The 272,672-nt window shown below is 52.9% G+C and overlaps 17 protein-coding genes and 1 long non-coding RNA gene across 52 annotated transcripts in view; 8 read left to right on the forward strand and 10 right to left on the reverse strand.

Annotated features, from left to right (window-relative positions):
* Positions 1–2,255, reverse strand: part of EPO (erythropoietin) — a 2,811-nt gene extending 556 nt beyond the window's left edge. The window contains exons 1-5 of the mRNA XM_021936504.2: positions 2,243–2,255; positions 1,522–1,670; positions 1,177–1,263; positions 403–582; positions 1–265 (exon numbers count right to left, since the gene is read on the reverse strand). The exon at positions 1–265 is cut by the window's left edge and continues 556 nt beyond it. Of these exons, the coding sequence (XP_021792196.1) occupies positions 113–265; positions 403–582; positions 1,177–1,263; positions 1,522–1,670; positions 2,243–2,255 (582 nt within the window). The 3' untranslated portion in view covers positions 1–112. The remainder of the gene's footprint in view (positions 266–402; positions 583–1,176; positions 1,264–1,521; positions 1,671–2,242) is intronic.
* Positions 2,256–17,403: 15,148 nt separating this feature from the next.
* POP7 (POP7 homolog, ribonuclease P/MRP subunit) lies at positions 17,404–31,776 on the reverse strand. 8 transcript variants are annotated; one of them, XM_017956613.3, is made up of 3 exons: positions 18,556–18,772; positions 18,304–18,406; positions 17,404–18,082 (listed from the first exon to the last, which is right to left on the reverse strand). In XM_017956613.3, the coding sequence occupies exon 3, from the start codon at positions 18,070–18,072 to the stop codon at positions 17,650–17,652; it is 423 nt and encodes a 140-aa protein (XP_017812102.1). In that variant the 5' UTR covers positions 18,073–18,082; positions 18,304–18,406; positions 18,556–18,772; the 3' UTR covers positions 17,404–17,649. The 8 variants fall into 8 exon arrangements, 5 of the variants coding, with proteins under 5 accessions (XP_017812102.1, XP_031521403.1, XP_003895850.1 ...); XR_004183311.1 differs by having other exon boundaries at positions 18,069–18,082; positions 18,498–18,813; XM_031665543.1 differs by lacking the exons at positions 18,304–18,406; positions 18,556–18,772 and adding an exon at positions 31,563–31,776.
* A 1,727-nt stretch (positions 31,777–33,503) lies between these two features.
* GIGYF1 (GRB10 interacting GYF protein 1) lies at positions 33,504–48,344 on the forward strand. Of its 9 annotated transcripts, none has more exons than XM_021933460.2 (27): positions 33,505–33,767; positions 38,289–38,859; positions 39,127–39,253; positions 39,330–39,394; positions 39,537–39,642; positions 39,734–39,863; positions 39,961–40,056; positions 40,228–40,339; positions 40,438–40,546; positions 40,797–40,837; positions 41,021–41,191; positions 41,407–41,660; positions 41,761–41,866; positions 42,361–42,498; positions 42,697–42,794; positions 42,967–43,138; positions 43,245–43,411; positions 43,524–43,624; positions 43,704–43,835; positions 43,933–44,033; positions 44,216–44,298; positions 44,403–44,543; positions 44,617–44,838; positions 45,068–45,255; positions 45,362–45,522; positions 45,609–45,772; positions 45,851–48,344. In XM_021933460.2, exons 5-27 carry the CDS (start codon positions 39,608–39,610, stop codon positions 46,154–46,156), a joined length of 3,228 nt encoding a protein of 1,075 aa, XP_021789152.1. In that variant the 5' UTR covers positions 33,505–33,767; positions 38,289–38,859; positions 39,127–39,253; positions 39,330–39,394; positions 39,537–39,607; the 3' UTR covers positions 46,157–48,344. The 9 variants fall into 9 exon arrangements, with proteins under 9 accessions (XP_021789153.1, XP_021789152.1, XP_021789150.1 ...); XM_021933458.2 differs by having other exon boundaries at positions 38,289–38,545; XM_009199193.2 differs by having other exon boundaries at positions 33,508–33,767; positions 38,289–39,253; positions 45,851–45,980; positions 46,073–48,344.
* LOC116274557 lies at positions 41,209–42,738 on the reverse strand. Its single transcript, XR_004183313.1, has 3 exons — positions 42,521–42,738; positions 41,535–42,169; positions 41,209–41,428 (listed from the first exon to the last, which is right to left on the reverse strand). It is a non-coding gene; the product is annotated as an uncharacterized LOC116274557 (long non-coding RNA).
* A 335-nt stretch (positions 48,345–48,679) lies between the features above and the next one.
* On the reverse strand, positions 48,680–54,618 carry GNB2 (G protein subunit beta 2). Of its 2 annotated transcripts, none has more exons than XM_003918892.3 (10): positions 53,905–54,618; positions 51,525–51,670; positions 51,267–51,305; positions 51,043–51,149; positions 50,430–50,493; positions 50,185–50,347; positions 50,027–50,093; positions 49,546–49,747; positions 49,237–49,453; positions 48,680–49,155 (listed from the first exon to the last, which is right to left on the reverse strand). In XM_003918892.3, exons 2-10 carry the CDS (start codon positions 51,579–51,581, stop codon positions 49,049–49,051), a joined length of 1,023 nt encoding a protein of 340 aa, XP_003918941.1. In that variant the 5' UTR covers positions 51,582–51,670; positions 53,905–54,618; the 3' UTR covers positions 48,680–49,048. The 2 variants fall into 2 exon arrangements, with proteins under 2 accessions (XP_003918941.1, XP_031521407.1); XM_031665547.1 differs by having other exon boundaries at positions 51,525–51,698.
* A 19,651-nt stretch (positions 54,619–74,269) lies between these two features.
* On the forward strand, positions 74,270–87,141 carry ACTL6B (actin like 6B). 2 transcript variants are annotated; one of them, XR_642695.4, is made up of 14 exons: positions 74,270–74,396; positions 74,828–74,904; positions 75,120–75,285; positions 75,588–75,688; positions 80,363–80,460; positions 81,420–81,514; positions 81,581–81,687; positions 82,700–82,789; positions 82,947–83,008; positions 83,146–83,260; positions 83,398–83,478; positions 83,584–83,679; positions 83,878–83,981; positions 86,915–87,141. XR_642695.4 is itself a non-coding variant. In XM_003918893.3 (14 exons), the coding sequence occupies exons 1-14, from the start codon at positions 74,372–74,374 to the stop codon at positions 86,993–86,995; spliced, it is 1,281 nt and encodes a 426-aa protein (XP_003918942.1). In that variant the 5' UTR covers positions 74,270–74,371; the 3' UTR covers positions 86,996–87,141. The 2 variants fall into 2 exon arrangements, 1 of the variants encoding a protein (XP_003918942.1); XM_003918893.3 differs by having other exon boundaries at positions 83,895–83,981.
* Positions 87,142–87,476: 335 nt separating this feature from the next.
* Positions 87,477–107,186, forward strand: TFR2 (transferrin receptor 2). The gene is made up of 19 exons (XM_003918894.5): positions 87,477–87,548; positions 88,478–88,766; positions 89,044–89,287; positions 89,379–89,565; positions 95,201–95,341; positions 95,414–95,525; positions 95,631–95,753; positions 96,575–96,691; positions 96,828–96,967; positions 97,741–97,904; positions 99,585–99,704; positions 100,509–100,591; positions 100,679–100,742; positions 100,841–100,908; positions 100,995–101,071; positions 101,154–101,238; positions 101,324–101,551; positions 101,904–102,044; positions 106,470–107,186. The coding sequence occupies exons 2-19, from the start codon at positions 88,734–88,736 to the stop codon at positions 106,737–106,739; spliced, it is 2,397 nt and encodes a 798-aa protein (XP_003918943.1). The 5' UTR covers positions 87,477–87,548; positions 88,478–88,733; the 3' UTR covers positions 106,740–107,186.
* A 5,677-nt stretch (positions 107,187–112,863) lies between these two features.
* On the reverse strand, positions 112,864–116,458 carry MOSPD3 (motile sperm domain containing 3). Of its 6 annotated transcripts, none has more exons than XM_003918900.3 (6): positions 116,324–116,458; positions 115,568–115,835; positions 115,287–115,362; positions 114,841–115,070; positions 113,216–113,380; positions 112,864–113,094 (listed from the first exon to the last, which is right to left on the reverse strand). In XM_003918900.3, the coding sequence occupies exons 2-6, from the start codon at positions 115,770–115,772 to the stop codon at positions 113,063–113,065; spliced, it is 708 nt and encodes a 235-aa protein (XP_003918949.2). In that variant the 5' UTR covers positions 115,773–115,835; positions 116,324–116,458; the 3' UTR covers positions 112,864–113,062. The 6 variants fall into 6 exon arrangements, with proteins under 6 accessions (XP_003918949.2, XP_009197467.2, XP_009197466.2 ...); XM_009199203.4 differs by having other exon boundaries at positions 116,340–116,419; XM_009199202.4 differs by lacking the exon at positions 116,324–116,458 and adding an exon at positions 116,205–116,316.
* Positions 116,459–120,508: 4,050 nt separating this feature from the next.
* On the reverse strand, positions 120,509–126,839 carry PCOLCE (procollagen C-endopeptidase enhancer). Its single transcript, XM_003918898.5, has 9 exons — positions 126,466–126,839; positions 125,479–125,587; positions 124,791–125,049; positions 123,790–123,914; positions 123,197–123,333; positions 122,064–122,278; positions 121,165–121,242; positions 120,880–121,050; positions 120,509–120,746 (listed from the first exon to the last, which is right to left on the reverse strand). Exons 1-9 carry the CDS (start codon positions 126,765–126,767, stop codon positions 120,580–120,582), a joined length of 1,563 nt encoding a protein of 520 aa, XP_003918947.2. The 5' UTR covers positions 126,768–126,839; the 3' UTR covers positions 120,509–120,579.
* A 1,032-nt stretch (positions 126,840–127,871) lies between these two features.
* Positions 127,872–143,037, reverse strand: FBXO24 (F-box protein 24). Of its 7 annotated transcripts, none has more exons than XM_003918896.2 (10): positions 142,667–143,037; positions 139,551–139,649; positions 139,265–139,448; positions 137,697–137,932; positions 136,564–136,798; positions 134,650–134,808; positions 133,972–134,093; positions 133,466–133,597; positions 128,806–128,976; positions 127,872–128,471 (listed from the first exon to the last, which is right to left on the reverse strand). In XM_003918896.2, the coding sequence occupies exons 1-10, from the start codon at positions 142,703–142,705 to the stop codon at positions 128,106–128,108; spliced, it is 1,743 nt and encodes a 580-aa protein (XP_003918945.1). In that variant the 5' UTR covers positions 142,706–143,037; the 3' UTR covers positions 127,872–128,105. The 7 variants fall into 7 exon arrangements, with proteins under 7 accessions (XP_003918945.1, XP_009197469.1, XP_017810165.1 ...); XM_009199205.2 differs by lacking the exon at positions 142,667–143,037 and adding an exon at positions 142,513–142,660; XM_017954676.2 differs by lacking the exon at positions 142,667–143,037 and adding an exon at positions 139,902–140,609.
* A 9-nt stretch (positions 143,038–143,046) lies between these two features.
* Positions 143,047–154,416, forward strand: LRCH4 (leucine rich repeats and calponin homology domain containing 4). Its single transcript, XM_009199209.2, has 18 exons — positions 143,047–143,448; positions 147,225–147,369; positions 147,517–147,643; positions 147,803–147,908; positions 150,308–150,444; positions 150,583–150,695; positions 150,833–150,932; positions 151,179–151,269; positions 151,345–151,421; positions 151,527–151,588; positions 151,695–151,811; positions 151,930–151,998; positions 152,076–152,179; positions 152,292–152,387; positions 152,752–152,837; positions 153,067–153,204; positions 153,293–153,370; positions 153,770–154,416. The coding sequence occupies exons 1-18, from the start codon at positions 143,229–143,231 to the stop codon at positions 153,965–153,967; spliced, it is 2,064 nt and encodes a 687-aa protein (XP_009197473.1). The 5' UTR covers positions 143,047–143,228; the 3' UTR covers positions 153,968–154,416.
* Positions 154,417–154,506: 90 nt separating this feature from the next.
* Positions 154,507–155,038, forward strand: LOC103881298 (ZO-2 associated speckle protein). Its single transcript, XM_017954678.2, is given in 3 exon segments — positions 154,507–154,537; positions 154,540–154,825; positions 154,827–155,038. Coding segments are annotated over 3 exon segments (501 nt in total). The 3' UTR covers positions 155,011–155,038.
* Positions 155,011–156,843, forward strand: SAP25 (Sin3A associated protein 25). 2 transcript variants are annotated; one of them, XM_003918902.5, is made up of 6 exons: positions 155,025–155,461; positions 155,658–155,761; positions 155,844–155,950; positions 156,043–156,196; positions 156,305–156,402; positions 156,485–156,843. In XM_003918902.5, the coding sequence occupies exons 1-6, from the start codon at positions 155,316–155,318 to the stop codon at positions 156,782–156,784; spliced, it is 909 nt and encodes a 302-aa protein (XP_003918951.1). In that variant the 5' UTR covers positions 155,025–155,315; the 3' UTR covers positions 156,785–156,843. The 2 variants fall into 2 exon arrangements, with proteins under 2 accessions (XP_017810166.1, XP_003918951.1); XM_017954677.2 differs by having other exon boundaries at positions 155,011–155,761.
* A 1,928-nt stretch (positions 156,844–158,771) lies between these two features.
* LOC101021880 lies at positions 158,772–160,193 on the reverse strand. The gene is given in 3 exon segments (XM_017954674.3): positions 158,772–159,121; positions 159,123–159,816; positions 160,109–160,193. Coding segments are annotated over 3 exon segments (864 nt in total). The 3' UTR covers positions 158,772–159,036.
* Positions 160,194–161,197: 1,004 nt separating this feature from the next.
* On the reverse strand, positions 161,198–190,597 carry AGFG2 (ArfGAP with FG repeats 2). Of its 4 annotated transcripts, XM_021933464.2 has the most exons (14): positions 190,208–190,597; positions 179,639–179,732; positions 178,571–178,686; positions 175,928–176,081; positions 175,174–175,339; positions 173,538–173,663; positions 172,664–172,696; positions 169,156–169,203; positions 167,109–167,229; positions 166,808–166,890; positions 166,548–166,631; positions 165,504–165,632; positions 165,162–165,247; positions 161,198–164,524 (listed from the first exon to the last, which is right to left on the reverse strand). In XM_021933464.2, the coding sequence occupies exons 1-14, from the start codon at positions 190,426–190,428 to the stop codon at positions 164,465–164,467; spliced, it is 1,521 nt and encodes a 506-aa protein (XP_021789156.1). In that variant the 5' UTR covers positions 190,429–190,597; the 3' UTR covers positions 161,198–164,464. The 4 variants fall into 4 exon arrangements, with proteins under 4 accessions (XP_021789156.1, XP_009197475.1, XP_009197477.1 ...); XM_009199211.3 differs by lacking the exon at positions 172,664–172,696; XM_009199213.3 differs by lacking the exon at positions 169,156–169,203.
* Positions 190,598–236,376: 45,779 nt separating this feature from the next.
* Positions 236,377–247,253, reverse strand: NYAP1 (neuronal tyrosine phosphorylated phosphoinositide-3-kinase adaptor 1). 3 transcript variants are annotated; one of them, XM_009199808.3, is made up of 7 exons: positions 247,150–247,253; positions 245,748–245,899; positions 243,951–244,312; positions 241,458–242,972; positions 240,396–240,608; positions 240,030–240,139; positions 236,377–237,575 (listed from the first exon to the last, which is right to left on the reverse strand). In XM_009199808.3, the coding sequence occupies exons 2-7, from the start codon at positions 245,813–245,815 to the stop codon at positions 237,291–237,293; spliced, it is 2,553 nt and encodes an 850-aa protein (XP_009198072.1). In that variant the 5' UTR covers positions 245,816–245,899; positions 247,150–247,253; the 3' UTR covers positions 236,377–237,290. The 3 variants fall into 3 exon arrangements, with proteins under 3 accessions (XP_009198072.1, XP_009198070.1, XP_031521410.1); XM_009199806.3 differs by having other exon boundaries at positions 240,396–240,611; XM_031665550.1 differs by lacking the exon at positions 247,150–247,253 and adding an exon at positions 246,455–247,058 and having other exon boundaries at positions 240,396–240,611.
* A 4,901-nt stretch (positions 247,254–252,154) lies between these two features.
* Positions 252,155–265,104, forward strand: TSC22D4 (TSC22 domain family member 4). Its single transcript, XM_003919327.3, has 5 exons — positions 252,155–252,749; positions 253,185–254,215; positions 257,099–257,265; positions 264,026–264,074; positions 264,457–265,104. Exons 2-5 carry the CDS (start codon positions 253,454–253,456, stop codon positions 264,664–264,666), a joined length of 1,188 nt encoding a protein of 395 aa, XP_003919376.1. The 5' UTR covers positions 252,155–252,749; positions 253,185–253,453; the 3' UTR covers positions 264,667–265,104.
* A 2,895-nt stretch (positions 265,105–267,999) lies between these two features.
* Positions 268,000–272,672, forward strand: part of C4H7orf61 (chromosome 4 C7orf61 homolog) — an 8,077-nt gene continuing 3,404 nt past the window's right edge. Inside the window, exons 1-2 of the mRNA XM_031665551.1 lie at positions 268,000–268,640; positions 268,918–269,241. Of these exons, the coding sequence (XP_031521411.1) occupies positions 268,578–268,640; positions 268,918–269,241 (387 nt within the window). The 5' untranslated portion in view covers positions 268,000–268,577. The remainder of the gene's footprint in view (positions 268,641–268,917; positions 269,242–272,672) is intronic.

Raw genomic sequence — 272,672 nt, forward strand, 5'->3', positions numbered from 1 at the left:
GCTGGCGCTTAGCTGAGAGCCCCTCGATGGGGTTCGGGAGTGGTGAGGGAGGGTGTGGCACAGGCAGTGTTGGTGAGGGAGGTGGTGGATGTGCCCAGCTGGACGCACCTGGTCATCTGTCCCCTCTCCTGCAGGCCTCCCCCGTGTACAGCTTCAGCTTTCCCCGGAGGAAATTGGAGTAGACTCGGAAGAGTTTGCAGAAAGTGTCAGCAGTGATGGTTCGGAGTGGAGCAGCCGAGGCCGCATCTGGGAGGGAGATGGCTTCCTGCTGCCAAGGAGAAAACAGGAGGTCACTGCAGTACCGCAGAACGGGAAGGAATACGGACAGTTCCTGTACTCCTTAGCAAGACCCTTCTCCCCTTCTTACAGAAAGGGCAAGCAGAAGTGTCCGCTCCTACTCACCTGGGCTCCCAGCGCCCGAAGCAGAGTGGTGATGCTGCGAAGGCCACTGATGGCTTTATCCACGTGCAGCTGCAGGGGCTCGAAAGGCTGAGAAGAGTTGGCCAACACGGCCTGGCCCCGCAGGACAGCTTCCGAGAGCAGGGCCAGGCCCTGCCAGACTTCTACAGCCTGCTGCCCGACCTACAGGGAGTGGACTCTGGGAGTCAGCTGACCCACGCCACCCTCTCCCTCCTGCCCCTCAGCAGCCCCAAGCACCAAGCTGAGCAAACAGAAAGTATGCAATAAGACTTGAATAAATGAATGAATGAATGAACGTATTCCATACAGCCCTCATTACTTTTCTTTTTTCTTTTCTTTTTTGAGGGAGGGCCTCACTCCGTCACTGAGGCTGTAGTGAAGTGGTGTGATCACAGCTCCCTGCAGCCTCAAATTCCTGGGCTCAAGTGATCCTCCCGCTTCAGCCTCCCGAGTATCTGGGATTACCACCATGCACCACCTCTCCTGACTAATTTTTTTAAATGTTTGTAGACATGGGGGATCTCACTATGCTGCCCAGGTCGGTCTGAAACTCCAGGGCTCAAGCAATTCTCCCATCTCGGCCTCTCAAAACCCTGGGATTACAGATGTGAGCCTCTGCGCCCATGCAGCCTCATCTCTGCTGCTCCATTTTACCTTTCCCTCGATCATTCTCCCTTCCATCTTATCAGGCTCGCAAAATGAGATTCTCCAAAAGAAAGGGAAAAAAAAAAAAAAAAAAAAAAAAAAGGAACTCACCTCCATCCTCTTCCAGGCATAGAAGTTAACTTTGGTGTCTGGGACGGTGATATTCTCATTCAAGCTGCAGCTTTCGGAACAGCCCATCTGAAAGGCACACAGCCCGGGGACTTAAGGGTCCCTGAGGGCTCTAACCCCGGCCCACAGGCCACAGGACCTGCTGGCTTTGCTCTTTGCCTAGTTTCCAGGTATGGTTTGGGGCCACCAGACTTGTTCTTATGTAGGGGGGCAGTACCTAGCTTCCCACCTCCACCCCAAACCAAGTGCCAGGTTCCTGGATCTGGGAGGAGTTCCCTGAAGCCCTGAGTGTGAGTTCTGTGGAAAGTGCTGCGAAAGGGGTCTCACCGTGACATTCTCGGCCTCCTTGGCCTCCAAGAGGTACCTCTCCAGGACTCGGCTGTCACAGATGAGGCGTGGTGGGGCGCCCGGGACTGGGAGGCCCAGAGGGAGCGACAGCAGAGACAGGAGAAGCCACAGCCAGGCAGGACATTCTAGAAGACAGAGTCAGGCTGAGAGTCAGGCGAGGAGGAAGGAGAAGGGTGGCTGTGGGAGGACAGCTTCCTTCATCCCCACGCCTCTGCCCCAGCTCGTCCTTACTGTCCCCAACCGTGCAAGCACTCAGGTGCTGTCTCCCTGGCCTTCATTCAATCCTGCTGCGGTGTGCACACCCCACCCCCAGCTACCAGCATCCACTTCTCCGGCCAAACTTCAATCCTGGTGTGACAGAGGCTTTCCCTGGGGCAGATACGGCAGATACGTGGTGGCTCCAGCGCCCAGGTTATCAGCTTATCACCTTGTTCTCCACTGGCACAGCAGAACCCCCAAACCTTCTTCCCCTCCACCCCCAAACTGTGTTCCCGTCACAGGTCAGGTTTTTGCCATCCCCAAGGACTCCCCCAAGTCCCCGCTGGCACGTGGAGGCTGCCCCACCCCCTCCCCCTTCCGGGGTCCTTGACAAGTCGCCGGTCCTTGAACCTGGCCACCTCCCGGCCAATAGCCCGGGCGCTAAATCCCCGCTCAAACAGGGACCCGGGTGGGCGGGAGCGCCCAGCCCGCGAGTACTTACCGTGCACCCCCATCTCCGCGCCTGGCCGGGGTCCCTTAGCGACCTAGGGCGCGCCCGGTGACCACACCGGGAGTCCTCATCCCGGGAAGTTCAGCGGGGCAGGGCCAGCCCCACGGGCCTGGAGGAGAGGGCGGCTGTCCAGGGGCCGCGGGATCGGAGCAGAGCGGGCGCGGTGGCCCCGGTCCGGCTCCGGGACGCACGCAGCGAGCGACCGGGGTGGCCCAGGGACTCTGCGGCTCCGGCCGGGGGTCGGGGCTGTTATCTGCATGTGTGCGTGCGCGGGTGGGGGTGGGGGAGAGGCTGTGTGCGTGAGGGGTCGCCAAGGGTAGGGGCCACCCGGGGTCAGAGCAGGGGGCAGGACGCCTGGGTTGAGGCTCGCTGGGGCGTGAGCGGGGCTGCTGCAGACGCGCGTGTTGGTCATGGGGGCTGCTCCCGGGCCCTGGGTCCCGGGAGGGGAGTGCAGCTGGGTGCGCACCCTCGGGACGGGCGGAGCGTGCTATCTGGGAAAGGCTGGGCTCCTGGACACCTCCCCTGGGGGGCATCCCGGTCTTGGGCGGAGACTCAGAGATGCCTGGGTTGCTGGGTTCCCGCGAAGTACCTGGGTCCGGAAGCCCAGAAGCTTCAGGGACGGGCAAATGGGTGGTCTCCCTTCCCACAATCCCAGGACATGTTCTAGAAACAATGTTAACCATGTTGAGGAATTTGATGGGGGCAAATAGGGCAAGAAATTTGGGGTTCTTCCTCCCTACCCCACTCCTCACTGTCTAGGACTCTGCAAACCCAGACACTTAAGTTTTTTTTTGTTTTTATTTTTCTTGAGCGGTAGCCTCCCTCTGTTGCCCAGGCAGTGCAGCGGTGCCATCTCCACTCACTACAACTCCGCCTCCGGGATTCAAGCAATTATCCTGCCTCAGCCTCCGGAGTGGCTGGGACTACAGGCGCACCTTTACACCCGGCTATGTTTTGTATTTTTAGTAGAGATGGGGTTTTGCCATGTTGCCCATGCTGGTCTTGAACTCCTGATCTCAGGTGATCAGCCCTCTTCGGCCTCTCAAAGTGTTGGGATTACAGGCGTGAGCCACCGCACCCAGCCCCCACCCCAGACACTTAACTTTTAGTGCACAGAGCACACAGTCCATTGTGCAGGCCACACATGCACCTTGACATCTGTTTATTTGACCTGTGGTGTAGGTTAGCTAGGCTGCATGGCCGAGTTCTTAAGAACGCTGAAATACAGCTAACACCAAGAGTGATGGGGGCTGGGATTTACAGCTAAGGTTTTATGGCTTCTGAAAGCCCTGAGCCAGATGGGTGAGATTCCCAGAGCAGGAGACCAAGACTAACTGACCTTTCACACCTTAGAAAGTGGCCTCGTCCTTGAGCCCTCAATGTCCTCATCTGTCAAATGGGTGTGGTGAAACTACCAGCCTACCCCACTTAGGTTTCATAAAAGACAGGAAAGTGGCCGGGTGCGGTGGCTCATGCCTGTAATTCCAGTACTTTGGGAGGCCGAGGCGGGTGGATCACGAGGTCAGCAGATCGAGGCCATCCTGGTTAACACAGTGAAACCCTGTCTCTACTAAAGAATACAAAAAATTAGCCGGGCGTAGTGGCAAGCGCCTATAGTCCCAGCTACTCGGGAGACTGAAGCAGGAGAATGGCGTGAACCCAGGAGGCGGAGGTTGCAGTGAGCCGATATTGTGCCACTGCACTCCAGCCTGGGCGACAGAACAAGACTCTGTCTCAAAAAAAAAAAAAAAAAAAAGACAGGAAAGTGCCAGGCGACACAGCTCACACCTGTAATCCCAGCACATTGGGAGACCAAGGCAGGAAAATCCTTTGAGCCCAGGAGTTCGAGACCAGCCTGGACAACATAGCAAGACCGCGTCTCTAAAAAAAGAAAAAAGAAAATTAGCCAGGTGTGGTGGCTCACGCCTGTAGTCCCAAATATGCAGGAGGCTAAGGCAGGAGGATCACCTGAGCCCAGGAGATCGAGGCTGCAATGAGCCATGATCACACCACTGCCCTGCAGCCTGGGCGACAGAGTGAGACCCTGTCTCAAAAACAAAAAAAGACTGGAATGTGCAGATCTGAGCTGTAAGAGTTTGGAAGAGGGAGAACTCACCGCTAGCTGGGAGAAATCAAGGAAGATTTGAGGGAGGAGATGACAATGACCTCAGCCTCGAAGGGGGTTAGGGCATCTATGGGAAGAGGTATGAGGTGGGTGGGGGATTGTTGATTCAGCAAAGTGAATGGAAAGTCAGGTGTGCAGAAGGGAGGGTGGAGGAGAGAGAGGTGGAAGATGAGGTCAGGGTGCTGCTTAGGGAGGAGTCAAGCTGTCTATGACCTTGAATGCCTCTCTGAAGAATTTGGATTTTGTTTGGAAAGAGTGGGAAACATTCACTCATTCATTCAAAAGATATTTATGGATTTCCTACCTACCCGTGGCCAAGGACCTGGGGATAGAGCAGTGGATTATACAGCCAGGAATGCCTGCCCTGGTGGAGCTGACATTCTAGTAGGGTTGCCGATGATGAATACAAAAATGAGTACAAGATAGAAGATTTCAGCCGGGCGCGGTGGCTCAAGCCTGTAATCCCAGCACTTTGGGAGGCCGAGACGGGCGGATCACGAGGTCAGGAGATCGAGACCATCCTGGCTAACACGGTGAAACCCCGTCTCTATTAAGAAATACAAAAAACTAGCGGTGAGGTGTGGTGCCTGTAGTCCCAGCTACTCAGGAGGCTAAGGCCGGAGAATGGCGTGAACCCGGGAGGCAGAGCTTGCAGTGAGCTGAGATCCGGCCACTGCACTCCAACCTGGGAGCAAAATGAGACTCCCGTCCTCAAAAAAAAAAAAAAAAAAAAAGATAGAAGATTTCGCCTGGGGAAGTGACTCCCATACCTGTAATCCCAGCACTTTGGGAGGCCAAGGCAGGAGGATCACTTGACCAGCCTGGGCAACATGGTGAAACCCCATCTTTGCAAAAAAAAATTACAAAAATTAGCTGGGCTTGGCGTGTGCCTATAGTCCTATCTACTTGGGAGGCTGAGGTGGGAGGATCACTTGAGCCCAGGAAGTTGAGGCTGCAGCGAGCTGTGGTTTTGCCACTGCACTCCAGCCTGGGCAACAGAGTGAGACCCTGTCTCAAAAGAAAAAGAAAAAAAAGAAAGGAAGAAAAGATAGAGAATTTCAAACAGCCGGAAGAACTAAGGAGAAAAGGCACGGGCAGGGGTATCTAAAATAAGGTAGTCAGAGACACCAGGCTGAGACAGTGACTTGAAAAAAGACCTGTTGGGGGTGAGGGACCATGAGGGTGTGGTGAGGTGAAGAGCTTGATGGGAGGGGGGTTTGGGCCAAGTGTGGTGGCTCACACCTGTAATCCCAACATTTTGGGAGGCTGAGGCAGGAGGATTGCCTGAGGTCAGGAGTTTGAGACCAGCCTGGGCAACGTAGTGAGATCCCGTGTCTATAATTTTTTTTTTTTTTAATTAGCTGGGCATAGTGGTGCACATCTGTAGTCTCAGCTACTCAGGAGGCTGAAGTCAGAGGATCTCTTGAGCCCAGGAGGTCGAGGCTGCAGTAAGCTATGATCACGCCACTGCACTCTAGACTGAGCAACAGAAAGAAACCCTGTCTTAAAAAAAAAAAAATGAGTGGTTTGGCAAGATGGATGGCTGGGGGTCAGGAGACAGAGGCTGGTATGCTTCTGGCTGGCCTGATTCCCTCAGACCCTGCTCCCCTGCATCCTCTGCTCACCTTGAACCTTCCCAAACCTGCTGTCCAGGCTCCCCCAGCCCCACTTGGCAACTGGTTCTGCTCCATTCCAGAGTCCTGGGACGTGCACATGCACACTCACGTCCACACATGGCTGCACGTGCGTTCTATCTTGGCTGCTCCCCTTCCCCAGCCTCTGCTCTCCCAGGACCCTGATCCTGCGTCAATGCCCTGACCTAACCATAGAGAGGGGGCCGGAGACAGATGGGTGGGGTGGATGCAGCTAGAGAAGGAGGAGCCTTTTGGGCTGTGGGACCTGCCCGTCCCCTCACACAGCTTCTCAGGGGTCCCTACATCCTTGTCTGCAGTAGAGGAGGAGCAGGAGATGGGCCAGGGGCACCAGCCTCTAAATGCTGGAGCCTGCTGGATAGGAGTGGTGACTGACTTGTCCCTTGGGGCTTTTGGAGAGAGAGCTGTGATTTGCAGCTTGGGAGAGAGGACAGGATCTTGGTCCATCCCATACCCAATCCGAAGCCATAGTAATTCTCTTTTTGAGATGGAGTCTCACTTTATTGCCCAGGTTGGAGTGCAGTGGTGCCACGAGCTCAGCTCACTGCAACCTCCACCTCCCGGGTTCAAGTGATTCTCCTGCCTCAGCCTCCGGAGTAGCTGGGATCACAGGCATGTGCCACCACGCCCGGTAATTTTTGTATTTTCAGTAGAGACGGGGTTTCGCCATGTTGGCCAGGCTGGTCTCGGACTCCTAACCTCAAGTGATCTGCCCACCTCGGCCTCCCAAAGTGCCGGGATTGCAGGCGTGTGCCACCGCACCCAGCTTGAAGCCATAGTAATTCTGCTAAGAGGGGAGAGGCTGGTTTGGAGCCCAGAGCCTCTTGGATACTATGCAATGCAGGGTCCATTCATCTGTCCTTGAGGAACAGGAAGAAAACAAGAAGCTCCGTGGGGCTCCCTGTCCAATGCCCACCATCCCTCTGCCCAGTGCCCCCCACCCTCACCATCTGCCTGCTCTTCTAACATGATGCTGACCCCCAGGCCCAGGACCACTGCAGAGCGTCAGCCTCATTTGTGCCAATTCCCTGAACAGGAACCTGCCACGGCTTCCTATTGCCTCAGAACTGAGATCCTCCAAGGTCCACCATCCACTTCACATTCCAGCCTGTTCTCCCGCTTTGCTCACTCCCACTCCCTCCACCACAGGAGATGGTTTGTGCCTTCCTGCCCTTGGCTCCTCCTGGATTACCCTCCCACATCATCTCCCCCTTTTCTTTAAAGCCCAAATCTGTGCATCGCCTCCTCCATGAAGCCTTTCCTGATCTCCCAGCAGGAAATCGTCTCCTTCCCTGGCACTGCCGTCATTTATGTACATGTCTTAGGCATCTCACTGGCAGGGCTGCCATGGACAGCCATCAAAGTTGAGCACTGCACAACTCCCAGGGGCGTCCATAGAGACTCTGATGGGAATGGTAGCAGCTGGAGTCATGTAGTGCAGGTGCCCTGGCCATCGAAGAGAGCGAAGGGCTGCGTATGGAAGTTCTGATGCAATTTTGTGTCTACCAAGCATCCAGCATGTCCCTTTTCTGTGGTCACCACCCATGTGTGGATTGCATTATGTGGTCCCTCCAGTACATGCTCAGAGAAGGGCCCAGCCTAGAGGGGGCACTGAGCCATCCCCCGGTCAACCCAGCTCCCTGGGATCCTGGGGTGTGAGAAGCTTCCATGCACTTCCTGACTAGGCAGCCACTAAGGCAGGCTTTGAAAAGGGCCAGTTGTGACAGGAGGATGGCGGGCGTGGAAGCAGGCCGTGCTCCACGGATTCCTCCTGGCAGCGGATTCGGATCGGAAATCCGAGCAGAAGCAAATTTACAGCCCCCCTGAGCTATCCCAGACCCCCAGGCAGCACGGAGTCCCAGCTGCCTGGAGTCAGACTTGGGAGGGGGGGCCTCCTGGCTTCTCTTTCCCTCCTTATTTCCAAGCAGTGGCTTCTCAGCTCAGCTCGAGTTCAGCCAGAGGCCCAGAAGACCTTCTGTGCTAGGAGGGGAGGTGGCTGGGGACCTTGTTGGGTGGCCTTTGGGGAACTATGAAGGAAGCAAGAATGTTGGAGGGCCAGGCGTGGTAGCTCACGCCTGGAATCCCAGCACTTTGGGAGGCCAAGGAGGGAGGATCCCTTGAGCCCAGGAGTTTCAGACCAGCCTGGGAAACATAGGAAGACCCTGTCTCTACAGAAAATTCGTCAGGTATGCTGGCACATGCCTGTAGTCCTAGCTACTGTAGAGAAAATTCATCAGGCATGCTGGCACATGGCTATAGTCCCAGCTACTCGGGAGTCTGAGGCTGGAGGATTGCTTGAGCCCAGGAGTTGGAGGCTACAGTTAGCTATGATCGCACCACTGCACTCCAGCCTGGGCGAAAGAACAACACCCTGTCTTTCTTAAAAAAATTAAAAAAAGAATGCTGAAGAAGGGATTCCTGCTGGAGAACCAAAGGAAAATCCTTTGCCAAGTCAGTTTGGAGACCATGAGGCAAGGGCTACTTGCTTTGTCAGGAAATCGTTGATAGAACCAGACATCCAGGTTTCTGTTCTCAGCAAACAGATCTGTGGCCTGGTGGCTTCAAGGGGTTGGTTGTCTGGTGACCAGGAGTGCTTGGATTGGTGATCTGAATTCTCTTTCTTTTGGAGTCTTCCTCTGTTGCCTAGGCTGGAGTGCAGGCAGTGGAGTGATCTCGGCTCACTGCAACCTCTGCCTCCCGGGTTCAAGTGATTCTCCTGCCTCAGCCTCCTGAGTAGCTGGGATTACAGGCACACGCCACCACGCCGGGCTAATTTTTGTATTTTTAGTAGAGACTGGGTTTCACCATGTTGGTCAGGCTGGTCTCGAACTCCTGACCTTGTGATCCACCTGCCTCGGCCTCACAAAGTGCTGGGATTACAGGCCTCAGCCACTGCGCCCGGCCTGGTGGCCTGAATTCTGCTGAAACACCGGAAGGGCGCCCTAGCAGGCAGGTGACTTTATCTCTATGAGCCTTCCATGGGGAGTGGGGAGGTAGAAATCATGAGTATTGGCAGGCCCTTGGTGAAACAAGCCACCTTGTCAGCACTTTGGGAGGCGAGATGGGAGTCAGGAGATGGTGTAGTCAGGAGATGACACCATCCTGGCCTAACAGAGTGAAACCCCGTCTCTACTAAAAAATACAAAAAACTAGCCCGGTGAGGTGGCCCGAGAGCCTGTAGTCCCAGCTACTCGGGAGGCTGGGGGCAGGAAGGTAAAGTAAACCAGGGCCCGGAGCTGCAGTGAGCTGAGATCCGGCCACTGCACTCCAGCCAGGCTGACAAGGTAGAACTCAAAATCTCAAAAAGGCAGGCAGCGGTGGCTCAAGCCTGAAATCCCAGCACTTTGGGAGGCCGAGATGGGATCGAGGTCAGGAGATCCCAGAGACCATCCTGGCTAACAGTGAAACCCGTCTCACTAAGAAATACAAAAATAGCCGGAATTGCTTGGCGCCTGTAGTGCTTCACTCAGGAGGCTGAGGCCGGGAGAATACAAAGTGAACCAGGGGCCGGAGCTTGCAGTGAGCTGAGATCAAGCCACTGCACTCCAGCCAAGCGAGACTCCGTCTCAAAAAAAAAAAAAAGAAATGATAGTGATTGCCTCCCACAGCTGTGGTGGGATTATGGAACTCCTGGCACATGGTAATCGATAAACACAAGCTGTTATTGCCCTACTCCCCACTTTATCATTTCTCCTATTGTCCTTTCTTGGGAGACCTGGAGACCAAATGTCCAGTGTATTCCTTAGCCTTCCCCAGCATCGTCTCCTGTTTCTCTGGGGAGCCACGGACAGATTCATGGCACTTTACCTTGGGTATTATATTATAGCTGCCCCTACCATGCAACTTACTGAAGAAGTATCATCAGAATAGTGGGGTGGAGGGAGGTGTCTCTGGGTGTCTATATATATTTTTAATTAAATTAATTAATTAATTTTTTTTTAGATGGAGTTTCACTCTTATTGCCCAGGCTGTAGTGCAGTGGTGCGATCTTGGCTCACCACAACCTCTATCTCCTGGGTTCAAGTGATTCTCCTGCCTCAGCCTCCCAAGTAGCTGGAATTACAGGCATGTGCCACCATGCCCAGCTAATTTTTTGTATTTTTAGTAGAGACAGGGTTTCATCGTGTTAGCCCGGACAGTCTCGATCTCCCCACCTCAGGTGATCCGCCTGCCTCAGTCTCCCAAAGTGCTGGGATTGCAGACGTGAGCCACCATGCCTGGTAATTTATTTATTTATTTATTTTTGAGACAGAGTTTTGCTCTGTCACCCAGGCTGGAGTGCAATGGTGCGATCTTGACTCACTGCAACCTCCACCTCCTGGGTTCAAGCAACTTTCCTGCCTCAGCCTCCCAAATAGCCAGGATTACAGGCGTGCACCACCACACCTGGCTAATTTTGTATTTTTTTAGTAGAGACGGGGTTTTACCACATTGGTCAGGCTGGTCTCAAGCTCCTGACCTCAGGTGATCCACCCACCTCAGCCTCCCGAAGTGCTGGGATTACAGGCGTGAGCCACTGTGCCTGGCCTATGTAAGCTCTTCTGCTCATGTCTTAGTTCATCAACCAGTAAATAATTTTTCCCTTTTCAGGGAAGTATAGTTGTCTAATAGCAAACAAGACTAATAGACTGAGTTGGAAGGAATCTAGCAGGTCCTGTGAGGGCGAAAGTCCACCCTCTGTTTGCATACTTCAAGTGACAAGATGGTTGCCTTTTCTTAAGGGAGCACAGGCTTGTTATACAGGAGACAGTAAGCCATTCTCCTCTGCACCATCCATGTATCCACTGACCCATTCATTCATCAGATATTTATTAGTTACTGGATTGGGCAATAAAATAACTTCTTGAGGTATCTCATCAGCTTTACTTTTACTTATTTAGAGATGGATCTTCCTCAGTTCCCCAGGTTCGAGTGCAGTGGCATGATCATAGCTTACTGCAACCTCGACCTCCTAGGTTCAAATGATCATCCTTCCTCAGCCTCCCAAGTAGCTGTGACACCAGGCATGCACTGCCACGCCTGGTTAACTTCTTTATTTTTTATATAAAAAATATAACTCTATAAAATATAACTCTATAAAAAATAACTTGCTTATTTTTTATAGAGCCAGGGTCTCACTGTGTTGCCCCGGCTGGTCTCGAACTCCTAGCCTCAAATGATCTTCCCACCTCAGCTTTCCAAAGTGCTGAGATTATAGGCATGAGCCACCTTGCCTGGCCCCTCATCAGTTTGATAACTGCCTGATCAACTTACTTAGAGAACAAAGGATCAGTCAGGAATAGGCTTCATAAAACTTTTGTAGGCCGGGCACGGTGGCTCACGCTTGTAATCCCAGCACTTTGGGAGGCTGAGACAGGCGGATCACAAGGTCAGGAGTTCGAGACCAGTCTGGCCAATATGGTGAAACTCCGTCTCTACTAAAAATACAAAAATTAGCTGGGCATGGTGGCATACACCTGTAATCCCAGCTACTCAGGAGGCTGAGGCAGAAGAATTGCTTGAACCCAGGAGGCGGAGGTTGCAGAGCAGAGATTGTGCCACTGGACTCCAGCCTGGGCGACAGAGCCAGACTTCAAAAAAAAAAAAAAAAAAACTTTTGTAATGAACTTTTGCTCATTACAAAAACAATACGTGACCAAAATTAGAAAACAGCGCTAAACTCAAACACATAAACTGAAAAACGCCCATAATCTCATTAGGAAGATGGGAACTTAAGTGGCCATTTTCACAGGCTTCCTTCTGGTAGGATGACCTTTACCTCATTCCAAATCTCTGTGCAGTTGGACCTCTGTTTCCTAAGGAACTACAATTGACACATTCTTGTCCAACCTCTCTCGTGGTTTGAGGGTTTGTGAAACACCATTTTTCCCCCCAACTCCTGACCAAGCACCAGAAACTCACCTGGGACAAAGTGCTGGGCCTCTCTAGCAGGATCATCAGCCTGACTAAACCACTTAATATTTCAAGGCCCTGTCCCCTTCCCTGCTACGCGAGTGACAACTGAGTCTGGCAGAAACTAATAACTCAGACTTGAGAATTAAACACACACAAAATTGCCTTCCTTCACTTCTCCCCATTCCTATTAAGAAGCGTAAAACTATTTCTTAGCAAAATGGCTTCATACTAAATACTAGCTCTTGGCCGGGTGCGGTGGCTCATGCCTATAATCTCAGAACTTTGGGAGGCTGAGGCTGGCGGATCACCTGAGGTCAGGAGTTCGAGACCAGCCTGGCAAACATGGTGAAACCCCGTCTCTACTAAAAATGCAAAAAGTAGCCGGGCTTAGTGGCACGTGCCTGTAATCCCAGCCACTCAGGAGGCTGAGGCAGGAGAATCACTTGAACCCGGGAGGCGGAGGTTGCAGTGAGCCGAGATCATGCCATCGCACTCTAGCCTGGGCAACAAGAGCGCAACTCCATCTCAAAACAAACAGATAAACAAACAAAGAAAACAATAGTAGCTCTTACTTTTTTTTTTTTTTTTTTTTTTTTTTGCCTGTAGTCCTAACTGCTTGGGAGGCTGAGGCAGGAGGATTGCTTGAGTCTAGAAGTTCGAGGTTGCAGTGAGCTATGATCGTACCATTGTACTCCAGCCTAGGCTACAGAGTGAGACCCTGTCTCTAACATAAATAAATTTAAAAAATAAAATGTAAAAAGGAGGGCAGGGCACTGCATTTGCACACACCTTCTGCCTCCATCTCCTTACCGCTCTCCCGTTTTTCAAGCTTTTTTTTTTTTTGAGACTGAGTCTTGCTCTGTCGCCCAGGCTGGAGTGCAATGGCACGATCTTGCCTCACTGCAACCTCCGCCTCCTGGGTTCAAGCAATTCTCCTGCCTCAACCTCCTGAGTAGCTCGGATTACAGGTGTCTGCCACCACACCCAGCTAATTTTGTATTTTTAGTAGAGATGGGGTTTTACCATGTTGGCCAGGCTGGTCTTGAATTCCTAACCTCAGGTGATCCGCCTGCCTTGGCCTCCCAAAGTGCTGGGATTACAGACATGACTCACTGTTCCTGGCCTCCCGAGCTTTGATGGAAGTCACTTTGGAGAGACAGTAGAAGGAGGAGAACGGAGACTGGAGCCAGCCTCCCTATCCCACCTGCCCTGCATGGACTCCAGTAGATACAGGAACCTGGCTCAGGCCCCCCCACACACAAAAGAGTGAGCCCCAGGCCCCGCTCTTCCTTCAGTGGCAATGTGGAGGTCTGTTTCTGCAGAACTGCCACTGAGGGAAGCCCCACTGGCAAGCAGTGAGAAAACATGGAGTAGAAACAACAAATAGGCTGCAGGAGGGAACTGCCAAAACAAACCAGATGGGAAAGGCTGCCTGCCACCACCTCTGCTGGGCTTAGGCCCGGAGCACATACGTGCAGGGAGACACAGCTCCATCCAGCTTCCTGCCTGCTCCCCACTCAGCTACCGGGGGGCTCCCAGGCAAGGAAGCCTTGCGGTCAGGCTGATGGAAGGGATGTGGCCCGATAGAAATGTCCGCAGCCAGCCGGGTGCAGTGGCTCACGCCTGTAATCCCAGCACTTTGGGAGGCCGTAGGCGGGTGGATCACGAGGTAAGGAGATAGACACCATCCTGGCCAACATGGTGAAACCGCATCTCTACTAAAAACACAAAAATTAGCTGGGTGTGGTGGTGCGCACCTGTAATCCCAGCTACTCAGGAGGCTGAGGCAAGAGAATCACTTGAACCAGAGAGTCGGAGGTTGCAGTGAGCCAAGATCACGCCACTGCACTCCAGCCTGGTGACAGAGATTCTGTCTCAAAAAAAAAAAAAAGGAAATGTCTGCAGCCCTGTCTCCCAGTACCTCCTGCTTTCTAGCCACCTCCAGTCCCTCTAGTCCCAGAACGTAGCTGCCTATTCATTAATCCCCTCCCTGCCCACTGTTTTTTGAGACAGGTTCTTGCTGTTTCGCAAGCCCTCAGTCACAGCTAACTGTGGCGTCAACCTCCTGGGCTCAAGCAATCTTCCCACCTCAGCCTCCTGAGTAACTGGACCACAGGTGCATGCCACCAAGCCAAGTTAATTTTTAAATTTTTGATAGAGACGAAGTCTTACTCTATTGCCCAGGCTGGTCTCAAACTCCTGAGCTCTAGCGATTTTCTCTCCTTGGCCTTCCAAAGTGCTGGGATTACAGGCATGAGTCACCATTCCCAGCCAAATCCACCCATCTCCCCACCCCACTATGATCTCTCTGCCAAATATGCCGTCTCCCCTCTTTTCTGCCCAGCAAACTCCTATTCATCCTTCAACACCCAGATCGAAAGTGAGTGAAACCATTTTGGGTCCCAGCAGGAAGTTATTAGCCCTTTCCATTTCCACATTTCCTTATCATTGCTACTTTTATGTCTTACACATCTTACTCATTCACAAAAAATTATGTATCCACCTTCCCAATTAGATGGTGAGCTCCTTAAATGTAGGGACCATTTCATATGCGGATGCCAGAGGAAGGGATTTTGATGAATTAGAAGCCTGATCTTCAGACCTCCAAATCAAACTACCTTCAGTTGAATTAGAATGAAATTCTGTTCCTAACCTGTAAATCAGAGGCTCTTAAACGCTTATGACCTCAAACGGTAAAAAACACAATGTACATCCTATTATACTACACATATATATAATACACATGCCTAACTGAAAAATCTGCTGGTCAGGCCTAGTGCCTCACACCTGTAATCCCAGCATTTTGGGAGGCCGAGGCAGGTGGATCACCTGAGGTCAGGAGTTTGAGACCAGCCTGGCCAACATGATGAAACTCCGTCTCTACTAAAAATACAAAAATTAGCCGGGCGTGGTGGCGCGTGCCTATAATTCCAGCTACTGGCAGGAGAATCGCTTGAACCTGGGAGGCAGAGGTTGCAGTGAGCCAAGATTGTGCTACTGAACTCCAGCCTAGGTGATAAGAGACACCGCCTCAAAAAAACAAAAAAATCTGCAATAAAACACCACCATTTAAGTTGCACTTTTTTTTTTTTTTTAACTTGGGTTGTGTTTTCTTTTTCCTTCCTTTTTTTAGACAAGGTCTTGCTGAGTCGCCCAGGCTGGAGTGCACTGGCATGATCTCAGCTCACTGCAACCTCCCCTTCCTGGGCTCAGGTAATCCTCCCACCTCAGCCTCCCAAGTAGTTGAGACCACAGGTTTGTGCCACCATGTCCAGATAACTTTTTATATTTTTTGTAGAGATGGGATTTCACCATGTTGCCTAGGCTGGTCCTGCCTCGGCCTCCCAAAGTGTTGGGAGTATAGGCGTGAGCCACCACACCCGGCCTTGTTTTTTTCGTTTTTGTTTTTTTTTTTTTGAGATGAGTCTTGCTCTGTCACCCAGGCTGGAGTGCAGTGGCGCGATCTCAGCTCACTGCAACCTCCACCTCCCTGGTTCAAGTGATTCTCCTGCCTCAGCCTCCAGAGTAGCTGGGGCTGCAGGCATGTGCCACCACGCCTGGCTAATTTTTTGTATTTTTTAGTAGAGACAGGATTTCACTGTGTTAGCCAGGATGGTCTTGATCTCCGGACCTTGTGATCTGCCCGCCTCAGTGTCCCAAAGTGTTGGGATTACAGGCGTGAGCCACTGCCCCTGGCCTTTTTTTTTTTTTTAAGAAGCTGTGACCCACAAATGGGTCACAACCCGCTTTGATAAACATTGCTTTAGTTGACTCTAGTTTGATAAATGTGAAAAATCAGGCCATCCCACAAATATCCAAACAGAAAGTATTACCTGTGTGCCCAGTAATTACGTGGGGGGGGGTCCCTTTGCCACTGGAGCAGCCCAGTGAGAAGGGTCTGAAGGCTGGGCACAATGGCTCATGCCTGTAATCCCAGCACTTTGGGTGGCCAAGGCGGGCAGAATGCTCAAGGTCAGAAGTTTGAGACCAGCCTGGCTGACATGGTGAAACCCCTTCTCTACTAAAAATACAAAAAATTGCAGGGCATGGTGGTGCACGCCTATAGTCCCAGCTACTCAGGAAGCTGAGGCAGAAGAATCCCTTGAACCCAGGAGACAGAGGTTGCAGTGAGCTGAGATCGCACCACTGCACTCCAGCCTGGATGACAGAGTGAAACTGTCTCAAAAAAAAACCAAACAAAAAAGGGTCTGAAGGGCTCTGGACCTGAAAGCCCGGGTGCCGTCTCGGCAGGCCCTGCAGGTCCAGGAATTAAATGAAGCCAATTGTCACTCCCTACCACGGAGCCTGACACTAAGAAGGTCCTGAAGTCTTAGTTTGCTTCGTTTTTTTCTTTTTTTTTTTTGAGATACGGTCTTGCTCTGTCACCCAGCCTGGAGTGTAATGTGGTGATCACAGCTCACTGCAGCCTCGAACTCCTGGGCTCAAGCGATCTTCCTGCCTAAGCCAATGAGGTAGCTGGGATTATAGGTGCAAGCCACTACACCCATTTAGTTATCTTTTTTTTTTTTTTTGAGACGGAGTCTTGCTCTGTCTCCCAGGCTGGAGTGCAGTGGCCAGATCTCAGCTCACTGCAAGCTCCGCCTCCCAGGTCCACGCCATTCTCCTGCCTCAGCCTCCCGAGTAGCTGGGACTACAGGCGCCCGCCACCTCACCCGGCTAGTTTTTTTTGTATTTTTTTTTAGTAGAGACAGGGTTTCACCATATTAGCCAGGATGGTCTCGATCTCCTGACCTCATGATCCACCCGTCTCGGCCTCCCAAAGTGCTGGGATTACAGGCTTGAGCCACCGCGCCCAGCCCCATTTAGTTTTCAAAAATTTTTTGCATCTGGGAGGCCGAGGCGGGCAGATCACTTGAGGTCAGGAGTTCGAGAACATCCTGGCCAACATGGTGTTTCCACTAAAAATACAAAAATAATTAGTGGGGCGTGGTGGCGCTCACCTGTAATCCCAGCTACTGCAGAGGATGAAGCAGGAGAATCACTTGAACCCAGGAGACTGACCCTGCAGTGAGCCAAGACGGCACTACTGTATTCCAGCCTGGGTGACAGAGCAAGATTTCATCTCAGAAAAAAAAAAAAAAAAAAAAAAGTGTGTTTTTTGCATAGACAGGGTCTCAGTATGTCATCTAGATTGGAGTGCAGATGGCACAATCATAACTCACTGTACCTTCAAACTCCCAGGCTCAAGCGATCTTTCCGCCTCAGCCTCCGCCAGTAGCTCGGACTACAAGCTGGAGCCACTGCACCCAACTAGAAGATGAAAATCGTTAAAACAAACATTGGGATGACTGGGCTTCTGTACTGTACTGTTTTGTTACACTGCATAGCATAATCTATGTTCTCTATGGAGGCAAGAAACACTTGGGTTCCCCTTTCAGCTAGATACTTGCAGCATTTCCTACCATCCCTATTCAGGCACACACAGAATTTACACAGGAAAGAGTCAGTGGCCGTGGAGGTGACAGGACACTAGTACAACAGGATTTTTTATTTATATGGCAATAGTTACAGATCACACACACACACACACTCAGGAAGACCCACTAACTGGGCTCACCAAGAAACAATTACCACCCCCCTCAATGCAGAGTACTTTGGGCTTCCAGGGAACAGGCCTTTTCTTACATGGCTCTGGTCCAAGGTCCAGTACTCGGCATGCGAACAGCCACATCATGGAGGGGATAAGTGGAGGAGTGTCTTTTCAACTACTTGGGTGTGACCCTGAAGACTCGGATGTGGATGGCTGAGTTGTTGCGGATCCGAGTCAGTGGCTCCCGTGTATCAGTCTCCGGCTCCAGCTCATCAACAAGCTCCACGGTGGAGGTATTGGCAGCCACCTGCAAGGACCCGAAGCTGCCCGCCTGCAGCTGCAGCGCGATATTGATGGCGCGGTTGATGGCCAGGCCCAAGCCGTGAATGTAGATCTCAGAGCACGCGTTCTGACCCCGGGCCCCTCCGTCCAGCAGCTTCTGGCAGCGTGCCAGCTGGGCCTTAAAGTCAGTCTTCATGTTGACATAAATGTCATTGGGCCTCCGGGGAAGGCGGTTGGGAAGCCTTTTCCTAAGGGTGTACTCCACCGGATCCAGTTCAGCCTCCACGGTACCTCGGGGCTCACGGTTTTCTGCCATGCTGTGTGCCCTGGCATGGGAAAGGGACGAGATCAGAGGGATCACAGTGACCTCGAAGCCTTTCCTACCCCTTTTCCTGTACAAAGGGTGCACCTGGCCCGGCAGTGGCTCACGCCTGTAACCTTAGCACTTTGGGAGGCCGAGGCGGGAGGATCACTGGAACCCGCGTGTTTGATACCAGCCTGGGCAACACAGCAAGACCCTGTCTTAAGAAAATTTTTTTTCAATTACCCGGGCCGAGGCGGGAGGATCGCTTGAGATCGGGAGTTCGAGGCTACAGTGAGCCGGGATCGCGCCACTGCATTCTAGCCTGGTAAACAGAGTAAGCCGCTGTCTGAAACAAATACAAAAACAAAAGGTGCACCCGAGAGGGGCCACACTCGACAGCCCTGTTTCCTTCCGGTCCCTCGTCCCCTCCTACCCACCTCCAGATCCCGCGTCTCCCCCAACCTCGGGCCTCTCCGCCGCCCCTCCCGTGCTCACTCTCTTCGCTCCACAGAGCCTTCCAGGCGCGCGAGGCCCGCTCCTCGCCAGGTCACTGAAGGGTTCGCCGGCCAGCCCAAGTAACCGCGACCCCAGGTCCCAGGGAAAGAAGGATGGGGGCGCAACCAACCCGCCGGCTCGTGGGCGCCCGGCCAGCGCCGCGGTCCTGCACGGGCTGCGGAGTGCGCACGCGCGCCCGCACCCCGCGAACCACGAATCTCCTTCCCGGCTTCCGTTCACCCCGCCCCTTCCCTAAGGGCAAGTGCGACTGCGCGAGGCGTTTGAGTAACGCGAGACTTCCGGGACTGACGGGATCTACCACGTGTACGCCTCGGGGACTGGCGGGCGGCCGAGGGCGGGGACCAGGTCCAAGCAGGGGAGGTGCTAGAAGGGGCAGGGTAGGCCTCCTTAGGACTGGCGGAGTGCCCGGCCGGCGGAGGGGTAGTGTAGGGGAGACACCTGGAGGGGAGGCCGTTCTAGGGGCGGGGTTCTTCCCCATGGGAGCAGGGAGGGGGTCGAGTTCAGGAGACCGCGGTCGCCAAGAGGCCTGAACTCCGCGTCCGTCGCAGCTCCTCTAGTCAGAAGAGGCCTGAGCAGGGCTGGAAGAACTGACCCCCTAGTCTAATGTCCCTGTGGCCCGAGGACCGAGGGGGGAACTGAGGGACGTAGCCGGTCCCCACCTCGCTGGAGGACAGCGTCCCGGGACTCCCCTGCAGTTCACGGGAAGCTGTCCGCCTCCTGTCTGTGCTGGGGACCCACGCTGTGAGCCCTAAGCCCAGGCTTCACGGGTCCCCAAGGAACGCTGACCCACACACGCCCCTCAATCATTTCCCACCAGCTCTGCGGCCCGCGACCCCTTTACAGGGACTTGTCGCCCCCTGGTGGGCAAGGTGGGGAGGACGCGCGCCGGATTCGTGGCTCTCCAGGCCAGTGGAGTGGGGGCTCTGCCCAGACTGGATGGTTTCTACAGAGTTCCCTTCTGAAATGAGTACGACCTGCTGCATCCTTTGGGGACCTTGAACTACTCTGTTTGCCCAGCATTCAAATGGGGATGTTCACAACAGCTCCTCCACCATATTGCACATGCATTTTATTGAATGGCTAGCTGTATAGCTTCTGACTATAAACTTGTATTTATTTATTTTTGAGAGAGGGTCTCACTTTGTGGCCCAGGCTGGACTGCAGTGGTGTGATCTCAGCTCACTGCAACCTCTCCCTACCAGGTTCAAGCGATTCTTGTGCCTCAGCCTCTTGAGTAGCTGGGATTACAGGCGCACGCCACAGCACCCGGCCAATTTGTTAAATTTTTTTGAGACAGGGCCTTACTCTGTCACCCAGGCTGGAGTGCAGTGGCGTGAACACGGCTCACTGCAGCCCTGAATTCCTGGGCTCAAGCGATCATCCTGTGTCAGCTTCCTGTGTAGCTGGGACCACAGGTGTGCGCCACAACGCACAGCTGAGTTTTAAAAATTTTTTTTGTAGAGATGGAGTCTCACTTTGTGGCCCCGGCTCGTTTTGAACTCCTAAGTTCAAGCGATCCTCCCACCCTGGCCTCCCAAAGTGCTGGGATTACAGGTGTGAGCCACTGGGCTTAACTCAGCCTAAACTTGTCTTTTATTTTTATTTTTTTTAAAGACAGGGTTTCAGTCTGTTGCCTAGGCTGAAGTGCAGTGGTGTGATCACAGCTCACTGCAACTTCCGCCTACCAGGTTCAAGAGATTTTTGTGCCTTAGCCTCCTGGGTAGCTGGGATTACAGGCACACGCCACTGCACCTGGCCAATTTACTTCATTTTTTTGAGATAGGGTCCTCCTCTGTCACCCAGGCTGGAATGCAGTGGCATGAACATGGCTCAGTGCAGCCCTGAACTCCTGGGCTCAAGCCATCATCCTGTGTCAGCTTCCTGTGTAGCTGGGACCACAGGTGTGTGCCACAATGCACAGCTAATTTTTTAATTTTTTTGTAGAGATGGAGTCTCACTTTGTGGCCCAGGCTGGTTTCAAACTCCTGGGCTCAAGGATCCTCCCACCTTGGCCTCCCAAAGTGCTGGGATTACAGGTGTGAGCCACTGTGCTCAGCCTAAACTTGTCTTTTTTTTTTTTTTTTTTTTTTTTTGAGACAGGGTCTCAGTCTGTTGCCCAGGCTGGAGTGCAGTGGTGTTCATAGCTCACTGCAGCGTCGACCTCCTGGGCTCAAGCAATCCTCCTGCCCCAGCCACCTGAATAGCTAGGACTAGAGGCATGCGCCAGTATGTAAAGTTGTATTTTAGAAGTTAATCCTTGGTATTGAAATTTTCGAAATGTTCACATAATTGTTGGGACTGATTCATTCCTCCACACATGATGCGCCTCCTCTCTTCCATATCCTGTTAATTGTAGTGGTTGCAGGCATTTGCGTTGACAGGATATATAGATGGCTCGACACTTGACCTTGAGCGCCAGAATGCTCTGAAGTCAAGCATATGCCACAGTGCTTGAGACTGTGGGCATCATCTGTAGTGTCCTTTTCTCCGACTCCTGTCTCCTTGGTTCTAGGGAGGTCTGGCTCTAATTACTAGTTTCCAGAGATTCATTCTTTTTTTTTTTTTTTTTTGAGACAGTCTCGCTCTATTGCCCAGGCTGGAGTGCAGAGGTGTGATCTCAGCCCACTGCAACCTCTGTCTCTCAGGTTAAAGTGATTCTCCTGCCTCAGCCTCCTGAGTAGCTGGGATTACAGGCATGCACCATCACGCCTGGCTAATTTTTGTATTTTTAGTAGAGATGGGGTTTCACCATGTTGGCCAGGCTGGTCTCAAACTCCTGATCTCAAGTGATCCTCCCGCCTTGGTCTCCTAAAGCTCTGGGTTGAGAGGCGTGAGCCGTTGTGCCCAGCCTCATTTTTAAGCCTTGGGTCACAGGAAGAAGCAACAAGAAACTATACCCAACTCGGCCGGGCGCGGTGGCTCAAGCCTGTAATCCCAGCACTTTGGGAGGCCGAGATGGGCGGATCACGAGGTCAGGAGATCGAGACCATCCTGGCTAACACGGTGAAACCCCGTCTCTACTAAGAAATACAAAAAATAGCCGGGCGAGGTGGCGGGCGCCTGTAGTCCCAGCTACTCGGGAGGCTGAGGCCGGAGAATGGCGTGAACCCGGGAGGCGGAGCTTGTAGTGAGATGAGATCCGGCCACTGCACTCCAGCCTGGGCTACAGAGCAAGACTCTGTCTCAAAAAAAAAAAAAAAAAAAAAGAAACTATACCCAACTCAAAACGTTTTAGGAGAATCATAAAATTTGTCCATTCAGAAGGTAGAGTTGGGTCCATTAAGTTATTGTTACAAGACGTTGCATATTCAATGATCAGTTATATAAAATAATGTTCTCATCGTAAGTATACTTTTCATAATCTGTTTTATCATACATGTAACATTCAAACTGACAAATACACTGACTTGGGAATAAAGGATATGAAAACACTGGTTTAAAAACAACGGGGATGCTAATTCCTTTCTTGCAGTTGAGTTGTGAAACCCCAGGTAATGTTGTAAACTGTAAACCTACACAGGTGAGTTGGCATATATTTATGTCTCCCAGACCCTTCTCACTTCCCTAGGATGGAGTCCGACCCCATTTGATCAAAGGTCAAAGAGAGTTCAGATTCTGGAGAAATTTGCTCCCAGCACCCCATTTCAATCCCATAGTTCTTTCCTTTACTTCAGATTCTTTCATTAACCACAAGATTAGGATTGAATTGGAAGATCCAACATATTATAGTAAAGATACCAATTCTCTTCAAATTAATCCATAGGGGCCGAGTGTGGTGTCTCACGCCTTTAATCCCAGCACTTTGGAGGCCAAGGCGGGCAGATCACTTGAGGTCAGGATTTCAAGACCAGCCTGGCCAACATGGTGAAACCCCATCTCTGCTAAAAATACAAAATTAGCTGGGCGTGGTGGCGTGCACCTGGTAGTAATCCCAGCTACTCAGGAGGCTGAGGCAGGAGACTAGCTGGAACCCAGGAGGCAGAGGTTGCAGTAAGCTGAGATCCCGCCACTGCACTCTAGCCTGGGCAACAGAGTGACCTCTGTCTCAAACAACAACAACAAAAACCCAAACTGATCTATAGGCGTAATGCAATTCCTACAAAAATCCCAGCAATTTTTTTTGTATTAAATATAGATGTTTATTCTAAACTTTATATAGAAAGGCAAAAGAAGTAGAATAGTTAAAACCACTTTGAGGCCAGGCGCGGTGGCTCAAGCCTGTAATCCCAGCACTTTGGGAGGCCGAGACGGGCGGATCACGAGGTCAGGAGATCGAGACCATCCTGGCTAAAGCGGTGAAACCCCGTCTCTACTAAAACAATGCAAAAAAAACTAGCCGGGCGAGGTGGCGGGCGCCTGTAGTCCCAGCTACTTGGGAGGCTGAGGCAGGAGAATGGCGGGAACCCATGAGGCGGAGCTTGCAGTGAGCCAAGATCTGGCCACTGCACTCCAGCCTGGGCGACAAAGCGAGACTCCGTCTCAAAAAAAACAAAACAAAACAAAAAAAAACCACTTTGAAAAAGTTGTTGGAATCACACTATCTACCTGATTTTATGACTTACTATATAAATATAGTTACCAAGAAACTATGGTCTCCCCAGTGGGATAGACACATAAATCAATAAGATGGAATTGAGACCTCAGAAATAGATTCACACAAGTACAGTCAACTAACTCTCTTTAAAAAATAAATTTTTTTGCCGGGCACGGTGGCTCACACCTGTAATCCCAGCACTTTGGGAGGCTGAGGTGGGTGGATCACGAGGTCAGGAGATCGAGACCAGCCTGGCTAACACGGTGTAACTCCGTCTCTACTAAAAATACAAAAAATTAGCCGGGTGTGGTGGTGGGCGCCTGTAGTCCCAGCTACTCAGGAGGCTGAGGCAGGAGAATGACATGAACCTGGGAGGCGGAGCTTGCAGTGAGCCGAGATCGCCACTGCACTCCAGCCTGGGCGACAGAGCGAGACTCTATCTCAAAAACAAATAAAAATAAAAATAAATAAATAAATTTTGTTTGTTTATAAGACAGTGTCTCACTCTGTCACCCAGGCTTGGAGTGCAGTGGCACAATCTTGGCTCACTGCAGCCTCAACCTCCTGGGCTCAAGTCATCCTCCCACCTCAGCCTCCCAAGTAGTTGGGACTATCAGCCCACCACATACTAACAATTTTTGTTTTATTTTAGAGACAGATCTAACTATGGTTTTTTTTTTTTTTTTTTTTGAGGCGGGTCTGCTCTGTCGCCGGGCTGGAGTGCAGTGGCGGATCTCAGCTCTGCAAGCTCTGCCTCCCGGGTTCACGCCATTCTCCTGCCTCAGCCTCCTGAGTAGCTGGGACTACAGAAGCCGCCCTCCCTCGCCCGGCTAGTTTTTTTTTTTGTATTTTTAGTAGAGATGGGGTTTCACCGTTAGCCAGGATGGTCTCGATCTGCTGACCTTGTGATCCGCCCGTCTGGCCTCCCAAGTGCTGGGATTACAGGCTTGAGCCACCGCGCCCGGCCGGTCTTACTATGTTGATCAGGCTGATCTCGAACTCCTGGACTCAAGCAATCCTCCTGCCTCAGCTCCCTCAAAGTGCTGAGATTACAGGCGTGAGCCACTGCCAACCAACTTGTTTTTGACAAAGGTACAGAAGTGTTTTAATGGGGAAAGCACGAATCTTTTCAAGTGGTGCTGAAACAATTGTACAAATAGGCAAAGCAATGAGCCTCAGCCCTATGCAAAAAGTTAATACAAAATGGATAGTGATCTAGGAAAAAACTTCATGGTGTAGGGTCAGGCGAAGAGTTTTGTTTTTTTGTTTGTTTGTTTGTTTGAGCCGCAGTCTCACTCTGTTGCCTGGGCTGGAGTGCAGTGGTAGGATCTCGGCTCACTGCAACCTCTGCCTCCCGGGTTCAAGAGATTCTCCTGCCTCAGCCTCCTGAGTAGCTGGGATTACAGGCACATGCCACCACGCCCAGCTAAAGATGAAGAGTTCTTTTTTTTTTTTTTTTTTGAGACGGAGTCTTGCTCTGTCGCCTAGGCTGGACTGCAGTGGCCGGATCTCAGCTCACTGCAAGCTCCGCCTCCCAGGTTTACGCCATTCTCCTGCCTCAGCCTCCCCAGTAGCTGGGACTACAGGCGCCCGCAACCTCGCCCGGCTAGTTTTTTTTGTATTTTTTAGTAGAGACCGGGGTTTCACCGTGTTAGCCAGGATGGTCTCGATTTCCTGACCTCGTGATCCACCTGTCTTGGCCTCCCAAAGTGCTGGGATTACAGACTTGAGCCACCGCGCCCGGCCAAAGATGAAGAGTTCTTAGACGTGACTCCAGAAGCACAATCCATAAAAGAAAAACAATTGGGCTGGGCGCAGTGGCTCATGCCTGTAATCCCAGCACTTTGGGAAGCTGAGGTGGGTGGATCACCAGAGGTTAGGAGTTCGAGACCAGCCTGGCCAACATGATGAAACCCCACCTCTACCAAAAATACAAAAAATTATCCAGGCGTGGTAGCATGCACCTGTAATCCCAGCTACTCAGGAGGCTGAGGCAGGAGAATTGCTTGAACCCAGGAGGCGGAGGTTGCAGTGAGCTGAGATTGCACCATTGCACTCCAGCTTGGGCAACAAGAGTGAAACTCTGTCTCAAAATAAAAAACATTGATAAATTGGACTTCATCAAGATGTTTAAACATTTGCTGTGTGAAAGACCACATTAATAAGATGAAAAGAGAAGCCACAGACTGGGAGAAAATATTTGCAAATCACATATCCGACAAAGGACTTGTATCCAGCATATATAAAGCACTCTCTAAGCTCAAGAAGTAGAAACCAAATAACCCAATTAGAAAATGGGCAAATCCAGCCTGGGCAACACAGTGAGATCCTGTCTCTACAAAAAATTTAAAAATTAGCCAGGCATGGGCCGGGCGCGGTGGCTCAAGCCTGTAATCCCAGCACTTTGGGAGGCCGAGACGGGCGGATCATGAGGTCAGGAGATCGAGACCATCCTGGCTAACACGGTGAAACCCCGTCTCTACTAAAAAATAGAAAAAAACTAGCCAGGCAAGGTGGCGGGTGCCTGTAGTCCCAGCTACTCGGGAGGCTGAGGCAGGAGAATGGTGTAAACCCGGGAGGCAGAGCTTGCAGTGAGCTGAGATCCGGCCACTGCACTCTAGCCTGGGCAACAGAGCGAGACTCCGTCTCAAAAAAAAAAAAAAAAAAAAAAAAATTAGCCAGGCATGGTGGTGTGTGCCTGTAGTCCCAGCTACTCCGGAGGCTGGGGTAGGAGGATTGCTTGAACCCAGGAGGACAACACTGCAATGAACTGTGATTATACTACTGCACTCCAGCCTGGGTGACAAAGTGAGGCTCTGAGAAAGAAAGAGAGAGAGGAAGGAAAGGAAGAAAAAGAAAAGGAAGGGAGGGAGGGAGGGAGGGAAGGAGGGAGGGAGGGAGGGAAAGAAAGAAAAAAAAGAAAGGAAGGAAGGAGGGAAGGAAGGAAGGAAGCAAGCAAGCAAGCGGTGGCGCTTGCCTGTAATCCCAGCACTTTGGGAAGCTGAGGTGGGTGGATCACCTGAAGTTGGGAGTTCGAGACCAGCCTGGCCAACATGGTGAAACCCCCTCTCTACTAAAAATACAAAAATTAGCTGGGTTTGGTGGCAGGCGCCTGTTAATCCCATCTACTCGGGAAGCTGAGATATGAAAATCGCTTAAACTTGGAAGGCAGGGGTTGCAGTGAGCCAGGATCACACTATTGTACTCCAGCCTGGGCGACAGAGCAAGGCTCTGACAAAAAAAAAGAAAAAAAAAAAAAGAAAAAAAAAGAAAAAGAGAAAGAAAAAGAAAATGGGCAAATCTCAAGCGGACATTTCAGTGAAAGACAGTGTAAGAATGGTAAATAAGCACATCATAAGATGTTCAATATCACTAGCTATTAAGGAAATACACACGAAAACCATGACAAGCTACCAATAACATGCATTGAAATGGCTGAAATACACAATCCTAACAATACCAAGTGTGGATAAGAATGCAGGGAAACTGGATCTCTCATACACTGCTTGTGGAAGTGTAAAATCGTACAGCCATCCTAGAAAACAGTTTGGCAGTTCCTTCTAAAATTAAATGTACACTTACCAAATGACCCAGCAAAATGGCTACCGCCAGTTAACCTGTACCGCGGCGGTGGCGGTGGCTCGCCTGTAATCCAGCACTTTGGGGCTTGAGGCGGGCGGATCACAAAGGTCCAGAGATCCCGGACCCCGGTGCGAGCGTCTCTACTAAAAATACAAAAAAATTAGCGAGCGGTTGTGAAACCTGTAGTCCTTCCGGGAGGCTGAGGCAGGAGAATGGCGCTAACGAACCGGCCCAGGCCGGAGCTTGCGATGAGCGAATCGGCATGCATGCACTCCAGCAGGCGACGAGCAGAACTCCGTCAAAAAAAAAAAAAAAAGCAAAAGCAAAAGCAGCGCATGAACGCCGATAGCATTTTTTTTTTTTTTTTTTCTGAGATGGAGTCTCACTCTGTCACTCAGGCCAGGCTGGAGTGCACTGGCACAATCTCAGCTCACTGCAACCTCTGCCTCCCAGGTTTAAGCAATTATCTGCCTCAACTTCCCGAGTAGCTGGGATTACAGGCGCGTGCCACCATGTCAGCTAATTTTTTTGTATTTTTAGTAGAGATGGGGTTTCATCATCTTGGCCAGGCTGGTCTTGAACTCCTGACCTCATGATCCACCTGCCTCAGCCCCTCAAAGTGCTATGATTACAGGCATGAGCCACCGCGCCCAGCCCATCCATAGCATTTTTATTTGTAATAGCCCAACCAGAAGCAACCCAGGTGGCTTTTTTTTCATATTAATTTATTATGTAGAGATGGGGGTCTCCCTGTGTTGCCCAGGCTGGGCTTGAACTCCCGTACTTAAGCAATCCTCCTGCCTCGGCCTCCCAAAGCGCTGGGATTGCAGGTGTGAGCCACCAACCTCCAGATAACTTTTGATCAGTGCAAGGTAAACAATCTATGGCACATTCATCCCATGGAATATTACACAGCTATAAGGGATAGATCAAGGTGACCTGTTAGGCTGCGAACATACCAGTTATATTACATAATACTGTGCTCACCTGCTCATATTGTAGTGTGCAAGACAAGGTAAGCATGATCGTGTGACCTGTGCTAACAGGAGGGGACATGAATAGGATTGGGTGGATTCCCAAGGAGAGACAGCCAATATCATCTTGAGGGATCCAGGGTTTTCCGAGAGGAAGTAATGATTAGGCAGAGACAGGAACGTTTAGCAGTATGTCCTATATCCCATTCATTTTTTTCTGAGACAGGGTCTGGCTCTGCCACCCAGGCTAGAGTGCAGTGGCTTGATCTTCACTTACTGCAACCTCTGCCTCCCTGGCTGAAGCAATCCTTCCACCTCAGCCTCCTGAGTAGCTGGGATTACATGTGCGCACCACCACACCCGGCTAATTTTTTTATTTTTTTGTAGAGATAGGGTTTCGTTATGTTGTGCAGGCTGCTTTTGAACTCTTGGGCTCAAGCGATCCTCCCGCCTCAGCCTCCCAAAGTGCTGGGATTACAGATGTGAGCCACTGTGCCCTACCCATATCCTGTTCCAATGTGGAGGTGTTGAAGGACTGAGCCCTGGGAGGATGGGGAGAAGAGGAGGAACCAGTAAAAGTCTGAGAAATAGCAGCTAGTGAGGTGGGAGGAAAACCAACAGAATATAACATCCAGAAAGCCAGGTGAAGATGGCATTTCTGGAGGGAGTGACCATCTATGTCACTGGCTGGTAACAGGTCATATAAGATAATGGACCAGTAGATTTCACAATGTGGAGGTCATTGGTGACTTACAACGCAGTTATGTTTGGTTGAACAAAGAACTTAGCTCAGGGTCAAAAGTAATTCTGAATGCAATAAATTAATTTTAAGGCCCATTATGTCATAATTAACAAAAAGCACTGTTTATGAGCTATCACTCCATTACTCATGTCGTATGTCTTTCCATGGTACCTAAAATATGTTTTGCAAACTCTGATATCCAGATAAGTATCAAGGCTCGCAATTTAAGTGGGTGAAGACAAGCTCCGTAATAAACCAATTTGACAATAAACCGATCTGACAACAAGATAGTCCTTATCCCCTTACATGCATTTTTTTTTTTTTTTTTTTTTTTTTTTGAGACGGGGTCTCGCTCTGATTCTCAGGCTGGAGTTCAGTGGCCCGATCTCAGCTCACTGCAACCTCCGCCTCCAAGGTTCAAGTGATTCTCCTGCCTCAGCCTCCCGAGTAGCTGGGATTACAGGCGCCCGCCATCACGCCGGCTAATTTTTGTATTTTTAGTAAAGACGGGTTTCACCATGTTGGCCAGGCTGGTCTGGAACCCCTGACCTCGTGATCCACCTGCCTCGGTCTCCCAAAGTGTTGGGATTACAGGCGTGAGCCGCCGCATCCAGCCCTCTCCTTGCATTTCATCGATGGGAAACACAGAAGAGGAATCCGCCATTACGGAAAAAAAAAGGGCGGGGGGGCTGGGCGCGGTGTCTCTTGCCTGTAATCCCAGCACTTTAAGAGGCCAAGGCGGACGGATCACTATGTCAGGAGATGGAGACCATCCGGGCTAACACGGTGAAACCCCGTCTCTACTAAAAATACAAAAAATTGGCCAGGCGAAGTGGTGGGCGCTTGTAGTCCCAGCTACTCTGGAAGCTGAGGCAGGGGAATGGCGTGAACCGAACCCGGGAGGCGGAGCTTGCAGTGAGCCGAGATGGCGCCACTGCACTCCAGCCCGGACATCAGAGGCAGACTCCGTCTCAAAAAAAAAAAAAAAAAAAAGAAAGAAAGAAAAGAAAGGGGCCAGTAATGGTGGCTCATGCCTGTAATCTCATCACTTTGGAAGGCCGAGGCGGGCGGATCACCTGAGGGTCAGGAGTTTGAGATCAGCCTGACCAACATGGCAAAACTCATCTCTACTAAAAATACAAGACGCTTGAACCCGGAGGGGCGGAGGTTGCACCACTGCACTCCAGCCTGAGGAACAGAGCAAGGCTCTGTCTCCAAAAAAAAAAAAAAAAAAGGTAGAGGCTGGCTGTTTGGTTTTGCGTGAGACCACTCTTTCATCTCCATTAACCTTCTAATCAAATCTCTTTGTTTAATTAAAAAGTTTGCAAGTTTAGAACACAGACCAAGACATTTTACAGAGCAGCACCTGAACAAACAAAAACACATTAGGTCCAAGTGATTTCTTTTTTTTTTTTTTTGAGACGGAGTTTCGCTCTTGTTGCCCAGACTGCAATGGCCCAATCTGTGCTCACCACAACCTCAGCCTCCCAGGTTCAAGCGATTCTCCTGCCTCAGCCTCCAAAGTAGCTGGGATTACAGGTATGAGCCACCACGCCTGGCTAATTTTGTATTTTTAGTAGAGATGGGGTTTCATCATGTTGGTCAGGGTGGTCTTAATCTTCTGACCTCGTGATCCACCCACCTTGGCCCGCCTCTTTATTTTTTCACTTTTCTCCCTTTTTGAGTCAAGGACTCACTTTGTTGCCCAGGCTGGAGTGCATAACCTTGTCTTTCTGGGCTCAAGGAAGGACAAGGTTTATTAGCAGCATGAGAACTGAGTAATACAACCAGGGTAGAAGACTAGAGGGGTCTCCCTGGATCTCCTGGACACCAGTTTGTGACTTTGGACAAGTAATCTCCACCGACTGTAAAGTGTGAATACTGAAGCTGACGTCACCAGAAATTAAAGCCTATGAACTCCCTCTTTGAGAAAGGAAGCTAGGTGGCAGGGCACGGTGGCTCTGTACAAAAATTTGAAAGTGAAAAATAATAGCCAGACCAGGTGCAGTGCTCATACATGTAATCCCAGCACTTGAGGCCAGGAATTCAAGACCAGCCTGGCCAAAATGGTGAAACCCCATCTCTACTAAAAATACAAAAATTAGCCGGGTGTGGCAGCTCACGCCTGTAATCCCAGCACTTGGGGAGGCCAAGGCAGCCAAAATGGTGAAACTCTGTCTCTACTAAAAATACAAAAATTAGCTGGGCATAGTGGCGCCCACCTGTAGTCTCAGCTACTCAGGAGACTGAGTTGGGAGGATCATTTGAACCCAGGAGATGGACGTTGCACTGAGCTGAGATCACGCCACTGTACTCCAGCCTGGGCGACAGAGCGAAACTCTGTCTTGAAAAAAATTTAAAAATTAAATAAAATATAAAAACAGACAGCAGGACAGGCACAGTGGCTCACGCCTATAATCCCAACACTTTGGGAGGCCGAGGTGGGAGGATCACTTGAGTCCAGGAGTTCGAGAAGAGCCTGGGCAACATCATGATACTTCAGTCTGTACAAAAATTTGAAAGTGAAAAATAATAGCCAGACCAGGTGCAGTGCTCATACATGTAATCCCAGCACTTTTGGAGGCTGAGGCAGGTGGATCACTTGAGTTCAGGAGTTTGAGACCAACCTGGCCAACATGATGAAACCCCCTCTACTAAATATACAAAAATTACCCAGGCATGGTGGCACACACCTGTAATCCCAGCTACTTGGGAGGCTGAGGCACGAGAATGGCTTGAACCTGGGGTCGGAGGTTGCAGTGAGCTGAGATCACGCCACTGCACTCCAGCCCGGGCAACAGAGTGAGACTCTTTCTCAAAATAAATAAATAAATACCTGGGCATAGTGGTGTGCCACTCCCTGCAGTCCCAGCTACTCGGGAGGCTGAGGAGGGAGGATCACTTGAGCCTAGGAGGTCGATGCCACAGTGAGCCATGACTATGCCACTGCACTCCAGGCTGGGGAGCAGAGCAAGACCCTGTCTCTTAAATAAATAAAACAGTTAAAAAAGGAAAACAGGAAAACTCCAAGTGCAGAGAAGCCTAGTGGTACTTGGTGGGGGAAACAAAAGTTGTTCCAGGTATAATAGTTCCTGAAGTCAACACTCTATCATGGCAAGACACCAGGCACTCAAATTCCAGGTCATGAACTTACCTTTTCCTTGTTTTGAGGATTACATTGTGTTGGGCGACAGCAGTAAGGTATACATTCTGGAGTAACTGCCAATGAAAAAGGTGAAAGCATACGCGGAACTTTCCAGCTCTGAAAAAGTTCAGCCAGTCGTTCTTGAAAAGTCCTCTTTTTAAACAAAGGGGGTTTCAGTCACCTCACATTTGCATAGCAGTTTCTCTCTTGTCAAAGCTTTTCACATTCACTTATTTTAATTCTTAGAGCACTCACTGAAGAGTGTGGAGTGGGGGGTCGGGGGTGGGGCGCAGAGCAGTGTTAACATCCTTCTGTAAGAGAAACAGAGACTTTTGAGAGGCCAGGCATGGTGGCTCATGCCTGTAATCCCAGGACTTTGGGAGGAAGATCGTTTGGGTCCAGGAGTTCAAGACCAGCCTGGGCAAAATGGGGGAACCTGTCTCTAGAAAAAAAAAAAAAAAAAAATTAGCTGGGTGTGGTGCTGTGCCCTGGTAGTCCCGGCTACTCAGGGCACTTGAGGCAGGAGGATTGCTTGAGCCCAGGAGGGAAGAGGATGCAGTGAACTGTGATCGCGGCACTGCACTCCAGCCTGGGCGACAGCAAGACTCTGTCTTGGAAAACACACAAACAAGAAACTTTAAAAATTAGTTGGGTGTGGTGGCACACGGATGTAGTCCTAGCTATTCAAGAGCCTGTGGCAGGAGGATCCCTTGAGGCCAGGAGTTCAAGACCAGCCTGGGCAATGTTGTGAGACACGCCACCTGCCCCCACCTTTACAGAGAATAAAAAAGTTATCTGCGCACAATGATGCACACCTGTAGTCCCATCAATTCGGGAGGCTGAGATGTGAGGATCGCTTGAGACACGGCAGTTGGAGGCTGCGGTAAGCCGAGATCGGGTTAGTGCACTGCAGCCTGGATGACAAAGTGAGACCCTGCTTCAAAAAAATAAATATATAGGCCGGGCGCGGTGGCTCAAGCCTGTAATCCCAGCATTTTGGGAGGCCGAGACGGGTGGATCACGAGGTCAGGAGATCGAGACCATCCTGGCTAACACAGTGAAACCCCGTCTCTACTAAAAAAAAAAAAAATACAAAAACTTAGCCGGGCGAGGTGGCGGGCGCCTGTAGTCCCAGCTACTCGGGAGGCTGAGGCAGGAGAATGGCGTAAACCCGGGAGGCGGAGCTTGCAGTGAGCTGAGATCCGGCCACTGCACTCCAGCCTGGGTGACAGAGCGAGACTCCGTCTCAAAAAAAAAAAAAAAAAAAATAAATAAATAAATATATATATAGAGAGAGAGAGGCCGGGCACGGTGGCTCACGCCTGTAATCCCAGCACTTTGGGAGGGCGAGGCAGGCAGATCACTTGAGGTCCGGAGTTCTAGACCAGCCTGGCCAACATGGCTAACCCCTTCACTACTAAAAATACAAAAATTTAGCCGAACTTGGTGGTGTGTGCATGTAATCCTAGCTACTTGGGAGGCCGAGGCACGAGAATCACTTGAACCCGGGAGGTGGAGGTTGCAGTGAGCTGAGATCCCGCCACTGCACTCCAACCTGGGCGACAGAGCCACAGGCTGTCTCAATAATTAAATAAATAATAAGAAAAAAAAATAAAAGAGGCTCTTGAGAGTCAACTCATCTGCCTGAGCCACTTATTTCACACATCCCAGGACGCCTGATGAAGGGTTCTGGATTTTATTCTCTCCTGTCATCCAGGCGGGCTTCCTGGAGGAAACTGGACCGCCAGGGAGGCCGCGGCCTCGGTTCCAAGGGTCGCGCGTCGCAGGGTCGGAGGAGGTGGGGGAGAAGGGGGCGCTCTGGGGCCGACCCCGCCCGCAGTTGGGGGCCCACGTCACGTGACCAGCCGGGCGCCCGGGTCACGTGCCGGGGCGGGAAGGTGGGGGCTGTCGGGGGCGACTGGCGTCCGGACAGCGGCGCGCGGGGCACGCGAGGAGCGCACGAGGAGAGGCGGCGCAGGCCGGAGCCGCGGAGGGAGGCGGCGGCGGCGGCGGCGGCGGAGGAGGGGGCGGCCCCGCGGCCCCGCGTCCGCGTCACGTGGTGCGAGGCGGGCAGCCATCTTGCTACAAACACAAACACAGAGGAGCGGCCGCCGCGGGAGCGCCAGCGTCCCCTCCCCCGTCGCCGCCGCCGTCCCCGGCCCCAGCCCGCCGCGCGCCGCCCACGCCCCGGACCGGACCCTTGCGCCGCCCGCGGTAAGCGCCCGGCGTTCCCGCGGCCCCCAGCTCACAGCCCGGCCCCGGGGCAGGCCCGCCCCCGACGCCGCGGCGGCCGCGCCGAGCCCGCGAGCTAGCGAAACGCTGGAGCCAGCGCGCGGGCCGCCGACGAGGTTCCCGTCTCCTCCCCGAGGCCGCCGCCGCCGTCGCCGCCCGGTGCGTCCGCCCGCCCTCCCGCCCGCTCCGGCCCCTCCCCGCCGCCGGGACCTCCCCAGAGCCGGCCAGCCTCGGGGAGGCCCCAGGAAGCCGGCGCCCGGCAGGGCGACCGCTCGACCCCCGCGCACCTGGCGCCCCTCCCTGAAGGGCACGGCGTCCTCCCGGGCCGGCCCGCCGCCTTCCAACCCCGCGCTCCTAACGGTCGCCCCCGGGCCTCTGCCAAGCCCTGCTGTGGGCCGCCTGGGGGCCCCCGACCCTAGCGTCCTAAGGTGTCCGGGCCCCGCGCTCCCCGGAGTTCTCCCCAGCGCGCCTTTGGGTTCCCCTCGGAAGGAGCTGGGCCTTGCGGTTCCCCAAGTCCAAGCTTTCCACGACTTTGGCCAACATGGAAGCCTTCTCCTCCACCCAGGCACCTCGCCTGAGTCCTCCTCACCTCCGTTTCCTTTCGCTCCGGCGATCTTAGTGCTGGGTCATTGGGGTCTTCTTCCCAGTTGCACAACCGCGGGAAACACCTTCCATGGTAGAGGCTGCTTTCCCTCCCCGTCCCAGGCCAGGCCCTTCCCAGCTCATGCCCCTCGGTGCAGCAGCTCCCTGGCCACAGCTCTCACACCTTGCCTTAAAAAAAAAAAATTTCCAAGTAACTTTTTGAGAGCCCCTTGTTTGTCTCCTCTTGTTACACAGTCATTACTCGCTTTCCCGGTGAGACTCTAGGTCTGTTGTATCCTAGTGCCAAGAACTGGGAGATGCTACATAAAGACTTGTTAGTTGGATTGAATTTTTTTTTTTTCCAATCACCCAAGCCTTACTTCCCTCTTGCCTTTCAAAGTGTTGTTCTGGAAGATCGTCAGCTTTCCCATCCTCTTTGCACTGCCCCTTCGAGTCCATATAGCAGTTTCTATTTAGAACCCCGCCAACCCCTGGCCTTTGGCATGGAAACACCATCGGTGGTACCAGTAAGGATCTCTTCTTTGCTGTCGACATGGGGGATTTGGGGTTCTTTCTCCTTCCCATCTTTCCTGTGCCTTTTGCAGACTTAGGCTAGCCACCCTCCACCAGGCTAGCCAGCTCTAATCTGATTTTCTTAGATTGTAGGTCTTGGTACCCCAGCGGTCTGTCGTGTCATTGGGAAGGATTTGGGGGTAGACCTGGACTTGGTGTCCCTGCCATTGCCTGGGAACCAGGGGCCCTGAGGGTCCCATGTGGTGGTTAGTCAAGTGGACCATGTGCTTAAACTTCTGAACTAGCTTGTTCTCCTGTTGGACACATCAGTCTTGTGTCCGTGATCTGATGCGTTAGCCCTTTTACATGTGCTATTAGAATTTGGGAATTAAAAAAGAAAAATAGCCCACTATAGAGGAGAGAAGATGAGAGGAGGCGGCTAGATGAAGGAGGTTGAAAGTCTAAAAAATGTGAAATGGCTTCAAACTCACAGAGTAACGCTTGAGAGTTTGGGATGGTCATTACTGCCACCGTGCACACCTCCAGTATTGCATAGAGTGTCGAGGATGTCGGGGCACACTGTCGGAGCAGCTTCCTCCTTGTTTTCCCTGGCTGGAGCCCAAGGCTGGGCAAGTGGGCAAAAGGGATCACAGGAGGTAAAGAGTGAAAATGCTTAAAAACTGTTAACTTGTAGGCAATTGCCAAGTGGTGGTATGATTTGTTGGGATGGCTCAGAGAGGAGAGAGCAGGGATAACTGACCAGCCGCGAGGAATGCGGGCTTGCATCTCTTCTTTAAGCCTCAGCGTCTTCATCCTACCACGCTTGGAGAATCTCCATCCTGAGAAAGGCCCAGGTCCCCTCCAGCAGGCCTGGGGCTGGGCGGTCGCTCCAGTGTTGGGGAACTGGGGACTTTGCTTCTGTTTAAGTGGCACTGTTCTGTGCCAAGGCACAGTGCCCCGTGTTGGAGCTAATTTTAGGGGTGATGGAGTGAGGAGATAATGTTCTTAGCTGAATGTGCACTGGAACCGCCTGTTCTCCGTCTTTTCCTTCTCCCTTGAGTTCTGAGCCCCAGAGAGCGGGCTCCCTTCCCGCGCCCTGGCGCCTGCTGGAGCACCCAGGCCCAGCATGTCCTCGCCCCTTGTCTCCGGCAGGGGGCAGTCTTTCAAAAGCATTGATTCAGATGCTGGGGGACTGAGGGTAGACAGGCCTGAGAAAGAGAAGGGGTGGGGAGGGGGCGAGGCTTGAGGGAAGGGCCAGGGCGGGGGACAGGCTGGAAGGGGCCTGTGAGGAGGAGACCCTTAGCTGAGAAAGCTCAGCCGGAAAAGCTGAGGCGGGCAGGTGGCGGTCCCCCATCCCCCCCGCCACCTCCTGCTCTTGTCTTCATTGGACAGGAATCAGATGCCTGGCTTTGAGAGCTTGCAATAGACAAACTTAGGCAGTTTTTCTTAAAAAAAAAAAATCTGTTCTTTTCTCAAAGATTTCCTCCTGGCAGGATTTCAGATTTCCCTCGTGGGACAGTGTAATTAGGGAATGATATCCCTGCTGTTCAGAGAGGAGAGTGACCCAGCTTTGCACACACCTGGCTTCCCTTGCCTTCCCCTTGGCCCAGTAGACCCCCGAGGGCTCTGCCCGTGCTCGTGGCGCAGAGGAGGGCATCTCAGCACTGGCGTGCTTGGAATCTGGAGTCACATAGCTCTTGGCTGTGGGGATGCCCTGTGCACCCCCTGCCCAGTGGTGACAGCCCAGAATATCTCCAGACTTGGCCAGGAGCCCCCTGAGGAGCAGAGGGGCCCTGAGTCCAGAACCTGTTGGAGGGTGGGAGCCCCATGGTAGCCTGCAGCTGCGCCACTAGTTCCTTTAGTCCAAGGATGGGGCCAGGCACTACCAGCTTCCAGCACCAGACCCTGTTGTGGGGGCACCTAGAGAGTTAACCTCAGTCTCCTGGTTTCTTCCCAAGAAGGCAGGTGGCATGGGCTTTTTCCTGCTCTGGGCCTGCTCTCTCCCCTGTCTTGGTGTCGCTGTCCTCAGGTTGCATGAGCCACTCCCCCTTTGTGTGCCCCTTGCAGCCAAGACACAGTCAGGATGGGGGACTCCAGCCGGAGGCACCCAGGAGAGCTGCCCTTGCTGCGCCTGGCAGGGGGCAGTGTGAGGCCATCACTTTAAGATTTTTTTTGTTTTGTTTTTTGAGACAGTCTTGCTCTGTTGCCCAGGCTGGAGTGTAGGGGCGCGATCTCGGCTCACTGCAACCTCCGCCTCCTGGATTCAAGCAATTCTCCTGCCTCAGCCGCCCAAGTAGCTGGGATTACAGGCACCTACCACCAGGCCCGGCTAATTTTTGTATTTTTAGTAGAGACGGTTTTGCAACGTTGGCCAGGCTGGTCTCAAACTCCTGACCTCAGGTGATCTTCCTGCCTCGGTCTCCCAAAGTGCTGGGTTTACAGGCATGAGCCACCACGCCTGGCCGCTTTTTCTTTTTAAAAAAATGTTTAGAATTGTTTCTGTAGAGTCATGGTCTTGTTCTGTTACTCAGGCTGGTCTCGGACTTCTCTCTCCAAGCCTCCCACAGTGCTGGGATTATAGGTATAAGCCATTGTGCTGGCCAGGTGGTCCCTTTTCTGTTCTACCCTCTCCCACCCTCATGCCTGCAGGATGAGCTTCTGGCCTTCTAGAAGGAATGAACTGGAGGAGGCTCAAAACAGCCTCTCCTGAGGCTGATTTGAAGGAATGTAGGGTGTTTTTCTTGGAGTGGGGAAAACTTAGGTATGCGGTGGTTATCTCCAGATACCTTTTGTTCCCTAAAGCTTTTTTTAAAAAGTGATTATTGTGGTAAAATATACAACAAAATTTGGATACTTTAACTGTCTCTAACTGTGCTGTTCTGTGGCACTGAGTACACTCACATTGGTGTCTGGCCCTGACTACCAGCGGCCCCAGGATCTGCTCCTCAGTTGAAGCTCTGGGCCCTTCAGCAACAGTTCCCTGTCCCCTCAGCCCCTGGTGACTGCCCTTCTACCTTCCTCCCTCAGTGAGTGCCTCCTCTAGAGACCTCATGGAAGAGAAGTAAGGTCTAACTCTCCTTTTTTGGCTGGTCTGTTTCACTTAGCATCATGTCCTCAAGTCTCATCCAGTCCCCAGATTGCTCTAGGAGGCCACCTGCAGTCAGTGACAGGCTGGTGGCTTTGCGTGGCGTGGAGCACACCACCACCGGAGCATCCAGCCGAGGCTGAGGAGGGAGAGGCCCCAGGGGAGGCCACCCTGGCCCTGGGTTGCCTCTGAGCCCTGTGGTTCCCCCTGGGGTGCTGGGACTCTGAGCAGGCCTCGGCATGTCATGGGCTGCTGGCTCAGCTGGGGCTGATGGCCTTTCCCCCTTAGCACCCTGGTGGAACCCCCTTCCTCTTCTTTCCCAGACTGTGGCGTCCTGGAGTTGATGGGAGCTGCAGCACCAAGCCCGGCCAGCCTCCCTCCCAGCCAGTGACAACAGCTCTGCAGCGCCTGGACCCCGCCCACCCGCCTGAGTCCTCTGCCCGGGTCCCCAGGGATGCGCCTCCTCCTGAGAGTCCCCTCCATCGTCCCTTAGAGGAACAGGCTGCCGCTGCACCCCCACCAGCCTCCATTGCCCTGACCTTATTTCTACCTGATGGTGCCAGAGGCTGCTTCCCAGCCGGTATCCTGAGATCCTCGTTCCCTTGGTGGCTTGGTTGTTTCAGCCTCCGTTCTTGATTGGGGGGCGGTGGTCTGGGTGTGATTCCTGTGGGGGAAACCAGCCCGAGGTGCCTTGGCTCAGGCTTGCCTGGAGCCTCGTCATGTACCCGTCTGTGGCCCTAGAATCACCTCCTGCTCCTTTTCACTGGGTTTCTCCCCAGACCAAGCCCCTGGATTTGAGCTTCTGAGCAGCCAACTGTGATTTTTTTCATAAAGGAAAGAATTTTGCTCCTAGATTTATTTCTAATCCTTCTCTCCGTAACTGACCTTTTCTCTGTAAGCTATTTGTGGCTCTAGTGAGTTTTTGCTTGCTTGCTTGTTTTTGTTTTATCTTTGCCCTGAACATCCATCCTGGCCTCGGCTGCCTCCCTCCCTGAGTTCTGCGCTGCACCTCCTGTCTCAGCCTCCCAGAGAGGGTGGTGAGGGTGCTGATGCCCAGAGATACCACCCAGCGAATGGACTTCTCCCGTCATGCAGGGCAGGGCAGGGCTGCCAGCAGAGCCTTGTCCTGAACCCTATCTCCTCCCCCTTGCTCTCCTTAAGGGTCTTTCCCAGATGTGAAGGTCGCTCCCAGGCTCTACTGAGGCCAGACCAATTCCCAGTGGCTTGGGGACCCTTGTTCACTCCAGCATCAGCCCCTGCCCTCCTGCTTCCTGGGCCAGGCTGCCAGGTGAGCCCTGGGCCGAGGGAGGTTGCCCCACGGAGGCTGGAAGGACTCGAGCTTCCCATCTCCTCGCCTCCCCCAGGTCTTTCACCGTCTGGACTCATCTCTGGGTAACTCATGGTGTGAGTGGCCACGTGGCTGGCTCAGGTGAGTCCTTTTAGACCCCAGGTGACCCACCAGCTAGTCCGGGCCGCATTGCCATGCCTACCAGGATGTACCCCGGGGTGTCCTCCCTGCACTTGAAAGGTCTCCTTCATGTGCTGTTCTCCATGGCCCCGTTCCCCGACAGGTGTTTGGAGAGTGAACGCCAGGTCCCCTCCGCCCCACCCCCGGTCTCTCAGAAACACGCCTAGCCCCACGATGGCAGCAGAGACACTCAACTTTGGGCCTGAGTGGTGAGTCATATGTGCCTCGGCTGCCGTGGAGATTCGGGAAAACACAGTCAGGCTGCCCTGACCTGTCTTCTTCTCTCTGTGTCGTGTCCAGGCTCAGGGCCCTGTCTGGGGGCGGCAGCGTGGTCTCCCCACCTCCATCCCCTGCCATGCCCAAATACAAGCTGGCTGATTACCGCTATGGGCGAGAGGAGATGCTGGCCCTCTACGTCAAGGAGAACAAGGTGGGTGCGTGGGCGAGGGTTGTTGGCGGCGGTGGTCTCTGCCCATGGAGGGGATCTGGCAGCATGTGGTGTCTTGGCTGTCCCACCCCACCGCCAGGTCCCAGAAGAGCTGCAGGACAAGGAGTTTGCCGCGGTGCTGCAGGACGAGCCACTGCAGCCCCTGGCCCTGGAGCCGCTGACTGAGGAGGAACAGGTGGGGCCAGGCCAGGAGCTGAGGCTGCGGGGGCCCGGGAGGGGTGGCCGTGAGTCGGGCTAGGAGGAGAGGGGCCTGTGCTGGGGAGACAGGCCGGGAGGGTGCTGTGGGGTGGGAGTGGGGGTGGTCAGGTACCTGGGTCCTCACTCCCTCCCCTGGCTCCCTCCTCAGAGAAACTTCTCCCTGTCAGTGAACAGCGTGGCTGTGCTGAGGCTGATGGGGAAAGGGGCTGGCCCCCCGCTGACTGGCACCTCCCGAGGCAGGGGCAGCACGCGGAGCCGAGGTAGAGGGGTGATGGCGTGTCCCGGGGGCGGGCAGATCAGGGCCCCTGACTTCGAGGACGTGCAGCAGGTTTCAGTGTGCATCTGGCCTCTTATCTAGGCCGTGGCCGCGGTGACAGCTGCTTTTACCAAAGAAGCATCGAAGAAGGTGATGGGGCCTTTGGACGAAGCCCCCGGGAGATCCAGCGCAGCCAGAGCTGGGATGACAGGTGGGGCCGGGAGGGGGTGTGGCATAGAGCAGGGCAGGCCAGGGAGGGAGGCCTGGTTCCTGTTGCTAGAGGGTAACAGAGGCCTACCAGATAAGCCCTGTCAGAGATCCCTGTTCTCCTGACCCCTGGTTTCCTCTGTCCCCTTCCTCCCTCCACTGCCTCAGGGCACAGTGGACAAGGCATGGGGCGGTCGCAAAGGGTGGGTGGGGAGGCTGTACTGTTTTTGACCCACACGTTTCCCCTCCTGCAGAGGCGACAGGCGGTTTGAGAAGTCAGCAAGGCGGGATGGAGGTACGAGGTTGCTGAGGGCAGCGGCCGGGGCAGCGGGGAGGATCAAGATGGGTGGCCCAGTCTGAGGGTGTTTATTTCAGAGGTGCTGGGGGCAGGAGGGCCTGGAGCTGGCCCCCCACGCTTCCTGAGGGTCCAGGTACCACGCTGCCTTTCTGATAACTGCCCCTCTCTTCCATCTCCCAGCACGATGTGGGTTTGAGGAGGGAGGGGCTGGCCCAAGGAAGGAGCATGCCCGCTCAGACAGCGAGAACTGGCGCTCCTTACGGGAGGAGCAGGAGGAGGAGGAGGAGGGCAGCTGGAGGCTTGGGGCAGGGCCCCGGCGAGATGGCGACCGCTGGCGCTCCGCCAGCCCTGGTGAGATTGGGGCCCAGTAGCATTGGTAGGGGCAGTGGGGAGCAGGAACTGTCATGAGAGGGTGGGCTCCTGTAGCCCCTGGGAGGTAGCAGAGGCTGGCTGGTGTGGGAGTGACTGGGACAGCAGCCCTGGAGGTGCTCCGTGAGCTGCAGCAGAGAGGGCCGCCAGCTTCGCTTGGGTACCCACTCTTCTTCTCCCTGACTTTTCCTGCGCAGATGGCGGTCCCCGCTCTGCTGGCTGGCGGGAACATGGGGAACGGAGGCGCAAGTTTGAATTTGATTTGCGAGGGGATCGAGGCGGGTGTGGTGAAGAGGAGGGGCGGGGAGGGGGAGGCAGCTCTCACCTGCGGCGGTGCCGAGTGCCTGACGGCTTTGAGGAGGACAAGGATGGGCTCCCAGAGTGGTGCCTGGACGATGAGGATGAAGAAATGGGCACCTTTGATGCCTCTGGGGCCTTCTTGCCTCTCAAGGTATCTGCGAGGAGGCGAGGGTGGGAACCTGCCCTGCTGGGGTCCTCTTCCTCCTCACCCACTCAGCTGTTCTCTGCCCCCCCACCCCTGCCCCATGCAGAAGGGCCCCAAGGAGCCCATTCCTGAGGAGCAGGAGCTGGACTTCCAAGGGCTGGAGGAGGAGGAGGAGCCTTCCGAAGGGCTAGAGGAAGAAGGGCCTGAGGCAGGTGAGCCTGTGGGGTGCCCAGCGGGCCTGGGGCCAGGCCAGACTGGCATGGGGGTTCTTTGCCAGGCTGGGCACTTGCTGCCCACCTACCTGTAGGATCAGGCTACTTAGAAGTGGAAGAAGAGTGTTGAGAGGTTGAGAGGAACCAGGGGTTAGCAGAGCCATGTCTTCAAGGCAGTGTACCAGATAGAAATCAGGCATAATCAGAATGACCTTTGAAAGTCCCTTGAAGAAACTGCAGAACCTGGGGTGAAGTCTGCGGGGTTGTATGGTGTTGTGCAGTGTTGATACGTTCCTGCTGCGTCTGGCACATGGAGGCAAGGGTCAGGGCACCGCATTCCCGCTCCACCATTAGTTGAGTTGACCCAAGTGAAGTGGCGGACTTGGCCTGGGGGAGGGTGACCCGCGGGTCCAGCCACACACTCAAGGGTTTGTGCTCACTCGCGTGGCAGGCCCAGCCCTTGGTTCTGAACTCTGGCCATCTTCCTCTTCTAGGTGGGAAGGAGCTGACCCCACTGCCTCCTCAGGAGGAGAAGTCCAGCTCCCCGTCCCCACTACCCACCCTGGGCCCACTCTGGGGGACAAACGGGGATGGGGACGAAGCTGCAGAGAAAGAGCCCCCAGTGGCCGAAGGTAGGAAGGGAGGATGACCTACCTCCCGGGTGCCCTGGGGCTGTGAGAGAAAGTGGTCCTCTCTTGTGGGGGTGGGCACACAGGGCATTCACATTGAGGAGCCATGACAAGAGCTCAGTGTTCTGGAGTGAGGGTGGGCGGAGGCTATCTTGTCTCCTTGCCGCTCTCCCTTCCACCTCCTGTCCTCATGCCTTCCAGATGATATTCGGGGGATCCAGCTGAGTCCTGGGGTGGGCTCCCCTGCTGGCCCACCTGGAGATCTGGAGGATGATGAAGGCTTAAAGCACCTGCAGCAGGTGTGGGGGCCTGAGAAAGTGGGAGGGACCCTTCACACTTCTCCTGACCACCTGACCTGCTTGGCCCCGGCCCCGGCCCCAGCTCAAGCTCCATCCCCATCCCAAGCTCCATCCCCATCCTGATGGTGCTGAGATTGGCAGCTGAGACTTTCTTCTCTTCCTGGGCTTCCAGGAGGCAGAGAAGCTGGTGGCCTCCCTGCAGGACAGCTCCTTGGAAGAGGAGCAGTTCACAGCTGCCATGCAGACCCAGGGCCTACGCCATTCTGCAGCCGCCACTGCCCTCCCGCTCAGCCATGGAGCTGCCCGGAAGTGGTTCTACAAGGATCCGCAGGGCGAGATCCAAGGTACTTGTGTGGGATGGGAGGGCTGCTCAGGGCCATTCTGGTTCAGGGTGTCTCTGGCCTACCCTGTGACCACAGTGGTTCTCCTGCTCCCTTGCTCCCTGTCCAGGCCCCTTCACGACACAGGAGATGGCAGAGTGGTTCCAGGCTGGCTACTTCTCCATGTCACTGCTGGTGAAGCGGGGCTGTGATGAGGGCTTCCAGCCTCTAGGCGAGGTGATCAAGATGTGGGGCCGTGTGCCCTTCGCCCCAGGGCCCTCACCACCCCCACTGCTGGTGAGCCGCCTCTCCCCTGCATGGAGGGACAGGGTGTAAGGGGTGCGGGCAGGAGTCCAGCAGAGTCCCCTCTTCGCTGCTGCGGGCACTGGCCGAACTCTCACCCGAGCAGGGAAACATGGACCAGGAGCGGCTGAAGAAGCAGCAGGAGCTGGCCGCGGCTGCCTTGTACCAGCAGCTGCAGCACCAGCAGTTTCTTCAGCTGGTCAGCAGGTATGGGGGGCCTGGGATGGGTTGGGAGAAGGCCCGGAGCTGGCTCTGTGGCCCACCACCTCCACTGTCCCATTTGCAGCCGCCAGCTCCCACAATGCGCGCTTCGAGAAAAGGCAGCTCTGGGGGACCTGACGCCGACGCCGCCGCCGACGCCGCAGCAGCAGCAGCTCACGGCATTCCTGCAGCAGCTCCAGGCGCTCAAACCCCCCAGGTGCGTGGCGCATGCTAGCCCTCAGGATACAGGGTAGGGAACGGGGACAGACCAGAGATGGATTTGGGGTCCTGAGAATCCACGATTTGCTCCTCAGAGGCGGGGACCAGAACCTGCTCCCGACGATGAGCCGGTCCTTGTCGGTGCCGGATTCGGGCCGCCTCTGGGACGTACATACCTCAGCCTCATCACAGTCAGGTGTGTGGCCTGTCTGGCCCCCACCCCCAAGGCAGTCTCCGGGTGAACTGGGGTCCGGGGTCTGCTCCCCACCCTTGCACCCCTAGTTGCCATTCTGGCTGGGGAGCCCACTGCTGCGGCTGGACTGGATCAGTGGGCCCAAGTGCCCACCTGCAGCTGCCTCTGCCCCCTGCCCCCTGCAGGTGGTGAGGCCAGTCTTTGGGACATACCAATTAACTCTTCGACTCAGGGTCCAATTCTAGAACAACTCCAGCTGCAACATAAAGTGAGTAGGCATCTTGGGGCTGAGGCCCTGGGAATGAAAGGGTGGACTGAGGCAGGCCCCAAGCTGTTCCCTGCAGCTCTCCCCTGATCAGTCACTGGTCTCAGTTCCAGGAGCGCAGAGAAGTGGAGCTCAGGGCGAAGCGGGAGGAAGAGGAACGCAAGCGCCGGGAGGAGAAGCGCCGCCAGCAGCAGCAGGAGGAGCAGAAGCGGCGGCAAGAGGAGGAAGAGCTGTTTCGGCGCAAGCAGGTGGGTGCTCCCGAGCCTCAGCTGGCTGGGGAGAGAGCCCTCGTCAGGTCCCCTCACTGTGTCCCCCTCTTAGGTACGGCAGCAGGAGCTGTTGCTGAAGTTGCTACAGCAGCAGCAGCAGGCAGTCCCCGTGCCCCCTGCGCCCAGCTCCCCGCCCCCACTCTGGGCTGGCCTGGCCAAGCAGGGGCTGTCCATGAAGACACTCCTGGAGTTGCAGCTGGAGGGCGAGCGGCAGCTGCACAAACAGCCCCCACCTCGGGAGCCAGCTCGGGCCCAGGCCCCCAACCACCGAGTGGTGAGCAGGCCAGGAACCTCCGACCCCCCCCATGTGGTTTCCAGGGTGGCATAGGGAGGGGGATCACTAAGCCCAGACTTGTGCAGCCCAAACCCCAGCCCCTCCTGTGATGGCAACAGCTCTTGTGGCCCTCGCCTCACCCCTCTCCCTTTGCCACCTAAAGAAGCCTCCCTGTCTGCTTTTCTGGGGTGCCTTTCTTTGAGCCACTCTGATCTTCTGCCATCTGTAGCAGCTTGGGGGCCTGGGCACTGCCCCCCTGAACCAGTGGGTGTCTGAGGCTGGGCCGCTGTGGGGCGGGCCAGACAAGAGTGGGGGCGGCAGCAGCAGCCTGGGGCTCTGGGAGGACACCCCCAAGAGCGGCGGGAGCCTGGTCCGCGGCCTCGGCCTGAAGAACAGCCGGAGCAGCCCATCTCTCAGGTGGGCGTGGCACCTGGAGGCTTGGGGTGGCCCTGGGAGGGAAGGTGGCAGACTCTCCCGCCCCTTGCCAGCTGATTTCCGACCCTGACTCACCCATCCCTTTCAGTGACTCGTACAGCCACCTATCAGGTCGGCCCATTCGCAAAAAGACGGAGGAAGAAGAGAAGCTGCTGAAGCTGCTGCAGGGCATCCCCAGGCCCCAGGATGGCTTCACCCAGTGGTGTGAGCAGATGCTGCACACACTGAGCGCCACAGGCAGCCTGGACGGTGCGTGAGCGGCGCCCAGGAAATGGGCGGGGCCTGGGGCTCCGGACCTGGCCAGGGGGCCCTGACAGCCCTCGCTCATCCTGCAGTGCCCATGGCTGTAGCGATCCTCAAGGAGGTGGAATCCCCCTATGATGTCCACGATTATATCCGTTCCTGCTTGGGGGACACGCTGGAAGCCAAAGAATTTGCCAAACAATTCCTAGAGCGGAGGGCCAAGCAGAAAGCCAGCCAACAGCGGCAGCAGCAGCAGGTGAGGCACCCGGCACCAGTAGCTGGGGTGGGCTTGCCTGGCACTTCTTGACCTTCACCCTCCTCTCCGTTGCCTTAGGAGGCGTGGCTGAGCAGCGCCTCCCTGCAGACGGCCTTCCAGGCCAACCACAGCACCAAACTCGGCCCCGGGGAGGGCAGCAAGGCCAAGAGGCGGGCACTGATGCTGCACTCAGACCCCAGCATCCTGGGTGAGCTGGGCTGGGGCAGGAGCGGGACTTCCTTGGCACAGGGCAGGAGGAGCCCAGGAGAGAGCTCAGACCCAGCTTCTCCCCGGCTTCAGGGTACTCCCTGCACGGATCTTCTGGTGAGATCGAGAGCGTGGATGACTACTGACCAGCCCGGACCCCCAGCCCCTGGGCTGTAGGCCAGGGCAGCTGCGGCGGCATGGACCGAGGGTCCCAGCCTGCAGGCTCCCCGCAGGGAGCAGAGGAGGAGGCAGGGGCGGGGTCCCCAGCACTTGTTACAAACACACGATGCACCTTAACTCACCCACCACGAGGCACTTTACAGACTGGGGGAGGGGGTTTTCTTTTTATTTTTTTTTTTTAATTTTAAACGACTTTGAAGAAAAGTTAGGAGAGGCAAAAATATTGTTAAAAACTAGACTCTAAACACCCCTTCCCGCTGTGAGGATAGTGGGTGTGACGATGGAAGGTCCACAGAGGATTTTTGTTTTTTGTTTTTTTAAGAAAAAAGAAAAATGAAAAAAAAATGGTTAGGAGGCTGAAAGAAAAAACACACTGTTATTTTGGGGCAGTGGGGACACAGGCTCCGTGGACCTGTCCTGCCTGGCCCCCAAGGCCACACTTACCCCCCCGGAAGGTGGGCCATGGGGTAACTAGAGGCTGAAGGCCAGCAGTTTGCACAGGAGGCCTGTCTGAGCCCCGCCCACTGGACCCGCTGTGAGCAGCTCCTTTCGCCAGGGCTGGCTGAGGTGTCCGGGGTGGGGCCAAAGTAGCCCCTTGGCTTCGCTGCTTTGGGGGACAGTTGCACAAATTGGAAGAGCTGCCCCAGCTCTCTGGCTGCCATCCTGTGCTGGCTGAGTAGATGGGAGGGGCCAGGCTGTGCCAACCTCTCTGGCTGGCAGGGTGGGGCAGCAGGACTCTGACTCTGGCCCTGGTGAGGGGCGTCCCCCACCGCTGCCATTTTGGGGGACACCCTGGGTTTGAACCTGAAAGCCCTAGTTCTCTGCCTTGCCACGTGAATGTATTCTTTGGGCCGCAAGCCCCCACCTCACCCCTGCCTGGCTCCTGCCTCACCTCTGTGAGCGGCGGGGGTGGATGATTGCTCCCGAGGCTGCAGAGAGAAGGCTGAGGTGTTTCTCCCGTGAAGGGGGCAGGAGGAGGGGCCTCAAAGGCAAGGAGTGGGTGGCTTTGGGCTTAGGGTTGCAGTGGAGAGGCTGCCACCTGGGGCCCCAGCCTGCAGCCAGCTTGTGAGGTATGGACCACCCAGCTCTGCACCTGACCCCTCCGCCGACCAAATGGGAGAGGAGCAGGAGGTCTCCCGGGTCTGATATGATGCGCTTTTTACCGTTGGGTAAGGTTGGGGTGAAGAGAAGCGTGCGGCTCCTGGGTCAAGGGAAGCTGCCCCTTCTATTGCTCACCCACTTCTTATTCCCAGTCCCCTACTTGGGTTCGTCTCCACCCATTTTGGGTTTTGTAAGTTTTGTCTTTTGGGTTTCTCATCCAGCTCCTCCCATTGACCTCATTGCTCAGAGTGCAGTATTAGGGCAAGGCTCCGCCACTGCCTCCCTCCATGAATGTATTTCTCTCTCCTGCCCTGGGGACGTGGGGAGTGGCCCCTTTCTTTCCCCATCTAGCCCCAGAAAGATGGTGTTTGGTTTTTGTTGTTAGGGTTTTTTTGTTTTTTTGTTTTTTTTTTTTTTGCACCAAAGTGGCAACTAGGTCAGTGTTGGGGGATCAAGCTGGCCTCGGGGTGGGGGGCCCCCACCTGCTTCTCCCTGGTTCCCACAGTGTTAGCGTCCCTGAAAAGACAATATTCTCTCTAAAGCAATAAGGGGTGACGGGCCGGGGGAAGTGTTTGCTGCTGCTGGCCCCCAGCTCCCCTTCCCTCTCGCCAGGTGTGGGGGAGACTCCTGTTGTGACTGAATGTAACCCCCCCACCCCTGCCGCAGCCAATGCAGGGGAAGGGGGACACTCTTCCTGTCTCTTCCTGCCCCTTCTCCCCAGCTAAAGAGACTTTGGATTTAGGGGGCCCATGAGCCTGGAGAGGCCTTAACCCTGTGAGGAAGTATAGGGGGAGCCCTCTCCCACCCCCATCCCTTTCTGAGAGTGGTCAATGTTTACAAGCCCCTGAGCCCCCCTGCCCAGGGACTCAGACCCTGTTGCTGTCCTTCCCCCGGCCCCGGTCTTCCTGGGCCCTCGCTGCTCCCCTGCCCTTCCTGGGGTTGGGGTGGGTGCAGGGGTCGCCGTGTTCCCTGTCTGCCTTGTACCCACAATCTCCCTGCCCCCTCTCCACCCTGTGTGACTTCCCTCTTTACCTGCTCCTGTAAATACTCCCTTCTCCCAATAAAACTTGGTGTGTGTTCTCCCGTTCCGCCTCCGCTGCTCGTTATCTGGGGAGAGCCATGGGGATGAGTGGCTCTGCGCAGAGTTGGGAACTAGGAGCTCCGAGCAGGGTCCACCTGGTCAGGCTGGCTCTGGTCAGCAGCCTGATGGGGGAGACCACGGCAGGGGGCTGTTTATCCAACAACCTCTGGATGGAAGGCTTTGGGCTGGGGTTTCGGCTTTGCTCTGAGGGAGAGTGCAGACCCTGTCCCCAGCCCCAGCTGCCTGGTGGGCCCCATACCCTCCCCACCACCCACACCCCCAGCAGCCCTCAGGCAGCAAAGTTCAGAAACAAGGACACAGCAAGGGCAGAGACCAGGTACAGAGTTGGAATTGGCTCCTTTATGGAAAAACTGAAAATATAATAAAAATTAAAATAAAACCAGTTTTAAAAAAGCCAGCCCCTGGGGTTTCCACCTCCTGCCTCTGGCCCTCCAGAGGGGTGAGGCCCCAACCCCAGGGCAGCAGAAGGATGAGGGCCTCCTGCCCCTCCTTTTCCCCCATTCCATCCCCTTTTTATCTCCACAGTGGGGGCCCCGGGAGGAACCAAACCTGGGTGGGAGGGCAGGGACCCAAGGCCCCGTGGCCCAGGGAAGGGGGCTGGGAGTGCGCCCAGCCCCTCAGCCCTGGCCTGTAGTGTGGGCGTGGGCAGGGCCCCTCCCGGCCTGGGCCCAGCAGGGGTGGGGCCGTTAGTTCCAGATCTTGAGGAAGGAGTCCCAGGAGCCAGTGGCCACAGCCATGCCATCGTCGGTGACCCCAAGGCAGCTCACACGGTTGTCGTGGCCAGCGAGGACCCCTGTGAGGAAGGGAGAAGTCAGAACCCATTTGGCCTAGGCTCCAGGTCCCCACCCGCCCAGCCTGGGCCCCCAGCTCTCACCTGCACGGTCGCCCTTCATGGCATCCCAGATGTTGCAGTTGAAGTCGTCGTAGCCAGCGAGCAGCAGCCGGCCGCTGCGCGAGAAGGCAACAGAGGTGATGCCACAGATGATGTTGTCATGGGAGTACATGAGGAGCTCCTGATCGGCCCGCAGGTCGAAGAGGCGGCACGTGGCGTCATCAGAGCCGGTGGTGAAGGCATAGCCGTTGGGGAAGAACTGCAGGACACGGGACCGGGATGGGGTGAGGGCGAGGGGCAGGGCCAGGAGCCTGGTGGAGAGGGCCTGGCCCAACTCGCCCCAGAACTCACAGCCACCGCGTTGATGTCGGATTCGTGGCCGATGAAGGTCTGTCGGCACATGGAATCCCGTACGTCCCACAGCTTGATAGAGGCATCACAGGCACCTGACACAAACGTGCGGCCATCGGGAGCCAGGGACAGGGACATCACATCCCCACTGTGTCCAGCAAAACCCACTGTCTGCTGGCCTGTCTCAATGTCCCACAGGGCACTGGAGAGGTGACAGGAAGAAGGAAAAGATAAGAGACGGGGCAAAGAACAGAGTCCCTGCCCTCCCCGCCCCACCATGTGAGCCCAACCCTGTGAAAGGGTTCAGGGAGGTTCTTGTCAGAGCCTTAGGTGGGGAGGGGATGCATCCCTCCCTGACCCCCTTAGTGCCCACCAGGAGAGAGAGACTACAGTGCACGCTGCGTGCTGAGCACTGGGACAGTGGCCCCTGAGGCAGGAAGTGTGAGTTCACCCAGACTGTTCAGCCCTGGCAGAGCCTCACCAGGTGGTATCCCCAGAGCTGGTGATGATTTGGTTGTCATCCAGGAAGCGGCAGCACGACAGGTACCCTGGGGAAGGAGCTGGTCAGCCAGGTCTCCACACGGAGGGCAGTGCACCTCCCGACCCCAAAAAGGGTGCTAGCCGGGCCAGGCCCCTCACCAGTGTGGCCAGGCAGTTCCCGGCTGACCCTGACGTTGCCCTCCCGGGTCTTGAGGCTGTAGATGGAGCAGATGTTGTCCAGCCCCCCACAGGCCACAAAGTTCCCTGAGGGCGCATAGGCACAGGTCATGACCCAGGAGGAGCGCAGCGGGATGGCGTGAACCTGTGGAGCAGAGGCAGCGCCAGGGTCAGAGCCAGTCAGGGCCCTGTGACCCTGCCCCACCCCCCAGCCCGCACCACCCTACCTTGTTGGTGGTGTAGCTGTCCCAGATGATGAGCTTCCCATCCTGGGAGGCGCTGACCAGCAGCCTGGTGGGAAATGGTGCAGGGAGAGCAGAAGGATGCCATGAAAGCAAGACACACCCCCTTCCCATTGCGTAGGAGAAGGTAGGGTCTCTGTTGTCCAGGCTGGAGTGCAGTGGCACCATCACAGCTCACTGCAGCCTGGAATTCCTAGGCTCAAGTGATCCTCCCATCTCAGCCTCCCCCACATAGCTGGGACTACAAGGCGAGCACCACCACACCCGGCTCATTTTTCAATTTTTACTAGAGACAGGGTCTCACTATGTTGCCCAGGCTGGTCTCAAAACTCCTGAGCTCAAGTGATCCTGCCCTGGCCTCCCCACATGCTGGGATTACAGGTATGAGCCACCTGAGAGACAGTCTCCAGCTGCAGCCCACAAGTTCTCACGAGCATGGTCCTGCCTGTCCAGGTCTGGCGGGCATGTCTGGGAGTCACCTTATTTCCAGACATACTCTGGGTATTCTGGTGGCCTACTCACCCCACCAGATCGGAGGCTGCTCCCACAGCCTGCTAGAAAGTCGGCCCACAGCGCCAGCCCACACACACACACACACCTTGAGTCAGTCCCCCAGTGCATGGCATAGATCTTTGCCAGGTGCCCACGGAGGGTCCTCCGGGTCCTCATCTGGATTCTCCCCACTGGGTCCAGCCCAGCTGTGATCTGGAGGTAGAGACAGAATGGGCTCAGGGAGGCCCAGGTAGCAGGACTGCAGTGAGCAGCGGCCTCCGATCCTTGCCCTCCAACCCCAGTCACCTCCTGACCACCGAGTGCCCTCACCTGGGTCAGTGTTGAGTCCCCACATGCTTTTCGGGCATCCTATAGGGAATGGCAGAGCCAAAGAGATGCAAGAGACGGTAGGATGGGTAGGAGAGGGCGAGAAGACAGGAGTGGACAAAATCAGATTCTGAGCCACTAAGGAGCCCTCCCTCCCCCTTCCCCCACCAACACCCTCACCCAGCCCGGTCCAGGGCACCGGGAGGTGTACACACCTCCCGGCCCATACCGCACCAGGCCCATACCGCATCAGGCCCTCACCCGGATCTGGTTCCGGAGCTGCTCGGCCTCCTGTCTCAGTTGCTCCAGCTCACTCATGGCGCCGGGCCCGTGGGGCGGGGTTGGGGGCGGCTGGGGGCCGCGGGACGGGGGCTGGGGGAGGCAGCTCCTGGCCGCTGGCCCGAGGCCTGGGGGATGCAGGGCTGACGTCAGGCCCTAGGCCGCCGGGGAAGTGGGGGGAAAGGCGGGGTTGCAGCACGGCCCGGAAGGGGTAAGCAAGGGGAGGGGGGAGGGGCGGCGGCACAACCAGGGTCTCCGGCAACGGAGACGTCGCCGAGTAAGAGCCGACTTCCCCAATCTTCCTCCCGCCCCCCGGAAACGGAGCGGGAAGTGCAAGAGGAAGCGCAGGGGAAACCCCTCCCTCGGACACAGCCCGGGCGGGACACCCGCGGCAGGAACTGGGGGGGGGGTGTCCCTTCGAAAACAGACCTGGCGTCTGCCCCAGCCCGCACCGGCACCGCCCTCCAAGCACCTAATTTTAAAAGGGGAGGTGCCTCTTGAAATTCACCCCACAAGGCGCACACCCTCCACACACACCCCCAGCTTCGACGGTGGCGGGTGGGGGGGAGCGACCAGAGGGGGAAGCTAGGCTGTTCGTGGGGTTGCCTAGGCAACCGTCACCCGGACCGAGAGCACCTCATTGGTGAAATGCCCCCACCCTAGCCCCGTTGCCAAGGCAACCGCATCCACGGCTGAGACCTGTAGGGTGGGTGACCCCACCCCCGGCCCCATCGCCCCCGCCCGACCCAGGCTCCCGCCCCTCCCCAGAACCGGCCCGGGTGGCTGTTTACAGGATTTGGGAAAAGCCGATTGGGAGCTAATAGGTTCTGGACAGCTCACCCCGGATAATCCCTGGTCCGGCTGCGCCCCATTAGCCGTCCGCCGCGGGTGGGGGTGACAACGGCGGGGAAGGCAGCCCCGAGCCGCTGCTCCCTCCAGCGCAGAGACCGCCCGCCCCGCCGCGCCCGCAGAAAGCCCGTGGGAGCCGCTCTCGAGTAATTACGGCTCCGCAACGAGGTCCCCGGCCCCGAGGCGCGGAGCTGCTCTCTCCCAGGCGCGGGCGGGAGGCCCCAGGCGGCCTGGCCCCGGCGCCCTGGACACCTGGGGGGCCCAGCCAGCGGGCTCGCGCCCGGGCCCCAGAGGCTTGGCTGGCTCCGCTCCGGGCGCCTGAGTCCTTCCCCACCCGCGGGACACCTGTGCGATCCGGCCGTACACACTGCACTCGGCCGACCCAGGTGTCCCCCACCCAGCTCCCACTTCCCCCAGGCACAGGGCGTTCCTATTCCCCACTGACATTTCCCCTCCTTGTAAGTTCAGCTTTCTACGCCAGTGCCAGGGGGTGACCCTCAAAATCGGGGTGTGGGGGGGGCGCAGGCAGAACTCCTTACTCCACCCAACCCCCAGGCCCGCACAAAGCCTCTTCCAGCTACTAGCAGCCCAGGCCTGGCGGCACCGCCGGAGGCCCAGGGCAGAAGGAAGCAGGGCTGGAGGAAGAAACTGGGGGCGGGGGCGACGCTCTCAGCCCTCGGTCCCCATCACCCCGCAGGGCCCTCAGCAGCCCCCAGATTCTAGGGATATAGCAGCCAGGGTCCCATAGAGAAATGGGGGTGCCACCGCCTCCGCAGGTCTGGCGGGGCCCAGGAGAGGTGACGGGAGGGTCCCTGGATCTCGCAGCTGGAAGGCGCGGGCTGGTGCGGCGCTGCGAAGCGCAGTGGGCCTGGCCCTCCAGCCCCCACGACCTCCATTTTGCCCAAAAGAAAGCTGGGCGGGGGGCGGGTGCCTGGGAGCTGGGCTTCGGGTGGGGATCTGTAAAGGGAATAGGGCGCCGAGGGCTCCGGTTTTGGGGACTGGGGCCAGAAACCACGAGCAGAACCCAAATCAGGGGTAGGGTGGAGACTAAAGGAAGGGTGGCGCGCGGCCTTGCCTGCTTCTCCCCGATTTTGGGGTTGTGCAAGGCGAGGGCCGGCAGGGGTGCGACAGTGGAGGACACGAGGGGTGCTCCCCAGGGGCAGGCGGGAGGGTGGCGGTGGGGAAAGGGGGCGGGGCGGGGCCTAGAGGAAGCCCCGAATTTAGCCCCCCAACTTCCAAGGGAGCAAGAGGCAGTCGGGGCTGGGCTGGGGTCTGGGGTCGGGCAAAAACTTCGCTGATGGTGCGGGGAAGTGCACGCACCGTGGGGGGCGAGGGTCCCCCCCAGTTCCCCTTCCGGGTTTGGGAGCGACGGGGCCAGATAGGAAGGGAGGGGAGGTCTGGGGAGTTACGTCCGCTCCCAGGAGGCCAGCCCGGGGAGACCGAAGGAAGAGAGGTTCCCCTGCGGGAAATTGGGGCTGGGGGGCGCGAGGACTCCTTTTGCCAGCGGAGGTACCTGTGGCGGTGGGACTCTGCGGCGGGGTCGCTAGCGGCGCGCGGGCGGCGCTGTCTTCCTCCGCGGCGGAGGCGGCGGCGGCGGCGGCGCGGATGGATTTCCTCAGTGGCCCCAACCCCGCCGCCAGCGCTGCCTCCCCAGAGCGGAGGGATCCCGCCCGCCAGTGACGCGGCTGCCGCCGCCGCGCCCAAGACCCGGCTGGGCGAGACCAACGCCTCGCACTTGGGGGAAGCCAGGAGACAAAACCCCACCGAGGGGGCAAAGACGGTCCCAGTGGCTTCCAAGGATCTCACCCTCACGCTATGTGGACGCAAACCGTACTCAAAGGGTTTGCTTCCCGGAAAGCAGTAAGACATCCCCCCTCTGGGACTGGAGGAGGTGGTACTGGCACATGAGGAGGGTGAGACCGCTTGCGGGTCACGTGATCGGTCTCCCGCCCCGCCTTGATTGGGTGGCTCCAGACTGGGAAGGGGAGTTCGACGCCCCATTTCCCGGTTGGGCCACGCCCCGGCCCTGAGGAGGCCACGCCCCCTCATCAGTGGGCGGGGCTAAAGAGACCTGGACGGGGCCCGCCTCGAGGCGGCTCGAAGAAGAAGCGCGATTCCGAGAAAGTCCCCGAGCGTGAATGGGTACGGGCTGATGCGGGCGCCCCGGGAATGCCATGAGAAGGGTCGTGCCCAGGCATTTCCTCAGCTTCGCCCACTGGGCTTTTGTAGACCTTTCAGGGCTTGCCACTGTAATAACAACTCATATTTATTGAGTTCCACACTTTTTTTTTTGAGACGGAGTCTGTCTCCCAGGCTGGAGTGCGATCTCTACTCACTACAACCTCCGCCTTCCGGGTTCAAGCGATTCTTCTGCCTCAGCCTCCCAAGTAGCTGGGACTACAGGCGTGTGCCACCACACCCGGCTAATTTTTTGTATTTTTAGTAGAGACGGGGTTTCACCGTGTTAGCCAGGATGGTCTCCATCTCCTGACGTCGTGATCCGTCTGTCTCGGCCTCCCAAAGTGCTGGGATTACAGGCGTGAGCCACCGCGCCTGGCCCCACACTTATTTTTTAATTGGAGTACAGTGACGTGATGGTAGGTCACTGCCACCTCCATCTCCTGGGCTCAAGTGATCTTCCTGCCTCAGCTTCCCTAGTACCTGGGACCACAGGCATGCCCCAGCCACCATGCCTGGCTAATTTTTAAATTTTTGGTAGAGGTGGGGTCTCCCTATGCTGCCCAGGCTGACATATGTTAAGTCTCACAATGCTGGGAAATTAAGTGCTAACATTCTCTCCATTTTCTTTCTTTCTTTCTTTCTTTTTTTTTTTTTTTTTTTTTTGGTGAGAGGGAGATTTACTCTTGTTGCCCAGGCTGGAGTGCAATGACACGATCTCGGCTCGCTGCATCCTCCGCCTCCCAGATTCAAGCGATTCTCCTGCCTCAGCCTCCCGAGTAGCTGGGATTACAGGCATGTGCCACCACGCCTGGCTAATTTTGTATTTTTAATAAAGACGGGGTTTCACCGTATTGTCCAGGCTGATCTCGAACTCCTGACCTCAGGTGATCCGTCCGCCTCTGCTTCCCAAAGTGCTGGGATTACAGGCGTGAGTCACTGCGCCCAGCCTTCTTTTTTTTTTTTTTTGGAGACAGGGTCTCACTCTATCGCCCAGGCTGCAGTGCAGTGGCATGATCTAGGCTGACTGCAACCTCTGCCTCCTGGGTTCAGGCAATTCTCTTGCCTCAGCCTCTGGAGTAGCTGGGATTACAGTGTCCGCCACCCTGCCCGGCTATTTTTTTTTTTTTTTTTTTTTGTATTTTTAGTAGAGACGAGGTTTCACCATGTCGGCCAGGCTGCTCTCAAACTCCTGACCTCAGGTGATGTGCCCGCCTCAGCCTCCCAAAATGCTGAGATTACAAGCGTGAGCTACAGCACCCAGCCTTCTCCCCATCTTCTAGTAGTGGAAAGAGACCTGAGGCTGCAGAGTTTAGGTATGAACCCAGGCAGCCAAAACTTTACATTCCAGGCCGGGCGCGGTGGCTCAAGCCTGTAATCCCAGCACTTTGGGAGGCCGAGACGGGCGGATCACGAGGTCAGGCGATCGAGACCATCCTGGCTAACACGATGAAACCCCGTCTCTACTAAAAGATACAAAAAACTAGCCGGGCGTGGTGGCGGGCGCCTGTAGTCCCAGCTACTCCGGAGGCTGAGGCAGGAGAATGGCGTGAACCCGGGAGGCGGAGCTTGCAGTGAGCCGAGATCGGGCCACTGCAATCCAGCCTGGGCGACAGAGCGAGACTCCGTCTCAAAAAAAAAAAAAAAAAAAAAAAAAAACTTTACATTCCAGTATATCTGTACGAGCCTCCAGATGAACCCCCTCCTCCAGGGACTTTGTCTGTAAAGGGACAAGAATGTAGGTCTAGGCCTCAGTTTCCACATCTGTTAAATGGGGGTACTGACAGCATTTTCCCTGCAAGTCTCGGATTCTTACTGAGAACCCGATTGATTGTGGAACTGCTTTGGGAAGTTCAAGGCAATGAATAGCCTTCACTGAGTCCTTGTAATTTGAAAGTATAAAAACACGCAGCCATAAGAAAGAACGAGGTGAGGCTCACACCTGTAATCCTAACACTGTGAGAGGCCAAGGTGGGCAGATCACTTGAGGTCAGGAGTTTGAGACGAGCCTGGCCAATATGGTGAAACCCCGTCTCTACTAAAAATACAAACATTAGCCGGGTGTGGTGGCACGGGCCTGTAATCTCAGCTACTGGGGGAGGCTGAGGCAGGAGAATTGCTTGAACACGGGAGGCGGAGGTTGTAGTGAGCCAAAATCACACCACTCACTGCACTCCAGCCTGGGCAACAGAGCAAGACTTTGACTCAAGAAAAAAAAGAAGAAAGAAAGATGAAAGGAGAAAAGAAAGTAAAAGAAAGAAAAGAAAAGGAAGGAAGGAAGGGAAGGAAAGCAAAAAAGAAAAGAAAGAGTAGGCCGGGCGCGGTGGCTCAAGCCTGTAATCCCAGCACTTTGGGAGGCCGAGACGGGCGGATCACGAGGTCAGGAGATCGACACCATCCTGGCTAACACGGTGAAACCCCGTCTCTACTAAAAATATAAGAAAATTAGCCGGGCGAGGTGGCGGGCGCCTGTAGTCCCATCTACTCGGGAGGCTGAGGCAGGAGAATGGCGTGAACCCGGGGGGGCGGAGCTTGCAGTGAGCCGAGATCGGGCCACTGCACTCCAGCCTGGGGCACAGAGCAAGACTCCGTCTCAAAAAAAAAAAAAAAAAAAAAAAAGAAAAGAAAGAGTAAAAAGAAGAAATCATGTCCTTTGCAGCAACATGGATGCAGAAAAGAAAGAAAGAAAGAAAGAGAGAGAGGGAGGGAAAGGAAAGAAAGGAAGGAAGGAAGAGAAAGAAAGAAAAGAGAGAAAGAAAAAGACGAGAGGGAAGGGAAGGAAGGAAGCAAGACGGGAGGGAGGGAAGGGAAGAAAGGGAAGGAAGGAAGAAAGAAGTAAAGAAAGAAAAGGGGCGGAGGGAGGGAAGGGAGGGGGAGGGAGGGGACGGGAGGGGACGGGAGGGGAGGCGAGGCAAAAGAAAAGAAAAAAAAGAAGAAATCATGTCCTTTGCAGCAACATGGATGCAGCTAGAGGCTTTTATCCTAAGTGGATTAATGCAGGAACAGAAAACCAAATACTGCATGTTCTCACTTATAAATAGGAGCTAAGCATTGGGTACTCACGAACATAAAGATGGGAACAGTAGACACGGGGGATTACTAGAGGCGGGAAGGGTTGAAAAACTACCTATTGGGTACTGTACCCTGGGTGATGGGATCAATTGTACCCCAAACTTCAGCATCATGAGATACAACCATGTACATGGGTACATTCATGTGCACATGAATCGGAATCTAAAAAGACAAAATTATTTTTTAAAAAGTATCAAAACATACTGTTCATTTACTCTCTGTGAAAGACATTACAAATCGTTTTTCAAAAACAATTGTTTTTTCTTTTTCTTTTTTTTTTCCCTGAGACGGAGTCTTGCTCTGTCACCCAGAACTGGAGTGCAATGGCACAATCTCAGCTCACTTCACCCTCTGCCTCCTGGGTTCAAGCGAATCTCCTGTCTCAGCCTCCCAAGTAGCTGGGATTACAGGAGCGTGCCACCACGCCTGGCTAATTTTTGCATTTTTAGTAGAGATGGGGTTTCATGTTGGCCAGGTTGGTCTTGAACTCCTGACCTCGTGATCCGCCCACCTCGGCCTCCCAAAGTGCTGGGATTACCAACGTCAGCCACCGCGCCCAGCCTACAATTGTTTTTTCCAAATCGAATATGTTAGTAACATAGTAGTCGTCTTTGTAAGGGGTGCACACACACACACACTCAGAATTCCCTGCCTGGTGGGGCAGGGAATAGTAAACATGCCAAAGGGAAAATGAAAAAAGAATCCTGTAGGTTTTCATTATTGTAGGCAATTATGTCCATATCACTTACAAAGCTATTGCCAAATCTGTCTAAGGAAGTAGAGTTTGAAGGTGGGTGGGGGGAAATCTGCGAGAAATTCAACAATGGCATAACAGAGTTCTCAATGTGAGAAACAAAAGCCCAATTTTTTTTAAAGAAAATATACACAATCACATTCGTAGTTAGGAGCAAATTCTATTTATGCATACCTGCCAATTCAGTGACATATAAGCAATAGATAATAGATGTCAACTACACATGAGAATTTGGGAGGGACCTCAGAGATAATTACATCAATTTCCTCAATCTGCAGATGGCCACAGTGACTTCCCTAAAGTCACTTAACAACCAGCAGCCTAGGACTACAGCACAATTTTGTCAGTCTCAAGAGGGCATGTGTGCTGCTGCTTCTGCTTTGGTTTCTGTGCTAATAAGCTTTCCTGTTTTAACTCATTCCGTTGATATTTACTGATGTATATATCAGTATACATCACTGTTGTACATATATACACTGATGTATATATACAGTATACTGATGATGTATCAGGCACTGCCCTAGGCAATGAGGATGCAACTGTGAATGACAGGTGCACCCTCCTCATGGAGCCTGCAATCTATAGAGGAGGCAGATGGACATTGAAATATGGATTAGGGTCAGGTATGGTGGATCACACCTGTAATCCCAGCATTTTGGGAGGCTGAAGTGGGCGGATCACTTGAGTCCAGGAGTTCGAGACCAGCCTGGGCAACATAGCAAGATTTCGTCGTTACAAAAAAAAAAAGAATACATGGTGGCGTGCGCCTGTAGTCCCAGCTACTCGGAAGGCTGAGATGGGAAGATGACTTGAACTCCTGAGGCAGAGGTTACAGTGAGCTGAATTTGTGCCACTGCACTCCAGCCTGGGTGACAGAGCCAGGCCCTGTCTCAAAACAAAACAAGGCTGGGCGTGGTAGCTCACGTCTGTAATCCAGCATTTTGGGAGGCTGAGGTGGGCGGATCACGAGGTCAGGAGTTCGAGACCATCCTGGCTAACATGGTGAAACCCCGTCTCTACTAAAAATACAAAAAATTAGCTGGGCGTGGCGGCATGCGCCAGTAGTCCCAGCTACTTGGGAGGCTGAGGCAGGAGAATGACATGAACCCGGGAGGCGGAGCTTGCAGTGAGCCGAGATTGTGCCACTGCACTCCAGCCTGGGAGACAGAGCGAGACTCTGTCTCAAAAAAACAAAAACAAAAACAAAAAAATAACAATTAGTACTGATGGCCTGGAGTTACTGTTTACTTCGAGCAGAACATTTGAGATGGAACATATTCTGGGAGGAAGATCAAGAGTTTAAGATTGGGAAGTTTCAGGTTTGAAGTGCCTGTGGAGAAAATTTTTTTTTGGTGTTTTTGGTTTTGTTTTTTTGAGACAAGGTCTCAGTCTGACACCAAGGCTGGAGTGCAGGGGCGTGATCACAGCTTGCTGCAGCCTCAACCTCCTGGGCTCAGATGATCCTCTCAGCTCAGCCTCCCCAGTAGCTGGAACTACTGGTGCACACCACCATGCCTGGCTAATTTTGTTGTATTTTTTTTTTTGTAGAGACAAGGTTTTGGCATGTTGCCCAAGCTGATCTCGAACCCCTGGCCTCAAGCGATCCACCAGCCTCAGCCTCCCAAAGTGCTGGGATTACCGGTGTCAGCCACCGCACTCGGCCGGAGTCTCACTCTGTTGCCCAAGCTGGAGCGCAGTGGCGCGATCTCGGCCCACTGCAACCTCCGCCTCCTGGGTTCAAGTGATTCTCCTACCTTAGCCTCCTGAGTAGCTGGGACTACAGGCAAGCGCCACCAGGCCCTGGCTAACTTTTTGTATTTTTAGTAGAGACGGGGTTTCACCGAGTTAGCCAGGATGGTCTCGATCTCCTGACCTCGTGAACCGCCCACCTCAGCCTCCCAAAGTGGTGGGATTACAGGCATGAGCCACTGCGCTCGGCCTCTTTTTTTTTTTTTTTTTTTTTTTTTTAACTTTTATTTTAGATTCACGGGTTACATGTGCAGGTTTGTTATATGGGTAAATTGTGTGACACTGAGGTTTGGAATACAATTGATCCCATCACCCATTGTAGTCAGCACAGTACCCAATAGGTAGTTTTTCTTTTTTTTCTTTGAGACAGGGTCTCGCTCCATTGCCCAGGCTGGAGTGCAATGGCATGATCTCGGCTCACTGCAACCTCCACCTCCTGGGTTCAAGTGGTTCTTCTGCCTCAGCCTCCCAAGTAGCTAGGATTACAAGTGTGCACCACCACGCCTGGCTAATTTTTGTATTTTCAGTAGAGACGGGGTTTCACCAGGATAGCCAGGCTGGTCTTGAACTCCTGGCCTCAAGTGATCTGCCTGCCTCGGCCTCCCAAAGTGCTGGGATTACAGGTGTGAGCCACCGTGCCCAGCCCAATAGGTATTAATAGTTTTCAACCCTTGCCCCCTCTTCTTCCCTCTTCCCCCTAGTAGTCCCCAGTGTCTATTGCTGCCATCTTTATGACCATGAGTACCCAATGTTTAGTTCCCATTTACAAATGAGAACATATGGTATTTGGTTTTCTGTTCCTGCTCTAAATTCACTTAAGAGAATGGATTCCAGCTGCATCCATGTTGCTGCAAAAAAACATGTTTCTTCATTTCATTTATTTTTGTGGCTGCATAGTATTCCATAACATATATGTACCATTTTCTTTATCCAGTCCACCGTTGATGGGCACCTAAACTGATTCTATGTCTTTGCTCTTGTGAATGGTGCTGCAAGGAACATATGAGTGCATATTTCTTTCTGGTAGAAGTTTTTTCTTTTGGGTAAATACCCAGTAATGAGATTGCTGGGTCAAACTGTAGTTCTATTTTTAGTTCTTTGAGAAATCCAGGAGAAATGTTTAATACGTGACTGTAGACACAGTCCTGGAGTTCAGCAGAGAAATCTGGGTTGGAACAGAGCCCCAGGAGTGAGTGGCACATTCTAGCAGATGACGTCACAAAGAGGTGCAGGGAAAAGATAAGATGGCCTAAGACCAAGCTCTGAGGAACTCTGACATTTAGAGGTCAGGTGGAGAACAAATTGCCAAAGGAGAAGCCAGCGAACTACGAAGAAAATCAGGAGGATGCGGACTTCTGGAACCCAAAAGAAAAGAGGGTTCCAAAAAAGGAATCGGAAACTGTGCTGAATGCTGCAGAGACGTGAAGCAAGCCTGCACTGAGAAGTGTGCAGAGGACTGGGTAGAAGCCGCTGTAGCTTTGCCTAGGGCATTTGCAATGGGTGAGTGAGAAATGAGGCAGTGGAGAAAAACAATGTGGACCAGACTTTGGGTATCTCAGCTTGGTAGGGGACCATGTACAAAGCTGGTGCAGCTGTGAGAAGAGGAAATGGAATCAAGATAGTTGGGGTTTTTTAGGCCAGGTGTGGTGGCTCATGCCTGTCATCCCAATGTTTTTGGGAGGCAGAAGCAGGAGGATCACTTGAGGTCAGGAGTTCGAGACCAGCCAGGCCAACATAGTGACACCTACTAAAAATACAAAAAATTAGCCAGATGTGGTGGCGTGTGTCTGTAATTCCAGCTACTCAGGAGGCTGAGGCAGGAGAATTGCTTGAACTCAGGTTGCAGGGAGCCGAGATTGCACCACTGCACTCCAGCCTGGGCAACAAGAGCGAAACTCCATCAAAAAAAAAAAAAAAAAGATATATATATTTTTTAGGCTGGGCACGGTGGCTCATGCCTGTCATCCCAGCACTGTGGGAGACTGAGGCAAGAGGATCGCTTGAGGCCAGCTTGGGCAACATAGCAAGATCCCACTTCTACAAAAAAAATTGTAGAGACCCTGTCTCCACAGGAAAATTTTATATATATATTTTTTTTTTTTCTTTTTTTTTTTCTTTTGAAACAGAGTCTTGCTCTGTCACCCAGGCTGGAGTGCAGCGGTGCCGCGATCTCGGTTCACTGCGACTTCCACTTCCCGTGTTCAAGCGATTCTCCTGCCTCAGTCTCCCAAGTAGCTGGAATTACAGGCATGCGTCACCACGCCCGACTCATTTTGATATTTTTAGTAGAGACAAGGTTTCACCATGTTGGCCAGGCTGGTCTCAAACTCCAGACCTCAGGTAATCCACTCGCCCCAGCCTCCCAAAGTGCTGGGATTACAGGCATGAGCCACAGTGCCCCGCCGTTATTTGATTTTTGATGGGAGCTACTGGAGCTAATTTAGATGGTAATGAGAAGGACAGGAGGAAAGAGAGAGGAAAAAGAAGTTGGCCAGATTCAAGGAAGGACATAGTTGCCAGGTGATGACCAATGAGTGGCCACCTTGTCTGAGGAGGTAGGACCCTCGAGAGCAAGTGGCGGATGTGGCTCTGATGGGTCACAGGGCCTCCTTCCTCTACCTGTTCTGGCTTCTTAGCCTCTCCTCCTCCTCAGGGCACTCTGCAAACATTGTTTTTCCCAGAATCCTGACTGTGGCCTCCTCTTCTCACTCTCCATGTTATTCATTGGTGACTTCATCCACTACTGTGACTTTACCTGCTAGTTGCTCATAACACTCTCAAACCTGTCTCCAGCCCAGATGTCTCTTCCCCATGTGCCGACTTGGTGTACATTCAACGGCTGACTGAATATCCCCACTTAGATGCCCATGGACAGTGGCATGCTGGCATCCGCTCATGCCAGGTCACAAGTGCCCATTGTACACCCAGCTCCTTATTCAGTGAAGTCATCTTGGTAGTAGAAACTTGAAGAGCCAGGCGCGGTGGCTCACGCCTGTAATCCCAGCACTTTGGGAGGCCCAGGTGGGTGGATCACCTGAGGTCAACATGGTGAAACTCCATCTCTACTAAAAAATACAAAAAAATTAGCTGGGTGTGGTGGCGGGTGTCTGTAATCCCAGCTACTCGGGAGGCTGAGGCAGGAGAACCACTTGATCCCGAGAGGTGGAGGTTGCAGTGAGCCAAGATAGCGCCATTGCACTCTAGCCTGGGCGACAAGAGCGAAACTCCATCTCAAAAAAATAAAATTAAAATTAAATAAAGTAAGATAGTAGGAACTTGAACTCAGCCAAGGTGGCTCTATTTACATCATGGACATTGGCAAATGCTTCCGATCAGGGCTCCCCCTTTTTGAAGAGCTAGTTGTTAGGCATGGTGGCTCATCACCAGGAGTTTGAGACTAGCCTGGGCCACACAGTGAGACCCATCTTTAAAAAAATTAAAAATTATCCAGGCATGGTGGCATGCCTGTGGTCCCAGCCACTCAGGAGGCTAAGGTGAGAGGATTGCTTGAGCCCAGGAGTTGGAGGCTGCAGTAAGCTCTGATTGCACCACTGCACTCCAGCCTGAGTGACAGAGCAACATCCTGTCTCAAAACAAACAAACAAAAAAACCATTTACTATACACCACTGTTTGCAGACATCTCACATTCAACATATTCAAAACTAAGTTAATCATCTTCCCCTGAGCCCCACCATGCCCAACCTTATCCCTTCCCTGAATCTTCTGGCCCAGTTGACGGCACCAGCACCCACTCCGATATTTCCCAGGCCCTCCCTCCCCATATCCAAAGGATGGTCAATTAGTTAGGGTATAGTCGAGGCGGCTATAACAAAGAATTCCCCAAAATTCAGTGACTTAACCTCAAAATAGACACTCCAGGACTGTGGGGACATCTCTGCCATCTTTTTTTTTTTTTTTTTTCTTTTCTGTTTTTTGTTTTGTCTTTTGTTTTTTGTTTTTTGTGTTTTTTTTTTGAGATGGAGTCTCGATCTGTCACCCGAGTTGGAGTGCAGTGGTGCAATCTTGCCTCACTGCAACCTCCACCTCCCGGGTTCAAGTGATTCTCCTGTCTCAGCCTCCTGAGTAGCTAGGATTACAGGTGTGTGCCACCACACCCAGCTAAGTTTTATATTTTTAGTGGAGACGGCATTTCACCATGTTGACCAGACTGGTCTTGATCTCCTGACCTCAAGTCTGCCTGCCTCGGGCTCCCAAAGTGCTGGGATTACAGGCATAAGCCACGGCACCCGGCCAGTCTCTGCCGTCTTAAACATGTGGCTTCTATCTCTCTGTTCCATGGGGCCTAGGCAGAAATCACCATCATATCTGAATGTGGGAAGGGGGGTAAAGTGGGAAGTACAGGTCGTCTCCTGATTAAGGACACCACTAACCTACTCAGAAGTTGTCCAGATGCAGCTGGACACAGCGCCTGTAATCCCAGTACTTTGGGAGGCCAGAAGAAGGTTCGCTTGAGGGCAGGAGTTCAAGACCAGCCTGGTTAACATAGCAAGACCCCCATTTCTATTATTTACATTTCTAATAAAAAATAAAACGGCCAGGCACTGTGGGTCACACCTGTAATCCCAGCACTTTGGGAGGCCGAGGCGGGCGGATTACGAGGTCAGGAGATGGAGACCATCCTGGCTAACACGGTGAAACCCTATCTCTACTAAAAATATAAAAAAAGGAGCCAGTCGTGGCAGCGTGCACTTGTGGTCCCAGCTACTAGGGAGGCTGAGGCAGGAGAACGGCGTGAACCTGGGAGGCAGAGCAGTGAGCTGAGATTGCGCCACTGCACTCCAGCCTGGGCAACAGAGCGAGACTCTATCTCAAAAAAATAAGTTAATTAATAAAAATTAATTAATTAATTTAAATGAAAAAAAGAAGTTGGTCAGATGCAAGGAAGGCTGGGACATGTAGTCTCTATCCATGTACCCAGCTAAAACATTATTAACAAACAAAGAAGGCAATTTAGGAGGCCGAGGCAGGAGGATTACTTGAGCCCAGGGGTTCGAGACCAGCCTGGGCAACATAGTGAGATAGTGTCTCTATAAAAAATAAAAAATAATAAAATAGTCTGGGCATGGTGACTCGCACCTGTAATCTCAGCACTTTGGGGGCCAAAGGAGAAAGATTGCTTGAGCTCAGGAATTCGAAACCAGCCTGGGCAACACAGTGAGACTTCGTGTTTACTAAAGATAAAAATAAATCAATTAATTAACCGGATGTGATGGCATTTGTGCCTGTAGTCCCAGCAACTCATGAGGCTGAGGTGGGAGAGTCCCGTGAGCCCAGGGGATTGAGGCTGCAGTGAGCTATGATCGCACCACTGCATTCCAGCCTGGGTGACAGAGTAAGACCCTGTCTCAAAAAAACAATAATTGATGATAATCATAATAAAGAAGGGCAATGGGAAATGGTATAAGAGTAGCAGTCTATGCCTAGTGGATCTATCATGTCAATGTTATCACTCTCTCTCTCTCTTTTTTGTTTTTTTGGTAGCCTCAACCTCCTGGGCTCAAGTGATACTCTTGCCTCAGCCTCCTGAGTAGCTAGAACTACAGGCACACACCACCACAACAGGCTAATTAAAAAAAAAAAAAATTTTTTTCTGTAGAGATGGGGTCTCGATATGTTGCCTAAAGCGGTCTCTAACACTGGCCTCAAGTGATCCTCCTGCCTCAGCCTCCCAAAGTGTTCGGATTACAGGCATGAGCCACTGTGCCCAGCCCAATGCTATCTCTTGAATACTGCTTAAATCCATCCCTTCTACGGTGTGCCAATTGCTATTACCTTGATTTCTGCCCATTTCCTGGCCTCTAGCTTAGTACCTCTCTAATCAGTCTACCAAACGGCTGCCAGAGATATCTTTCTAAAATGCCAGTTGGATCAATAACCCTCCTGTTCAAAATCTTGCAGTAGTTCCCAGGGGATTCCAGGAGAAGAGTCAACTTCTTTACATGACACAAAGGCCAGGTCTTGTCCCCTCAACTCAGAATGCCTTTCACCCCTCCTCCAGCTCCACTTCCTTGTCTGCCAGAAAAACCCAGGCCATTTCCTCGGGCTTAGTTTAAATATTGCTTCCTTCACCACAATGCTGTTTTGTGTGCTATTGCAATGCTGGCTTCATTCGTGTTGAAGCCTTTACTAGACTGTGTATTTCTGGGCACTTGCCATCCATCTTGGAACCGGGGCTCCCTGTGAAGCCAAGGCACTTGGTTTATCTGGCCAAAGGCTGGGTGAAGGCCGGGTACAGTGGCTCAGACCTGTAATCTCAGCACCTTTCAAGGCTGAGGCAGGTGGATTGCTTGAGGTCAGGAGTTCGAGACCAGCCTGGGCAACATGGCAAAACCTCATCTCTGCAAAAAATGCAAAAATCAGGCTGGGCATGGTGGCTCACACCTGTAATCCCAGCACTTTGGGAGGCCAAGGCAGGTAGATCATCTGAGGTCACGAGTTTGAGACCAGCCTGGCCAACATGGCAAAACCCTGTATCTACTAAAAATACAAAAATTAGCCAGGCGTGGTGGTACGTTCCTGTAGTCCCAGCTACTCGGGATGCTGAGACAGGAGAATCACTTGAACTTGGGAGGCAGTGATTGCAGTGAGCCAAGATCATGCCACTGAACTCCAGCCTGGGCAACAGAGCAAGATTCCATCTCAAGAAAAAAAAAAAAAAATCAGTTGGGTGTAGTGGCATGTGCCTGTTGTCCCAGCTGCTTGGGAGACTGAAGCAAAAGGTTTGCTTGACTCCGGGAGATTGAGGCTGCAGTGAGCTGTGATCACGCCACTGCACTCCAGCCTGGGTGACAGAATGAAATCCTGTCTCAAAAAAGACAAAAGGAAACAACAAAACAAAAAAATAGAATCCTGGGTGAGAGCTCAGGAACAAAGAACAGACCCTCACAAAACGCCAAATCATTTCCAAGATGTGGGGTCTGTGGTGCCTAGGCCTGGCCCTAGCACCTCAGACATCATCACCAGGCTCAAGTTTGGCCAACCTGAATGTGGCCATGGAATGTGGGGCTCTCCAGGTCACTTTATTGAATGATTTGTTTAATCATCCATCTTCCTATGAGCCATTTTTATTCCCAGTGTCTATCAGGCAAATAGAGAATATTTATGGAATGAATGAAAACTTGACATTTGCTCCAGGATCAGCACTTTTCACATACTTTGGTTCAGACCTCAGCTCTGTCACTTACCAGCTGAGTGACTTTGGGCAAATTCCTCAACCTCTCTGTGTCTTTGTTTCCCCTGCAAAATGGGGAAAACAGTCTGGTTGTTATGAGGACTAAGTGATGTGATGTATATAAAGCATTCATAACAATGCCTGGTACACAGTAGACACTTTGGGTCTGGTTTAAAAAAAAAAAAAATAGGCCGGGCGCGGTGGCTCACGCCTGTAATCCCAGCACTTTGGGAGGCCGAGATGGGCGGATCACGAGGTCAGGAGATCGAGACCATCCTGACTAACATGGTGAAACCCCGTCTCTACTAAAAATACAAAAATTAGCCGGGCGCGGTGGCGGGCGCCTGTAGTCCCAGCCGCACGGGAGGCTGAGGCAGGAGAATGGCATGAACCCAGGAGGCAGAGCTTGCAGTGAGTGGAGATCGGGCCACCGCACTCCAGCCTGGGAGACAAAGCAAGACTCCGTCTCAAAAAAAAAAAAAAAAAAAAATACTTTGGCGGAGCGTGGTGGCTCACGCCTGTAATCCCAACACTTTGGGAAGCCAAGGTGGGTGAATCGCTTGAGGTCAGGAGTTCAAGACCAGCCTGGCCAACATGGTGAAACTCTGTCTCTACTAAAAATACAAAAAAATTAGCTGGACCTGGTGATACACGCCTGTAATCCCAGCTACTCAGGAGGCTGAGGCAGGAGAATCACTTGAATCCAAAAGGCGGAGGTTGCAGTGAGCTGAGATCGCGCCACTTCACTCCAGCCTGGGTGACAGAGAGAGACTCCGTCTCAAAGGGAAAAAAAAAAGCCAGCCTGGGAAACATAGCAAGAGCCTGTTTCTACCAAAAAAAAAAGAAAAGAAAAGAAAAAAAATCCAGGCATGGTGGTGCTTGCCTGTGGTCCCAGCTACTCAGGAGGCCAAAGTGGGAGGATCATTTGAGCTCAGGAGTTTGAGGCTGCAGTGGTGCATGACTGTACTCTAGCCTGGGTGACAAAGCAAGACTCTCTCTCTCTGAAATGAAAAAGAGAAGGCCGGGTGCGGTGGCTCACGCCTGTAATCCCAGCACTTTGGGAGGCTAAGGCAGGTGGATCACAAGGTCATGAGTTGAAGACCAGCCTGGCCAAGAAAGTGAAACCCCATCTCTACCTAAAATACAAAAACTGGCCAGGTGTGGTGTTGGGCGCCTGTAATCCCAGCTACTCAAGAGGCTGAGGCAGACAATTGCTTGAACCCGGGAGGTGGAGGTTGCAATGAGCTGCATTCCAGCCTGGGCAACAGAGTGAGACTCAGTCTCAAAAAAAAAAAAAAAAAAAAAAGAAAGAAAGAAAAATAAACAGAAACAGTTGTAGGCATGAACCCATTGGTTTTGTTTTATTTTATTTTATTTTATTTTATGAAACAGAATCTCACTCTGTCACCCAGGCTGCAATGGTGTGATCATAGCTCACTGCAGCCTTGACCTCCTCCAGTTGGTCATTAATTACTTCGTCTCATCTCCTCCTGACACTGACCTCTGTCAGCGGCTCACATCCAACCCTCCTTCTAGACTGAACTCCCGTTTCTACATATTCCAGAAGTTTTCATGTCCTTAGACCTCTGTCCATGCTGTTCTCTTTGTTGGATATCTTTCCCACCTTCTTCACCTATGAGCTTCTATTCATCCTTCAGTGTTTTGTTTGTTTTTGAGATGAAGTTTCACTCTTGTTGCCCAGGCTGGAATGCAATGGTACACTCTCAGCTCACTGCAACGTCCGCCTCCCAGGTTGAAGTGATTCTTCAGTCTCAGTCTCCCAGGTAGCTGGGACTACAGGTGCCCACCATGACACCCAGCTAACTTTTTGTATTTTTAGTAGAGATGGGGTTTTGCCATGTTGGTCAGGCTGGTCTCAAACTCCTGACCTCAGGTGATCCACCTGCCTCAGCCTCCCAAAGTGCTGCGATTACAGGCATGAGCCACAGTACATGGCCTCATCCTTCACAATTTAGCTCCAACTTCACTTCTAGAAGATTTCCTGGATTCTTAGAGACAGGTAGCCCCTCTCCTCCGGGCCTCCTTTTTTTTTTTTTTTTTTTTTGAGACAGAGTTTTGCTCTGTTGCCCAGGCTGGAGTGCAGTGGCACGATCTCGGCTCACTGCAAGCTCCGCCTCCTGGGTTCATGCCATTCTCCTGCCTCAGCCTCCCAAGTAGCTGGGACTACAGGCTCCCACCACCACACCCGGCTAATTTTTTGTATTTTTTTTTTTAGTAGAGACGGGGTTTCACCGTGTTAGCCAGGATGGTCTCCATCTGACCTCGTGATGCGCCTGCCTCGGTCTCCCAAAGGGCTGGGATTACATTATTTATTTATTTTTTATTTTTTTTTTATTGAGGTAGAGTCTCACTCTGTCACCCAGGCTGGAGTGCAGTGGTACAATCTCGGCCCACTGCACCCTCCGCTTCCCGGTTTCAAGCCATTCTCCTGCCTCAGCCTCCTGAGTAGCTGGGATTACAGGTGCGTGCCACCATGCCCAGCTAATTTTTTGTATTTTTAGTAGAGACAGGATTTCACCATATTAGTCCTCACCTCAAATGATCTGCTCGCCTCAGCCTCCCAAAGTGCTGGGATTACAGACGTGAGCCACCGCAACCGGCCCTGTCCTCCATTTCACCTCTCTTCCATGCATATCTGAGCTTCCCACTGCACCCAAGCTCCTTGAGAGCAAGGATATCCTGTATCTCACCCATCTCAGTATCCCTCCTATGCATAGCATGGTGCCTGCTACACAGTAGGCATCAAAGATGTTTCTTGGCCAGGCACAGGGCTCATGCTTGTAATCCCAGCATTTTGGAAGGCCAAGGCAGGAGGATCTTGAACCTGGGAGTTCGAGGCTGCACTGATCCGTGACCATACCACTGCACTCCAGCTGAGCAATAAAGCAAGACCCTGTCTCTTTATTTTATTTCTTGAGACATGGTCTTGCTCTGTCGCCCAGGCTGGAGTGCAGTAGCACGATCATGGTTCACTATAGCCTCAACCTCTCAGACTCAAGGGATCCTCTCACTTCATCCTCCCGAGTAGCTGGGACTACAGGATCACACCAACGTGCCTGGCTTATTTTTTAGAAAACTTTGTAGAGATGGGTTCTTGATATGTTGCTCAAGCTGGTCTCTAACTCCAGGGTTCAAGCCATCTTTCTGCCTTGGTCTCCCAAAGTGCTGGGTTTAGCCGGGCGCGGTGGCTCACGCCTGTAATCCCAGCACTTTGGGAGGCCGAGATGGGCGGATCACGAGGTCAGGAGATCGAGACCATCCTGGCGAACACGGTGAAACCCCGTCTCTACTAAAAAAAAATACAAAAAAAACTAGCCGGGCGAGGTGGCGGGCGCCTGTAGTCCCAGCTACTCGGGAGGCTGAGGCAGGAGAATGGCGTAAACCCGGGAGGCGGAGCTTGCAGTGAGCTGAGATCCGGCCACTGCACTCCAGCCTGGGCGACAGAGCGAGACTCCGTCTCAAAAAAAAAAAAAAAGATCTCATGACAAAAGAAAATTGGTCACAATAGACTGGGAGTTAAATCAAGTCCTGCCCTGTAGTTAGCCAACTGTAGCTTCCCCCCAGCCATGAGAAGAAAATTCACTGCTCATTACCAAATAGACTGCAGATTTACAAGTTATGCATAATAATATTAAGGCCTCAACATATCCACAGGGCCACTTACTGAATAGTCCTGTGTGCCCAGCTTTCAGCTAGACACTGACTCCAGAATCAGATGGGGGCCTCACCACCAGCTGTTCTACAGATAGAGACAGCACAGCTTGGTGAGAAACACAGAGATGTTAGGAAACAAAGGCATATCTCAACTGGCTGATAAGAGCTGTGGGTTCTAATCCTGGCTCTGATCCCAGCAGACTCTCTGATCCAGGACAGAGCTCAGGTTCTAGCTGGAAAAAACAAAACAAAACAAAACCTGTAAAACCCCTACAGGCACACACCACCATGCCTGGCCAGATTGGACAAGTTTCCTTCTGTTTTTTATTATTCTTTTTAGATGGAGTCTTGCTCTGTCACCCAGGCTGGAGTGCAATGGTGCGATCTTGGCTCACTGCAACCTCCACCTCCCAGGTTCAAATGACTCTCCTGCCTCAGCCTCCCGAGTAGCTGGGACTACAGGCATGCACCACCACACCCAGCTAATTTTTTTTATTTTTAGTAGAGACGAGATTTCACAATGTTGGCCAGGCTGGTCTTGAACTCCTCACCTCAAGTGTTACGCCTGCCTTGGCCTCCCACAGTGCTGGGATTACAGGTGTGAGCCACCATTCCCAGTCAAGAATGGGGAAGTTTCTTTTCTTCTTTTTCTTCCTCTTCTTCTTCTTTTTTTTTTTTTTTTTTTTTTGAGAGATGGGGTCTCTGTGTTGCCCAGGCTGGTCTCAAACTCCTGGCCTCAAGCGATCCTCCCACCTCGGCCTCCCAAAGTGCCAGGATTACAGGCATGAGCCCCCACATGCCCTGCCTGAGCAAGTTTCTAAATCTGAGATGGTTAGGGTGGTGGGGAGGAAAGAAGAGATAGTAGGAATTGGCAAGGTGAACTTCAGAGTAAGTGAGGCAACATCATTAAATGTCAACAAAAGGAGAGGGATAAGATGAACAGAATCACTTTCCACCCCAACATTCCTTTCATCCTCACCTCAGCATTTTAAAATGATAAGAAATGCAAGCACTTGGCTGGGCATGGTGGCTCATGCCTGTAATCCCAGCACTTTGGGAGGCAGAGGTGGGTCGTTCATTTGAGGTCAGGAGCTCGAGACCAACCTGGCCGACATGGTGAAACCCGGTCTCTACTAAAAATAATGCAAAAAAAAAAAAAAAAAAATAGCCAGGAGTGGTGGCACACACCTATAACCCCAGCTACTTGGGAGGCTGCGGCAGAAGAATTGCTTAAACCCGGGAGGGAGATGTTGCAGTGAGTCGAGATTGCACCATTGCACTCCAGCCTGGGTGAGAGAGGGAGACCCCAGCTTAAAAAGAAAAAAAGAAATGTAAGCACTTTAAGAAATCCACCCAATTCCTCCAGGCCTCAATGGACTGACCTAGGGTCACTCTGGAAAAATCTCACTCTCTCAGCGCCTGAGTCAGCCCTCTCCCCTACAGCTCACCACTCCCACTGAAACCTGGACCCTTTCAGTCTTAGAAGCCAAGTCGGAACTTGGAACCAACCCTAGGCATTGAAATGCCACCGTCATCAGTAGGTAATCCATGAGCCAGCTCAAGCCATCTGTCCTTTGGCCGGGGAGGGGTGGAGTCTCTTCCAGGGTGGGCATGTGGTGAGCAGAGAACCTTCAGGGGCATGCGGACCTCACATAGTATCCTCTTCCTGTGCTATCTCTGGTCTCAAAGCTCCCTCGCCCCCAGACAAGTAGATGGGCACACACTCAACACACACAAGCATTCATATGTGCATATGTACACACATGCACCCATACGCCAACACACATAGACACATACATACAGACACATGCACCCTCACATAAGAGTCCCTCAGCTACCCCAAGTTGTCAGAGCTGCTCCTTTGCCTTTGCTACCAAAACTGTGGTGCCAGGAGCCCAGAAGAACCTGGGATCCAAGCAGTAGAAAACCCTGTTGTTAGTCCGGTGCTGCGGCTGACACCTGTAATCCCAATGACTCAGGAAGCCAAGGTGGGAGGATCGCTTGAGGCCAGGAGTTAGAGACCAGACTGGGCAACATAGTGAGGGCCCTTCTCTAAAACAAGCAAACAAACAAAAAAAACCAGGTGTGGTGGTGTGCACCTGTAAGTCCCAGCTACTCAGAAGGCTGAGGCGAGAGGATCACTTGAACCCAGGAGTTCAAAGTTACGGTGACCTGTGAGCGTGCCACTGCACTCTAGCCTGGGTGACGGAAGACCCCAATTCAAAAAGAAAAGAAACAAAAACCCTCTTGTTGATAAATGCCTCCTTAGGAAAATAGGCACTGAAGAGAGAGGGAGATGGAGAAAAGAAGCTAAAGCCAGGTGGGCTGAATGCCTGTGTGTGAACGTATGTATACGTGCGTAAGCATGTGTACACATGTATAACGCCCAGGTACTGGGGTGATGGGGGTGGGGGTGGAGCAAGGCAAGGAAAAGAGGGGCCAGCAAAAGACAAAGGAAGGAAGTTGGACACGGTGGCTCATGCTTTTAATCCCAGCACTTTGGGACATTGAGGCCAGGAGTTCAAGACCAGCCAGTCTCTAAAAAAAAAAGAAAAAAAAAGAAAAAAACAGACAGAGATGGAGACACACCCCCACCCCCTCTGGTCCCTCTCTTAATCTTCCCTTCCCTCCCTCTCCCGGCAATTCCATTTAGGCCTGGGTGTGGCAGAACCGGGCTCAGAGCAGCCTGAAGATAGATGACCCTTCTGGGGAGTGGAGCTCTCTCCCCAGTCTTGCTTTAAAAAGTAAGGGGGTAGAGGTCGGGCATAGCACTTTGAGAGGCTGAGGTGGGAGGATCGCTTGAGGCCAGGAGTTCAAGATCAACCTGAGCAAGACCCTGTCTCCATAAAAAAATTTTTTTTAATTTGCCAGGTGTGCTGGCACCTGCCTGTAATCCCTGCTATCTGGGAGGCTGAGGAGGATCGCTTGAGCTCTGGAGTTCGAGACCAGCCTGGGCAACGTAACAAGACCTCCGTTTCCACCAAAAAATTTAATAAAAACAAAAAGCAAGGGGGTAGGGACCTCATCAGTCGTCCTGCAGAATCTTGGTCTCCGCCTCTGCCCTGCTCTCCTCTCTGCCGCCCGTTCCTTAGCGACGGTCTCTAAGTCCCTGCTAGGCGCCCCCTGCCCCATCTCCTCCTGGTCGCCTAACGGAGGGTATCTTCCCCTTTAAATCCGCGGCCCCCGGTCCGGTCATTGTCTCGCCTGGCAGCCAATCGGCGGCGCCGTTGGGGGCGGGGGATCCGGCCTCCCAATTGGTCGCCGCGCGCCCCGCCCCGCCAGGGATCCCGGGAGCTGTCCGGCCGCCTCGGTGCTGATCCCGCCGCCGCCCACGGGCCGCTAGCAGCGCAGAGGGCACTATGAGCGGGGGCGTCTACGGCGGAGGTGAGCGAGCCTCCGGCCTCCTGCGTTACGAACCCGCGCCATCCATCCGAGCTCTGGGCACCCCGGGGCCTGTCACCTCCGCGCATGAACGGGTCCAGTCCCAGGCTCGGGTCTCCCGCCTCCCCTGCGCTCCGTCCTCGTGCGCACCGGGCCGAACCTCTCTACCTTACAACCCACCTCCACCTGGCCCCGGCCCCTTCCTTTCCCGTCGGGAGGGTGGCCTGAGCAAGGCCAGTGGGCAAGAAGGGACCCTGGCGGTATGATGCCCCCACCCCCAGTCCCAGGACCTCAGACTCCAGGCCCAGTTCCCACCGGCTCCAGACTGGTGTTGAAGGTGGCGAGTCTGTGGCTCTGCCCTGACTTTCTCTCGGAACTACCTAGCGGGAAAAACTTCGGGGGAGGTCCCCTTACAGGCCTGTCTCCCCTCACAGATGAGGTGGGGGCGCTGGTCTTTGACATTGGCTCCTTCTCAGTCCGCGCTGGGTACGCTGGGGAGGACTGTCCCAAGGTGAGCCTTCCAGTCTCCTCTCTAAATCCTAGGGGCTCCGGACCCTTCTTCAGGCTTTCCAGTGACCCAGGGCTCTCCCAGATCGCCCAGAAGCTCTGCTGAGCGGGAATGTGGGAATAAACCCAGGGGCGGGCTGAGGACCCTGCCGTGGGACTGGACAGGGGCAAGAGGGTGACCCCTCTCCTGCCGATCCTCCCCCAACCCTTCCCCACCAGGCTGACTTCCCCACCACGGTGGGGCTGCTGGCCGCGGAGGAGGGGGGCGGGCTGGAGCTGGAGGGGGACAAAGAGAAGAAAGGGAAGATCTTCCACATCGACACCAATGCCCTGCACGTGCCTCGGGATGGAGCGGAGGTCATGTCGCCCCTCAAGAATGGCATGAGTAAGGGGCCCCCACCCATCACCTCCTGACAGATAGGGAGCCCACTCCCCACGATCTGGGACATAGCAGCCCCCACTCCCCAAGGAGTCTTCCTTGCAGCCCCAGGGTTCTTCTCGCTGCCAGGGTTCTTCTCTCTGGGTTCCCTTCCCAGGGGCCCACCAGGTTTCTGGGAAGGGGGGACGTTCCCCTGGACCTGGACTCACTGACCCTCCTTTGGGCTTGGCCTTTCTCCCTCCTTTTCTTCCTGTCCCTGACCCCTGCCTGCCCTCTTGCCTTTCTCCACTCTGCTCTTCTGGCCCCAGTCGAGGACTGGGAGTGCTTCCGAGCCATCCTGGATCATACCTACAGCAAACACGTCAAGTCTGAGCCAAACTTGCACCCCGTGCTCATGTCCGAGGCCCCGGTGAGTGCCTCCTGCCTTCCCATGTCCAACCCCGATCTCCACTGCACCTGCTTCCCACCATCCACCTCTCCTCCTCTCCCCTCAAGCCACCGATGTCAGCCACTTCCCTTCCCTTTTCAGACTCCCCTCACCCATCCCAGCCACTTTCCTTCCTTCCTAAGTCTCCATCCCTCCTGCTCTCTTCTTGTTCTATCTACTCTGCTGCCCTTCTCCATCTCCAAGTCCTTTTTTATTTTTATTTTTTTTTTGACACAGAGTCTCACTCTGTCACCCAGGCTGGAGTGCAATGGTGAGATCTCAGCCTCTGCCTCCCGAGTTCAAGGGATTCTCCTGCCTCAGCCTCCCGAGTAGCTAGGATTACAGGCACCTGCCATCATGCCTGGCTAACTTTTTGTATTTTTAGTAGAAATGGGGTTTCGCCATGTTGGCCAGGCTGGTCTCGAACTCCTGACCTCAGGTGATCCACCCGCCTTGGTCTCCCAAGGTGTTGGGATTACAGGCATGAGCCACCATGCCCAGCCTCCAAGTACTTTTTAGACCTTTTAACTTATTATTATTTTGGTCAATATTGGTGAGCTGGGGATGTGGGCTCACACCTGTAATCCCAGCACTTTGGGAAGCCAAGGCGAGAGGATCACTTGAGCCCAGGAGTTCGAGACCACCCTGGGCAATATGGCAAGACCCATCTCTTTTATCAAAACAATAACAATTAAAAAAAATTTTAAACTGCATTTTAAAAAATGTTCTTACCCATATCCTTATAGATTCCTCTTTATAGAAGCAACTGTTTTTCTCCTTTTTAGCTAATTTTGGGGGTATTTTCTTCCATATCTCTAATATTACACTTAAATTGCTGCCTGTGGAGTTTTTAGTTTTAGATATTATCAATGAATTTTTCACTCTAGAAAATGATCACTTAGCTCTTTTTTCCTCCCCAGCCTATGCCACAACATATTTCTATTACCCTCCTTTAAGTACAGTGGGTTTTGTTGTTGTTGTTTTTGTTGTTGTTGTTGTTTGGGGGTTTGTTTGTTATTTGTTTTTGAGATTTTGTCTCAAAAACAGGGGCTCCGCTCAGTTTATCACCCAAGTTGGATTGCAGTGGCACAATTCTGCAGCCTTGGTCTCCTGGGCTCAAGTGATCCTCTCATTTCAGCCTCTGGAGTAGCTGGAACTACAGGCATGAGCCACCACGCCCAGCTGATTTTTAAATTTTTTGTAGAGACAGGGTCTCACCATGTTTTCCAGGCTGGTCTTGAATTCCTGGGCTCAAGCGATCCGCCCGCGTCATCCACCCAAAATGCTGGGATTACAGGTGGGATCCACTGCACCCAGCCCAGTTGTATTTTAGACTTTGAAAGAAATCAATATTCAGTATTTATACTCTTTTTAAGTTAGAAATAATTTTAAGAGAATCTTTTGTAGAGATGGGGTCTCATTATATTGCCCAGGCTGGCTTCAAACTCCTGTGCTTAAGCGATCCTTCTACCTCAGCTTACAAAGTGCTGGGATTACAGGCATGAGTCACTGTGCCCAGCCCAAGATTTACATTTTTATTACTATGTATGCTAATCAGGACTGAGACAGGCAATATACACTATGATCACTTTTCCTTTCTTGTGCAACTTTTTGTTTTCCTAGAACTGGAAAAAAAAAATGTGTTCAATTTTTTTTCTTTTTTTTGAGAGGCAGTCTTGCTCTGTCACCAGGCTGGAGTGCAGTGGTGCAATCTCGGTTTACTGCAAGCTCCACCTCAGGTTCAAGCGATTCTCCTGCCTCAGCCTCCCAAGTAGCTGGGACTACAGGTGTGCGCCAGCACACCCAGATAATTTTTGTATTTTTAGTAGAGACAAGGTTTCACCATGTTGGCCAGGATGGTCTCGATCTCTTGGCCTCGTGATTCACCCACCTTGGCCTCCCACAGTGCTGGGATTACAGACAGGCCACCACCACCCGCCCTGTGTTTGATTATATTTGGTCTGGTTTTCTATCTACTTAACAGTGTGAACCCTAAATTATTCATCAATTATATCTTTTGTCAAGACATCAGTTTCATTAGACATTTTATCAATTTCATCTTCTTGAAGAAATTTCTTCAGGAGCCCACTGACCTGGTCCAGTTTGCACTAGTAGCCCTCTGCCCGGGGACAGACCTGTTGCGCTGGTATTTCCCTTCACCATCATCTCATAGAATCCTTTTGCCTCTGTTCTGGTCAGAAGTTCTGTTTCCTGTACTTGACTCCTTTTCTTGACTCACTCTTTTGTTTTCATGGAGCAGGTCCTTCAGTAACTGCCTTAGAAAAGTCATGAGAGGCCAGACACAGTGGCTCACTCCTGTAATCCCAGCACTTTGGGAGGCCAAGGTGGGAGGATCACTTGAGCCCAGGAGTTTGAGACCAGCCTGTGCAATATACTGAGATCTTATTTCTACCAAAAATATAAAAATTAGCTGGCCATGGTGGTGCATGCCTGTAGTCCCAGCTACTCGGAAGGCTGAGGTAAGAGAATCGCTTGTATCTAGGAGGCAGAGGTTGCAGTCAGCCTAGATCATGCCACTGCACTCCAGCCTGGGCGACAGGGTGAGACTCTGTCTAAAAGGAAAAAAAATTAATAATCTAAAAAAAAAATTTTTTTTGAGACGAAGTCTCGCTCTTGTTCCCCAGGCTGGAGTGCAATGGCGTGATCTCGACTCACTGTAACCTCCACTTCCTGGGTTCAAGCGATTCTCCTGCCTCAGCATCCCGAGTAGCTGGGATTACAGGCACCTCCCACCACGCCTGGCTAATTTTTGTATTTTTAGTAGAGACGGGGTTTCACCATGTTGGCCAGGCTGGTCTCAAACTCCTGACCTCAAGTGATCTGCCTGCTCCAGCCTCCCAAAGTGCTGGGATTACAGGCGTGAGCCACCGTGCCCGGCATCTAAAAAAAAAATTTTAAAGAAAGGTCATGGGAAGTATATTTTTTGAGACTTTGTATGTCTCACCTTGAGTTGATAGCTCAGCTAGGTATCACATGCCAGGTTGGAAATCATTATTCTTCAGAATCTTGAAGGCACTTTTCCGTTGTCCTTCTTCCAGCATATATTGTTGCCATTAAGAAGGATGAAACCAGGCCGGGCGCGGTGGCTCAAGCCTGTAATCCCAGCACTTTGGGAGGCCGAGACGGGCGGATCACGAGGTCAGGAGATCGAGACCATCCTGGCTAACATGGTGAAACCCCGTCTCTACTAAAAAATACAAAAAAAACTAGCCGGGCGAGGTGGCGGGCGCCTGTAGTCCCAGCTACTTGGGAGGCTGAGGCAGGAGGATGGCATAAACCTGGGAGGCAGAGCTTGCAGTGAGCTGAGATCTGGCCACTGCACTCCAGCCTGGGCGACAGAGCGAGACTCCGTCTCAAAAAAAAAAAAAAAAAAAAAGAAGGATGAAACCATGTGATTTCTGATCCTCTGATGTAATGTTTTTGTTTCTGAAAGTTTATAGAATTTTTACTTTATCCTCAATGTGGCATATTTTCATTCATGGCTCTAGGCACTTAGTACATCTCTTCACTCTGAAAACCTATGTCTTTCAATTCAGTGAAAAAAATATTTATTTAGTTATTTATTTCTCTCCATTTTCTCTCTTGGGATTTTCTGTTATTTGGATTTTGTTGCCCCCTGAATTGGTCCTCTAATTTAATTCCCTTTTCTCTTTTTTTTTTTTTTTGAGGCAGAGTCTCGCTCTGTCGCCCGGGCTGGAGTGCAGTGGCCGGATCTCAGCTCACTGCAAGCTCCGCCTCCTGGGTTCACGCCATTCTCCTGCCTCAGCCTCCCGAGTAGCTGGGACTACAGGCGTCCGCCACCTCGCCCAGCTAGTTTTTTGTATTTTTTAGTAGAGACGGGGTTTCACTGTGTTAGCCAGGGTGGTCTCGATCTCCTGACCTCGTGATCCGCCCGTCTCGGCCTCCCAAAGTGCTGGGATTACAGGCTTGAGCCACCGCGCCCGGCCCCTTTTCTCTTATATTTTCCATCTGTTTACCTTTTTCCTTTGGTTTCCAAGATATTCCCTCCACTTTATGTTCCAATCCTTCTATTGAGTTTTTCATTTCTGTTCATGTAGTTTTAATTCCCACAAGCTCTTTACTTTAAAAAAAAATTTTTTTAATGAGACAGCATCTCACTATGTTGTCCAGGCTAGTTTCGAACTCCTGGGTTCAAGCAATCCTCCTGCCTTGGCCTCTCAAAGTGCTGGGATTACAGGTGTAAGCCACCGTGTCTGGCCTGTGCAAATGTTTTGAATGCGTGTGTGTGTGAATATATGTGTATGTGCGAGTGCGTGTGAGTTTGTGTGTGTGAATGCAAGTGTATACGTGTGTTTGTGTGTTTGCGAGTGTGTTTGAATGCATGTGTAACTGTGAGAGTATGTATAGTGTGAATGCATGTGTGTGTATTTGTGTGTGTGTATCTGTGAGTGTGAGTGTATGTGTGTTTGAGTGTGTGTGTGCGCAAATGAATGCATGTGTGTATGACCGTGAGTGTATGTGTGAGTGTTTAGGTCATGTGTGTGTGTGCGAGTGTTTGAATGCATGTGTGTGCGTGATCGTGAGTGTATGTGTGAGTGTTTGGGTTGCATGTGCGTGGATGTGGGTCTGTGCCTCTCCCTTCTTGAATCCTCCCCTCCTGCACTTTCTCCACAGTGGAACACACGGGCCAAGCGGGAGAAGCTGACAGAGCTGATGTTCGAGCAGTACAACATTCCTGCCTTCTTCTTATGCAAGACGGCCGTGCTCACCGCGTATCCTCTGGACTGAGCTGCTCTGACTGGGTGGAGGGCAGGGGTGGGGCCTGTGCTGAGCTCAGCTGAGATGAGCTGGGGGATCAGGCCTGGTTCTCTGAAGATCAATGTCCCAATGGGCAGACACCTCCCTCCGCCCCACTAGTGCAGAAGGCCCAGTGGACTGAGCACATCTGAGCCTGGGGTGGCCAGATCAGCGGCCCCTTTCTGTTCCCTGGATCAGGCTGAGCAGACAGCGAGCTGGGCCCTGGAGAGAGCAGGCACTGGAACTGGACAGAGGAGGGAGATATGTAGAACACTGCGGCAGTCCCTTCCCAAGAACTCCTTCAACACTGACTTTTTTTAGGATCTGCCTTACATTGAACCCTGTGCTATGCACTGGGGTGATAGTGACCCTAATTTTAGGGAATCTATAGGACACAACCAAAAATAAAGGGGCTGGGCGCTGTGGCTGGCCATGCACAGTGGCTCACACCTGTAATCCCAGCACTTTGGGAGGCCGAGGCAGGCAGATCACTTGAGGTCAGGAGTTCGAGACCAGTCCGGCCAACATGTGTCTACTAAAAATGCAAAAATTAGCCAGGCATAGTGGTGGGCACCTGTAGTCCCAGCTATTTGGGAGGCTGAGGCAGGAGAATCTCTTGAACCCAGAGGCAGAGGTTGCAGTGAGCGATTGCACTCCAGCCTGGGTGACAGAGCAAGACTCAGTCTCAATAAATAAATAAATAAATAAATAAATAAATAAATAAATAAACAAACAAACAAACAAACAAACAATAAGTAAAGAAGTAACTGGGGTCTCAGAGCCTTTCTCCAGGAGATGAGTCATCACCAGGAGGAGAGATTTGCACACTGGAGATGAGCTGGACCCTGGCAGAGCAGAGAGTGACCAGACCAGATCTGGGCCCAGGCCCCTCATTTGCCACTGCTGTCTCTTTGACTTACCCATCCGATGCCAGCTTTGCAAACGGGCGGTCCACGGGCCTTGTGCTGGACAGTGGGGCCACCCACACCACGGCCATTCCAGTACATGACGGCTACGTCCTGCAGCAAGGTGGGGCTTCGGCAAGGGGCAGGGGCGCACCGGGAGGACGAGATCCTGACACTGCCTTCCTTCCAGGCATCGTCAAGTCCCCTCTGGCAGGGGACTTCATCTCCATGCAGTGCCGGGAGCTGTTCCAGGAGATGGCCATTGACATCATCCCACCTTACATGATCGCAGCCAAGGTGGGGCCTCTGGGGACACAGAGCTGCCACTAGAATCCTGGCCACTCGCCCCATGGCCGTCAACCCGCTGACACACGAGATATCAGAGCAGAGAGCAGCAGGCTCCCCAGTGGGTCCTGGCTCCAGTTTCTCCTTATATAAGTGAGGCATCTGAAATCCAGACAGGCTGAGGGATACGCTGAGGTCATGGAATCAGCTAGCAGACAGCAGGATGTGTGAGGGCCAGTGTGGTGGGTTCTAGGGTTCAATATAAACCCAGGTTCAAGTGCTGCCTCTGCCGTGCAAGAGCTGTGGGACCGGCCGGGCATGGTGGCTCATGCCTGTAATCCCAGCACTTCGGGGGGCCGAGGCAGGCAGATCACTTTGAACTCACTTCGAGACCAGCCTGGGCAACATGGTGAAACCACATCTCTACTAAAACTACAAAAACTAGCCAAGCACGGTGGCACATGCCTGTAGTCCCAGCTACTCAGGAGGCTGAGACTGAAGAATCACCTGAACCCTGCAAGCAGAGGTTGCAGTGAGCCGAGATCGCGCCACTGTACTCCAGCCTGGGCGACAGAGTGAGACTCTGAAAAAAAAAAAAAAAAGAGCTGTGTGACCAATAGCATGATATCAAAGCTCCCTGGGCCTCAGTTTCCTCTTCTGTAAAGTGGAACGGTAGTAGGCAGTAGCCAGGGTGCTGTATGAAGTGACACTGTGTGCTTAGCTCCGTCCTGTGCCCTCACGTGGATCGCGGCCCCCTAGGAGGCCATTCTCTGGAGATTCTGTCACTGCTGTATTCCTGGTGTTCTCCAGGTCAGCTGTATCCACTGCATGAAGGGCACACACGGAGAGAGAGGCATGCCCCATTCTCTCTCCTGTCCATCAAGAAAGGGTGAGAAACCGTCTTGCAGGCAGCACAGCAGAGCCTCCAGTGCCAGTTAGCTGCAGAGCTGGGAACAGTGCCAGGAAGGTGGGGTAGGGGTCAGAGTGGGCTAAGAAAGGGTGTTCCTACGCTGTGCCCCCACAGGAGCCTGTCCGGGAAGGCGCCCCCCCAAACTGGAAGAAGAAGGAGAAGCTCCCCCAGGTCTCCAAGTCCTGGCATAACTACATGTGTAATGTGAGCCTCTGGAGAGGGTCCCCTGAGGCCCCCTCCCCTGCCGTGAATGGGGGCGAGGCAGGGGCCCTGCATGGGAGGTGGAGCAGGGAGGGGGAGCTGGGCGGGGGGTGTTGCTCAGGAGGAACCCAGGCCCTCATCACCCTCACTGGGATTTCAGGAGGTGATCCAGGACTTCCAGGCCTCCGTGCTGCAGGTCTCAGACTCCCCCTACGATGAACAGTGAGTGTGGCTCAGGGCTGGGGGGTGGGAGAAAGGGCAGAACTGGGACTCCTGGGGTGGGCTGGGGGACTCTGGTGCTGTCCACCCACTGATCCCTCTTGAGCACCCCAGGCAGAGTCCTGCTCCCTTCTGGGCAGGGTGGCTGCACAAATGCCCACAGTGCACTACGAGATGCCCAATGGCTACAACACAGACTATGGCGCCGAGCGACTCCGCATCCCTGAGGGCCTCTTTGATCCCTCGAACGTCAAGGTTTGGCTGTGTGGCAAGGACTGGGGTGGGTGCTGGCTGCAGTCCTTGGATCCTGGGGCGTGGGGGAGGGTGAGAAGGATTGCAGGGACTGGGGGAAGGGGGAGAGGGCCCACAGCCCCAGTCACCTCTCTCCGCAGGGCCTGTCGGGGAACACCATGTTGGGTGTGGGCCACGTGGTGACCACCAGCATCGGCATGTGTGACATTGACATTCGCCCGGTGAGGCCAGGCCGGAGCTGAGGCTGGGCAAAGGGGCCCAGGGGAAGTGGGAAGGCAGGGTTGGGGGGCTGTCCCCCGTGGCTCACTCCTTCTTCCTGCTCTCAGGGCCTGTATGGGAGTGTCATTGTCACCGGCGGGAACACACTGCTGCAGGGCTTCACTGACAGGCTCAATCGAGAGCTTTCCCAGAAGACCCCACCGGTAGGAGCCCACCCCTGACCCAGTGCCCCAGAAGCCCATCCTGGCTCAGCTGTCCAGGACTAAGTCCCCCATTCTTCCCATGTCCTTCCTTCTGTTCTGTCCACCAGAGCAGAACCCCTGCCCCTGAGGCTTCCCAAGTCTTCCCCCTGCCCCCCAAGCCCTGTCCCTTCCCAGAACCTAGGTGTCTGCTTCCCCCAGCCCCTTTTTACCCCCAGAGCATGCGACTGAAACTCATTGCCAGCAACAGCACCATGGAGCGCAAGTTCAGCCCCTGGATTGGGGGTTCCATCCTGGCCTCACTGGTGAGAGGAAGGGGACCTGGCCTAGCACTGACTGTGGGGGAGAGGGGAGACCCAGACAGTGCCTGCCACTTTGCTTGCCTCTTCATTCATTCATTCATTCATTCATTCATTCAACGAACATTTATTTTTGAGAAATGTCGGTCAATGAATGTTCCCAGAAGGGTGAACAGGACACAAATTGGGGGCAGGGGCCCGGTACAGTGACCCACACTTGTCATCCCAGCACTTTGGGAGGCTGAAGTGGGAGGATGGCTTGAGGCTAGGAGTTCAAGACCCAGCAGGGGAACATAGCAAGACCCATCTCTACTTTTACAAATTGGGGAGAAGAGGCCGCGCACGGTGGCTCATGCCTGTAATCCCTGCACTTTGGGAGGCTGAGGCGGGCGAATCACTTGAGGTCAGGAGTTCGAGACCAGCCTGGCCAATATAATGAAACCTTGTCTTTACGAAAAATACAAAAAATAGCCGGGCGTGGTGGTGTATGCCTGTAATCCCAGCTATTCAGGAGGCTGAGGCAGGAGAATCTCTTGAACCCAGGAGATGGAGATTGCAGTAAGCTGAAATCGTGCCACTGCACTCCAGCCTGGGTGACACAGTGAGACTCTCTCTCAAAAAAAAAAAAAAAAAAAAAGGAGTAGAGGGACAGGTAGTTGGAGAGATTGGTCAGGATGAGATTTTGGTGAGACACCCACTGTGCTCAGTCAGCAGAGGGGAGACCCTGATGGTTTGGGGCAGGGAGTGATGTGGCAATGCAGGCATGATTGGAAAGACTGTCAGGCATGAGTCTTTGGGGTTGAGGTGTGAGCTGGGGTCAACAGGACCTTGCAAGGGGGCTGTTTCAATTGTCCTGGAGTCATAGCATGGGTAGCAGTAGGGATGGGGTAGACAGCAAGGGGCAACTAGCAAAGGAGGCAGGCAGATTGGTTCTGGAGCAGGAGGTGGTAAGTTCAGTCTGGACCTGCTGCTGGGGTGGAAGGAAGGTACTGAGCAGGGAGCTGGAGTTGCAACCCGCATCTGGACCGTATCAGTCACACAGAGGGGACAGTGAGGCCATGACAGACAAGGAGGACATCCACGAGAAAGGAAGTCCCCTAGGGAGACAGAAACTAGGGTCAGAAAGACAGAGGCTGGCAGTCTGAACTTAGCTTAGGGCTGGAGCATGTCAGCCACACAGTTCTTCTGTTTTTTTCCTTTTTTTTTTTGAGACAGAGTCTCACTCTATCGCCCAGGCTGGAGTGCAGTGGAGCAATCTTGGCTCACTGCAACTTCTGCCTCCTGGGTTCAAGCGATTCTTCTGCCTCAGCCTCCCAAGTAGCTGGGATTACACACGTGCACCACCATGCCTGGCTGATTTTTGGATTATTAGTAGAGACGGGGTTTCACCATGTTGGCCAAGCTTGTCTCAAACTCCTGACCTCAAGTGATCTGCCCATCTTGGCCTCCCGAAGTGCTGGGATTACAGGTGTGAGCCACTGTGCCTGGCCCAAAATTAAGTATTAATAATATATCCTGGCCAAGTGGAGTGGCTCACGCCTGCAATCCCAGCACTTTGAGAGGCCAAGGCGGGAGGATCACTTGAGCCCAAAATTTCTAGACCAGCCTGGTCAATAAAGTGAGACCTCATCTCTACAAAAAATTTAAAAAGCAGCTGGCAATGTGGCACATACCTGTAGTCCCACCTACTTGGGAGGCCAAGGTTGGAGGATCACTTGAACCTGGAAGGTTGAGGCTGCAGTGAGCTGTGCCACTACACTCCAACCTGGGTAACAGTGAGATCCTGTCTAAAAAAAAAAAAAAGAAAAGAAAAAAATTGGGTGTGTATTTTCCACTTGGAGCATGTCTCAATTTGGACCAGGGCTGGTGAGCCACAGGAGGCTAGTGGCCACTGCCTTGGATGGCACATGTGTGTAGGGTGAGAAAGATCAAAGAACCTCAGGCATAGTAGCTCACATCTGTAATCCCAACATTATGGGAGGCTGAGGTGAATGATTACTTGAGCCCAGGAGTTTGAGACAGCCTGGGCAACACAGTGAGACCCCATCTCTACAAAAAATAAAAATTAGGCTGGGCATGGTGGCTTACGCCTATAATCCCAGCACTTTAGGAGGTCAAGGCGGGCAGATCATCTAAGGTCAGGAGTTTGAGACCAGCCTGGCCAACATGGTGAGACCCTGTCTCTACTAAAACTACAAAAATTAGCCGGGTGTGGTGGCAGGTGCCTGTAATCCCAGCTACCCAGGAGCCTGAGGCAGGAGAATCGCTGGAACTTGGGAGGTAGAGGCTGCAGTGAGCCGAGATCACACCACTGCACTCCAGCCTGGGCAACGGAGCAAGACTCCATCTCAAAAAAAAAAAATTAAAAATTAAAAAATTTAAATTTAAATTTAAAAATAGAGAGAGAAGGGACACTCTGAGATGCTCATTGCAGGAACCCTCATGGGGTAAGTTGTAATGCTGAAGGCTTCAGATGGGGTGCCACAGTGTTGGAATGGTGAGGTGGAGGGAATATCTTCCTTGGGAAAGAGGGAGACTAGTGGTGTTCCGAAGCCCTGATGGAGTGAGGAGAGGATACCTGGTGGGGAAGGACTGTGTGTGTAGGGGGTGTTGAGTGCTGGGTGCAGGCTGGCTTGCCCGGGGCTGTGTGTGCCATCCCCCCAGCTCAGGAGCAGGGCCTAGCTCAGGGCAGAGACTGCTGTTCAATAAATACTTGCTGAATGAATGAATTATTGATTGAATGATACGAAGAGGATACTCTCCCTCTGAATATGAAAGGGGACAGACAGAGGAGGGGAGGATGAGGTGGGGAGAGGTTTCAGAGGGATGTGAACCCAAGGGGTGTTCGGGGCCTGTTGGAGGGTTCCCAGGGGCTGCACCTGCCGGTCCACACCTCCCTCCAAGGCCACCCTGACCCTGATATTGCCCCCTCCACCCAGGGCACTTTCCAGCAGATGTGGATCTCCAAGCAGGAATATGAGGAGGGCGGGAAGCAGTGCGTGGAGCGAAAGTGTCCCTGACGGCGCTCCTCCCCACGCACCTGCTCCCAAGCTCAGATGGAAGTCCCTTAACCCCATGCCACATCGCCCCCTCCTCTTTCCCTCTTGTCTTCGTAAATGGTGATGTTTCTGGGTTGAAAGAAGTAAAAATGTTTTAAGAAAAAAAATGTTTGGCCTCCGTGGGGTGGGGAGTGGGCGGAGGGGTCTGGAGGGAGGTGAGGGGAGGGAGGGTCACTGCTACACCCATGCCGATCCCACAATGGGCGCTGGGACACAGCCCCAGGGGCCATGGATTCCTCAGGTTTCCGAGGGGTTGTGACCCAGGGGAGGCCACGCGACGAAGACTGAGGGTCGGGGGTGTTGCTGGGGGGTAACAGTTGTGGTGGGAGGTGGGAGGGGCTGCAGGCTGCAGCGGAGGGGCGGGGCCTGGAGTGAGTGTGGCAGGAGGTGGGTGGAGCAGGAGGTGAAGCCTGGGGGAGCGGAGCAGGAGGTGGGGCCTGGTGGGCGGGGCCTCAGCGTAGGCCTCAGGTCGCAGGGGAGCAGCGCGCCTGAGCACCCCAGGACCTGCGCTCAGGTGAGCTGCGCTATGCCTTCCTTCCTGGGGCTCTTGGTGGTGACAGACATGGGGCGGGGCCTAGGGCGCCGGTGCATCCCAGCAGCTCGGAACTTCTCTGGACCTGAGTAGGAGTTGATGTTTCCGAGGGGAGACCCCAAAGGGAAACTTGGTGGGACCCTGAGCCTTCCTCTTGAGAGCTACTTGTCCTGGGGCCCTCGGAAGGGCTTGGGGACCTGTGCCCCCTGCCTGTTTAGCAGTTTGTGCCTGCCTGTGATGTGTTTCTGGAGTGAGGCTAACTGGCCTTTCATCAGCCTCAGAACCCAAAGAGGTAGAAACCCACGTGATCCAAGTCCTTTGGTGACCAAACAGGGGCTGGTGCCCAGGGAGCGCCATGATTTGTCCAGGGTCACTCAGCTCTGCCCACACCTTGACAGAGACTCTGATCACTCCTCCCCACTGACCCACAGATCCATGACCCCAGGACCCCCATCTGGGAGCTCTCGCTGGTCTCATCTGACCATGTGCTCCCACCTGTGCCCCTCCTTCTCCAGCAGCCAGAGGGAGTCTGAGAACCACCGTTCAAAAGAGACGCACATGCACACCACCAGACCAAACCCCCAAGTCACACCACTCTGGTGACTCCAGCTTAGAATGCCACTGGGGCAAGTGTCAGGGCAGGGAGGACAGCTGATATGTCATAGAACCTGGGCACTGGGGGACCCTGAAAGCCAGATAAGGAAGGGGCAGATGTCTTAGGGGTGAATCTTCCACCTGGGCATGGCGGGGCTGAGGAAGGGGTCCCCAGGATCCAGGGAGGGGTAAAAGCAGGAGAGGGGAGGGGCACCCATGTCTCTCCCCTCCCCCACTATCGGCCCCCTTCCCCCACCCCTGATGGGAACTAGGAGGCCAAAGTCCGCCCCAAGGTCAAAAAATTGATTGTTTTGCAGGGAGCAGGCAGGTGTGGGGCTGTGGAGAGACTGGCAGGGGAGAGTACAGCCGCTTGTGCTCTGGCCTGGACTGAGGGGCCACGTCTGGAAGGTTGGACTGAGGCCAGGACTGTGCCCCCACCCTTTGGGGTGGTAAGGAGCAGCCTTGGCTCAGGCTTTCTGCCAGGGCTGATAAGGGGCCCTCCTGGGGCTCCCACAAACGGTTTATCGGTTTATCGCTGGGGACAGCCTGCAGGCTTCAGGAGGGGGCACAAGCATGGAGCGGCTTTGGGGTCTACTCCAGAGAGCAGTAAGACCAGTGGGATTGGGAAGACCCCTTAGGCCTTCTCTCTACATCCCTCAGCCCCCTCCCAAGCCCCTGACGCTGGCCCCTCCTGGCCTGTGTCCTGACCTCGCTTCTTCCCACCCCTGCCCCTCTTTTCTAGCCCGCTCCCCTCAGTCCCTCCCCCACTCCCCCGCCACCATGCTTATTTGACACCCTTAAGTCACTGACCTCATTATTGCCAGATGCCTCCCCACCCCTCCCGGCCTCTTGCCCCAATCTCATGCCCACCTTGCCTGCACAGCAACAACTGTCCCCAAGATCCTCTCAGACCGTCTACCAGCGTGTGGAAGGCCCCCAGAAAGGGCACCTGGAGGAGGAAGAGGAAGACGGGGAGGAGACACTGGCCCACTTCTGCCCCATGGAGCTGAAGGGCCCTGAGCCCCTGGGCTCTAGACCCAGGCAGCCAAACCTCATTCCGTGGGCAGCAGCAGGACGGAGGGCTGCCCCCTACCTGGTCCTGACGGCTCTACTGATCTTCACTGGGGGTGAGAGTCGTTCCCCTCCCCCGAAGTAAAAGGCCTGGGCTGGGGGTCCAGAGGTGGACACAAAGAGAATCCCCATCTTGCCACCCACCAGCCTTCCTTCTGGGCTACGTCGCCTTCCGAGGGTCCTGCCAGACATGCGGAGACTCCGTGTTGGTGGTCAGTGAGGACGTCAACTATGAGCCTGACCTGGATTTCCACCGGGGCACACTGTACTGGAGCGACCTCCAGGCCATGTTCCTGCAGTTCCTGGGGGAGGGGCGCCTGGAGGACACCATCAGGTAGGGATGGCCCTGCCCCATCCTGTTCTAGAGTGTCCCTCCCCTCCTCTGCTCAGACTGGGCCTCCCTGCCTCCTCGCCAAGGCCTCTGGTGTCTGGGTCCCCCTCCTGAGTCCTCCCATCTGCCTCCCTGGTCCCCCTGTTCAGCGGTCCTGGGAAGGATGGCAGGCATTCGGAGCTGAGGTTCCAGGGGACTGAGGCTCTGAGGGTGGCATATTTGGGAGGTGAGGGAGCTGACTGTCTGAGATCAGAGGGGTCCAGCATCCAATATCAGACCTGACAGACCCAGAAAAGCCTTGAAAGCCTAACACAGGCGCCTAGATTTGGACCTGTGGCAGTAGCAGGGAGCGCTGAGGGGTTCTGAGAAGGTGCATTCTAGGGAATCAGAAAAACAAGCAAGCAAGCCTGGGCAATATGGCGAAACCCCGTCTCTACTAAAGAAAATACAAAAATTAGCTGGGGATGATGGCAAGTGCCTGTAGTCCCAGTTACTTGGGAGCTTGGAGGGGGAGGATTGCCTGAGCTGGGGAGGCGGAGGTTGCAGTGAGCCGAGATTGCACCACTGCACTCCAGCCTGGGAGACAGAGCGAGACTCTGTTTCAAAAACAAAATAACGGTGGGGCACAGTGGCTCACGCCTGTAATCCCAGCACTTAGGGAGGCTGAGGCAGGTGGATCACTAGGTCAGGATATCGACACCACCTTGGCTAACGCGGTGAAACCCCGTTTCTACTAAAAATACAACATATTAGCTGGGCATAGTGGCAGGCGCCTATAGTCCCAGCTACTTGGGGAGGCTGAGGCAGGAGAATGGCGTGAACCCAGGAGGCGGAGCTTGAGATCGCGCCACCGCACTCCAACCTGGGCAACAGAGTGAGACTTCCGTCTCAAAACAAAACAAAACAAAAACAAACAAGCAACAATAACAACAACAAAAAAAAAAAACAAAAGAAAAAGAAAAACAAGCAAGCAAATGCATTTGTGGGTGCAGATTCCGAAGCTAGGTCCACCCATAGCCCTCTTTTGGGAGGGGAGTAATTTTTCAGCGGATTCGCCTGAATTTTCTAAGTAGGTGATCAGCTGAGCTACAAATAGTAGAAGATGGAGATTCTGTTTTCCAATGCTTATACCTTCTAAGTTGTTTTTTTTGTTTTTTTTTGTTTTTTTTGTTTTTTCATTTCTCATTGCATTGGAGAGGACATTAATTTAAGGTAACAGTGGCAGTTAAAGGTATCTTTTCCTATTTCCTGACTTTAATAACAATGCTTTTATAATACTTTGCCATTAAGAATGAACTTTGCTGTGCTCCAGACAGCTTTTGAAAATGAATTAAGGAAGTTTCCTTTTATTCCTAGCTCACTGAGACATTTATTTATTTATTTATTTATTTATTTATTTATTTAATATATTTTTTGAGACAGAGTCTTGCTCTTGTCACCCAGGCTGGAGTGCAGTGGTGCAGTCTTGGCTCACTACAGCCTCCGCCTCCCAGGTTCACGCGATTCTCATGCCTCAGCCTCCTGAGTAGCTGGGATTACAGGTGCGTGCCATCACACTTGGCTAACTTTTGTATTTTTAGTAGAGACAGGGTTTTGCCATGTTGCCCAGGCTGGTCTCCAACTCGTAAGCTCAAGCGATCTGCCAAAGCACTTCGGCTTCCCAAAGTGCTGCGATTACAGGCATGAGCCACCGCGCCAGCCTCTTTTTTAATGTTTATATAGTAATTTGTGTTAATAGATTTCCTTATCTTCATGAGCTCAATGCTAACCTTGATCAAGGTGTATGATTACTCTTTTGATATGTTGCTGGGTTCACCTGCTGAAAGACCTTAAGTCTGTGGAATCAACAATGTTCAGGGCTTTATTTTTTCAGATGTGTGCCACTATGCCCAGCTAATTTATTTTTTCTTTTTTTGAGACAGAGTTTTGCTGTTGCCCAGGCTGGAGTGCAGTGGTGTGATCTCGGCTCACAGCAACCTCTACCTCCCGGGTTCAAGCAATTATCCTGCCTTAGCCTCCCGAGTAGCTGGGTTACAGGCACCTGCCACCACACCCGGCTAATTTTTGTATTTTTAGTAGAGGATTTCACCATGCTGGCCAGACTGGTCTCAAACTCCTGACCTCAGGTGATCCACCCATCCCAGCCTCCCAAAGTGCAGGGATTACAGGCATGAGCCACTGAGCCCAGCCTAATTTTTAATTTTTTTAGTAGAAATGAGGTCTCCCTATGTTGCCCAGGATGGTCTCAAACTCCTGGCCTCAAACAATCCTCCCACCTCAGTCTCCCAAAATGCTGGGATTATAGGCATGAGGCACCGCACCCAGCCTGCTCAGAGCTTTTAAATTAAATTACAGGCTGGGTGCGGTGGCTCAGGCCTGTAATCCCAGCACTTTGGGAGGCCGAAGTGGGCGGATCACAAGGTCAGGAGATCGAGACCATCCTAGCTAACACAGTGAAACCCCATCTCTACTAAAAATACAAAAAATTAGCTGGGCGTGGTGGCAGGCACTTGTAGTCCCAGCTACTCGGGAGGCCGAGGAAGGAGAATGGCATGAACCCAGGAGGTGGAGTTTGCAATGAGCCGAGATCGCGCTACTGCACTCCAGCCTGGGCGACAGAGCAAGACTCTGTCTCAAAAAAACAAAACAAAACAAATACAAAATTAGCCGGGTGTAGTGGCGCATGCCTGTTATCCCAGCTACTCGGGAGCCTGAGGCAGGAGAATCGCTTGAACCTGGGAGGCAGAGGTTGCAGTAAGCTGAGATCGCACCAGTGCACTCCAGCCGGTGCGACAGAGCGAGACTCCATCTGAAAAAAAAAGAAAAGATGCAGGGTGTGACCAGGGAAGTGGAGTGCCTGGACTGGAGGTGACAATGATGAGATAATTAATTCATTTATCCAACAAATATTTTGGGGGATCTACTATGTGGCAGGTGCTAAGCTAAGCAGGTGGTGGTGAGGTAACAGAGACTAAAACAGTTTAACTTTGTTCTCATGGTGCTTACAATCCACTGAAGAAAACCAATACTAAACTAACAATCATTCACGACTACATAATTACGACTGAAATCATTGCTTTGAAAGAAAAGCAAAGGATGTGAGGCTCAGTGTGGTGGCTCACATCTGTAAGCCTAGCACTTTGGGAGGCTGAGGTGGGAAGATCGCTTGAGCCCAGTTTGAGACCAGCCTGAGCAACATAGAGACATCCTGTCTCTTAAAAAAATAATAATTTGGCCGGGCACGGTGGCTCACGTCTGTAATCCCAGCACTTTGGGAGGCCAAGGCAGGTGGATCTCCGAAGACAGGAGTTTGAGACCAACCTGGCCAACATGGTGAAACCCTGTTTCACCCTTTTTAGTCTCTACTAAAACTACAAAAAAAATTAGCTGGGCATGTTGGCGGGCACCTATAATCTCAGGTACTTGGGAAGCTAAAGCAGAAGAATCGCTTGAACCTGGGAGGTGGAGGTTGCAGTGAGCCGAGATTGTGCCATTGCACTCCAGCTTGGGCAACAAGAGTGAAACTCCATGTCAATAATAATAATAATAATTTAAAAAAATAAAAAATTAGCCCGGTGTGGTGGTGCATGCCTAGAGTCCCGGCTATTCAGGAGGCTGGAGCAGGAGGATGGCTTCAGCTTAGGAGTTCAAGGTTGCAGTGAGCTATGGTCATGCCACTGCACTCCAGGTTGGGTGACAGAGCAAGACCCTATCTCCAAAAAAAGAAAAGAAAAGGGGCTGGGCGCTGTGGCTCTCACCTGTAATCCCAGCATTTTGGGAGGTGAAGGTGGGCTGATCGCCTGAGGCCAGGAGTTCAAGACCAGCCTGGCCAACATGCCAAAACCCTGTCTCTACTAAAAAAATACAAAACTAGCTGAGTGTAGTGGTGGGCGCCTGTGGTCCTAGCTACTCAGGAGGCTGAGGCAGGAGAATCACTTGAACCCAGGAGACAGAGGTTGCAGTGAGCCAAGGTTGCACCACTATACTCCAGCCTGGGCGACAGAGTGAGACTGCGCCTCAAAAAAAAAAGAAAAAGAGAAAAAAAGAAAAAGAAAGAGAGAGAGAGAGAAAGAAAGAAAGAGAGAGAGAGAAAGAAAGAAAGAAAGAAAGAAAGAAAGAAAGAGAGAGAGAAAAGGGTGTAAGGAAAGACTATAACCAGGGTCCTGATTTAGACTGCAGTTCAGGGAAGGCTTCCTTGAGGAACTGACGAGTCCAAACTGACAGGATGAGTAATTTGCCAGGCAAAGAGACTGTGGAAAAAATATTCAGGTCAAGAGTCACCACTTGCGAAGGGTCTGAAATGGAAGACGGTGGCCTCTTGGAGGAAAGGAAAGACGGTCCACGTGGCCGGTGAGGTGGATGTAGCTCAGGCCCTAAAGGGCCTTACTGGCTACTTTAACTGTTTTGAATTTCATTCCAAGAGGAAAGAGAGAGAACTGGAGTGTTTTGAACAATATAGTATCATTAGACTGGAGGGATTTTTTTTTAAGGTTGGGTGTAAAGAATGGAGTTGATTGTACTCATGAGACCATAATACAGTGTACGCATTGGTTGGTGAAAGGACCTTCCTTTCCCATTAATTTTCCTGCCTCATCTCTGAGTGATCCTCCCCACTCCCCTCCCCATAAGCACCTCATCTCATGCTTTTGATGTGTGCCTTTAAATATACATATGAGGCGGCTCGCAGTGGTTCATGCCTGTAGTCCCAACACTTTGGGAGGATCACTTAAGGCCAGGAGTTCAAGACCAGCTTGGGAAACATAGCAAGACTTCCTATCTACAAAAAATTTTTAAAAATCAGTGGTTGGTGGCGTACACCTGTAGTCCCAGCTGCTCAAGGAGGCTGAGGCAGGAGGATGGCTTGAGCCCACGAACCAGTGATTCCCCTGGGTACCTTGGTGTAAAGTGTCTCCATGAGGCCCACTTGGAGGATAGGGGAGATGAGGAGGGTCTCTGCCTGCCCAGTTAGCTTTTTTGAAGAAAAGTGTTTGGGTGTCTGGTGTGTGTGTGTGTGTGTGTGTGTTGACGTGGGAGGGAGCGGGGTTAGGGGGAGAGAGTTTGGCTTGAGCCGGGAAGAACCTACAGGATGATGGGCAGGACTCCCAGCTATGGGAAGTCAGGTTTTAAGCAGAGGGAGGTCTTGAGATTCTCGGGGGCCGCCCTGGTAGTGATGGGAGAAAATGGGTCTGTGGAGGGCCCTGCACGGTGGCTCACGCCTGTAATGCCAGCACTTTGGGAGGCCGAGCCGGGCAGATCACCTGAGGTCAGGAGTTCAAGACCAGCCTGGTCAACATGGTGAAACCCGTCTGTACTAAAAATACAAAAATTAGCCGGGCATGATGGCACCTGCCTGTAATCCCAGATAGGAGGGAGGCCGAGGCAGGAAAATGGCTTGAGCCAGGAAGGCAGAGGTTACAGAGAGCAAGAGTGGGCCACTGCACTCCAGCCTGGGCCACAGAGGGAGACTCAGACTCAAAAAAAAAAAAAAAAAAAAATAGCGTCCACAGGGAGCGCTCTTTTCCTAAACTCAGGAACCCCTCGCTGCCCCGACCCTGGAGACCCCACGTCTCTGGCATCCTTCCCTCTTCTCTCCCTCTCCTCCGGGCACTCAGAAAAGTCCCCACCTCTCCCCGCTTAGGCAAACCAGCCTTCGGGAACGGGTGGCAGGCTCGGCCGGGATGGCTGCTCTGACTCAGGATATCCGCGCGGCGCTCTCCCGCCAGAAGCTGGACCACGTGTGGACCGATACGCACTACGTGGGGCTGCAATTCCCGGACCCGTGAGTGGGCGCGGGCGGGGGCCGCGCGGGAGGGGGACGCGGCTTGGGGCGCTCACCAGCCCCGCTCCCCAGGGCTCACCCCAACACCCTGCACTGGGTCGATGAGGCCGGGAAGGTCGAAGAGCAGCTGCCGCTAGAGGACCCTGACGTCTACTGCCCCTACAGCGCCATCGGCAACGTCACGGTGAGCCCCTCTTGCCCGCTCCTAGGATGGGGCGCGGCACGAGCCCTTTCCTGGGTCTCGGAGTTGGGACGCGGGGAGCGTGCCTCACCGTCCTCTTGTCCCCAGGGAGAGCTGGTGTACGCCCACTACGGGCGGCCCGAAGACCTGCAGGACCTGCGGGCCAGGGGTGTGGACCCAGCGGGCCGCCTGCTGCTAGTGCGCGTGGGGGTGATCAGCTTCGCCCAGAAGGTAAGTGCCCCTGGACAGAGTGAGGGCGTGGGCCTGGGAACCGGAGGGTCGGACTGCCAGTGAGAATGGTTCAGGGTGCTGTGAGAAGGAGACAGGAAAGAAACATGTGGATGGTAAGAAAATATAAGCTGGGAACAATGGTTCTCACCTGCAATCCCAGTACTTTAGGAGGCCAAGACAGGAGGATCGCTTGAGGCCAGGAGTTCAAGGGCAACACAGTGAGATCCCCCTCTCTACTAAAAAAAAAAAAAAAAAAAAAAAAAAAAAAAAAAAAAATTCTTTATTTTATTTTATTTTAGTTAGCTGGGCTGGTGGCACGTGCCTGTGGTCCCAGCTACTCTGGAGGCTGGGGTGGGAGGATCCCTTGAGCCCAGGAGTTCCAGGCTGCAGTGAGCTATGATCGCACCACTGCACTCCAGCCTGGGCAACAGAAAGGATTCTGTCTCAAAAAGGAAAAAAAAAAAGAAAGAGAAACAGAGAAGGGAGGCAGGGAGGGAGGGAGGAAGAAAAGAAGGAAAATGTTGGCTGGTCTGGGAACTGAATCAGAAGGAAAAAAAATTTTGGCTGGGAGCAAATTGGGGGTTGGGGGAAATCAGATGGGGAAGGGAACAGGAATATGGGGTACCATGGGGCCCGGTGGTGTTTGAGGGCTGCCCAGGAGCTGCTGAGGTTGGGAAAACACAGGCCAGGTGGTGGCCCCACACCCTCTCCGTGGGATGGACAGTTGCAAGCAAAAGCCTTGCCATTTGCTGGTTTCTCCTGCCCTTATGAATCTGGTTTTTTTCTGGGAGAAGGAGTCCTCTAGTCATCTTCCTCCCCAGGTGACCAATGCTCAGGACTTTGGGGCTCAAGGAGTGCTCATATACCCAGAGCCAGCGGACTTCTCCCAGGACCCACACAAGCCAAGCCTGTCCAGCCAGCAGGCTGTGTATGGACATGTGAGTCTCGGGAGGCTGGCCCTGCGGTTCCTGGGTCCCGAGGCCACACCTTCTTGCTCAGAATGGGGCTGGCATGTTTTTCATTTTTCCTGAAAGCCCAACTCACAGCTTTGCGTGGGCACCCCTTTCCCCGCAGGTGCACCTGGGAACTGGAGACCCCTACACGCCTGGCTTCCCTTCCTTCAATCAAACCCAGTTCCCTCCAGTTGCATCATCGGGCCTTCCCAGCATCCCAGCCCAGCCCATCAGTGCAGACATTGCCTCCCGCCTGCTGAGGTGAGGGGAGTATTGGGGACCAGGAGAGGAGGAGGCAGAGAGAGGGAGGCTGCGGCGAGGCCACAGGGTGACTGTGGGTGAACTAGAAAAAGGTGACTCTTGTTTAAGGCTGCAGTGAACCATGATTACACCACTGCACTCCAGCCTGGGAGACAGAGAGACCCTGACCTTCTTCTTCTTCTTCTTCTTCTTTTTTTTTTTTTTTTTTTTTTGAGATGGAGTCTTGTTCTGTCATCCAGGCTGGAGTATAGTGGTGCAATCTTGGCTCACTGCAACCTCCACCTCCTGGGTTCAAGTGATTCTCCTGCGTCAGCCTCCCGAGTAGCTGGGATTACAGGCGTGCACCACCACACCAGGCTAATTTTTGTACTTTTAGTAGAGAATTTCACCATGCTGGCCAGACTGGTCTCAAACTCCTGACCTAGTGATCCGCTTACTTCGGCCTCCCAAAATTCTGGGATTACAGGTGTGAGCCACCATGCCTGGCCGAGACCCTGACTCTTAAGAAAAAAAAAAAAGTGACTCTTCTGGACAGACACGGCCTTTCTCCAGGATTCACTGTCTGGCAACTGAAGTTCCCACTGGATTGCACACCTACCTCAGCTGAGAACCGTCCAAGGCAGCCCTGACTGCCCTGCCCTGCCTAGGCAGGGTCCAGAGGCAGCAATCTGGAGCCAGAAAGGGTGGGAAGGAAAGAAAGAAGGAAGAGAGTGATTTGAACTCTTCTGGGTCTCTCTACAACTTCCAACCCTTTCTGCCTTCCTCCTCTCCAGGAAGCTCAAAGGCCCTGTGGCCCCCCAGGAATGGCAGGGGAGCCTCCTAGGCTCCCCTTATCACCTGGGCCCCGGGCCAGGACTGCGGCTAGCGGTCAACAACCACAGGACCTCCACCCCCATCAACAACATCTTTGGCTGCATCGAAGGCCGCTCAGAGCCAGGTATGCTGTGTGTCCAGTATCACTCACAGCTTGTGGTGGGCTGGGGGGAATTTCTGCCCATACATCCTGGCAAGATAGGGGGCTGGTGCAGGAGGCCCCAAGAGGGGACAGGAGTGGTGCCCAGAGGAGGGAAGCTGGCGAGTTGAGGCTGAACTGGGTCTGATGGTGGCAGCAGTGAAGAGACCTCACCTTCCAGCCTGTCTAGTGAATGGGGGTTGTTGCCCAGTAGTGAGCTCCCCAGCACTGGAAGTGAGCAAGCCTAAGTTGGATGATGTTGTAATAGAAACTCAAGCAAAGGCTGGGTGTGGTAGCTCACACCTGTAATCCCAGCACTTTGGGAGGCTGAGGCGGGTGGATCACTTAAGGTCAGGAGTTCGAGACCAGTTTGGCCAACATGGTGAAACCCCGTCTCTACTAAAAATACAAACATTAGCTGGGCGTGGTGGCAGGTGTCTGTAATCCCAGCTACTCCAGAGGCTTGGACAAGAGAATTGCTTGAACCTTGGAGGTGGAGGTTGCAGTGAGCCGAGATTGTGCCATTGCACTCCAACCTGGGCAACAGAGCAAGACTTTGTCTCAAAAAAAGAAAAGAAAGAAAGAAGAAAGAGAGAAAGAGAAAGAAAAAGAAAGAAAGACAAAAAGAGAGAGAAAGAAAGAAAGAAAGAGAAAGAAAGAAAGAGAAAGAAAGAAAGAAAGAGAAAGAAAGAAAGAAAGAGAAAGAAAGAAAGGAAGAAAAAGAAAGGAAGGAAGGGAAGAAAGGGAAGGAAGGAAGGAAGGAAGGAAGGAAGGAAGGAAGGAAGGAAGGAAGGCACTCAAGCATGAAAGAGACATCAGATCAGTTTAGATAGGACAGATGGCCCTTTCAAGCGTAGCTGGGCATGGATGGCAGTGGAGAATCAAAGTAGGTAATTGAAGATGGGGCAACAAAGCCAAGACTCTGTCTTCACAAAATATTTAAAAATAAAAGAAATTGGCAGGGTGCAGTGGCTCGAGCCCGTAATCCAGCACTTTGGGAGGCTGAGGCGGGTGGATCATGAGGTCAGGAGATCGAGACCATCCTGGCTAACACAGTGAAACCCCATCTCTACTAAAAATACAAAAAAATTAGCCGGGCATGGTGGTGGGCACCTGTAGTCCCAGCTACTCGGGAGGCTGAGGCAGGAGAACGGCGTGAACCCAGGAGATGGAGCTTACCGTGAGCCAAGATCGCGCCACTGCACTCCAGCCTGGGAAACAGAGTGAGACTCCGTCTCAAAATAAATAAATAAATAAACAAACAAACAAACAAAAGAACTTAGCCGAGCATGGTGGCACACATCTGTGGTCCCAGCTACTTGGAAGGCTCAGGCAGGAGGATGGCTTGAACCAGGGAGTTTGAAGCTGCAGTGAGCTATGATCGCATCACTGCACACTCCAGCCTGGGTGACAGAAACCCTCTAAGTCCAGAATGACCGCAGGCACCCAGGTGACCGCAGGCACCCAGGTGAAGGAGTGTGCCATCCAGGGAGGGCCAAGAGGGGAGAGGTGCCCTCTTTAGGGACTGGAGGGACTACAGGGCTGGGGTTGCCCAAATGTGATGGGCTGAGAGATACAGGCTGATGGAGGATGCCCCCAGGGTACAGGGGGTAGACTTTGGGTACTGCCAGTGTCAGAAGTGTGTCCCAAACATCCCCTCCCCAGATCACTATGTTGTCATCGGGGCCCAGAGGGATTCGTGGGGCCCAGGAGCAGCTAAATCCGCTGTGGGGACAGCTATACTCCTGGAGCTGGTGCGGACCTTTTCCTCCATGGTGAGCAACGGTAAGGTCGGGGTCAGGGCCTGGGCCTGGGCTAGGCAGCGGTGGACCTGTGACCCGAGGAGGATAGGGCAGAGAGGCAGTGAGGGACACAGACTGGCCAGTGGTCAGTTGGACCTCGGCATCCACATTGTACCTGAGTGGCCCTGGGCCAGTCACTTCACCTATATTTCCTCACCTAAAATGAAAGTGAGGCCGGGTATGGTGGCTCACGTCTGTAGTCCCAGCACTTTGGGAGGCCGAGGCAGATGGATCACCTGAGGTCAGGAGTTCGAGACCAGCCTGGCCAACATGGTGAAACCCTCTACTAAAAATACAAAAATTAGGCAGGTGTGGTGGAGGGCGCCTGTAATCCCAGCTACCAGGGAGGCTGAGGCAGGAGAATCGCTTGAACCTGGGAGGCGGAGTTTGCAGTAAGCCAAGATCGCACCACTGCACTCCAGCCTGGGCAACCGAATGAGCCTCCGAAAGAAAGAGAGAGAGAGAAAGAGAGAGAGAGAGAGAGAGAGAGAGAGAGAAAAGAAAGAGAAAACAAAGAAAAGAAAAAAGTGATATGAATGATAATCATAGTCCATGGGTCTGTGTCAAGATTAAGCATGTTGGGTTGGACATGATGGCTCATGCCTGTAATCCCAGCACTTTGGGAGGTCAACGCAGGAGAATCTCCAGCCTGGGCGAGAGAGTGAGACCCTATCTCAGAGAGAGAGACAGAGAAGCAGAGACCCTGGGGGATCAGGGCAGAAGAAGACAAAGAGAGGGCCTTTGCTTGGCCTATGCTAAGCCTGTCCTCCTTCCCCTCTGCCCCCAGGCTTCCGGCCCCGCAGAAGTCTCCTCTTCATCAGCTGGGATGGCGGTGACTTTGGGAGCGTGGGCTCCACAGAGTGGCTAGAGGTGATGTGGGGTCCTGGGCAGGTCGTTAGGCAGTGGGGAGAGGTGGGGGCGGGGGATTCCCACTCCACACTGGTCACCCACCCACAGGGCTACCTCAGCGTGCTGCACCTCAAAGCCGTAGTGTACGTGAGCCTGGACAACGCAGTGCTGGGTGAGCCGGGGCAGTGCCACCACCTGGCCCCCTAGGGTCCACCCTTGCCTTTGGGGCTAAGCCCTGAGCCTGGCATCCCTCCCCTCCCCTTTTTCCAGGGAATGACAAGTTTCGTGCCAAGACCAGCCCCCTTCTGACAAGTCTCATTGAGAGTGTCCTGAAGCAGGCAAGAGCACCCCAGGAATAGAGGGTGAAGGGGAGTAGGTTGGGGGGAGGAGCAGAGCGTGATCAGTGCCCTCCCCCCAACCCCAGGTGGATTCTCCCAACCACAGCGGGCAGACTCTCTACGAACAAGTGGTGTTCACCAATCCCAGCTGGGATGCTGAGGTGTAAGTTGTGGGGGTAGGGAGAGCTGGGGAGAGATGTGGGGGAGCCTGAACCCACAGATCCCTCCAACCTGCCTGCCCCCAGGATTCGGCCGCTACCCATGGACAGCAGTGCTTATTCCTTCACGGCCTTTGTGGGAGTCCCTGCCGTTGAGTTCTCTTTCGTGGAGGTGAGACGTCCTCCCCCTGCCCCAGACACAGCGCTAGTCTCTCAGCCTGTCTGCCTCTGCCCCAGCGTCCACCCTGTCCTGGCAGGACGACCAGGCCTACCCGTTCCTGCACACAAAGGAGGACACTTATGAGAATCTGCATAAGGTGTTGCAAGGCCGCCTGCCCGCCGTGGCCCAGGCCGTGGCCCAGCTCGCAGGGCAGCTCCTCATCCGGCTCAGCCACGATCGCCTGCTGCCCCTCGACTTCGGCCGCTACGGGGACGTCGTCCTTAGGCACATCGGGAACCTCAACGAGTTCTCTGGGGACCTCAAGGTTCAAGAGGCCCACCCTGCTCTTGGCCTCTGGGAGTGGGAGGCACTGCCCAGGCCAGGGGATCCGGCCCCTTCTCTCTGCAGTCCCTGGGGTCTAGGTCCTCTCTGGCAATCCAGCCCTTTAACCCCCTGCCTCCAGTCTCCCAGCCCCCAGCACGTGCCATCTCCCAACCTGGCAGGTGCAGGATCTTCTCCTCACTCCCTTCATCCACCCCCAGCACTCTGTCCTCGTCTACCTCCTCCCTCCTGCCAGGTCTAGCCCCCTCCCCTATGCTAGGCGGGGGCCCTTGTCACCACGCTAGGCGCGGGTTCTGGCCCCTGCCGCCAGCCCCAGCCCGCGCCTCCGCCCCCAGGCCCGAGGGCTGACCCTGCAGTGGGTGTACTCCGCGCGGGGGGACTACATCCGGGCGGCGGAGAAGCTGCGGCAGGAGATCTACAGCTCGGAGGAGAGAGACGAGCGACTGACACGCATGTACAACGTGCGCATAATGAGGGTGAGGCCCCGCCCCTCTCGCCCCGCCCCCAGTGTCCTGCCCCTCCCCTGGGGCTCCGCCTCCCGGACCTGGCCCGGTCTGCGAGCTCCTCTCTCCCCCGCCTACACAGTCCCGGTCCTCTGGGTGCTCTCTTCCCAGTCCTGGAAGCGCAGTGCTCATAGATCGGTCAGGCTGGAGGACGCGAGCGATCAAAGTGATGAAATGGATAGGGAAGGCCAGCCCTTTAGCCACAGTAGCCTGGTTTACGCCTGGCAGAATTGGGACAACTTACCCTCCCTCACCTCTCCTCGCTGACTCCCCTCCTATAGCTCCCACTGCCTCCTCGACCCTTCTGGAAAGAAAAAGCATGTCCACACTTGTCCACAGTACAAGGTTACAGACTGGGAAGTGCAAAACGCTAAAGATATTCAGAGTATAGAGAGTTGTTTTCCTTCTGGCAATGAAATGGGTGAAATCCAGAAAGGCTGCCTGGAGGAGGTGTCAGGTGAAAGTTAAGAGCTTATTCCTTCACCAATCCCTTCTGCTTAGCTTTGAATCCTTTGCAGCCCGCACCCCACCTCCAGTTCCAACTCCTCCTCTTCCTTGCATTTCCTCACTCCAAGAACTCAACCCCTCAACCCTTTGATCTCAAGAAATGGGTGAGTAGAGACTGTGGCCATGGGGAAAGGTCTGCAGGGCAAAATAGTAAACAGGATAGTCTTCAGTGAGTGTGAGATGAGCTGGGAACTGCAGTGTACACAGAGTCACGTGTGCACATGCACTCACGGTTTTCAGAGTGAGCATGGCTACCCCTTGGAGGCTCATGTTCTCTCTCCTCCTTGCATTTTCCTGCTTGTGCCCTCTGCCTGTCCCCCTTGACCATTTACAAACCTATTGCTCTTGCTCATTCTCCCTTGCCCAGACTAGAGTGCAGTGGCACCATCTCTGCTCACTGCAACCTCCACCTCCTGGGCTCAAGTGATCTTCCCACCTCAACCTCCCTAGTAGCTGGGAGTACAGGCACATGCCACGACAGCTGGCTAATTTTTGTATTTTTTGTAGAGACAGGGTTTTACCGTATTGCCCAGGCTGGTCTCAAACTCCTGGCCTCAAGTGATCCTCCCACCTTGGCCTCCCAAATTGCTGGGGTTACAGGCGGTGAGCCACTGCATCTGGCCTTCTCCTCTCCTTCTTATATCTCTCTCTCCATTCACTCTTCTTTTCTCTTTGTCTCCTCTACTGTGACACGGGTGACCCTGGGGTGAGGCAATAGATTGGATATGGTTCATTCTCATTCACAGATCTTGGTTTAACCTCAGCTGTGTCAGCATCCAGAAGACAAAAAGACACCCTCTTTTCAAAGTTGCCATACCCCTGTCCCCACCAGGGATAAAAGGGACCTGTGTGTTAGACGCAAGACTTAGGCCAGGCACAGTGGCTTATGTCTGTAATCCCAGCACTTTGGGAGGCCAAGGTGGGTGGATCATCTGAGGTCAGGAGTTCGAGAACAGCCTGACTAACATGGAGAAACCCTGTCTCTACTAAAAATACAAAATTAGCCAGGCCTGGTGGTGCATGCTTGTAATCCCAGCTACTCAGGAGGCTGAGGCAGGAGAATCGCTTCAGCCCGGGAGAGATAGGTTGCGGTGAGCCGAGATCGCGCCATTGCACTCCAGCCTGGGCAACAAGAGCGAAACTCCGTCTCAAAAAAAAAAAAAAAAAAATGCATTACTCAGGCCAGGCTCAGGGATGGAGAGGGAAGGACTCAGGACTTCAGAGCCTGCAATAGGTTTGGGTCAGACCCAGTGAATTTTGTGGCTCTAGACCAGGGATTGGTGAACTACTGCCATTGGCCAAATTGAAACTGCTGCTTGTTTTTTGTTTTTTGTTTTTTCTGAGACAAGGTCTCACTCTGTTGCCCAGGCTGGAGTACAGTAGCATGATCTGGGCTCACTGCAACCTCCGCCTCCCGGGCTCAAACAATCCTCCCACCTCACCTCAGCCTCCTGAGTAGCTGGGACTGTGAGGACACACCACCACACTCCGCTAATTTTTAAGTTTTTTTTTTTTTGTTTTTTTTTTTTTGAGACGGAGTCTCGCTCTGTCGCCCAGGCTGGAGTACAGTGGCCGGATCTCAGCTCACTGCAAGCTCCGCCTCCCGGGTTTATGCCATTCTCCTGCCTCAGCCTCCCGAGTAGCTGGGACTACAGGCGCCCGCCACCTCGCCCGGCTAGTTTTTTGTATTTTTTAGTAGAGACGGGGTTTCACCGTGTTAGCCAGGATGGTCTCGATCTCCTGACCTCGTGATCCGCCCGTCTCGGCCTCCCAAAGTGCTGGGATTACAGGCTTGAGCCACCGCGCCCGGCCTTTTAAGTTTTTTGTAGAGATGGGATCTCATGATATTGTCCAGGCTGGTCTCGAAATTCTGGGCTCAAGCGACTCTCCCACCTCAGCTTCCCAAAGTGCTGGGATTACAGGCGTGAACCTCTGCTGCCTGTTTTTATAAATAAAGTTTTATTGAAACATGGCCATACTCATTGGTTTTCATACTCTCTATGGCTACTTCTGTGTAATAGCAGCAACGTTAAGTAGCTGCAATAAAAGCAGCATATTTAGGCCAGCAAAGCCTAAAATATTTACTATCTGGCATTTCGCAGAAAAAGTTTGCTGACCTCGGCTTTAGATTGTGACTTGGATCTTGAAGAACAGGCAGGACGTGGGTTGATGCAAAGTAAAGAGGACATTTCAGGGTGGAGAGACCCAGAATTTGGGTGTGACAGTGAAATCAGTCTGGTTTTACTTGGTAGCAGGGTGTGGACCAGCAGAGCCAGAACAGGGGCCCCATGGAGAGGCAGAGGGGAGGGAAGCACCAAATGGGGTTATCAATCAACCGTGGGGAGCCTTGAACACCAGGGTTAGAAGTTTGGATGTTAAGGGTGTTAGCATCAAGGAAATTAGGGAGGTTTTTGAGCAGAGAGGTGATGTGAGCAAAGGGGAGTTTTTATTTTTATTTATTTTTCTTTATTTGTTTTTTGGAGACAGTATCTTACTGCTGCCCACACTGGAGTGCAGTGGTGCGATCCCGGCTCACTGCAATCTCTGCCTGTCAGGTTCAAGCGATTCTCCCACTTCAGCCTCCTGAGTAATTGGGACTACAGGCACGCACAACCATGCCTGGCTGTTTTTTGTTTTTGTTTTGGTTTTGTTTTTTTTTGGTAGAGAAGGGGTTTCATCATGTTGGCCAGGCTGGTCTCAAACTCCTGACCTCAAGTGATCTGCTCACCTCAGCCTCCCAAAGTGCTGGGATTACAGGCATGAGCTACTGCGCCCGGCTGGGAGTTTTTGTTTTTCTGTTTTTCTTTTTCTTTTCTTTTTTTTTTTTTTTTGAGACGGAGTCTCGCTCTGTCGCCCAGGCTGGAGTGCAGTGGCGCGATCTCGGCTCACTGCAAGCTCCGCCTTTTGGATTCAAGCGACTGGGTGAGGAAGGAAGACTAAGGAGAACTACATGTAGGCTTAAGGGTTCTAGAGATAGAAAGAAGGGGAGGCCTGGCTCGGCGGCTCATGCCTGTAATCCCAGCACTTTGGGAGGCCGAGGCAGGTGGATCACGTGAGGTCGGGAGTTCGAGACCAACCTGGCCAACATGGTGAAACCCCCGTCTCTACTAAAAACACAAAAATTAGCTGGGCGTGGTGACGATCGCTTGAACCCGGGAGGTGGAGATTGCAGTGAGCTGAGATCGCGCCATTGCACTCCAGCCTGGGCGACACAGCGAGTCTCCGTCTCGAAAAAAAAATAGCAAGAAAAGAAAAAACAAGTAAAAGAAAAAGCACAACTGGTGCAGTTTTGTTACAGGTATAGTAATTATGCAAATAAAGCAAAAAGAAAAAGAAAAACAGAAGAGAAGCCCAGCTGGTGAACATATCCTACCTAGCCACTGGTGACGTCACAGGATGGCTATTCCTGATTGGGCAGCCAAAGGGAGGTGGGACTTAAGGACGCTTTCAACTCGTATTTATTCAGCAGGTAGTAGGTCCCAGGCTAGATTAGAAAATCGCCTGTAATCCCCGCATTTTTGGAGGCCGAGGCGGGCGGGTCACTTCAGGTTAGGAGTTCGAGACCAGCCTGGCCAACATGACGAAACCCCGTCTCTACTCGAAACACAAAAATTAGCCGGGCGTGGTGGCGGGCGCCTGTAATCCCAGCTACTCTGGAGGCTGAGGCAGGAAAATCACTTGAACCGCGAAGGTTGCAGTGAGCTGAGATCGCGCCACTGCACTCCAGCCTGGGCGACAGAGCGAGACTCGGTCTCAAAAAAAAAAAAGAAAAGAAAAGAAAAAAAAAGAAAACAGAAAAAAACAAAAAGGCTGGCTGGCGGGAAGTGCGATTCGGGCCTTTGCTCCAGAGCCTGAGCCCCCCACCCTGACCTGATCCCCCACTCTGCGCAGGTGGAGTTCTACTTCCTTTCCCAGTACGTGTCGCCGGCTGACTCCCCGTTCCGCCACATCTTCATGGGCCGCGGAGACCACACGCTGGGCGCCCTGCTGGACCACCTGCGGCTGCTGCGCTCCAACAGCTCCGGGACCCCCGGGGCCACCTCCTCCGCTGTCTTCCAGGAGAGTCGCTTCCGGCGTCAGCTAGCCCTGCTCACCTGGACGCTGCAAGGGGCAGCCAATGCGCTTAGCGGGGACGTCTGGAACATTGATAACAACTTCTGAGACCCTGGGGATCCTCAGATCCCCCTGTCCCCTTGTCGAGAGCTCCTCTGCTCCTCGCTTCAATGATTCAGGGTCAGGGAGGTGGCTCAGAGTCCACCTCTCATTGCTGATCGATTTCTCATTACCCCTACACGTCTCTCCACGGAGCCCAGACTGCAGCACAGATATCCACACACCCCAGCCCTGCAGTGTAGCTGACTCTAATGTGATGGTCATACTGTCGGTTAATCAGAGAGCAGTATCCCTTCAATCACAACCCCTTCGCCTTTCTGGGGTCCTCCATACCTAGAGACTAGGCCTTGGGACCTGGCCAGCTCTCTTAGTGGGAGAGATCGCTGGCACCATAGCCTTATGGCCAACAGGTGGTCTGTGGTGAAAGGGGCATGGAGTTTCAATGTCAATAAACCACCTGATGTCAATAAACCATCTGGTGACATCTGTTATTGATAAGTGCCTTCATGCTTCTTCCTCACCCTCATGCCCATCCCATCCCATCATCCCTTCCTGGAGACCTAGGAAAGGATTAGGCAGAAGGGACCAGAGAGGGTGCACACAGGAACGCTGTCTCCATGGGGAAAACTGAGCTGTTTCTATCACTTAAGGAAACTGCCTAAGGAAATATTGAAGGCCCTTTCTCCAAAGACCACCATAAAGCAGGTGGTCTTTGGAGAAGGGGCCTTCAGTATCCTTTTTTGTTTTTGAGACACAGTCTCACTCTGTAACCCAAGCTGGAGTGCAGTGGCACAATCTCGGCCCACTGCAACATCCGCCTTCCGGGCTCAAGCGATCCTCCTGCCTCAGCCTCCCGAGTAGCTGGAACTACAGGTGTGCACCACCATGCCTGGCTAAATTTTTTTTTTTTATTTTAGTAGAGACGGGGGTTCCACCATGTTGCCCAGGGTGGTCTTGAACTCCTGAGCTCGGGTGATCTGCCTGCCTCAACCTCCCGAAGTGCTGGGATTACAGGCATGAGCCACCACACCCGGCCAGTATCTTGTCCTGGGATGAGGAATGGTTACATAATTTGCAAGACCTGCTGCAAAATGAAAAGGCAGGACCCCTTGCTCAAAAGCAGAAAGAAGCTAGGCATGGTGGCTCATGTCTGTAATCCCAGTGCTTTGGGAGGCTGAGGCGGGAAGGTCATTTGAAGCCAGGAGTTCAAGACCAGCCTGGACAACATAAGGGAGAACCTGTCTCTACAAAAAATAAAAAACTTTAGCGGGGCATAGTGGTGTGTATCTGCAGTTCTAGCTACTCAGGAGGCTGAGGCAAGGCAGGGATAATTTGAGCCCAGGAATTTCAGGCTGCAGTGAGCTATGATCAATTCATTGCACTCCAATCTGGGTGACAGAATGAGACCTTGTCTTAAAAAAAAAAAAAAAAAAAAAAAGACAGGAACAAAGCTTTTTTTTTGTTTTTGTTTTCTACAATTTCTCAACCTGTCATGGTATTCTTTTATTTGATATTTAATGTTGCACTCCCTTGGCCATGGGGACACACTTTCAAAACATAAATTCATGCTTGAACCCGGGAGGCAGAGGTTGCAGTGAGCCGCGATCATGCCACTGCACTCCAGCCTGGGTGACACAGCAAGACTCTGTCCCAGGGAAACAAAAATTATTAAGAATTTCAAGGCTGGCACAGTGGCTCATGCCTGTAATCTCAGTACTTTGGGAAGCCAAGGTAGGCAGATTGCTTGAGCCTAGGAGTTCTGGAGCTGCCTGGGCAATATGGCAAAAACTTATCTCTACAAAAAGTAAAAAAATTAGCCGGGTGTGGTGGCACACACCTGTAGTCCCAGCTACTCTAGGGTGCTGAGGTGGGAGAATTGCTTGAGCTTGGGAGGCGGAGGTTGCAGTGAGCTGAGATCGTGCCACTGCACTCCAGCCTGGGCAACAGAGTGGGAGAGTGGAACCCTGTCTCAAAAAAAAAAAAGGCCGGGCGCGGTGGCTCAAGCCTGTAATCCCAGCACTTTGGGAGGCCGAGATGGGCGGATCACGAGGTCAGGAGATCGAGACCATCCTGGTTAACATGGTGAAACCCCGTCTCTACTAAAAAATACAAAAAACTAGCCGGGCGAGGTGGCGGACGCCTGTAGTCCCAGCTACTCGGGAGGCTGAGGCAGGAGAATGGCGTGAACCCGGGAGGCGGAGCTTGCAGTGAGCTGAGATCCGGCCACTGCACTCCAGCCTGGGTGACAGAGCGAGACTCCGTCTCAAAAAAAAAAAAAAAAAGAAAGAAAAGAAAAAGAAAGAATTTCAACATAACAATCTCAGAGCATAAAACCCCAAGCATAGCGCCCCTTTCTGAGCATGGGGCCCTGTAAGACTCCAACAATGGTTACACACATTAGATGATTGGCCCTGCCTGGAACATCCTCCAGGATCTCCCTACCCCCTTTTTCTTTTAGATGTAGTCTCGCACTGTCATCCAGGGTAGAGTACAGTGGCGCGATCTCGGCTCATGACAACCTCTGATTCCCAGGTTCAAGCGATTCTCCTGCCTCAGCCTCCCTAGTAGCTAGGATTACAGGCGCCTGCCACCACGCCCAGCTAATTTTTTTTTTTTTTTTTTTGTATTTTCAGTAGAGACAGGGTTTCTTGGCCAGGCTGGCCTCAAACTCCTGACCTTGTGATCTGCCCTCCTTGGCCTCCCAAAGTGCTGGGATTACAGGTGTGAGCCACTGTACCTAGCCAGGATCCCCACTGACCAGTCTTTGTCCATTGAGGATGGAGACATTGAAGTGTAAGCTACCAGAGGCGGGAAATTCTAAGTGCTGGCACCGTGTACCTTTAATCACAGCTTCAGGAGGCTGTGGTCCTGACAGCTCTTCAAGACACTGGGAAGTAAACGCCTCTTGGTCTAAGGCTTGGGATGCCACAGGGCTCTGGGTTTCAGGATGCAACTGTCCCCTCCTTAGCCCCCTAAGCTTGACTTCTTAGGTTCTCAGAACCCTGAATTAGGATCAGAGACCTCCTGAGCTATTTGCTTCCCTGACATACAGTCCAGACAAGTGTTCCAAAGCACTTTCTCAACGCTTCTTCACTTTGTCCATTGCTCCCTGTGGTAGACAGAATAATGATCTGGACAAAAATGTCCACATCCTAATCCCCAAAACCTGTGAATGAAGTCCCAAAAATGGACATTGCAGATGTGATCTTGAGATGAGTGAATTAAGGATCTTTTTGTTTGTTTGTTTGTTTGTTTCCTTACTTATGAGAAATTTTTAATTTGAATTCAGCCTCCAGAGTAGCTGGGACTGCAGATGTGAGCTACCACGCCCAGCTAGGTTTTTGTTTTGTAGAGATAGAGTCTCACTATGTGGTCCAGGCTGGAGTGCGGTGCTGCAATTATAGCTTATTGTAGCCTCAAACACCTGGGTTCAAGAGATCCTCCCATCTCAGCCTCCTGAGTAGCTGCAACTGCCAAGTGTGAGCCACCATGCCCGGCTAATTAAAAAAAAAAAAAAAAAAAGCCAGGCGCAGTGGCTCATGCCTGTAATCCTAGCACTTTGGGAGGCCGAGGCGGGCCTGAGGTCAGGAGTTTGAGATCAGCCTGGCCAACATGGTGAAACCCTCTCTACTAATTATACAAAAATAAGTCAGAGGTGGTGGCGCACATCTGTATTCCTAGCTACCAGGAAGGCTGAGACAGGAGAATTGCTTGAACCCAGGAGGTGGAGGTTGCAGTGAGCCGAGATTGCACCACTGCACTCCAGCCTGGGCGACAGAGCAAGACTTTGTCTCAAAAAAAAAAAAAAAAATTTTAGAGATGGGATCTTGCTATATTGTCCAGGCTAGTGTTGAACTTCTGGCCTCAAGCTCTTCTCCTGCTCTGGCCTCTCAAAGCACTGGGATTACAGGTGGGAGCCCCTGCCCCCAGCCCTTCAGAAAGCCTTCTTGACCACACCAGTAACAAGGTCTTTTCACAAGTACTCAAAGGACCATTAACCTATGTGGCACCTCAAATGCGTTTTGGGGACCTGGGCACATCCAGGCTGTTGTGAATGGATATCTTCCATACACATGTAATTTAGCAAAGAGCTGTCCCCAGACTCCTGTTCACAAATGGCACACCCATTCTCCATGCAGTATCAGGGCCACACCCCACTGCAGCCAGCTCTGGGTGTGAGAGGTAGAAGACTCCCAGGGTAGTGGAGCAGGTCCCAGTGCCCCTAAACTAAAGCTGGAACAACTGATCACCTTCCAGTGCTCTGACAGCCTGGGTCTTTTTTTTTTTTTTTTTTTTTTTTTTTTTTTTGAGACGGAGTCTCGCTCTGTCACCCAGGCTGGAGTGCAGTGGCCGGATCTCTGCTCACTGCAAGCTCCGCCTCCCGGGTTTACGCCATTCTCCTGGCTCAGCCTCCCGAGTAGCTGGGACTACAGGCGCTCGCCACCTCGCCCGGCTAGTTTTTTGTACTTTTTAGTAGAGACGGGGTTTCACCGTGTTAGCCAGGATGGTCTCGATCTCCTGACCTTGTGATCCGCCCGTCTCGGCCTCCCAAAGTGCTAGGATTACAGGCTTGAGCCACCGCGCCCGGCCCAGCCTGGGTCTTAATAATATTATCTTGCTGATCTTTGTTCCCAGTCAACCATCTGCCCAGAGTCACTGGTTCTCCCTCCTTCTTTTTATTTTTTTTGTAGAAACGGGGTCTTGCTATGTTGTCCAGGCTGGTCTTGAACCCCTGGGCTCAGGCAATCCTCCCACCTTGGCCTCTCAAAAGCACTGGGATTACAGATGTGAGCCACTGAGCCTGGCCACTCTCCCTCTTCCTCTGTTCCTCCTCACCCTGCACCTGAAGGAAGGCAGGTGAGCTGGAAGCCTGCCTTTTGTAAATCTTATTATTTTCCTGTACCTAGTTTTTTTGCTTGTTTTTTTGTTTTTGTTTTTGTTTTGTTTTTGCCTGGTTAAGGTGAGGTTATGTCAGGCAATACTATTTCCCCCATATTGGTAGGGACTTTGGTGTTTCTCATCCATGTGAGTTGAAGTCTTCTTTTTCTTAGATGGAATCTTGCTCTGTTGCCCAGGCTGGAGCGCAATGGCACAATCTCGGCTCACTACAGCCTCCACCTCTCAGATTCAAACGATTATCTTACCTCAGTCTCCTGAGTAGCTGGGATTACAGGCGCCCACCACCATGTCCGGCTAATTTTTGTATTTTTAGAGACAAGATTTCACCATGTTGGGTATATTTTTTGTATTTTTAGAGACAAGATTTCACCCTGTTGGCTACACTGGTCTCGAACTCCTGGCCTCAAGTGATCTACCCGCCTCAGCCCTGCAAAGTGCTGGGATTACAGGCTTGAGCCACTGCGCCCGGCCAAGGGAGTTGAAATCTTTTTTTTTTTTTTTTTGGAGACGGAGTCTCGCTCTGTCGCCCAGGCTGGAGTGCAGTGGCCGGATCTCAGTTCACTGCAAGCTCCGCCTCCCGGGTTTACGCCATTCTCCTGCCTCAGCCTCCCGAGTAGCTGGGACTACAGGCGCCCGCCACCTCGCCCGGCTAGTTTTTTGTATTTTTTAGTAGAGATGGGGTTTCACCGTGTTAGCCAGGATGGTCTCGATCTCCTGACCTCGTGATCCGCCCGTCTCGGCCTCCCAAAGTGCTGGGATTACAGGCTTGAGCCACCGCGCCCGGCCGGGAGTTGAAATCTTAAAGGACAGACAAAGGAAAACAGATATAGGGTCCAAAAGGCAGAAAAGGATTCTAGGAGTTGTAAACACCCAGGTAACCCTGGCGAGAGGCTTTGTTGCCTCCAGATGGTGGGACAGGAGTTCCATGGCAGGCAGGATTAGGTGGTATTTTCATTCACTTCCTTTTAGGTTAGGTACATTGGCTTAGGGACAGCATCCTATTCCAGGGCTGAAGAGGATCTTGAGAATCAACTTGCTCAACGCCCTCATTTTGTAGGTAGAATCTGCAGCTCAGATAAATTAAATGATTTACTCATGGTCACAGTTTTTCGACGCAAGCACCAGGAGTGACCCAAGTCTTCTAAATCCTCGCTGGGCCTCATCACGGCCCCAAGTGCCCAGGTCCCCTGGGAACAGGGGTGGGAGGAACTAGAGGATGTCTGAGTACCAAAAAAGAAGTGGGAAGACAGGTGCAAGTACCCTACATTTCTGATTTTCATTTTAAAAATGTATTTTATTCAGCTTGGAAAACGAGTACAAATCCCTGGGTGTTTTTTGTGGGGGAGGAGGGGGGAGTAGGCAGGAAAGAGAAGAGGGTAGGAGGCAAGGCAAGGTATGAGCATCACAGTGGCTGCCTTAAGACCCTGCCCAGGGAGGGTGAGGTGGGGTGGGCTGGGGGTTGAGCAGGGAGCTCAGGTCCGGAGGAACACCATGGTGAGGAGGCCTGGAGGGGGGACAAAGAAAGAACAGGGTCGCATGGGCAGCCCTGGGACTCTTGTTAGCACTCCTCCTGTCCCTTCTCCCTTTTTCCTGGGTCCTGGGTCCCCAGCCACTACTGTCCTCACCCAAGACGTAGGCGGCCACCAACTTTTGTCCCAGGGAGACGTGCAGGACTTGAGGCAGCTGGCTGCTGAGTTCATCCTGGAGTGGGAGCAGCAGGAAGGCCACGGAGACAATCCCCGTCAGCAAGAAGAGGAGGAAGGAGCTGGTGGCCAGTTGCTGGCGGGGGTCTGAGAAACAAGATTCGTCAGATGCTGCAGTCCCCACTCCTGCCCAGCCCAGGTCCTCCAGGGAGAAGCCTGAACAAGGAAGATGTATCTACTTTTTTTTTTTTTTTAATTATCTTTTATTTTTTGTAGAGATGGAGTCTCATTACGTTGCCCAGGCTGGTCTGGAACTCTTGGCTTCAAGTGATCCTCCTGCCTCAGCCTCCTGAGGAGCTGGGACTATGGGTTCATGCTACCAGGCCTGGCTCATTTTTCAGTTGCTTGTAGAGGGTCTTGCTATGTTGCCCAAGCTGATCTTGAACTCCTGGCCTCAAGTAATCTTCCCACCACCTCAGCCTCCCAAAGCACTGGGATTATAGGTGTGAGCCACCACACCCTGTATCTACTTTTTTTTTTTTGAGATGGAGTCTCGCTCTGTTGCACCCAGGCTGGAGTGCAGCCACACAATCCTGACTCACTGCAGCCTCTGCCTCCTAGGTTCAAGTGATTCTCCTGCCTCAGCCTCCTGAGTAGCTGGGATTACAGTTGCGAGCCACCATGCCCAGCTAATTTTTTGTGTGTTTTTAGTAGAGACGGGGTTCCACCATGTTGGCCAGGCTGGTCTCAAACTGCTGGCCTCAGGTCATCAGCCCATCTCAGCCTCCCAAAGCAGTGGGATTATAGGCGTGAGCCACCATGCCCTGTATCTACTTTTTTTTTTTGAGACGGAGTCTCGCTCTGTCACCCAGGCTGGAGGGCAGTGGCGGGATCTCAGCTCACTGCAAGCTCCGCCTCCCGGGTTTACACCATTCTCCTGCCTCAGCCTCCCAAGTAGCTGGGACTACAGGTGCCCGCCACCTCGCCCGGCTAGTTTTTTGTATTTTTTAGTAGAGACGGGGTTTCACCGTGTTAGCCAAGATGGTCTCGATCTCCTGACCTCGTGATCCGCCCGTCTCGGCCTCCCAAAGTGCTGGGATTACAGGCTTGAGCCACCGCGCCCGGCTTGTATCTACTTTTTACTGCCCTCCAAGGGTACACTGCAAGTGTCCTCTCCTTCCTAGAGCCTCTGTCCCCACCACCACAAGAAACTCTCTCCTCTAGTCCCTTAGCATTCATTTTCTCTCTTCTGTGGACCTGACAGGCAGGGACCTCTCTTGATCTCAAACCCAGTACACAAGTTGGTACAGGGTTAATTGCTCAATACAGGTTTCTTATTGAACTGAACTGAGCTACCACACGATAGGAAGTACTGCGGTTACAGTCAAGGAAGAACTTTTTCCTCTAAGTAGAAGTCAGAAACCGAGGAAGCTGTAAGTCTTTTTCCCTCTCACCTGATATAAAATCTCAACTCGGAGGAATGTTTCCACCAAAAGACAAAAGACTGAACCAGGAGACTTACTCTTCAAATCCAGTTTATCTCATCTCTAGGGAGATGCTAGTTCCTGCCTCCCTACAGAACTCAAGATCCCCGTCTCCCAACTCACGTTCCTGGAAGTGTCTGGCCGTGGGTGGTGGTGTCCCAGCAGGAGGCCCTCGGTGAGGCGCTGGATCCGGCTGTCCCTGAAGCTCAAGGGGGTACGCTGGGGCTCTCAGAACAGAGGTAATGTCCTTGCGTCCCACCACGCGGCCCTCAGCTCCTTCCTCAGACAGCTCAATACGGAAGCGGTCCTGGACATCATAGTGGCTGGGAATGGGTGCCACATGGCGAATCACACTGGTCCCAAGGTAGGAGAGAAGCCCATTGGGGTGAAACGAGTGAGAGGCAGTAATCCTAGGAAATCTGAGCCTCCCCCCCCAGAAGTCTCTCCTTTAGGGGCACAGACGGAGGGTAGGGCAAACAGGTTAAAGAGGGCAAGGTCTCAGACCTCAGACAACAGGTGGCAGCGACCTCTGGCTTCCATAAGCCTCCCCACCCTCCCAGCTCACTCACATGTCAATGCAAGACTGAGGCTTCACATATCCCTCTGCGTCAAACACCGTGTATTTGGCAGGTGCTGTGCACAGGACTGGGGGACAGAGACACACAGACAAGCCCTGCCATGTGGGTCATTTGAGTCCCCTCTGCCTTCTGCCCCGCAGGCTGGACATGACTTTCCCAGTCCACCAAAGCTGGACGTCCAACCCTACCCATCTGACTCCTCCAGCCAACACAGCCCCCAATGCCCGGCCACCAGCCCCCAGATCCCTTGCACGAGGCGCCGATCCCTTTACCTCGGAATCGAAGCGCAGTTCCTGTGGGGTTATAGAGGGTCAGCAGCTGTCGGGGTCCGCTCCGCTGGTCCGCCCTGAATACTAGATCCGGGGGAAAGACCAGAACCGGGACAACGGGTCCCAAGGGAGGAGGGGCGCCCCGGGACCCCCGCCCAGGGGGCCCCGGACCCACCAGCTCCTGGTCCTGGGGCGCCCCACGGCGCATGCAGGCTCCGGGCGGTCGGACATCCGAGGGCAGAGCTCAGGGGACAGGGCCTAGAGTCGAGAGCTGGGGGGCGTGAGGGGCGAAAGGGGACAAGATGAGCTCCCGGGCCAGGGCCTGGACTGACGCCGCCGCCGCCTCGGAATCCCGCTAGATGAGACTCCCGCAGACCCAGGCCCAGGGCCCCCAAGACCTTCCCTCTTCCAGCTCTGCCCCAGGTTCCTTCGGACCCGCCAAGCCCCACCTCGACGGCCACGCCCACCCCGCTAAACCCGGCCCCTCGCAGCTCCCAACCCGGTCTTCTCCTCAGGCCCAGCTCGCGATCTCCATAAGCCCCGCCCCGCCGCTGGCCTCGCCCCTTCCGGGCGTTTCCGGACGCCCTCCTCCTCTCTCTGGCCAAACTCCGCGGGCTGCAGCGGCCGCCCGCGGAGCTACCTGTGACGCCTCCTGCTTCCTGGGAGACTTGTGTTTGCGTCTCCGGCCCCTCCCTAATCTCGGACACGGGCCCCGTCGGGCTTCTGCCTCAAAACGGCGACTTGCGCTAGGATGCCTGCCTTGTGATCAAAGCACCTGACAGTCAGCTTGTGGTCAGACTAATGATGCCATGTTCCCGGGAGTCCTTTTGTATACTTCCGCCGTACGGCCTCTGTCATTGGCCAGGGCGTCTTTGTTTCTGCCGTAACTGTACGCCGATTGGTGTGCTGAAAGACCAAACAGAACGCCCTCCTTCTGTGGTCTGCGATTGGCTAGATTCCGGTGACGTAACAGTTTTCCTGGCCCTGAAGTAACTCAGGGAACCGGGGGCGGGGTTTCGAGTTGGGCTTTGTTTCTTCCTCCCTATTCTTGAGACGGTCCAAGTCAATCTCCCACCGGGAAGCGTTTTTCCTCCTCTTCAATTCCAGGCTCCCTTAGAAGCCTCTGCAGGAACCAAGCCTGTTTTCCTTTTTGCTTTTTATTTTGAGACGAAGTCTCGTGCTGTCGCCCAGGCTAGAGTGCAATCTCGGCTCACTGCAACCATCGCCTCCAGGGTTCAAGCGATTGTCCTGTCCCAGCCTCCAGAGTAGCTGGGATTACAGGCGTGTGTCACCACGCCCGGGTAATTCTTTGTATTTTTAGTAGAGACAGGGTTTCACCATGTTGGTCAGGCTGGTCTCGAACTCCTGACCTCAGGCGATCCACTCGCCTCAGTCTCCCAAAGTGCTGCGATTACAGGCATGAGCCACCGTGCCCGGCCTCTCTGTCGCCCAGGCTTGAGTGCAGTGGTGCGATCATTGCTCACTGCAGCCTCCAACTCCTGGGTTCAAGGGATTCTCCTGCCCCAGCCTCCGAGTAGGTGGGATTACAGGTGCGCACCACCACACCCGGGTAATTTTTGTAATTTTTTGTAGAGACGATCTCGCTATGTTGTGCAGGCAGGTCTCGAACTCCTGGGCCCAAGCGATCCTCCCACTTAAGCCTCCCAAAGTGCATGAGAGCCACTGTCCCTCCCCCAGGCCCAAAGTCTGTTTTCTATGGGACTGGTTGGAGGCTCCTCCCATCTGGGACTCCAGCCTGAGTCTCACCTCCTGTTTCTCACCTTCCTGTAAGGGACGTGGGAAATCACTCACATTTGCACGGGGAATTAAGATTTGCTAATTTCAAACCCATGTTGTTCGAGTAATTATGTATTTTAAAAAAGGATTTGCTAAACCTTCCACTTTAATTGCATCGAATCTTCAACTCCTTTTACAGCCTGGATAAGGTGAAGAATCTGAGTCTCTCGGGGCACCCAGTTAGCGGTGGAACAAAGACAAAATTGATCTTAACGGAAAGTCTCCTCTGAACATGTTATGTAGAATTCCCATGTTCTCTTTTACATTTTCTTTCTTTCTTTCTTTCTTTTTTTGAGACAGTCTTGCTCTGTCACCCAGGCTGGAGGGCAGTGGTGCAATCATAGCTCCCTGCAGTCTCCACCTGCTTGGTTGGGCTCAACCGATCCTCCCACCTCAGCCTTCTGAGTAGCTGGGACTACAGGCGCGCACCTCCACACCTGGCTAATTTCATTTGTTTGTTTGTTTGTTTTTAAGAGCACTTATAGTGATACATGACCTCCTATTTTATTGTTTCTCCTCCAGTAGAATGTTCTTCCCTTTCCACAAGACCAGGGACTTTGTTTAGTTTTCTGTTGTATCTTTAGCACTTATGACAGTGCCTGCTATTTGGAATGAACAAATGAATGAGTGACTAGGATGAACTTTGAGCAGAGATCTGACTGGATTTAGGAAGTGAGCCATGAGATATATCTATGGCAGAGAATTCTGGATAGAGGAAACAGCAAAGGCCTAAAACAGAAGTATACTAGAAATGGACAACAAGGCCGGGTGTGGTGGCTCATGCCTGTAATTCCAGCACTTCGGGAGGCCAAGGCAGGCGGATCACGAGGTCAGGAATTCGAGATCAGCCTGACCAACATAGTAAAACCCCGTCTCTACTAAAAATACAAAATTAGCCGGGCGTGGTGGCACGTGCCTGTAGTCCCAGCTACTCAGGAGGCTGAGGCAGGAGAATCGTTTGAATTCGGGAGGTGGAGGTTGCAGTGAGCCGAGATAGCGCCACTGCACTCCAGCCTGGGCGACAGAGCAAGACTCCGTCTCAAAAAAAAAAAAAAAAAAAAAGGGCAACAAACTGTGAAGTTGCCAATGTGGCTGGAACAGATGATACACAGGAGACAGTAGACATGAAGCTGTGAGGCAGGAGAGAGAATGCAGATGATATAGGGCCTTGAACCCTTGGTAAGACTTGGGAAACTACGGGAAAGTTTTGAGTAAAGGAGGGACAAGATGTGACATATCGGCCAGGCGTGGTGGTTCATGCCTGCAATTCTAGCACTTTGGGAGGCCAAGGTGGGGTGAATCACCTGAGGTTGGGAGTTCGAGACCAGCCTTACCAACGTGGAGAAGCCCTGTCTCTATTAAAAATACAAAATTCGAGCACTTTGGGAGGCCGAGGCGGGCGGATCACGAGGTCAGGAGATCGAGACCATCCTGGCTAACACGGTGAAACCCCGTCTCTACTAAAAATGCAAAAAATTAGCTGAGCCTGTAGTCCCAGCTACTCGGGAGGCTGGGCAGGAAGAATGGCGTGAACCGGGAGGGCTTTGGTAGGCGAGATCAGCGCCACTGCACTCCAGCCTGGGACACAGAGACTCCGTCTCAAAAAAAAAAAAAAAAAAATACAAAATTAGCCAGGCGTGGTGATGCACCCCTACATAGTTCCAGCGTAGCAGCTAGTCAGGAGGCTGAGAGGCAGGCAAATCCGCCGAACCCAGGAGGCAGGAGTTTGCAGTGAGCGAGATTGCACCGTGCCTCCAGCCTGGGCAGCAAGAAACTCTGTCTCAAAAACAAAAAAACAAAAACAAAATGGTGACATATGTTCTTTTCTTTTTGCTCTATTTACATTATTTTTGAGACGGAGTCTCCTCTATTGCCTGGTTAGATGCAATGGCATAATCTCAGCTCACTGCAGTCTCCACCTCTTGAGTTCAAATGGGCTCTTTGCCTCAGTCTCCCGAGTAACAGAGCTGCGCTTAGCCATGCCCAGCTAAATTTTTGTATTTTTAGTAGAGGGGCAGACTTTCCTGCCATGTTGGCCAGGCTGGTCTCAAACTCCTGACCTCAAGTGATCTGCCTGCCTTGGCCTCTCAAAGTACTCTGACTACAGGCGTGAGTGCCTTGCCCAGCCAGGAGCGTGACATATTTTCTTTTTACCTTTTTTTTTGGGGCCAGTCTCCTCTATGGCCAGGCTGGAGTGCTGGCGGTCTCAGCTCACTGCAAGCTCACCTCCAGCCTCCTACCATTCTCCTGCCTCGGCCCTCCTGAGTAGCTTCTGGGACTTCTGGCATCCCGCCCTCCCGGCCTAATTTTAATTTTTTCCAATGAGGCAGGGGTTTTCACCGTCATTAACTCCAAGAGACAGTCGTCTCTGACCCTAAATGATCCGCCCGTCTCGGTCTCCCAAAGTGCTGGGATTACAGGCTTGAGCCACCGCGCCCGGCTCTTTTTACCTTTTTAGAGAAAGTCTTACTCTGTTGCCTGGAGTACAGTGGTGTGATCATAGGTCACTGCAGCCTCAGAGTCCTGGGCTCAAGCACGCCTCTCACATCAGCCTCCTGAGTAGCTGGGACCACAGATGAGTACCATCACGCCCAGCTAATTATTTTTGTAAAGACAGAATCTGGCCATGTTGCCCAGGCTGATCTGAAACTTCTGACCTCAAGTGATCCTCTCACCTCAGCCTCTCAAAGTGCTGGGATTACAGGCATCAGCCACTGCACCTGGCCTGTGACTTCTTCTTTTTTTTTTTTTTTTTTTTGAGACAGGGTCTCACTGTGTTCCTCCAGGTGGAGTACAGTGGCATAGTCACAGCTCACTGCAGTCTTACCTCGCCGGATCAAGTGGTCCTTCCACCTCAACTTGAGTAGCTGGGACTACAGGTGTCCACCACCACGCCTGGCTAATTTTTGTATTTTTTTTGTGGAGAGGGGTTTTGCCATGTTGCCCAGGCTGGTCTTAAACTCTTGGCCTCAGCAATCCTCCTGACTCAGCCTCCCATAGTGCTGGGATTACAGCTGTGAGCCACCACACCTGGTCACATTCTTGAAAGATTATTCTGTATAGTAAATATGTGTTGAATGAATGAATGAATGAAAAGAAATCCTCAAGCTGGACCCCAATACCATAAGCATGGAGATCTGACCCCTTCCTCAGTTAAGAAACATTTATTTGGATAAGAAAGAGGGCCTGAGGGCTAGGGCCCGGGGCTGGCCTGGGTCTCAGTCCTGGGACTCAGCAGCCCGCACAGGTTGGGAGGGGCACTTCCTCTTGCTTAGGTTGGTGAGGATCTGGTCCTGGTTGGGCCGGTGGAGAACCACAAAGCTCTCTGGAGGAAGGACGGGGCCTCTGTTCTCTTCCACCTGGCCCATTAGCAGATAACTGACTCCTGGAAGAAGGAGGGAGGGAGGGGTTGAGATCTCTTATTCTTGAGACCTGTCAGCAGGTCTCAAGATTCCACACCTTGATCATTTCAGTGTGGCTTAGCTCGCCCCATCCCCATTTCTCCACATCTCTGTTACCTTTCTTCAAGGGGGGGCACTGCTTGCAAGGCACGTAAAACTTCAGGGAGGTGCCAGTGGGTGGAGAAGGCAGGTCCAGTCCTCCAGTTTTATAAGCACCAATAAGACTGACAGTGACAGCGAGGCCCTCCCCTGGCTCCCGAACCATGGACTTCACCGTTGCAGTCACCACTGTGGGAGAATGGGAGTGACAGATGAGGAGATGGGAGGTTCCAGACGGCAGAGGACTGGAACCAGAAGTGGGAGGTGGTTCGAGGAGCTGGATGGGGTTGGGGGTGTTCTTACCCAGGCTGCTGGCACAGAAGTTGCTCTGCAAGGTGCCTGTCCGGCGGCACTGCTTTGGGCAGGTGACAGCGGGTGCATCTAGGAGGGAGGAGGGTGGAGCGTGACCTGCTCAGCAGGTAGGAGGGAGCATTGTCCCCATAACAGCCTCATTGACTTGAACTGTTCAGAGCTCTCTCCGGCTTCCGGTCCCAGCACCCAGTAAGGGTCATTGGCAGGAAGGAGGGACCAGTGACTATCAGATGAATCAATGAGTGAATGTAGCCGAGGAAGAACTTTTTTGTTTGTTTAAGATGGAGTCTTGCTCTGTTGCCCAGGCTGGAGTGCAGTGGCACAGTCAGGCTCATTGAAGCCTCAACCTTCCCAGCTCAAGTGATCCTCCCACCTCAGCCTCCCAAGTAGCTATGACCACACGCCTGGCTAATTTTTTTTTTTTTTTTTTTGAGACAGAATCTCACTCTGTAACCCAAGCTGGAGTGCAGTGGCACAATCTCAGCTCACTACAATCTCCACCTCCCAGATCAAGCGATTCTCCTGTCTCAGCTTCCCAAGTACCTGGGATTACAGGTGTGCATCACCACACCTGGCAAATTTTTGTATTTTTAGTAGAGATGGGGTTTCGCCATGTTAGCCGGGGTGGTCTTGAACTCCTGAACTCAGGTGATCTGCCGGCCTTGGCCTCCCAAAGTGCTGGGATTACAGGCGTGAGCCACCAGCCCAGCCTAATTTTTTATTTTTGAAAAGACAGGGTCTTGCTATGTTGAACTCCTAGGCTTAAGTGATCCTCCTGCCTGGGCCTCCCAAAATGCTGGGATTACAGGTGTGAGCCACAGTGCAGGTCAGAACTTTTTGAAATGGCTCCCTTCAGTCTGTTTCCCCTTCCTCCCCCATCCCAGACTCACCGGGGGCTGAGGGAGTTTCCTCTGTTTTCTCCGGAGGTTGGGACTTGCGGGGCGGCTTGACTTTGGGCTCAGTTCCCGGTTTGGGGCTGGGCCCTTGCCCTTCTTTGGCAGTGCCCCGTGGCAGGGTCTTGTAGGAGGCTGAGAAGCCGTCAGCGGTGACGCTGAGATCTGAGACGAACTGGACAAGGAGTTCATTCCCTTCGGAGGAGATGGAGCTGCGGGTGGCCACCGAGCATTGGGGGAAGTGTCAGGGCGGGTGTGCACGACACTCGTCTCAGCCCCGTGACTTTTTTTTTTTTTTTTTGAGACGGAGCCTCACTCTGCCGCCCAGGCTGGAGTGCAGTGGCGCCATCTCGGCTCACTGCAAGCTCCGCCTCCCGGGTTCACACCATTCTCCTGTCTCAAGCCTCCCGAGTAGCTGGGACTACAGGCGCCCACCACCATGCCCGGCTAATTTTTTTGTATTTTTAGTAGAGACGGGGTTTCACCGTGTTAGCTAGGATGGTCTCGATCTCCTGACCTCGTGATCCGCCCGCCTCGGCCTCCCAAAGTGCAGGGATTACAGGCGTGAGCCACTGCACCCGGCCCCCCGTGACCTTTTTTGTTTGTTTGTTTGTTTGAGACAGGGTCTCACTTTGTCTCCCAGGCTTGAGTGCAGTGGCTCCATCTCCGCTCACTGCAGCCTTGACCTTCTGGGTTCAAGTAATCCTCCTGCCCCAGCCCCGCAAGTTGCTGGGACTACAGGCACGCCACCATGCCCAGCTAATTATTTTGTATTTTTAGTGCAGACAGGGTTGCGTCATGTTGCCCAGGCTAGTCTCGAACTCCTAAGCTCAGGTGATCCTCCAGCTTCGGCCTCCCAAAGTGCTATGATTACAGTCATGACCCACTACGCCTGGTCCGGTGGCCTTTTAACTTCGTCCCGACTTCGCAGAGCCCCATTCGCCTATCCCCAGACTCCAGACCCAAGGCCAAATCTTCTCTTTGCCTGGCCCGGAACCTGCTTCCCTCCCTGGTTTGGAGCCCTGGGGTTCAGATCCCGTCCCTTTAGTTGAACCCCGCCCTTACAAACAGCCGCTTGCGCGCGGTCCCCCTACTCTCTCACCCGGACTCGCCCAGGTCCCGCCCCTCACCCCGGGACTGCGTCGCCGCAGAACTTCCCCAGCCTCCGGGAGTCGTCGCTCACGGCTCCGTTGAACACGCTGACGGAGTCGTAGCGGCAGTAGGTGTCCGGCTCCAGGTCAAATTTCTCGAAGGTCAGCGCGATGACCTGGTGGCGGGTGGAGGCGGGGGCTGCGCGGTGGGACACCTCTCGGCGCCTGCACCTCATCTACTGGGTGCCTTCTGCAGCCCCTACTCCCACCTCCCGAGTCCCCTGGGCCCCCTCCTGAAGGCGTTCACACCACAGCACGCAGGACCACACACACCCATGGGACCCTGCAGGGGCGTCGGTCGTCGTCGTTGGCAAGGTCAAGTCCTGGCGCACTCACAAGTGACAGACCCGCGTGTTATACCAGGACCCTGTACCTCACTCTCCTGAGACTTGTCTCAGTTGCAATTTTTACATTTTTGTTTGTGTGCATGCAGGGGTTGGGGCTGTTTTGGGGGCCCACCAGCGCAAGCGCAGTGCTCGGGACACAGCAGATGTTCAATAAATATTTGCTGGCTGCAAGCTGGAGGGCGCCGCCTGGGTCCCCTAGGGCAGCCTGGGGAGGAGGGTCGGTACCTGATCCCGGGGTGCGATGATGTGCCAGGAACAGCTGATGCCCGGGGGGTAATCGGACTCGGGCCAGTTGGGCGTGGTCAGGGTTCCCTGGGCCTTCTCCAGCCGCCCCCCGCAAAATTGGTGCTCTGGGGAGGGGAGAGAGGAGCGGGGGTGGGGGGCGGTGGAGACCCTCGGTCAGCTCGAGGAGAGCTCTAGGCTGGGAGCCCCGGCAGGCAGCTCGGATGTCTGGGGCTCAGGATGAGGGGACGAGAAGAAGGGGAGGTAAGACGGGGGCAGGTTAGCAGAGAGCGGCCGGGAGGAGCGCGGCTCGGGGAAGTCTGGGGCCGCAGGGCGCACTGGCGAGCGGTGGAAGCGGGAGGAGGAACTGGCTGGACGCCCCCTTCTGGCCCCTCCCCGACCCGCGGCCGCACCGCGCCTCTTCCCCTAGGAGATCCCATCTCCCCGGCCCTGCAGCAGAGTCCCCTTTCAGGCTGGAGAGGGTGTCCTCGACTTGGGGCACAGCCCCCGAGGCCCCCTTTAGGGAGGTCCCCGCCTGAAACATTGCAAGGGAGACTTCTGCCGCCAGGAGGGGGTGATGGGACCGCAATCGGGAGCCCAGGGCTGAGTGTAGGGGGGCCCCCCGGGTCGGAGGAACCTAGTCCCCCCAGCCCTGGGGTGCCCCCTCGCGCCCGTCGGAGGGAGCCCGATTGCGGACGGGGGCGGGCAGTTACTCACCGTCCCAGTAACCCCAGGCCGCCCATTCCACCCGCGGGTCGGTGACCCATTTCCGCCTCGCGCCTGGGGGGGGCCCTGGAAGAGGGGATGGGTGGGTGCGGGAGGAGGGGAGAGAAGACGGGGAGGAGGGACTGAAGGGGCGGTTAGTGAGGAAAATTGGTCAGGGAGGTAAGGCGCCCTAGGCGCTGGGGCGCGGGGTGGGCGGGGCAGAGGTTAGGGCTGGGGGCGGGACTGCGCCCGGGGCGGGGCCTGGAGTGGGGGGAAAGCGGAGGTGAGGGAGTTCTCACCAGTGCCCGAGGTGGCCCGCCCGCTGTACCAGAGCAGGAAGCCTCGTCCTCCTGTGCCCTCATCCGCCGTCATCCTCAGGGTCACCTGGTTGCCGGGGGCGACTAGGGGCGCAGGCCGGAAGGTCCCGCAAAAGCGTCCGAGCCGCTGGCCAGAAGTCCCAGACCCAGCGAAGACCTCCAGTGCATCGTAGCGGCAGGCGGGGTGCAGCTCCAGGTCGAAGACTCGGAATGAGAGGGACACAGTCTGACCCTCGGGGACCTGATAGCGGGGACAGAGGCGGGGACCCACAGAGTCAGGCCCCACACAACCCAGCCAGAGGGCAACTCCCCTGCCCCAAGCGTTTCTTGCAGAAACGGACTGAACGGGAAGAGGCCCCCATGCCAGTGTAGGGCAGAGGGCCTGGTCTCTGCAGCTCTGCTGGTGGCCTGTGCAGGGGACAAGAGCTGAGGCTTTGGAAGAGGAGGGAGGGCCGGGGACTGGAGAATGAGGATTTGAGGGAAGGGTTAAGAGGGTGCTTGTTACGGTGGGAATGATGCCTTTAGTGACAGAGGGAAGACACTTGGAGCTGCCCCAGGTTGAGAAGGTGGTGCCGGGGACTGGGGGTGGGGGCCTGGGGGCGGTCACTTCACAGTCAGGCCTTTGCCTCTGAGACTTTGACAAGGTGTAGTGCCCAGAGGGGCTTCTCACCGTTATGGTCCAGATGCACTCCTTATTAGGGGGGTAGAGGTTGGGGAACCCCTCACTTGCCACGTAACCTGATTCCCCCTTCACATCCCCTCCGCACAGGAACACGGGTCTGGAGAACAGAAACGGGGTCAGGAAAGAGCAGGGACGGGTGGGACGGGGGAGCACTGAAAAGATGGGGATGAGCTGATGAGGATGAAACTCCAAGGAGGGAAGCTGGGGGATGAAATGGAAAGGCCTTGAGAGACCTGGGGCAGCTTCCACCAGCCAGGACAGGGCTGGGGTGTCCCAGACTCCCACAAAGATAAGGGAAAAGTGGGCCTGGCAACTCGACCATCCCTCCAACCCCCAGAGTCCCCACCCCCACCCCAACAGGAATTCCCGGAATCCTCCTCGGCCCCCCTTCCTGACTCCCCCCTCACTCTGCCTGGCAGTCCAGGGACAGGAGCCGCCTAACTACTTCCAGATGTGGACATAGCCACGAGGCGGTGGGGGGGAGGGAGTGGAGAGATGGAGGGAGCTGCAGTGGTGATGGCCCTCTGATTGAACCTGGAGGCCAGGCCCCCCGAGCTCCTCACCTTAGCCCTGCCCCTGTTCCAAACTGCTTTAGAATCTGACTCCCAAGTCTCCACTCGCTGGCCCCTCCTCCCTCTAAATCCCTCTCGAATTCCTTCCTGGAATCCAGCTACCAGGCAAGTTCAGGAGCTTGGCTCTCTCTTGGGTTCTATGGGGGGGCCAAGGATCTGAGTGGGTGGGGAGACTTAAGATACCAGAGGACGAAAGTGGGGGAATGGGAGCAGTGGTGGCCTGCAGGAGATCAAGGTCTTACAGCAGATGGGGAGGATTTGGGGGCCAGAGAAGGGTGAGGCAGTGGGAAATCTGGGGAGTGGTGTGTCAGCAAGGGAACCCAAAATATCCCCAGGCATAACGCCCCAGGAATCAGGGGTCTGAAGTTCACTGGAGCTGTCTGGAAGATGCCAAGAGACCTACCTGGTGTAGTTGGGGGTCTGGCCCTGGGCAAAAGGCAGCAGGGCCCAGGCAGTGAGGAGGGGCCCCAGGAGGGAGGCTGTGGCTGCAGGCAGCATGGCCCGGGGGAAAGAGGCAGAGGTCCTCAAGACAGAGGCAGCAGCTGAATTTTGCAGAGCAGCAGCAGCGGTGGCGGCAGCAGCAGGATAATCAGCGCCAGATGGTGCAGCCTCGGGTGTGTGGGCGTGGGGACTGGCCAGTGGGGCGGGCGGTGGGGAAGGCGGGACAGTGGCGTGTCCTGGGACCTCTGTAGGTCTAGGACACATAAATGTTGACCTAAGAAGGGGGAGGAGCAGTGAGGGGCAGAGGCCGTCTCCCAGGCCTCAAGTAACGTCATCGGGAACCCTACTCTGTCCACTGAGGGAGTATCTCCAGGACCTTCTGAGGACTCACTAGCCCCCATCCTCCCCCAGCCCCTGCTTAGCTCAGGAGCCCTCATTGCTCACCCCCTGCCTGACCACCCCTGCCAGCCCATTTTCCAGTTCTTTTTTTTTTTTGAGACAGAGTCTCATTCTGTGATCCAGGCTGGAGTGCAGTGGCACCATCTCGGCTCACTGCAACCTTCGCCTCCCGGGTTCAAGCGATTTTTGTGCCTCAGCCTCCCAAGTAGCTGGGACTACAGGCGCATACCTCCATGCCTGGCTAATTTTTGCATTTTTAGTAGAGACAGGGTTTCGGCATGCTGTCCAGGCTGGTCTCGAACTCCTAGCCTCAGGTGATCCACCTGCCTTGGCCTCCCAAGCTGCTGGGATTATAGGCGTAGCCACCAAGCCTGGCCTCCACTTCAAATCTCTATTGCCTTCTCTCCAGGCCTGGGCCAGACTAGGCCAAGGAGAAGGAATTCTCACCCATGACCTCTTCCAACTACTTGAAGGTACAGGAAGCAAGGCAGGAGGCATGGGGTGTAGATGAAGGGAGTGTCCTTGTTACTGAGGAAGAGGTGGAAGGAGTAGAAAACAGAGCCCAAACCTGGGGGGTAAACAGAAGGAAGAGAGGAGGGGGCTGGCTTCAGGCTGAATTGAGATGGGTGGGAAGCTTGGGGGTCAAGAGGAACTGGCTGCCTCAGGATGGGACAAGTCTAATAGACAGGGACCCCAGGGGGGTAGCCAAGAGCATCTGTGCACAGAGTTGTTCCAGAAAGTGGGGCCAGGACTTCCCAGTCCAAACGACCGGGTGGGCTCTTGGGAGCGGGGAGTGGACAGCAATGTGAAGAGTTCAGGCAGCATCAGCTCCGCCGCACCTGAGACCTGGAGCTGCTTCTGTTGCCTGCCTCTGCCTGGGCTCCTGCCCTCCCGCACCCACCATGCCGGGCAGCAGACCCCCATCCCTGCCCATCCCTGCCAGCCTTCCACCAGGCCTCCACACCAGGCCTCACTGCAGCCTTTTATTCTATCCATCAAATCTCTCGTCCATGATAGTCAGGTTGGGGGCCCCTCCTGGGCAGCCCCCTGAACATTTTACAAAACAATTCCCTGCCTTACCCTGGTTAGCAGTCCCCACCCCCTAGCAACCCCTTCCCACATGCATGCACACAGTGGTCACTGCTCCTTAGTCCCTGGCCTGGGGCCAGACTCCCTCCAGGGACTAGGCTAGCATGAGGCGGATTAGGTCTCAGAGGCTGGGGGCCCTACACCACCCCCGCCTCCTTCAGCCTTCTGCAGCATGTCCAGGGCCTCCCAGAAGAAGTCCTTCTGTGCAGCCATCAGGGGCATCCACCCTATGATCTCCTTCATCTTCTCCATGCGGTCCTGCAACGTGTGGCAACTGTGGATCTGGCTAAGGTACTCCTCACAGGCCTGGGCCGTCCCCCCGGGGTCCTGGGGTGCTCCGGTCCCCAGGCTGGGCTCGGGAATCCCCACCACCCTGCTGGCTGGCAGGTCACGATAGGGGGTGTGCTGCTCGATGTCGTGGCTGGACAGGATGTATAGGCACTCCCTGGTGGCACAGAGGGCGCAGGCACACAGAGGGACCTTGGAGGAGGAGAGAAAGGGGCGTGGCTGAGTGGTACTTTCCTTGCAGGGGTTCCCAGGGAGCCCGGGCTAATCTGCCTATTGCATTCTTCCCTCTCACACCAGCCCTGAGCCTGCTAAGTCCCAGGGGTGTGAGAGGTTGGGCAAGGCCAGCACAGTCTGCTAAGGGAGAGAGCAGAGAGTGTGGTGTGAGGCAGAGGAGGGAGGTGGGGTGATGCTAGGGAAATGGGACCCCCTGGGTCCCTGCAGGAGCCCCAGCTACAGCCTTGTGGGCTTCCTGGCTCACAAGACTCTCGTCTTCCCTGGGTGCCCGCTCCCCTGACCCCGCTCTGACCTTGACTTGGAGCTTGACGAAGGAGGCACTCCCCTTGGGCCAGCCTGGGAGGCGGCCCCCAGCCCCACAGCCGCAGCCCAGCAGCTCCTTGCTGAACTCTGAGCTCTGGCTCAGCACCAGAGAGTGGTTGAGGCCACACCACAGGGTGATGGGCCGCTGCAGGTAACGAACCTGGGGACACACGGCCAGGGGCCCTGAGCGGGGAGCACTAAGGGACTGCGGGGCTGGGGTGGGAAAAGGTTGACTGGAAGGCTCGGGGCAGAATGTGAACTGGGGAGGAGGAAATGGGAGCCAGCACTGCCCCATGCCCCAGGTCTGCCCTGCTGACCCCTGCAGCCCCCATACTCTAAGTGGTCACATAGAGTCTTGCACTTCTCTTGGTACTTCATCTATGCCCCCCAGAAAATGAGCTCCTTGCCTGAGCCCAGGGCCTGCTGTGGTGTACCCCTCATTTTCAGCCCACCCATCTGTGCCAGTCCAGCCTCTCATCCTGCCTGCCAGCCTCAGGGAGACTTGCTCCTTGTGCAACTCCAGGTTGGCCTCCAACACCACCCTAAGGAAGGACTTTCCTTCCACTATCCCTCCCTTCCTGCTCTACTATTGTCTTTTCTTCCTTTCTTCTTTCCTTCCTTCCTTCCTTCCTTCCTTCCTTCCTTCCTTCCTTCCTTCCTTCCTTCCTTCCTTCCTTCCTTCCTTCCTTCCTTCCTTCCCTCCCTCCCTCCCTCCCTCCCTCCTTTTCTTTTCTTTCTTTTTTTTCTTTCTTTCTTTCTTTATTTTCTTTCTTTCTCTTTCTTCCTTTCTTTCTTTCTTTCTTTTTCCTCCCTCCCTCCCTCCCTTCCTTCTTCCTTCTTTTTTTTTTTTTTTTTTTTTGAGACAGAGTCTGACTCCGTTGCTTAGGCTGGAGTGCGGTAGTACGATCTCAGCTCACTGCAACTTCTGCCTCCTGGCTTCAAGCGATTCTCCCACCTCAGCCTCCCAAGTAGCCGGGACTACGGGTCCCTGCCACCACGCCCATCTAATTTCTGTATTTTTAGTAGAGACGGGGTTTATGCCATGTTGACCAGGCTGGTCTCGAACTCCTGACCTCAGGTGATCTGCCTGCCTTGGCCTCCCAAAGTGCCGGGATTACAGGCGTGAACCACTGCACCTGGCCTCCACTCTAGTATTTTTATTTTCTATTTTCTTTTTTTAGAGATGGGGTCTCATTCTGTTGCCCAGGCTGAAGTACAGTGGTACAATCATAGCTCACTGCAGCCTTGAACTCCTGGGCTCAAGCCATCCTTCCGCCTCAGCCTCCTGAGTAGCTGGGACTACAGGCGTGTGCCACCACACCCGGCATGTGCCTATAATTTTGAAATTTTAAATTTTTAAATTGTCTATAGAGATAGTGTCTCACTATGTTGCCCATGGTGATCTTGAACTCCTGGCCTCCTACTTCAGCCTCTACCTTTTTTTTTTTTTTTGTGGAGACAGAGTCTCACTCTGTTGCCCAAGCTGGAGTGCAGTCGCATGATCTCAGCTCACTGCAGCCTCTGTCTCTCCGCTTCAAGCAATTCTCCTGCCTCAGCCTCCCGAGTAGCTGGGACTATGGGTGCACACCGCCACGCCCGGCTAATTTCTTTTGTATTTTAGTAGAGACAGGGTTTCACCGTGTTGCCTGGGCTGGTCTTGAACTCCTGGGCTCACGAAATCCACCTGCCTTGGCCTCCCAAAGTGCTAGGATTACAGGTGTGAGCCACTGTGCTCAGCCTAGCATTTTCAACTTATCACATAATTCTCTTCCAAAATGGCCACCCTGTTTTTGAAAAAAAAAAAAAAATCTTCTACTTGCTTCCTGCCGCTTCCTGCCTGTCTCTCTTAAGCAGCAGAGTTGGTTACATGACCAATCTGAGGTTGGCCACATTACTGTTCCTTCCCACAGCCAGTCTTTCCAGCACCTCCCTGGGATCTGGCTTTTTTCTTTACTACATTACTGACATGCTCTTTCTAGAGGCACTTGCCCTCTCAGCGGCTAAATCCCAGGGCCTCTTCTACCCCCTCATTCTCCTGAGCCTGTTAGCGCTTTAATTCTGAAGACACTGATAAGTAATTTATGGTCATTCTAGAAAAATTATGAAACATTGGCAAGCAAAAAATTAATTTTAAAATCATTGGAAATCCCACTATCTACTATTAATATCTTGCTAGATATTCTTCACTGTTGGCTAAACAAACAAATACACATAAGTTGTATATTTTTCATTTTTTAGAGATAGGGTCTCAGTGTCACCCAGGCTGGAGTGCAGTGGTGATCACTGTAGCCTCCAACTCCTGGCCTCAAGCAATCCTCCTGTCTCAGCCTCCTGAGTAGCTGGGATTACAGATGCCAGCCACCATGATGGGCAAGTTGTGTATTTTTAAACAAAAAATGGGATGAGCCAAGGTGTGGTGGGTCACACCTGTAATCCCAGCATTTTAGGAGTCTGAGGTGGGAGGATTGCTTAAAGCCATGAGTTCAGTATAAGCCTGGGCAACATAGCAAGACCCTGTCTCAAAAAAAAAAAATTATCTAGGCATAGTGGCTCATTCCTGTAGTCCTGGCTGCTTGGGAGGTTGAGGCAGGAGGATCTCTTGAGCCCTGGAGTTGGAAGCTGCAGCGAGCTACAATTGTGCCACTGCACTCCAGCTTGGGAAGCAGCAAGACCCTGTCTCAAAAAAGTAATAATAAAAATAAAAGAGGCTGGGTGTGGTGGCTCTCGCCTATAATCCCAGCACTTTGGGAGGCCAAGGTGTGCAGATCACCTGAGGTCAGGAGTCGAGACCAGCCTGGCCAACATGGTAAAACTCCGTCTCTACTAAAAATACAAAAATTAGCCGGGCATGGTGGTGGACGCTGTAATCTCATCTACTTGGCAGACTGAGGCAGGAGAATCACTTGAACCTGGGAGGCAGAGGTTGCAGTGAGCCGAGATCGCGCCATTGCACTCCAGCCTGGGAGACACAGCAAGACTCCATCTTGAAAATAAAATAAAAATAAAAATAAATGGTACTATATAAACCATTTCATAAAAGTTTTTTTCACCTAAAAATATGGCATGACTATCTTTTCCATGTCAGTAGTAAATGTATCTTACATTGTCACACTGTCAATTAACCCTGCCACCCACCCCATTTGGAACTTCCTTGTCACATGGCTTCTGGGACAGTGTTAGAGGGGTGCATGGCCTGTTTTAGAGGCACCTCTTCTTCGTCCCCTGCCTACCACGGGGCCTACTTCTCAGAGTTGCTTTTCAGTCTCTACTTCTGTCCATTCAACCATGTTCCCAGGTAGTATCTAATTGCCAGCTAGACGTTTCCAATTGAGTGTGGTTTTGGTTTTGTTTTGTTTTGAGAGAGTCTCTCTCTGTCACCCAGGCTGGAATGCGGTGGCACGATCTCGGCTCACTGCAACCTCCGCCTCCCAGGCTAAAGCAATTATCATGCCTCAGACTCCCGAGTAGCTGGGACTACAGGCACCTGCCACCACATCTGGCTAATTTTTGTATTTTTTCTAGAGGCAGGGTTTCTCCATGTTGTCCAGGCTGATCTCATGGGATTACAGGTGTGAGATATCATCTTTCTTCCAGAGCCACCTCTGTCTTATACCCCTCTCTTCTACATCTAATCAGTTTTGAGGCCCTATTCATTTTCTTCCCAAATCAAATGGCTCCTGTATCCATTCCTTCGCATTCTCACTGCAGTGCCAGGCCCTTGTCTCAAGTGCTGCCATCACTCAACAGCCTCCTGGCAGGTTCCCTGCCTCGGCCTCCTCTGCACAAGGCTCCTGACATGTTCTCAGTCACCTCTTGGGGGTTGCCTTCTCCCATTCCAGAACCTGCAGTGACTCTTCCCCAGATCTACACTTCTCTAGGCTTGTGCCCACCTGTACCACCTCATACCTCAGTGATTCCCAAGATGCCTTCTGTGCTTTAGTAAGACCCGTCTTGTCACTGTCCCAGGTATGTGCAAGTTTCGTGCCTATCCCCCTCCTTATCACACAAAATGCCTTCTCTATCCCTACGTAAGTCTTATGTAACCCACGACGCCCTGCTCACATCTGGTTTTTTTTAGATGGAGTCTCGCTATGTTGCCCAAGCTGGAGTTCAGCAGCACGATCTCAGCTCACTGCAACTTCAGCTTCCTGGGTTCAAGAGACTCTCCTGCCTCAACCTCCTGAGTAGCTGGGATTGCAGGCATGTGCCACCACAGCCAGCTAATTTTTTATATTTTTGGTAGAGACGGGGTTTCACCATATTGCCCAGGCTGGTCTCGATCTCTTGACCTCAAGTGATCCGCCCACCTTGGCCGCCCAAAGTGCTGAGATTACAGGGGTGAGCCTCTGCACCTGGCCCCTGCTCACATCTTACCTCTTCTAGAAGTTACTCTAGCCTGCCCAGGTCACCCACTCTACCCCTTCACTAAATTCCTACTGCATTTACAGTGTGCACTGCACAGAATGGACCTCATAGTGCCAACCCTGGGTAAGACCTGGGGCAGTACCACTGACATTACATGTTGATTGGCTTAACTTCCCAGAGGAGCAGAATCTGGATTCTATGGAAGCAGGAGAAGTGGACATATCTGGGGGTTAGGGAATTGGAGGAAAGGGGTTGGGATGAGAGTTGCTGGGAAACAGTCTTACCTGTGTGGGTTCCCCTCGGTCCATTTTGTCCCCTGTTCCTAGCTGCCCGTATCTGTTATTTCCTTGCATAAAGATTCGGCCAAATTCATCCACCAGACCAAGGTGATTGTAGCCAAGAGCACAGAATAGGATCTAGCATGCAAGATAGAAAGGGGATAGGCATTCCATTCCCTCCAGAGGAACTCTGAGTTCCAGAGCCTCCCAGTCACTAACCTGCCATCCCCAGCTGATCTCTTTCTATATTTTATATATATATATATATATATATATAAATTAGAGATGGGGTCTCACTATGTTGCCCAGGCTGGTCTAGAGCTCCTGAGCTCAAGCAATCCTCCCTCCTCAGCCTCCCTCTGCACCCAGCCCTCAGCTGATCTCTTTTGGCATACCTCTCCCTGGGAATCCCCTGCCCCTCTGGATCAATCATTTGATTCCTATAATACTTCAGACCTTTCAATCCCTACAGCCCCACCCCTCTGGTTGGCCCCATCCCTCCAAGAGCCTACCTTGGCAGGCAGTGAGAGAGCAAGCGGCATCTGCTGGTCCAGGGGGTCAAAGGCTTGAAGAGTCCCAAAGAGATCGCGATACACCCCTGGGGTATGCACCTCAAAATACACTCCCCCCTGGTCTGGGGGGTCAGGAGCCCTCAGCTCAGCAGCTTTGGGCACCCATTTCCTAGGGATAAGGCCCCACCTGGGATGAAAGCTACAAGATCCAAGGAGTCTCAAACCCACTAGGAATGCATCAACTATGATGCCTGGGAACTGAAAACACATCTTTTGAGACTGAGTCTCGCTCGGTCGCCCACGCTGGAGCGAAGTGGCACGATCTCAGGTCACTGCAACCTCTACCTCCTGGTTCTAGTGATTCTCCTTCCTCAGCCTCTGGTGTAGCTGGGATTACAGGTGCCTGCCACCACACCCAGCTAATTTTTGTATTTTTAGTAGAGATGGGTTTTCGCCATGTTGGCCAGGCTGGTCTTGAACTCCTGACCCCAGGTGATCCACCTGCCTTCCCAAAGTGATGGGATTACAGGCAAGAGACACCATGCCGGCCCTAAACACATCTTTTCACTAGGATGCCCTCAGGGGTTGACCATCCAGCTGGAGTAAGGGTGAGGGCTGTCAGTGTTTGGAGGGTCTAACCAAGGCTGGGGGCTTGAGCTAGTGGGAGGTGGTCCATACCCGTGACGTAGAGGGTGCTGCTCTGATTGGAAGTCATGCAGGCCACGCGCAGGTGAGGCAGGTAGTGGGACACCTTCCTCAGGGCCAGCTGAACTGTGTAGGAGCGTGGCTGGTCCAGCTGGGTCTCATTCACTACCAAAGAGTAGATCTTTCCTTCCTCTGGGGGCAGGGGAAGCAGACAATTAGTTGGGGAGGGGATTCTCCAATATTCACATAAACATCCCAAGAGACTCCCTAGGCTCTATGGGTGACACATTTACTGCCCTAGAGTGGGGCTGGAAGAAAAAGGGTGAGAAAGAAATAAGGGAAGAGTGACCCCAAGTCCCCCAGACTCCAGTTCCCACCATAAATCAGGGAAGTATTTCAGCATGAGAGATGAGTGGAGAGAAGAATCTAGCAGATTTGTTAGAATCCAATTTGAGTGAGAGGTCTGGGGATTGAGAGCCCTGCCTGGCATTCAGAAATGTAGAGGTGATCAAGTGTGGTGGCTCACACCTGTAATCCCAGCACTTTGGGAGGCCAGGGCAGGAGGATCACTTGAGGCCAGGAGTTCGAGACCAGCCTGGGCAACATAGCAAGACCCCATCTCCTACCCTGCTCCAAAAAAGAAAAAAAAAAATTTAAGAAAAAGCCTAGAGGGTTTCAGGCCTGGGGATGTGGTTAAGCATAAAGGACACTAGGAAAGTAGGGAGCAGTTTGGAGTATAGTGAGGTGCTTGGCATGGAAGCTGGGGAGATTTGTTTTTTTTTTTTTTTTTGAGACAGAGTCTCGCTCTGTTGTCAGGCTGGAGTGCAATGGTGCGACTTCGGCTCACTGAAACCTCTGCCTCCTGGTTCAAGCAATTTTTCTGCCTCAGCCTCCCGAGTAGCTGGGACTACAGGCACGTGCCACCATGCCCAGCTAATTAGCTAACTTTTGTATTTTTAGTAGAGACGGGGTTTCACCATGTTGGCCAGATGGTCTCGATCTCTTGACCTCAAGTGATCTGCCCATCTTGGCCTCCCAAAGTGCTGGCATTACAGACGTGAGCCGCTACGCCCTGCCAAGATCAGACTTTTTAAAATCAGGTGTTCACTAATAGTGGTTTGCAAACTGTTTTTTGGCAGCAGGGCCTTTTTGTTGTTGTTGTTTTTTTTTTGGAGACGGAGTCTCGCTCTGTCACCCAGGCTGTAGTGCAGTGGCACAATCTTGGCTCACTGAAACCTCCACCTCCTGGGTTCAAGTGATTCTTCTGCCTCAGGCTCCCAAGTAGCTGGGACTACAGATGCACGCCACCCGGCCCGGCTATTTTTTTTTTTTTTTTTTTTGAGACGGAGTCTTGCTCTGTCACCAGGCTGGAGTGCTGTGGCATGATCTCGGCTCACTGCAACCTCCACCTCCTGGGTTCAAGGGATTCTCCTGCCTCAGCCTCTGGAGTAGCTGAGACTATAGGTGTGTACCACCATGCCTGGCTAATTTTGTATTTTTTTTAGTAGAGTCAGGGTTTCACCAGGTTGGTCTTGATCTCTTGACCTCGTTCGTGATCCACCCGCCTCGGCCTCCCAACAACTGGGATTACAGGTGTGAGCCACCGCGCCCGACCTAATTTTTTTATTTTTTAGTACAGATGGGGTTTCGCCATGTTGGTCAGGCTGGTCTCGAACTCCAGAGCTCAGGTGATCTGCTCACCTCGGCCTCCCAAAGTGCTGGGGTTACAGGTGTGAGCCACTGCACCCAGACAGGACCTTTTATTCATGTAAAATATTAAGTAGAATCCTAGACTAGGAGACAGAGAAAGGCAGAGCTATTTAGATGGAGACTAGGATAAGGTGGCATATGGAAACCAGTCTGAGGGGCCTCCCTCCCCCTCCTCTGCAGCAGGGCCTGAGGAATCTGAAGGAAACAGTTTGCAAAAGCCACTGCTTTGGGCCACACCTGTGAGGAGCAGTAGAGCCCGCTGGGTCTCCTGACCGACCAGCACAATCTGCTTGAAGGTCATGGAGTGGTGGAATGTCATCTTGAAGACCCGCTGCCCGCTAGACTGCAGATAGACCTCAACACAGTCGCAGGCCCGGCTGCTAGTGGTACCCACCACTTCCTGCTGCTCCCGAGTGGCCAAGACGTACAGGTATTTACGGTAAACTGTGTCACACCTTGGGTCTGAGGCAAACTGGGGGAAAAGATGAGGGCATCTGAGATCTAGGGTTTCAAAATGGGATGGGGCTGGGGCAGCTGGATCCTGGGGTGGGAGGTGAAATGCTTCGGTCTAGGGTTGGGAAATAAGCCCTTGATTTCAAGTTCCTATATGGGAGGGCAGAAGTCATAGGAAAGACACCTCAGGACTAATGGGGGTCTAGGTTCTCAAAAGAGAGGTGGTGATATGGTTAGGCTCTGTGCCCCCACCCAAATCTCATCTCGGATTGTAATCCCCAGGTGAGAGGTGATTGGATCATGGGGGTGGTTTCCCCCATGCTGTTCTCGCGATAGTGGGTTCTCACAAGGTCTGATGGATTTATAAGGCAGTTTTCCCTGCTCTTGCTTGTGCGTCCTTGCCTGCTGCCATGTAAGATGTGCCTCTTCCCCTTCTGCCATGATTGTAAGTTTCTTGAGGCCTCCCCAGCCATGTGGAACTGAGTCAATCAAACCTCTTTGCCTTATAAATTACCCAGTCCCAGGTATGTCTTTCTTTTTTTTCTTTTCTCTTTTTTGAGAGAGAGTCTCGCTCTTGTTGCCCAGGCTTGAGTGCAAGGGTGCGATCTCGGCTCACTGCAGCCTCTGCCTCCCAGGTTCAAGTGATTCTCCTGCCTCAGCCTCCCAAGTAGCTGGGATTATAGGCACCTGCCACCACACCCAGCTAATTTTTGTATTTTTAGTAGAGACAGGGGTTTTGCCATGTTGGCCAGGCTGGTCTCGAACTCCTGGTCTCAGGTGATCCACCTGCCTCAGCCTTCCAAAGTGCTAGGATTATAGGTGTAAGCCACTGCACCTGGCCTCAGGTACATCTTTATAGCAGCGTGAAAATGGACTAACACAGGTGGGATCTCAGCTGCCAGGGTTCTGCTACTTACATCTTTGGCTCCACGACACAACACAACATAGCGACAGGCCCGCTTCCACTGCATCTGGCCGAGGGTGGAGACCAGGGCATTTTTGAGGAAGAAGAGGGTCCCCACATAGTCAAGAATGAAGACATGATCCTTGGTGGGCAAGAAGCGACGGTAGCCATGGGCTAGCAAGGGGGCCACACTCTTGCTGAGACATCGGCGGCGGCCTCCAAATGCCTGGAAATACAGGCCCTTTGTGTCTGGAGGAGGGAAGGAGATAGAAGGTTCAAGGGATGGGATGACACGAGGGAGATGAGATGGAGCTTGGGTAGATTTCTCAGACACCCAAGTTTGTAGCTCCTCCCCATCCCCAAGACAGGGGAACAGACCCTTTATGAAGAAGATGTGTACAATAAGCTTAGATTATACTGGACATGTGAACTTTAGTCTCCAGCCGACCTCAGCCCAGGGTCAAACATGTGCTTCTTAGTGAGCAGGTCTTTGGTGCAACCTTGCATCAGCGATGTCGAGGAAAACTCTTAAGAATATTAAGACACAGAGGCCAGGCGTGGCATCCAACCCCCTCACTCTGAGCCCCTCCTCCCATCCTCACAGCCCAGTGAATTTTTGCACGCCTGTAATCCCAGCACTTTAGAAGCCCAGGAGTTTGAGACCAGCCTGGGCAATGTGGCAAAACCCCACCTCTACTAAAAATACAAAAATTATCCGGGTGTGGTGGTGGGAGCCTGTAATCCCAGCTACTCAGGAAGCTGAGGCACGAGAATACTTGAACTCGGGAGGTGGAGGTTGCATTGAGCTAAGATCCTGCCACTGTGCTCCAGCCCCCATGGGTGACAGAGCAAGACCCTCTCTCAAAAAAAAAAAACAACAAAAAAACCTGTCAAAAAAAAAAGGGGGGGGGGGAAGAAAGAAAAGAAAAAAGAGACAGAAATAAGAGTGGAAAGGAATGATCAATGAAGTCCGCTCATCCTCCCTCACCCCTAGCTTTGGATCTGTGTTCTGGGTACCCCTTCTCTTTTAATCTCCCAGTGAGTGTAACAAGTAGACTCTGGGGGATCCCTGGAGGGGAAGAGGGTTTATGACACGGTTCTCAGGCTGGGGGTGATTTTTTCGTTCAGGGACATTGGTTGTCACGATTAAGGGGGATGCTGCTGGCCACCTGGCGGGTGGAGGCCAGGGTTGTTGCTTAAACATCCTATGATGCAGAGGACCGCTCCCCACAGTAAGGAAGTATTTCGCCCAAAATATCAATAGTAAGTTCAGAAGCCTTGGGTTAGAGGAGGGAAAACTCCAGGTTTGGGGAGTGAGGGATGCCTCTAGGGAAAAAGCGGGAAGTGTCTGTGTACAGAGGGAGACTTGGCGGGGAGGCCGCTAATGGGGGCTGTGGGTGGATTCTGAAGACTTGCAGGAAGTACTCAAGGGAGAATGTTTGAACTGGACCCGTTTCTTCTGGAGAAAGGGGCCCTGGAAGCACTGTTAGAAGTGTGGGTGTCATCAGGGGCCTTTAGAGAGCAGGAAGGCTAAGGCAGGACAAGAGGCAAGGAGAACAGGAGGTTCTGGGGAAGGTGTACAGTTCAGAATGGCAGCTCTCTTCCAGGGCCGGACTCCAGAACCCTGATCTCGGAGGCGCGGACTGAGTCTGCGACAGATGCGTCTCCACACGCCTTCCGCATCGCACACTTCGTGGAAGTAGCGGCAGGTCTGGCCGAGGGCGACAAGGTCTCTGACTGGGAGGAATGAGATGATATGCTCCACCTGGGAGGGAGGAGGGAAGAGGCGGGGGGGGGGTCATTGGTGGCTCCTTGGTGGTCTGGCCCCCAATCCTATTATTCTCAACCCCCCTCCCCAAGGACTCACCAGCTCTGGGGGGAACAACTGGATAGAAATTGGATTCCCTTTCCCCTTCTTCTCTTCAACCCCAAGCTCCGGGCCACAAGAAGGGCAGCTTCTCTTCACCTACCCGAGAAGGGGTGCATAGGGTCCCATGAGGGTCCCACATCCTTTTTTCCCTTCTCTCTGCCTATCTTGGGGCTCATCTGACTCCAGCCGGGTGCAGTCATGTCCTCCCCTCTCTCTCCAGACCCATCCCTAACTTCTCCAAATAACTCCTCCCAATCTCCTGCGGCCAATCCCCCTCACCCGGAGCCCCTCCTCCCGTCCACACAGCCTGGTGAATTTTTGCAGCTTCCGTCTCTGGCTTCTCCTCACCATCCTGATTGCCCCCTTCCTGCTTCTGCCCTCCTGTCTCCTAGGCCCTTGGCCCCCCGTTCCTGCTGGCTTTCCCACACCATGTCCCCTGCCTAGGCTTGGGGGACCTCTGGGGCCCCTCTGCCTCCTAGACCCCTCCCCCATGGAGTCTGGGGCTAACAAACCTCTCTGTGACCTCACTGTTTGGCCACTGTGACCTGTTCCCTTTAATCTTGTCCAGGACCCATCTCTCAGACAGCTCCTGGGTTCTAGCTCAGTTCTAGCCATCACATGGCTCAAGGGATATGCATTTTACTGGAGAAATAAAAGTGTGAATTACTGGTAGGTGACATCTTTATTTCAGGGAGCAGGAGGAGGTTTTCCCACTTGAGGCCCTTTTAGCACTAACTCTGTAGATAAACACTGGTGAATTCTTCACGTTTCAGCAGGCCAAGGCCTCCAGGGATTGGTAGCTCAAGAGTATAGGCTCAAAAAACTATAAACTCAGTTTGACAGGTGAGATGGAGAGGTGACTGTGCTCATAATCGTTTAGCTCACAAATGATTCAGCAAACTCTTTAGACTCATGAAAAAACACATCCAAAAGGAGACTGCAGCCTGGTGCCGGTGGCTCATGCCTGAAACCCCAGCACTTTTGGGTGGTCATGGTGCAAGGATGGCTTGAGGCCAGGAGTTCAAGACCAGCCTGGTCAACATAGAGAGACCCTGTGTATATATATATATAAAAAACTTAAAAATTACCCAGGCGTGGTGATGCACCCCTGTAGTCCCAGCTACTCAGAAGGCTGAGGCAGAAGGATTCCTTGAGCCCAGTTTGAGGCAGCAGTGAGCTATGATCCTGCCACTGTACTCCAGCCAGGGCGAGAATGATACCCAGTTTCAAAACAAAACAACAACAAAAAAGAAGACTGCTTTTGCTTTCCTGATGGGCAGTAACATCATTGCATGTATAAAGGACAACCTATTAAGGTGGGAGAAAGGGATGGATGTCCTCTGAAAGCTTAGGATTTCTCCCAGGGTCTCTGATATTAGCTTTGTCTTATGTGGGGTGACATTTATGAGGAGAAACAGCAGGGGTCAGGGTTGTGTCTGTCCCGATCAGGGCAGATCTACACCAAGAAATCCAAGGAGTGGCTGGCTCTTGCAGGGGTTCAAAGGAGTCTCATCCTGCCAGACCACCAGCTCTCACCACACGGTGTCACAGATCCATTAATTGACTGCACCAGACTGACCACCCAAATTCCCTTATGTATGGTGCCTAGCCACAGCTAGGCTGGGATGCCTAAGATGGAATCTTAATACTTCAACAACTATTCAGGAATATCAACCTCTGAGATGTGAACTTAGGAGAAAGCAACTTCAGTGACTTGTTTCTGGGCAACCTACCACATAGGAAGGGGACTGCATTAAGGACTTATGCCACTAGAAAGGAAGTTAAGATCTCCAAGTAGACAGAAAGGTATTTTCCATTCCTCTTGCATTTGGATCCCCTTTATCCACTCCATTTCACCCCAGGAGGCAAACGAGAGGTTGTGAATAGAAAAAGTCCACTGTGGGTCAGGCTTGGTGGCTCACGCTTATAATCCCAGCACTTTGGGAGGGCGAGGTGGGAGGATTGCTTGAGCCCAGGAGTTTGAGACCAGCCTGGGCAACATAGTAGGACCCTGTCTCTACAAAAAATACAATTAGCTGGCATGGTGGTGCATGACTGTAGTCACAGTTACTCAGGAAGCTGAGGTGGGAGGTTGAGGCTGCAGTGAGCCGTGATCAAGCCACTGCACTCCAGCCTGGGCAACAGAGCAACTCTGTCTCAAAAGAAAGAAAAAGTCCACTGTGGGCCGGGTGCAGTGGCTTATGCCTGTGATCCCAGTACTTTGGGAGGCAGAGGCAGGATCGCTTGAGGTCAAGAGTTTGAGACCAGCCTGGGCAACGTAGCAAAACCCCATCTCTACAAAAATTAAAAATAAATTAGCCAGGCGCGGTGGTGCCGCCCGTGGTCCCAGCTACTTGGGAGGCTGAGGCGGGAGGATCCCTTGAGTCCAGGCATTCAAGGCTGCAGTGAGCCATGACTGCACCACTGCACTCCAGCTTGGGCGACAGAACCAGACCTTCTTTAAAAAAAAAAAAAAAAAGAAGAAGAGGAAGGGAAGGGAAGGGAGACGGAGGGAGGAAGAGAGGAAGGGAGTGAAAATATCCATTGTGAAAACTGAGGGAGAGGGAAAGGGCTGTGCGTGGAGGATCCAGAGGCCTGGTTTCTACAGCCAGCTGTCAGGAACTTGCTGTTCGCTCTTGCTAACGCATCAACTTCCCTCTGCCTCAGTTTCTGCATTCGTAGCATCAAGGGCGTTTTCTAGACGGTGAGATCCTTTCTAAGCCTCTAAACCCCCCAGGTCTGGTCCCCTCTCCATTCCTGTCCAGGGGAGCTCCTCGGGTGAGACGGCAGACCGTGCAACGCTGCAGCTACACCCTCCCTCCTCGAGCTGGGCGTCTCCAGGCTCTGGGAAGCCCCCCGCCCGCCCCCAGCCCGGGGGTCCTAGACCCCTGCCAGAGGCTTCACAGTCAGAGGTTCCCCCGCTGGCCCCTTCAGCTGCGACAACGGCCAGTGCACTCGCCTCAAGCAGTCGCCCGACTCCCTTCCAGCCCTTGACGCCGGCTAGCCCCCTAACACGTCCAGCTCGCACTCGCCACTGCAGCCGCGCACTGCGTTCCCGGCCAGCCAGGGGCTCTGCGTTCATTCTTAATCTCAGTCTTAAAGTTCGAGCTCACCCGCCTCCTCCTTAGCAAAGGGACCGCCTTCTCGCCCATGCTATTGGTAGGTAGAGCCGTCGCTCAGAGAAGAGGCTGGTCCAGATTCCCTTCAGAGGCTCTAATTGGCCTTCTTGACAGTCACTCGCCTGTATCTGGCTTACGATTGGTCTTTGGGGGACGAGGACTAGGCGCTCCTGCTTGCGGTCCCTCGGCCCTTTTCCCTACTAGTTGAGCGCCGGTGTCCCCTCCTCTTGGTTGGACCTGATTGGCTCCACCTCCAGATCTAAGCATTGTGATTGGGTGCGGCTGCGCTGGGCGGGACGGCCTGGAGCGCCAGCCGTTGGCGAGCGCTCTATCCTCATTCCCCTCCCTTCTCTCGTCAGACTCCAGCGCCGGAGCTCCACCCCACTGGCGGGTTCTGATTGGTCGCTTCTGACGCGTCTCGGGGCCACGATTGGTCCGTCGGGTCCCGGACACAGCTCCCTCCCCCTTGAGGCAACTACGGCGGCTCCAAGGAGGGGGAGGGGGAAGGAGGGACGGCGGGTCCCGTCAGTCAGGCAGCGGGAGCCGCCGGGAGCGGATGGCGGCGGCCGTAGCGGCTCCACTCGCCGCTAGGGGTGAGGAGGCGGCAGCCACAACCTCCGTGCCCGGGTCTCCGGGTCTGCCAGGGAGCCGCAGTGCAGAGCGGGCCCTAGAGGAGGCCGTGGCCACCGGGACCCTGAACCTGTCTAACCGGCGCTTGAAGCACTTCCCCCGGGGCGCGGCCCGTAGCTACGACCTGTCAGACATCACCCAGGCTGGTGAGTGCAGCCGGGCCCTGGGCCCGACCGGGACCCTCATTTGCATAGCCCCACCCCGGGCCCCGCCCAATCCGGGGGTCGGGCCCGCCCTTTCACCTGGCGGCCAGGGTTGCTGCCCCTCCTGATTGCCGTAAACCTGCAGCCACCCCGTCCCATCTTTGAGAAAGCCCTGGACAATGAACTTGCTTCTCGTTTGCACAGAACGCCCAGCGCCTCCGAGCGTTGAGAGAGATTCCTCCTTTCTCTTTATTTGCATAGCTGCGCACCTGTAGGATGGTCCCGCCCCTCACCTGGTTGTCTCATTTACATGACCTCTTAACCTCAGCTCCAATCGGTCTATGAAGCAGTCCCCACGAGCTCCTCTAATAACTGCTTTCTCTCCCATCTCTTCGTCTACACCTCTTCCCACTGAGATCCGAGCCCCAGGCACCCCCTTCCCGTGACTGGTCCCTACGCCCAAGGTTTCTGCTTTCTGTGCCGCAACCCCGCCCCCTGAAGTCCTGGCCCTCTCCACTGTCCACGCAGCCTATGGGAAAGCCTATGGGAAAGAAGCAAATCTCTACCTCCCCTCACTCCTTTCTCCCTGAGCTCTTCCGCCTATTATCCCCAACCCCCTTATCTGAGACTCCTCCTCCTTCTTCCTAAGCCTGTGAGGTCACTGTGGAGCCTGTGACCTCATAGGGATCCTAGAATTCCCATTTCAGTTTCTGCTTTTTTCCGGGGAGGGACTTGAGGCCGTTGCTGGAGGGAAGGAAATCTTATCTCCTAGCTGGGAGTGCTGGCCAGCTAGAGACTGTCCCAAGCCTCAACCCTCAGGATCTGTCCAACCATGCACCCTCTACCCTGGTGTCTGTGGACGGTAGGGGGTGGGGGACCTAACTGTGACAGGTGAGTCAGGCTACTCAGGAGGCAGCCTATGACCTTGGGCCGGCAGCTGGGGGTGGGGATCAGGATGAGGGAGGACTGCATTCCCGAAGCCTCACCCCAGCCCAGGCCTCCTCCTCTCATGGGCAAGGTGGGGGACCGGAGCTGGAGGAAAGTGCGTATTTCTCCCTAAGCAGGTGCCCGCTCGCTTGGGAACACTCAGGCCAGCACTGGCACACGCCCTCTCCCCTCTTCTGGGGAGAACCAGTCGAAACCTCCCCACTGATCTCGCCTGCTCTGCAACTCGTGAGATCAGGAATGATGAGTGAGCTCCAGGAGCCATTCCTGCCCCTTACAGCCCGATTCCCTCCCACCCCCACCTAACCCCACGCTCCAGATTGACCTCAGCAGCTGTGTGACACTCACTGTCTGTTCCCTTCCCCTCCCCCTTGGTTGTTTTTTGACAAAGACCAAATGTTATTCTTTACTTCCTTAGGCTGTCTCTGCCTGTGTGGACTCTTGGGGAAAACTACCCGGAGCTCCCCGGCTCCTCCCAGCTCCCAACCCCTGCCCCCTCCTCCCCCAGCATTCCGGCTCAGGGTGCAGCCACGCTCCTGTGAGCTTGGGGGGGAAAATCCCGGTTTCCTGAGAACCCTCCTCTGCCCCACTCTCCACACAGGAATCCTCAGTCCTTCCAGGGCCCAGGTTCTAGGCCAAGTGGGGTCCCTCTTGTCCAGAACTCTCTCCTCTGTACCCTCTCCCCAAGCAGGGTGCTTACAGGCTGGGGCAGAAAGGGGAAGTGACAAAAACATAAGAGTTGCCCATACCCTGCCCTCCATCTCTCCTCGCCCTCCAAGCAGACGAAAAGCATCAGTGCCTTGCTGCCCGGACTGCCTTGAGCCTTTCCCTCTCGTCTCCCATCTCTTTCTGAGTGTCTTACTTGTGTGGTCCCTATGTCTTGGGTCCCTGATCTCCCTTGGATTAGGCTCCCTGGGGTGATAGTAGGAAGAATCCTGAGGTGGCGGGGAGGGGCCGTCTTGCAAAAGAGAAGTGCAGCTCATTCTCTCCCAGACCACATCCTGTGCCCCCTGTGCCCTGCCTCCTGCCTGAACTCCCTTCCGCTCCTAGCTTTTGTCCCCGCCACTGCCTACCCCATCAGAACTCTGAGAACTCGGTCTCCACCCCCTTCGTCCACATGCACACACACAAACACATTTGCCGACACAGAGAAAGCGGGCAGGTGGAGGCGAGGCTGGGAGAGGCAGATGCCGTCCCCCACCCTCTCCAGAATGGTTATCTCCCAGGCCAGGGCTTCTGTCTGTGTACCAGGGCTGGGCAGAGAGGAAGAGAGAGGGGTCCCGGGGCATCAGGCTGTCATCCACCATGGTAAACACGGGGCCTACGAGGGACAGAACCTGACTTATTATTTCTACTTCATTTCCTGTCACAAGACTCATTTCCTTGGGGGATATACCCTGCTTCTCCTCTGCTCTGCTTGCTTTTGCTGGCCTGCCTCTCCCTGAGAAGGGCCCTCGGAGAAGCTCACCAGGTCTGTGGCCTGGGACTCCCCTTTGCGGGCCCTGGGCCCCTCCCAGGACAGGCTGGGCTGAGGAAACAGAAAGGCGGGCTTCTCCAGGTCTAAGCCGTTAGTGGCTCCATGCTAGAGGGAATCCCAAGGCTGCCAGCCTCTGCATAGCAAGGCGGTGCTCCAGATAAGAGGGCAATAGTAGACCCCAGCCCCCTCCCACACTCTCCACCCTCGCCATGCCTGAGATGCTCACACAGTTGCCGATTTCTTGAAGTCTGTGTCAGTAAGAGAGGAAGCAGAACGGGGCTGCTAGGGCTGGCAGAGGGTAGTAAGGATGCCTGCCCCGGGCCAGGGGAGCCCAGATGGGAGGGACCTGGGAACTCCAGCTCCCATCTCCAACCAGGGCTTCTTGCCCTTCCCTCACAGCCCTTGGGAATCGGTAACTTTGTAGTTCTTTGGACCTGGCTTGTTGGTCCTTGGGGCTGGCAAAAATCTCGTTCGGTGTCAGGGACTTAATCTCTAGAACCGAGATAGAGTGACCTGTGGTTTCTCCCCTGTTGAAAACACACTGGAGTAGGGAAGAAGGGCCCCGAGGAGGAAGGGGCTCTCCCTGCAGGTTGCCCCAGGGGTTTCCCATATTCCCTCCGGGAGCCCCCCAGCCCCTCACTTTACTGTTTTTTGTTTTTGTTTTTGTTTTTTTTTTTTTTTGAGACGGAGTCTCGCTCTGTCGCCCAGACTGGAGTGCAGTGGCCGGATCTCAGCTCACTGCAAGCTCCGCCTCCCGGGTTCCCGCCATTCTCCTGCCTCAGCCTCCCGAGTAGCTGGGACTACAGGCGCCCGCCACCTCGCCCGGCTAGTTTTTTGTATTTTTTAGTAGAGACGGGGTTTCACCATGTTAGCCAGGATGGTCTCGATCTCCTGACCTCGTGATCCGCCCGTCTCGGCCTCCCAAAGTGCTGGGATTACAGGCTTGAGCCACCGCGCCCGGCCTCACTTTACTGTTTTCCCATGATCACTGACCCCGCCTCTGACCTTCTGTTCACCTCAACTGGCATCTCCAAACAGGAACCGCAGGAGTTAGAGACTCCAGCTGCTCTCCAGGATAGCCCTCCATTGACATTGCAGCATTCCCCAACCCCCAAGTCTGAGGCTTCTCCAGCCCAGTGACGGGAAGGCCTTTGCCTTCCCTTTACCATTCTGGTCACGCCTGGAATGTGCTCCCATTGGCAGAAGGCTTTGTTATCTCTCCCAGGAGGCCACACTGATGGCCTTGAATCTTTAGGTGTGGACGTTAGGGAGTGGGCAGCCGGCTATAGAGGGGACTCAAGGTCCTGTCCGGGTCTGGGCCTTTCCACAACTCTCCCCTGACACCTGCTTTCCCTAGACCTGTCCCGGAACCGGTTTCCCGAGGTACCCGAGGCGGCATGCCAGCTGGTGTCCCTGGAGGGCCTGAGCCTCTACCACAATTGCCTGAGATGCCTGAACCCAGCCTTGGGGAATCTCACAGCCCTCACCTACCTCAACCTCAGGTAGGGAGGCCGAGCCAGGGTCATGTGGGAGCGTGTCCTTCTCAGTTTCAAGTACTACTGAGTAACCCTCGCGGTGACCCTGAGAGGATGGCAGTGCTGGGATGCCATGCCTGGGGAGCCAGCCCGCTGCCTTTCTCCCTTCCACAGCCGAAACCAGCTGTCATTGCTGCCACCCTACATCTGCCAGCTGCCCCTGAGGGTCCTCATCGTCAGCAACAACAAGCTGGGAGCCCTGCCCCCTGATATCGGCACCCTGGGAAGCCTGCGACAGCTTGTGAGGATGGGGACAGGGCCAGGAAAGGGACCCCTGAGCCAGGCAGCAGGGACCTTCTAGGGGGAGGTTGAGGAGGGCCTGGAGCAAAGACAGAGACAGGAGGGTGGGTTCTGCTGGGCCTGGTCTCATGGCCCCTTCCCACTGCCTTCCTGATACCAGGACGTGAGCAGCAACGAGCTCCAGTCCCTGCCTGTGGAGCTGTGTGGCCTCTCTTCCCTGCGGGACCTCAATGTCCGGAGGAACCAGCTCAGTACACTGCCTGAAGGTGAGGAGAACGAAGAACTGGAGAGGAGGTGTTTGTGTGTGCGTCCCAGTCGGCTCAGGCTGCAGTAACGAAAACACTGCAGACCGGGTGGCTTATACATGGCAGGCATTCATTTCTCACAGTTCTGGAAGTTGAAGTTCAGGATCTGGATGCTTGCACGGTCAGCTTCTGGCGGGGCGCTTTTCCTGGCTGCAGACTGCTGGCTCCTCGTGGTACTCCCCGATGGCGGAGAGTAGAGACAGCCTTCTGGGGCCTCTGATAAAGGAGCACAAATCTCACTGATGAGAGCTCCACTCATGATCACAATTCCTTCCCTAAGGCCTCGCTTCCTAATCCCATCACTTTGGGGGTTAGGATTTCAGCAGAGGACTTTTTGGGGGACACATTCAGGCCGTAACAGTGTATGTGCTTTGAAAAAGTTACAGGCCAGGAATCTTCAGAGGAGAATTACACTTTCATTGCCCAGGCTTTTGCAGTATATAAAACAAACTATAAACAATCTGATTTGATCTTGACCTAGCAACCCTCTGAGGCTGGCAGGGCGCAGATGAGCAGCTCTGTTAGAAATGTGGACACAGGCACAGAAGGGGAGCTGGTGGGTGCATCAGCTCCAGGTAGACTGGCAAGGTCAGAAGGGGCCTTCAAGGTCACCCAGCAGCCCTGCTCACCCCAGCAGGGGCTCTCAAACACCTGAGTCAGGAGATGCTCTGCCACTCTGCCCGGAGATGGCTGGGGCCAGTGCCAGAGCCCAAGGGGCCGATTTAATGAGCTCGCTATGATGCCACTCCAAAGCAGGCATGCCTTTTCAGCAGGCAGCAGCATATGTTTGTGTCTGTGTGTGTTGTGTGTGTTGTTTATGTTTTGTGTGTGTCTGCGTGTGTTGTGTGTCTGTATGTTGTGTGTGTTTATGTCTGTGTTGTGTGTTGTGTCTTTGTGCGTGTGTGTTTGTGTCTGTGTGTGTGTCTGTGTTGTTTGTGTCTGTGTGTGTTTGTCTCTGTGTATGTGTGTGTGTTGTGTGTGTTTATGTCTGTGTTGTGTGTGTTGTGTCTGTATGTGTGGTGTGTGTGTGTGTGTGTGTGTGTGTGTGTGTGTGTAGGATTCCTGTGTTTTAGGTTGGGACCAGGTAGATGCGGGTGATGTGACTAAGCTCTGGGGCCATCTCTTAGGGATTTAATGGCTTCATGAGGAGAGACAAACAGTCATAGGGAAGTTACGTGGGCAGGTTCCCCTGACGGGGGCTAGAGGGAGGTGGCACTGGACTCTGCTTGGGGGGCCTGGGGAAAACTTCACCAGAGGTGCAGGTGCAGTGGGAGCCGGCCATTGAAGGAGAATTCCCCACCCTTCTGCATCCCGGCAGAGGACCCAGCATGTGCAAAGCATGGGGTTAGGAAGGCGAGCCCCGTGTGGCAGAAAGGCCTCTGCCATGCTCGAGTGTGAACTTGGTTTTGAAGAACAAGGAGGGAGTGAGGTGGTCATCCACTTTCCCTGTCTCCCCACTCCTTGACCCTTTCTGCACCTGCCCTCTTCCTTCCCAGTCAAAAGAGGTAGGAAGGGCTCCCTCTGGGCCATAAAAAGAAATCCCAGCAAGATGCCGCGGGGACAGAGGCAAAAGCAATGAGTTCCATGAATCTGGGATGTCTGGAAAGATCTACCGAGGTGGTGACGCTTGAGCTGAACCTTGAAAGATGCGTGGATGGGGAAAAACGAGTTCTCCCAACTGAGCAAATAGCACCTGGGAAGGCTCAGAAGCCAAGGGCCTGGAGGGGTGGGCAGTGAGGTGGGAAACGTGCGTGGAGCCAGGTCATGGAAGCCTTGCTCGTGCTGGGTTAGGGAGCTATGGTTTTTATTCTGTGCCTAGGGCCACCATGAATCCAGACCGTGCCTTTTTAAGATGAGCAAAAGGCATCTTTCCCTGTGGGCAGGCAGCGCTTCACGCAGGGTGCAGTGCTGGGCCCATGCTGGGGAGAGGGGACTCCCGGGCAGGCACAACCCGCTCAACATCGGCAGCCCTGGCTGCATGTCACGGGAGGTGTTTGAGCAGGGTTTGTGGCTTGTGCTGATCATTTGAAAATGGAGGGTGGGTTTGAGTGTGGAGTGGGCAGGCGAGGAGACGAGGAGGGACAGACAGGGCTGGGCGGGACCTGACGTCCGGATGGGCCTTCCTGGGGAGGCTAAGCCAATGTCCGGATGCGCCCTCAGGGAAGCTTGCTTAGATTATGGACCAGAATCGTGTGGAAAGAGGAGCAGGGAGGTTGTTCCGGGGAATGACTTGAGCCACCCAGGGGAGAGGCTGTGCTAGGCCCAGGGTGACTGGCCAGCTGGAGCCAAGGGCAAGGGAGTGAGCGTGAGGCCCCAGGCCTGAGCACGCTCCTGACTTTTCCCTTGCCCACCCGCTCCAGAGCTGGGGGACCTCCCTCTGGTCCGCCTGGATTTCTCCTGTAACCGCGTCTCCCGCATCCCGGTCTCCTTCTGCCGCCTCAGGCACCTGCAGGTCATTCTGCTGGACAGCAACCCCCTGCAGAGCCCGCCTGCCCAGGTGAGGCGAGGGCCCAGGGGGCCACAGGGACAGGGGTGTGGCTGGGCAGGAGTGGGGTTGGTCCCCTTGGGCAGCCGAGCAGGATCCGGGGAGCTGCCTTCCCTGCCAGCTCCCCAGCGTGTGCTGCCCCGCACACAGGTCTGCCTGAAGGGGAAACTTCACATCTTCAAGTACTTGTCCACAGAAGCTGGGCAGCGTGGGTCAGCCCTGGGGGACCTGGCCCCTTCTCGGCCCCCGAGTTTCAGTCCCTGGTAAGTCCTAGGTAGGGAGCAAGGAAGCCCTGGGATACTGAATGCCCCTTCCTGGCCCCAGGTACCCCCTGCTTTCTGGGAGGATTGGGGGCTGCTATCCAGCATCAGGCTGACCAGATCTCCCTGGCTGGCCCCAGCCCTGCAGAGGATCTGTTTCCGGGACATCGGTATGATGGCGGGCTGGACTCAGGCTTCCACAGCGTTGATAGTGGCAGCAAGAGGTGGTCTGGAAATGAGGTAAGGGCGTCCTGTCCATGGGAAATTGGGGGTGTCAGCCCTGGGAGAGGACCTCTGAACTGGGGACCTCCAAATTGCAGGGTACCAGGCAGAGGCTGGAGCTGTCCTCTTCCTTCCCTCTGCCCAGCATCCCAGGGAGGGGCTGGCTCAGCAAAGACCCTGAGCTTAGTCCCACACAGGACCCCCCAGGCCCCAAGCCCCCATGTGCAGAGAGGCCATCTCCCATCTCTGCCTCTGCCTTTACAGTCAACAGATGAATTTTCAGAGCTGTCATTCCGGATCTCAGAGCTGGCCCGGGAGCCCCGGGGACCCAGAGAACGCAGGGAGGACGGCTCAGGTGAGTAGCAGGGCTGGCTGGGAGCTGGGCTGGACCAGGGTCCCCACTCACTTGCTGACATGCTGGCCTCCCCAGCGGACGGAGACCCTGAGCAGATTGACTTCATCGACAGCCACGTCCCAGGGGAGGATGAAGAGCGAGGCACTGTGGAGGTGAGAGCCCAGCTGTGCCTCTCCCAAGGGAGGGGAGCTAGAGCAGGGGACAGGGCAGGCGTGGGCACAGGCCTGCTCTCAGCTGCTCTGCTGTTCTCTCCTTAGGAGCAGCGACCACCCGAATTAAGCCCCGGGGCAGGGGACAGGGAGAGGGCACCAAGCAGCAGGTATCCCAAGCCCTGAAACCGATGCCACTGCCTGATCCTCCCACTCCCCAGCCCCTCCTTCCCTGACCCCAGGGTCTGCCCCTCTTACCCTGTCTTGGTCCCTCAGGCGGGAGGAGCTGGCAGGGGAGGAGCGGCGGCGCCCGGACACCTTGCAGCTGTGGCAGGAGCGGGAACGGCGGCAGCAGCAGCAGAGTGGGGCATGGGGGCCCCCCAGGAAGGACAGGTGGGACCCAGGGCCGCCCGGGGCTGTTGCCAGACACTGAGCCCTGGAAATGGGGCCACCGAGCCCTGCTAAGCCGTTCTGCCTCGGGGCTAGCTGACCCCACCTCTCCTTGTTCCAGCCTCTTGAAGTCAGGGCTCAGGTCTGCTGCGGGAGGAGCCACCGCCATGTCCACTCAAGCCACGCACAAGTAGGTTTCCTGCCAGCATCCGGTCCCCACTCCTCTTCCCATGACCATCCCTCTAACTCCCTTCTGTCTTTCCTCAGTGGCCCGCCTAAATCCAGTGCCTCCCAAGCGGGAGCTACAGTGGGGCAGGGAGCCCCTGCCCCTGCCCCCGCCTCCCAAGAGCCCCTTCCCATAGCTGGACCAGGTGGGACAGGGACTTTGGGAGGAGGATGGGGCCTGTGTTGGTGAGGGCTGGTTGGGAGAGAGGGACACAGAGGGGATGCCTGTCTCACCTGTCCCTGTCACTGTGTCCCTAGTTCTGGCCCCAGCAACAGCACCTGCTCCGAGGCCACTTAGCTCCATTCAGAGACCAAACAGCTTCCTCTTCCGTTCCTCCTCTCAGAGTGGCTCAGGTGGGTGTCCCGCCCTCCCCAGTGCTGACCCAGTGCTTGCCAGCAGCAACTGCTACATCACCCTTCTGCCCTGGGAGCCCTCTGGGTCTGTTGTACCTTTGTGTTGAAAATTCCACAAATAAGCTGGGTGTGGTGGCTCACACCTGTAATTGCAGCACTTTAGGAGGCTAAGGTGGGAGGATCGCTTGAGCCCAGGAATTCAAGACCAGCCTGGGCAACATAGCGAGACCCCATCTCCATGAAAAAGAAAAAGAAAATCCCACAAGCAGAGAGGCAGGAGGTGTGGGTGCCAGGCCACTGGGACCCAGCTACAGAGTCAGTGGTGAGCAGTGGAGGCGGCCCCATGCCCCGCTTTTTCTCCTAGGCCCTTCCTCACCAGACTCTGTCCTGAGACCTCGGCGGTCCTCCCAGATTCCAGATGAGAAGGACTTAATGACTCAGCTGCGCCAGGTGAGCAGAGCTGGGAGCTGCGTGGGCAGGGACCTGGGCCGGGCACCTCCTTGTGTTGCTGTCCTTGGGACCAGCCTCCCTCCACATCCTCTGTGCCCACTCTGGCACCTCCCCTGAGGACAGAAGGGGACAGGCACAAGTTCCCTGCTGGCCCTGAGCCCCCCACTCTCCCTGCCTCCCAGATACCTCTCCTTCCCTGACCCCTGCTCTATGCGGTCTACACTCCCAGGTCCTTGAGTCCCGGCTGCAGCGGCCCCTGCCCGAGGACCTGGCTGAGGCTCTGGCCAGCGGGGTCATCCTGTGCCAACTGGCCAACCAGCTACGGCCGCGCTCCGTGCCCTTCATCCATGTGCCCTCTCCTGCTGTGGTCAGTTGGGGCCGGGGAAGAGGTGGGGGATGGGCTGGGGCACCTGTGGCCTCTCCCTTACCACATTTTCTTCCTTCACCCACCCCAGCCAAAACTCAGTGCCCTCAAGGCTCGGAAGAATGTGGAGAGTTTCCTAGAAGCCTGTCGAAAAATGGGAGTGCCTGAGGTATGGGGGCTGCTTTCTAAAGAGTGGTGGCATGCCGGGCTCAGCCAGCGTGTGGCATGGATGGCGGGCTTCCATTCGCAGCGGGTGTCTGCTCTCAGATGGAGGCACAGGCTGCCCCTGCCCTGCCCGGCATGCCCCCTGCCCTGCATGTCACCTGTCCTACACGTCTCCTGCCCTGCAGGCCCCATCTTGTCTTGCATGTCACCTGCTTTGCACGCCCCCTGCCCTGCATGTTGCCTGTCCTGCACTCCCGCTGCCCTGCACTCCCCCTGCCCGGCACGTGGGCATGTGGGCGTGGTTCTGGCCCCAGCACGTGAGGGCAGGGGTGGGAGGGACTGTCCTGCTGCTGCTGCTGATATCTGTCCCTTGTCCTTGTCCATCTGCTCTCCTCTCCCCCAGGCTGACCTGTGCTCGCCCTCGGATCTCCTCCAGGGCACTGCCCGGGGGCTGCGGACCGTGCTGGAGGCCGTGAAGCGGGTGGGGGGCAAGGCCCTACCGCCCCTCTGGCCCCCCTCTGGTCTGGGCGGCTTCGTCATCTTCTACGTGGTCCTCATGCTGCTGCTCTATGTCTCCTACACTCGGCTCCTGGGTTCCTAGGACCCGAAATCAGCCCTCCCTTACCCCTTTCCCTCCCCCCTTCTATTTATAAGGCCCCTGCTCCACCCGACCCCACCTGCGGTGCCTTCAGCCCCAACCAAAGACACTAGTGCACCCCCTTCACAGACACTGACCTCAGAGGCCCCACTCTGGTGCCCCCAGACCCTGGGCCCCCAGCCTCTGGCCTCCCTCCAGTAGCCCCAGGAGTCCCCACCTCTCAGTGCTGACGGTGCCTTCATGTCCCCGCCGGCCCTGCTCCTGCCCTCTGTGCCCCATGAGGGGTGGCAGGAGCTAGAGTCTCCCCCTTCCTCCTATGCCCTCCCCTTCCCCCGCAACGGCTGCTATGCGGGGGCTAAATTATCTCTATTTTGTAGAGAGGATCTATATTTGTAGGGGTGTGGGGCCCAGGCCGGGTCCCTGTCTCTGTGTATAAACTGTACAGACTGTGACCGCCTTGCCTGTGTGTGTGTAAGTGTGCGCGCGTCTGCTCCACGTGGCGGTGGCTGTGGCTCTGTGCCCACCAGCATCGCCCTTCTGAGATGCCAGCCTCTCATGCTCCCGGAGCCTCCGCCTCCCCCCGTGTCATCTCCCTTCTGTTATCGCTGACAGCTTTCTTGCGTCTCATTTGTCACGGAGCCCTGAGCGCATGGTGATGCTCGGGTCTGCCCCCGACCCCCTGCCACAGGCCGGAAGCCACGGGGGGCCCCCTGGGGAAGCTAACCCGGCCCCTTCCCCCAGGAGTCACTGTGCCAGCCCCACCACATCCTGGAAGAGGAGGGGGCCCCGGGAAGGGGCCTCCCCTACATCGCTGCTGTCGTCCACGCCCTGCTGGACCGGCCTTAGGGGTGAAGGTGGGGGCAGGGCCCACCCCGCCCGGGACCCCGGGAGCAGAAGACGCGCCTGGGCTCCACGCTCTGAGACAAGCACTCGGTGAGGGCGGCCTGGGCCTGGGCCCCCTTGGCCTGCGGGCCTGGCTGCCTCTGGGACCGAGGGTCTGGGTGGAAGGACCACGGGTGTCGCAGGTGTCGCGTCAGCTGCAATAAACAGAAGCCAGAAGCCCTCTGGGTGGCCCTCAGGTGTAACTGTGTCTGAGAGCACGCGCGTCGCGGGATTGTGGGGGGCCTCTGTATCCGGAATTCACCGCCCGGTCGCCAGGGGGCGCCCGCGGGAGCCCGGCGGGGGCACGCGCCACGTGGCCGGGAGACGCACAGGGCGCCGGCGTCGCCGCGAGGCCTCTAGGGTGGGTTCGCCAGGAGGGCTGGTTCGCGCCGCGCGGTAGAGGGAGGCTGAGCGGGCCGGGCCGGGCGGCGGGGACACTGCGGTGCAGCCCTGCGCTCCGGAACGCGGAATGTTGCCCTGGTCGCCGCCACGGTGGGGCGCGGGCCCGGAGGAGGCGCCCGAGGGACTAGGCCTTGTGGCGGGCAAGGACCAGGGCGAGCCCTGGAACTCCGGAGCGGACGCCCCCAGGGATCTGGGGACATCCCCATGGGACAGGTGAGGGGCTCTGCCGGAGCCGCGGGGGGACAATGACTGGGGACCTCCATGCCTTCACCACGCCCTCTGCGGAGGTTTCTCCATTGTACTTGCCGGAGTTTGGGTCCCTCGGCCTCCCTTGCACCAGGCACCCTTGGGCTCCAGGGGAAGGTGCGTGGGGGCGGTGTAACTGCAGCCTCAGTCCCTGCCCCTCCAGCCCACGGCCCCCATCCCGTAGCCCTTCCTGGACCCGGAGAGAGCAGCTGCCGCTGCCCCACCGCCTGCCAGGCCCAGCCACTGAGCAGCCCCCCGGAGCCCCAGGTAGGACGGGTCCTACTGCCTCTACTACCGCCAAGAGCTTCTCTGACTCTGAGCCTGTTTTAATCCCCAAGTGTCCCCCCAGCTCCCCGTTCCCCCCAGGTGGCCTGGGAGGTGGACCCCTCAAGGATGACTCCACTAGCGCCCTGGGACCCCAAGTACGAAGCGAAAGCGGGCCCTCAGCCGGTGTGGGTGAGTTGAGGGCAAACCTGTGGGGCTGGCTGGGGTGTTCAGGGAGCTGCGGGGTGGCCTGAGGCTCCAGTGGTCTGTCCTCCTCACCCTAGGGGGCCAACTGTAGCTCAGGAGCCTCGTTCTCAGGCCGGACGCTGTGTCACCCCTCGTTCTGGCCACTGTATGAGGCAGCCTCGGGCAGGGGTCTCAGGCCCGTGGCCCCTGCCACAGGGCATTGGAATGGACAGCAGGCGCACCCAGATGCAGGTACCTCCCTTGGTCCTCTGGGGGTGCAAGGCTGCCACAACTCCTCCCGGAACCAGTGCCCAGGGGTGGGAGCCCACAGCCTGCCACCCCAGTGGTGTTTCCTTCTAGGGTTCCCGGTGATGTGCTGTGAAGATGTCTTCCTCTCGGATCCTCTGCTGCCCCAGGGGCAGCGTATCCCTCTGTACCTGTCCAAGGCCCCCCAGCAGGTGAGAGCTCTTACCCCTCCCTGGCCTTACCCCAGCCTCCAGGCGTGCCTGGCAGGAAACACATCCCATTCTCTCTCCTCAGGTGATGGGCTCCCTGAAACTGCTGCCGCCGCCCCCCATTATGTCTGCCTGGGTCCTCCCCCGCCTGTCACCCTCCCGGGGCCCCTCCACCGCCTGGCTCAGTGGGCCGGAGCTGATCGCTCTCACTGGCCTACTGCAGATGAGCCAGGGGGAACCCAGGCCCAGCTCCTCCGTGGCTGCCACGCCCCCTGCTGGCCCCCCAGACCCTACCTCTGACCCACCAAGCCCCTGTGGTAGCCCCAGCAGTTCTCAGGGTGCTGACCTCTCTCTCCCGCAGACCCCAGACACCCATTGTCCATAGCCTTCTCGGGGCAGAATGGGCTGGTTGTGTTGACAATAAAGCAGTGTTGGTTTGCAAAACAGGCTCCCCGTGTGGCTGGGAGCAGAGTAGGGCATAGAGGCAGGAATGGGGTCTCTTTCTGTCCCACTACAGATCACCCCCTGCTGTGTTAGGCGGAGGACGGGGGTATCCATGACCTAAGGCGTTTCTGGGCTGACCAGACAGAGCCCCTTTAATGAGTGAGTGGGTGGTCTGCATGGCAGTGCAGAGCTGAATTTATAGGAAACAAGGAGCCATAAACTGCCAGGTGGGGGAGTAAGTAGGGGCACCTCACTTTTAGGGGGCACTAGCGGTAAGATCCCTGGTGCTCCCACACCTCTTGTGCTGGGGCTCCCGGAGTTCAGTTCTGGGCTGGGTGGGGTAGTTGTTTGGCTCAGAGGAGACACAGAACGCACTGCAGGTGTGTGGGGGAGGGTGCCGGTCCACATGAATGTCACCATTGGCAGAAAGGTGGCCCCGCCACAGCCGACCTGAGACTCTAGAGATTCTTGCACGAACTCTGCAGAGAAACAGAGGATCAGGGCTTCAGCTGAGAAAGCCCAGAAGTGTGTAGTTTTGGTGGTTTGGGCGGGGATGGGTTCTAGAATTTTCTCCCATAAAATAGCCCAACTTCGGCCGGGCGCGGTGGCTCACGCCTGTAATCCCAGCACTTTGGGAGGCCGAGACGGGCGGATCACGAGGTCAGGAGATCGAGACCATCCTGGCGAACACGGTGAAACCCCGTCTCTACTAAAAAAAAAATACAAAAAACTAGCCGGGCGAGGCGGCGGGCGCCTGTAGTCCCAGCTACTCGGGAGGCTGAGGCAGGAGAATGGCGTAAACCCGGGAGGCGGAGCTTGCAGTGAGCTGAGATCCCGCCACTGCACTCCAGCCCGGGTGACAGAGCCAGACTCCGTCTCAAAAAAAAAAAAAAAAAAAAAAAAAATAGCCCAACTTCTTGGAGAACCTCCTACTCAAGACTTAGGTGCCACAGCTGGAAGGGACAGAGCGGGCAGAGACCCCAGCTTGTTGCCCTGCAGGTCACTTGTCCGAGGTGGCATCTGGGTCTTAAAGCCTCTCCCGTGGTGGGGGGTTAGGAGGCAGGGTGGGGGGCATTACAATACCACTCCCTCCACCACCCCCCAATCAGTCAGCAGGAGAGAGCTGCCTGGGTCTCAGGTCTCCTCACCGGCGCCTCCGGGGAGTTCTAGAACTCAATGCCTGTGTAGCTACGCGGGCGGAGCGTGCAGGCCCTGGGGACATCGCCAAGTGCCCCCAGAGAAAGGACCAGGTCCAGGTCAACATAGCTGAGGCAGCTCGTCAGGGGCTCTGGCCTGGCGGTGACTGTTTGGAGGCTCTCGGGCCGGTAACTTGATGCACACTTCCTCCCCAGCCAGCTCCGAGGGGGCCAGGAGCAGCGCTGAGCCCCTACCCGTCCCCAGCCAGCCCCCACATCGTGATGGGCGCTCCTTGGCCTGGGTCCAGGCTCCTGAGCCCAGACTTGTAGGAATGGTCCCCATGGGCTCGTAGTCACTCCCCACTCCCTTGGTTATGTAGCCCCCACCCTGCCCCTTGGGGTAGGAGGCTGCTGCACCCAGCCTTGCCAAGGTCTTGAGGGCTGCTTGCTCGATCCCCTCTCGCAGACACCCCTGATGGCTCAGGCCACTTGACTGGGCCGCAGAAGCCGGGGTCTCAGGGATGGGGAGTCTGAAGATGCTCATAGGAGGGTCCCTGAGCGCCTGGGCCTCATTGTGCCCGGAGAACTTTTTTTTTTTTCTTTTTTTGAGACGGAGTCTAGCTCTGTTACCCAGGAGTGCAGTGGCTGATCTTGGCTCACTGCAACCTCCGATTCCCTGGTTCAAGCGATTCTCCTGCCTCAGCCTCCTGAGTAGCTGGGATTACAGACATGTGCCACCACGCCCGGCTAATTTTTGTATTTTTAGTAGAGATGGGGTTTCACCATGTTGGCCAGGCTGGTCTCGAACTCCTGACCTCAGGCGATCCTGACCTCAGGCGATACGCCTGCGTTGGCCTCCCAAAGTAATGGGATTACCGGCGTGAGCTACCGCGCCGGGCCTGTGCCCGGAGAACTCTAAACATGCAAACCCTTTAATGTTTGAACTTTCGGTGACCTGGGGCAGGGGCGAGCCACGGAGAAACCACAGCCACAAGCCCCCAGGGTCCCCGGCAACCCAGGGCTCGGCGGCACCGCGCGCCTCGAGCAGGGCGTTGTATCACGCCTGCTGCTCCGCCTCGCCTGCCGCCGCCACGCGCAGGCTGTTGTCGTGGGTGTAGAGGAGGATCAGGTGGTGCTGGCGCGTCTGCGCGCTTGTTGATGGTGCACGCGCCCGCCAGGCTTAGGCTGAGCTGGGGCCCCGCTCTGCCCGCCCGAAACTTCTGATCGCTCTCAGAAGACTCGGGACGCGGCGGGTCTGCGCGCAGGTGGCGGCAGAGTCGCACGTCTGCAGGGCAGGCCCAGGGCAGCGGCTGGCTGAGGGGCATGGCGGCCATTCCCGGCTCTCCCCGGGGCCGCTGCTCGTGGGCTTCATTCAGGGCCGAAGGCAATACAGTGACTGCAGGAGAGGCAGAGATGGCTGGGTCTCGTGTCCTGAGCGCGGGGAGAGGCCAGCAGGGGTGGGGGTGAGTTGGTGAACTCGGGCAGGGAGTCCAGCGTCTTGATGTCCAGCGTCTCTCCTGGGCTCCTGACTGGAAGTTTGGGGCAAGGGCTCTGCGCACAGCGAGTGTCCCGGTGGCTGCTGCCCGTGGCCTGGGCTCCCCACTACCTCCCTCCCTCAGCCGACCGCTCCTGAGCCCCCACCCCACGAGACGAATCCTCACGTCGCCCGGGCGCTGGAATTTGAGTAAGGAAGTCCAAGAGAGGCGGCCTCGACGCCAAGACTGAGCCTTTACAGGGGCAGGGAGCGTGGGGGCGTCTCTACCGATCAGCTGACTGCGGTCCGAACACGTCGTCCGGGCAACCGAGAAAGCCTCCGTGTGAGGCCAGTGTGATCGGACTTGTGGCAGCGGTGGTGGCGCTGGCGATTAGAGGGCGGTGGAGCGGGGCCTCCACGCACCCTGCCGGCTCCTGCCGCGCCCCCCTCGGCCTATAGGTGTCCTTCCTGTGTGTAACCCCTTCCCATCCAGGAGTGGTTTTGTGCCCTTCCAAGTAACCCAAGGAGCCACCATCACTGAGCACTACGCTGGATTATTTCTGAGCTGGAGATTCAGTTTCCTGAGGGTTGGGGGTGATAGGAGGTGACTTGGAATAAGTAGGTTCAGGGGGTAGTCCCTGTGCACAGACCATACCCGCTGGAACCCAGTCAGGTGGCCACTGAAGGAGACCTCGGAGGAAGAGGCCATCTCTCAGGAAGACCCCCTTGGGCTGCCCCATTGCTCTGGGTCCCTCCTCACCACCATTGCCCAAAAATGCCACCCCAGGACCACCTGAAGGCTCTGACCATGGATGTGTGGACTTCCTGGTGGAGGTACCGTTTGCTTCTTGAAAAAATTGCGATTGGGCTGGGGACTGGACATTTTTGCACTCAGTTCTGATCCAAGGACCACTGACCACCACCCCCAGGGGGATGGGGGTGAAGGTGCACAAGACAAACCAGCAGGTGACACCTGGCGGGAACTTAGAGGACCCTGAGATATCACCCAAGGCGACTAAGGTGCCTAAAGGGGGAAGCTGAGAGTCAGGGAGGAGAGGCCAACGTGCAGCCCCCATAAAGATGGCGTTCAGGGAGGAGCTCCCTCAGGCAAGGGACAAGATATGACAAAGACATAACAAGAGAACAGAAGCAAGGACCCAGACCTAGTGCAAGGGCCAGGGCAGCCTGAGCAGGGCGGGCAGGGCTTCCCACCATGCTTCCTGCTTCCTGGGGAAGGGGCCCCACGTGAATGGGAATATGGGAGACAAGTGCTGTGTACATGGAGCTGGGGTCCTCGCACACCTATTCCAAGGTCACACTGAGAGGGAGATGCAGGGAACCAACCAGCACCCAGCCAGCATGCAGGCTTGCTCCAGGTGACCCCTGGTAAGCCAAAGCCCCACTGGGGTGCAGGAGAGGCTCGCAGCACAGGCGGTGTGGTGTGGGGCGGTGGGTGGGGGGGGCATGGGGCGGGGCTTGGCAACTGCCCAGTGGTAGGTGTTGGCCACAGAGAGGCGATGGCTCCGTAAATGGCCACCAAAACTGGACTGTGTTCAAGGCCATAGCCCCACATGGCCAAGGGCCTTGATACAGGCACCATGTGCAAAGGGGCAGGGTCACAAAAGACATGTGCATGCCCCTCCCCCTCCCAGTCCTGCTGCTGCCTCAAGGAGGCCACCAAAGGGCCCCTGTCCCTGCTGCACTCCTGGCCCAGGAGCCTTTTTTACTCCCTGAGGCTTGAAGATACCTGAGGAAGATCTCTTTATACCTTCCCCTTCCCATTCCCCATCAACCAGGTCCCCCTGCAGCACCCTTCCTTGTGAAATCACAGCTGCTATGACAGTGACCAGCTCCAAACCACCCTGTCACTGAACCTTGGGTGCTAGGTGATGCATGGGCAGGAAAGGCAGGAAGAGCAGGGATCTGAGGGTCTGGTGTCTGGGCAAGCATCAGGGGTGGGGTGGGTGCTGATCAATGCCAGGTGATCGGACCCACTGAGTACCAGGACAAGCCTGGAGTCACGCAACTGGCCTACATCAGTTGCCTTGGCAACACACTGCCCTTGGCCCTACCCCGAAAATATTTCAGCTGGTAGCCCTGGTAACTTGAGTGGCTCCCCAGGGACAGGAAGTGGCAGAACCTCAGCTCTGCCTCTCCCAACCTGAAGGGTACACTTTTCATCCGTCAGGGACGGGGCACTGCGTTCTCAGCCCCTATGGAGGAATATTATGGAGTTGGGGGAATCCACAGGGAAGAGACTAGGCTGTTCCAGCGTGCCCTTCCTTCCTCAGCCTGAGGCCTTGCTCCTCTGTGGAAGGCAACACAGGGACAGAGCCACACCTTCAGCCCCTACCCTCAGCCCTGCTCCCATCTCCTGGCCCGCAGGTCTGACCTGCAAGCTCCAATGTGGAGACACTTGGGGGCTGACTCCTGCTTCCTCACACATGGGGATGGCCCACAGGTGCCTGGCTGAATGCTGGGGCCATGCTAGAGGACTGCTGTCAGCAGAGCACGGTCAGAAGACTGGTGTGAGCCCAGGCGAGCCACTGTAGCCCCGTGGTGTGTGCAGTGGGTTTGAATCTGCAGCTACCAGGCAATGTTTTCTCCATTTCCTCTCAGGCCAGGCCTTTCTCCATTCTTTGCTACTCTCCAGGAGAGGCGGCTCATTGTGCTGGAGGCTGAGCTGCTGAGGCTGCCCCAGCCAAGGAGGGCAGCTCCTAGTGTCAGCCTGTGCCCAGAGAACCCTGGGGCCTGAGGCTGACCTGGCGTTAACTTCTTACTGCTCATCTAGCTCTGGCAGCGAGCAGGCTGGAGTCCTTGTGGGCTGGAGGGGAGGGAGTCTGCAGGGAGGACTCGGGTCTGGACCCAGACAGTGAAGAGATGCCGGGACACAGTATGGGGTGACAGAAGCAGGGGAAAGCCCTTCGGTTTAGCCTCAGTTCCAAACCTCGGTGCTCCTGGCATAAGGCAAGGGTGATGGAAGCTGGTGGGGGAAGAACAGAAAGGCTCCTCCCCCTAATACACCATAACAGATTCCAGCTGCCCTCCCTCCAGCTCTAAGCAGAAAGGAAAGAACTGGTAAGAGTATTAGGTAGAGGGACACAGAAATAATCTAGGGTGGCAAAGAGGGGAGAAAGAGAAGAGATGGAACAAGCAAAGGTCAGGGAGCGAAGCGGGAGACAACCCAGGAGACAGAAGGAGGGCAGAGGCTGGGAGAAGAACAGGAACAGAAAAGATGGGTCCTGATTTTTGGAAAAGACAGGGATGCCAAGCCCGGCCTAGAAAACAGCAGCAGCTAGAGGTATTTCCAGAAAAATCTTCAAAGTAAATACACCAGTCACCCAATTCCCATATCTCTTTGCTGCTCTCTGTGGAAGACCCAGACAAACCCCAAGAATGAACGGCCACGGGGCCAGGGCAATGGTGGAAAGGGAGGGGCCTCTCCTGGCCTCGGGCCAAACAGCAAGGCAGCCTCTGCCCAGCCAGGTGAGGTGTTTGCCACCCACCCCCTGACCAGGTCTGTCTTGTTAGCACAAATAGCCCAGACACCACGGCTGTTGCCACAACATCCCCAGGTGGAAAGAGCCTGGGGCAGAGAATGTCCCAGACCCAGGAGGGGCCTACTTCCACCTCCACGTTGGCACCAACCTCCTTTGCCCACCCTGACCCCAAGTGGGCATTCCCCTCACATCAAACAAACTCCAGTCCCCGGCAGTGGCGGCCCCTCTCCCGCCATGCTTCTTCTCGTTGCTAATGCAGGACTCTTGTTTAGACAGGGACCAGCTGTGCCCTGTCTCTGGCCAATGGCAGCATCATCACTGGCCCGGGCAGTCCAGCCCAGCAGAGCCAGGTCAAGGATCAGTCATGTTGACTGACCTGCATCCCTTCAAAGTGGCCTGAAGCAAAACCACGAGAGCCATTTTCTCTTTCGTTCAAATGCAGTTCTTTTCTAACACTGCCTGCAATGAGCTTTGGTGCAGAGATTTGGGGATGGGGAGGCACATGGAGAAAAAAAAAAAAAGACCAGGCAATTGCACAAAGCCTTTCCCTGGAAAACCCAGGCTCTGGGAATGGTGGGGGTCAGGACACATAGCTGCCCCCCTCCAGCCCTGGAGCTCCGGCTTTGATGGTCGAGGCACAGTTGGGGATTCATCCCATTCCCCACATATGAGAGCAGTCTGGGAGCGGGAGATCGGCTGGGTGTGTGTATATATGTATGTGCATATAGATAGATCTATTTATATATAATAGGCTATATTAGAAAATCCTCTCTATGTATAAATATAAAACACTGGTATCCAAACATGACACCAACAGCTAACTAAAGTGCTTGACAGGAGCTGGGCCCGGGTGAGCTCAAAGGTAAACCGCTCATCCTGGGCGCTGGGGAAGCAAAACAATGGGGGACCCCTTCAGCAGGGGGTGCTGCAGGAGGAAAGTATGTGCTGGCCAAGCTGGGCCACCAAGAGCACTTGGGCCACCTGGGCCTTCTGGCTCCCGGGACTGTCTGGTCACTGCCCCGTCAACACTGTGCCTCGTGTTTCCCCTACCTTCCCCACTGCACTCCCATCCACGAGGAGCACAGCGCTGGCGAGCTGGGCCAAGAGAAGAGCTGTTCCCATGGGGTAAGGCTGGCCAGCCTGTGCTCGCAATGTCCTCCACCCACAGGGCTGGGAGTGGGGGAGCACTGTGCAATGAGAGCAGGGGAGCAGGGAGCTGTCCTAACTGATCATTTGAAAAAAATCCCTCCCCTCAACTATCACTCCTCCAGGCCAGGCCCTGCCCGCACTCCTCCTGGGCTTCCTGCCTGGGTGGGGGTGGGACGAGGGAGGGGAGCAGAGGCTTTGTGGAATCTGAGGACAGCCACCTTTCACCTGTAGGCCCCAAGCAAAGCATTAGCACCTCCACCATCCCCAAGGCCCACAGAAATGCCCACAGGTAAGTGGTCACCAGAGCTCTAGGGAGCAGAGGGCCCCAGAAGGCAGGGAAGAGGTCCCCCAAAAACACAGTGCTACAAGAAGGGGTTGGTGGTTGGAGGCTTGGAGGCGAATGGGCTTGATGAAGGTCCAGTCTGGAAAGAAAGAATAACACATTTTCCAGTTAGGGGAGAGGAGCTGGAAGCTTAGAAGAAAGGCAGCCAGGAGTCCTTTCTCCTGAAAAATCGCTATGCTGAGGGCAGTGGGAAAGAGAGGGAGAAGAGGCCAGGCTTGGTGGCTCATACCTGTAATCCCAGCACTTTGGCAGGCTGAGGTGGGCTGATCACCTGAGGTCAGGAGTTCAAGACCAGCCTGGCCACCATGGGAAAACCCTATCTCTACTAAAAATACAAAAATTAGCCAGGTGTGGTGGTGCACACCTGTAGTCCCTGCTACTCGGGAGGCTGAGGCAGGAGAATTGCTTGAACTTAGGAAGTGGAAGTTGCAGTGAGCCGAGATTGGGCCACTGAAGTCAAGCCTGGGAGACAGAGCAAGACTGTCTCAAAAAAAAAAAGGAAAGTGAGGGAGAAGGGAGCCAAGGACAGGGATGGAATGGCATGGGAGATGCCAGCGCCCAGAAGAGCTGAGGCCCAAGCTCAGCCCTGGCTTGGACAACGCAGACCTTCACGAGGAAGGGGCGCAGGGGCCACCTCACATCAGCCTCTTCTGGAAGGATTGTCCCAGAGGGAAAGCCCACTCACCGTACCACAGCACCCCTGCTGGGGTACTCACCATGAAGGGGTTGGTGGAGATCCCAACTGGCTGGCTCAGTGGCCTCTGCCCCAACTTGGCTGATCCTAAGTCCCCGAAGGAAGAGCCTGGGGGGCGAGAGCAGTCACTCAGCTGACACCAGCCTACCTTCCTGCAGGCAGACAGCAAGGGAGGCCCTCCTAAACTGGGGGAGTAAGGGAAGGGAGCAGTGGAAGTACCCGGGCAGGTCTGGCGCTTCCCTGGTCCCCCCCTGCTGGTCAGAAACAGCACTGCATGGGCTCTGATGAGGTCGGAGGGACAACTAACTGATCTCTATGCAGAGACTGGACGGGGTGAAAGGGGTTGTCCATTTGCAGCTCTTACCATTCTGCTGCTGAGCCAGCGGGGTCTGCGGGGGGAACAGCGGTGCTGGGAAGGAGCTGGCAAAGGCCCCGGTGGGTGGCACTGCCTGGGGGAAGCCAGGCCCAGCACTGCTCATCCCAAAGCCTGGCCCTATGAAGTGAGAGATGAGAGGTTCGGGTGAACTTCTGGAAGGTGGGCTGGAGAACTGTTTTTCCTAAGTCCCTCCAAGATGGGAAAATGGGATATAGTTTTTTCCTGACATGAGAAGTGAGGGACCCAGCAGAAATACCCTGAACCAGCCATGGAACTCTTCTGCTTCTCACACCACCAAACAACCCTGCCCTCTCCCTGCCCAGGGGTGCGTGGCAGGGAGGGCATAGTGGTTCCAGACACGGGCATGGTGCAGGACTGGGCTAGCCTCCCACTACCTGCTAAACTGCAAAAACGGTGCAAACTTCTAACGCTGTCTGTGCCTTAGTTCTCTCATCTCTAAAATGGGGACAGTCCGTCTCCTAGGGCTGCTGTGAAGATTAAATCAGGGCCACAAAACCCTCAGCAACGGGCCCACCACACAGCGCTGCTGCATTCACTCTTATTCCTCTCTCCCTGGCCTCGAGGCTTCAGCCAGCATGAGTCTGAAGGGAGAGCAGCAGAGGCTGGGGAGGGCTGGGGTGAGAGGAGACCACAGGCCTGGAACTGATGGAAGCAGGGAACAGCGTGAGTGTTTCAGGTGGCTTAATCTTCGGGGCACAGAAGAGACTGGGGCTGGGTGCCCAAAGGGACACTGCCGAGGGCTGGAGACAGGAGAATCGTTGCCACTGTTGGTCAACTTTAAAACAGTCTTCAGTGCGGTCTCCGGTAAGTAGTTGCCTGTGTGCTTCTAATTCTAAACTCTGGCTCTGTGACCTGGGTGCTAGGTGGCCTGGCACCGTGTGGGCAGGGGAAGAACCAGGCTGTCTGCTTCTCCCGACAGCGTGAGACAAAGGGTTAAGTGAGAGACTGCAGGGTAATGTGAGCCCTGGGAGTCTCAGACGGTCAGGACAAGGGACCGTGCTGGAGGCTTACCTGGCGCCAAGCCATTGGGCTGGAATGGGTTGGTGGAAGGCAGTGGGGGCTGGGCGGCGGGAGCTGCAAAAGGGTTGGTGAAGGCTGCCCAGGTGGAATGGGGAGCAGAGGGAGAGAGAGATGGTTACTTTTTTTCTCACTTGCTTCATCCTGTGATGCCTAAGCATTCCTCAATCTATCCCCTTCCCACCCTGTCCAGAGTCCCCAGACTCCTCCTGGCCTCAGGTCCCCTCCCCTGGGTCTCCACAGGCAGGACTCACCTCCAAAGGCCAGCCCTGTGCTGCTGCTGCTGCCCATCGTGACAGACTGGAGTGGGGGGACCTGGCCGGCCATCCCGAAAAGGCTGCGACACGGGGAGAGAGAAGTCATGCACAGCTGCCAGGGCCAATCAAACCTGAGTGAGGGGCCAGGAGATGCCAACCCACCTTGCTCTTCAGGGTGAGTGAGGGAGAGGAGGGGAAGGGAGAACCGCCAGGAGATGCTGATGGGGCTGGGAGGAGCAAGGCCAGGCTTCGGGTGGCTCTCCTGCCCTAGAGCAGACTGCCCACTGTCCATACCTACCTGCTAGGAACACCTGCAGTGGGCACCCCGGGTCCCAGGAAGCTGCCCACGTCTGTGAGGCTGTTTGGCTGACTGGTGGGTGCCAGTGGAACGGCACCAAATGGAGTCCCCTGGCTGCTCCCTGGGCAGTTGTGGAAAATACAACAGGGAGAGCTGAGGTGAGACAGAGCGGGAGGGGCAGGAGAGGAGATGGAGATGGCGGTGGTGATGGATTGGAGTCGTGGCATGACAGGCGCCCACTGGGTTCTCTGAGCCAGCCCATTTTCCCCAGGACCACCCAGTTCAGGAGGTCTTGTCTCCCACCAAGAGTTCTGGGCAAGGTGACAGCCCAGTCCTTCTCCATGTCCCCTGCGCTCAAAGCTGCGCTGCGGAGAGGAAAGCAGCTCGTCCCTGGGTCAGGCTGTTCTCCTCCTGCTCCCATTTGGCTTTCATGTCCCACTTTTCCCTCAAGAGATGGAAAAGCCTGTCCTTTCCTCAAACCCGCCTTTCCATTTATCAGAATGTGGCAGGGAGGGGCAGGCAGAGGCACCATGGAGGACAGTAAGTCCCATCACACTCAGGAGGCTCCTGGCCTGTGCAGCCTCCAGCTGTCAGCACTATCTCTTCCCCATGTAGCTGCTGCCCCTCAGGAGGCCGCCCCAATGCCCTGAGCCTGGACGCTCTGCTCATGGCGCCAGCCCCGCTGCTGGGTTCTCCTGCCCTCTCTCCTCTTCACAGCCAAAAAGAAAAAGCACAGAGGGCAAGGCCCACATGGACATCTTACAAAACAGCCGAGGGCCAAGAGTCCTGGAAATTCCAGGCAATCTTGTCTCAGGGAAAGAGGTGGAGTCCCTGTCATTTTAAGAGAGCCTCCTCTTTGCGCATCAAAGTCTCCTCTCTATCTTGGGACCCTATTGACCACACTGGGCTGCTGTGAATGTAAAAGAAGAGTCCAGATGGAAAAAGGCTTTATTGACAGGACGTGGTGGTTCGCGCCTATAATCCCAATACTTTCAGAGGCCGAGGAGAGCAGATTACTTGAGGTCAGGAGTTCGAGACCACCCTTGGCAACATGGCGAAACCGTCTCTACTAAAAATACAAAAATTAGCTGGGCATGGTGGCAGGCGCCCGTAATCCCAGCACTTTGGGAGGCCGAGACGGGCGGATCACGAGGTCAGGAGATCAAGACCATCCTGGCTAACACGGTGAAACCCCGTCTCTACTAAAAAATACAAAAAACTAGCCGGGCGAGGTGGCGGGTGCCTGTAGTCCCAGCTAATGTAGTCCCAGCTACTCGGGAGGCTGAGGCAGGAGAATGGCGTAAACCCGGGAGGCGGAGCTTGCAGTGAGCTGAGATCCGGCCACTGCACTCCAGCCTGGGCGACAGAGGGAGACTCCGTCTCAAAAAAAAAAATTAGCCGGATGTGGTGGCGGGCGCCTGTAGTTCCAGCTACTCAGGAGGCTGAGGCAGGAGAATGGTGTGAACCCAGGAGGCGGAGCTTGCAATGAGCCGAGATTGTGCCACTGCACTCCAGCCTGGGCGACAGAGCGAGATTCCATCTCAAAAAAAAAAAAAAAGAGGGAGATCTTCCACATGCTAGGCACTATGCATAAATAACAGCGATCTGGGCCTTAAGTTGGAGAAGTTGAGAATCTAGCAGGGAAGACGAAGTGCCCAGTGCCTACTTGCTGCCAGGTCCTGAAGCCCCGCTCCCTCTCACTGAGTGTCGGCACTTGTAAGACAGTGCTCTCCTTTGCCACCTCCTTCCTAAATGTCTGGGCTTTCTAGATGAACGAGTGCTGGCTGCCAGCTTCCTCCTGGGAAAGGTTACAATGCCACTGTGCTTACTTGGTCATCAATCCTTTCTAATCCACAGACTGTTAGGCAGGCTAGAAAGCCAGCTGGCTGGGGTCGGGCCCAGTGGCTCACACCTGTAATCCCTGCACTTTGGGAGGCTGAGGCAAGCAGATCGCTTGAGGTCAGGAGTTCGAGACAAGCCTGGCCAACATGGCAAAACCCTGTCTCTACTAAAAGCACAAAAATAAGCTGGGCATGGGGGTGCATACCTGTAATTCCAGCTACATGGGAGGCTGAGGCACCAGAATCACTTGAACCTGAAAGAGGAAGATTGCAGTGAGCCAAGATCAAGCCACTGCACTCCAGCCTAGGCAATAGGGCGAGACTGTTTAAAAAAAAAAAAAAGCCAGCAGCATGGTGTTGGATCCTCTACCGACTCTTCCAGTCGAGGCCTTTCCCTGTCTGCCTGCCTCCAAGTACAGTGTGTGGAATTTCCACGCGAGCACGGCTCCCTCTCCTCGGATGGCTGACTCTTTGTACTACTGTGGTCCTTCATGTTCCAGGAGCTCACCCCAGTGAGGACCAAGCTGGGAGAGAGGCTGCAGGCCATGCTGTGCCTCCCTGTGAACACTAGGGGGCAGAACCATCCCTAGCCTAGGCGGGGTTGGCCCTTTGCACAGAGTGCATTCTCATAAAGGAGGCGGTGGCCCAAGAAACACCTGCGCTCCTGTTTGCTTTTCATTTCATGTACTTTTTTTTTTTTTTTTTTTTTTTTTTTGAGGCAGGGTTTCATTCCAGTTGCCCAGACTGGAGTGCAGTAGCACAATCTCAGCTCACTGAAGCCTCGACCTTCAGGGCTCAGCTGATTCTCCCACCTTAGCCTCCTGAGTAGCTGGGACTATAGGCGCATACCACCATTCCCAGCTAATTATTTGTAGTTTTGGTAGAGAAGAAGTTTTGCCATGTTTCCCAGGCTGGTCTCGAACTCATGAGCTCAGGTGATCCGCCCACCTCAGCCTCCCAAAGTGATGGGATTACAGGCATGAGCCACCACACCCGGCCTTCATGCGCTTCTTACGCCACGCAGCTAGATTTCTACCATGCCTTATCGCAGTTTCAGAGAAGCAGTTTTGAAAACCTCCCCTCTCTCCATACTCCCCCTCAGAAATATAAAAATAAAAGCAGGCTTGTCAGAAGAGACACCCACCTCTCAAAATCTCCTCTCAGTTCACACCCAATAGCTAAATCACACTCACAGGAACACCTGCATGATCATGGTGTAGTGGGAAGTGGTTCTGCCAATTATCAGCATTAGATCTGGGCCAAGTTGAACCAGTTTCCTGCAAAGGGAGGCTCTTTCCTTCCTCATGGACATAGTGCATGAAGGTGCCCAACAATGGCAGAATCCTCGGAAATGTTCCTTGGCTCTGGGTTTGGCTGTAAGTTGACTGTTTTTGTTTTGTTTTGTTTGAGACAGAGTCTTGCTCTGTCACCCAGGCTGGAGTGCAGAGGCACAATCTCAGCTCACTGCTACCTCAGCCTCCCCGGTTCAAGCAATCTTCCTGCCTCAGCCTCCCCAGTAGCTGGAACTATGGGCACGCACCACCACGCTCGACCAATTTTTGTATTTTGGTAGAGGGGGTTTTCACCATGTAGGCCAGGCTGGTTTCAAACTTCTAACCTCAAATGATGCACTCCCTCAGCCTCCCAAAGTGCTGGGATTACAGGTGTAAGCCACTGCGCCCAGTGATTGACTGCTTTTTGAGACAGCCAGATAGTGGACAAAAGGTTTAATGCTTGGAACATCCGTGGGGCTGAGCCCTTCCTTCTCCCTGAGTCTGCCCCAAAAACTCTTGTCTTTAGAGCAATCAATTGTACTGGGAAGGCATTTCAGAAGGGACACATCTATAACAACTTTATATAGGCTGTTTCCTCGAGTGCTCCCATTCCTGGGAGCACACCTTTCTTACTAAATTGAATATTCCTGCACCAATGTACAATTTCTGCCAACAGCACACAAGAAGGTCCTTTTCCCCACATGATACTGGCCATTATCAATCTAAAAATTTTGCCAATATGATGTGCAAAACTATCTTATCCTAATTTGCATTTCTCTGATTAGTTAGGTTGAGGGTATTTTCTTTTTTTTTTTTTTTTGAGACCAAGTCTCGTTCTTGTCGCCCAGGCTGGAGGGCAATAGTGCGATCTCTGCTCACTGCAACCTCCACCTCCCAGGTTCAAGCGATTCTCCTGCCTCAGCCTCCCAAGTAGCTGCGATTACAGGCGCCTGCCACCATGCCCGGCTAATTTTTGTATTTTTAGCAGAGATGGGGTTTCACCATGTTGGCAAGGCTGGTCTCAAACTCCTGACCTCAGAGTGATCCACCTGCCTCAGCTTCCCATACTGCTGGGATTATAGGCATGAGCCACCACGCCTGGCCTATTTTCATATTTTTTTTTCTGAGTGTTACCTGCTTGTATCTCTTGTCCATTATTCTATTTTCATATTTGCAGGAATTTTAAAAATACTTTATAGATACTAACTTCCATCTGTTTTCTATGTTGTATCGTCTCTCCATCTATTTCATGCCTTTAAGCTTTGTTTATGTCATCTTTTATCATACAGAATGTGACCTATGGCCAGGCATGGTGGCCCATGCCTGTAATCACAGAATTTTGGAATGCCAAGGCAGGCGGATCACTTGAGGTCAGGAGATTGAGACTGGCCTGGCCAACATGGTGAATGAAACTCCATCTCTACTAAAAATACAAAAATTAGCCAGGCACGGTGGCATGTGCCTGTAATCCTGCTACTCAGGAGGCTGAGGCAGGAGAATCGCTTGAATGAGATTGCGCCATTGCACTCTAGCCTGGGCGACAGAGTAAGACTCTGTCTCAAACAACACACAAACAAAAAAACAAAAAACAACAACAAAAACTAGAATGAGACCTATGTGATTTATCTTTGTTAGAATTTATGGAGATTTTGTTTCCTAGTTTCTTTCTTACTTGTCTGCTAGTCATGTGGGAAAGCATTGTACAAATTATAGTCTACCAAAATACAAATTATAGTCTCCTACTCCTTTGGCTTATTAAATTCTGATTGTGTCTAATAGTTTTTGCTTCGTGAATCTCACCGGTATGAGGTCAGTTATTTTAAGTACATGGTTTTGAGAACCTCTTTGTGAACTTTTTTTTTTTTTTTTTTTGAGACAGAGTCTTACTCTGCCACTCGGGCTGGAGTGCAGTGGCACGAACTCGGCTCGCCGCAGCCTCTGCCTCCCAGGTTCAAGTGATTCTCCTGCCTCAGTCCCCCGAGTAGCTGGGATTACAGGTGCCTGCCACCACGCCCAGCTAATTTTTGTATTTTGAGTAGAGATGGTGTTTCACCATGTCGGCCAGGCTGATCTCAAACTCCTGACCTCAGGTGATCTGCCCACCTGGACCTCCCAAAGTGCTGGGATCACAGGTGTGAACCACCATACCCAGCCAACTTTTATCAATATATGTTTCTTCTTGTCGCCCTCCAAAATGATAAAATAGAAACAAAAGCAGCTAATCAGCTCACAGTGGCACAGTGAGAAGGCTGTGGGCAGAGCATGAGTCAAGAAGTCTGGGCTCTGGTCTCAGCTTGGTCACTCTGTGGCCTGCATGACTAGGGAAATTGCTTAACTGCCTTATCTGTCAAATGACCAAATTTTAAGGGTTCTTTCCAGCCCTCAAAACTCTATGATCAGAGGCGCTTGGGTAGGCTCTGGGGTGGGGAGAATAACTTACCAAAGCTGTAACTTTCAGTTAGCATCCGACTGGCTGGCAGTGAGGGTGGAGAAGAGAAGGATGGGTAGAGGAAGGGAAAAAGAAAGAGTGTATGTCACTGGCTTTTCCCCAGACATCTGGGCCTGACAGCGAGCACTGCAGCTGCCCTCCCATTGTCCAGGATGTCCAAAGGCAGAAGGCACCCAAAGGCTATGAAGACTCGACATCTAGAGCTTAGGAAGGAGCAGAATACTTTAAGAAGGCCTGAAGAGTCTCTTGCAATGGCTAAATAGCATAGTTTTTTGGTTTTGTATGTTTATTTGTTTTGAGACAGGGTCTCACTCTGTCACCCAGGCTGGAGTGCAGTGGCACAGTAATCACTCACTGCAGCCTCACACTCCTGGGTTCAAGTGATCCTCCCACCTCAGCCTCCCAGAGTATTAGGATTACAGGCATGAGCCATTGTGCTGGCAGCAACGTAGAGTCTACAGGCCTTTGGTCTTAGTGGGATGGATGAGGACTTCTGGAGACTACCTTGACCGTTGACCCTTTGGGACAGTGTACTATGCAGACAAGAGCACCTTAGAGAAAAAGGTCACATCCGTTTAGGACTCAGGTCTTTCATACTTCCTAGTGAAAGGTTTCCTAGTGTATAACCCACACAGCTCCTGCTGCAATCTTAGTCATTTTTCCTTTCATGAAAAAGCAGAACAGTAGAGCCCCCTCTCCCTGACAAGAATGTGTCAGACACGCTCATCCTCTCCTGGAGCTGCTTCTCTTTGTGCTTTGCTGCTTTGCTCTTTAGGATAGTGAGGATATGAATGAAGGCTGATTTATGGACATGAACAAATGGACATGGTTGGAAGAGAAAGGAAGCCAGTGGGGCAGAGTTTACCCGCAGGAGTTGGCTGGGCCTGGAACGGGGCTTGACCAGCTGGAGGGAGGCTTCCGAACACAGAAGGGCTGGGGCCACTGCTGAAGGCATCAAAGTTGGCAAAGCCCCCGTGGGAAGGTGTCTGACCTGTAGGTGGAAGAAACATAAAGGTTATACAGAAAATTGTCGGGTGTGGTAGCTCACGCCTGTAATCCCAGCACTTTGGGAGGCCGAGGCGGGCAGATCAGTTGAGGTCAGACGTTCAAGACCAGCCTGGCCAACATGGTAAAACCCTCTCTCTACTAAAAATATAAAAATTAGCTGGCCGTGGTGGTACGTGCCTGTAATCCCAGCTACCTGGGAGGCTGAGGCATGAGAATTGCTTAAACCTGGGAGGTGGAGGTTGCAGTGAGCCGAGATTGTGCCACTCTACTCTAGCCTGGGTGACAGAATGAGACTCTGACTCAAAACAAAAACAAAAACAAAACAAAAACAGAAAAAGAAAAGAAAATGTATATGCCTATCTATGTAATATATCTACTAATTCTAAAGGCCAAAGGCCACTCTTATAGGACATCTGCCTTTCCACAGGGTCCTCTTCAGAGGGAAATGGGTGGGGCCTGGGGCCAAGAGCCAGACCCACACAGGGGGACAGGGGCACCCAGGGCCTCCAGGTTCACTCCCTGCCCTCTTCTATCCTTACTCCATGAGGCATTAACATTTTTGTCAGGGCCTAGTTTGGGGCATGAAAATTTTTTTTCATGGAGGAAGGAGCTTGAATTTTTTTTTTTTTTTTTTTGAGACGGAGTCTCACTCTGTCACCCAGGCTGAAGTGCAGTGGCGCGATTGCAGCTCACTGCAACCTCCGCCTCCCAGGTTCAAACAATTCTCCTGCCTCAGCCTCCCGAGTAGCTGGGACCACAGGCACGTGCCACCACACTTGGCTAATTTTTTCTTTTTTCTTTTTTTTTTTTTTTTTGAGATGGAGTCTCGCTGTGTCACCCAGGCTGGAGTGCAGTGGCGCGATCTCGGCTCACTGCAAGCTCCGCCTCCCAGGTTTATGCCATTCTCCTGCCTCAGCCTCCGAGTAGCTGGGACTACAGGCGCCCGCCACCACGCCCGGCTAGTTTTTTGTATTTTTTTAGTAGAGATGGGGTTTCACCATGTTGGCCTGGCTGGTCTTGAACTCCTGACCTCAGGTGATCCGCCTGCCTCGGCCTCTCAAATGTTAGGATTACAGGTGTGAGCCACTGTGTCCGGCTTGAAAATTTTTTAAAAAGGAAAACAGATTCTACGCTACTCAACCCTCTACTGGCTATTGCTGATTTGGGGGAAGAATAATCTTTGGTGAAATGGAACACATGATAATCCCCGTCCTACCATTTTAAGAGAGAGAGAAAACAGTAAAAAAGGCTATTTCCAGTGTTCTAAAAGGAAGTGCTAGGAGCCCTCAACTGTAATGTTTTAGGATCAAACTCCCAAACATAATCCTGGCTGTATTTATTTGACCCCAATCCTCCCAGCCTTGCTGCTTCAGAGTGACCTTCACATTTGTTTGCATGAGAAGATCTAGAGACACGGTCACCTCCAGGGATTGTATCTCTCATGTTGTAAGTATATATGCTGTAGGGAGGGTCCCATACCAAAACTCACTTACCCCCAAAGGCAGGGAATGCAGCAAAAGCTGGTGCCGTCTGGGGTGCAGCAAAGGGGTCTCCACCAATGTCAGCCAGCAGGTCAGTACTGGCTTTTTTGACAGAGGAGTGGGGAGGTGGCTGAGTGCTCCGGGCCTGGGATGTCCGAGCGTGAGACTGACTGACGGGCTTGGAGGAGAAGGAATTGCATACAGCCCTTAGAATCCCAGACATGCCTCAGGCCCTCCTCTGGCTCCCCAAGTTGCCCTCAGATAGGCAGGTGGAGAGAGAAGACAGTGAGTAACTGCCCTCAACCTAAGTTTCCTGGGCAGCAGCTGCCTTGGCCCCTCTTACAGCTCATATCATCGTCTTCTCAGTACACCTGCTCTAAGAACCACACATTTTACAGCACATGAGCCAAGGTAACCCTGAGATATACAGGAATGTTGCCCAACACTGCCCCCACAGCTGTTACTCCTCAACTTTCCCAGGTATTGGACACCATATCCCAGCCCCTTCTGTGTTTCTTTGATGGAATGCTCAGGTTTGGAGCTGATATTCTGACTTCCCTAAATACCACTTCCTGTTGGGTTCTGACTTCCAAAAGATAGGAGGTCCAGAAGTGACAAATACAAGATACGGGTTAACAGCAGGACCGAGAACCAACTCACAGCTCCTGCATTGTTGTCTGCTAAGTCCGGGGAATCTGATTCAGGAAACTGACACTCCTGTCTCCCAAATCTCAACAGAAACATGATGAGCAGATCTGAGAGTTACCTGGCTCGAGGTGGAGGCAGCAACTGAGAGAGACGGTGCAGGATCACCCAGAAGTGTCCGAAGGGGCTTTCCTTCTGGGATGGAGCCCTGCACAGGGGTGGAGGCACTGCCTTTGGTATAAGCGGGCCCCTTGACTTGGTCTGGGGGGACATACCTTTGAGAAAGAATAGTTAGGCTGTAAAGAGAGGGATAAAACTTTGGACCATGCTCAGCTTAGGTGTTTGGGAAGACACAGGTTACAGGAGTCAAAATCTATGCTCATTTTTCTCTACTAATTCCCTTTTATGAAGGCAACCAAGCAACTTAGCAAAGTTCTGCCTATCTTGAGCATCCCCTTGAACATCTTTTGGTTTTTTTGAGACAGGGTCTCGCTCTGTCACCCAGGCTGGAGTGCAGTGGGGCAATGTTGGCTCATCGTAGCTTTAACCACCCAGGCTCAAGTGATCCTCCTGCCTCAGCCTCCCAAATAGCTGGGACCACAAGTACACGCTACCATGCCTGGCTAATTTTTTAATTATTTGTAGAGATGAGGTCTCGCTATGTTGCCCAGGCTGGTTTCAACCTCTTGGCCTCAAGTGATCCTCCTGCCTTAGTCTCCAAAGTTCTGGAATTACAGGGTGAGCGACCGCACCTGGCAAAGGTCCCCCTCTTTTATTTCCTGGGTGTTTCTTCAGACTCCTTCTTCTCAGTTCCACAGAAAAGCTGCCTGCCACCTCATCCTCTAGGTGCTGACAATCCACACTTCTATCCTGCCAGCTCCTGCTACTGCCGAGACAATTCCCTTCCACTACAGTGTAGGTGGCCCCTACTCGGTAAGTGTCACCTTAATCCTGAGGACATCCCTAGGAGGGACTCCACAGTGTGGTCTTATCCACATCAATCTCTTTGTTCTCTGCATTCTCTTCTCTACCTCACAGTTACCTCCCAACATGTACACACCCCGGAGATCCCACAAGAAGTGATACCAGGGGAGAGGAAAGGTAAGGGAGAATGGAGATGCTGTTTCCTTCATCAGAAAGACAAAATATAGTTGTCCCATGGTATTCCCAGGGCACTGGTTCCACGATCCCCCGACAATTCCATAATCAGAGGACAGGATGCTCAAGTCTCTTATATAAAATGGTGAAGTATTTGCATATCAAACATGTACCTCCTCTAATATACTTTAAATCATTTACAATGTAAATGACATGCAAATAGTTGCTATATTGTATTGCTTTTTATTTGTATTATTATTATTATTATTTTTGAGACAGAGTCGCACTCTGTTGCCCAGGCTGGAGTACAGTGGAACAATCTTGGCTCACTGCAACCTCCACCTCCCGGGTTCAAGCAGTTCTCTGCCTCAGCCTCCTGAGTAGCTGGGATTACAGGTGGCCACCACCACACCTGGCTAATTTTTTGTATTTTTAGTAGAGACGGGATTTCACCATGTTGGCCAGGCTAGTCTTGAACTCCTGACCCTGTGATATACCCGCCTCGGCCTCCCAAAGTGCTGGGATTACAGGCATGAGCCACCGTGCCTGGCCTTATTTGTATTATTTTTTATTGTTGTATTGTTATTTTTTGTGTTCCCCCCAGCCCCCAGCCTTTTTTTTTTTTTTTTTTTTTTTTGAGACAGAGTCTCTTTGCCCAGGGTGGAGTGCAATGGCACAATCTCAGCTCACTGCAACCTCCGCCTCCTGGGTTCAAGCGATTTTCCTGCCTCAGCCTGGAGAGTAGCTGGGATTACAGGTGTCCACAACCACACTCAGCTAATTTTTTTTTTTTATTTTTAGTAGGGACAGGGTTTCACCATGTTGGCCAGGCTGGTCTCGAACTCCTGACCTCAAGTGGTCTGCTCACCTCAGCCTCCCAAAGTGCTGGGATTACAGGAGTGAGCCACTGTGCATGGCCTGTTTTCCCAAATATTTTTGATGTGAGGTTGATTGGATCCATGGATGCAGAATCTACAGATACAGAGGGCTGGCTGTACATATAAATCATGAAACAAGGCTGGGCGTGGTGGCTCACGCCTGTAATCCCAGCACTTTGGGAGGCCAAGGCGGGCAGATCACTTGAGCCCAGGAGTTTGAGACTAGCCTGGGCAACATGGTGAAACCCCATTTCTACAAAAAATATAAAAATTAGCCAGGCATGGTGGCACACACCTGTAGTACCAGTTACTGGGGAGGATGAGGTAGGAGGATCACCTGAGCCCCAAGAAGCTGAGGCTGCAGTAAGCTGTGACTGTGGCACTGCACTCTAACCTGGGCAACAGAGTGAGACCTGGTCTCAAAAAAAAAAAAAAAATCATGAAATGATGGGTTAAAGGAATAAAACTATAGGCTGTGTGCTTCCTGCCATCTCTCTCCATATACAAGATCAGCTGAGCTATAAAAATGAACACCCACAGGCCTACCTCCCGACTCTAATCAGTCTATTATCTCTCCAAAAGAGAGGACATAAAATCTGCAGGGTTAGTGACTGAGAACAAGTTGTCCTTTCATGTAGATTTATTTTACCTGTAACTGAATGGGAGTGGAACAGACTCAACCCAAGTCTAGCCTTTGTGAGAAGGTCAAATTCAACTCTAGAAACTGGACTGTCAGATGCAGAATGTCTTGAACACGTTTCCATAGCAACCTCTTTCCTACTCCTTACCATCTCTTCTTCTCATATTTTTCCTGGAGAAACTCCTTCACTTTCTGAGGATCCCTGGAATCTGGTACTAAAGATGTCCGAGCATCAAATAGACCCAGCCAAATCTTCCGGCAAACCTAAAAGAATGAAGGTGTCAGAGGAGTGGGAGCAGAAAGCAGGAAATATAAAAGATACCACTTCCTTTTTTTTTTTTTTTTGAGATGGATTCTCACTCTGTCGCCAGGCTGGAGTGCAGTGGCACGATCTCGGCTCACTGCAACCTCCACCTCCGGGGTTTAAGCAATTCTCCTGCCTCCTGTATTATAAATAAAAATACAGTGCTAGGATCTGAGTCTATCTACAAACCAGATATGATTCCTGTCCTTGCAGAGTTTATAATCCAATGGGGCGGTCATGTCTTAGATAAATAAAACTAAAGTTATAATCACATTTTGTGACATGTATTGAAAAAGGAAAATAGAGGGCCATAAGAATTATGGAGAATTAAATTTCGATAAGGGTAGGGTCTGGGACAATTTTCAGAGCTCTGGCTTCCAGGACACCTGCAGAGGCCCTTGAGGACACCCTCTAAGTAAACCAATCACCCATAAGCTAGGGGTACTGCTAACGCCAAGGATAGCAACTTCTGATTGTCAGATTTAGCTAGGGAAGGGGTTTACAAGTCACTTTCAAGTAAAAGATATGCATTTAAACCCAGGTGGTCAAGGCTTAAGGCAGCAGAGCTGGCTCCAGGAGAGCTTCCTCAGAGAGGCTGGCCCAGTCAACTCTGAATGCTCATGCTCTGGAGCTCTGATCATTCTACCCCTCCATTGCTCAGGTGCCACATCCTACAAAGATATTGCTACTTCCCCTGACTCCTGAAAAAGGAGCTTAGACAAACCACGATTTGTATAACAGAATAAAGATTCTGTAAATATACAAATATACCTAAGGAAAGAAATCATACATATGAAAAAATTCAGAGAAACTCAACCAAAAATGAAACCATAAGGTTTCCCTACAATCTTGAGACAAAGCCCCACCTGCAGATAGGGCGACCTTCTCACCACTCCATCGGTGGCAGCTCACCTCATTTCCACGGGATTGCAGGAATACTACTTCAGGCTCAGTGAAAGTTGTCATGGAGATTGACTTGACACGATGAGGGGGATTCAGCCCTCTCCTGCGGGAGAGAAACAGGAAGAAAGAGAAGTATAATGCAGTTAGCACGGCAGGCTGTTCATGGGAGGGGGAGGAGGCAGAAAAGGTGAAACAATAGCATATAAACTAAGCTCAGATAGAACCCCCCATCCCTTTTTTTTTTTTTTTTTTTTGAGACAGAGTCTCGCTCTGTCACCCAGGCTGGGGTGCAGTGGCCGGATCTCAGCTCACTGCAAGCTCTGCCTCCCGAGTTTACACCATTCTCCTGCCTCAGCCTCCCGAGTAGCTGGGACTACAGGCGCCCGCCACCTCGCCCAGCTAGTTTTTTTGTATTTTTTAGTAGAGACAAGGTTTCACCGTGTTAGCCAGGATGGTCTCGATCTCCTGACCTCGTGATCCACCCGTCTCGGCCTCCCAAAGTGCTGGGGATTACAGGCTTGAGCCACCGCACCCACCCAGAACCCCCCCATCTGAAGCTACTTCCTAATTCCAGGAAGGAAGGGAAATATTTGGAATATTTTGGAGACATTAGAAGTCTCCAAAGAGAGGCCAGGTACAGCCTCTTTAATCCCAGCACTTTAGAAGGCTGAGGCAGGCAGCTCACTTGAGGCCAGGAGTTCAACACCAGTCTGGCCAACATGGTGAAACCCCATCTCTACTAAAAATACAAAAATTAGCCGGGCGTGGTAGTGCATGCCTGTAATCCCAGCTACTCAGGAGGCTGAGGCATGAGAATATCTTGAACCTGGGAGGCAGAGGCTGCAGTGAGCCGAAATCACGCCACTGCACTCCAGCCTGGGCAACAGAGCAAGACTCTGTCCCTCCGCCCCGCTCCCACCACAAAAAAAAAAAAAAAAAAAAAAAAAAAAAAGAAGTCTCCAAAGAGACAGGGAAGAGAGAGTCAGGAACACCCTGTGATCCCAGTCATTCCGGAGAGGAAAGGCAGAGCCCACCCATCCAGAAACCTCCTCTACCCTGGCTCAGATCCCAGTAGTTTCAGTGTTCAGCTTGTAGGTCGAGGGGGTACTTCTGGGAACTCAGACGCGTGACCACTTCCCATTTCCTACTTTATCATTGCTTTAGACCTGCAGCCCATCCCCAAGATACCAGGGCCCACAAAAACACAAATCCCTCAAGCATGAGGGAAGGCAAAAATGAAGGCCCAGGACTATTCTTGATAACACTAACAAAGACAGGATTTGGTGACAAAAAAGTCTCTAGCCCGGCTGGCCCTCCTTGAGTCCACACAGAAGGGTGGAGTGGTGGTGGGATGGAGAGGGTCCCTCTCTTTCAGGAAGCCATCTCTAGGAAAAGAAATATTTGACTTTCTTATTTCTATAACTCTCAGTAAAGCAAGAAGTCAAGTTCAACCATGCGCTATGAGGCTGGCATGGGCGAGGAATATGTATCCTGTGGCAATGCTTTTGTGCCTCCTCTGTATGTTCTGCTAACTCCCTGGGAATCCAGTTCTGCCTCCAGGAACCCTGTGGAGATTATAAGAGAAGGGAAAGCTTCCTTGTCCCCACTCAACTGGTCTTAGGAGTGTTCTAATAGAGGAAACTTGGGGCCAAGTCAGGCAGGCCTTCATAGGTTCTCCTGTCCTTGCACCTTAAGTTGTATTCTGGTCTAGGTCTACTACCCTCATTGGATTAAAACAAAACTGCCCAAACCAAAACAAGCTAGACCCTGGGACCAGGAGGGAAGCAGTCTCAGCAGATGAGGCCTCTTCAGACTTTTACTCTCATGGAAAAAAAAATGGCCAAATGGAGTTGTTCAAATAAAAATCTAGAATAGGGTCCTGGCTGACGACGTCCTCAGGAAGAGCAAAGGGGGAAAAAGAGACAAAAATACGGGGAGGGGGGAGGGGGGAGGGATTGCATTGGGAGTTATACCTGATGTAAATGACGAGTTGATGGGTGCAGCACACCAACAAGGCACAAGTATACATATGTAAAAAACCTGCACGTTATGCACATGTACCCTACAACTTACAGTATAATAATAATAAATAAATTAAAAAAAAAAAAAAAAAAGAGACAAAAATACTTAACAGATGAAAATCCTGAAAATTCACAAAGAAGGTAGGGAAAACATACATTCACACTAACAGGTGCACACATAGAATCCAAGTGTTCCTGCCAAGTCTGGGAGAATGGCAGTGAGCGTGTAAGCAAAAGCGGGGCGGGGGCCGGGGGTGGGGGGCAGGGAGTGGGCGGACTCAGTACAGAGTGAACAGTAAAGGGCGGCCACCCTGCGGATGATAAATTACTCATTATGGGATTTTAACAAAGGACAGGACACTGGAGGCTCCAGTTGACGCTGTTTGCAGCAATTCTGCTGCTAGACCTTTAGGTATAAAGGGTATCAAAAATGCTCTTATAAAAGACAAGCAATATCAAAGAGGACTGATGCCCCCAAGGAAAGATAAGCTCAGGGAAAAACAAAAGCAAGGCTTTGTTACTACATGTCAAACAATAGCTCTTAAGCTCGATCTGCCCTGAAGACTGTCTTCTGATCACATTTCAGAGACAGTCGATCACATTTCAGAGATAGTCGGTTCTCTCTCCTAAGGCCTCTCTTGCTAATGGCTTGGTTTGGTTTTGCTTTTAATTCTAGCCAGCCTGCTTTTATACCCTTTCTCACCTTAACCAATAGGCCCTTCCCCTTCAGAATGTCAGGGCTTTCTGAAGTCTAGCCAGACCTCACTGTCCCTGTGATCTCAAAGGTCTTCTCCTTCACCTCCTACAAACAAAATTTACTTTGCCAAAACACAAGGCATTATAGGAGGCACTGTGGGGGATACAAAAATTATAAGACCGAATTATCTTATCACCAGGAGCTCACAAGAACCCAGGAAGCCTGGACAAAAGTACTTCTCACTGCAGTAGGGTTCTATTCAGTCAGGCACTGAAGTATCAGGGAGAACGTGACTCCAGGGTGCAGCAGTTGCGGAAGGAAGAGAAACGGTCATGGGGAAGGTAAAACGTATTATGTTTACACTAGAAAAACAGATTCTAAGCCTATCACAAAAAGGTCATTGACATTTCCTGAATGGATAACCAGGAACTGTCAGCGAACTGTAAACAGGGAGGTGTGCTTCCTTGTTAGGGGGAGGAGGCGGGACTCAACCCAGGCATCAATCAAGATGGGATGCTTAGAACAGAACTTATGGTTGAGCCTGGACTAAAAGAGTTTATTTTTGGTGGGGGCGGCAGGGGTGGGGGGGCCGGACGGATGTGATAGGATGATGGGAAGGCAGAGAAAATAAGAAACGATTTAGGTGCTTTGGGCCAAATGAATCTGATGGAACAGGATGTTTCCATAGCACAGTACAAAAAGCATTGCTCTGACCTTGATGTCTGTAGACTGGATTTTGTACAACCAGAGCCACAGTCTGGGGGCAGGGAGAATTCTCTACGAGGCAACACTGCAGCCTAGGAAGGGGGCCTAGTTACATGGCCTGTGAGTCAGAGTTTTTCTTTCTGAATCAGAGAGAGGCCACTGCTGGCCAAAAGAAGCAATTTAGAAACAAGAGCCCCCTTCCTCCTGGTAGCTAAAATCATGTGGCCTAGGTATGCTACATTTCACTGGGTATATACCAGGGTCATGCAGCGGACCAGATGTGAGTCACTGGCCTGGAATTAAACAGGCCCAGCTCTCCTACTTGCACCCAGTTCCCCAACATAACTCTCAGGTTCCTCCCAAAAGAAGAAATCACAGCAAATTCATTCTGGTATTTCTAACCAGGAAGTGCTGGGGAGGAACAAAGATCAATTTATTTTCTCAGAATAGAGTAAGTTTTTCCAATTGAAAGTACATTATTACTAGGACTCAAGACTCCAGTCAGTCAGGTTGTCTTTATCCACTTCAGTCTCTTTTTCACAGGGCACCTAAAGGGCATTTGAAGTAGTCTGAATTATTTGGCAGCTGAAGCCACTTGTATGTGTAGCGGCTAACGTCTGCCCGGTCCTCTTTTTCCCCCCCTCCCGTCTCCCCTCTGATTCCATTAAGCATAGTACTATTTCCACAAATACCACACCTTTTGTTTTTCTGTGATCATCACCCTCATGCTGGCCCATATTTTTGCTTCTATCTTGCTTCATAAAAGCATCAAACCTGCTCAGCTGCTCAGATAAGAAAGTTCTGCCAGGTCAACAATGGAAAAAAACCAGTTCCACCCAGCACCCAAGTTCTTTTTCATTTGTGCCAAATTTGGACTTGGGAAATCCTTGCCTTTGAACATTTGTGTTCAGATTCATACGCCCCAGATCGTGTTTCTCTGCTCTGGGATTTCACTCCTCTGCTTCTGAACAGGGTACAACTAAACCAGTTTAGCTCTTATGGTGGATGCAAATATCGCTATGAAGAGTCCCTGTTAGGAACTTTCAATAGTGCCTAAGAGGAAGGCTCTCCTATTACCCTGCTCCAGGGTCAATTTCACTAATTTTAGGCAACCTCCTCCTGATCTAAATTCTGCTTCAATCCATTTCCTTTGTTCCTCCTCAGCAGCAATGATAAGCAGCTGTCCTGTTGATTAGAGTCAGATAGACTCCTGATAGCATCCAGCCGCCCTTCCCTTTAGGCTCAACCTCAATCCTTTTCACATTTCTCCCTCGGCCCTCACCTCTCTCACCACCCCCCCGTCGAGCTTCTTCTCATCCCTTTAGTAATTTATTACTTCCTTAGGGGCTTTTCAAGTGGTTCATGCGCCCCTTATGAAACAGCACCTAAATCTGTAATTTAGTGAGACTCTGTCCACCTCTGCCCAACAGAGGTCAACATGAAAGATGACAGACAGGCCGGGCGCGGTGGCTCAAGCCTGTAATCCCAGCACTTTGGGAGGCCGAGACGGGCGGATCACAAGGTCAGGAGATCGAGACCATCCTGGCTAACACGGTGAAACCCCGTCTCTACTAAAAAATACAAAAAACTAGCCGGGCGAGATGGCGAGCGCCTGTAGTCCCAGCTACTCGGGAGGCTGAGGCAGGAGAATGGCGTAAACCCAGGAGGCGGAGCTTGCAGTGAGCTGAGATCCGGCCACTGCACTCCAGCCTGGGCGACAGAGCGAGACTCCGTCTCAAAAAAAAAAAAAAAAAAGAAAGATGACAGAGGAGGGGATGGAGGGATGGGACTAAAACAGGGGCAAGGTACATGTGTACCTCTCCAACTCAGACAGATGGAAAAGTACTGAATTATTGAACAATGTATTATACCTTTCCTCCCATGGAGATTAAAATGCTTCAACTAAGAACCATCAGCAAGTCAGACAGGGAAAGTAAGGGACAAGGAGGGCAGGAACTTGTCACAAATAAAGAGCTGTCAAGTGCATTCTTGACACCCAGCCCAGAGCTCTGCCCACCTTAATTCTGACTCCTGTGATCACAGTAAAGTTGGGTAGAAGTAGAAGAGATAAGTATCTATTACCAACGCCTGAAGAACGATGGATTGAAGATGGACCCAAACAGCTACATCAAGGAAACATGTCATACTTTGCTGAAAAAATTGGGTGTCAAAGTTAGTGTCCATCCTTATGTCAATGAGATCTCAGGCCTCAACATCCATTTTCTTTCTGAGGAACAGTGGTTCATCCACAGAAGCATTCAGGCAAACCAGAACAAGAAAGAACATTTAAATAACTGCTTTGCAAATAGATGCTTTTTAGCAGCAATTTTTACCCCGTCTTAAGATTCAAATGACAGATTCGTCCTCCAAGAGTTAGAAATGTAACTAAACAAACAAGCATATGTGTATGTTGGGGAAATTAAACAGATCCACATCTAGGTTAAGGAAATTAGGTACTGGAAGAAAACCAAATGAATAAAACTAGGTCAGGTGTGGGACCTACAATTGTGGCAGTATGTATGTAAATTTAGGAACAGCAGAAACTAGCAGCCTCTCTCTCAAGCCCTCACACCAACGCTGTGGGTTTTTGCTACAGCTGAGAAAATATTTCTCATTAAAGAGAGAGAACAAGAATGAGCTCATACATGCAGGGATGCAGGCAGAGTCATACGCACCCACCAATATTAAAATATGTGTTTTTCTTCAGATCTTAGGAAATTCAACTTTGGCAGGAACCGTCAACTTTGCTACATCGGCCAATCCAGCCAGCTGGGAATTCTAGTAAGTTTGCTCACTGCCCCCAGACGACTCTATTCCCTTATGAAGGAGACATATTTGTAACACACTGAACAGAAAATTGGCCTTTAAAATAATGTCATCCTGCTGTCTCCTTTCTCTGGCTATGATGCTAAGTGTGGTATTTCAATTTCTTCCCTCAATATCCTCTTTATTTTAACAAAGAATATTTCTTCTCAAGGCCAGGCACAGTAGTTCATGCCTGTAATCCTAGTACTTTGGGAGGCCAAGGCAGGTGGATCACTTGAGGTCAGGAGTTTGAGACCAGCCTGGCCAACATGGTAAAACCCTCTCTCTACTAAAAATAAAAAAATTAGCCGGGCGTGGTGGCGGGCACCTGTAATCCCAGCTCCCTGGGGAGGCTGAGGCAGGAGAATCGCTTGAACCCAGGAGGTGGAGGTTGCAGTGAGCCGAGATCGCACCACTGCACTCCAGCCTGGGCAACTATTAATAATAATAATAATCATCATCATCATAATTCTCTTTGCATCAACCTCAGTTTGGTATCACTCTAACCCACAGAGCTTCATTTTACTTCACAGCCTTTAGCAATACGGAACGATTTCTTTATAGTCCATGGCTTCCACTAGGATGTCAGCTCTGTGAAAATGCGAACTTTATCACTACTCTGTCTCCAGTACCTAAAACAGTGTCTGGCACTTGACAGGCACTGAATAAGTTCATGTTGACTGACCGAATGAATGAACGTGCAGGCTGTCAGCCGACCACAATTTTCACTTCCCACTAACAATAAACCCTAATCTACAGGTAATTAATCATGCGGATTTAAGATGCTAATTGGTCTCCGTGCCACCATGGAGCCATGCCTCCAGAAATAAGCATCCCCTGCCTCACATTCTGCCTTACAGCCCACCTGCCAGCTCCCACTCCTTCTCACAGCACATCAAAGGGACACAGGTAATACTGTGTTAAGACCCCTTTACAAGGATTATATGCTTCGCCCTTGTCATGTTAATTATAGGGAAACTTCAGCTTTCTTGCAGAGTTTCTCCTGAAATTTCTCTCCTTAGACTCTTAACATGCCTTCAATTCAGCTACATTTACTGGCCTAGCCTCTTGATCTTTCACTTCACTCTCATTTCCTGCTAACAAAGGGTTGGTCTAGCTTCTCATTTCCCAAACACCCTCTACCGCCGTGAGAATCACTCCCTGATTTAGTCTCATAATGCTTTACCAAAAAGCTAAGCAGCCTGGGTGCCGTGGCTCACACCTGTAATCCCAGCACTTTGGGAGGCTGAGGCAGGTGGATCACTTGAAGTCAGGAGTTCGAGACCAGCCTGGCCAACATGGTGAAACCCCATCTCTACTAAAAATACAAAAATTAGCCAGATGTGGTGGTGCATGCCTGTAGTCCCAGCTACTCAGGAGGCTGAGGCAGGACAATTGCTTAAACCTGGGAGGCAGAGGTTGCAGTGAGCTGGGATCACGCCATTGCAGTCCGGCCTAAGCAAGTAAGACTCCATCTCAAAAAAAAAAAGAAACCAGGTTTTTAATGTGTCCCAGATACTTACCTTTCTTTGTGTCCTGATTGAGGGATATTATAAGGGAAATGTTATCTGTGGGACATTTTAACAAAGATCTACAAAATAATGATAACAATGTCAGCACTTCCCACTTACTCAATTTTATCCATCAGTTTCATCCTTCCGCGTCTCTTTAGTTCTCTTCAGACTAATGAGATTTCCGTTTTCATAGCAGGATCTTCAGGAATCAGCTCTTTCTCTTTCTACTTTACCATATACATACTCTTTTTTTTTTTTTTTTTTTTTTTTTTTTTTTTTGAGACAGAGTCTCGCTCCATCACCCAGGCTGGAGAGTGCAGTGGCACGATCTCGGCTCACTGCAACCTCCGCCTCTTGGGTTCAAACAATTCTCCTGCCTCAGCCTCCTGAGTACCTGGAATTACTGAGTACCAGGCGCCTGCCACCATGCATGGCTAATTTTTGTATTTTTAGTAGAGATGAGGTTTCACCATGCTGGCCAGGCTGGTCTCAAAACTCCTGACCTCAGGTGATCTGCTCACCTTGGCCTCCTAAAGTGTTGGGATTACAGGCGTGAGCCACCGAGCCCGACCCCTATACATATTCCTAAACGTTGCTCAATCTGTCCCCAGAGTTCTTCACCCACTTCCGAGTCTCTGTCCTCTTGCTTCATTTGAGTCTATCTCAGTTTATGACACGTTACTGTTTGGGTTCTCAATCATTATCCCAAGAGCCACGATGGCTTTTACTTAGACCAAAGTCAAATTCATCCTTACAACCCACAAGTGAGGTTGATCAGAACCCAGAGAGGTTTAGCAAAGGAGGTTAAAATGAAGTAAATAATTCCAAACTGCATCTTGGGAGAACTAAATCCTCATTGCTGGTCTGCCATGATCATCACTAATATCAAACAAGTGTTGGAAACAGCAACCCCCATATGGCATTGGATAAGTTACAAAACCTCTCTTTGCTTCTGTTCTCCCATCTGTCTTGCAAGAACAATACTTCTTGCTCCCTGGCTCCTAAAGGTATCAAGATAGGGAATGGTTTTTTTGTTTGTTTGTTTTTGAGACAGTGTCTTGCTCTGTCAACAAGGCTGAAGTGCAGTGGCATGATCTTGGCTCACTGCAACCTCCACCTCCCGAGTTCAAGTGATTCTCCTGCCTCAGCCTCTCAAGTAGCTGGGACTACAGGTGCACACCACCACGTCCAGCTAATTTTTGTATTTTTAGTAGAGATGGGGTTTCACCATGTTGGCCAGGATGGTCTCGATCTCTTGACCTCATGATCTGCCTGCCTTGGCCTCCCAAAGTTCTGGGATTACAGGAGTGAGCCACAGCACCCAGCCGGAAAGCATTTTAAAAAAAACAAAACAAAAACAACAGTCTTAAAATAAGACTAAAAAATTGTCAAAATAAATCCCTTGACAAACTTATTAAAAAAAAAAAAACAGAGATCCAGGCCTGATATCAGATGTTAATCATGCATCTAACCAAATAATATCTTTCTTTTTTTCTTTTTTTTGACACGGAATCTCGCTCTGTCGCCCAGGCTGGAGTGCAGTGGCCGGATCTTGGGTCACTGCAAGCTCCACCTCCCGGGTTTACGCCATTCTCCTGCCTCAGCCTCCAGAGTAGCTGGGACTACAGGCGCCCGCCACCACGCCCGGCTAGTTTTTTTGTATTTTTTAGTAGAGACGGGGTTTCACCGTGTTAGCCAGGATAGTCTCGATCTCCTGACCTCGTGATCCGCCCGTCTCGGCCTCCCAAAGTGCTGGGATTACAGGCTTGAGCCACCGCGCCCGGCCACCAAATAATATCTTAATTTGGGGGTAGGAGGAGTGCCGAGGGGGGTGAAGGGGGGCTTACTATATAGCCAGAAATCTAGGCTAGAACTGTGGCTGTAAATTCACTCTGGCGTGACCGAACAGTACCTATGCCAAGTGTAGCACTCAGATGATGCACCAAAGCCCCCCCAAAATCTAGAAAGAGTTTCCTGGATGCTATCACCAGGATCCAGCCATGGCAACAGGGAGCTTAAAGGTGTAAATGATTAACCTTCAGGATGGCTCACCTAGATGTGCAAACGTTTGAAAAAGCTAAGCTCTCTACCAGGGTAACCCATTGGCTCTCATCTCTTAGATTTCATAAGAGTTTTACCTTCTGGGTAACATTTCAAAGCCCTGCTAAGATTAGTATCTACACCTGAACTCTGGACCATGGCTCCCTTCCAGCTACTATCTCTAGGCTGTCAATCTGGGTTAATTCGCCTATTAAAAAATTTTTTTTTATTTTAAAATCCTGTACTCTAATCATAGGAATTTCAACCAAGTTTCAGCTGGCTTCCGCATCTCACACTCCAGCAGGGACACAAGCCCGAAGGAAGAAAGGTACTCGTCCATCTCCAGGCCGGCTTTCCCCACCTTTTTCCTTTTTGCTTTCCACTTGCATGAAGTTCCCTCTAAAGGTGCATGTCATTTTCTGGCCCTTTAAGTCCCGACACCCCATCCCACCCCGAGTTCCCTTCCATCCTCCGCACTTTCTCCCTCCCCACTTACAGTTTGCCTCGCCTCCCTCGGGGACTTTCTCGGTCCCTCTCCGGGCGTCCTTCTGCACCCCCACCCTTCTCTCTGCAGCGCGACTCCGGCCTTGCTTCCTCTCCCCTGCCCTTTCCCCTCCCCACGACACCGCTGCAGCAGACGACCCCGTCCCCACAGCCGGCGCGTTCCCTGACCTCCCCGCCGCGCCTCACCTCGGCCTCTTTCTCTCGCGCCCCGGAGCCCCGGCCTCCCCACCCCGTCCTCGGGTCCCCGGGGTCCCCCCACGCCGACCTCGGCCACTCCCTCCCGGTCACTCACAGGAGGCCGGAGCAGGTGGTGCACACGAAGCTGCCCACGGTGATATCCACGTAGGTGACCCCGCGCTGGGCGCACTCGAAGCAGTGGCGATTCCCGGCCTGGCTGCAGCCACCCAGCTCCCGCACCCGACGGCACCACACCTCCGAGGCCGCCTCCGCCTCCGCCTTGCCCCCGCTGACCCCGCCGCCCGGGCCCGGGCCCTTCTTCGCCGCCATCACCATCGCTGCCCACTCCCTCCCCGCTAGTCAGCAATCACCCCTTCAACCACTGCCGCCTTCCCGCCTCCTCAGCCGCCCCCGCACGCCCAGCTCCCCTGACAGAAGCTCGGGAGCGGGCGGTGTCCGCAGGAGACTCCGCCGCCCCCCACCCTCCTTGCCCGTCCTGCACGCTAATTGGCTAGGTTTCTCCCACCTCCTTATTCCGATTGGCCCTCCCTGGGACGGCCTCCCGTTGCTGGAGCCGCCAATGCCACGCCCCACCGCCTTCAGCCCCTAGGCCTCTCCTATTGGCCGGCAGAGACCCCGGCAGCGAGAACTGTGCGTGCCCTCTCCTTGTCCCCGCCCCCTCTCGCCACTGCCTCCACCGCGGCCCGCCTCCTAGTTCCGATTGGTGAGTCCTCGGCACTCGTTCTCTGACGCTAACTCTGATTGGCTGGCGGGGCTGCAAAGTTAGCGCGCGAGACAGAGGAGGTGCCCGGCGCGTGCGTAGCTGTGGGCCTCCCGACTGATGACGTTAATTCCCGGCAAATTTCAAAGGCTTATTCTAGACTCTAGATTGTCATGCAAAGCCGAAGAGAAGTGGCCATGTGAGGGGCTGAGCAGGAGGGGGAAAGAAGAGAGCGCTTAAGGGAGAGAGGGAGAGGGAGCAAGAATGCTTTACTAGACCAGTGCTCTAATTCCTGAGCCACGGAGCTAAGGGAGTGCTTTATAACTGTCATTTCATTCGCTCCGCCTATCACAGAGGTGGAATCCCCATTTTACACCCTTAGGTTGGACAACTTGCGGCAGATCACACGAGTATGTGGCCCAGGATTCCATTCTGGGTCTTCCAACTTTAGAAACCCTGCCTTTAACCCTCCTAGTAGGTGGACTAGTATTCGATTATTCATTTAACAAACACTGAGTGTCTGCTAGGTTTCAGGCACGTTCTAGACACTGGGAATAGAATACGGCAGCGAAGCAATCAAACAAAATATTCTTGTAGAGCTTACATTCTAGTAGGGGGAAGCAAACAATACACAAATTAAAGAATCACCAGTTAGTGATAAATCCTATGCAGAGAATTAAAATCAGGTCTTGAAAAAGACTTTTTGGGTACTTCTTAAATTTTTAAATTTAACTTTATCTTTCTGAGATGGAGTCTCACTCTATTGCCCAGGCTGGAGTTCAGTGGCACGATCTCGGCTCACTGCAACCTCTGCCTCCTGGGTTTAAGGAATTCTCATGCCTCAGTCTCCCGAGTAGCTGAGATTACAGGCAGCTGCCACCACCCCCGGATACTTTTTGTATTATTATTATTGTTATTTTTTCTTTTTTGAGGCGGAGTCTCACCCTGTCGCCCAGGCTGGAGTGCAGTGGCGCGATCTCGGCTCACTGCAAGCTTTGCCTCCAGGGTTCACGCCATTCTCCTGCCTCAGCCTCCCAAGTAGCTGGGACTACAGGCACCCGCCACCACACCCAGCTAATTTTTTTGTATTTTTAGTAGAGACGGAGTTTCACCGTGTTAGCCAGGATGGTCTCGATCTCCTGACCTCGTGATCTGCCCGTCTCAGTCTCCCAAAGTGCTGGGATTACAGGCATGAGCCACCGCGCGCAGCCAGTTTTTGTATTTTTAGTAGAGACAGGGTTTCACCATGTTGGCCAGGGTGGTCTCAAACTCCTGGCCTCAAGTGAGCCTCCCACCTTGGCCTCCCAAAGTGCTGGGATTACAGGCATGAGCCACAATGCCTGGTGACTTGTTGGGTACTTTAGATTGGGTTGGTCACTGTCATGCACGTCCGTCCGTGTGAAGAGACCACCAAACAGGCTTTGTGTGAGCAATAAAGCTTTTAATCACCTGGGTGCAGGCAGGCTGAGTCCGAAAAGACAGTCAGCGAAGGGAGATAAGGGTGGGGCCATTTTACAGGATTTGGGTAGGTAAAGGAAAATTACAGTCAAAGGGGGGTTGTTCTCTGGCGGGCAGGAGTGGGGGTCACAAGGTGCTCAATGGGGGAGCTTTTTGAGCCAGGATGAGCTAGAAAAAGGACTTTCACAAGGTAATGTCATCACTTAAGGCAAGGACCGGCCATTTTCACTTCTTTTGTGGTGGAATGTCATCGGTTAAGGCAGGGCAGGACATTTTCAGTTCTTTGTGATTCTTCGGTTACTTCAGGCCATCTGGGCGTATACGTGCAAGTCACAGGGGATGCGATGGCTTGACTTGGGCTCAGAGGCCTGACAGTCACCATTTTTAAAACAATGACTTTTTTTTTTTGAGACAGGGTCTCGCTTTATCGCCCAGGATGGAGTGCAGTGACACAATCATGGCTCACTGCAGCCTCAACCTTCTGGACTCAAGTGATCCTCCCACCTCAGCCTCCCAAGTAGCTGGGACTACAGCTGTGTGCCACCATGCCTGGCGAATTTTTCAAAATTTTTTGTAGAGACTGGGTCTCACTATATTGCCCAGGCTGGTCTGGACCTCCTGGGCTCAAGTGATCCACTCACCTCAGCCTCCACCTCCCAGGTTCAAGCGATTCTCCTGCCTTAGCCTCCCAGGTAGTTGGAATTACAGGCGCGTGCCACCATGTCCAGCTAATTTTTGTATTTTTAGTAGAGATGAGGTTTCACCATGTTGGCCAGGCTGGTCTTGAAGTCCTGACCTCAAGTGATCCACCCGCCTTGGCCTCCCAAAGTGCTAGGATTACAGATGTGAGTCACCGTGCCCGGCCTCTTTTTTTTTTTTTTTTTTTTTTTGAGACAAGGTCTTGCTTTGCTGCCCAGGTTGGAGGGCAGTAGCACAGTCGTAGCTCACTGTAGCCTCAACCTCCCCAGCTCAAGTAATCCTCCCACCTAAGTCTCCAGAGTAGCTCAGACTACAAGCACACACCATCATGCCTGGCTAATTTTTTATTTTTTTGTAGAGAAGGGGTCTCACTATGTTGTCCAGGCTGGTGGCTGGCAGTCTGCTCTCTCTCTCTCTCTTTTTTTTTTTTCTTTTTGAGACAAGGTCTTACTCTATCACCCAGGCTGGAGTACAGTGGCACGATCTTAGCTCACTGCAACCTCCACTTCCTGGTGCTCGAGTGATCCTCCCACCTCAGCCTCCCGAGTATCTGGGACTACAGATGCATGCGACCACGCCCAGCTAATTTTTTGTATTTTTAGCATGTTGGCCAGGCTGGTCTCGAACTCCTGACCTCAGGTGGTCTGCCTGCTTTGACCTCCCAAATTGCTGGGATTACAGGCGTGAGCCACCACACCCAGCCCACTTTTTCAATTAATGGCACCGTGAGCCACCTAGTTGCCCAAAGCAAAAATCTAGAGCTACTCTCTTCAATACGGCAGCCACTAATCATATGTGGCTACTTAAGTTTAAATTAAATTAAAATGGGCCTGGTGCGGTGGCTCACCCCTGTAATCCCAGCATTTTGGGAGGCTGAGGCAAGCGGATCACGAGGTCAGGAGTTCGAGAAAAGCCTGGCCAACACAGTGAAACCCTGTATCTACTAAAAATACAAAAACTAGCCAGGCGTGGTGGCAGGCACCTGTAATCCCAGCTACTTGGGAGGCTGAGTCAGGAGAATTGCTTGAACCTGGGAGGTGGAGGTTGCAGTAAGCTGAGATTGCGCCATTGCACTCCGGCCTGGGTGACAGAATGAGACTCTGCACCCGCACCCCCCCCCCAAAAAAAAAGAAAGAAAAAGGAAAGGAAAGGAAAAGGGGAGACTGAAGGAGGAGTAGGTTAGGGCAGAGGTCCCCAACCCCTGGGCCATGGACCAGTACCTGTCTGGGGCCTGTTAGGAACCAGGCCACGCAGCAGGAAGTAAGTGGTGGGCGAATGAGCAAAACTTCATCTGTATTTACAGCCACACTACCCATTGCTCCCATTACTGCCTGAGCTCTGCCTCCTGTCAGATCAGCAACAGCATTAGATTCTCATAGGAGCACAAACCCTATTGTGAACTGCCATGCCAGGGATCTAGGTCATGCACTCCTTATGAGAATCTAATGCTTGATGACCTGTCACTGTCTCCCATCACCCCCAGATGGGACCATCTGGTTGCGGGAAAACAAGCTCAGGGCTCCCACTAATTCTACATGATGGTGAGTTGCATAATTATTTTGTTATACATTACAATCTAATAATAATAGAAATAAAGTGCACAGGCTGGGCACGGTGGCTTACGCCTGTAATCCCAGCACTTTGGGAGTCGAGGCAGGTAGATCACGAGCATGAGATCGAGACCATCCTGGCCAACATGGTGAAACCTAATCTCTACTAAAAATACAAAACTTATCTCGGCATGGTGGCACGTGCCTGTAATCCCAGCTACTTGGGAGGCTGAGGCAGGAGAATCGCTTGAACCTGGGAGGCGGAGGTTGCAGTGAGCCAAGATAGCGCCACTGCACTCCAGCCTGGCGACAGAGCGAGACTCCGTTAAAAAAAAAAAAAAAAAAAAAAAAAGGCCGGGCGCGGTGGCTCAAGCCTGTAATCCCAGCACTTTGGGAGGCCGAGACGGGTGGATCACGAGGTCAGGAGATCGAGACCATCCTGGCGAACATGGTGAAACCCCGTCTCTACTAAAAAATACAAAAAACTAGCCGGGCAAAGTGGCGGGTGCCTGTAGTCCCAGCTACTCGGGAGGCTGAGGCAGGAGAATGGCATAAACTCGGGAGGCGGAGCTTGCAGTGAGCTTAGATCTGGCCACTGCACTCCAGCCTGGGTGACAGAGTGAGACTCTGTCTCAAAAAAAAAAAAAAAAAAAAAGTGCACAATAAACTTAATGTGCTCAAATCATCCCAGAAATCATCCCCCCAACCCCCACCCGCCGGTTAGTGGAAAAATTATCTTCCTGCTCCCTGGTGCCAAAATGGTTGGGGACTGCTGGGTTAGGTGGTGCTGATAGGTAGAAATCAGTAGCTTTGTTTTGGACATGTTGATTTGAGATCCTTGTGCGGCATCCAGTGGGTTGATAAGCAGGCAGGTGGACGTATAGACTGGATTTCCAGGCCAGGCCAGAGCTGGAAATGTAGGTTTAGGAGTCATCGCTTAGACCCATGGGACTGGTTGCTTAGGTACAGCATGTAGAGAGAGACTAGAAGCAGGCCCAGAAGTAAACCCTGGGCACCCAATGTGTACTTTGTCTTTGTTCCTTTTCTCCAGTTATTACAGCCACATGTATTTCAACATCCCTAAGAAAAGGCAATACCAGACCAGGCACAGTGGCTCATGCCTGTAATCCCAGCACTTTGGGAGGCCGAGGCCGGTGGATCACCTGAGGTCAGGATATCGAGACCAGCCTGGCTAACATGGTGAAACCCCGTTTCTACTAAAAATACACAAATTTAGCTGGGCATGGTGGCGTGTGCCTAGCTACTCAGGAGGCTGAGGCAGAGAGCCTGAACTCAGAAGTTGAAGGTTGCAGTGAGCTGAGATCGCACCATTGCACTCCAACTTGGGCAACAAGAGCAAAACTCCATCTCAAAATAAATAAATAAATACTAAAATACAAAAATCAGCTGGGTGTGATGGTGCATACCTGTAATCCCAGCTACTCAGAAGGCTGAGGCACAAGAATTGCTTGAATCTGGAAGGCGGAGGTGCAGTGAGCCAAGATTGCGTAGCTCCAGCCTGGGTGACAGAACCGAACTCTATCCCCCTCACCTCCCCCTTCAAAAAAAAAAAAAGAAGGCAATACCGTTACATCCAGATATGCAGATGGGGTATCTCAGCCTACTAAACATTCCTTCTGAATTGCAGAGTTCACAATTTCCAAGTGCTGCCCATGCCTCCTCTAGCTTCTCATTAGCCAAGGGTTATTTCTCTTTTCTTTTCTTTTCTTTTTTTTCCTTTTCTCTTTTCTCTTTTTTCTTTTCTTTTCTTTTCGAGATGGAGTCTTGCTCTGTTGCCCAGGTTGGAGTGCAGTGGCGCAATCTCGGCTCACTGCAACCTCCGCCTCCCGGCTTCAAGTGATTCTCCTGCCTCAGCCTCCTGAGTAGCTGGGACCACAGGTGGCCACCACCACACTCGGCTAATTTTTTGTATTTTTAGTTGAGACGGGGTTTCACCACGTTAGCCAGGATGGTCTTGATCTCCTGACCTCATTATTGGCCCACCTCGGCCTCCCAAAGTGCTGGGACAGGTGTGAGCCACCGCACTTGGCATTTTTTGTTTGTTTGTTTTTTTGTTTTTGAGACGGAGTCTCGCTCTGTCACCTAGGCTGGAGTGCAGTGGTGTGATCTCTGCTCACTATCAGCTCTGCCTCCCGGGTTCACGCCGTTCTCCTGCCTCAGCCTCCCGAGTAGCTGGGACTACAGGCGCCCGCCACGTCGCCCGGCTATTTTTTTTTTTTTTGTATTTTTAGTAGAGACGGGGTTTCACCGTGTTAGCCAGGATGGTCTCGATCTCCTGACCTCGTGATCCGCCGGTCTCGGCCTCCCAAAGTGCTGGAATTACAGGCTTGAGCCACCGCGCCCGGCCTTTTTTTTTTTTTTTTTTTTTTTTTAGATAGAGTTTTGTTCTTGTTGCCTAGGCTGGAGTACAATGGTGCGGTCTTGACTCACTGCAGCCTCCGCCTCCTGGGTTCAAGAAATTCTCTTGCCTCAGCTTCCCTAGTAGCTGGGATTACAGGCACCCACCACCACACCCGGCTAATTTTTTGTATTTTTAGTAGAGACAGGGTTTCACCATGTTGGCCAGGCTGGTCACGAACTCCTGGCCTCAGGTGATCCACCCGCCTCAGCCTCCCAAAGTGCTAGGAGGGGATTACAGGCGTGAGCCACTGTGCCCGGCCGAGCCAAGGGTTATTTCTTATCATCTTGAAACTTTGAGCAAATTGGTAAATTTAACTACCACCAATAGTGAGCGAAAAAAATTAGAACATTCATGTAGATAGTGATGGTTTTCTGCCGATTTTTGTCGTTGGGTGTGGTGGTGTGAGGGCCGTTGAGGAGCTCACCCTCCTCCCGTCTCTACTCCACCCAGGTCATAATTCCCTTCATAATCAGGGGGATCACAGCCAGCATGGGGAGACCTTTTGCCCTGGTGGCAGGAGAAGTCTAAATAACCAGGTAGAACCATTATTGAGTTCCCTGGCAAGAACCTTGCCCTTGGGCAGTTAAGCCACAGAGCATGAGTGACTTGGGGCGTGGAAAGCAAATATCTTTTTTTTTTTTTTTGAGATGGAGTTTTGCTCTTGTCGCCCAGGCTGGAGTGCAGTGGCACGGTCTCAGCTCACTGAAACCTCCCGGGTTCATGCAATTCTCCTGCCTCAGCCTCCTGAGTAGCTGGGATTATAGGCGCCCACCACCACGCCTGGCTAATTTTTGTATTTTTGGTAGAGACAGGGTTTCACCATGTTGGCAAGACTGGTCTCAAACTCCTGACCTCAAGTGATCCAGCTGCTTCCACCTCCCAAAGTGCTGGGATTACAGGCATGAGCCACTGCACCCGGCCAGCAAAAATCTTTAGAGAGAAAAATAATAGTGACAGCTACTCCCCACTGCCCCCCTCAACTGCAGCCCTTGGTTTCTGGACCTCTCTATTGACTGAGGAAGACTTGGCGCTGCAATTCAGTCACTGTGAGGATCACATATCACTATCAGCAAGGGAGCGTTGCAGCCTCACAGGTGTGGTCTCGTGGATACTGGCTAGATCTGTTTTTGGTACACCAGTTCATTGCTCCACAAGGCCAGCTATTTCTGGTGCATGGGAAATAGGATAAAGGAGCCCATGGCTGGCCAACTGTCTTTCTTTCTTTCTTTCTTTCTTTTTTGACACAGGGTCTTGCTCTGTTGCCCAGTCTGCAATGCAGTGGCACCATCATAGCTCATTGCAGCCTCTAATTCCTCGGTTCAAGCGATCCTCTTACCTCAGCTTCCCAGGAGGTGGGACTACAGGCACACATCACCACGCCTGGCTAGCTTTTTTATTTTTTGTAAAGAGAGAGTTTCACCCTGTCTCCCAGACTGGTCTCAAACTCCCGTGCTCAAGCGATCTGCTCACCTTGGCCTCTCAAAGTGCTGGGATTGATTATAGGTGTGAGCCACTGTGGCCAGCCCATGGTAACTTGGTTTTGTGTGTGTGTGTACTGAGATGGAGTCTTACTCTGTCACTCAGGCTGGAATGCAATGGCACAATTTCAGCTCACTGCAACCTCCGCCTCCCGGGTTTAAGTGATTCTCCCTCCTCAGCCTCCCAAGTAGCTGGGAATACAGGCACCTGCCACCATGCCCAGCTAATTTATGTATTTTTAGTAGAGATGGGGTTTCACCATGTTGGCCAGGCTGGTCTCAAATTCCTGACCTCAAGTGATCCACCCGCCTCAGCCTCCCAAAATGCTGAGACTACAGGCGTGAGTCATGCGCCCATCCTATGGTAACTTTATTTTTTTTTATTTATTTATTTTTTTTTGAGACGGAGTCTCGCTCTGTCGCCCAGGCTGGAGTGCAGTGGCCGGATCTCAGCTCACTGCAAGCTCTGCCTCCCGGGTTTACGCCATTCTCCTGCCTCAGCCTCCCGAGTAGCTGGGACTACAGGCGCCCACCACATCGCCCGGCTAGTTTTTTTGTATTTTTTAGTAGAGACGGGGTTTCACTGTGTTAGCCAGGATGGTCTCGATCTCCTGACCTCGTGATTCGCCCGTCTCGGCCTCCCAAAGTGCTGGGATTACAGACTTGAGCCACCGCGCCCGGCCTATGGTAACTTTATATCCCAGATATTTACCTTAAATTTCAGGAACAAGTTAGGAGATGTTTCCTGGAAGAAAAACAATTATCTGTTGAAATATGGTCTTGTTTCAACACCCCAGAGGCCTCCAGGGAGACTGTCTATTGGGCGTGGCAAAAGTTCAGTGGGCTAGACCCCTCTGGCACCACTGAATTGGCCAAGCCATAAGGGCATCTTGCTTTGAAACCTGGACTAGTTTAGAAACTTCCTCTTTCACACAGGAGTGGTGGCTCATGCCTGTAATCCCAGCATTTTGGGAGGCCGAGGCGGGCGGATCACGAGGTCAGGAGTTCAAGACCAGCCTGGTCAACCAACATGGTGAAACCCCGTCTCTACTAAAAATATAAAAATTAGCCAGGCGTGGTGGCACACGCCTGTAATTCCAGCTACTCAGGAGGCTGACGCACGAGAATCACTTGAAACAGTGAGGTGGAGGTTGCAGTGAGCCAAGATCATTTCACTATACTCCAGCCTGGGTGACAGAGAGAGACTCTATCTCAAAACAAAACAAAAAAAATTAATTAAAAAAATAAAAATACAAATGCCCAAGTCTGTCCTCCAGAAATGAAATCTGGAATGTCTGAGATGAAAAGTACAGTGGATGGGACTAACAGCAGACTAGATACTACAGAAGAGAATATTAGGAACTTGAAGACATAACAGTAGAAAGTATAAAAATTTATAGAGCTAGGCACAGTGGTGTGCACCTATAATCCCAGCTACTTGGGAGGCTGAGGCTGGAAGATCAATTGAGCCCAGGAATTTGAGACCAGCCTAGGCAACATAGCGAGACCCTGTCTCTATTTTTTAAAATACTGGAAAAATGAAAAAAGACTGATAAAAACCCAAAACCCACAGATGAACAGAACACCAGTGAGCTGTGAGACAACTTCAGGTGGCCCCCTCAGGAATTGGTGGCAATACATCTGGGATAAAGGTAGAGGTTAAAAACAAGCATACTGACTGAAAATCAGTTTTATTTTATTTTATTTTTAATTTTTTTGAGATGGAGTTTTGGTCTTGTTGCCCAAGCTGGAGTGCAATGGCGCGATCTCTGCCCTCTGCAACATCCACCTTTGGGGTTCAAGTGATTCTCCTGCCTCAGCCTCCCAAGTAGCTGGGATTACACGCACCCGCCACCACGCCCGGCTAATTTTGTATTTTTAGTAGAGACAGGGTTTCACCATGTTGGTCAGGCTGGTTTCAAACTCCTGACCTCGGCCTCCCAAAGTGCTGGGATTACAGGCGTGAGCCACTGTGCCCTGCCTGAATGTCAGTTTTAAAAGGCATTAGAGCCAGATATGGTGGTGTGCATCTGTAGTCACAGCTATTCAGGAGGCTCAGGCAGAAGGATTGCTTGAGCCCAGAAGTCCTGGGTTGTAGTGCACTATGCTGATTGGGTGTCTGCCCTAGGTTCAACAACAATATGCTGACCTTCCAGGAGCGAGGGACCAGCAGGTTGCCTAAGGAGGGTTGAACCTGCCCAGGTTGGAAATGGAGCAGGTCAAAACTCCTGTGCTGATCAGCAGTGGGGTCACACCTGTGAACAGTCACTGCACTCCAGCCTGGGCAACATAGTGAGACCCGTCTCTAAATTACAAAAAAAAAAAAAAAAAAAAAAAAAGGCATTAGACTCACACAAACATTGGTTGCACTTCTATACATTAAAAATGAGCAATGTCAAAAGGAAATTACAAAAACAATTACATTGGCCGGATGTGGTGGCTCACCTCTGTAATCCCAGCACTTTGGGAAGCCAAGGCGGGCAGATCACTTGAGGTCAGGAGTTCGAGACCAGCCTAGCCAACATGGTGAAACCTCGACTCTACTAAAAAAGAAATACAAAAATTAGTCGGGCGTTGTGGCCCATGCCTGTAGTCCCAGCTACTTGGGAGGCTGAAGCAGGAGAATCACTTGAACCTGGGAGGTGGAGGCTGCAGTGGGCAGAGATCATGCCACTGCACTCCAGCCTGGGTGACAGAGTGAGACTCCTCAAAAAACAAACAAACAAACAAGAAAAAAACCCCACAAAACATAAAAACAATTACATCTACAATAGCATCGCACAGAATAAAATACTTAGGAATTAATTCAACCAAGGAGGTGAAAGACTTGTACAATGAAAACTACAACATTGCTGAAAGAAATTAAAGAAGACAAAATGTATGGAAACACATCCCGGTTCATGAACTGGAAGAGTTAATATTGTTAAGATGTGAATACTAACCAAAGTGATCTACAGAGTCAGAGCCAGGCTCAGTGGCTCACTCCTGTAATCCCAGCACTTTGGGAGGCCTAGGTGGGCGGATCACCTGAGGTCAGGAGTTTGAGACCACTCTGGCCAACATGAAGAAACACTGTCTCTACTAAAAATACAAAAATTAGCCAGACATGGTGGCATGAGCCTGTAAATCCCAGCTACTCGGGAGGCTGAGGCAGGAGAATTGCTTGAACCCAGGAGGCAGAGGTTGCAGTGAGCTAAGATCACACCACCACACTCCAGACTGGGTGACAGAGCGAGACTCTGTCTACAAAAAAAACAAAACAAAACAAACCAAAAAAAACTGTCTTTTCAACAAATGGTATTGGGATAACCGCATATTTACATGTGAAAGAATGAAGTTGAACTCTTACCTAACACCATATATAGAAAAATCAACTCAAAATGGATAAAAGACCTAAATGTCAGACCTAAAACTAAGAAAGATTTAGAATAGGCCGGGCGCGGTGGCTCAAGCCTGTAATCCCAGCACTTTGGGAGGCCGAGGCGGGTGGATCACGAGGTCAGGAGATCGAGACCATCCTGGCTAACATGGTGAAACCCCGTCTCTACTAAAAATACAAAAAACTAGCCGGGCGTGGTGGCGGGCGCCTGTAGTCCCAGCTACTCGGAGGCTGAGGCGGGAGAATGGCGTGAACCCGGGAGGTGGAGCTTGCAGTGAGCCGAGATCGCGCCACTGTACTCCAGCCGGGCGACAGAGCGAGACTCCGTCTCAAAAAAAAAAAAAAAAAAAGAAAGATTTAGAATAAACCGTAGGGCAAGAGCTTCATGACATTGGATTTTGCAATTACAGTTGACCCTTTAACAAAGCAGGAGTTAGGGACAAAGGACTTGAATAGATATTTCTCCAAAGAAGATACACAAAAGGCCAATAAGCACACAAAAAGATGCTCAACATCATTAGTCATTAGGAAATGCAATCAAAGCCATGGATGAGATACCACTTCACATCCACTAGGATGGCTGTAATCAAAAAAGGGAAAACTAGCAATTGTCGGTGAGGATGTAGAGAAATTGGAACCCTTGTATCTTGCTAGTGGAAATGAAAAATGGTGCAGCTGCCATGGAAAGCAGTTTACCAGTTCTTCAAATAGTTAAATACAGAGGCCGGGCACAGTGGCTCACACCTGTAATCCCAGCACTTTGGGAGGCTGAGGTGGGCGGATTGCCTGAGGTCAGAAGATTGAAACCAGTCTGGCCAACATGGTGAAACCCCATCTCTACTAAAAATACAAAAAAAAAAAAAAAAATTAGCCAGGTGTGGTGGTATGCGCCTGTAATCCCAGCTACTCAGGAGGCTGAGGCAAGAGAATTGCTTGAACCAGGGAGGCGGAGGTTGCAGTGAGCTGAGATCACGCTACTGCACACCAGCCTGGGTGACAGAAAAAAGTTAAATATAGAATTACTATATGACTCAACGGTTTCACTCCTAGTTATATACCCTAAGAAATTTAAAACAGCTATTCAAACCAAAACTTGTACACGAAAGTTCATAGCAGCAACATCCATGATAGCCTAAAGGCAGAAATAATCGAAATGTCCATTGACAGATGTGTGGATAAAGAAATTATGGCATATACAGAACTGGGCATGGTGGCTCACACCTGTAATCTCAGCTTTGGAGGCTGAGGCAGGAGGATTGCTTGATCCCAGTAGTTTGAGACGAGCCTGGACAACAAGTGAGACCCCTATCTCTACAAAGAGTAAAAAAAATAAAAATAAAAAATTAGCCAAGTGTGGTGGTACACGCCTGTAGTACCAGATACTTGGGAGGCTGAGGTGGGAGGATTACTTGAGTCCAGGAGCTGTGATCGTGTCACTGCACTCCAGCCTGGGCAATAGAGCAAGAGCCTATCTTAAAAAGAAAAACAAAAACAAAGAGAAGCAATTGGAAAGAAACAAATACTAGGTAAAGAGAAGAAAATTTTACCCAAAACCCACTATAATTAATATCCTTGGAGAGATAAGATACCATATTCATGAAATATAGACAGGACACTCTTTTAAAAGGAATATTCAGGCTGGGTGCAGTGGCTCACACCTGTAATCCCAGCACTTTGGGAGGCCAAGGAGGGTGGATCACCTGAGGTCAGGAGTTCGAAACCAGCCTGGTCAACATGGCGAAACCCCGTCTCTACTAAAAATACAAAAATTAGCTGGGCATGGTGGTGGGAGCCTGTAACCCCAGCTACTTGGGAGGCTGAGACAGGAGGATTGCTTGAACTCAGGAGACAGAGGTTGCAGTGAGCCCAGATCGCACCATTGCACTCCAGCCTAGGCGACAGAGCAAGACTCCATCTAAAAACAACAACAACACACACACACACATACATATACACACAAACAGAAAAAAGGAATATTCAGAGGACAAGAAAGAAATCTTGGAAATTAAAAATATAAACATGAAAACCTCAGTTGAATGGTTGGAAGATAAAGTTGGAGAAATCTTGCAAAAAGCAGTTTAAAATACAAGATGAAAAAACTGATTAAAGGTAAATAAAAGAACAGTTCAGTAGATCTAATATATAAATAATAGAAGCTACAGAAGGACAGAAGAGAAAAAATGGAGGGGAAAAAGTATTACTGAAAAATTTAGCAAAATTTCCCAGAATTAAAGGGCTTGAGTTTCTAGATTAACAAGACCTTAGTCAGGTGTGGTGGCTCACAGGTAATCCCAGCACTTTGGGAGGCTGAGGCAGGTGGATCATCTGAGGTCAGGAGTTCCAGACCAGCCTGGCCAACATGGTGAAACCCTATCTTTACTAAAAGCATAAAAATTAGCTTGCCATGGTGGTGCACACCTGCAGTCCTAGCTACTCAGGAAGGTGAGGCAGGAGAATCGCTTGAACCCAGGAGGGAGAGGTTACAGTGAGCTGAGATTGTGTCACTGCACTCCAGCCTGGGTGACAAGAGTGAAACTCTGTCTCAAACAAACAAGCAAAACAAACAAACAAATAAAAAAACAAGACCTATCAAGTGCCATGGTATAACTCATAAAAACTGAGAACCGGCTGGGTGCAGTGGCTCATGCCTGTAATCCCAGCACTTTGGGAGGCCGAGGTGGGTGGATCATGAGGTCAGGAATTCAAGACCAGCCTGGCCAACACGGTGAAACCCCGTCTCTACTAAAAACACAAAAATTAGTCAGGCATGGTGGCGGGCGCCTGTAATCCCAGCTACTCCGGAGGCTGAGGCAGGAGAATCGCTTGAACCTGGGAAGCAGAGGTTGCAGTGAGCCAAGATCGCACCATTGCACTCCAGCCTGGGCAACAAGAGCAAAACTCTGTTTCAAAAAAATATATATATAATATATATATATATACACACACACACATATATATACATATATATAAAATATAAAATACATATTATATATAAATATATTATATACACACACACACACACACACACGTGGCACGACCACGCCTAGTTACAATTTTCTTTCTCTCTGACATAAACGTCTAGGTCAGTGGCCCAGCATGGTGGCTCATGCCTGTAATCCCAGCACTTTGGGAGGCTGAGGAGGGCAGATCACGAGGTAAGGCAATCGAGACCATCCTGGCTAACATGGTGAAACCCCATCTCTACTAAAAACACAAAAAATTAGCAGGGCGTGGTGGCACACGCCTGTAGTCCCAGCTACTTGGGAGGCTGAGGCAGGAGAATCGCTTGAACCCGGGAGGCAGAGGTTGCAGTGAGCCGAGATCAGGCCTCTGCACAGCAGCCTGGGTGACAGAGTGAGATTCCATTTCAAAAAAAAAAAAAAATCTAGGTCAGTATAGTGGCTCTGTCCCATGAAACTCTCAGCAACCCAAGTTCATTCCAGACCCAACTCTGCAACGCCCAGGGTGTGGCCCTCATCTTCATGGATAGGATGGCAGCATGTGAGCATCAGACACCGGGTGATAGAAGAGATGATGAGGAAGGCACCAGGGGCACGTGGCAGCTATTTCTTCAGAAAGTTCTTCCAAAGAACTTTCACTTCTCCTTGCATCCCATTGGTCAGAATTTGGTCACATGGCCACACCAAGCTACAAGGTAGGGTAGAAAATGCAGAAATATAGATTTTATTTTGAATATCTTTTTTTTTTTTTGAGACAGTATCTCACTGTGTTGCTCAGGCTGGGGTGCAGTGGCTGGACCTCCTGGGCTCAAGTGATCCTCCCAACTCAGCTTCTGGAGTCTCTGAGACTACAGGCACATGCCACCATGCCCAGCTAATTTTCTCATTTTTTGTAGAGACGGGGTCTCCCTACGTGGCCCAGGCTGGTCTTGAACTCCTGGGCTCAAGTGATCCTACCGCCTTGGCCTCCCAAAGTGCTGGGATTACAGGTGTGAGCCATACTGCCTGGCCTTTGGATGGTTTTATGCCTAGATAAAATCTCTATTACTATGGAAGAATGGAAGGATACTGGTGGAATTAGCATTCTCTGCTACACAGTCTTGAACATTTCCTGAACACTCTCAGGAAGCTATCGGTAGAGTACACCACCTACATGAAGGGATAAAGCAAGAAAGAAGACTTGGGATCCATGAGTGAGGGTATCCAATTCAAGGAAGACGAAGGGAATCCCTAGGGCAATAGTGAGAGAAAACCCCAAAATGACAGCTGAGTTGCTGCCCTAGAAAGCAGCTAGTCCAAAGTAGAGAAGATCAGAAGGTAGGTTTCACAAAGAGCAGGCAATAAGATTTTTTAAAAGGAAAAAAAAAAAAAAAATCAGAAGGTTCTTGGAGGGATTCCTTCAAGAAGATGAAACTGACTGAAGACCTAATGATTTACGTTCACTTGGCAGGTGCAGCAATATGCCTTCACTGCCCTGTGACAATCTACTCTACATGTTTGAACGTAATGAGAAGACTTATTTTACAGCAGGGATTCAATTAGGATTAATACCTAGAAACATCGGCAAACCAAAAGATAAGGCGATTATTAACTCCAAGGGAAACAAGTGGCTCATTTATGAATAGTATATATATACTTATAAAAATATAACCCTAGAACAGGCACGGTGGCTCGCACCTGTAATCCCAGCAATTTGGCGACCGGAGGCAGGTGGATCGCCTGAGGTCAGGAGTTCGAGACCAGGCTGACCAACATAGTGAAACCCCATCTCTACTAAAAATACAAAAAAAAAAAAAAAATTAGCTGGGAATGGTGGTGGGCGCCTGTAATCCCAGCTACTTGGGAGGCTGAGACAGGAGAATTGCTTGAAACCAGGAGGCAGAGGTTGCAGTGAGCCGAGATTGCACCATTGTATTCCAGCCTGGTGACAAGAGCGAAGTGAAACTCTCTCTCTCTCTCTCTATGTGTATATATATATCAAAAAAATTTTTTAAATTTATATATATATATGAAAAGATAAATTAATCAGATTTTCCTTCTTGGGCCTTTTAGGTGAGAAATGTGGAATCAGGTAGAAGGAGACAAACACTAACAAGTGGTAGCTAGTGGCTAAATCACATTGACACTTGGAGGGAGAGGCAACCTTCACCAATTCCTTTTTTTTTTTGAGATGGAGTCTCGCTTTGTCGCCCAGGCTGGAGTGCAGTGGCACGATCTCGTCTCACTGCAACCTCTGCCTCCCAGGTTCAAGCAATTCTCCTGCCTCAGCCTCCCTAGTAGTTGGGACTATAGGCACATGCCACCACGCCTGGCTAATTTTTTTGTATTTTTAGTAGAGACAGGGTTTCACCATGTTAGCCTCGGCCTCCCAAAGTGTTGGGATTACAGATGTGAGTCACTGTGCCCGGCCTATTCGCCAATTCCTATTGTGAAACACCTAGAGTTTTCCTGGAACCAGAACTTCCTTGGGTTTCAACCTACATGAATTCTGATTCCACCATGGCTTAGTTCTGATTCCACTATGGCTTAGTTCTGGTCTCTCTTATCCGTTTCTCTTACTTGAACTTTATTGAGTGATTTTTTTTGTTTCTTGCAGTGAAAAAAGCCCTGCTAAAATAGAGGTAGATGCTGCTTCCAGAATTCCTTATTAGTTGAAAGAGTATAGAATGTAGCAAGTTGGCCTGACACAGTGGCTTATTCCTGTAATTTCAGCCCTTTGGGAGGCCAAGGCAGGATCACTTGAGCTCTGGAGTCCGAGACCAGCATGGGCAACATAGGGAGACCCACATCTCTACAAATAATTTAAAAATAATACGACTGTGACAAATTATTGGAAAGAAAAAAAATTTTAATTAATAAATAATTTTTAAGGCCAGGCGTGGTGGCTCAGGCCTGTAATCCCAGTACTTTGGGAGGCTGAGGCGGGCGGATCACGAGGCCAGGAGATCGAGACCGTCCTGGCTAACACGGTGAAACCCCATCTCTACTAAAAATACAAAAAAAATTGGCCGGGCGCGGTGGCTCAAGCCTGTAATCCCAGCACTTTGGGAGGCCGAGACGGGCGGATCACGAGGTCAGGAGATCGAGACCATGCTGGCTAACACGGTGAAACCCCGTTTCTACTAAAAAATACAAAAAATTAGCCGGGCGAGGTGGCGGACGCCTGTAGTCCCAGTTACTCGGGAGGCTGAGGCAGGAGAATGGCGTGAACCCAGGAGGCGGAGCTTGCAGTGAGCTGAGATCCGGCCACTGCACTCCAGCCTGGGCGACAGAGTGAGACTCCGTCTCAAAAAAAAAAAAAAAAAAAAAAAAATTAGCCAGACATGGTGGCGGGCGCCTGTAGTCCCAGCTACTCGGGAGGCTGAGGCAGGAAAATGGTGTGAACCCGGGGGGTGGAGCTTGCAGTGAGCCAAGATCATGCCGCTACACTCCAGCCTAGACAACAGAGCAAGACTTCCTCTAAAAAAAAAAAAAAAATGGTAATAATAATAATTTTTAAAAAGAAATAAAAATTAGCTGGGTGTGATGGTGTGTACCTGTGGTCCCAGGTACTCCAGAGGCTGAGGTGGGAGGATGACTTGAGCCCTGGAGGTTGAGGGAGCAGTGAGCCATGATCATGCCACTGCACTCCAGCTTGGGTGACAGAGCAAGACCCTGTCTCAAAAAATAAAATAAATAAAATGCAGCAATTTGTCCTTCATTCTCTGCCCACCCCCCCATATTTTGAAGGAGATCTTATATGACTAAGGAATATTCATTGCTAATTTATACTCATTACTAATGAATATTCATTACAACTTATTATTGATTACTAATGATTTTCTAAGAACTCTACTGATGTGGCAGGTCCTTGCATTTCTGCCAGTTATATCTCACAACCCCATTACATTCATGTCTCAACAAGACATGGAAGATCTTTGGTACTTCCTCAAGTCTAAGGCAAATCAGCATGATATCGTCAATGACAATCAGGATGACATCCTACAGAGGAGTCAGTTAGTGTGATCGACCATCCCAGTTTGCCAGGGACCTGGGGGCTTCCTAGGATGCAGAACTTTCAGTGCCGGAATAACAGTTTCAGGCAAATTCAGATGGCTGCTCCCTAGGTAAAGTTGACCAGGCCCCTGGGAAGGTATACGGCTAACCCTTCCTGGTGAAGATAAATAGCTGGGATAGGTAAAGAGAAAGAGAGGCCAGGTGCAATGGTTCATGCCTATAATCCCAGCAATTTGGGAGGCTAAGGAGGGAGAATTGCTTGGTGCCAGGAGTTGGAGACCAGCCTGGGCCACATAGTGAGACTCCATCTCTTTAAAAAAAAATTTTTTTTTTTTTAATTAGCCAGGAGCAGTGGCATGTGCCTGCAGTTTTTTGTTTGTTTGTTTGTTTTTTGTTTTTGTTTTTTTTATTTGTTTTGAGACGGAGTTTCTCTGTTGCCCAGGCTGGAGTGCAATGGTGCAATCTTGGCTCACTGCAACCTCTGCCTCTTGAGTTCGAGCACTTCTCCTGCCTCAGCCTCCCGAGTAGCTGGGAATACAGGTGCCAGCCACCACGCCCTAATTTTTGTATTTTTTTTTTTTTTTTTTTTAGTAGAGACGGGCGTTTCACCATGTTGGTCAGGCTGGTCTCAAACTCTTGACCTCAGGTGATTCACCCACCTTGGCCTCCCAAAGTGCTGGGATTACAGGCATAAGAAACCATGCCCATCCGTGCCTATGGGTTTGAGGCTGTGGTGAACTGTGGTTGTGCCACTGCACTCCACTGTAGGCAACAGAGTGAGACCCTTTCTCTAAATTGAAGACAGCATATCAAGTACCCACGTAATTAAGCCCAAGGACTTGTTATTCAAGTCCTCTCAATCTTTGGTACTAACCAGCCTGGAGAAACAGCCTCCAAGGTTCCCATCCTCCTCTTCAGGAACTCTGGGTCAAGAAACTTATTCGGGGCCAGGCACAGTGGCTCGTGCTTGTAATCCCAACACTTTGGGAGGCCAAGGCAGGAGGAGACCAGACTGGGCAACATAGTGAGATCCCATCTCTACAAAAAAACAAGAGAGAAACTTACTCAGGGACGGTTAAGGCTAGAGGAACTGTGACTATGTAGTGTGCTGGCTTGACTTAGATCTTTGTTTATTAAGCCAAGGAATTATCTTGCTTTACAAACCAAGCTGAACCCAGGCCTGCCCATCTGCTCTATTCCTGCCACTACTTCAAACAGAAGTCAAAACCTCAGTTCAGCGTGTTAGGCCATTTCTTGCAGCAAATTTACCACACCTACTTGGCTTTTGCCTTTTTGTGACCACAGCCTGGGGTGATATTCAAAATATTTCACAGCTGGTTACCACATGGCCAGCAGCCATTTAGAACAGACACTAACTTTAGCACTAAGTCCTGTTCCTGGAGATCAACAGTTATGCTGGGGATTAACTCTTTAGTTGCTGAAAGAGAGGGAAGTCTGGCCGGGTACAGTGGCTCATGCCTGTAATGCCAGCACTTTGGGAGGCTGAAGTGGGCTGATCACTTGAGGTCAGGAGTTCAAGACCAGCCTGGCCAACATGGTGAAACCCCATCTCTACTAAAAAGCTAGCCAGGCACAGTGGTGTGCGCCTGTAATCCCAGCTACTCAGAAGGCTGAGGCGGGAGAATTGCTTGAACCCAGGAAGCAGAGGTTGCAGTGAGCCGAGATCACGCCACTGCACTCCAGCTTGCATGACAGTGAAACTTCGTCTCAAAAAATAAAAAATAAAAATAAGGAGATAGAGGTCTGGGGGCCTGAAGGCAAGTGGATGGGGGTGGGGAACTCCGGAGGCTTTTGGCAGCAATTTACCAACTGCTAGGAAAGCTTTTCAGTATTTCAACAACCAGCATCGGCAGGGCATGGTGGCTCATGTCTATAATCGCAGCACTTTGGGAGGCCAAGGCGGGCAGATCACCTGAGGTCAGGAGTTCAAGACCAGCCTGGTCAACATGGCAAAAGCCTCTCTTTACTAAAAATACAAAAATTAGCCAGACGTGGTGGCACATGCCTGTAATCTCAGCTACTCAGGAGGCTGAGGCAGGAGAATCGCTTGAACCCGGGAGGCAGAGATTTCAGCAAGCTGAGATTATTCCACTGCATTCTAGCCTGAGTGACAGGGCGAGATTCTGTCTCAAAAAAAAAAAAGTATGATCAAGCAGGCTATATGCAGGAGAAGGGAAATGAGGGGATGGGGTGGAGAGAGGGAGAGAGACAAGAAGAAATGAAGGGAGGCAAGAAGGAGGAAGGAAATGAATGTTCTTTTTTTTTTTTTTTTTTTGAGAGAGTCTCGCTCTGTCGCCCGGCCTGGAGTGCAGTGGCCGGATCTCAGCTCACTGCAAGCTCCGCCTCCTGGGTTTACGCCATTCTCCTGCCTCAGCCTCCCGAGTAGCTGGGACTACAGGCGCCCGCCACGTTGCCCGGCTAGTTTTTTGTATTTTTTAGTAGAGATGGGGTTTCACTGGGTTAGCCAGGATGTTCTTGATCTCCTGACCTCATGATCTGCCCGTCTCGGCCTCCCAAAGTGCTGGGATTACAGGCTTGAGCCACCTCGCCCGGCCTGGAAATGAATGTTTTATCCTTGATTTGGTCTGTCCTCCTTGATTCCAAACCCCACAGGATTCGAGTCCACATAGTTGCTCCTGCAACAACTCCCTAGAAAATTAGCCTCTAATTCCTCTTTTCCCTGCTTGGATTTTGCGCACCATCCAGGGTTTCATGGTATTTCCAAATTCCTGTGATCAGATGTTCCTCATTAGGAAGTGACTCATCACATTTACTTGGCAATCATGAATACAGGAGAAATTACTTGGATGGGCCCAGGGGACTGGGAAGCCCCATGCCCTCAAGATATTCCTCATCCAACCTCTAGGATTTCAGTCTTTGATAATCAAGATCTTAATGTTAACTACAGAAAGCCAGTACAGATGTGAACTTAGCAAATGCTGTGATTTGTCAATTTACAGTATCTTTTTTATTATAAAATATTTGGCAGGTAAATTTTATAATATATTTTAAAACATACAAATACTCTATATTATACCTGTTGATTATGATGTGTAAAAATAAATGAAAACTGGGCTGGACGCAGTGTCTCACGCCGGTAATCCCAGCACTTTGGGAGGCTGAGGTGGGCAGATCACTTGAGGTCAGGAGTTCGAGACCAGCCTGGCCAACATGGTAAAACCATGACCATGTCTCTACTGAAAATACAAAAATTAGCCGGGCATGGTGGCACGAGTCTGTAATCCCAGCTACTTAGGAATCTGAGGCAAGAGAATCGCTTGAACCTGGGAGGCAGAGGTTGCAGTGAGCTGAGATCGTGCCACTGCACTCCAACCTGGGTGACAAGGTGAGATTCTTTCTCAATAAATAAATAAATAAACACTGGTAAACCCACCACTCAACATAAGAAGTAGAATGTAATCAATATTCACTTTGGAGATCTAATTTTTAGTTGTTTCCAATCACTGGCTGATAGTAGTAAATGTGTTTTTCGGTAAGATACATCCCAAAGTGCTGGGCACTTTGGGATGCCAAGGTGGGAGGATCGCTAGAGGCCAGGAGTTCGAGACCAGCCTAGGCAACATAACAAGATCTCGACTCTACAAAGAAATAAAAAATTAGCCAGGCATGGTGACACGTGCCTGTCATCCCTACTACTTTGGAGGTTGGGGTGGAAGGATCCCTTGAGCCAGGAGGTAGAGGCTGCCGTAAGCTGTGATGGTGCCACTGAACTCCAGCCTGGGTGAACAAGTTAGACTCTGTCAAAAAAACACAAAACAAAAAACCTCAAAACAACAACAACAAAGATGTGTTTTCTTGTTGCTGGTACACAGAATGGCTTTAAATGCTGTTTTCTTTCTTTTTTTTTTTTTTTTGAGTTGGAGTCTTGCTCTGTTGCCCAGGCTGGAGTGCAGTGGTGCTGTCTTGGCTCACTGCAATCTCCACCTCCCAGGTTCAAGTAATTCTCCTGCCTCAGCCTCCCAAGTAGCTGGGATTATAGGCGCACGCCACCATGCCCAGCTAATTTTTGTATTTTTAGTAGAGACGGGGTTTCACCATGTTGGCCATTCTGGTTTTGAACCCCTGACCTCAGGTGATATGCCTGCCTAGGCCTCCCAAAGTGCTGGGATTACAGGCGCCACTGTGCCCAGCTGAATGTTGTTTTCTGATTCTACCCAGTCATCCCAGCTCCTCCTTTTTTTTTTTTTCCTTCCTTCTTCCCTCCCTCCCTCCCTCCTTCCCTCCCTTCCTTCCTCTCTCTCTGTTTCTTTCTCCCCTTTTTTTTTTCTTTTTTTTGACAAGGTCTCACTCTGTCACCCAGGCTGAAGTGCAGTGGCATGATCATGGCTCACTTCAGCCTTGACCTCCCAGGCTCAAGTGACCCTCCCACCTTAGCCTCTTGAGTAGCTGGGACCACAGGTGTGTGCCACCATGCCCAGCTAATTTTTTAAAAAATTGTAGTTATAGGGTCTCATTATGTTGCCCAGCCTGATCTCAAGGTCCTGGCCTCAAGCAATCCTCACTGCTCAGCCTCCCAAAGTGCTGGGATTACAGGCCTGAGCCATCACACCTGTCCTTTTTTTCTTATTTTTCAACTCTTTAGCTCACTGTCATAAAAAAATGTGTCCCTTCTTGAGGCAAATCACCTAATGTTTTGGAAAATGCCCATGAAGCTCTATCTTTATCCTCCTTATTTCTTTAGAATGTCTCTGCAGCAGTGGTTCTCAACTTTGATGTAGTTTAGGGTCAATCGGGAGACCTGAAAAATCTTGCTGCCCTAGCCCTGCCCCAGAACAATTAAATCAGAACCTCTGGGGATATAACCTGGACAACCTTGCTTTTTAAAGTTCTCCGGGTGGTTCTAATGTGCCCTAGAGGAGCAGCAACAAAATCCACCAAAGCTTTACCTTTTTTTTTTTTTTTTCTTCAGGTGGATTCTCGCTCTGTCTCCAGGCTAGAGTACAGTGGCATGATCTCGGCTCACTGCAACCTCTGCCTCCCAGGTTCAAGCGATTCTCCCGCCTCAGCTTCCCGAGTAGCTAGGATTACAGGCATACGCCACCACACACGGATAATTTCTGTATTTTTAGTAGTGCTGGGGTTTCACCATGTTGGTCAGGATAGTCTTGATCTCTTGACCTCGTGATCCGCCCACCTTGGCCTCCCAAAGTGCTGGGATTACAGGTGTGAGCCACCACGCCCAGCCCAAAACTTTACTTTCAAAGGACACAGTATCTGAATATTAAGACTGACTCCCTCTCCACTGTGTTACTATGAAGAGTCCACGCCTCTTTGGAGATTCTGTTGCTTGCAACTCCACTCCTGGAATAGAAATCTGTGCTTGTTAGTTTGGTATTTCACTTGCAAGAAACAAGGGCTAACTGCAAATTTTAGGGGAAAAAAAGGACTTGGACATACTATAAGGATTTAGGTGGGCTGGAACTGAAAATCTAAGAATTTGAGGTTGGCTGGGAATTGGCCACTGTCTCTTCCATCTTTCATGGCCCACATAGCTCCTGCATGGCATCCTTTTCTCTCTCTCACTGTTACCCCTCTAAGCAGTGGGGATTTCATTAGGCTGGCTAATCATTTTTGGACTCTGAATGTCAGAGCCCAAGTCAGTACTAATAATGGGGGACTTCCATACCCCATTTCAATAATGGAGAATCCATTAGGCAGAAGATCAACAAGGAAATAGAAGCCTTGAACAACAGTATAAACTGACCAGACCTAACAGATATCTATAAAATATTCAACTCGCCAACTCCAGAATCTATATTCTTCTCAAGTCCACAAGAACACTGTCCAGAATAAACAATATGTTAGGCCACAAAATAAGTCTCGATATATTTAAAAAGATTGAAATCATATACAGTACATTCTCTAGCCATAATGAAATGAAATTAGAAATCAATATAGAACCCAGGCACAGTGGCTCACGTCTATAATCACAAAACTTTGGGAGACCGAGGCGGGAGGATCACTTGAGGCCAGGAGTTCAAGGCTAGCCTGGCCCACATGACGAAACCTCGTCTCTATTAAAAATACAAAAAAGTAGCCAGGCAAGGTGGCATGCGCCTGTAATCCCAACTACTTGGGAGGCTGAGGCACAAGAATCACTTGAACCTGGGAGGCAGAGGTTGCAGTGAACTTCAGTGAACTGAGATTGTGCCACGGCACTCCAACCTGGGTGACAGAGCGAGACTCTGTCTTAATATAAAATAAAATAAAATAAAATATAAAAGAAATCAATAATAGAAATTTGAGAAATTTAAAACTATGTGGAAATTGAACGCAGTCCTAAATAACTCATAGGTCAAAGAAGAAATCACGGCTGGGCATGGTGGCTCACGCCTGTAATCCCAGCACTTTAGGAGACCGAGGTGGGTGGATTACCTGAGGTCGGAAATTCGAAATCAGCCTGGCTAATATGGTGGAACCCCTTCTCCACTAAATATACAAAATTAGCTGGGCGTGGTGGTGCATGCCTGTAATCCCAGCTACCCGGGAGGCTGAGGCTCTAACCCGGGAGGCGGAGGTTGCAGCGAGCAGGGATTGCGCCACTGCACTCCAGCCTGGGTGGGCGACAGTGAGACTCCATCTCCAAAAAAAAAAAAAAAAAAAGAAAAAGAAATCACAAGAGAAATTAGAAACTACTTGGAGATAAATGAAACTGAATGATGTACCAAAAACTTAAAGGATTTAGCTAAAGCAATATTTTGAAGGATATTTATAGTTGTAAATGCCTACATTGAAAAAGAAGAAAGATCTCAAATCAACAACCCGTTTGTTTGTTTGTTTATTTATTGAGACAGAGTCTCGATCTGTCCCAGGCTGGAGTGCAGTGGCATGATCTCAGCTCACTGCAACCTCTGACTCCCTGGTTCAAGCTATTCTCGTGCCTCAGCCTCCCTAGTAGCTGGGATAACAGGTGCCCACCACCGTGCCCAGTTAATTTTTATATTTTTAGTAGAGACGGAGCTTCATCATTTTGGCCAGGATGATCTCCATCTCCTGACCTCGTGATCCACCTGCCTTGGCCTCTGAAAGTGCTGGGATTACAGGTGTGAGTCACTACACCCGGATAATTTTTGCATTTTTAGTAGATACAGGGTTTCTCCATGTTGGCCAGGCTGGTCTCAAACTGCTGACCTCAAGTGATCCACCTGCCTCGGCCTCCCAAGGTGCTGGGATTTCAGACGGGAGCTACTGTGCCTGGCCTGTGTGTCTTCTTGATCTGGCCCCACCCCTCCTTTATTTACGCTGTTTCTTCAAATTGGAATGTCCTTCAGCCTCCACATCTACAACAACAGCTGGAATTGTCCCCGTTCTTCAAGGCCTGATTATAATTCTATCATCTTCATGTAACCTCTTTTTTTTGTTTTTTTTTTTAATCCTACTCTTCAACTGATGGAGCACAAAGTCTGGTAGAGGAGATAAAGGAGACAATTGGGTTCTGTCTTGCAATGTGATAACACTCTGGCGGGTGTGTGCACAGAGTCCTAGGAAGGCAGGGGAGTGAGGTAGAAACTGTTGGGTTAGTTGAAAGATAGAAAATTGCACGGAAAAGATGCCGGAGTGAATCGAGATGATTTGATCGGATCTCGACTGATTTGATGCCGCCTCGCTCTTTTTCCGGATGCGTGCGCCGCAAAAAAAAAAAAGATGTGATGAACGGACGATTAAGCGAGGTGGAGATTTGACGATTAGACCGATCCCGACTCGATTCTATTTCCCCATGATGATCTGAGAGCGAATGATAATCTGTCTGGCTATTTTTTTTGAGATGGAGTCTGGCCTCGTCACCAGGCTGAGTGGCCGGATCTCAGCTCACTGCAAGCCCTCACTCGGCTTTACCATTCTCCCGCCTCAGCCTCCAAGCTGGACTACAGGCTCCCGCCCACCTCACCGCTAGTTTTTGTATTTTTAGTAGAGACGGATTTCACCGTTACAGGATTTGTCTTGATCTCCTGATCTCGGATCCTGCCTCGCCTCCCCAGTGCTGATTATAGGCTTGAGCCACTATGCCTGCCTTTTTTTGTAATTTTGTAGACATGTCTCACTTGTTCCCTTAGGCTGATCTCTAACCTCCTGGCCTCAAGCATCTTCTTCCCCACCTCGGCCTCCTCCCCTAGCATCATAGGGACTTTCTCAGGGCATGAGCCACCACGGTACTAATCATTTCTCTCACAAGAGCAGGGCTGTTTTTAATTTCTGGACCTATAGCATCTAGCAAGCTTCCTGGCCAGAAAAAGTGAAAAGAATTTTTTTTATTTTTTGGAGACAGAGTGGGCGCTTTATCTTGGCTCACTGCAATCTCCGCACCTCCGGTTCAAGCTGACCTGCCTCTTCAGCCTCCCGAGTAGCTATAGGGACTACAGACGGTGCTACCACTTGTGTTTTAGTAGAGACGGGGTTTCACCATGTTGGCTAGGCTGGTGTGGAACTCCTCAGCTCAGGCAATCCACCCACCTTGGCCTCCCAAAGTGCTAGAATTACAGGCATGAGCCAGCACGCCAGGCCAGAATGACAATAAATCTTTACTGAATGAATGAGAAAGAGTGTCTAACTTATATTGGAGGAAGGGCATGGAGTACTTCCTAGAAAAGGTAACGCATTGAATCTTGGAACGTGGGTAGGGATGAGCTAGGAAGATTAGGGGTACAGGGTCTCCAAGTGGAGGAAACACAAATGATGGCATGGAGGTATGAGAAAGTCAGCCCCGCTGGGAATCACAAGGAGGTCAGCATCCCTGAACCAGAGGTTTTGGAGTAAAAGACTGAGATAAAGCTGAAACAAACTAGTTCAATAGGGCCTTGAATGCTGTGTTGATGATTTTGAAATGGACACAAAAAGCAATGGGGAGTGACTCAGGATTTTACTTTAGTTATTTTTTGTATTTGTATTTTTTTGAGGCAGGGTCTCAGTCTGTTGCCCAGGCTGGAGTGCAATGGCACAATCATGCTCACTGCAGCCTCCAACTCCTGGGCTCATTTGATCCTCCCACTTCAGCCTCTCTAGTAGCTGGGACTACAGGTGCATGTCACCATACCAGCTCATTTTTCAAATTCTTTTCAGAGATGGGGTCTCACTATGTTGCTCAGGCTGGAGTGCAGTGCACGATCACAGATCACTGCACCCTTGGCCTCTTAGGCTCATTTGATCCTCCCACCTCAGTCTCCCTAGTCGCCAGGACTACAGGTATATGCCACCATGCCCAGCTCATTTTTTAGATTCTTTTTAGAGGTGGGGTCTCACTATGTTACCCAGGCTAGTCTTGAACTCCTGGACTTAAGTGATCCTCCTGCCTTGGCCTCCCAAAGTGTTGGAATTACAGGCAAGAACCATCATGCCAGCCCTTTAAAAAATTATTATTATTATTATTATTATTATTATTTAGAGACAGAATCTCACTCTGTCACCTAGGCTGGGGTGCAGTGGTGCGATCTCCGCGCACTGCAACCTCTGCCTCCCAGGTTCAAGCGATTCTTGTGCTTCAGCCTCCCAAGTAGCTGAGATTACAGGTGTGCACCACCATACCTGGCTAATAATTTTGTATTTTTGGTACAGACAGGATTTTGCCATGATGGTCAGGCTGGTCTCAAACTCCTGACCTGAAGTGATCTGTCCACCTTGACCTTCAAAGTGTTGGGATTACAGGGGTGAGCAGCTGCGCCTGGCCAGGGACTTGCTTTTTTTTTTTTTGAGACAGTTTCATTCTTGTTGCCCAGGCTGGAGTGCAATGGTGCAGTCTCAGCTCACCACAACCCTGCCTCCCGAAGTCAGCACATCCTGCCTCGGCCTCCAGAGTAGCTGGGATTACAGGCATGGGCCACTGGCCACCTGGCTACACTTTTTTTGAGATGGGTTCTACTTGCCTAGGGCTCAGAGGGCAGTGGCGTGATCTCGGCTCACTGCAGTCTCTTCTGCCTCCGGCCTCAGCTTATTCTCCTGCCTCAGCCTCCAGAGTAGCTGGGATTACAGGTGCCCGCCACCACACCCGGCTAATTTTTGTATTTTTAATAGAGACAGAGTTTCACCATCTTGGCCAGGCTGGTTTCAAACTCCTGACCTCGTGATCCACCCACCTGGGCCTCCCAAAGTGCTGGGATTACAGGCATGAGCCACTGCACCCGGCTGGGACTTGCTTTTAATAAACCAAATGTGATGGAAATGACAGTGTGTGATTTCTGGGGCTAGGTCATAAAAAACATCGTGCTTCCACCTTGCTCTCTCTCAGAGCCCCCACTCCAGGGGCAAGCCAGCTGCCGCATCATGGGGACATCTACACTGCCTATAAGCCACTCAGGAGGAACTGAGGCTGGCTGCCAATAACCAGCACCAACTTGCCTGCCGTATGAGTGAGCCATCTGGGAAACCAAGTCTCCAGCCTCCATCAAGCCTGCAGGTAACGTCAGCCCTCCAGCCTTCCAGCCTTCCAGCTGAGGCCCCACACGTCGTGGAGCAGAGCCAAGCCAATCCCGTCATGCCCTGAATTCCTGATCCACAGAACTGCGAGAGAATACATAAGAACTGTTTTAAGCCACTATGCTCGGAGGTAGTTTGTTATGCAGCAAACAACAACTGATGTAACAGTGGCAGGTGTACACAGAGTGCCAAGGGAATGCAAAGAACGGACACTTAGGAGCTTGGAGTGGTGGCTCATGCCTCTAATACCAGCACTTTGGGAGGCTGAGGCATGAGAATCACCTGAGACCAGGAGTTCAAAGACCAGTTTGGGCAACATATGAAACCCCTGTCTCTACAAAAAATTTAAAAAATTACCTGGCCGCAGTAGCACATGCCTCTAGTCCCAGCTACTTTGGAGGCCAAGGCAGGAGGATGGCTTGAGTCCAGGAATTGGAGGCTGCAGTGAGCTATGACTGCACTGCTGTAATCCAGCCTAGGAGACAGAGTGAGATTGAGATCCTCTTTCTCTCTCTCGCACTCGCTCTCTCTCTCTCTATATATATATATATATACACATATATATAAAATAAATACTGAATTCTAAATTTTATGATATTATTGTATTGGGAGGATAGGAGAAGGGAAAGAGTTTTGTGTGGGGGTGTAACAGTTAAATCCTCATTTCCTGTTTTAAGAACTCACAGATCATATCTAAAATAGAAAAATCAAGGAATAGCTGTACAAGCAAGTTATTTAGAAACTGGAGCTGGGCTTATGTCTGTAATCTCAGCACTTTGGGAGGCCGAGGCAGGAGGCTCACCTAAGGTCACGAGTTTGAGATCAGACTGGCCAACATGGTGAAACCCCATCTCTACAGAAAATACAAAAATTAGCCATGCAAGGTGGCACACGCCTGTAGTCCCAGCTACTCGGGAGGCTGAGGCAAGAGAATTGCTTGAAGCCAGGAGGCGGAAGTTGCAGTGAGCCGAGATCATGCCACTGCACTCCAGCCTAGGTGACAGAGCAAGACTCTGTCTCAAAAAAAACAAAAGCAAAAACAAAAACAAAAAACAAACAAACAAAAACCAGAAAAGAAACCAGGAGGCATATAGTGGAAGAAACAGCTGAAGAAGTTGGTTGAATCCAAGAAGCAGGTCAAAAGTAGAAAGAGTGGGGACTGCTTTTCACCATTGTTAACCTTTTAGTACAATTTGACTCTTAAAATTATGTATGTGTATAACTTGACAAAAATAAAAACAAACTACTAAAAGGTCAGGGAGAAGGAGCAATAAAATAGGAGATTTAGGTGGAGCGATGGAACATGTTGTTCTTTGTATTTTATTTATTATTATCATTATTTTTATTATTATTTTGAGACGGTGTTTCCCTCTTGTTGCCCAGGCTGGAGTGCAATGGCGCGATCTCAGCTCACCACAACCTCTGCCTCCCGGCTGCAAGCAATTCTCCTGCCTCAGCCTGCCGAGTAGCTGGGATTACAGGCGCCTGCCACCAGGCCTGGTTAATTTTGTATTTTTAGTAGAGATGGGGTTTCTCCATGTTGGTCAGGCTAGTCTCGAACTCCCGACCTCAGGTGATTCACCTACCTTCACCTCAGGTGATTCACCCTCCCAAAGTGCTGGGATTACAGGCGTGAGCCATTGCGCCCTGCCTATTACTATTATTATTATTATTTTGAGAAGGAGTTTGGTTGTTGTAGCCCAAGCTGGAGTGCAATGGCCCGATCTTGGCTCACTGCAACCTCTGCCTCCTGGGTTCAAGTGATTCTCCTGCCTCAGCCTCCTGTAGCCAGGATTACAGGTGCACACCACCACACCTGGCTAATTTTTTGTATTTTTAGTAGAAACGAGGTTTCACCATGTTAGTCAGTCTGGTCTCCAACTCCTGACCTCAGGTGATCCGCCTGCCTCAGCCTCCAAAAGTGCTGGAATTACAGGTGTGAGCCACCACACCCAGCCTGTTCTTTACATTTTAAATTAAGGGCTAGGGCACATCAAACTATTTAGTATGTACAATGAATAATAAAATTTATCCTTAGGATTTACATGGGGCAATTATAGAGCAAAAATACAGGAAGAGATAGATGTTGGGAGAGAGTGTGATGGAGAAACAAAGGACGGAAGGAAAGAGAGGGGAAGAGATAGAAACAAATGCCAAGACCCAAGAAAGATGTAATCCAGCCTCATAAACTCAAGGCGAGAAAGATGGAGAGACATAAAGAAATCCACAGGTGGCTGGACGCGGTGGCTCGCGCCTATAATCCCAACTCTTTGGGAGGCCGAGGCCTCCAGACCTGAGGTCAGGAGTTTGAGACCAGCCTTGCTTTAGTAGAGATGGAGAAACCCCATCTCTACTAACAATACAAAAATTAGGCGTGGTGGTGCATGCCTGTAATCCCAGCTACTTGGGAGGCTGAGGTAGGATAATTGCTTGAACCCGGGAGGCGGAGGTTGCAGTGAGCTGAGATCGGGCCACTACACTCCAGCCTGGGCGACACAGTGAGACTCCATCACAAAAAAAGAAAAAAGAAAGAAATCTGTGGGTTATGGAAGTATGTACACTCACTCATGCACACACCACCAAGCATGACGAAGACCCAAGTCTACATAGATAACACCTCACACTTTGTTAAACAGCACAGAATTAAATAATTATCCCAGCCTGGACAACATGGCAAAACCTTGTCTCTATCAAAAGTACAAAAATTAGCTAGGTGTGATGGTGCGCACTGTAGTCCCAGCTACTTGGGAGGCTGAGGTGGGAGAATCTCCTGAACCCAGGAGGCTGAGGTTGCAGTGAGCCACGATCACACCACTGCACTCCAGCTTGGGCAACAGAGTGAGACCGTGTCCTACAAAAGAAAAAAAGAAAGAAAGAAAGAAAAGAAAGAAAAGGAAAGGAAAGGAAAGGAAAAGAAAAGAAAAAATGATTATTGAGGTAGGAGGCAAGACTCAACTCCAGAGGCAGGGCATGGACACCAGACCAAATGGAGGACTAGCTAAAAATGGGATGAGACAGAAGCAGCTTTCCATAAAGACATCCCTTCCAGAGTGCCATGTCAGTTTACCATTGCCATGACAACACCCAGAAGTTATCTCCCCTTTCCATGGCAACCACCTACCGACCTGGAAGTTACCGCCCCCATCCTAGACATTTCTGCATAAGCTGCCCCTTAATTTGCATACAATTAAAATTGGCATAAATGAGTTTAGTCTGGCCTCTCAGCTGCTATTCTGGACACAGTGCCTACGGGTTATCCCTGCTCTGCAAGGAGCAGTACTTTTGCTGTGGCTCTGCACTGAAGCTTCAATAAAAGTTGTAACACTGTCTGGGCACGAGTGCTCAAACCTATAATCCCAGCACGTTGGGAGGTGGAGGCGGGCAGATCACTTTAGCTCAGGAGTTCAAGACCAGCCTGGGCAACATGGTGAAACCTCAACTCTACAAAGTACAAAAGATATTAGCCAGGCATGGTGGTGTGCGCCTGTAGTCCCAGCTTCTCAGAAGACTGAGGTGAAGGATTACTTGAGCCCAAGAGGCAAAGGTTTCAGTGAGCCTTGATCATGCCAGTGCCCTCCAGCCTGGGTGACAGAGTGAGGCCCTATCTCAAAAAAAAAAAAAAAAAGTCTTGTTCTACTAGCTAATTGGATTGGCAGTGACCTCCTTTTCAATATATATATAGGTATGTGCCACCACACCTGGCTAATTTTTTTTTTTTTGAGATGGAGTCTCACTCTGTCACCCAGGCTGGAGTGCAGTGGTGCGATCTCGACTCACTGCAAGCTCCGCCTCCCGGGTTCAAGCAACTCTCCTGCCTCAGCCTCCCGAGTAGCTGGAACTACAGGCAGCCGCCACCACGCCCAGCTAATCTTTTTGTGTGTATTTTTAGTAGAGACGGGGTTTCACGTGCTAGCCAGGATGGTCTCAATCTCCTGACCTCGTGATCTGCCCACCTCAGCTTCCCAAAGTGCTGAGATTACAGGTGTGAGCCACTGCGCCTGGTCTAATTTTTGTATTTTTAGTAGAGACGGGGTTTCACCATGTTGCCCAGGCTGGTCTCGAACTCCTGGGCTCAAGTGATTCGCCTGCCTCAGCCTCCCAAAGTGTTGGGATTACAGGCGTGAGCCACCACGCCCGGCCTCATGAGTTTCTTATGTACCTGTATCAAACTGTTGTTTCTCTCTTGAACTGTGATTACCATTCCAGTGTTCATATGCTGCCCTGCAACTAGGTTATAAGTGCAGCGGGGACAGGAACCAAGCCTTATCCACTGAAGAATCTTCCTTGGGCCCAGATTCCAGGGAGGCTCTGAATTTGAAGCCCCTCTCTGCCATTCACTTGCTGTGTGACTTTGGACAGTTTACTTGACCTCTCTTGTGTCAGAGCTTTAATCTGTAGAGATACTATTGGGTTGAATGACATAAAATTGCCAATATCCTAATATATTTGACCCCAAAGTGGCAATTTCATATGGTTCAACCTAATAAAACCACTACCACTTAGGTATTTTGAGGGTTAATTGTCATGTCTGTTGCATCCCAGGCAAGCACCATCCTGCTAAGTACAAAGTGGACCTGATGGTAAAGCCCCTCAGACTTTGTGGAACAAAAGCAGGACTCTAGGAATGGCAGAGCAACCAGCTAGAAAGAGCCTGGCTTCTGATAAATTGCAGCCTCTATATCTGTTATGGATTGCTAATGTCTGGACCCTTATATAAGCAAAATGTAACCCCCCATTTAGGTTTAACCACTGTTCTTTGGGTCTGGGGTTTTTGTTTTTCTTTTTCTTTGAGACAGTCTCACTCTGTCACCTGAGCTGGAGTGCAGTGGCGCGATCTCGGCTCACTGCAATCTCCACCTCCTAGGTTCAAGCGATTCTCCTGCCTCAGCCTCCCCAAATAGCTGGGACTAAAGGCGCCCACCACCATGCCCGGCTAATTTTTGTGTTTTTAGTAGCGATGAGGTTTCACCATGTTGACCAGGCTGGTCTCAAACTCCTGAACTCAAGTAATCTGCCCCTCGCGTCCTCCCTAAGTGCTGGGATTACAGGTGTGAGCAACCATGCCTGGCCTGGGTCTGTTTTGAAAGAGGTAAACTGTCATCTTAATTAATAATGGATGTGTGTGAGAGAGAAAGAAACCATGTACTTTCACAAAGAGATTTCTGCCCTAAGGCCGGGCGCAGTGGCTCACACCTGTAATCCCAGCACTTTGGGAGTCCAAGGCGGAAGGATCAATGAGGTCAGGAGTTCCAGACCAGCCTGTACAACATGGTGAAACCCTGTTTCTACTAAAAATACAAAAATTAGCCAGGCATGGTGGCGTGTGCATGTAATCCCAGCTACTCGGGCTGAGGCAGGAGAATCACTTGACCCTGGGAGGCGGAGGTTGCAGTGAGCCGAGATTGTGCCACTGTATTCCAGCCTGGGTGACAGAGCAAGACATCATGTAAAAAAAAAAAAAAAAAAAGAAAGAAAGAAAGAAAAAAAAAAAAACAGATTTCTGCCTTGGAAGGCTGAATGTGATGCCACTGGCTGAGATGGACAGTCTAAGACATGAAGGCTGGTTGGGGAAGTAATGAGTTCAATTGCGGACAGATTTTTGTTTTTGTTTTTAGAGACAGGGCATCTCGCTCTGTTGCCCAAGGTGGAGTGCAGTGGTATGATCTTAGCTTACTGCAGCCTTGAAATCCTGGGCTCAAGTGATCCTCCCACCTCAGCCTCCTGAGTAGCTGGGACTACAGGCATGTGCCACCATGCCTGGCTAATTATTGTTTTTTATTTTTTGCAGAGACAGGGGTCTCTCTATATTGCCTAAGCCAGTCTCGAACTCCTGGCCTCAAGTGAGTCACCTACCTCAACCCCCTAAAGTGCTGGGACTACAGGCATGAGCCACAGCACCCAGCCGCTGTAAGCCTTTTTGCTTCACCTAGTCGCCAATCTAAACGGGGAAAAAGTGTTCTCCATTTTTTTAGATTTTCATATCTGTAAGTAGATCAACCATGACAGTTTTATGACCCAAATACAAGGCTACATTTGACGTTACTAGACAAGCAAAATAACTTCAGATCTACATGGGCAGTGAAATAAATAGTGCACATCTTTAAAATTGTCAGGTTTCCCCCTCATTACTCTGAAATTTCTGGAATGTGTGCCTGTTGCTGTCACACCCATTCCTGGGCTTTAAGACAGGAACATCAAAAAACATCAGCATAAGGTCACCACTTGGTCAGTGGAAATTTTTTCTTTTTTTTCTGAGATGAAATTTCGCCCTGTTGCCCAGGCTGAAGTGCAGTGGCATAATCTCAGTTCACTGCAATCTCCACCTCCCGGGTTCAAGCAATTCTCCTGCCTCAGTCTTCCAAGTAGCTGGGATTATAGGTGCGTGCCACCAGGCCCAGCTAATTTTTTGTATTTAGTAGAGACGGGGTTTCGCCATGTTGGCCAAGCTGGTCTCAAACTCCCCACCTCATGATCTGCCCGCTTCGGCCTCCTAAAGTGCTGGGATTACAGGCGTGAACCACCGCACCCAGCCGGTCAGTGGAAATTTTTTTAAACGGTGGTGACACCATCTCTGGTGCTTCCACCCTGTGGCTCCTGGCTCCCAGCCATTTTTCATGGTGGCAAAGACTGCCCCCAGGGGAGTGGTAGAGGTCAGTGTGTGGCCTGGATGAGTCCCAGCCAACATGCTGCTTACTCCATCCTAGGGGCAACTTGGAGGTGCAAGGGAAACTGGACCCCCGCAGAGTGGACTGCCACTCTACAGGGACATGCATGAGGGACACCTGGATCTGAACAGCTAGCACTGAGACACTCCAACACACGGTACCTGGAAACTGCAGATGGCACTTTGAGGAAACTACCAGGTACGTGCAGGGATTTTTCTTTTATTTTTTTGAGACAAGAGTCTCGCTGTCAGCCCAGGCTGGAGGGCACTGGTGAGATCTCAGCTCACTGCAACCTCCGCCTCCCGGATTCAAGTGATTCTCCTGCCTTAGCCTCCCAAGTAGCTGGGATTACAGGTGCCCACCACCACACCAGGCTAATTTTTGTATTTTTAGTAGAGACAGAGTTTCACCATGTTGGCCAGGCTGGTCTCGAACTCCTGGCTTCCAGCAATCCACCCACCTCGGCCTCCCAAAGTGCTGGGACTACAGGTGTGAACCACCTCATTCTGACTTTTTTTTTTTTTTAAGAGACAGGATCTCCCTCTGTCACCCAGGCTGGAGTGCAGTGGTGCAATGATAGTTCACTGCAGCCTCCACCTCCTAGGTTCAAGTGATCCTCTCATCTCAGCCTCCTGAATAGCTGGGACTAGAAGGGTGTACCACCCTACCTGGCTAATTTTTTTAATTTTCTGGAGATAAGGTCTTGCTATATTGTCCAGGCTGGTTATTTTTAGTTAGATGTTGTGTGTTTTGGGAGGGGCTTCTTTGATCATCTGCTCCCAATCCTTGTTTTTTTCAAAGGAGAAAAATGTTTGACTCATCATACTGACTAAAAAAAAACCCCACTTTTTATTGTGGAAAATTTCAAGTAGACTCATGCACAAACAAAACAATATAATGAACACCCACGTACCCATCATGAGACAATTAACAACTCGTGGACATCCTTTATCTTTTTCTTAAGACGGAATTTCACTCTGTCGCCTAGGCTGGAGTGCAGTGATGCGATCTCGGCTCACTGCAGCCTCTGCCTCCCGGGTTCAAGGGATTCTCCTGCCTCAGCCTCCTGAGTAGCTGGGATTACAGGCACCCACCACCATGCCTGGCTAATGCGATCTCATTATTTTTAGTAGAGATGGGGTTTCCCCCACATTGGCCAGGCTGGTCTCGAACTCCTGACCTCAGGTGATCTGCCCACCTCAGCCTCCCAAAGTGCTAGAATTACAGGCGTGAGCCACCGCGCCTGGACTTGTGGCCATTCTTGTTTCTTTTTTTTTTTTTTTTTTGAGACGGAGTCTCGCTCTGTCACCCAGGCTGGAGTGCAGTGGCCGGATCTCAGCTCACTGCAAGCTCCGCCTCCGGGGTTCACGCCATTCTCCTGCCTCAGCCTCCCGAGTAGCTGGGACTACACGCTCCCGCCACCTCGCCCGGCTAGTTTTTTGTATTTTTTAGTAGAGACGGGGTTTCACCATGTTAGCCAGGATGGTCTTTATCTCCTGACCTTGTGATCCGCCCGTCTCGGCCTCCCAAAGTGCTGGGATTACAGGCTTGAGCCACCGCGCCCGGCCTACTTGTGGCCATTCTTGTTTCATCTTTTCCTCATGTACCTTCTCCTTCCCATTTTATTTTGAATCAAATCCCAGACCTTGTATAACTTCTTCATTAATATTTCAGTATTATTTAAGGACTCTTAAAAATATATAACCAGAATGCATTATCATGCCTAAAAATTAATAATAATTCCTTAATATCATCAAATATCCAGTCAGTGGTAATATTCCCAGTTGTCTCATAAATGTAATAAATGAGGGGTTTCATTTGTTTGTTTTAGAAACAGTCTCTCTAGGAAAAAATTCCTTGAAGTGGAATTTCTGAGTCAAAACTATACACATTTTACTTTTAAATAAATGTGAAACTGACCTTCAAAAAGTCTATATTAATTTATATTTACATAATGAATGACTGTTTTATGCATATATTGGCCATACTGATGCTATAAGTTTTCTTCAGTTTTGTCTGAAAGGCGAAAAGTATTTTATTATTGTTTTATTTTGCATTACTTCATTATTGCTACGGCTGAACATGTTTACTCTTCTGTATCTGGTGAATTGTTCATGTTCTTGTTCATATCTGTCTGGGTTCCTTTCTCCTCTTCTTATTGACTCATGAACCTATATACTGTATTAATCTTTTTCATATGCGTTAGAAATATATTTGTAGTATGACTTGCTATATATAAGTATTTTTTGTTTTGTTTTAAGGAGATGGGGTCTCGCTATGTTGTCCAGGCTGCTCTGGAACTCCCGGACTCAAGCAATCCTATTGTATTAATCTTTTTCATATGTGTTAGAAATATATTTGTAGTTCAACTTGCTATATATATAAATATTTTTGTTTTGTTTTAAAGAGATGGGGTCTTGCTATGTTGTCCAGGCTGGTCTGGAACTCCTGGGCTCAAGCAATCCTATTGTATTAATCTTTTTCATATGTGTTAGAAATATATTTGTAGTTCAACTTGCTATATAGATAAATATTTTGTTTTGTTTTAAAGAGATGGGATCTTGCTATGTTGTCCAGGCTGGTCTGGAACTCCTGGGCTGCCAATCCTATTGTATTAATCTTTTTTTTTTCTTATGTAAGAAATATATTTGTAGTTCAACTTGCTATATAGGATAAATATTTTTGTTTTGTTTTGAAAGAGATGGGGTCTTTGCCATGTTGTTCAGGCTGCTGGTCTGAACTCCTGGGTCTAAGCAATCCTATTGTATTAACACCTTTTTTCTTATATGTAAGTAGAAATATGTTTTTGTAGTTTGACTTGCTAAGTATTTTTATGAGCTTTAAAGAGATGGGGTCTTGTTATGTTGACTAGGTTGGTCTAGAACTCCTGTACTCAAGTAATCCTCTCACTTTTGGTTTTTTGAGACGTGGACACCTTGTTGCTCAGGGTAAGGAGTGGCTTTATCCTTGCCCATTGCAATCTCTGCCTCCTGGGTCTCGCTACCTCCTGCTTCAGCCTCCCGAGTAGCTTGGATTACAGGTGCCTGCCACCATACCCGGCTAATTTTTTTGGGTGTGGGGAGGGGGGCGGAAGAAAGAGAGATCAACCTGTTACTGTGTCTATATAGAAATAAGTAGACATAAGAGACTCCATTTTGTTCTGTATTTGAGATGCTGTTAATCTGTGACCCTACCCCCAACCTTGTCCTTGCAAGACACATGTGCTGTGGTGACTCAAGGTTTAAAGGATTTTGGGCTGTGCAGGGTGTGCTTTGTTAAACAAGTGCCTGAAGGCAGCTTGCTGGTTAAAAGTCATCACCATTCTCTTAATCTCAAGTACCCAGGGCCACGTACACTGCCAAAGGTCGCAGGGACCTCTGCCTAGGAAAGCTAGGTATTGTCCAAGGTTTCTCCCCATGTGATAGTCTGAAATATGGCCTCGTGGGATGGGAAAGACCTGATTGTCCCCCAGCCTGACACCCGTGAAGGGTCTGTGCTGAGGGGACCAGTACAAGAGGAAAGAAGGCCTCTTGGTGGCTGTTGGTGGTTGAGATAGAGAAAAGCATCTGTCTCCTACCCGTCCCTGGGCAATGGAACATCTCGGTGTAAAACCCGATTGTATGTTCTGTTTACTGAGAAAGGAGAAAACCGCCTTAGGGCGAAAGGCGGGACTTGCTAGTGCAATGCTGCTCTTTATGCAATAAAAAGGTTTAGGGAGATGTTTACATATGCATATCAAGGCACAGCACTTTTCCTTAAACTTATTCATGTCACAGAGAACTTTATTCATATGTCTTACTTCTGACTTTCTCCCTATAATGATCCTATTATCCTGCCACTTCCTTTTCTTTAAGATGGTAAAGATAATTATCAATAAATACTAAGGGAACTCAGAGACCAGTGCTGGCGTGGGTCCTCTGTATGCTGAGCGCCGGTCCTCTGGGCCCACTTTTTCTTTCTCTATACTTTGTCTCTGCGTCTCATTTCTTTTCTCAAGTCTCTCATTCCACCTAACGAGAAATGCCCACAGGTGTGGAGGGGCAGGCCACTCCTTCATTTTTGTATTTTAGTAGAGACAGGATTTCACCAAGTTGGCCAGGCTGGTCTCAAACCCCTAACCTTCAGTGATCCACCTACCTCTCTTGCCTTCCAAGTCGCTGGGATTACAGGTGTGAGCCACCGCGCCGGGCCCACTTTTTCCTTTTAATGTTTGTTTTTACATTGAAGTCCTTTGGCACAATAAATGAAATAGAGATGCAGCTTCCCACTCTCCCCCTTCTGACTAGTTAATTCTTTAAGAAACAATTATTAGGCCAAGTCAGGAAGATCACTAGAAGCCAGGAGGGTGGGGCTGCAGTGAGCTATGATTGCACCACTGCACTCCAGCCTGGATGACAGAGCAAAACCTTGTCTCTAAAAGAATATAAAAAATATGGCTAGATGCAGTGGCTAACACCTGTAATCCTAACATTTTGGAAGGTCTAAGCAGGAGGATCGCTTGAGGCCAGGAGTTCAAGATCAGCCTGGGCAACGCAGTGAGACTCTTTCTATACAAAATATTTTTTTAGGCTGGGCGCAGTGGCACACATCTGTAATCCCAGCACTTTGGGAGGCCAAGGCGGGTGGATCAGGAGTTCAGGAGATCGAGACCATCCTGCCTAACACAGTGAAACCCCGTCTCTATTAAAAATGCAAAAAATTAGCCGGGTGTGGTGGCACGTGCCTGTAGTCCCAGCTACACAGGAGACTGAGGCAAGAGAATTGCTGGAACCCAGGAGGCGGAGGTTGCAGTGATCGGAGATCACGACAACGTACTCCAGCCTGGGCAACAAAGTGAGACTCCATTTTTTTAAATTGACCTGGTGTGGTGGTGCATGCCTGTAATTCCACCCAGGAGGCTGAGGTGGGAGGATCGCTTGAGGCCAGGAGTTTCAGGCTGCAGTGAGCTATGACCACTCCATTGCACTTCAGCCTGAGCAAGAGTGAAACTCTGTCTCAAATAATAGTAATAAATAAAAATAAAATTTAGAAAGCAACAATTATTGAATAAGGAATATTTTCCCAACCAATGTGCAATATCACCTTTATAAGTGCTAAATCCCCATGTGCATTTGAGGCTATTTCTGGATGCTTCACTCCGATGGATTATGCCAGTCCTGTGCCAGGACAAACATGCTGTGGTTTTTATTTCCTGTTTCAGTATTTGATAGGGCAGGTCCCCCTATTACTCTTCTATTTCAAAATGTTCTGGTTTGGCCGGGCGCGGTGGCTCAAGCCTGTAATCCCAGCACTTTGGGAGGCCGAGACGGGTGGATCACGAGGTCAGGAGATCGAGACCATCCTGGCTAACACGGTGAAACCCCGTCTCTACCAAGAAATACAAAAAACTAGCCGGGCGAGGTGGCGGGCGCCTGTAGTCCCAGCTACTCGGGAGGCTGAGGCCGGAGAATGGCGTGAACCCGGGAGGCGGAGCTTGCAGTGAGCTGAGATCCGGCCACTGTTTCTGTCATTGAGAGCTTTGAGACTGTTCAAAAAAAAATGTTCTGGTTTTTCTCATTATCATTCTGCATAAACTTTCAAATTATTTTATCAAGTTTCCCAAATAATCCCTTTGGGATTTCGAGACTGCATTGAATTTATGGACTTAGGGAAAACTGACATCTTCTTTTTTTTTTTTTTTTGAGTATGAGTTTCACTCTGTCCCCCAGGAGTGCAGTGGCACCATCTCTCGCTCACTGCAGTGCCCTCGGCCTCTCCGGTTCCCATTCTCCTGCCTCAGCCTCCCGAGTAGCTGGGACTACAGGCGCTGCCACCAAGTGCCCTCGCTAATTTTTTTTGTATTTTAGTAGAGACGGGGTTTCACCTTGTTAGCCAGGATGAAAACTGACATCTTCTATATCATCCAATCTTGTTATCTAAGAACAAGTTATTACTATTTGATTATTCAAGTCTTTTTTTAAAGACAGGGTCTTGCTCTGTTAGCCAAGCTGGAATGCAGTGGTGCAATCATAGCTCTTTGCAGTGTTGACCTCCTTGGGCTTAAGTGATCCTTGCACCTCAGCCTCCTGAGTAGCTGGGACTGCAGGCACATGTCACCACGCCTAGCCTTTTTTTTTTTTTTTTCTTTTTTTTAACTTTTTGTAGAGACGAGGTCCTGCTATGTTGCCCAGGCAGGTCTTGAACTCCTGGGCTCAAGTCATCTTCCAGCCTGGGACTCCCAAAGTGCTGGGATTACAGGTGTGAGCCACTGTGCTTGACCCCACCAGCCTTCCTTCTCCCCTGCTCCACAACGATCGCTGTTTGTCCTGATGGTTTTCGTTTTGTACTTTTGAATTTATTTTTACTTTTATTTTTTTGAGACAGAGTCTCGCTCTGTCCCCCAGCCTGGAGTGCAGTAGCATGATCTCTGCTCACTGCAACCTCCGCCTCCTGGGTTCAAATGATTCTCCTGTCTCAGACTCCCAAGTAGCTGGGACTACAGGTACTCGCCACCCCGCCTGGCTGATTTTTGTATTTTTAGTAGCGATGGGGTTTCACCATGTTGGCCAGGCTGGTCTCAAACTCCTGACCTCAGGTGATCCACCCAGCCTCAGCCTCCCAAAGTTCTGGGATTACTGGCGTGAACCACTGCGGTCGGCCAAGGTCTTCCTTTTTTAAGTGACTCAAAATACATTAGTGTTATCAACTGACCCAATATAGGTTCTATAATTTCTTGTTAATGTTACTCCTATTTATTTTAAGGTTTTTATTGCTCTTATGAATGGGATATTTCATTCCATTAATTTTCCTTTCCTTTTTTTTTTTGGAGACAGGGTTTTGCTCTGTTGCCCAGGCTCGAGTGCAGTGACACAGTCTTGGCTCACTGTAACCTCCATCTCCCAGATACAAGTGATTCTCCTGCCTCAGCCTCCTCAATAGCTGGGACTACAGGTGCCCACCACCATACCACCATGCCCGGCTAATTTTTTTCATTTTCAGTAGAGATAGGATTTTGCCATGTTGTCCAGGCTGGTCTCGAACTCCTGAGTTCAGGCAATTCACCCACCTCGGCCTACCAAAGTGCTAGGATTACAAGCGTGAGCCACTGCGCCTAGCCCCTTCCATTAATTACCTTTTTTTTTTTTTTTTTGAGACAGAGTCTTGCTCTGTCACCCAGGCTGGAGTGCAGTGGTCCGATTTCAGCTCACTGTAGCCTCTACCTCCTAGGTTCAAGCAATACTCCTGCCTCAGCCTCCTGAGTAGCTGGGATTACAGGCACCTGCCACCACACCCGGCTAATTTTGTATTTTTAGTAGAGACAGGGTTTCACCATGTTGGCCAGGCTGGTCTCGAACTCCTGATATCAAGTGACCCGCCCGCCTTGGCCTCCCAAAATGCTGGGATTACAGGCATGAGCTACCTCACCTGCCCTAATTTTCTGGCTAGTTAAAAAGAGCTACTGCCTGTTTATATCTTGGGTTTTGTTTTGTTTTTTTCAAGTTGGGGTCTCACTCTGTTGCCCAGGCTGGAATGCAGTGAAGAGATCATAGCTCACTGCAGCTTCCAATTCATGAGCTGAAGCGATCCACCCATCTCAGCCTCCTGAGAAGCTCCAGCAACAGGTGCACACCACTACACCCAGCTAATTTTTATTAATTTTTTTTGTAGAGATGAAGTCTAGCTTTGTTGCCCAGGCTTGTCTCGAACTCCTGGCCTCGAGCAATCTTCTAACCTTGGCTTCCCAAAGTGCTGGGACTACAGGCATGAGACACTGCGCCTGGCCTGTATTTCATCCCTAGCTCTTTTCTCTAGCCCTGCCCTCCTTGCAGAAGTCAGTTGTCTTGGGCTTGAGTGCCATTTCTATGTCAATTACTCCTAATGTCCATAGGCTTGTCCTGTCTCCTGAGCTATCATCATTTTACTTTTAACTTATTTCCTAAATTTCAAATACTCACATACCACTGTCGAAATTTTTCATATTCTGTACATTGCCTGTACCATTATTTACTGGCTTAACATTTTTTCTTTAAACCAACTCATTAAAAATAACTGTAGACTTATCTTGTGCAATCACATTCATGAAATAACAAGTAGCCTAATGTGTTGGTTATAACTTTTCTAATATAAATGAAAATAAATACAAAACTATTAAAGTTTTAAAAAATGTTCTTCTTCATAAAGTGTAAAAACATCTGTGGCATCTACCACATTTTTTTTTTTTTTGAGACAGGGTCTCACTCTGTTACCCAGGCTGGAGTGCAGTGAAGCAATCATGGCTCACTGCAGCCTTGACCTCCTGAGCTCAAGCGATCCTCCCGCCTCAGCCTCCTGAGTAACTGGGATTACAGACATATGCCACCAAGTCCAACTATTTTTTTTTTATTGTTTGTAGAGACGGAGGCGGGGGTGTTCTGTGTTGCCCAGGCTGGTCTCGAACTCCTGGCCTCAAGTGATCCTCCTCCCTTGGGCCTCCCAAAGTGCTGGGATTACAGGCGTGAGCCACTGTGCCTGGCTATTCACCACATTTTCCAAAACTCTGTTCTATTGAGCAACAAACCATTCAACCTAAATATTCACCATTGCTTCAAATTTAATGTTCTTCCTCCAAAGTCACTCTCAAGCCCACCTGTCTCGCTCTGTCATTTCTGCAATCACCAGAGCTTCAAACTTGGGCTTCTTTTTTTTTTTTTTGAGACGGAGTCTCGCTCCGTCGCCCAGGCTGGAGTGCAGTGGCCGGATCTCAGCTCACTGCAAGCTCCGCCTCCCGGGTTTATGGAGTAGCTGGGACTACAGGCACGTGCTACCTCGCCCGGCTAGTTTTTTGTACTTTTTAGTAGAGACGGGGTTTCACCGTGTTAGCCAGGATGGTCTCGATCTCCTGACCTCGTGATCCGCCCGTCTCGGCCTCCCAAAGTGCTGGAATTACAAGCTTGAGCCACCGTGCCAGCCCAAACTTGGGCCTCTTGTATGACCAGTTCTGCTGCTTCACCCCCATCCTGAGGGGGTTTCCTTTCAGTAGCCTCTTGCAACTGTCCCTAGCCCTCCATCCTCCCAGCACCCTCCTTATCCTCCTCCCTGGTGACAGATCACCTCCCAGCAGGATTCCCTGGCTTCCCTGGTGAGGACCTGAGTCTTGCCTTGTGGCCAGTCTTTCTGAACTAGCTTCATCATGGTTGGACCTCTTTTTTTTTTTTTTTTTTTTTTGAGATGGAGTTTCACTCTTGTTGCCCAGGCTGGAGTGCAATGGCACGACCTCGGTTCACTGCTGCTGAAGTTTTGTCTGCAGCTCGTCCTGCTACACTGCAACCTCTGCCTCCCGGGTTCTGGTGATTCTCCTGCCTCAGCCTCCTGAGTAGCTGGGATTACAGGCATGTGCCACCATGCCCAGCTAATTTTTAAATATTTTTTAGTAGAGAAGGGGTTCCTCCATGTTGGTCAGGCTGGTCTCAAACTCCTGACCTCAGGTGATCCGTCCCACAGCCGGACCACTTAATGCCATCACCGTCATTTAAACATACTTCCTACCTCCCCCTGCCCCCACCTCCTACTGTTCCATAGACAATCAAACCATGACCGTGACCTTGGAGTTTTCCTCTTCCCCTCTCCAAACCTCACCTGTCCTTTTTTTTTGCGGGGGGAGACAGGATCTCGCTCTGTTGACCAGGCTGGAGTGCAGTGGCACAATCTCTGCTCACTGCAGCCTCCGCCTCCTAGGTTCCAGCCATCCTCCCACTTCAGCCTCCTGAGTATCTGGGACTAAAGGCACATGCCACCACACCTGGCTAATTTTTGTATTTTTTATAGAGACAGAGTTTCTCTATGTTGCCTAGACTAGCTTACCTGTCCTTTTAGGGTAACTTTGCAGGAAGCCTTCTTAGATGATTCCAGCCCTGTACCCCTTCTTTTTTTTCGTTGTTGTTGTTGAGACGGAGTCTCACTCTGTCACCCAGGCTGGAGTGCAGTGGTGTGATCTCGGCTCACTGCAACTTCTACCTCCTGGGTTCAAGTGATTCTCCTGCCTCAGCCTCCCAAGTAGCTGGGATATAGCGCCACCACACCCCGCTAATTTTTGTATTTTTTTTAGTAGAGATGAGGTTTTACCATGTTGGTCAGGCTGGTCTTGAACTCCTAACCTCAGGTGATCTGCCCACCTCGGCCTCCCAAAGTGCTGGGATTACAGGTGTGAGCCACCACACTTGGCCCTGTCCCCCATCTCTTACTCCTGCAACACTGTTTATTGTCATCTCAGGGTTTTTATCTCCCTGAGTAGATCACAAGGTGCTTGAAGGCAAGCTTCATGCCCAAATATTCCTTCTGCATCAGTGCAATGCGAAAAACACATTCTGTGCACAAAAAATGCTAATGGAGTCATGGCCTGGTGCATTCCCGAAGACTTACCTGGAACTCCACCTCACCCTGTGACTTGGCCACAGCTACTCACCCCTCCCCACACAACCTTCAACTCCCACCAACCAGGGGCAAGATGGGAAAAGGAGCAAGTGTAAGAATGACAGAGCACGCTGTGAAATAGAAGAAGCCAGCTTTAGGATCATGAGTCTTTTAATATATTATTCTGAAAAGAAAGGAATTAAAAAAAAGTTCCTGACATCTCTTCTGTGTTTTGTTTTTTAATTTAAATAAATACCCTGCCCACCCACCCCCACCCGCTAAAATTTCCCTCCTCCTCCCCCATCATCCCGCCCATCCCTGGCACTAGACCCTCACCCCAATACTAAATAAGATGCCTGATTCAGAGCAGGCCACACTGACTACCAAATTCTGGCAAATTGTAAATACTGTGAATGGTCTTGGGCCCTCTGCTTCCCTGGGCCCCTTCTTCTCTCGGTCCACTCCCCATGCGGACCCCTCCTTGGCTGTGGGGTGGCATGGATGGCGGGGCCTTTAGGCATTGGCACTGGGGAGAGTGCAAACTTGGCCCTGATTCTCCACTCCCGGCTCAGGAGTAGGTCAGAAGGGCCCAGAATCGCCCTCCAGACTGAAATAAATAACAAAATAAATACCCCCTCCCCAACTCCCGGCTCTCTAGAAAAGAGCTCCTCCATCTGGCACTCTAGTCCCTCTCTTTGAGCTCACCCACCCCCCTCTTCCTCCCATCCCTTCCTTCCTCCCTTCCCCATGCTGACCTCTGGCTTGGTTCAGGAGGAGACACGCACAGCGCCCAGGGGGGAGAACAGCCAGAGCGCCTCGCCCCAACCTCAAGCAAACCCTCCTCCTCCTCCAAGTTTCTCAGCAGCGCTGTTGGCACCCTAAGCCCAATGGGCCTGGCAGATTCTCTCCATCCCAGGGGGTACGGTGGAGGGCAGGGGTTTTCCCTGGCACTCTCCCACGTGGTCCTTCAATGTCTCTCAAGGCGAGGCTCCCGGGAGAGCCAGGCGTGCCCGCCCCCGCCCCAGTCCAGGCGCCCAGGTCCCCCCGCCCGCCTCAGATGGCGGTGTCCCAGAGGACCGTGTGCTGCCGGCGGCAGGGCGGGGTGCCGGACTTGCGGGGCTCGGGCCCCCGCCGCCAGCTGGGGAGGATAGGCATGCTCTCTTGTTTGCAGAGGCCTCGGTCCGGGCGGTGGCGCGCCTTGATCTCTTTGCATACGCAGCGCTTGCGCTCGATCACCTCCAGCAGCTTCCCGTCGCGTTCGCGGGCCGGCTGGGGCGGCAGGGGCGGCAGGGGCGGCAGGGGCGGCAGGGGCAGCGGCAGCGGCAGCGCGGGGTGGGGCTGTGCCGCGGGCGGGGGAGAAAGGAAAAGGCGGGTAGGGTCGGGGACCTCAGCATGACCGGACCGGGTCCGCACTGCCTAGACCCACGTCTTCCCCTAGAAGCAAGTCCTTACTTGCCCCCCACGGCCTCGGCTGGCTCCCTCTGGCTGTGGGGCCCATGGGGGCCGAAATCCAACTCCGGCAGCTTTGGCCCAGTCATGCCCTAGTCTTCCTAGACAGAGGCGTTTTGTAAGTTGCTCCCCCTAGAAGGGATGCCTTTGTTTCTTTCTTTCTTTTGTCTTTTTGGGACAGGGTCTGGCTCTGTCGCCCAGGCCAGAGTGCAGTGGTGCAATAATAGCTCACTGCAGCCTCTACCTCCTAGACTCAAACAATCCTCCAGCTTCAGCCTCCCTCCCAAGTAGCTGGGACTACAGGCATATACCACTACACCAGCTAATTGTTAAAAAATTAAATTAAAAATTTTTTTTGTATTGATTGGATCTTGCTTTGTTGCCAATCCTGGTCTTGAACTCCTGGCCTCAAGGGATCCTCTCATCTTGGCCTCCCAAAGCACTGGGATTACAGGTATCAACTACTGTGCCCAGCTGGGGCAAGGGTAGACAGGGTCCCTTCCTTCCTCTCTCTCTCTCTCTCTCTCTCTCTTTTGACAGGTTCTCTCTCTGACACCCAGGCTGGAGTGCAGTGGCACGACCATGGCTTACTGCAGCCTCCACCTCCCAGGCTCAAGTGATTCTCCTGCCTCAGCCTTCAGAGTTACTGGAACTACAGGCACGCACCACCTGTCTGGATAATTTTTTAATTTTTTGTAAAGACAGGGTCTCCCTATGTCGCCCAGGCTAGTACAGAATTCCTGGGCTCAACCACTTCTCTTGCCTGGGCCTCCCAAAGTACTAGGATTATAGGCGTGAGCTACCATGCTTGACCTCTTTATTTTTATTTCTTTTGAGACAGGGTCTTGCCCTTACACTCAGGATAGAGTGCTGTGGTGGGATCACAGTTCATTGCAACCTCAGTCTCCTGGGTTCAAGCGATCCTCCCATCTCTGCCTCCCACAGTTCTGGGATTACAGGCACAAGACATGGTGCCCAGTGGGGAGGTCTTTTTCCTAAATTGCGCAAAGGTGCGCTGTTGGCTAGTGGTGGCCCTGACTGATCTCCAAGCTGGGCCCTACCTTGCTGCCCATCTTAAGCAAACCTTCAAACCCTTCCCAGATCCTCTCCCAACCCCCTCACTCTCATTCCTGGGTTCCTGTTAGTCTGTATTGGCTCAGACCCCAGCCTGCATGGCCCTTTGTTTTGTTTTTTTTGTTTGTTTGTTTGTTTTGAGACAGAGTCTTAACTCTGTCGCCCAGGCTGGAGTGCAGTGGCATGATCTCGCCTCACTGCAGCCTCTGTCTCCCGGGGTCAAGCAATTCTTCTGCCTCAGCCTCCTGAGTAGCTGGGATTACGGGTGCCTGCCCCAACGTCCAGCTAATTTTTGTGGGTTTTTTTGTTTTTTGTTTTTGAGACAGAGTCTCTTTCTGTTGCCCAGGCCACTGGAGTGCAGTGGCGTGATCTTGGCTCACTGCAACCTCCATCTCCCGGGTTCAAGCGATTCTCCTGCCTCAGCCTCCCGAGTAGCTGGGACCACAGGTGCGCACCACCACACCCGGCTAATTTTTGTATTTTTAGTAGAGATGGGGTTTCACCATGTTGGTCAGGCTGGTCTCGAACTCCTGGCCTCATGATCCACTCGCCTCAGCCTCCCAAACTGCTGGGATTACAGGCATGAGCCACCGCACCTGGCCCTAATTTTTGTATTTTTAGTAGAGAAAGTGTTTCACCATGTTGGCCAGGCTGGTCTCGAACTCCTGACCTCAGGTGATCTGCCCGTCTCGGCCTCCCAAAGTGCTGCAATTACAGGCATAAGCCACCGCACCCTGCCTGGCCCCTTTCTTTCTTTCTTTTTTTTTTTTCTTCTAAGACAGGGTCTCACCTTGTGGCTCAGGCTGGAATGCAGTAGCGTGATCATGGCTCACTGCAACCTCCACCTCCCAGGGTAAAGCCATCCTCCTACCTCAACCTCCAGAGTAGCTGGAAATCAGGCTTGCACCGGCACACCTGACTACATTTTTTATTTTTTATAGAGATGGGGTCTCGCTATGTGGCCCAGGCTCATCTTGAACTCCTGGGCTCAAGCAATCTACTTGCCTCAGCTTCTGAAAGCATTGAGATTACAGGTGTGAGCCACTGCAACTGGCCTTCTTTAAAAAAGCAAAATAGACAGGGTGTCATTATGTTGCTCAAGCTAATGAACTTCTGGCCTCAAGTGACCCTCCTGCCTTGGCCTCCCAAAGTGCTGGAATTACAGGCATGAGCCACTGTGCCCAGCCCTGGCCCCTTTATTGCTTTTCTTTGCACATTCAAGCCTTCTCCACCTGCTCCTTCACAAATAAAAGAAAAACCAAGCCTCACCTGGCTCGGGGCATCCCTGGGCTGGCTGCAGGGCCGGGGTGTGTGGAGCGCAACCTGCCGGACTCCGGAGGTGGAGGCCGAGCGCCCTAGGCGGTAGCCTCCCGTGAAGTCTGAGGTGGAAGAAGGAGGAGTGAGGAGGGCAGGAGCCTCAGGTGCCCCTCCCCTAGTTCCCAGTCCCCTGCCCTTGAATGATCCAGGCTGCCCCTGCCTCATCAAGGCGGAAAAGGGGGTGGAGATGTGGTATGAAGATTTAGGGCCCTGGATGTGGACATGAACAGGTGAGAGGAAGTCAGGACAGGTGCGGCCAGACCCCGGGAGATCCCCCAGCCAGCCCCACTGTGCACAGGTCTGTGCAGGCCACATCACCTCCATTGCGGTGGCAGGCAGGGAAGGTCTGGCAAGGAATGGGCAGCGCGGTGCGGCTCCCTCCTCGGTCTCCGTGGTGGATCCTGGCCAGCAGGCCCTCTGCCCCCTGGCTCCTCACTGGGATCCCTGATGTCACCGGGCCCCTGTCCTCACGCTCCACCTTGCCTGGACCCTCGGCACTGCCATTCCAGGCCCGGGCACCATCCTCGACCTCTGCTGGGATGACAAGGAAAGCTGTGTGCCTGCACATTGGAGGCGTCCTTCTGTCCCTCCGGTCACACATGCTGCAGCATGGGTGGACCAGGAGACACAACTGCCCCTTTTGCAAGTAACAGCTGGGATGGGGTTCCTTCACACTCCCCCCCTCCCACACACACACGTACATACACCTGTTCCTTTCCACCCATTGGTACCATCTCCTGGGGTTGAGAATCATGTATATGTGCTGCATCCAAACCCTTTTCCCTGGTCAGAGGGGCCTCCCCAACCCCAGCTTTAGCTTCCAAGCCCCTCCATCTCCAGCTAGGGCCAGAATGACCATCCCCCTGGGACCAAGACCTGTAGGGTGAGAATCCCAATTCCTGAGCCCAGAAGGAGGAGGGCAGGGGGAAGGGCTGCCTGTGAACTAAGCTCATCTCTGAGAGGAGGCCTGGCAGAGCATTGCGTTGCCAGGCAACGGTAGGGGCCTTCTCTTCTCTCCCTCCTGTCTGGATGGGTTGCCATGGTAACAGCTGGGAGGCAGCTGTGTTTAGTTCCTGGTGCGCACACTCACAAGCACACACCCCTGCAGCCCCGGGAAGGGAGGGGCAGGGAGCAGAGCAGGACAGGGCCAGATTTCACCCCCTTCGCCTCCCAGACCTTCCTGCCCCTCCAGCGCACACTGGGTGACCCCCGTCTTTCTGTCTATTGCTCACCTCCACCCCTCTGGTCTCCTAGAAAACATCCCAGACTCAAGACTGTGACTTCCAAATAACCCCTCCAACACCTCCCCCAAACCATCGCAGGCATTCCCAGCTGCCCCCCACCCCCGACGCCAGCCCCCACTCCCCACCCCTCACTCACTGTCCAACTCCTTTGCTTTTCTCCCTCCATAGAGGACCTTTCTCTGCAGGGCCCAGCCTGCCCCAAATGTCGCGGCGCCCATCTCCTCCTCTTCCTCCTCTGGTGTCCCTGCACTGGCGATGACGTGGGCACAGGAGATGCTGGCAAAAGCACCCCCATCGGTCCCTTGCTCCTGCAGCTGAATCTTGACCATGGGGGACGGGGCCCCCACACCACAGCCCTTATTCAGCACCCCCCCAGCCTTGAGGCTCTCATAGGCAGGGGGTCTCTTAAGCCCAGCTGCTGTGGCTGGGTAGGTCCACAGCGGGGTCAGGGGGCCTGCAGTTGGGTCTGGAAGGCTGTGGGGGGAGGCCAGGCAGCCGCGGTGGTGGAGGACCCCAGCTGCTGCGCCCATGGCCCCACTGTGGGGGCTGGACTTCCCTGGCATGGGGGGCCTCGAGCTGGTACACAGCATCCCATGGAGGACTGAGATCTCCTTCTCCGTCTTTGGCTCCCCAACACCCAGGGGTGGACCGGCTGGCAGGACAGAGTGCGTGGTCACCTTGACCGCCGAGTACACCATTGTGTAAGACACGGCCTTGTCCTTGGGGGGGCCGGGGAGCAAGGCGGCCGGGGCAGGGGGGGCTGCCGGCGCCCCCGCCGCCTTAGGGCAGATCATGCTGTGGGAGTTGGGGAGCTCCCGCTCCCCCCGGGGCTGGCCAGAGCCCTGGGGTGGCAACGGTGTCGAGTGGCTCCGGGCCCGGCCCGATGGTCCCAGCAGCAGCAGGTTGGCAGCAGGAGGTGGAGGCGGTGGGGGAGGCGTCTCCCGCTCCCGTGCAGGCACTTGGGGAGCTGGGGTGGAGCCGGCTGGCTCCTTGGAGTGGCAGAGGACAGGTAGCCTCGAGACCCCATCGCCAGGGGTTCGGGAAGCAGACTTGGCTTGGGGGAAGGCCAGGAGTGGAGGCCGGTGCTGAAGGAGGTTTGGGAAGGGTGGGGGGATTTCACAAGGAATGGTCTTGGTGGGCGTCCCATCCCTGCGGCTCGGAAGGGCTGAAGCTGGGCGGCGGTGGGCATGGGGCGGAAGGGCGTGAGGCTGTTGTGGCGGGGATGTTGCGGTCAATGGTGGAGGGCCATTGGCCCGGCCTTCCCCGGCCTCTTCCGGCAGCGGGTACTTCATCTCCTCATAGATGGCCTCACTCTCTTCAGAGTCCGAGTCGGCGCCCGCTGGAGGGGTCGGGCCCCCACCCCCAAGAGGGGGCCCAGCCAGGCCTCCTCCACTTCGTCCTCCTCCCCTAAAGACGTCCCCCACCATCTCAATGTACACAGGCTCTTCCTGGGCACCCACATCAGGGTCCCCAGCTACTCGGGACCCCCTAGTGAGGCGCTGAAGAGGCAGGTTCCCCCCTCGAGGAGAGGGGCCTGGGGGGCAGGACTCATCGAAGGAGACAGAGAGCTGGGTGTTAGGGCTTCGCCTGGGCTTCTGCGGAGGAACCTTCCGGCTGGACTCTCGGCCCTCTGGGGTTGGCTTCTGTGAGCCTGGACAGGACAAGAAAGAGAAAAATAAACCAGGCTTTTAATGAGGGGAGCAAGTGGGAGGAGCCCATTCTGATCCCTTGACCCCTCTGCAAGGACATATCTGCCTCTTCATTTTCCCCACATTCCCCAACTTACAGCCCCAGGAGGCTTCTTCATTTCTTTTTTATTTTTTAATAGAGACAGGTCTTTCCATGTTGCCCAGACTGGTCCCAAACTCCTGGGCTCAAGGGATCCTCCTGCCTCGGCCTCCTAAAGCACTAGGATTCCAGGCATCAGCCACCATGCCCAGCTGTAGGTTACTTTTCTACTAGTCAGCCCTTGGTCTTTTTAAAACATCAACTAATTGGCCAGGCACAGTGGCTCATGCCTGTAATCCCAGCACTTTGGGAGGCCGAGGTGGGTGGATTACCTGAGGCCAGCAAGCCTGGCCTTGTCAGCCTGGTCAACAAGGCGAAACCCTGACTCTACAAAAATACAAAAAATTATCCAGGCGTGGTGATGGACGCCCGTAATCCCAGCTACCTAGGAGGCTGAGGCAGGAGAACTGCTTGAACCTGGGAGGTGGAGGATGCAGTGAGCTGAGATCGCGCCATTGCACTCCTGCCTGGGCGACAGAGCGAGACTCTGTCTCAAAAAAAAAAAAAAAAAAAAAAGTGCTGGGATTACGGGCATGAGCCATCGTGTCTGTCCCACAGTCCTCAGTCTTTCTAATGTATTCTCCAGAATCCGCAGCTCCTACCCTCATTGTCCCTCCGAGGCCACCACGCCTTTCTCAAGAACTTTTCAGGGAGTGTCCCCTGCCCTTGGATGGTTCATCTCAGGCCCATCCAAAAGCACCCCCCCAATTCCTTTTAAGAATGGAATCTTCCACTTCCTTGGTTCTTCCCTGAATGAACCCTCCCAGCAAGCCTCCCCCGGCCTGGAATAGATCCTCCCAGCTCCCAGCTCCACCCCAGGGAGAGATAGGGGGTATCTCACCTGCTTTCTTGCTGGGGGGCGTCTCTGCCCCCGACCCGGGCCCCACCATGCTGAGCTTGGTGCTGGGGTGTCTCCGGGGCTTGGCAGGGGGTCTTCGGATGCTGCTGTCCTCTGTGAGGCCTCCACCGCCCCCACCAGGGCCACCCCCGACACTGTCCATGCTGCCCACCGAGTGGCAGGAGAGGGAGCGTGGGGCCATGGCACTGCGGCAGGGGTGCGGGGTGTGCTCCTGGGAGGCAGGCATCGTCATGAAACCCATCCTGAGGGAGCGCCGTAGCGAGGCGATGTCCCGCACACGGACCCCAGGCCCCTGGCCGGCCGCTGGCCCAGCTGAGCCAGCGGGGGCCACCTCCTTACTGGAGCTGGGGAGAGAAGGCCACCATGGAGTGGAGGAAGGGCCTCGGACCTGGGCCTCCCCCTTCTCCACCCCAAGAGGTGTCAGCAACCTTGTGGCTTCCCAGGGAGGAGGACAGGAGCCTGGGTGGGGACAGGGTTGCCAGAAGGTCCAGGGCACCAATGAAGGGGCTTCAGGCAGAATCTTGGGCTTTAAAAAGGCAAGGCAGTTGGGGGCAGGTATGAGAAGAGGGGTAAGTATGCCTGCAGGGGAGCATCCCTGGGGCTGGCAGATCCCAGCCTGGGCACCTATGTGGACAGCCTTGTGCAGAGATAGAGATACAAACCCAGGTAACACAGACAGACACACCTGCCCCCACAGCTCCTCGGCCCCTCTCACTCTCACACTGGCCCACACCTGGCCTCTGGTCTCCCCTCCTGCCCAGTCACTGTGACCTACACCCCCATGGCACACCTCCTCTCCCAGATGCACGATGTGTCCCTCCAGGACCAGAGCAGCCTCTCTCCCCTGGCCCATCCTTCTTCCTCCCTCTCCCCTGGTGTTGTCCTCTCTCTGTCACCCTCCCTGGCTCACCCCCATTCCATTCCACTCTCCCTGAGCTTCTGTCTGAGTGGAGGGTTGCGGGGAGTGGAGGGGGGGCGGCTGGCAGGGAAGAGAGGAGAGCTGTGTGGGGTGGGCGCTCATTAAGGCCCTGTCTGCTAGCCCTTCATTAGGGAGAGATCGCTGCAGCGATCACTCTGATTAATCTAATTAACAACAAGAATTAAACTCCACAGTTTCGAGGAAGGAAAAGGGAGGTGGCTGTGACAGGCTCCAAGTGGCTGTGAAGTCAATGGGAGTGAAGAGGAGAAGGAGAGAAGGATGGGAGAGGCCAGGCCCCAGGTCCCTGGAAGGGCAAGCAGGGAGGCAGACAGGGATGCAGGGGTCCGGGGGTCGTGCCCTGCCCCGGCTCTTTGGCAAGGCCCAGCCCGCATGTCCGCCCACCACACACACAACTTGATCACTCGCCTCCTGCAGCAGGGGAAACTGGGAGGAGGCCAAGTGGATGTTCTCTGATGCCCCTGAAATGACCCCTTCCCTAGACCCTGGGAGGGGGGCGGGGCCTGCCCCTTCCAAGGTCAGGTGACAGGAGAGCCCACAGCCAGCCCCAAATTTGCAGAAAGGAGAAGGGCTACAGGCCAGAGGTGAGTCAGGAAGGAGTGACTTGGGCCTCTGGGGATGGGGAACAACCAAAGGGGTGCTCCTGGGCTGTAAACCCCCCCGCAGGAGGGCAGGAGTTGGGCCAGGACAATCTGTGTGCAATCCTGGCCGTTCCGTACTGACTCTGAGAGCAGAGAGCTCACTCATGACAAGGCTGCCAGGCCCCCGAGAAGGGCTGTGGCCCAGTGAGGGGGCAGGTAGAGGTGCGGAAGGAAAGGGAACGGACTGGGGCACAGCCTTACCTCCTCTTGGCCTCTTCTTCCTTGTGCTGCCTCCACTCCAGCTTGGTTTTTCGGTAGAGGAGGTTCATCTCGTGGGGCAGGAGGTGGGGGCTGGGGGGCCCTGCTCAGTGCCACCAGGCCCGGGGGGCGGCCCTCCCTGGGTCCCGGATCCACTGGGTTGGGGGAGGGGGTGGTGAGAAGGGGAAAAAAAGAAAGGTGGGATGGGTGGGGGCCAGGGATGAATGAAAGAGAGAAAAAGGAGAAGAGACATGACTCGGGTCCTCAGAGAGGAAAACACAGACAGAAAACCCAACACAGCTTCAAGGACCCACAGACAGATAGACAGACACAAGACCCCGACAAAGGTGTTCAGAGCCGCAAATGCACACTCTGGAGCGACCAGGTCAACACAGATTCCCTTCTTGTGTAAAGACATCCTGATCCACCACCCATACAGGCCCCACAAACGGACTGCAACCCCTCAGCTACACAAGTACACATTCAGACACACAAACCACAGAGCCACCGACCCACATCTACAGACAGAGGACCAGACACAGAGATTGGCATAGGTAAACAGAAACCTAGGGATAGACAGGCACACAGACATAAACACCCACAGACACACCCACAGACACACACACAGACCTCCAGACACACACAAATCTGCTACACGGAACTGGACACACCTACAGGCAAAGAGTTATGCCCAGGGCCTACTTGCGTACATTGCACCCCACTGGGGAAAGGGGAGATGGTCAGACTCTCCCTCCACTCTTGGGTTGTAGGGGGGGATCTTATGAGGGCAGGGTGGGGACGCTGAAGGAAGGATGGGAGACACCCTGAGTTGGGTATCTAAAATACCACCCATCCATCTATCTCCACTGCCTGCCTTCCCCCTCTTCCAGTTCTTCCCCGGGCCTGGGCCTTGGTCCACCCCGATTCTGGCTCCCTGGCCCTTTAGCAATGGTTTGGTCTCTGCCTCCCTCCCTCGCTGATGGCCCCAATCACCTTCTTCTTCCTCCAGGATTTGGGAGGCCCCCGGTTTTCCTCTTCCAGTCCCCGCCCCTCAATCCCACCCGGGGGGCTCCAGTCTGGCCCCATTGCTACCTTCTGGGCTGCGGCCTCCATACCTGCTCCGGTTTTCCTTCCCCCAAACCTACACTCTTCTTTTCGCCTTCAGCCTCACTTCTCCTCCCAGGCGCCCCTCCTTATAGCCGTCCTCCCCCTTCCCCTGTTCCAAACCTGGCCTGCTTCATCCCCCTTCTCCATTCAAGGGCCCCAGGTTCCTGGCACCCCTCCCCTTCCCCTTGTCCTGCTACCCTGGGCTTCTCCGCCTTTCGCTCCGCCAATCCTCCCTGTCCCTTGTCCCCCCACCCCAACCTTCCTGCACCAAGCCTCCCCAGTTTCTCCATCACCGTACCTGGCCTGCCGGGCGCCGGCCCCCCCCATGCCGGGCTCCGCCCGGAGCAGGAGGAGGGAGGAGGAGAGACAGAGACAGACCGGGGGGAGCGAAGCTGGGCCCTGCCGCAGAGACAGCCCCGCCTCCGGGTCCGCCCCCAGACCCGCCCCCGGCCCCAAACCCACCCTTCCACACCCTCCAAGGACGGAACGGGAGCGGCTGTGCGGCGCGGAGCCGCGAGGCTGGGGCGCGGGGCGCGGGAGCCGCGGAGCCTGCGGGGACAGATTCGGAGGAAGGTCGTGGGGCGCTGGGGGCCCGGCGCCAGCTCGTCGCGGTCTTGGGGTGTCTACTCCTCGCCGCCCCTCGCCCCCTGCCCAGCCGGGCGGTGCTGGGTTCGGTCTCCCGGGCCCCGGCGGAGCGGCGTGCAGCGGCGCCCCCCAGCGGCAGCCTGGGGCCCGCGCCCCCGCCCCCGCCCCCACCCCCGCCCCGTGCACCCCGTGCACCCCGTGCACCCCGTGCGCCCGGCGCGCCCCGGGTCCGCACCCAGCATCGGGCCGGGGCCGAGGCTGCGGCTGCGGGGCCCGGGGTGCAGTGAGGCGCCGAGGCCGCCAGGGGGTGCCGCTTTCCGGGCCGAGGGGCTCCGAGGGAACTGGACGGGAGGCAGCTCAGCCCAGCAGAGGGCGTGCTCAGGCGGCCGCGCCCCCTTTCCCCGCCGCCCCCAGGTGCCAGGAGAGCACCCGAGTTGGCTCGCGGGGGAATCGGCCGCCTCCCCCTGCAGCCTACCGGGGGTGCTCGGATCTCCTTCCATCGTCTGGGCTCAAAGCCGTCCGCCCCCGTGGTCCGAGCCCTCCTCTCATGACCTTTGACTCCCCCAGCGCCGCTCGCAACGACCAGGGTCGACCTCTGAGTGTGGCCACCACCCTGGCACTGTCAGGGGGCCGCTGCGGGACGTGACCTCGACCTCCCCGCCCATCGCTTTTCTCATCATCTCCCCTAGAAACAACTCTCTCTGAAATTCCTTGGGCGCACAGCTCTGTAGCGGGGGTAAATCAGCTCGAGAAGACCTCAGTTGCACCTTCCACGGGCTGGAAAATGGGCATGGCAAAGATAGGCATGGCCTAATCCCTGGCCTGCGAATGCTACTTCCCATGGCAGCGTCTTTGCAGACTTGCTGTGTGGCTTTAGGCAGATCGTGCAACCTCTCTGAGAGATGCTTTAGTCCAGGGATGTCTACTCTTTTGACTTCTCTGGACCACATTGGAAGAATAATTTGTCTTGGGCCACACATAAAATACTCTTAACACTGGCTGGGCGCGGTGGCTCACGCCTGTAATCCCAGCACTTTGTGAGGCCAAGGCTGGTGGATCACCTGACATCAGAAGTTTGAGACCAGCCTGGCCAACGTGGCAAAACCCTGTGTCTACTAAAAACAGAAAACATAAGCTTGGCATGGTGGCGTGCGCCTGTAATCCTAGCTACTCGGGAGGCCAAGGCAGGAGAATCGCTTGACCTGGGAGGTGAAGGTTGCAGCGAGCTGAGATCAGACCACTGCACTCCAGTCTAGGGGACAGAGTGAGACTCTTGCCTCAGAAAAAAACAAAAAAACAAAAAACCCAAACTACTGATGTTTTAAGAAAGTTTACAAATTTGTCCTGGGCCACAAGCTGCCGGTGCAGTTGGACAAGCTGGCTTTAGTCCATTCTTTGTTGGCAGAGGAGGGGTAGTAAAATAATACTAAAGTGCCTTGTAAATTGTAAAGGGTCCTACATATTAAAGGCTATTAAGAATGCTCCCAGGGGAGGGAGATACTAAAACACTTAAAACCCATTTCACATTTATACCTTTAGTATGATTAGTTTATACGTATAGGTCGGGAGCGGTGGCTCACGACTGTAATGCCAGCACTTCGGGAGGCTGAGGCGTGCAGATCACTTGAGGTCAGGAGTTCGAGACCAGCCTGGCCAACATGATGAGACCCCCATCTCTACTAAAAATACAAAAATTAGCTGGGCATGGTGGCGGGTGCCTACAATCTTAGCTACTCAGGAGGCTGAGGCAGGAGGATTGCAACCTGGGAGGCAGAGGTTGCAGTGAGATGAGATCATGGCACTGCACTCCAGCTTGGGTGACAGAGCGAGACTTCATCTCAAATTAAATTAAATTAAATTAAGACATAAAAATTTGTATGTATTCACTCAACAAACATTTCTGCAGAGGTCAGCAATGTGCCAGGGCCTCTAGACTCAGATACCAGTGCCTGAGGCAGAGAAAAGGATTGCCCAAAGATAATTTTTTTTTTTTTTTTTTTGAGACGGAGTCTCGCTCTGTCACCCAGGATGGAGTGCAGTGGCTGGATCTCAGCTCACTGCAAGCTCCGCCTCCCGGGTTCACGCCATTCTCCTGCCTCAGCCTCCCGAGTAGCTGGGACTACAGGCGCCCGCCACCTCGCCCGGCTAGTTTTTGTATTTTTTTAGTAGAGAAGGGGTTTCACCGTGTTAGCCAGGATGGTCTTGATCTCCTGACCTCGTGATCCGCCCGTCTCGGCCTCCCAAAGTGCTGGGATTACAGGCTTGAGCCACCGGGCCGGCCCCAAAGATAATTTTTGGATAGTTTGTAGCAAGTCAGCAAGAAGGAAGGAGGGCCTGGGGACGGAGGGACCAAGGCTGTGTTCTGAGTGTTGCTAGGGGAGAAGAGGTTCTGTGAGGGACAGAGGGATGCAGTCTGGAGGGGTAGGGAGCAGGTGGGAGGCTGCTTCCCAGACATCACTACTTGGGAGGCTCACAGACCTGGGCTATGGCAGTCATTGTTACTATGGCTTAAGGGAGAGAAACAGGAGTGTGGATGTTTCTAACAAAGAGATAAAGAACAAATACATAACGAGGGTAGGTATTCCATTGTTTTATTTTTACCTAACCCTAAAGAGGGGTTAGAAATTTCCCTGAGGCCAGGCACCATGGCTCACGCCTGTAATGTCAGCTTTTAGGAAGGCCCAGGTGGGAGTATCATTTGAGGCCAGCCTGGGCAACATAGTAAGACCCTGTCTCTATGAAAACTAAAAAATTAGCCAGGTGTGGTGGTGTACACCTGTGGTCCCAGCTACTAGGGAGGCAGAAGCAGGAGGATCACTTGAGGCCAGGAGTTCAAGATGACCCTGGGCAACATTGCAAGACCCCCATCTCTACCAAAAAAAAATTTTTTAAAAAGAAATTTAGCCAGGCGTAGTAGTGTGTGTCTGTAGTCCCAGCTACTTGGTAGGCTGAGGCGGGAGGACCAACTGAAGCCAGGAGTTTGAGACCATACTGGGCAACATGGTGAGAGCTCCCATCTCTACAAAAATTTAAAAATTAGCTGGGTGTGGTGGCGTGCATCTAAAGTCCTAGCTACTTGGGAGGCTGAGGCAGGAGCATGGCTTGAGCCTAGGAGTTCCAGGCTGTGGTGAGCTATGATCACACCACTGCACTCCTTCCTGGGCAATAGAAAGAGAGAGAGCGAGAGAGAGAGAGAGCACCTGTCTCTAAAAAAAATGGGGGGGAGTGGTTGGGGCAAAGGGAAATAGTATAACATCCAGGATTTGATTTCAAATAGTCCAGCAAAAAACAGCTGGCCCCCACATGTCATTTCATTGAATGTCATTTCATTATAACGTTGATGATTTTTTAAAAATTGATTTTGGGTTGGGACTACCATCCGTGTGGAGTTTGCATGGTCTCCCCATGTCTGCATGGCATGTTTGAAAATTTTCATAATAATCCACTTTTTTTTTTTGGTGAGACATGGTCTCATTCTGTTGCCTAGGCTGGAGTGCAGTGGCACAATGTAGGCTCACTGCATCCTCAACCTCCTGGGCTCAAGAGATTCTCCTGCCTCACAGCCTCCTGAGTAGCTGGGACTACAGGTCTACATCACCACACTCAGCTTTTTTTTTTTTTTAAGACGCACCGCCTAATCGCTAGGCTGGAGTGCAGTAGTGGCACTACCCTACTCACACCGCAACCTCCTCCTGGGTTCAAGTGATTCTCCTGCCCCCTGAGTAGCTGGGACTACAGGCGCATACCACACCTGGCTAATTTTTTTTTTTTTTTTTTGAGACGAGTCTCTGTCACCCAGGCTGGAGAGGCAGTGGCTGGATCTCAGCTCACTTCCTAGTTTGCCATTCTCCTGCCTCAGCCTCCCCGAGTAGCTGGGACTACAGGCCACCACTCGCTAGTTTTTGTATTTTAGTAGAGACAAGCCACCGTGTTAGCCAGATGGTCTCTGACCTCCTGACTCATGATCCACCACTGGCTCTCCCAGCGGTTACAGAAGGCGGCGTTCGATTAATCACGTCTAATCTGGTTAATTTATTTTTAGAGATGGGTTTCACCCATGTTGGCCAGGATGGTCTCAATCTCTTGATCTCATGGGATCCGCCTCACTGGCCTCCCAGCAAGATAGATCTCATTGTCTAGGCTGTCACAACCTTCTAATTCATGGATCCTCCCACCTCAGCCTTTGAGTAGCTGGAATTATAGGTGCACATCACCATGCCCAGCCAAATTTTTTTTTTTTTTTTTTTTTTGTAGAGACGAGGTCTTGCTATTATATTGTCCAAACTGGTCTCAAGCAATCTTCCTTCCTTGACCTCCCAAAGTGTGGGGATTACAGGCATGAGCCACCACCGGGGTCCGGCAATAATCCACTTTTAAAAATAAGGAATGGGGGGAATAATAGTACCTTCCTCATGCAGTTGCTGTGAAAACCAAAGGAGAATGACAGCCACAGCCGCCCCACAGCAGGGACTGGGCACTTCTGGGTGGGCATCCAGCACATCTCCCGGCCTGTGCCTTCCGTTTCTTCTGTGTGTCTCTAGGCCAATGGCAGCAACTGACTACAAGTAAGGGAATCCCTCGCCTCCCTGCAAGCTCCTCCCCTTTCTCCCCGAGCCCCGCCCTCTGCAGCCCCTCCCTGCAAGAGTGGGGCTGGGCCCGGCAGGTGTGGGGTTAAGAGAGTCTGTTTGGGGCCCCCAGGAGCAGCAGCCTAAGCAGTGGCTGCAGCAACTGCAACAGCAGCGGCTGTGGCAGGCCTGGCCCCGGGCCAGCTGGCGGGAAGCCCCAGGAGGGAGGGAGGGAGGAGGAAGGGGAGGAAGAGGGGAAGGAGGAGGAGGAGGAGGAGGAGAGGAGCAGTCAGCAGGCCCGAGGAGGCAGGACTTCCTGGTGTGGGGGTTGTCAACAGCTCAGAAAGAGAAAGACGGAGAGGCAGAGACCCAGGGGAGCGGAGGAGCGGAGACACGGACCCAGCGGGGCCACGCGGGAGGAGACTCGAGACACCCACTCGCTGGCTGCCACCGGGAGCAGCGGGGGGCTCGGCCGCCCTCTCCCACATCAGTCTCCAGACCCCTGGGGCTTCAGCGGCCGCTCCTGGGCTCCTCGGAGGAGCCGCAGGTTCCTTCTTTTCCGGAGAGCAAACTTTCCTCGGAGATGCCTCGCAGGATGAGCTGAGGCCCCCGGAGAGGACGGGGCAACCTCTGATCGCCGCCTGCGTGCCCCGCCACTCCCCGTGGCCAGAAGGCCCCAGGGAACGCACAGCCCGACCTCTTAGGCGCCGGGACCCTCAGGCTCAGATCAGTGGCCGAGGCCCCAGAGGTAGGATTCGGGGCTGGGTGGGGCGCTGGGGGTAGCCGGGGAGGGCCTGCCCCAGGGATGTGGGAGCTGGGGTGGGCTCGAGGCCCAGGAGAGGTCTCTCTGAGTGGCTGGGCCAGGCTGGGGAGCTGCTTCACCCCGGTTCTCCCAGGCCCTGGAGTCCAAGCTCTTGGGACAATACCCGCCCCCTGAGTCAGAATCTCAGACGAGAAATGCACAACTCTGGGACTCATCTGCCTCTTCCTACTCTGAGCGCCTTTTTGGATCTGGTCCCCTCTGCCCTGGTCTCTGTCATCTCTTGCCTGTCTCCGGGTCTCTGACGGTTTCCCCTTCCCCCACTCTGCTCCCCGGAGAGGAAGCCCCGGAGGTGGCCTGCCCACTGGTTTCACACACACACACAGACACACACACACACTCTCTCTCTCCCTCTTTTTCCAGTTTGCAAACTCAGCTCTGGAGTTCAGCAGCAACAGCAGCAGGAAAAACCTGCCCGTGCTCCCCCCTCCCGCCACCTCCCCTCTCCTCTTCTCCCCTCACCCAGCAGGCACCCCGGGTTCCCACCAGGCCCTCCTGCCATGTCGGACCCAGACGTCCCCAGGGGCCCAGATGCCCCCACCATGTGGCCCCCTTGTTCCAGGGGTGCCTGAGCCCCTTCAAGGAGTCCCAACCCACCCCCAACCTTGGCCCAGCCCTGAGCCCCAGGGACCATGAGCGGGGGCAAGAAGAAGAGTAGTTTCCAAATCACCAGCGTCACCACAGACTATGAGGGCCCGGGGAGCCCAGGGACTTCAGATCCGCCTACTCCACAGCCCCCCACCGGGCCCCTGCCCCGCCTGCCCAGTGGGGAGCCCAGCCCTGATCCGGGGGGCAAGGGCACCCCCCGGAATGGCTCCCCACCACCTGGGGCCCCCTCCTCCCGTTTCCGGGTGGTGAAGCTGCCCCACGGCCTGGGAGAGCCATATCGCCGTGGTCGCTGGACGTGTGTGGATGTTTATGAGCGAGACCTGGAGCCCCACAGCTTCGGCCGACTCCTGGAGGGAATTCGAGGGGCCTCAGGGGGCGCCGGGGGCAGATCTTTGGATTCCAGGTTGGAGCTGGCCAGCCTCGGCCTGGGCACCCCCACCCCACAGTCAGGCCTGTCTCAGGGCCCCACCTCCTGGCTCCGTCCACCCCCCACCTCTCCCGGACCTCAGGCCCGCTCCTTCACTGGGGGACTGGGCCAGCTGGTGGTGCCCGGCAAAGCCAAGGCGGAGACACCCCCACTGTCGGCCTCCCCACCCCAGCAGCGCCCCCCAGAGCCTGGGACCGGTGAGAGTGCGGGCACATCCCGGGCTGCCACGCCCCTGCCCTCTCTGAGGGTGGACGCGGAGGCTGGGGGCTCAGGGACCAGGACCCCTCCACTGTCCCGGAGGAAAGCTGTAGACATGCGGCTGCGGATGGAGTTGGGTGCTCCAGAGGAGATGGGGCAGGTAAGACCTGGGTTCTAGGGCTCGCCCATCAGCCCTGGCCTAACCTCTATCTTGGGCCTCCCTCCTCCCACTCCTTCTCCTCCCCTTCCTTCTCCCCCTCCTCCTTCCCGTCCCTTCCCCTCCCCTCCCCCTCCCCCTCCTCCTCCATTACTTGTCTATCAGATCAGACAGCCCTCTTCTCTGTGCCTGCCAGGTCACTCTGAAGCCCCTTCCTCCTCCTTCATTTTCTGTCTCAGCCTCCTTCCTGTTTTTCTGCACCCTCTCTCTTTCTCCCTGGCCTCTGATTCTCTGTCTTGGCCTTCATGTAGCCTATAGCATATGTGGCCCCCTCACCAGGCCTTCTTCTGTCTTGGTCTCAGCCCCTCTGCCTCTAGGTGATGAGGGTGGAGGCCTCAGCTGGGTAGCTGGGTCTCTGGGGGAGGAGCTGCCAGGATTTGGGGAGGAAAGGTAAAAGGTAGGCCTTGCGCGCTGCTAGTCCCTGCACTGCAGCCCCATCCTGAATGTAGGGGTCTTTCTTTTCCCCCAGCCACCCATCTCAGTCCTACCTCCAGCTTTGCTGTAGGCCAAGTGTCACTGAGAAATTGGGTGGGGGGAACACCTCTCAGGGATGGGGAGGGGGCTTGCTGGTTGATCCTTTTCACCCCCCAGTTGTCTGTCTCAACTCCCTCCATCTGAGCCTCTCTGTGATTGATAACTCCAGGGTGACCACCATGGAGTGGGAGAGAAAAGCCCCAGAAGGAGTTCAGTCCCATACTCTTTCTCCTTCCTGTCTCCAAAAGAGGAACAAGTCCGGGCTGGGAGGGCAGCATGCCTGGGTCCCCGTGGTGGGGGTGAGCAGCCAGAGACAAAAGGGTGGGATACTTCTGTCCTGCGGGGAGAATATAACACCTCGGAGGGCTGGGGAAAGGCAGGGAGTGTGAGGATGCGAACTCTTTCCCCTTCCTGGCCTTGGGCACAAACCACAGTATAAAAATAACCTGGGACTGGATGTCTGGGTCCTGTCAGGACCGGTCAGGACTGGCTCCCCCCAACCCCCTCCTGGCCTCAAGCTCACGTCTCTCGTGACGCCCCTTCCTACCACTCCCCACCCCCTCCCCGCCCAACTCTTCTTGAACTCCTGCATTCAGCACCCACCCCAGGGGAGAAGATGCTGTTTCTCTTCCTGTCCTGTCCCCAGACTCTTCCAAAGCAAACCCCCTTGGCCTCCAGCTTCCCTGCTCTCTGTCCTTGCCTGGCCTGAGCTTCTCTTGGGGCCACAGACCCTGCCTGTCTCTCTCCAGTGCCCCCTGCTCCCCAGCTTTCCCCCACCTCCTGACGGTCTGCTGTTTGCACGTAACTGTTTTGCTATTTCCCTGCCCAAAAGTCTGTCTCCCTTCCACATCCCCTCATGCCTCTTCTCCCTCTTAACAGAAGGGAGGGGTGGAGAATGGCCAGGGGACACCACCTGGGCCCCCTTCCTCTGCTCTGTCCCTCTAACCACCCTGGACTCTCTGTTCTTGGCTTTTCTGAGAAGCTGGGGCCTCCCGGGGCCTCACAGAGGCGTCTTGTCATGTTCCTGTCGCCCCCGCCCTTTTTGCTGCCGCCCCCAGCGCCTGTTGGGCTATGCAGGTCCACGCCCAGGCTCCGCCTCCCCCCAGCTCCACAACCAGCCCCCGCCAACCCCAGGGCAGAGCGCAGGAGCAGAATTCCACCTGAGTCCGAGAAGTTTGAGAGGGGAGGCGAGAGTGAGGGGTGGGTGAGGGGATGGAGGAGCAGTTTCTGAGGATCCATTCATTCTACAAATAGCTACTGAGCAAACTGACCTTCTAGCCGGGGAGAGACACAATAAATACTTTAATTTCAGATAATGTTAGGTGCTATAAAAAAAATGAAACAGTTCAGTGGACCAGTGAATGATGGGGAAATACCTCTCTAAGAGGTGACATTGGAGTCATTTTAAGAAGGCAGCCTGGGTGCAGTGGCTCACACCTATAATCCCAGCACTTTGGGAGGCTGAGGTGGGAGGATCACTTGAGGTCAGGAGTTCAAGACCAGCCTGGCCAACATGGTGAAACCCCGTTGTCTCTACTGAAAATAGAAAAATTTGCCAGGTGTGATGGCGGGCGCCAGTAGTCCTGGCTACTCAGGAGACCGAGGCAGGAGAATCACTGTAACCCGGAAGGCAGAGGTTGCAGTGAGCCAAGATCACATCACTGCACTCCAGCATGGGTGACAGAGCGAGACTCCAGCAAAGGCACAGGCTGGGAGCGGTGGCTTATTCTCCCAGCACTTTGGGAGGCTGAGGCGGGAGGATCATTTGAGCCCAGGAGTTTGAGACCAGCAGGGACAACATACTGAGACCCTGTGCTAACAAAAAATAAAAAATTAGCCAGTTACGGTGGTGCGCGCTGTAACTGTCCAGCTACTCGGGTGGCTGAGGCTGGAGGATCGCTTAAGCCCGGGAATTCGAGGCTGCAGTGAGCCATGATTGTGCTACTGCACTCCACCCTGGCTGACAGAGTGACTGTCTCAAAAAAATAAAATAAAACATAAAAGAAGGCAGACACTCTGAGTAGCCTCTGTTTAGGGTCCCGGCCCAGGGGGAGCAGGGACTTTGGAGTCTATTCTCGGTTCTTCCATCAGTCCCCCGCTCCTCCCACTTGGGAGACCCTCTGTAATGTCCCATACACCACTCCTCCTCAGGTTGACCCATTTCTTGCTTCTAGTACCTGCCTAATGCCTTCTCCAGAGCTGGAGAAGGGAAGGGCTGTGGGGACAGGACTCCCGGGTCCTCCAAAGGGAGTAGAGAGGTGGAGAGGGCGGAAGGCTAATAGGCAAGTTATAAGGCGGCTGATTCCTTTCTCTTCTCTTTTCACGTGATGGTTCCTACCTCTCCGCCTCCAGGTGCCCCCACTCGACTCTCGCCCCAGCTCCCCGGCCCTCTACTTTGCCCACGATGCCAGCCTGGTTCACAAATCTCCAGACCCCTTCGGAGCAGTAGCAGCTCAGAAATTCAGCCTGGCCCACTCCATGTTGGCCATCAGTGGTCACCTAGACAGCGATGATGATAGGTAGGTGGGCTTCGTGGGGTGGTGGGGCGTGGGGTTCAGGTTCCCTGCCCAGCACCTGGGATGGCTGTGAGAAACTGCCCGGTAGGCATCCTTCCCCCAGGTTGAACTTGGAGAGGAACTCTTAGACAGAGAAACCTGGCCTGGGCATAACCACTGCACACAGATGATTTCGGACCCACTCCCTCTCTGTGGAGAGGGCTGGGTGGGACTCCCTGGCTCAGAACTGTCAGGTCACAGACTTTTTTAGATTCTGAAGGGACTCATTGTTGTCAGATTCCAGAGCTCTTGCAGATTTAGAGATCATCTGGCCAACCCCAGGAACCCACTGGCAAATGCGTGCTCTAGACAGAATAGCAAATCAGGCTGGGGCACAGTGGCTCCCGCCTGTACTCATGGTGCTTTGGGAGGCCCGGGCAGGAGAATTGCTTGAGGCCAGGAGTTCAAGACCAAACCCTGGCAATGTAGCGAGACCTCATCACTAAAAAGAAAAAGAAATAAAATAGCATATATATATATAGATATAGAGATATCCACACACACACACACACACACATACATATATATAAAGGAAGTAGGCTGGGCATGGTGGCTCATGCCTGTAATCCCAGCACTTTAGGAGGCTGAAGTGGGCAGATCACCTGAGGTCAGGAGTTCAAGACCAGCCTTGCCAACATGGTGAAACCCTGTCTGTACTAAAAATACAAAAATTAGCCGGGTGTGGTGGTATGTACCTGTAATCCCAGCTTCTCAGGAGGCTGAGGCAGGATAATCACTTGAACCCGGGAAGCAGAGTGTGCAGTGAGCTGAGATCTCACAACTGCACTCCAGCCTGGGTGACAGAGCGAGACTCCGCCTCAAAAAAAAAAAAAAAAAAAAAGAACTGAAAAAGAATGGAAATCAGTTTCGTCTCAGTTCCTTCCATCTCCCTCTTCCTCTCCTAACGAAGGACTGGGACTCCCTAACAGCACGTATGGACTGTGACATCCGATAGCCCACGGGGTCTACTTTAGTATCCTAGGATTTCTAGAACCCAGAAAGCGAGTCCCTAAGATGGGCCAGCTAGGAACAGAGTCAGAGCTAGGAATGGCAAAGGGGCAGGGACGGCACTGCAGAGAGCGACTTTCTGGGGTTCACCTTTTAGGGGAAAGTGCTCTGTTGGGTGGGTTTTCAGGGCCAAGTGTCACCGTTCCTAAGAAAGTCAGCAAGCTGAAAAGGGGGGCCCAGAATCGTGAGTCAGAGATAGCCAGGCTGCCTGCTTCTGGCCGGGGACTGATAGGAACCTGGCAGAAGGGCTGGGGAGTCACCGTTTTTCTTTTGGAGGGAGGAGTGGGACTTCCATAGGAGGTTTTCAAGGGGAGGGACTTCCTGCTTGGAAGGAAATTGGGGGTGGGGCTTCGAGAGTGGGTGAGTGGGTGCCTGAGGGACCTATTCCAGATGGGAGTTGCTCCTTCCTATCCTCCCCAGATCCGGGGCCGCTCGCCGGGATCAGGTACTCAAGCCCACCACTGACAGGGTCCTGCAGCCTCGGGGAGGAGAGGGACCTGGCAAAGGGGGTGGCCAGGAGCTGGTGTGATGGAGGGCAAGGGTGCCAGTGCTAGGCGGGGCTGGGCGGGGCTGGGCAGGACACGGTGGCTCCTGCACGCCCCATTCCCACTCTCAGGAATGTGCGAGGTGTGAGGTCGGCCAGGGCTGGCAGAGTCACCTGCCCCCATCACTGCTATTCTCAGCGTTTCCTGCCCTCTCCCTCTCCCACTTGGGAGGTTCCCTGGCTAGAGGACTCCCCGTCCCTCCCCCACCCCTGCTGAGTTCACAGCCCAGCCTCCTGCTGTCTCTGTCTTAGAGGATTCAACCTCCTGAGGCCTCCGTCTTTCCCCGTCCCCTCCCTCCCTGCCTTCCTCCGTCCCACCCCCTCCCTGCACACCCCAATCTGACCGGTCCGGTTCCCAGCCTCCACTTCACCCTGCTGTGCTCCAAGGCTCTTGGGGATCTGTCCCAGCCCAGCCCCTCAAGCCCCACCCTGCCAAGCCGGCGGGTTTGGGTTGAGCCACCCCCTGCCCCCTAGGAATGGGATGTGTAGACCCCACCTCTCCTTTCTGGTGTACACAGAGCTGGCAGAACAGGGTCCCAGTGGCCTGGGACCTCCCTCTTACGAGGGAAGGTGGGCCGAGATGTTCAGTGCCTGGATCACAGGGAGGGAGTTGGGGATGCCTGACCAGTCCCTGAATCTGGGGATGGGCGAACAGAGGGTGCAGGTGAATCTAGAATGCTCACATGCCCTGGGACTGGAAATCCTTGTCCCCTCCTTGCAGGTGGCAGGTAGTTGGTTAAGTGTGAAGAAGTGGATGGAAGGAATTGGGGGTGGGGGCAGTGGCCCGCCTACGGGATCCAGGCATTATAGGGAATGGATCCCAGGGACTTGGGAAAGAAAAGATACATTTATTTATCCAGTACCTCCCCTGGGTCCGGTACTGCCTTATCCCTTGTAATCCTAAAAAGCAGTTCCGTTCTCCCACTTGCCAGATGAAGTATCTGAAACTCAGAGAAGGAGGGTTTTTTGTTGTTGTTGTTGTTGTTGTTGTTTTTTGATGGAGTCTTGCTCTGTGTCCCAGGCTGCAATGCAGTGGCACGATCTCGGCTTACTGCAACCTCCACCTCCCAGGTTTAACTGATTCTCCTGGCTCAGCCTCCCGAGTAGCTGGGACTACAGGTGCCTGCCACCACGCCCGGCTAATTTTTGTATTTTTACTAGAAACGGGGTTTCACCATGTTGGCCGGGCTGGTCTCAAACTCCTGACCTCAGGTGACCCACCCACCTCGGCCTCCCAAAGTGCTGGGATTAGAGGCATGAGCCACCATGCCTGGCCAGGAGGATTTTAGAAACTTGCCCAGGGCCACCCAGCTAGTTTAAGTGGCTGGACTGCAGTTGGAGCCTAGGTCCAACCCCAAAGCCACTTTCTCCACTATCCTACTGGGATGCCTGTGTCCCAAGCAAAGAGGTGGCGGCAACGGTCTATGATGTCCTTTCTCTCTAGGACAGTCAGGGACAGCTCTCCCAAGCAGGGCAGGGAGCCAAACCCCCTTCCCCCTCCCTGACCTCCCCAGCCCCGCCCCAAAGACACCACAGATCCGGGAGAGCATAGAGACAGGGCAGTTGGTTGACACTTTTCTGGTCCCAGGCCTAGGCCCTGGGGGATCCCCTGAACTCACTGGCAAGTATGCAGGGCTGGCCCCTGTCCCCAAGATCCCAGGCTCCCCATTTCTCCCAGGTGTCCTGCTTTTTATCCCATCTTCATGTTGAGGCCGTTTTATTTGACCCTCAAAGAGGAAGACCAGCTTCTAGGGCTGTCCCTGCCCCGGGACCGAGAGTCCTGCAGGGCCAAGTCTCCCACTGTGCATGTCACACACTGCACAACTCCAGGGGGTGCTGCTCATATTTGAAATCACAGTCAATGCTGGAAGTCACGACAGTTTTCCGGAAGATGGCATTAAGGGTCTTGAAGAAAGGGGCATTTTCTAATCCACACAAACTTGCTTTTGGGCTTGTGGTGGAGGTAGGTCCTGTCTCAGCAGCCCCTATTTTCCTCCCCTGGACCCTGTCAAAGAATTCTAGCACAGTGCCCACAACCCCTCACTCTGGGGTCCTAAAGGGGAAGGCCTGCGTTGCCAGAGTCCTGGTCCCTTGAAGTGTGTGTTAGAATGTTCCAATGGAGGCTGGGCGCGGTGGCTCACACCTGTAATCCCAGCATTTTGGGAGGTTGAGGCGGGCGGATCACGAGGTCAGGAGTTGGAGACCAGCCTGGCCAACATGGTGAAACCCCATCTCTACTAAAAATACAAAAATTAGCTGGGCGTGGTGGCACATGCTTGTAATCTCAGCTACTCTGGAGGCTGAGGCAGGATAATCGCTTGAACCCGGGAGGTGGAGGTTCCAGTGAGCCGAAATCGCGCCATTGTACTCCAGCCTGGGCGACAAGAGCAAGACTTAGTCTTAAAAAAAAAAAAAAGCCCCAGTGGAAAGTGCTGTCAGAAACTCTCAGGCGCTAGACAAACAGAAGACAGTCACCTATTGGCCAACAAACGTTTATTGTTGTATTATTCCTTTATCTCTGGCGAGAACGAACACCTTACTTGACATTTTTACCCCTGAGTCTCCGCCAAGCAGGGCCCATGTTCCTATCCCTAGGTATCCACCCGCTTTGGTCTCTGTGAGTCTGTGTAATGTGGTGGAGGGGGGGTATTGGGTTTTCTGTGGTGGCTCCATACCCACTCAGGTGTTGCTGATTGAAATAGCTCAAAAATTACTTTGACCCTCCTGCTGGCAGACCCACCACCCCGCCTTCAACTTCTCCTCTCCCACCGCCCCAGGAGTCCCAGATTCCCTTCCCCCACCCACCCCATCCTGCTCACTCAGGCCTGGTCACCTCCTTAGTTGCTCTACCTGTCAGCGCGTTCTGCACCCAGAGCTTGGATGAGAAATGGAAAATTCCCAGCTCCCTGTGCTCCCTTCCTGGCTGCAGGACCTCATCCAAGGGTCACCTTGAATTGAGTGCTGATCCCCCTGCGGGGAAGCGAGTCTGAGCTGACAGCCAGGAGGGAGAGCTTACAAGGGAGCCCAGGGATGTGGCCTGCAGCCCCTTGAGGCCCCTGCTCCGAGCGGGGCCCAGCTGGGGGCTGGAGGGCAGGACTGGGGATCCCACCACAGCACCAGAGTGCAGGGGTACAAGGGTAGGTCTGGAGCCTCAGGGCAAGAGCCTGGGGCCAGAGTGGTGGGAGAGGGAGCCTTGGAGGATGAGGTCGGCACAAGAGCCTGTGCAGGTCCTGGGTGGTGAGAGTGGGGCTTGAGGGAGAGCCAGGTTCTGGGACCAAGAGCCCAGCGTCTTGGAGCCAGCCTGGAGCCTGGCCCTGGGGGCTGTTGAGCCAGGCCTGAGTCGCCCTCTGGTGGCCACTTCCCAGACTGCAGCCAGACCCTGTCACCTGGGACTCCCATCTCTCTTCCAAGCCCTGTTGCTCCTCTTCCCAATGTCCCATCTCCAAGCTCACTTCCCTTCCTCTCCTCTGAGCCCTCGCTTCCTCTGAGACCCCAGACCCAGGTCCCAGGCCCATAGGCGATATATTTTTTTTTAAGACAGAGTTTTGCTCTTGTTGCCCCGGCTGGAGTGCAGTGGCCTGATCTCGGCTCACTGCAGTCTCCACCTCCCAGGTTCAAGCAATTCTCCTGCCTCAGCCTCCTGAGTAGCTGGGATTACAGGCACCTGCCACCACGCCTGGCTGATTTTTTGTACTTCTAGTAGAGCCAGGGTTTCACCATGTTGGCCAGGCTGGTCTCGAACTTCTGCCCTCAGGAGATCCGCCTGTCTCAGCCTCCCAAAGTGCTGGGATTACAGGCGTGTGCCACCATGCCTGTCCCTTTTTTTTTTTTTTTGAGACAGGATCTCACTCTGTCTTCCAGGCTGGAGTGTAGTAGCACGATCTTAGCTCACTGCAACCTCTACCTCCCCGGGTTCAAGCAATTCTCCTGCCTCAGCCTCCTGAGTAGCTGGGATTACTGGCACCCTCCACCATGCCTGGCTAATTTTTGTATTTTCAGTAGAGATGGGGTTTCACCATGTTAGCCAGGCTGGTCTCGAACTCCTGACCTCAAATGATCCACCCACCTCAGCCTCCCAAAGTGCTGGGATTACAGGTGTGAGCCACCGCACCTGGCCTTTAGGCTGTATTCATCTTCTAGGGCTCTGGGCTCAGTTTCTGTTGCTATGGTAACCTTTCCCATTTTTGGTCTTCTCTGGAAAGTCAGGGACCCTCTGGCCAGGTCCCAGGGTCACCCATGATGTGAGCCTTGTGGGGTTTTTTGGTAGTAGAGCACTCATGATCTATGGAAGACCACGAGTACGTCAGAACGCCCCCTACCCCAGCCACCTCCACCCTCTTTCCCAAGGCCTTGAGGGACAGAGGGGACAGGATGGGGTCAGAGGTGGGGAGGGGCCTCCGAGGGCCAGGCCCTTCGTCTCCCTTCACACCCTTCACTCCCCTCTCAGACCCAGGCTTCTGCCCCATGCCCCTCCCCTGGCCCAGCCACCAGCTGACTTCCTCGGCCGGCCCCCTCCCCTCCACTCTGGGATCTGTGCCAGGGTGAGAAGGGGACACTGGCACTGACCGTGTCTGGGAATTCCCGCCCACCGAGGAGCCGAGGGGAGGGGGGGTCCCCGTGTCCCCAAGGAGCCAATAGCAGCCAGGCCTTGCCCTTGGGGGGGGTGGTGTATATCTTTCAGGCCAGCACCCCCGAGGCACTGTCTCCTCTCTGCCCGCCTGGCACCAGCCAGACCCCGCTCTGCCCCGGGGGGCTCTGAGCCCCCCAGGCATTCCCTTCACTGCATCCTTCTCCGTTGGGAGGGCGTCTAAGGACCCTTTCCCCTTGGGCATGGCCCAGCCAGGGATCTCTGTCAAGTCCCTGGTGTCATCTTATGAGACCCGAGTGGTGGGGATGGCTCCGGGGCCGCCCCGAAAAAGGGGCTGTGCCTCTTCCCCTTGCTCTCCCCGGGGTGCGTCCCCCATACGAGGGACATCTGGGCCCCCGCCCCACCGGGGCCTGGGAGGCCCTGGGCAGCGGCCCTCAGCCCGCAGGGGGATGGACAAAACCCTCCTCTCCCTCATTCTCTACTGTCACAGGTATAGGGGGGTGTGGGCGGGAGGCTGTGGTCCAAGAAACCAGCACCTGGGAAGGCTCCTCCTCTCCTCCCCTCACCTTCCTGTGTCTCTCCAGTGGCTCCGGAAGCCTGGTTGGCATTGACAACAAAATCGAGCAAGCCATGGTAAGAGAAGCCATCTTGGTCCCAGGAGGTCCCAGCCCCCTTAAGCCATCCCTCCGCCCCAGCCCTGTCTTCTTCCTTACCAGGGAACACCAACTCCCAGTTCCTCCATCCCTCTCCCTGCTGGGCTCCTGGGCATCCTCTGCCCCCTCCTACCGCCACCAGCACCCTTGACTTTGCCCAGCCTCTGGTCTGGCTGCTGGTCCCCATCTCTGTCTTTGAGCTCTGACTCTGCCTCTGCCCCTCGTCCTTTCCCCCTGTCCCTTCCCTGCTTTGTCTCTTATCCTCTGGACACGGGACTCTCTCCCATCCCAGCCCTTGAGGCACAGGGCAGGGGATGAGGCACCCACTCCGTTGACACTGTGCCTGTCCCTGGGGCCCCCAGGATTTGGTGAAGTCCCACCTCATGTTTGCGGTCCGGGAGGAGGTGGAGGTACTGAAGGAGCAGATCCGGGAACTGGCAGAGCGGAACGCTGCGCTGGAGCAGGAGAACGGGCTGCTGCGCGCCCTGGCCAGCCCGGAGCAGCTGGCTCAGCTGCCCTCCTCGGGGGTCCCACGGCTTGGGCCCTCCGCGCCCAATGGGCCCTCCGTCTGAGCCTCCCTTCCCTTACAATGTGCCTTTGGGGCTGCCCGGCCTTTTGTCAGCCGCCTGCCCCCTCTTCCTATGCAGCTTTAATGTCCCCATGTCCCCAGGGTAGGAGTTCAAGGCTCAGTAACGGCCTGGTCCCCTGGCCCCTGCCCCATCTCCTCATCATCCCCAGCCTTGATGGAGGAGGGAGGACTTCAGGACGGGGCATCAGAGGGAGCCCCCTCTGGGAGGGAACCAACCCCCACCCTCCCTCATGGGACCCCCAGCAGTCGACGGCCTGGGGAGTTGGAGGCTCCCTGGCAGACACCCCACCCCCACCTTGTTCCCTTGAGGTGCATCCTCTCCTCTGCCCAGGGGAGGGAGTGTGGACAGTATCTGGAAGTTCTGGGATTCAGGTTGTTATTAAAATAATAATAATAATTAAAAATTCTGAAGAAACTTGAATTTGGAGGTTGACATCTCGTTCGTTGCTTGTGTTCAGACTCGGGGGTCGCGCCTGCCATTTGGGGCTTCCCTGAGATCTTTTGCAGACTGGGGAGGTTTAAAGCGTGGGAGATGGAGGGGCTGAGACAGAGACTGGAGAAGGGAGCCAGCGGTTCGGGTCCTGGGAAGGGGCAGGCGAGGATTGGGGGTGGGGGGGCGTCTGCCCACGTGCTGGGCGGGGGGACCAGGAAACAATGAGGTCTTTGGTGGCTGCCCAAGATCCACCCCCAGCTTCCCAGTGTGTCCCCTCTGCGGGCTGGATCCGGGTGGCTGCTTGGGGGCGGGGCGGGGGGCCCTGAATGGGCCCCTTGTCTCTGGGCTGGGTGTGGGCCAGACTCCCCGGGCACATGGTGCCCTTGCCAGGCCTGGCCGACCGCCGTGGCTCCCACCCCCGGCCAGCTGAGGACGGGCCCTGTGGGTGAGATGGCCCCTCCCTGGCAGCCTGGGCTCCAGTCCCAGGCGGAAGAGTCAGCAGTGATGGAGAAGGACCCCATCTAGCGGGGAAGAGGCGAGAGCTGCGGATGTAGCCCCAGGAGGCCCCTAGCCCCAGCAGCCTCCAAGGAGGCTGACCTGCCTTGGAGTCCGTGACTCTCTGCCTCCTTAGGTTTCCCTAGGTTCATAACCTTGGGCAACTTCTTTGGTTTTTCTTTTTTTTTTTCTTCGTTTCTTCTTTCTTTTTTTGAGACAGGGTCTTGCTCTGATGCCCGGAATGCGGCGGCACAAACACAGCTCCCTGCAGCCTCCACGTCCCTGGCTCAAGTGATCCTCCTGCCTTGGCCTCCCTGAACTATAGGTGTGTGCCACCACGTTCAGCTAATTGTCTTTATTTTTGTAGAGATGGGGCCTTGCTATGTTGCCCAGGCTGGAGTGCAGTGGTGTTATCATAGATCACTGTTGTCTTCCACTCCTGGGCTCAAGTGATCCTCCCACTTCAGCCTCCTAAGTAGCTGGGACTACACAGGCATGTGGCACTATGCCCAGCTAGGCAGGAGTTTAGCTCACCCCTTCTTGCCCAGACTGGAGTGCAGTGGTGAGATCTCAGCTCACTGCAATCTCCACCTCCCAGGTTCAAGCGATTTCCATGCCTCAGCCTCCTGAGTAGCTGGAACTACATGTCGCCTACCACACCACCACTCACGGCTAATTTTTAATTTTTAGTAGAGACAGGGTTTCACCATGTTGGCCAGGATGGTCTCAAACTCCTGAACTCAAGTAATCTGCCTACCTCAGCCTCCCAAAGTGCTGGGATTACAGGCATGAGACACCGTGCCCGGCCTAAATTTTTTGGTAGAGACCATCTCGCTATATTGCCCAGGCTGATCTCAAGCTGCTGGCTTTAAGTAATCCTCCCACCTTGGCGTCCCAAAGTTCTGGGTTAGGTGTGAGCTACCACACCTGGTCCCCTTTTTTTTCTTCCTTCCTTCCTTCCTTTTTGAGGCCAGTCTCGCTCTGTCTTTGAGCTGAGTGCAGTGGCGGGATCTCAGCTCACACAAGCTCAGCCTCAGTTTATGCCATTCTCCCTGCCTCAGCCTCACGTGCTAGCTGGACTACAGGCTCCCTTCACCTCATAAACTGGGTATTTTGTATTTTTAGTGAGACCCAGGGGTTCTGTGTTAGCCAGGTGGTCTTGATCTCCTGACCTTAAGTGATCTGTAGATACCGGCTTCCCAAAGTGCTGGGATTACAGGCTTGAGCCACCGTGCCCGGCCTCCTTCCCTTCCTTCCTTCCTTCCTTCCTTCCTTCCTGCCTTCCTTTCTTCTTCCTTCCTTTCCTCCCTCCCTCCCTCCTGCCTCCCTTCCTCCCTTCCTTCCTTCCTCCCTCCCTTCCTCCCTCCTTCCCTCCTTCATTCCTTCTTGTCTTTTTTTGTCTTTCTTTCTTTCCTTCTTTTCTTTCTCTTTCTTTCTTCCTTCCTCTTTAATTTCTCTTCTTTCTTTCTCTTTCTTTTCTTTTTCCTTTCTTTTCTTTCTTTCTCTCCTCTCTTTCTCTGTCTCTCTCTCTCTTCCTTCCTCCATCCTTCTCTCCCTTATTTCTTTTTGAGACGGTCTCATTCTGTTGCCCAGGCTGGAGTGCAGTGGCACAATCATGGCTCACTGTAGCCTCCACCTCCTGGGCTCAAGCAATCCTCCTGCCTCAGCCTCCTGAGTAGCTTGGACTTCAGGCACACACCACCACTCCTGACCGATTTAAAAATTTTTGGCAGGCTGGCGGTGGCTCACGCGCCTGTAATCCCAGCAGCATGGGAGGCAGAGGCGAGAGGATCTAAGGTCAGGAGGTCGAGACTACAGTGAGAAACCCGTCTCTACCCCAAAATACAAAAATTAGCTGAGTGGTGGTGAGGCAGCCTGTAGTCCCAGCTACTCAGGAACTGAGACAGGAGAATGGCGTGAACCAGGGAGACCCGGAGCTTGCAGTGAGGCAGAATCAGCCACTGCAGCCAACCTGGGCGACAGGCGTGAGACTCCGTCAAAAATTTTTACCCCTTAATTGGTGAGCAGGCGGTGGCTCAACCTGTAATCCCAACACTTTGGGAGGCCGAGGGCAGACGGTGGATCCGCGAGGTCAGGAGATGAATGCATCTGGCTAACACAGTGAAACCCGTCTCTACTAAATACAAAAACTGGCAGCGGAGGCTGAGGTGAAGGCTGAGGCAGCCTGTAGTCCAGCTACTTTCGGAGGCTGAGGCAGGAGAATGCGTGAACCCGGGAGAGGCGGGCTTGCAGTGAGCTGAGATCCGACCTGCCTCCCAGCCTGAAGCATGAGAGCAGACCATCTCAAAAAGAAAATTTAAACAGTGAGTTCTTGGGGGTGGGGAGGGGGTCTCACGTGGGTACAGGCTGGTCTTGAACTCCTGGCCTCAAGTGATCCTGCTGCCTCAGCCTCCCAAAACACTGGGATTACAGGCACGAGCCACCATGCCCGGCCCCCTTTAGCTTTCCTGAATTTCAGATCCCTCTTTGGTGAAGTGGCACTAACAATAATACCTACCTTGGAAGGCTGCTGTGAAGGGACTGCATGACGTGATGCAGGGACAGGGCCTATTAGTTTGTTACACCTTAGCTTATTTTCCCTGGATCTGAGCGAAGAAGAGCCAGAGTGGAAGAGATGGACTCTGTGGGTCCAGGCAGGGCCTCGGGGGTTGGGGTCAGGGCCAGGCAGCCTCACAATGGTCTAGAACTCTCCCTCACTGTAGGTTCTCACCTACTTCAACTCCTCTCCCTGTCCCAGGGAGGGGAGAAAAGGTCTGGGATTCATTGCCAGGAGGGGCTTTCCCCCAGGATTTCCTACTTCTTTCTTTACTGCTGTGCTTGAAGCTCACAGGAGACCCCTCAAGAGGTGGTCACTGGCCCACAGCCCACCCCGTCCTCCACCTGCCACCTCCACCGTACCAAATGCTGGCTCTGCTCTTTCCTCCGTGTTTGTCCTGTCAAGAGAGATGGTTGTGGTCATGAAGTTCTTCCGATGGGTTAGACAGGCTTGGCAAAGGATTATTTCCTGGGTGAGTTTCTGAGACCACTCTGTCCTCATGATGCTCTGGCCTGAGGGCATGGTCACAGCAGCCCCTTACTGCATGGGTTCCCTCCCTTCCTGGCCTCCTGTGGCCAAACAAGATGGAGTGGGGAGGAAGGAAAGGACAGCTGGGGAGGGGCTGGAGGAGAAGGAATAGAGGCCCGGAAACTCACTGATCCATCCTTTTGTGCCTTCTTTTTTGTGGATGGTGTTGTCTCTGCCCTGCCCCTCTCTCCTGTCTCTCCTCTCTGTGTCTTGGTTCTCAGGTTTTCTTCTGGAGGCAGAAAATTAAACCAACCATCTCAGAACACCCTGGCTCCAAGAAACACTCATTGAAGAAGATGGAGAAGACTCTCCAGGTGGCTGAGACTTTGAGGTTGGTCGAGTCCCCAAAAGAGGCTAAACCCAAGTTGGCTGAGTCCCCCAAGCTGGCAGATCCCTGCGTGTTGGCCAAGACTACAGAGGGGACCAAGGTGGAGCTGGGCCGACAGGGCCGATCCCTGCTGCAGCTGCCGAGGACGGCTGTCAAGTCTGTCTCTACGCTCATGGTCTCTGCCCTGCAGAGCGGCTGGCAGATGTGCAGCTGGAAGGTCAGCACCGTCCCAACGCCCCCTCCCTCTTTCCCCAGCCCCGAGTGACTCACCCCTCCCTCCGATTACTTGTTCAACCATTGTTTCCTGGCCTGGTGCAGTGACTCATGCCTGTAATCCCAGCATTTGGGGAGGCTGAGATGGGAGGATCACTTGAGCTCAGGAATTTGAGACCAGCCTGGGCAACACAGCAAGACCCTGTCTCTTAAAACATCTTTTTCTTTCTTTCTCTCTTTCTTTTTTTTTTTTATCCTGAGACAGAGTCTCACTCTGTCACCCAGGCTGGAGTGCAGTGGCGCGATCTCAGCTCACTGCAACCTCCACCTCCCGGGTTGAAGTGATTCTCCTGGCTCAGCCTCCTGAGTAGCTGGGATTACAGGCATGCACTCCCACGCCTGGCTAGTTTTTGCATTTTTAGTACAGACAAGAGTTTCACCACGAGGCCAAGCTGGTCTCGAACACCTGGCCTCAAGTGAGCCATCTGCCTCAGCCTCACAAAGTGCTGGGATTACAGGCATGAGCCACCATACCCGGCAAATTTTTCTTTTATATATATGTATATGTATATATATATATATATATATATATATAATATATATACACATACACATATATTTCATTTAAACGTGGCTCATGTCATAATCCCAGCACTGAGGCTGAGCAATCACTTGGTCAGGAGAATCAAACCATCCTGGCTAACATGGTGAAACACGTCTCTACTAAAATAAAAATTAACCAGGCAGGCGTGGGGCTCACACCTGTAATCCCCAGCACTTTGGAAGGCCTAGGCAGGCAGATCCTTGAGGGGTCAGGAGATGGGGAGACCATCCTGGCTAACACAGTGAAACCCCGTCTCACTAAACATACAAAAATTAGGCCGGAGGCGTGGGTGGCTGAGAGCTGGCTATAGTCCCAGCTACTCAGGAGGCTGAAGCAGGAGAATGGGTGTGAACCGGGAGGCCCAGGAGCTGACAGTGAGAGCAGAGATGTGCCACTGCACTCCAGCCTGGGTGACAGAGGCAGGAACTCCATCGTCAGAAAAATTAGCCAGAGGCTGGGAGTGGGGCTGGGAGTCTGTAGTCCCCAGCTACTTGGAGAGGCTGAGCAGGAGAATAGTGAACCCTGGAGGTGGAGCTTGCAGTGAGCTGAGATAGCGCCACTGCACTCAGCCTGAGGCGTGACAGGCGAGACTCCGTCTCAAAAATAAAATAAAAATAAAGCTAGCTGCTGTGCGTCCAGCAAATGCCTAGTACTGAAGATACAACACTGAACAAAATTTGCAGACTTGCAGGGCTACAGATGAGATCATAGGCATTACTAGTTCAGTATCCACACATTGTTGAGTGTGACATTGTCGAGGGGGCTGTAGGACCCCAGGAGAGAGGCATGTTATCCAGACCTGGAGTCAGGCAAGGACTTTTTCTTGAGATGGAGTGTCACCCAGGCTGGAGTGCAGAGTGGAAATCTCATTTCTCTGTATCGTTCATGCCCATTCTCCTGCCTGTCAATTGCTGGACAAATGCCCACCACCACGCCTTCCTAACTATTTTTGAGACGGGGAGTCTCCACTCTGGCCGCCAGGCTGGAGTGCAGTGGCCGGATCTCAGCTCGCTGCAAGCTCGCCTCCTGGGTTCACCATTCTCACCTTTCAGCCCCCTCCGCGGTATGGGACCTGAGCGCTTCCATACCTACTTGACTAATTTTTTGTATTTTTTAGTAGAAACGGGGTTTCACCGTGTTAGCCAGCATGGTCTCGATCTCCTGACCTCGTGATCCGCCCGTCTCGGCCTCCCAAAGTGCTGGGATTACAGGCTTGAGCCACCGCGCCCGGCCTTTTTTTTTTTTTTTTGTATTTTTAGTAGAGATGGGTTTTCACCGTGTTAACCAGGATGGTCTCGATCTCCTGACCTTGTGATCTGCCCGCTTGGCCCCCCAAAGTGCTGAGATTACAGGCGTGAGCCACTGCGCCTGGCCAGGCAAGACCTTCTTAACAGAAGTGAGGGTAAAACTGAGGCCTGAAGGTGTCAGCTTGGCTTGAAAGGGTTGTTAGGGGAAGGTGGAGGGAGTGGGAGGGGTGTCCAGGGAGTAAGAATAGCAGATGTGTGGCCAGGCACAGTGGATCATGCATATAATCCCAACACTTTGGGAGGCCAAGGCAGGAGGATCATTTGAGCTCAGGAATTTGAGACCAGCCTGGGCAACATGGTAAAACCCTATCTCTATAAAAAATACAAAAATAAGCTAGGAATCAGTGGCTCACAGCTGTAGTCCCAGCTATTCGGGAGGCTGAAGTGGGAGGATTGCTGGAACCTGGGAAGCGGAGGTTGCAGTGAGCCGAGATCATGCCACACACTCCAACCTGGGTGACAGAGCAAGATTCTGTCTCAGAAAAAAAAAAAAAAAAAAAAGAGTCTGGGTGCAGTGGCTCACACCTGTAATCCCAGCACTTTGAGAGGCTGAGGCAGGTGGATCACCTGAGGTCAGGACCAGCCTGGCCAACATGGTGAAACCCTGTCTCTACTAAAAACAAAAACAAAAATTAGCGGGGTGTGGTGGTGCACCCCTATAATCCCAGATACTTGGGAGGCTGAGGCAGGAGAATTGCTTGATCCTGGGAAGCAGTGGTTGCAATGACCCAAGATTGTGCCACTGCACTCCAGCCTGGGCAGTAGAGTGAGAGTCTGTCTCAAACAAACAAAAAAGAATAGCAGATGTGTCCAGAGCTGGCCCAAGGTGTGTGGGTTGGAGTGGAACGATCCTGAAGCCAAAAGTCAGCTGGTAGAAGGCAGGGTTGCCAAGTTGTGAGCTTTGGATTGGACCCTTAGAGCAATGGGAGCCCTTGAAGACACTTGAGCAGAGGAGTGACATGACCAAATGTTGATTTTGAAAGCTCACCTGCAGTCATATGTGTGAGTAGGATTGTAAGCTTGTTTAGCCCAGCCTGGGCAACATAGGGAGACCCCATCTCTACAAAAGTAAAAAAATTAGCCAGGCTTGATGCATGCCTGTAGTCCCAACTACTTGGGAGGCTAAGGTGGGAGGATCGCTGGGAGGTCAAGTCCACAGTTAGCTATATTCATGCCACTGCACTCCAACCTTGGTGACAGACTGAGACGCTGTCTCAAAAAAAAAAAAAAAAAAGAAAAAGGAAAAAAGATAGCACAGCCACTCTGGAAAAGAGGATGGTCATTTCTAGCTCGCTCTCTTTTTTTATGGTGGAGTCTCACTCTGTCACACAGGCTAGAGTACAGTGGCATGATCTCGCTCGCTGCAACCTCCACCTCCCAGGTTCAAGCAATTCTCCTGCCTCAGCCTCCCGAGTAGCTGGGATTACAGGCACCCACCACCATGTCTAATTTTTGTATTTTTAGTAGAGACAGAGTTTCACCATATTGGACCAGGCTGGTCTCGAACCCTTGATTTCAGGTGAT

Source organism: Papio anubis, chromosome 4, assembly GCF_008728515.1.
Source record: "Papio anubis isolate 15944 chromosome 4, Panubis1.0, whole genome shotgun sequence".
Lineage (NCBI taxonomy): Eukaryota > Metazoa > Chordata > Mammalia > Primates > Cercopithecidae > Papio > Papio anubis.

Bases quoted from the DNA above. Each gene is read 5' to 3' on its own strand.
- PCOLCE (XM_003918898.5), bottom strand. From the start codon at position 126,767: ATGTGTCCTAGACCTACAGAGGTCCCAGGACACGCCACTGTCCCGCCT. The intron at 125,050-125,478 runs GTGAGAAGCCCC...CCCCGCTATCAG, and splicing joins AGTGCATCTGGACCATAACG to GTCCCCGAGGGTCAGACTGT. The intron at 121,051-121,164 runs GTAAGAACACCC...ATTCTCCCACAG, and splicing joins CTTCTGTGCCAGCAGCCTGG to TGGTGACTGCAACGGTGAAG.
- GNB2 (XM_003918892.3), bottom strand. From the start codon at position 51,581: ATGAGTGAGCTGGAGCAACTGAGACAGGAGGCCGAGCAGCTCCGGAAC. The intron at 50,348-50,429 runs GTAGGGTGGTGC...TCTGCTCCACAG, and splicing joins ACAGCTACACCACCAACAAG to GTTCACGCCATCCCGCTGCG. The intron at 49,748-50,026 runs GTGAGGCTCTGC...TCACCTCTCCAG, and splicing joins AGCTCTGGGGATACCACCTG to TGCCCTGTGGGACATTGAGA.
- SAP25 (XM_017954677.2), top strand. From the start codon at position 155,494: ATGACTGGGGACCTCCATGCCTTCACCACGCCCTCTGCGGAGGTTTCT. The intron at 155,951-156,042 runs GTGAGTTGAGGG...TCCTCACCCTAG, and splicing joins CGGGCCCTCAGCCGGTGTGG to GGGGCCAACTGTAGCTCAGG. The intron at 156,403-156,484 runs GTGAGAGCTCTT...CTCTCTCCTCAG, and splicing joins TGTCCAAGGCCCCCCAGCAG to GTGATGGGCTCCCTGAAACT.
- TSC22D4 (XM_003919327.3), top strand. From the start codon at position 253,454: ATGAGCGGGGGCAAGAAGAAGAGTAGTTTCCAAATCACCAGCGTCACC. The intron at 254,216-257,098 runs GTAAGACCTGGG...CTCCGCCTCCAG, and splicing joins CTCCAGAGGAGATGGGGCAG to GTGCCCCCACTCGACTCTCG. The intron at 264,075-264,456 runs GTAAGAGAAGCC...TGGGGCCCCCAG, and splicing joins ACAAAATCGAGCAAGCCATG to GATTTGGTGAAGTCCCACCT.
- LRCH4 (XM_009199209.2), top strand. From the start codon at position 143,229: ATGGCGGCGGCCGTAGCGGCTCCACTCGCCGCTAGGGGTGAGGAGGCG. The intron at 151,270-151,344 runs GTGAGTAGCAGG...TGGCCTCCCCAG, and splicing joins ACGCAGGGAGGACGGCTCAG to CGGACGGAGACCCTGAGCAG. The intron at 153,205-153,292 runs GTCAGTTGGGGC...CACCCACCCCAG, and splicing joins ATGTGCCCTCTCCTGCTGTG to CCAAAACTCAGTGCCCTCAA.
- ACTL6B (XM_003918893.3), top strand. From the start codon at position 74,372: ATGAGCGGGGGCGTCTACGGCGGAG. The intron at 75,286-75,587 runs GTAAGGGGCCCC...TTCTGGCCCCAG, and splicing joins GCCCCTCAAGAATGGCATGA to TCGAGGACTGGGAGTGCTTC. The intron at 81,515-81,580 runs GTGGGGCTTCGG...CCTTCCTTCCAG, and splicing joins CGGCTACGTCCTGCAGCAAG to GCATCGTCAAGTCCCCTCTG.
- MOSPD3 (XM_003918900.3), bottom strand. From the start codon at position 115,772: ATGCGCCGTGGGGCGCCCCAGGACCAGGAGCTGGTGGGTCCGGGGCCC. The intron at 115,363-115,567 runs GTAAAGGGATCG...TCTGTCCCCCAG, and splicing joins AACTGCGCTTCGATTCCGAG to TCCTGTGCACAGCACCTGCC. The intron at 115,071-115,286 runs GTGAGTGAGCTG...CCTTGGGACCAG, and splicing joins CCTCAGTCTTGCATTGACAT to TGTGATTCGCCATGTGGCAC.
- TFR2 (XM_003918894.5), top strand. From the start codon at position 88,734: ATGGAGCGGCTTTGGGGTCTACTCCAGAGAGCA. The intron at 96,692-96,827 runs GTGAGTCTCGGG...CTTTCCCCGCAG, and splicing joins AGCAGGCTGTGTATGGACAT to GTGCACCTGGGAACTGGAGA. The intron at 101,239-101,323 runs GTGAGACGTCCT...CTGTCCTGGCAG, and splicing joins TTGAGTTCTCTTTCGTGGAG to GACGACCAGGCCTACCCGTT.
- NYAP1 (XM_009199806.3), bottom strand. From the start codon at position 245,815: ATGAACCTCCTCTACCGAAAAACCAAGCTGGAGTGGAGGCAGCACAAG. The intron at 242,973-243,950 runs GTGAGATACCCC...TGTCCTGTCCAG, and splicing joins GCCCCCCAGCAAGAAAGCAG to GCTCACAGAAGCCAACCCCA. The intron at 240,612-241,457 runs GTGAGTGAGGGG...TTGTCATCCCAG, and splicing joins AAAAGCAAAGGAGTTGGACA to CAGAGGTCGAGGATGGTGCC.
- POP7 (XM_031665543.1), bottom strand. From the start codon at position 18,072: ATGGCAGAAAACCGTGAGCCCCGAGGTACCGTGGAGGCTGAACTGGAT.
- GIGYF1 (XM_021933459.2), top strand. From the start codon at position 39,608: ATGGCAGCAGAGACACTCAACTTTGGGCCTGAGTG. The intron at 42,795-42,966 runs GTGTGGGGGCCT...CTGGGCTTCCAG, and splicing joins GCTTAAAGCACCTGCAGCAG to GAGGCAGAGAAGCTGGTGGC. The intron at 43,836-43,932 runs GTGCGTGGCGCA...TTTGCTCCTCAG, and splicing joins CAGGCGCTCAAACCCCCCAG to AGGCGGGGACCAGAACCTGC.
- AGFG2 (XM_021933464.2), bottom strand. From the start codon at position 190,428: ATGGTGATGGCGGCGAAGAAGGGCCCGGGCCCGGGCGGCGGGGTCAGC. The intron at 176,082-178,570 runs GTAAGGAGTAGG...TCTTTCTCAAAG, and splicing joins AAATATGAGAAGAAGAGATG to GTATGTCCCCCCAGACCAAG. The intron at 166,891-167,108 runs GTAGGTATGGAC...CCCGTGTCGCAG, and splicing joins ACTGCAGGTGTTCCTAGCAG to CCTTTTCGGGATGGCCGGCC.
- FBXO24 (XM_017954676.2), bottom strand. From the start codon at position 140,168: ATGGCTAGAACTGAGCTAGAACCCAGGAGCTGTCTGAGAGATGGGTCC. The intron at 134,094-134,649 runs GTATGGACCACC...CTGACCCCCCAG, and splicing joins CAGCACCCTCTACGTCACGG to ACCAGGGGGGAGTGTATTTT. The intron at 133,598-133,971 runs GTAGGCTCTTGG...CTTGCATGCTAG, and splicing joins CTCTCTCACTGCCTGCCAAG to ATCCTATTCTGTGCTCTTGG.